Source organism: Lepidochelys olivacea (assembly GCF_965140295.1).
Source record: "Lepidochelys olivacea isolate rLepOli2 genome assembly, chromosome: 10".
NCBI lineage: Eukaryota > Metazoa > Chordata > Testudines > Cheloniidae > Lepidochelys > Lepidochelys olivacea.
In genome coordinates this window covers 76,715,390-76,959,182 of record NC_140420.1, presented here as the reverse complement: position 1 = coordinate 76,959,182, position 243,793 = coordinate 76,715,390, and the positions used below count along the sequence as shown (strand labels likewise).

The window sequence follows — 243,793 nt, the reverse complement described above, 5'->3', positions numbered from 1 at the left end:
ATTTCATTTACACCAATTTTTGTATTTGTCTATTCATAAAGTGTTATTCATATTTTACCATATTTCTTTTATTATATGGATTTATGTCAGAACTACTCTTCATTCTGGTTGCAATGAGAAAAATATATGAATGGATATAATTTTATCAGTTTAAAAACAATCCATCCGGGTGAAAATGGGTCCACGATTCTATTAACAGATGCTCTTTAGACTCAAGGTGGAAGTATTCGTTCAGGCACCAGGGAGAAGGAGAAATTGCATGATATAAGCACTGTACTCTGCAAATACGACAGAGCCTGGAGTACACAGTAAAAGCCAGTATTTTTACTTTAGTGAATGCAGGATACAAATATTTTACAACAACTTCTAGCATTTTCTTAACCATTTGATAAAAAGTTCACTAGAATATTTATTGTATAATGAAGAAAAACAACACATTCAGGGAAAAATTGAGATTAACTTATTTTTTTTTCTTAAAAGATTCATCTCAAGGATGGCAACAAAGTCCAGCTTGTGCCGCCAAACGGCTTATCATCATTAAACCGGGAACAGCTTCTTGTGTGAACTGTTGACTACAAACATTTACCAAATACATAAATCTCTTTTAAAAAAGCCATTTTAAATATAGCAAAGCAGTGTTCTCTTGCACAGCAAAGTGAAGAAAGTTTCTACTAAGAAGTAACTGTTTACATTTATAAGTCTTTCTTTCACATTCTAATTTAACTTCTTCCCACATTCAACTGCTAGGAGTTATTATGTTCCTTATTTACTATATATTTCTTGTGCGCATAATAATTCAGAAAAGGTTTTGATGCATTAGTGTCCTTTACAATAAAAGGAAATGCTAAAGCATTTTTCTCCAACCAACCTGATTTATTTTTTTTTAAATATTAGAGCTAGTTAGTTAGAGCTCAAAGATGATTTGTCATTTTAGCAGGTACAACTCTCGTTAATCAATACCAGCCAAGTAGGTTCACACTAGATTTGATCTATCTGCAACCCTACCTTGAACTGCATTTATTAAATGTACTTAATAAAAAATGCTCTATTGATATTTTAATTGCTGAAATATTCTCCTGTGCTGTGTCCTTTCTTCTACAAAACACATTTACATCTCCTAAAAAAAAGTATGTTCCAAACGTACACGATTAGTGTTATTAAAAATCAGAGTTCCCCTATGATTTTCATGGCGTGGAGTTCTTCCACACATAGATGGGATGTTGTTGCAAAGGCTTATTTAGCCGAGTCCATTACAGGGCTATGGGCAACAGGTTAACAGTCTGATCCTCAATTCCTAAGAATTGCACAAGTTTTACATCAGTCAGTTGGTGTGATTTAAATACAAACTCCAAACCTTATGTAACATTGTTTTAGAAAACAGTAATAGTACTGCTTACAAACCTGCATAGAAATAAAGACTATTGACATACAGTCAGCAAAGCCATCTCGTAAGGCACACAAGAAAATAGACAGTAAATGTGAATGCAGAACTCCCACTCAAATGTACAGCAAAGTTCATATACGTGCATAAATAACAAAAAAAAATCACATAACTTTTCAAAGCATTAAAGGTTCTGTGAAACGGTAAGTGAACTGAAATACTTTGGAAATGCAGTTTTCATTTGAAAATTGGAATCCTCTATAGGCTCTTCTGTTGCACTGACTACTCTAGTTTCAATTTACTAAATGTAGATTAATTTGAAAGTCAGTCAAAGTTTGCCCCAAATGTTTTTAAAAATTCTGTAATTTTAAAAGTTACACTGACAACACAACAGATCTAGTCTTGAAATCCACCTGCAGTACATTTGTTCTTGGATCATTCCGTGTACAAGCAGATGTCAAGGAGATGGCTGTATACACTGGATTTTCATTTCTACCTCTAACATTTTTTAAATTATAGCATCAACTGAGGGACTTTACTAGAAAATTTGCTTTAAAAGTGTTGAATCCCCAAGAAAAAACTGTTTTAATAAATATATGAAATTAACTTTGAAGAGTTTTGTGTAACACATAAAACAACTTCAATTTTTCCCAAAATTAGAGTGGCTAGTAGTTAGATTTATGTTTCTTAAAAGTCTACATTTTATTTTGTTTGTAGTGAGGAGGGAATATAATAATATTGCATGCACAGGACGACAAGAGAAGTAGCAGGAATTTGAAAGCACACAGAGTTTTAACTCAAAACCCCCCTTAGAGACTTACTCTGTACAGATCCAGATTTAAGTAAAGCTGTGCCAAACTTCAATAGATTAGCAACAGCAATGTCAAGTTTAAAGCAGAGATTATGGTACTCCTTACATCCCTGAATGATGTGAGAATTTGCTGCTGTATTGGAGCCAGATCTGGCAAACCCTTACTCTTGTAAGTAGGCTCACTAATGCATGAGAAAGAACTGCAGGATCAGAACTTTAGGTACTAACCAGATACATAGCACGTTGGGCATTGGATTTCTTGCTCAATTTTTTTGAATGTTAGAAGAAGGAGACATGAGAGGATTTCTTTCCAAAGCAAATGTTTTGTCCCAAACCTCTTACCACTTACAAAACCTTTTGTGCTCATCTGATACGTTATTTCCCTAACATAAGTAATTAGGTCAAGTTTTTCCACTGAATATTTTCTCACAAGAGGCAGTTTTAAAATAATGCCTTAAAATGTGTTGTAACAGATATTTAATATTTATGTGGGATGAATTTAACACCGGATTTTTGTTGTTTTTTTTTTTTTGCCACTTTGCTATTTATATACATATATATAAAATGTATAATGAAGCTTAACCATACAGCACAGAGATTACATTTTAACGGCACACATTCACCACCAGTGAAGGGGACAACCCCTTTATACATCCTCTGAAAAATCTGGATAATAATATTAATAATAATTAAAATCCAAAGAAAGTACAGTATATTTAACAAAATAGTAAATATTAAACAGTGAATACTCTACTTAATAAGGACCTCGCCTTTTTTCAAGTTGGCGTCAATCCACAAAAATATACTTTTTAATCTGGTGAACGTACAATACATAGGTACTTACACCAAAGGTGATATATTTAAGATGCTATATACACAAAGAGTTTGGCTCAAATTTTAATTTACATATAGAATAATAAGTGTTCATGGCTTATTTTTCCCCCAACGTTCTGCCTGCAAGTTTGTTTTTTCCTCTTCTGAAAGCAAAAAACTAGAAAGTCAAAATAACAAGATAAAACTATACTCTACAAAAAGCTACATCATACAGCTTTGGCTTATATAAATAATTGGTAGCAGAATGTGTCCAAAAGTACTGTATATAACTTTTATATATAGTCTTCAATTCATAAGGGTATTGTTTTCTTTAATATAAAATATACATGAGCTCAATCCGTTTCTTTCTATATTTTTCAAAGATAGAACGTAAAAAGAAACTTTTCAAACATATTCCAATTATAACTTAATATATTAATTTTACTTTGTTAATGCTCTATTGTCTAGGCTACTTTCTGAATATTTCATGCGAGTTCTCTCGGTCTTCTCTCTTTCACTTTTTTTTTTTTAAATTAAGAATCACTTCTTTGACCCAATACATTTTTTTTGCACGTGCAAAACAGGTTTTTATACCTGCAGCCCTTCGCCATGCACCCTCTGCAACAGAGACCCATGCCAGGTTGGGTAATATAAAGGACATTTTATGTACAGTATTGCTTTCTTTTTCCTGCTTTTCTACTGCTCTGCTGCTACAAAGCATTGTTTCTTAACTACAAGTAGCCACACATGGGGACATTACTACAGGGGAGCCCTCTTGGTTTCTGCAATCTACAGTGGAAGGATTATAGACTGGTACAATGTTTCTTTGCAGAACAGGTTCTATTATTAAAACAGCATGTCCAGGTAAGTGCCAGACTAGACCAATACCTATAGGATTGTTTTGTTATATTTTTACCATGGGACATCTGCTGCTATACAAGGAGTATGTAGTAAGTGCCTGATGATTTTGTGTATGCTACATACACTCGCACATATATATACATATGTGAAGATATATATATGCATGTATGTATATACATATAAATATATTTATTTCATGTCCTTATTTATATATTTAGATATGTCAGGACAGTTCACTGTGATAACACAAAATAGAAGTGGCAATGCTGAAAGTTTATGTCGCCCATGTGTCCACTCTCATTCGTTTCACTGATGGGCTCTCTCTATCTTCTGTATTTGGTGGTCTTCCCAACCCAACAGGTGAATGGAAATCACTTCTTGGGTCCTCCCGATCACTGCCATCATAAGAACTGCTGGAACTACTGAGACTGTCAACAGGGGAACGACCCATTTCCTGCCGCGATTGCTGCTGCTGCTGCTGCTGCGGAGGGAACCCAGATGAAGTCACACGGTCCCGTGGAGGTGAAATTGGTTCGGACTTTATATTGATGTTTTGGTTGGTATTAATGGATAAATTTGAACCCTGAGATAACTGGCCTCCAGCACTGGGGAAATCAAAAAAAAGTTACAATCCATATTTATATTTAAATATTAAGCATTGTGAAATCTTGTAGCCCATACTCAAACTGAATCCAAGCTAAATTCAGAAATAAAAAAACATTTGTTGAATGCTTAGTGTAAGACTCAAAGCTGAAAACTGTGAATTAAAGGTGTCCCAACATCCCGAACTAGTTCACAGAGTGCTGGTATTTATTACATACCTTATTGTTCAGTAAGCCCCAGAAGAAGCATAACCAATTAGATTAAAGTGGGTTTTATCAGCAAGAAATGGATACAATTTTAGATACAATTGTTCCATTAGTGCTGTGTTCTTCCGGGGAACCTGAGTATCCAACTACTCTGGGGTTTGTTATTACATATTTTACTTGTTTTTAAAGGAATTAAGACAAATAGAAATGTTTAATTTTTTGAAATCTGTGTCAAGCTTTCAGGTAGGTATCTTTTTGGAAATGTCTGCAGAGTGGTGATGTTTGTCAGCATTATTACTTACACAGAACCAATAGTGTGCTACATACTCAACAGAGAAATTGTAAGGCAAGTCCCCTGTCCTCCCCTCTCCCCCCTATTTTTTTTTTAAAATAACTACAGTAATTTCACAACCTGTGAGCTGACTGGCAAACATGTGAAGAATCCACATACATGTGCATTGAAGGAGAAATTAAAGTAGAGTCCTATTGAACAGTGTCAAATGCAGGATTATTCATTTATAATCAAAGTAGCAGATGTTCCCAGTCGGGTGTGGTAAATTAACATTACAGATCCACTTACACAAGAGAGCTGAGGGCTGCTTGCCCTAGATGGTGCTGTTGCCAGGCAGATACCTGTCCTAAAGACAGCATTCCTGGGGAGTTAAAGCCCTGCAGGGCAGACAGGTCTGCACTAGTCAAGGAGTAATCTGAAAAAGAAGCAAGAAAAATGGTTTATACTGTGTTCAGTTATAAGAATCAAAGTTTTAGCTTCCTGTTCAAATCAGCTACAGGCGGACTATGCAAAAGAATCCAAAAGGGCAGACCCTTTCACTTGTGTGGACTCCCACTGACATCATAAAGGTCTGCTCGCGCAGATCCCTTTGCAGGATCATGGCCTCAGAATGCTCTCTCTTCTCAACCCTGCTTCCAACTCCTAGTTGCTATTGCTTGATTTGGGTTCATTTACACCAATAAATATGACAATACATGTACTTCATCCAGCAGGTCTTCTCCTGTGCATATAAAAGAAAATGTTCATTACTGTGCTGGTTTTATCGTGTACATTTCTGAATATTTTGCTCTGTCCGGGAACTTCAAAATAAAATAAAAAAGTGGGCATTAAGACAGGCCACTAAACCAACTGAAATAATTTAATATAATAAATCTGGCATAAGAGAAAACCCATCTTGGGTTCAACCCTCGACACAGTAGGAGAGCCAGATTCTTTCCTCCGATCCAGGCCCTCTACTCTGCTCAGTATATGACCATCTGAAAATTCATCCAAGAGAGGCGACATCCCAACTGGTATAACCAGCTCCTGTGCCACATTGTCTTCTGCCACGGCTGTGGGGGCATGGCTGGATCACTATTGTGTTCTAGCAATGCTAAACTGGTAAAGTGTCTCCTGGAGATCAATGCATGCTAGCATAAGTCAGAGCAGTCTTTATGATGCTCTAACCTATACTGGAGCAGGAGTTGTGCAAAACAGATCATCAGGGAACCTAGTACTATCTTTCTGGGGGCCTGTCCACTTCTCCTGGGTCAAGTGGATGCTGGTCCAGAAAATAATAAAATCCTGTAACTATAGCTACTTTACAAACTGCTATGAAAATGTACCATCTAAGGGAAAAAATGTACTCACCTGCCATCATCGTAGTGATGGTGAGGACGTAAAAGCCTTTTTTTCTTTTTTAAATTAGTTCAGCAAAAAACAAACCCAAAAAAAAAAATCCCAAATCACAACATTCATCTCCTATAGCATAAGGAAATATTTGCAAGACATATTTAAAGCTCTAAAAGCATCACTGACTGTCTATAACCGATCAAACTCTTTTTCCACCATAATTCAGTTTCATTCTTATATTCATGTGGTATATAACTGATGACTTAGTCAGAGCCTAAAAACTAAAGTATTCTTTTTATATATAGCAAGAATGTGTCATGCACTTGGATATAGTTTTGAGATGCTGATTGAGAGGAACACTGTACAGCTGTAATCAACAATTCAATTATTGGATTTTTTTTTTTTTGCCAGGATATGATGCTTAGATAGTTCTCACTGCTCATTCACACACAGGAAGTTATTTTCAGTTCATCATTATCACTTATGCTTTCCTTTCAGGTTTTAAAAGAGAAAGCTGAAAACGTTTCTCTGCTCTTAATCACTTTGCAATACAACTTCTTTAATATAATTTCTGGTCCCTTGTGAATGAGACAAAATGCCAGGAAGAAAAAAGTTACTTTGCATTGCCACCAGAGATTAACTAACAATTTACTTAAGCAGGATCTTTTTGGAGACTTACAAATCAGATTTATACATTTACACCTGTCTGAAATGACAGTCAGTTACTATCTATAGTTCAATTTCTCATGAGATATTTTCTAGGACTACAGAGTCTAGTGTGACTGATTTGGAGTTGCTCTGTAATAATTTATGAATACTGTAGGTTCTGTTTGCCTGATTGTTGTATGCATGTACTGAATTAATTCAATAAGAGTCTGTCTACATGCATACAATAGCATGCATGTAGACAATAGCCCAGATAACAGCCTCTCACCAAACACCAAGGGCTATTGATTTTAGTTGCTACTCCCGATCCCTGCTAAGTCCCCCAACCAGAGAACGAGAACGAAGGTGAACCCATGGTCCAGAGATTGGGGGAAATTAGACTTATTGGGGTCCCTCCCCATGAAGATGGTTAGACAGACATGCATGTAGACTTTTTATTGTTTTAAAACCCTTTTCTCTTATTAGGCTTAGTTCCTACTGTTAAGGGTCACAGTATTCAGTGCTAGTCACAGCTTCTGTAGGTACCCAAACCCAGTCAGACCTGTTTGGGTGTAAAAAGTTGATCCACTGCATGCTATAACCCAGGACCTGCTCTAAAAGTGGGAGAATCATGTGACTCCACCCTAGGGAGTTAAAGGCACAAGACCTCCTACCTAAGGGGTGCACTCAGAAAGGCCAGAAAATGGGTCAGAGGAGCAGCTAGCCCTGTTACTATGATTTGTAGATCAAGTGGACTACGGATTTTTACTCTAGAGCCTGCATTAACATTCTGTCAGAAACTTGTCCCTTCGGAGTGCAACAGCTGATACATCTTCCAAGGCATATACAGTGTAAATCACACACTCATAATACAATTTGTCTCTTTTAAATCCAGGCCTGAGTATCCCTGACAGAGTAAAAGTACTCCCAAACGTTGTCATCCACAAACATGACGACATTCAGAAAAGCTTAGAAGTAGTACTTTTCTGATGGTAAATTCTAGAGACATTCTGTATTGGATTTATAGCTATATATGATTATTACCCAACTGGTGGTGAAAGAGTATGCTTGTCTGTGCAGGTCCTTATACCGTTCCCTTCAGTGGGGTATTAGATTGCTATTTACATACAGATAAAGGAAAAGAAGGTTGGATTTTATTATTGTGGGTCCTATATTGGACAAAATGAGATACAGATTTAAACATGTAATAGCTATCTTCCACGATACTATTGTTACATTAATGTTCTGTGAAATATGGAGGTATTCCATGCTGTAGCTTTGAAAATCTCATCTTCTGAGGCATTGTGAAATTTCAGCTACCATTGCTGCCAAAGTTCCAACTTGTATGAGTCTGGACATACTCTCAAGGTATAATACTGCTCAACAAAAGTAACAAGAAATCCAAGTTAACTAACTAGAAATAGCTCTTTTGCAGACAGACTGATTTCTAAGTTCTGTCTGTAGCCGGAAGTTAGACTTGATCTGCAGCCATGATTTTAGGGGCTGAATTGTGAAGACACCAATTTTTAAGGATTGTCCAGCTGCATAAACTGTGGAACACACTGTGAATATGACCCTCTGTCCCTATGTCTCTTCAGAGAAAGAAACAGGTTTAACTCCATCCTGTATCTAAAAGGTAAGGAGGAGAGCCATCACCTTCTGTCCCATCCATGTCCCCAAAGGACATTACAATCTCTTCAGACCTCTGAAACTTCTTTCTCAACAACTTTCTCCTTCACACCCAGAAGCATCACTAAATGCAAGAGGTCCAAATCGGAAAGCAGCGTCTGGAGTCTAGAAAAATGTGCACTGACCATCTTCAAGTACTTCCTGATTTAAAAGAATTCATATTTATATTAATCTTGTGTTAGATTTCCAGTCTGTTGCACTGGAATTGATGCAATTTGTACCTGCTCAGAGGTACTGCTAGGTGAAGGATAATGTGCTACATGAGTCAAGAGTTTCAGTGTCTCACACAGTAGAAATCTTAAACACAGCGTGCCCTACATGACTGCAGTGAAAGCCTAGTGCTGGCTGGGGAGTTACCAGAGATGAAGGCATACTGACCAACCAACAGGGTCTCAATGCAGCTGATGAGCTTGGAAGGGGAGGGGGACACACCTCTTCTCAAGATTTTAAGCTGTAGCCTTCTGAGGGGGCATTTCTGTATAGCCATGACATTAGGCCTGTGGTTTTAAGGTCTCAGAAACAGGGCCCTTCTGTTGGTTTACAAAGAAGCATATCCCTAGTTGGATTACATTTTTTAAACACCTTTAAAAAGGTCATAACCCTAGCCCTGCTGTATAAAAGGAGGTTTGCTCAAGCTGTGATTCACTTCAATGCCAACTCTCAACATGCAGAGCCAGGGAGACTGTTGTGAAGAGATCCTTCTATGAGGTACAGGAGAAGATAGTTTGGTAGCTGAACAAACTGAACAGCTATTTGTGCTTTTCTTTTTTCTTAATTGCCAGTTTTTCATCACAATGACTCTGCAAGGCGCTTCATTAGCACTGAAATCTGTATGCATTGCTAAGACTGTCAATTTCTGGAGCATTTTTCACATACTGATAAATCCAGAGTCCTCTTACAAGGGTAAAGAGGATCTCTTTTTTTTTGACAGCTTTATTCCTCTTATCCATTGAAGTCAATCTCCAGTCAGCAAGATATATTTGCACTCAATAAAAACTCAAAGAAGTTAGACCTCTAACAAGCTGTGACTGGACTAAAAGCAAATGTCTGAGATGGGTGTGCTGCTCTGCATCATGGATCCCCAGAGGGATTTCTTTAACATCAGAGTCTGGGATGAATGCTTGTAGGAAAATAAACTGAAATTGCAAAGAAACGATATTTATGATAATGGATAGTAACACCTTATGCTTCAGTCATAAGGTGATTTAGGACAAGGGTCAGAAAAGAACTCTGTTCCCTCCACCATGTATATAACTGAACATTTAGGTAGGTGCACTGTGATTTTATTTACCGTGCCTAAACAGTCAGATATCTGCTATTGCTAAAGGCAGGAAGCCTAGTTTTATAAACCAATGGTCTGATGTGATATGGAAAAGCTATGCTGATACAGAGAATGTATCAGGAAGTTTTACTATAGAACATGAGGTTCCTTGAAAGCTTAGGTCTTTTTGTAGCAATTGTCACAGAGGACAAGAATAGAATTTCTGTATTTGTGAGATGTATTTGCTCTGTTCAAGTGTGGCTACCATATGTCTCTAACTGATCTTCTGAGGAACTGATAGCTTGAGATACTATCCGCATGCAACATTCACATCCAGCAAGATTATACCAGTTTAAGGTTTAAGAACAAAATATTCCAGTTAGAAATAAGTTACAGATGGTACAAGTACCACATCTATCAGATAACCATCTTTTTCTTCCCCTCAGAAATATTATACCCATTTCACATCGAACAGTTATATATCCCACACAAGAAAACTAAGGTGAAGTTCAGGTTGTAAGCACATGATGATATTGGTTTGACTGCATACTACTTTTCAAATATATGCACGTTAACAACATTACAAAACCAGAAAATTCAGAGTTAAGATTATATTACTACAACAAGCCACATAACACAAGAGATATATCAAACAAAGCAGTTCCAATTCTTTACCATACTCATTTGACTGTATGTTTCATCCCCATCCTCTGTTCTTTGTATATATCTTCAAATTGTTAAGGCCTTCAGGGCAGGGATTGTCTCTCTCTGTTTGTACAGTGCTTAGAACCTTTAAGACACTGCCATAATATAAATATGTACTACTACTAATATTAACAAAAACAGAGTCACTTTCAAGTTACAACTCCTGAGTGAGCCAAAACAAACTAAGCACTTCAAAGCAGGGATTGTTTTGTTGTGTCATCTGTATGAACCCTGAGCATCAACTATGTTAACAGAAAAAGGCTGTGGAAAAAAAGACAACAGCTGCATTTATATAGACAGAAGCGGGCTACTAACACAACTCAAGGACTGTGCTGAAGTTGTAATTTGCAAACAAGGGGATTTAAAAACCAAAAAAACAATGGCCAAAACTGTGTCAAAATTTAGACTTAGTCGGAAGAGTAATAATGAAGGAATGACCTATTCCAACCATGACACCTTTTGGGACTCTTTTAAAACACGGATTTGGGGAACATGGACTCCCGAGGGTTTCCTTAGGAAAGGCTGAAAGGCCTTTGCTTTGCTCCAGAAGTTCCATCCTTTATTCGTAAACCTCAAGGGAACTCAGAGATCTCCAGACCTCAAACCACTAGTTAGGACACTGGAACATCTATGCTGGAGTAGCACAAATCCCAGATTAATACATACAAGACCCCTATTCTACCTTTCCCTTTCCTTGTACACTGCTTTCTGTTCCCCCAACTATCTTCCTCCTGTCCTACCATTCTCTTGGCTTCTGACGCGATTCTAAGATCATCAGCACCAACACAATGGGATAAGGCAGCCTGCCCAGTCCTGTCCAGACTGAGAAGGGTTGGTGGAAAGGAAGGGACCAGCTAAAACTAGCCAGATGGAATCCCAGTTCGGGGACAGAATTCAGAGCTCAGAAATGCACTTCTTGCAGCCATTCCACCTGCCCAGAGTGCCATTTGTGATTGATCAATGCACACACACACACACACACACACACACACACACACACACACACGCTCAATAAAAAGTTGTATTTCCCTCCCTCCTGCCCCCCCCCCTTTTTTATTGCTCTCATTCTTTCCTCCCTCTTTTGCCTGTCTATAAAGACTCCAACAGCTAACGTACAGGTCTGGCAACAAAACTAATCTTTCCTTTCTCCCAAGAACTGTTTAATAAAACAAGGTACTAATAACCACTCTCTAAAAAAAGACGTTGTCTTATTTAAACAGTAGTTCAATTTTTTTTTTTTTTACTTTAAAACTTTTCATGCTTTGCTTTGGGTTATTCTTTTTCTGTTCTTTACTTCAATTAACGGCTTAGACTTTGGCATGAATTTTACAGTGCATTTGCCAGGGTGACAAAGCAAACTGAGCTCTCTGTATTCACAAACCCCAAATCACGTTCAACTGTTCAGAGTCATACAGTGAAAGTCTTATATCAATAGTTTGACTACATAGGCCCATTCATTACATTAAATAAATACAAGAGCGTCTGCCTCTTATTTGTACGGTAGCCAATACAATGGGATTTTAATCTTAACTGAGGTATCTGGATGTTATAATGTAAGTAATAAATTAATTAACTGGATTTCTAGGGACTAGTAGGCCTACCGGTGGGTCAGAGGTTAAAACCCAACTAGAATTCTGAGGCTCAGAGATAATTATGTGCCCCAGCGATCCTCAGGTTGGCTAACCAGGAACAGTGCTAAGGGTGTCCGTGGATAAGTCTTCTAAGGCTCAGGAGGCAGTTAGGGTGAGATGGCCCCTGATTAACCTGTGGTTTGGAAATTAGGTGGATGCATTCAATACACCACTTAAGGCATGTGATGGGTGTGATGAACTTCCTAAGGCTCTCTGAGCGGTTCTCCCTTCTTGAAGGTCTCAGTAGGTCCACAAGAAAGGGGAAATGTCCCCTGATTTCTTCCTGATGAGTTCCCTGCTCTCTCTGACTCTCTTTCCCCATCCCCAGGACATCTCCTAAAGTCTGCTAGCGAGCGGCTACCTTTGTATAGACATCAGGAGGTCTGTCGGAATGTCAGGAGGCCAATGGGGAATTTCCCCTACAGAAGACCTCAGTGGGTCCACAGGACAGAAGGAAGAACCTGCCCAAGCTATAGAAGCCTCAGTAGCCTCTCAAATCTGTTAGAAAATTCCTTTTTTTCTCCTCCTCCCACTGACAAGCCACTCTAGCAACCGGGTTATATAAAGGACTCTCTCTGCAAGCAAAAAGACTAGAGGTGATGTTTTGTTTTAAAATATGAAAGCTTTGTATTGCATGACAATTAATAACTAGAGATTAGCAATGTTCCATATTTCAAAATTCATTAAGTTTTGAAATTAGACTAATCAACCAAACTTCAGTACTGCACACTACATCTTAGCTAGTGAGATTAAGTAAAGTATGGTTTTATTTCCCTTCTATTTGTTTTAACTAAGGGACCTAAAAATACTAAAAGCTCTCTTAGATTATTTTAAGTTGGATCCACATAAGACTTATTCTACGTGCAATGTAGTTTCTCCATGAGTATCAAAGGTAATACAACATGGGCCAGACACTACAGACTAGGGGTGTCCAATCTGTGGCCCTCAAGGCTCTAAACTGTAGCCCTGGGGCTCATGGTGCTTCTTAATAGCAGTGTAGATATCTGGGCTCACAAGATGATCAGGTAGTTTCTAGTCCATGTACATGGCCTGAAAGGAGCAGAGGAAATTGAACAGAATTGACACTATGCTCTAAAGTATTGATTGTTGCCTGTTGACGTTTTGGAAATAATATTTCAGCCCTTAGACTGAACAGGTCAGGCACTACTGACATAGAAAACACACCACATTTCATTTCAGTCTCTTGCTGTGTTCCATCATGTACAACTGACATCCAACTACCAAAGTTTCTTCCAAAACCTGCTTTCTGATGTATGTTTCCGTATTAGTAACACTTCTCACAAACTAAAGGCTAATTTTCAACTAGTAAGAAAGAGCCCTAACTTAAATTAAATATTCAAGTAAGATAAAGTGTCTTAAACATGTAAACCTTCTGGAATTCAGAATCATGAAAGCCTTAGCTGTACCTAGCAGGTAAATGGTAAATTAAAAAGAAAAAATGACACTTACCAGTGTTGTAGGCTGTAGGCATGGCTGAATACACAAGTCCCTGTGGAGGCAAGCTTGGAGTTGTCACAGACACCACAGGGGTAGCAAGAGGCTGTGTAGACTGAGAACTGCTTATCCTTTGGGTATTCTGTAAATGATTAAACACAAAAAAAACATGCCTTGTGGAAGTCAATTACAACAATGAATAGAATGTGTTAATGTAAAAGCAATGACATATCCCTTTTCACATTATTTTGGGGATAAGAACAGTATCTCCTTTTTTCATGATTGTGGAGTTTTTTCTACAAAACATTTAAAGGGCCAAAAACTAATTTTGTTTTAGACTAATTTAAAGGAGATATAATTAATGCATTAGACTTATGGATATATTCTCTTGTTGTGCAGGCAGCTTTCATTAATGTCAATCTGAATAATGTGACAGCGCTTAGAGGAAAATGCACTCCTTTAGAGTATACAGTTTTCAAAAGCCCCTGCCTGGAGTGATCTAGGAGGGTAAGTCACATTTTCAAAAGAGACTTACACTTAGTCCCACTGACTTTTGGTTGACTACTAAGTGCCTAACCCACATTTGAAAATGGGACTTTCAGGCGCTTTTGAAGATTTACCCTAGAGCTCCCACTGTTGCTTGCACAGGTAAGGTTGCACCTGTCCTAAAAGCAACAGTGGGAGAGTTCTCTTAACTCTTCAATGTTGCCAAGACCTTAGTGGTAGAATAATATTGTGGTTCCTTGCCCTGGTTGTGGGAACTGAATGTTTACTCATTAGACTGCACATATATTTCAAAGCACGTGCCTTTTGCATTAACAAAAAATGGTTGTGCCTTCTGATATGAAAATTAGTTAAGCTCAAAACTGTAGAAAGATCTGACTATCCTGCCATTTGTAGGTGAATAACTCCTATGGCCATCTTAATAATACTCTATGTGCCACAGTCTTGAGCTAAAATTGGTGACGAACATCTAATTTGGATTAGGCAGTTAAAAACAATTTGCGCGGGCATGCAGGAGTGAAATCAGGAAGGCCAAATCACACCTGGAGTTGCAGCTAGCAAGAGATGTTAAGAGTAATAAGAAGGGTTTCTTCAGGTATGTTAGCAACAAGAAGAAAGTCAAGGAAAGTGTGGGCCCCTGACAGAATGAGGGAGGCAACCTAGTGACAGAGGATGTGGAAAAAGCTAATGTACTCAATGCTTTTTTTGCCTCTGTCTTCACGAACAAGGTCAGCTCCCAGACTACTGCACTGGGCAGCACAGCATGGGGAGGAGGTGACCAGCCCGCTGTAGAGAAAGAAGCGGTTCGGGACTATTTAGAAAAGCTGGATGTGCACAAGTCCATGGGGCCGGATGCGTTGCATCCGAGAGTGCTAAAGGAGTTGGCGGATGTGATTGCAGAGCCATTGGCCATTATCTTTGAAAACTCATGGCGATCAGGGGAAGCCCCGGACGACTGGAAAAAGGCTAATGTAGTGCCCATCTTTAAAAAAGGGAAGAAGGAGGATCCTGGGAACTACAGCCTCACCTCAGTCCCTGGAAAAATCATGGAGCAGGTCCTCAAGGAATCCATTCTGAAGCACTTAGAGGAGAGGAAAGTGATCAGGAATAGTCAGCATGGATTCACCAAGGGCAAGTCATGCCTGACTAATCTAATTGCCTTCTAAGACGAGATAAGTGGTTCTGTGGATGAAGGGAAAGCAGTGGACATTCCTTGTTCCTTGACTTTAGCAAAGCTTTTGACACTGTCTCCCACAGTATTCTTGCCAGCAAGTTAAAGTAGTATGGGCTGGATGAATGGACTATAAGGTGGATAGAAAGCTGGCTAGATTGTCAGGCTCAACGGGTAGTGATCAATGGCTCCATGTCTAGTTGGCAGCCGGTATCAAGTGGAGTGTCCCAAGTGTTGGTCCTCGGGCCGGTTTTGTTCAATATCTTCATAAATGATCTGGAGGATGGTGTGGATTACACCCTCAGCAAGTTTGCAGATGACACTAAACTGGGAGGAGAGGTACATATGCTGGAGGGTAGGGATAGGATACAGAGGGACCTAGACAAATTGGAGGATTGGGCCAAAAGAAATCTGTTGAGATTCAACAAGGGCAAGTGCAGAGTCCTGCACTTAGGACGGAAGAATCCCATGCACCACTACAGACTAGGGACCGAATGGCTAGGCAGCAGTTCTGCAGAAAAGGACTGAGGGGTTACAGTGGATGAGAAGTTGGATATGAGTCAACAGTGTGCCCTTGTTGGCAAGAAGGCCAATGGCATTTTGGGATTTATAAGTAGGGGCATTGCCAGCAGATCGAGGGACGTGATCGTTCCCCTCTATTAGACACTGGTGAGGCCTCATCTGGAGTACTGTGTCCAGTTTTGGGCCCCACACTACAAGAAGGATGTGGAAAAATTGGAAAGAGTCCAGCGGAGGGCAACAAAAATGATTAGGGGACTGGAACACATGAGTTATGAGAAGAGGCTGAGAGAACTGGGGATGTTTAGTCTACGGAAGAGAAGAATGAGTGGGGGATTTGATAGCTGCTTTCAACTACCTGAAAGGGGGTTCCAAAGAGGATGGCTCTAGACTGTTCTCAGTGGTAGCAGATGACAGAACAAGGAGTAATGGTCTCAAGTTGCAGTGGGGGAGATTTAGGTTGGATATTAGGAAAAAAATTTTCACTAGGAGGGTGGTGAAACACTGGAATGTGTTACCTAGGGAGGTGGTAGAATCTCCTTCCTTAGAAGTTTTTAAGGTCAGGCTTGACAAAGCCCTGGCTGGGATGATTTAATTGGGGATCGGTCCTGCTTTGAGCAGGGGGTTGGACCAGATGACCTCCTGAGGTCCCTTCAAACCCTGATATTCTATGATTCTACTAAACATTTGCTACAAAAGACTTTACTTAAACATTGTGATGGATGCCTTTTAGAAAACAAGGCCACTCCATCACTGGCATGCCGTATTCTTTACCAAGGAAGCCTTAATTTTTTTCAAAACAGCCAAGTCAACACAGACTGGATGTGACAGGAATAGGCCATGTTGTTGTTTTTCTTTTAAAAGAAGATTTATTCCTAACTTTTCCTAAGGAATTTGAACATCATTCTCCTTGCCATCTGGTACCCAATTTTAAATGGAATGTTTAAGATTAACAGACCTAAGTTTTAGCTTTTTTAAAAAGAAAAGTAAAGTAATACTCCCAGACTTAAAAATTATATATATTTATTTGCTCCCAAAACAGCAGCTTCACAACTTCTTAGCTGAAGCACCCGCCAACAACAAAACCACCACCCCCTCTTTGTTTTCTTCTGATCAAGGGTGGCATATTGGTATTTCACTATCCCTGCTTCTCTCAAGAACAGAGTAGAGAAGAAACCAGAGAACACACCTTATAGAAATACACATGATTTTTGTTCTCACAAGAATGGAACATACAGACAGTGCTTGTGTTTATGCAACTCTGCAAATCAAAACCATGAGGGCTGATCTGAGGCCTACCAATCTGGTAATTGTAGCTTGACAGTTTAAAAAGAGTACAAGGAATGCTATAGCTACCATTTTAAATGTACTGTATTCTTCTACTACTTTAAGCACAAAAACACAGGGAAAGCTTAGAGTCCAAGTGCATTATGTTAACGCTTCAGAATTTACAGTATCTGATCAAACTCAGGGGTTCTAGTGCGATGTTAAAAAGATAAAGAAAAGGTGGCATTCAAAGATGAAATTATACCATTAGTAGTGATGCTGGAGACTGAATGTACAGGTTATATAATAGTGGATACTCAATGTATGAAATCATTGCTGGCATAGCATTTTGCCAGCCCAGTAAGAAGGATCAAACTTGTCTCCTGTTCCAAAAATCTTTTCTTCCTCCATTGATTGTAGGAACAACTTTGTTCAAATAAGTTTAATTGATGTACGAGGAATATTTTATATTGTGCAAAGCTAGACTTCTCTCCAAGAATGCCTATTTTGTCTGAATCTTATAGAGAACTTGATTAAGAGTCTAGTAACTACTACTCTAGAGATTATGTTGGTGTCTGTGTTAAGCAGGGGCATACTGTAGGTTCAGGGTGGAATTTTCAAAAGCACTTAAGTGACTTGAGGGAAAACCCATTTATTTTCACTGAGATTTGTGTTTGTAAATCGCTTACATTTTGAAAATCCCACTGTGTTACAGTGAGAGACTGGGTTTATCTTTTATGAAGATATGTTATTAGACCAGATTTCTGTGTCTTTAGGAAATAGGCCTTTTCCCAGAGGTTTCTTGGATAACAGCCTGTAAAGTTGGGACTACCACATAATGGAAAAGTTAGAGACATCTACTAGGAAACTACACAGGTTCCAAGGATATCCCCGGGGAATCGGGAGGGGGGGGTATTTGGGGCTATTTTCAGAGGCAATTTATACCTGGACACTTGGTTTGGATGTGTGATTTGGAAATATTAGATGGCTGACAAATTTTACTTTTTGTCTGAGTTATGGATTCCAAGGTTTACAGATGGTCATAAAAATTTTCAGAACCTTATTTTTTGATGGGGATAATTTGATCAAGATAATGGAAGGAGAGTGATATATTTATATTAGTCTATAAACTAGGGTCTCAACCCCTTCTGCCTTCCATCTAGTAAATCTGTTCAATTCTGGTCATGTAGAATTTAATGTTTACTGCTAGGATATGAAACTGTATTTCAGAACACATATTAATCCATATAATGAATAAAATAGCATTCTCAGGGTGCTTTATTTGCTAATTTAAAGTGTCTTGTTTGAGAAAGATTTTGCTTTTTTCAGTCCATTGAGTAGGTTTATATAGGCACATTGCATTTTTATAACCACTAGAGGGCAAGCTCATCCTACATTATTCATATTCCAAAGTACTATATCTAGATTCCAAATAATTTATATTAGAAGAACATGGCAATTTTGACAGTTAAAGAACATAAACACGTCTATAATGAAAGTGATTTTGAGTAAGCCTTACAATCACTGATATGTACATAATGACCTGGTTAACTATTTTATGGATTAAATTAAATCCCATATTTCTTTGTATTGAAAAACAGATGCTTTTCTACAATACTGAGAAAAAATAAACAAATGAAATAGCTGTTAATTAGAATAACATTTAAACTCTTCCTGTAACCACCACCATTTTTGGATAGCTTCAAGTATTAATTTTCAAAAGTAATTTTTTCCAACTCGCTCAAATTTAGGAAAACAATATAGGTAAAATATCATCCAATAGCATGCATTCACCAACTTAAAATATAAAGAAACTACTGAAATTTTCATGCTTTCATGCAATTAGAGCCTCATATTAGCAACAAGTCCATGTGCAAATAAATCAAAGCATAGGTGTATAAATATCTTGAAGCTGATCTACAATTGTACTCTGATGCAGCATTTTTCTGCAATTACTGTTGTGCTATAACACCTCAAACATTTGCATATTGCTGTGAAAAATAATCTAGAACTCTCATGAGTCAACCTATTTTTAGTCTTATATTTATTTTCCACAGTGAACATCGAAAGATATCATGTTTTCTGAAAAACAGCAATTTCCTTTCAAATACAGAACATCTTTCCAGTTGAAAAAGGTAAAATAATTAGTTTGCAATTCCATATTCCTTGTGGTAAACAGGGAACCCCGCTTTGTGGTTTGATCATCTCATAAAGCATGAAATAAATCCAACTCTGTAAAAAGGTGACCTCACTAGCAATGATGTAATAATCTCCGTGAAAGAAGGAGAAGTAACACACAGCTTGTGTTACAATTTGAGGAACTTCAGGAGTGAAGTAATTTTCTAAAAATATTTCAATAATTTTGGGGACTATATAAGGCATTTAACACTCTACCCCATCAGAACAAGTACTCTGTGTGCATGGACAGTTACTGAGTAAGGCTCTGTTCCAATGTTCCCTCTAAGAAAAACGAAAAAACTGTTTCATAAAAACATAAATTTACAAATGGAGAATGCTAGACTTTGGCTGTATTTGCACTCTGCAATTTTTGTGGGTTTTTTTATTTGGATAAAACAAGTACATTTCTCTGCCACAAAGGGAACATTGGTATAACTGAGACCATGTTGTATGGCTTAAGCTTTCTTCACTCATCAAGCAGGAACCCAAACTCACCAACTCCAATTCATCCTCCTCCGACTGTATTCAGCAAACAAGAGGGATAATAAAGTTACTCAGAAAAGCATTGCTTTCAAAAATAAAATAGATCATGTTTGTGCTTCAGGATTTATTTATTGGTTTGTTAATATTTTGAATTTATCATGCGATTATGTAAACAAAGTTACAAAGTATGAGATTATATACTTACTATATACACATTCGGTCAATTAATAAAAATGTTTTGATGCAGGAATAAATACTGTGGCAAAAGTTGTGTTCACAACAACAAAAGGTTGTTTACAGATGATCTGAAAATTAGCATTGGCTGAACTAGCAAGGGCACAAGTATTCACAGACATCATATATGGACACAGGTGCACATTGGTTCTATTATGGTTGAACTGATCAGATGAAAGTCAACTGCAGAGGCATGTATTTTTAGTCCACCAATCACCATGACATCTGTGCATCTCTATTCTTTACTTCTCTCCCCTCTCCACCAGACAGAGAGCGATAATTTAAGGAGAGAACATTAAAATTGCCTTTTAAAATATTTCCCCCCGTATTTATTTTTCAAAATAATTTAAAGCACAAGTTTCACATTAAGAAATAGCAATATATTTCTTCATAAATGTGCTCTATAATTTGTACATTTTTAGAAAAACCTCAAACATTTTAATAAAGGTGTTAAAGAACTTCTTTAATTAGGACTCTGGCTACTTACATTGATTTTGTGTGATTTAGCTCTACCATCAATAGCAAATGTCAACATTTGTGGAATCTTAAAAATAAATAAGTAAATATTGTATAAAGAATGCTTATACTGTTTACATCCTATGCTCCTTTTGGCTACTTCCATATAGGGGAGGATTCATAAACTGAATAGATGTACTTAAATGCTTATGAGTTTGCACATAAAAAGATAGAGACTAATATCAATGACTTCAGCCACACAAGGTTGAAGTAGAAGCTCTCTTCCAACCTCAGGTCTGACCTGCAATACCCTCTGCTATATCTAGAGGTAGGATGAACAAACATTGCTGATGTGCTGAAATGCACAGTTGTTTTGTGAGATGTACAAATGATTAGACCACCATTCATTCTTCCTTGTGTCCTCGTTCAAGATTTTAACTCCAAATATGGGGAGTGAATGGCTATTGTACTAACACACCAAACCAAATGAAGGTTCCTCCCACATAATCATTTTTTCTGAGAAACGTCACAACTCACCAATACTACAACCTGGGAGAACCGGACAGAACTCGACATCGAGGCACCCCAACACAGCTCAATAATCAGCAAAAGTTGCCCTTGCTGAGTGGTACAATAAACTCTTCCCTCGCCCCTTAGAAACCAAACCACTAAAACCCTCAGTCCTAGCAACCCAGGAAGATTGCAATCAGGACACGAAACCAAACCAAAGTCTTCAATATGGCAATGTAAATAACCCAATGTAGATCAGCTCATTATTCTGTATTTATTAATCCAACGTGAGTAAGCATATCTTCTCCCACTTTTTTTTTGCTAATACTGTCCAAGATGGCAATCTGCACTTGAGTTGTGTTCTTTTATCAGTCAAGTCTCCTACGATAGGGGTGTTTCTAAGGTGCCATCTCCATAATGCCTAGGGTGTTATATGAGATCATTTGTGTGAGTGCAAATTAACACATATTATAGTTTTGCTTTCAGCAGCACTCTTTTTTCACCCCTTGGGCATACTGTACATAGTATACTATAGAATGAATGGCCCAACTTACCAATGGAGGCATCATGCCCTTGCTGGAAGGTGGGATGACAACACGAAGGTCTGGTTTGCGATTGTTCATTCCAAGATTACCTCCTCCGGGTGGAGGCGGAGACTTTGTAGGCATAACTTTGCCCAATCCATTCCCACCACCAGTGGTTCCTAGCAGGCTTGGTGACGCTCGAGAGTTAATAAATCCATTTCCTAAAGTAGGAAATATAAAGAAATGCACCTTAAGACTGAGCACAAGCAGTGTAAATCCATAGTGCAAATGTACAAATTCCACATTATTTTTAGACAAAAGTTTCAGTTGCAAATATTTCACAAGAGTCTAACCCTTTTATGAATAATTACGCTACATCCTACAGTGTAGAACAGAAAAAGCAAAGTATCTTTCACCAAAAGATCAATATGTAATGCTGGTGTCACCTCAGGGTGTGTTGTGGCAGCTTAAACGCTGAGGAGTGCACGCTGTCAGGGAAGTGTGTTAAAGCCATCTGTTTGTTAATTTATCCTTTGAAGTTCCTCTAGGCTGCTGTAGCAACAAAACAGTATCTAACAAATGGTCCTTCACACACACACCCCACCCACACGCCCCACAGTCAGAACATGAATTACAATGTGCTGTTGCTTATAAAAAATTTTTAAAAACAGCCTACAAAATCTTTTAAGATTCTTTTGTAAAAATAAACAAGTGGACCTTACACTGCATAAAAGACATTTTCAGTATCTCAATTAACAAACCTTTAAATTGTAGCTCTACATTTTTCCAATTTGCTCTTGACCTTTGAAAATACATTATTTTAGCAGAGAATACTTTCTGGTAAGATGGTATGAATCTTATAAGTACTTTTATACAGTATTTCTCCAAACAAGGAAGATGAGGAGAAACTTGAAACAAGTCCATTTCCTTAACATCCACCTCAGCCTCTTCCCACACACGCTAGTCACCACTAGGCTGTGTACAGGTCATTGCCTATGGGGTGCTGACTGTTCCCACTGAGGTCAATGAGAATGGAGAGTGATCAGTATCACAAAGGATTCAGACCTTAAGTTACATTCAAACAAGTCAGTGAAACAAGGAATACCAAATTTTGAGACAACTAACTGCAGAAGCATTTCTAATTGTTTTCCTATAACATTCATCAACAAACTAGCCAACTGCAATATACTCTTCAGGCAACCTTTTTGAAGACTTCATCCAAACAATGTTGCCAAATTTATAGCAATGGTCCTCAGAAAACACAGATTTTATTCAGCCATTAATGAAAAAATATATTAAGCTGAAAATGAGAGAAATTTACAACAGGGGAAGTGAACTGTGTGGTTCACACTATAAAACCAGTATATGTATAAATAAATACAATTAATAATAAATTATGTTTATACTAACATTCCAGTTCTGAAAGTGCTCTTTATAGTCACCATTCAGTGGCAGGTCTATTACCAAAAAGTTTACTGTGTGCGAAATTTTCTTTTAATAGCCTGTACCACCTTACTGGCATGAATATTATACTATCATTCTAATTTGAATAGGCCCCTGTGCCCAATTCCATTTTATTACAGTAAGTACATGTTAATTTAAAGGTGTTTAAAATAAAAAAAATTGACAGTTTCACATTCCTTTCTCTTAAGCAAAACTCCAAATGACTATGAAGAACAATGAAGTGTATTAACAGGACAGCATGACACAATGTCTAAGCGATTGACAGTGATGCATTATACAGTAAACTTATGCCGTATGCTAGCAATTTTATTTATTTTTAACAGTGGAAAAACAACAGGCTCTTATATATGAATGGTAATCAAATAACCAAAAGTCCTTAAAATTGATATAATCTTAATAAGATACCTTATTGGTAACCTTTTTTTCAAAAAGGGGTGTGTGAAACTTTACAAAATTATTTTTAAATAAAATAAATACAATATCACTGGAATTTGGAAATCCAAACACAGAAACCATCCAGACACTTGCATCAATGAGCAGTGAACCCACAAACTGTGGCCCTCTCACCTTTTTGGTGGATTTCTTACTGTGCCAAAAGTCTCTGACTGGAACTGTACAGCCTCTTACATTTCTCATGTACCCCAAGCCTACAGAGGGTCCAGGGGACTCCTCTCACAAAATGGCTATGGGAAAAAAATAGATTTTTCAGCTAAACACCACTTAAAAAATAGAAAAGATTTCCACCAAACATTTTTAAAAAATGGTTTTTGAGGAATAAAATGGAAAAAAAATCAATTGTTTGGCTACAAACAAACTGAAATGAAAAAAAAAACACCTTTTTTAGCTCAATAATCAAAAATAATTTAATATTCAACCATCTTTCCACAAAGGTTGTGGGGGACAGTGAGAAAAGTCTGATGGTCTCTTCCCACAGGAAGAAAAGCCACTATAGTACCGCTCCACCAGGGAGGGAAAACTGTCTTTTTTCTCCCCTAGGTTAACAAGGCCATTTCTAGGCTTCTCCTGCAAGAACAGCTGGGGTGGTGAAACAGAAACTGTGGAAATTAGGGTGGTTTTTGGAAGGGTAGGACAATTTGTTAGGTATATCTATAGATTTGTAGTAGATATTGGGTGAAGCTGGTGGAGGGTTCTGTTGGAAGTGAGGAGAGCGTCTGAAATCGGATATGGCTATAGGGTTGGTTGCTTGGGGAAGAATGGAGAAGGGTTTTTTGTAGTTAAACAGGGATGGATTGTTATGGTTGTTGCAAGGTCTGAGTGAGCTGAATCCAAACAGAGTTTGTATGTGAAATTACTACAGGGAGCGGCTGGCTGATGGTTGCTTTAACTGGTATGGGGCACTGGCAGGAAGCAGGAAATGGCAGACACTGCGAATGTGAAGAACATGTGGGCTGCAATCCTGATGCTTACGTGAGAAGTAACCATGGCTAAGTAAGTAAGGTCCTTAAAAGAAAACAAGAAATGGAGTCGTGGTGAAAATTTTAAGCATGCTTGAAATTAGGAAACATGCAGTCTGGTAACATTAAAACTCACTGACAAGACCTGATATTTATGAATCAAAAGACACACATATATAGAAGCATTATAGACATGTATGTACACACACAAAGCATGCATCTATATTTTATGCTATATACACACTCAGTCATATCTCTGAATACATAGATGATGTAAAACTAATTCACATTTAGAGTAAGTGGGAAAAAGCACTTCAGTTTCCAGAGTCGGACATGAACAGAGACATTATTTAACATTTATATTATAATGGCACTCAAGGTCCCAATCAAAATCAGAGCCCCACTGTGCTAGGTGTTGTACAAACAAATTAAGTCATGGGCCTTCTCTAAAGAGTTTACAATCCCAGGTCCCAACTCTGCAAATGCTTCAAGCAAGTGGATCTTTGCACCTACACAGAATCCCAATGACTTCAATGGGGCTCTGCAATGGTTTTGGGATCTGTCCACACAGAGTGGCTGCAGGAATTGGAATTCATTTGCAAATTGGATACAATTAACTTAGGCTTGAATAGAGACTGGGAGTGGTTAAGTCATTATGCAAGGTAACCTATTTCCCCTTGTTTTTTCCTTAACCCCCCCCCCCCCCAACGTTCTTGTTAAACCCTGGATTTGTGCTGGAAATGGCCCACCTTGATTATCATACACATTGTAAGGAGAGTGATCACTTTAGATAAGCTATTACCAGCAGGAGAGTGGGGTGGGAGGAGGTATTTTTTCATGCTTTGTATGTATATAAAAAGAGCTTCTACACTTTCCACAGTATGCATCCGATGAAGTGAGCTGTAGCTCACGAAAGCTTATGCTCAAATAAACTGGTTAGTCTCTAAGGTGCCAGAAGTACTCCTTTTCTTTTTGTGAATACAGACTAACACGGCTGTTACTCTGAAACCTGCAGGAACTGGGTCTAAGAATAAGACATATACAAAGAGTGGAGGAACAAGGATAAAATCAAATATGTATAATATTTATACAAATACATACCTCTGCAATCAAAAAATATATTAAGTGTAAACTACCTCTGTGTGCCCCCTCAAACCAATTGACTGATTTCATTTTTCTGTGGCACAAAATCTATGACTATCAGAAAACATACAGAGTGCCCAATGGTTGAAGTTGACATAGATGAGCAGAAGGTATACCGGGGACCAATTCCATACATTCTACCAGAATTTATGCAAACCTAGCATAACCCAGTGAAGGAGGGAGGGTGATTAGAGGTGTGGCACGCTAACAGGCAGAACACTAGTGCAGGAATGAAAAGGGGTTGTGGTTCTTGACTCCAGCTAGTGGTTAAAACAGCAGCAGCAGATGAGTCACAGGATTGCTTTGTGTTTTGCCTAGTGGTTAAGAGATGGACTCATAATACAGGGGACGGTGCAAATTTAATCTGTTTGTGCCATGTGTGCATGAAAGAGAAAATTCACACAGTAATAACAGATTAATTGGGAGTACAATTAAACAGATTCAATTTTAGTCTTCTAAAGGGTGAATGCTGAAGAAAAAATATTTGACAACAGTGTGATTTTGACATGACAGTACCCTTTTAAAGGTACATGGAACTATAAATACTACCTTTGTGTCTCAGACCATTTTACTTGCACATAATTATATCAGCATACTACACATTCAAACAGCTCCTTGTTATATTGTAGCTTGTGTTTATTATATATTAAATAGCAGTGTTTTATCAGGCATTAGTATTTTCAATTTAACATTTGATATGCTTCAGATTTTTGTGATCCTTTTGAATCTCTATTTAGAGTGATCAACACTATCACTGTAAACAATGGGCTTTTGTATTATTCATCCATTTTCCTTTTAGTGTATAGTATAGTTTAGCCTATTTTATGAGGCCATTTCCTGCACTCTGTTTTCAACTATTTTGGTGGCTCATGTGTTAAATCTGGACTGTTGTTTCTTCTTCCACACCCAATACAGTCATTTCCTGTAGCCCTTATTACAAGATTCTGCCACTCCTTTAAAAAAGATTTCATGCTTCTAATGGTGCTGTCAAAAAACAACAAACCCCTCACCACTGCGTTCTCTGTGGAGTACCTCACCCAGCAGTGAGGTAGACGGATTCAAAGCATTTTTCCTGCCAGTACACTGTGCCATTTTATATGCAAAACATAAAAATGTTTAGTAGATTGTTTTGTTTAGGTAGAAAGAAAGCAACAGAATACCATCACATGTAATACATGCATTGATCTGTCTGTATCAAACAGACTCCTCTGATAAAATGTTTTATGTGCTTGTTATAAATAGCATGTAAAGAGCGCAAAAGTGACATTAGTTAAAGATCCTGTATCAGAGCTGCAAAAGTATTTTAGAATAGGTATTCCGTATATTTAATTTAGGCAAAAACATATTATTTTGTTATTAAGAATTCAAAAAGCTGCTCTTTATATATATTACGATGTAACCCAAGAAAATCAAATTATAAGTAAGGAGTGAGAGGGGAGCTAAAAGCAATATTTAGCAGAAGATTAGGAGCCAGAAACAGATAATGATTACAGGATGATGTAACTGTCTGGCAGTTTGCCAGACTGAAGCTTTAGTAACCCTGTATGTTCCATTTATTATATTGTATCAGGAAAACTGCATTGTTTCCTTCCCATCCACAACAGACCTTTTAAAAAATAAATTACTGTATTTGAATGGATGATGAGGTTAAAAAATGAAAATAGGGGAAAAAAAGATGTAGAGCTACTATAATTTATTTCTGCTGGGGCAGTTTTATTAAATTTTCATTTATCTCAACTCAGACTACTATAGTACTTTCAAAATACTGCAAAAGTAACAGACCATTACTACCAATGCATGTTACCCTGTGTCATAAATATAAAGGGAAGGGTAAACCCCTTTGAAATCCCTCCTGGCCAGGGGAAAGCTCCTCTCACCTGTAAAGGGTTAAGAAGCTAAAGGTAACCTCGCTGGCACCTGACCAAAATGACCAATGAGGAGACAAGATACTTTCAAAAGCTGGGAGGAGGGAGAGAAACAAAGGGTCTGGGTCTGTCTGTAGTCGTCTTGGCCAGGGACAGAACAGGAATGGAGTCTTAGAACCTTTAGTAAGTAATCTAGCTAGGTATGTGTTAGATTATGATTTCTTTAAATGGCTGAGAAAAGAATTGTGCTGAATAGAATAACTATTTCTGTCTGTATCTTTTTTGTAACTTAAGGTTTTGCCTAGAGGGGTTCTCTATGTTTTTGAATCTAATTACCCTGTAAGATATCTACCATCCTGATTTTACAGGGGGGATTTCTTTATTTCTATTTACTTCTATTTTTTATTAAAAGTCTTCTTGTAAAACACTGAATGCTTTTTCATTGTTCTCAGATCCAAGGGTTTGGGTCTGTGGTCACCTATGCAAATTGGTGAGGCTTTTTATCCAACATTTCCCAGGAAAGGGGGGGTGCAAGTGTTGGGAGGATTGTTCATTGTTCTTAAGATCCAAGGGTCTGGGTCTGTAGTCACCTAGGCAAATTGGTGAGGCTTTTTACCAAACCTTGTCCAGGAAGTGGGGTGCAAGGTTTTGGGAAGTATTTTGGGGGGAAGGACGCGTCCAAACAGCTCTTCCCCAGTAACCAGTATTAGTTTGGTGGTGGTAGCGGCCAGTCCAAGGATAACGGATGTAATATTTTGTACCTTGGGGAAGTTTTGACCTAAGCTGGTAAAGATAAGCTTAGGAGGTTTTTCATGCAGGTCCCCACATCTGTACCCTAGAGTTCAGAGTGGGGGAGGAACCGTGACACCCTGCATGCTTTTTTGGACAGGAAACAGGTTTTAATTTTGAGGTACTTGCTGTACTAAGACTAAATTCTCAAAATTCCTATTCAACAACGGTGTACACCAATTCCTTCAGAAACTTAATACAGACTAATCTCATATATTGTCCTACAAGATCCAAGCATTGGGAAAGATTCATTTTGAAAAGTGAGGCTCATATTTCACTATATAAATCACATCAGCTGAAACAATGAACACACGTGGCTGGAAAGTACTCTGTGTTCTGATTACTACTCTAAACATAAATTATAGTCTTTGATGTCATTAATCTTTTACTGTGGTTTGGCTTCAGAGAAACGGACTTGTTGTATATGGTTTGGAAAAGTTAATCATAGGCAATCCGCAAAACAATATAAGATTAAGAAAGAGAAAAGATAATTATGTACATATTTTTATACCTCAAACAAATATGACATATCATGGTCCATCACCAAAAATCTACATAAGTGAATTTTAAAAATATCCACATTAAATCAACTAACCAAAAATAGTGCTGTAGGAAAAAGATATTTCAATATTTTTATATAAGTAAAAAATATTCTGGGAGAAAAATTTGAGTATCAAAAACAAGAAAAATTACTAAAATCAGCACTTGTCAATGTCATCAGTGTGGCTATTTCAAATAAAGATAATTCCAGTAAGGTAGTGAAAGTAATTAAAACAGATACACACACACACCCCACCACTTCTTAGCCTCTTGAAGAAAAACACTGCCGAGATGGCAAATTGAAACTGTAGTCATAGGAGCAGTACAAATTTCAGCTCTCATCACGAGGGAAATATCTAGACGTGTATTTCACTGTTTTAAAGAAGTGTATGCTTTCCTTCATTTGTGGAATTGTGGTATTAGGACAGCTCAAAGTGGAAATAAATATACTTTGTATTGTCATTGACACTTAACCACTGGTGATTAGAGAAAGTATAGCTCTAATCATACCATTAAGACAAACCTCTGCCATTAATGGAAGTGTATGAGAAAATTGTTTAGAAAGGACTTGCACCTTTAAAGACAAAACTTTCAAAAATAATGATGGGATTTTCAGAATTGCCTAAGTAACTTAAGGAAATAAGTCCCATTGGCTTTGAAAGTCAAGGGGACTTGTGCTTCTTAGTAAAGCTGAACACTTAAATAAGAGACCTGATTTTCAAGAGTACTGACTACCCAGCAACTCCCATTTTTTAAAATCTTGGTGTTACAGCTGTATGCTAAGATGAGAGGCAGAACTTTCAGAACCATTTGATATTTAAATGAAACTTCTGGGAGAGACAAAAACCCATTATTCAGAAAGCTGCAACAAAATTAAAAAACACTTATTACTTTTATTTCTCTGAGTTAACAGCCGTGTTAGTCTGTATTCGCAAAAAGAAAAGGAGTACTTGTGGCACCTTAGAGACTAACCAATTTATTTGAGCATAAGCTTTCGTGAGCTACAACTCACTTCATCGGATGCATACTGTGGAAAGTGTAGAAGATCTTTTTATATACATACAAAGCATGAAAAAATACCTCCTCCCACCCCACTCTCCTGCTGGTAATAGCTTATCTAAAGTGATCACTCTCCTTACAATGTGTATGATAATCAAGTTGGGCCATTTCCAGCACAAATCCAGGTTTTCTCACCCCCCCACACACACACACAAAAACCCACTCTCCTGCTGGTAATAGCTTATCTAAAGTGACCACTCTCCTTACAATGTGTATGATAATTAAGGTGGGCCATTTCCAGCACAAATCCAGACTCCAGCGAGAAACTGTTGAATTGGAATTCATTTGCAAATTGGATACAATTAACTTAGGCTTGAATAGAGACTGGGAGTGGTTAAGTCATTATGCAAGGTAACCTATTTCCCCTTGTTTTTTCCTACCCCCCCCCCCCCCCCGCCCAGACGTTCTTGTTAAACCGTGGATTTGTGCTGGAAATGGCCCACCTTGATTATCATACACATTGTAAGGAGAGTGGTCACTTTAGATAAGCTATTACCAGCAGGAGAGTGGGGTGGGAGAAGGTATTTTTTCATGCTTTGTATGTATATAAAAAGATCTTCTACACTTTCCACAGTATGCATCCGATGAAGTGAGCTGTAGCTCACGAAAGCTTATGCTCAAATGAATTGGTTAGTCTCTAAGGTGCCACAAGTACTCCTTTTCTTTTTATTTTTCTGACAGCTTTCAAATCTGAATGCTATCAGCCTAAGAGTGAAGCAGAGAAACCCTTTCAAAACCTGGCTTTTCTCTACAGCAAATTTTAATGCTTTATTTGGCCTCAAGTATGGCTCCTAGTTTTCCATGTACTTCCTTCATTTTACTGACACACCACTATTAGATTTACATTGGAACCATATTAAACACAGGACAAGTGCTTGGTCATCTCAAACATCTGCCAGATTTGCACAGCAAATGTGAACTGCACCTCATTTTTCTTTTAATTTCTTTTAACCTTCACCATGGCATCTGGTGACATTTTGTTCTTTTCCCATCAGAAGAAAAGGCTTGCAGTTTCTAGCGATCACAAGCACTGGAATTGGGTCACCAACACATTTTACACTGTATGAATTAGTTTGCAGTTAATGTACACAGTCTGCTAACTGCCAACTGGAGATATATTTTGCAAATAACAAACACAAGAGTTGTACAGTCATCATGTAGTTTCAACTGTCATTTGAGTGAAAAACTTCTGAGTAGTGGGGGGATATATTCTGGAAAGTAAAGATGATGACCACTATAATTTGTTACCATACACCAGCTCCTAAAATGTTTACTGTAGGATCAAATCAGAAAACACTAAGTTATTAAGAATGTTCATGAAGTTGATGTGGGTATATGCAATACTTTAACGTAGTATACTGCTTTTGCTTAAGGGCAATTTCTAATTCACATCTGTAGTATCTATAACACTGAAGAAGTGGTACCTATAATACGATATGGCTCTTAGTGTAGCATAGCTATGCTACACTGCTTTTTGCTGAGTGCATGAATGAAGCTCAGAAACTTGGGGCCTAATTTTGGAAAAAAGGACTGAATCTAGTCCTAATAACATAGGACTGTTTATAAGCAGGTCCTTTTCTTAATAAGCTGATCTCTGAAACACACAAGAAATCACCATCTGGGATCCCACCGTGTTTAATGATGACCTTGCTCTTCATTTACCCCCTAAATTAAAAGGTTTCTTTTATCAGAGAATTTCTTGTGCTTCTGTGTGAAGGAAACATTTGTTGCATGTGGCCCAAGGTGGAGGCAGAGTGGAGAGGCAAACCAGCACTTTTACCCTACTAATTTAAGCACTACTCATTTATAAACATCTTAAGCTCTGATTTTTATCTCGGAAGATTTTTCCCAGTTGCCAGATTATTATTTGGCCATTACTTATGTGAGTATCTCCAGTAGTTTCCCTGATTGATAACTCTTGCTATGTTCTCATTCTGAGGCTGACCAAGTATATTCCCAAATTGGTCCTCAGCCACCAAATCAATATCTTGAGACGAAAGAAACACCAGGGAGCCAGATGATTGGTATTTATGTTGCCTTCCTGGAATATGATAGAATGGAACCTGGATGTCTCCATGCCATTACTGCATAAATCTGAAGACTGTGTTATATTTTATGCAAGTAAGAAACTCTTAGGAATGTAGAACATCACTACAGTATTTGTTGTTAAATATTACTAATTTGGGGCACCCTGGTTTAAAGGAGCTCCATAGAATCATAAAAATGTAGGGCTGAAAGGGAACTCAAGAGGTCATCTAGTCTAGTCCATCCCACTGTGCTGACGCAGAATTAAGTATATCTAGACCATCCCTTATAGATATTTGTCTAATCTGTTCTTAAAACTCACCAATAACAGGGATTCCACAACCTCCTGAAGTAACGCGTCTCTGTATTTTACTATCTTTATAGCTAGAAAGTTTTTCCTAATATCTAATCTAAATCTTTCTTGCTGCAAAGTTAAGCTGATTACTTCTTGTCTCACCCTCTGTGGATATGGCGAACAACTGATTGCCATCCCTTTTATAACAGCCCTTAAAACATATTGAAGATTATTTCCCCCCTGGGTCTTTTTTCCCTCAAGATTAAACATGCCCAGCTTTTTTAAGTTTTCCTCATAGGGCAGGTTTTTAAAATTCCTAATAATTTTTGTTGTCCTCCTCCGGACTCTCACCCATTTGTCCACGTCTTAAACTGGTGCCCAAAACTGGACACAGTATTCCAGCGGAGGCCTCACCAGAACCAAGTACAGTGGAACAATTACCTCCCATGTCTTACATACAGCACTCCTGTTAATACATCCCAGAATGACACTTACCCTTTTTGCAACAGCATCACACTGTCGATTAATTCAATTTTTGATCCACTATTATCCCCACATTTTTTCCTGCTGTACCACTACCTCACCAGTTATTCCCTAGTTTTTATTTATGAAAGATAAAATACTTTGCATGTCTTTATAGAATATCATTGTAGGTTTCAGAGTAGCAGCCGCGTTAGTCTGTATTCGCAAAAAGAAAAGGAGTACTAGTGGCACCTTAGAGACTAACCAATTAATTTGAGCATAAGCTTTCGTGAGCTTATGCTCAAATAAATTGGTTAGTCTCTAAGGTGCCACTAGTACTCCTTTTCTTTTTGCGAATAACATTGTAATTGATTTCAGACCAATTTTCTAATTTATTAAGATCATTTTGAATTCTAATCCTGTCCTTTCAACCCCTCCCAGCTTGGTGTTATCTGCAAATTTTACAGAAGTGTACTCTCTGCTCCTTCATCCAAGACATTAATGAAAATATTAAACAGCACTGGAACTGACCACTGTGGTACCCCATTTGATATGTCCTCCCAGTTTGACAGCAAACCATTGATAACTACTCTGAGCATGTTTCTTCAACCATCATTTCCCCACCTTATAGTAATTTAATCTAGATCTAGTTTGCTTATGAGAATGTCACATGGGACTGTGTCAATAGCCATACAAAGTCAAGCTGTAACCATATCTACTGCTTTCCCCCATCCAACCGGCCAGTTACTCTGTCAAAGAAGGAAATTAGGTGGGTTTAGCGTGATTTATTTTTGACAAATCCATGTTGGCTACTATGGATCACCTTATTATCCTCTAGATGCTTACAAACTGTTTAATAATTTGTTCCAGTATCTTTCCAGGTACTGAAGCTAGGCTGATGGGCTCCTTAAGTTCCATGAGAATTTATGCTCAGCAAAATATTTATGGTTACAGTGCAAGATCTTGAAGGGAAGGGGTGCGGGGGGGAGACACATTAAAGCAAAAGCAGCAAATACTACTGTGAAACTCATGGAAATACTAGTAATTACCTGGAATGGGAAAATAAAGGAAGTTAAACATGCAGTTCACAATACAGTAAAGTGAAAAATGCAATTTACAGGCTGAAAAGGCAAGTGTTTTTTTATATAGAGAGAGGAAAGACGACCGATCAAACCATCAGCTTACTTCTGTTTTGATGCAAAGACACTCATACTTTTTTTTTTTAAACTAGTCCGAATCAGAAATCACTCATAAGTGAATGCACAAAGTTCAAATAAACCGTGGTACTCTACTTACCCACTGGACTGGTACCAGCTCCATTTGGCACTGAGAGATCTGCCGCACCCAAAATACCACCTAACAATTAACGAAATCAAAGATAAAGCTGATCAATTTTCATTAGTACATGTACTGTACTAATGTAATGTACTGTATCGTATTAAAACATTTCATAACCATAAGCAGCAACACAAGAGGAGATGGGAGAATTGGCTGCTGACCACCTCGGTTCGCAGAAAGTGCTCCACCCTGGGTCCCCTATCCATAGAGGTCAAGAACTGGCATGCTGTACTGGCAACAGGAGGTAAAGAGCAGATACTAATGGCTGAGGAGGAGCCACCATTCACCGGAAGCTCACTGCCACTGCACCCAAGAAGAGGAGATCTATTGTGATGGTGGACGGGGACTCAGTTCTGAGGGAATACAGGCATCCATTTGCCGATCTGACATGATGTCCCGTGAGGTGTGCTGCCTGGCTGGAGCCCTCCTCTGAGATGCCACAGAAAGTTGCAGATGCTCATACATCCTTCTGATCACTACCCTATACTGCTCATCCATGTGGGCACTAATGATACTGCCAGGTCTGACCCTGAGCAGATCAACAGTGACTATAGGGCTCTAGGAGTGAGGGAGAAGGAGTCGGGGTGCAGTGTGTGTTCTCGTCCATCCTCCCAGTTGAGGGTAAGGGCCCAGGCAGGGGGACATCCTGGAGATGAATGCACAGCTGTGCAGATGGCGTCTGCAAGAGGACTTTGGCTTCTTCAACCATGGGATGCTGTTCCAGGAAAAAGCTCTGCTAGGAAGAGATGGGGTCAACCTGACCAAGAAGGAGAAGAGCATCTTCGTGTATCGACTTGCCAACATAGCGAAAAGGGCTTTAAACTAGGTTCAATGGGGGCAAGTGACAAAAGTCCACAGGTAAGTATAAAAATAGGTGACCTTAACCGAGTTGGGGGAGGCATGGACAATTACAATAGGGTCAAAGGAGCAAGAAAAGGAAATCAGTGGGGGAAATCTGACCAACATTTTAGATGTCTGCGCACAAATGCAAGGAGTATGGGGAACAAACAGGAAGAACTGGAAGTGTTAGTACATAAGCTAAATTCTGATTTAACTAGCATCACAGAGACTTTGTGGGCTAAATTTCATGACTGGAATATTTGTATATAGAAGTATAGCTTGTTCAGAAAAGACAGGCGGGGGAAAAGGTAGGATGGGTTGCATTTTACATAAAGGATATATACAGTTGTTCTGAGGTCCAGAAGGAGGCGGGAGACAGACCAGTTGAGAGTCTCTGGGTAAAAATAAAATAATGTTAAAAATAGAGGTGATGTCATGGTGAGGGGTCTATTGTAGACCACCAAACCAGGAAGAGGAGATGGACTGGACATTTCTAAAACAATTAATAGAAATATCCAAAACACAAGATGTTGTAGTAATGGGGAACTTTAGCTACCCAGTCATCTGTTGAGAAAATACTACAGCAAAAGACAAAATTTCCAAAAAGGTTTTTGGAATGTACTGGGGACAAAAAAAACAAACAGTTACTCACCTTCTCGTAACTGTTGTTCTTCGAGATGTGTTGTTCACATCCATTCCAATCAGGTGTGGGCGCGCTGTGTGCACGGTCATCAAAAAGTTTTCCCTTAGCAGCTCCCTTCGGGTCGGCTGTGAGCCCCCTGGAGTGGCACCATCATGGCGCTCAATATATGATCCTGCCAACCCGACCCCCCTTCAGTTCCTTCTTGCTGTCTGCTCCGACAGAGGGGAAGGAGGATGAGTATTGGAATGGACGTGAACAAGATATCTCGAAGAACAACAGTTACCCGAAGGAGTAACCATTTTTTCTTCTTCAAGTACTTGTTCACGTTGATTCCAATCAGGTGACTCCCAAGCTCTACCCCTCAAGTGGGGTCAGAGTTAAGGAATAGCTGATTGAAGCACTGCCCTGTCGAATGCTGCATCATCTCTGGAGTGTTGGGGGATAGCATAGTGAAAGGTAAACATATGCACCGATGACCAAATTGCTGCCCTGCAGATCTCTGGTCTTAGGACCTGGGCCAGGAACACAGCTGAGGCTTGTGCCCTTGTGGAATGTGCCATGAGAGTTGGGGATGGGACACTGGCTAATTCATAACATGTGCAGATGCAGGAAGTGATCCAGGAAGATATTCTTTGAGATGAGACCGGGAGTCCTTTCATCTGGTCTGCTACCGCCACGAACAGTTGGTTTGACTTCCTGAACAGTTTCATGTGCTCGATGTAGAATGTTAGTGCTCTCTGAACATCCAGTGAGTGCAGCCTCTGCTCTTGGGTAACTGGTGTGAGGCTTAGGATAGAAGACGGGTAGAAAAATGTCTTGACCAGTGTGGAATTGTGACACTACTTTGGGAAGGAAGGCTGGGTGAGGCCCAAGCTGCACCTTGTCCTTGTGAAAGACCGTGTAGTGCGGCAAGAGGTCAGAGCCTTTAATTCGGACACCCACCTGGCTTACGTGATGGCAACCAGGAAGGCTACCTTCCACGACAAATAGAGCAGGGAGCAAGTCACCAGTGGTTCAAAAGGGGGCCCCATGAGCCTGGAGAGGATGAGGTGAAGGTCCCATGAGGTAACGGGTTGTCTAATCTGTGGATATAGGTGTGCCAAGCCCTTGAGGAAACGTCCTATCAAGGGGTTGGCGAAGACAGAGAGTCCAGATGCTCCCAGGTGGAAGGCTGAGATAGCAGCAAGATGCACCTTGACGGATGCCGCAGCTAGACCCTGCAGTTTGAGACGCAGAAGGTAGTCCAGGATGAGTGTTATAGACGCCTAGAGTGGAGGTGTGTGTTGCTGGGCACACCAGCAAGTGAATCTCTTCCACTTGGCTAGATAAGTAGCCCTGGTGGATGGTTTCCTGCTGCCGAGTAGAACCTCCCTTACCAGCTTCAAGAATAAGAGCTCCATGGGGCTTAACCATAAAGCTTCCAAGCTGTAAGGTGGAGGGCTGGGTGGTGGAGGCGGCCGTGGTCCTGCGTGATCAGAGGGGGGCAGAGTGGTAACACAACTGGGGTGTCCACTGACAGCTCCAGAGGCGCGGTATACCAGTGTTGATGGGCCAGGCTGGGGCCAGTAGAGCCACCTCCGCTTTGTCTCTGTGGATCTTGAGCAGCACCTTGTGTATGAGTGGGACCTGTGAGAAGGCGTACATGAGGCGGTCTCCTAGGGTAGCAGAAACGCATCCGTAGTTGAACCCAGGCTGTGTTTCTGGAAGAAGTAGAACACTGGGCACTTCCTGTTGCTCCAGGTGGCGAATCCTGGGGAAATCCCTACTTTTGGAAAATTGGATGAAGAACACCTGGATGGACGGACCATTCGTGGTTGCAGAACGACCCGCTAGCTCGTTCTGTGCTCCTTGGAGATAGGACGCCTCCAGGTGAACGGAGTGGGCTATGCAGAACACCCCTACTTGGAGGGTTTCTCGACATGGGGGGTGGAACAGGCTCCACCCTGTTTGTTGATGTAGAACATAGCAGTGGTGTTGTCCATCATCACTGCCATGCTTTGGCCTTGCAGGCAGGACTGGAAAGTTTGGCATGCCAGTCGCACTGCTCTGAGCTCCCTGATATTGTTATGAAGGGAAAGCTCATCCTGCGACCACAGGCCCTGTGTTCAGAGATCTCCTAGATGTGCCCCCCAACCCAGATCTGATGCGTCCGTTAGTTGGGACAAGTAGGGCGGTGAGCTGTTGAAGGGGACACCCTCGCATACCATCTGAGGGTTGAGCCACAAATGTAGGGGCTCGAGTATGTGTCGTGGCACCCCGTAACTACCGAGTCCAGCCTGTCACGCCCTGGGCGGTATATCTGGGTGAGCCACACTTGAAGGGGTCTGAGCTTCGTTCTGGCATGCCCTACCCCATGTCCAAGGAGACTCAGACATCTCTTTGCGGTAGTGGTCGAATACCACCTAAGGCTCTGAATTATGTCTGGAAACGGATCTCTGGCAGGAACGCCCTTGCCTGTACCGAATCCAGCACCGCTCCAATTAATTCTATTCATTTGGTCGGTGATAAGGTTGACTTAATCACATTGAGGAGGAGTCCCAATCTCTCGAACGTGGATCTGACCAATCATACATGAGACTCTACCTGCTCCCTGGTATGGCCCCTGAGCAGCCAGTTGCCCAGGTATGGGTAAACCTGCACCTGCCTCCTCTGGAGGAAGGCTGCTATGACTGACATGCACTTGGTGAATACTTGGGGGGCTGTAGACAGACCAAATGGGAGGACCGTGAACAGATAGTGTTTGTGGTTGACCACAAACTGGAGAAAACATATGTGCACAGGCCGAATGGCTGTGTGAAAGTTCGCATCTTTCATGTTCAGGGCGGTGTACCAGTCTCCCAGATCCAGGGAAGGCATAGTAGTGCTCAGGGAGACCATGCGGAACTTCACCTTCACCATGAACTTGTTGAGGCCTTGCAGATCTAGGATGGGTCGGAGACCACCTTTGCCTTGGGGATTAGGAAATAGCGGGAGTAGAATCCCTTGCCCCTTAGCTCCTGAGGAACCTCCTCTGCTGCTCCCATAGCGAGGATTGCCTGCACCTCCTGGATAAGGAGTTGCTTGTGAGAAGGGTCCCTGAAGAGGGATGGGAAAGGGGGGTGGGAGGCAGGGAAGGGGCAGAATTGGAGAGAATATTCCACTTCTACCGTGTGAAGGACCCAGTGGTCTGATGTTATTTGGGACCACGCACGGCAGAAGTGGGACAGACCATTCAGAAAGCACAGGTAAGAATCCAGTGGATAGGCAAGTGTGCCATCCTCAGACGTCCCTTCAAAAGGCCTGCTTAGATCCAGATGGAGGTTTGGACTGGCCTTGGCCTTGCCTTGAGGGGGGGGTTGGAAGGCTTACGTCCGCCATTCCTGCCCCTTCGCCTATAGAAATCTTGCCTCAGCTGAGGAGGATATGGATGCTATTGTTCCAGTTGGGGCTTGAAGTGCTTGCTTTGGGTTGTCGGCGTGTGCATTCCCAATGAGTTCATTATTGCCCTGGAATCTTTCAAACTATGCAGTTTGGAGTCTGTCTGTTCGGAGAACAGCCCCGCACCCTCAAAGAGGACGTCCTGTAGGGTTTGTTGTAACTCCAGGGGTAGTCCGGACGCCTGAAGCCATGATGACCTCCTCATGGCTATGCCTGAGGAGAGGGTATGGGCGGGCCAAGTCCGCAGAGTCTAGGGATGCCTGCAGCGAGGTTTGTGCCATTGCTTTCCCTTCCTCGACAATAGCGGAGGACTCAGACCTAGAGTCTGGAGGGATTAGCTCTTTGAACTTCAACATGGAGGCCCATGAGTTAAAGTTGTACCTGCTGAGGATAGTTTGCTGGTTAGCTATCCTCAGCTGGAGGACCCTGATGGCATAGACCTTTCTACCCAGAAAGGTCCATCCTTTTTGCCTCCTTAGATTTGGCTGTCCCTGATGCTCTCTCGTTGACCGCTGAGACTACTCGACATCATGGCTGCAGGTGCAAAAACAGATATTCATAGCCCTTGGAAGGGACGAAGTATTTTCGTTCCACACCCCTGGCGGTTGGTGGAATTGAGGCTGCTGTCTGCCACAGATTCCTGATGTTGGTCTGAACTGTCTTGATCAATGGCAGAGCTACCCGTGGTGGACCTTTGGGAGTAAGAATGTCCACCATGGGGTCCTCAGCCTGATCACCTCCTCCGCTTGCATTCCCATGTTGCGGGCAATCCGCCTCAGAAGGTCCTGATGTGTCCTATGGTCAATTTGGCGGAGGGCCCGAAGCTGAGGCTCCTGCCACTGCCTCGTCAGGGGATGAGGATGGGGTGGCCGGAGGAGGTAATGGTTCCTCCTGTACCTCCGGCTCCCTGACCCCCTCTTGGACAATGTCTGCCTCTGTGGTGGCCATAGCCGAGGCGGCTGTAGCCTGAGCCTGTGGCTGGTCCTATGCTGGAGTAGCCTTGACAGCGGCCTGAGGCCGACGGGGTGGCTGGGACTGGGTGGCCTCGGATCCCTAGCAGAGTGGGGTGGTCGGTGCGCTGAGACAACCGACCGTGAAGCCCTTGAAAGGGAGCCCTGGGCCTGATGATAAGTCCTGCGAGTCCAAAAGGGCCATTGTGCAGGAGCCTGCTAGGTTGGCTGCGCCTCCCTATGCCGCCTGTGAGACCTATGCTGATTGTACCTGGAGTAGTATGAGTCACCAGAGTCCGAGGAAGTGGACCCTGAACGTGATGACCAAAGTGGAGCCGAGCCCCTGAGCCGGGAGACCGGTGCCGGGTCGACCTCGTAGAAGACTGGTGCCCGGAGTCTGGTGTTGTAGATCGGTAGGTATCCAGTGCCGGCGATCGAGGACATGATGTCAGTGCCGTATATTGGTGCTGACTTGGTGCCAGTGATTGGTGCTGGTTGTCTCTTGGTGCCCCGGATAGGTGCCAGTCCACCCTCGGTGCCAGAGAGGGGGAGCATCTTGTCAGTGCCGGAGATACTCTGACTGAGCATGGTGCCGGAGAGTGGTGCCATGGCGATAGCAACTGCAAGCAGTGCCGCGGATGGTGTTGAGCTGGGAACTGTGAGCACCGCATCATGGTCGGTTTATCTCTAGACAGTACCGGACTTATCGGTACTGGAGGTTTGTCTCTCAGAGCTTCGTCTCTCAGAGCTTCGGGCTGTGAAGCTGTCATTTCAATAAGGTCTCTGGCGGCTTCAAAAGTGTCCAGGGTGGAGGGTGGCTTAAACTCCTCCACCTGGCACTGCCCTTGTGTCGAGTCACTGTGTGCTAGACTCAACGGTCCCTTCTGGGAAGCCGAAGTCAATGGCACAGGCTCGTGTTGTTTAGGTGTCGATTCCGTTCTAAGGTACGCCTGTGCATCCTGACGGTCCCGTGGCTTTCCTAGCCTGTGAGCGCTCTCTTTCAGCCTTCTTATGGCACTTATGCAGCACTGGCGAGGTTGAGGAGTGCCGGGGCGCTGTCCCTGGCTTCGGTGACAAGGAGTGCCAGTGCCGAAAATCTCTTATACTAGAGTCCTTCCTCAGCACCGTGTCGTGCACCAATGTCGGAGCGCGACATTCTGTTGCACTCAGTCCCAGGTCCTGGCGGTCTGCAGCCGGCTGTGGGCAGATAGCGGATTCCATTAAAGAAACAGAAATCACTTTCCTTCTTGTTTCTTGGCCGAAAAGCCCTGCAGATTTTGCGCCTTTCTGTTTGGTGCTCTTCCCCCAGACACTTTAAGCAGGAGTCGTGGGGATCACTGATGGGCATAGACTTATTGCAAGCACTCAGGGCTTAAAGCCTTAGGCTAACAGCATGCCCCTCAGGGGAGATGGGGTTAGGGACTGGGGAGAGACCCTGCTCCCAACCTACTATCTACTCTAAATCAACTATAACACTAACTTGAATGACTAACAGAAGAAGGCTAAGGGAGTACTTACTGAGCGAGTGAGCATTGTTCCAATGGCCATCACGGACGGTAAGAAGGAACTGAAGAGGGGTCGGGTCAGCAGGGTTATATATTGAGCACCACGAAGGCGCCACTCCAGGGGGTTCCACAGCTGACCCGACAGGAGCTGCTAAGGGAAAAAACTTTCCAATGACCGTGCATGCGGTGTGCGCACACCTGATTGGACTCGACATAAACAAGCACTTGAAGAAGAATTTTTGTTCCAGAAAGTAGAGGAAATAACCAGGAGGACAACCATTTTAGACTTGATTCTGACCAAGAGATAGGAATTGGTAGCAAATCTGAAGGTGAAAGGCAATTTGGGTGACAGTGATCATGAAAGTTTAGCATGATATGAAATAATATATTTCATGATTCTAAGGAAGGGAAGGAGTGAGAGCAGCAGAATAAGGACAATGGACTTCAAAAAAGCAGACTTTAAAAAATTCAGAGAATTGGCAGGCAAGGTCCCATGGGAAGAAAATCTAAGGGAAAAAGGAGTTCAGGAGAGCTGGCAGTTCCTCAGCGAGACAATAATTACAGGCACAACTGCCAAACTATTCTGATGGAAAGGAAAGATGGGGAAAATAGTAAAAGGTCAATATGGCTATAACATCAGCTTTTTAATGACCTGAAAATCAAAAAGAAACCTTATAAATATGGAAATATGGACAAATTGCTAAGGACTACAAAAGACCACCACAAGCATGGGACAAAATTTTTAAGCACCTGGAGGATAATAGGATTATAAGGAATAGTCAGCATGGATTTGTCAAGAACAAATCATGCCAGACCAACTTAATTTCCATTTGTGATAACATTACTCATGTAGTGGATAAGGGGGAAGCAGTAGACGTGATGTACCTTGATTTTTGTAAGGCTTTTGACACAATCCCGCATGCCATTCTCATAAGCAAACTAGGGAAATATGGTCTAGATGAAATTACTATAAGGTGTCTGATCAACTGGTTGAAATACTATACTCAAACAGAAGTTATCAATGATTTGCTGTCAAATTGGGAGGGCATATCAAGTGGGATCCCACAGGGGTCAGTCCTGGATCTGATACTATTCAGTATTTTCCTTGATGACGTGGATAATGGAGCAGAGAATATGCTTATAAAATTGGCAGATGACACCAGTCTGGGAAGGGTTGCAAGCACTGTGGAGGACATGTTTAAAAATCAAGATGATCTTGACAAACTGGAGAATTGGCCTGAATTCAACAGGACGAAATCCAATAAAGGCAAGTGCAAAGTACTTCACTTAGGAAGGAAAGATAAAGTGCACAACTACAAAATGGGGAATAATTGTCTAGGTGGTAGTACTGTTTAAAAGGATCTGGAGGTTATAGTGGACCACAAACTGAATGAGAGTAGTTCATGAGATTCAGCTACAAAAAAGTCTAAAATTATTTTGGAGTGCATTAACAGTATATGAGCAACAAGAGGTAATTGTCCCTCTCTACTTGGCACTGCTAGGCACCACAATTTAGGAAAGATATGGACAAAGTGGAAAGAGTCCAGAGGAGAGCAACAAAAATGATAAAAGCTTTAGAAAACCTGATTTATGAGGAAAAGTTAAAAAAACTGGGCATATTTAGTCTTGAGAAAAGAAGACCGAGGGGGGACCTAAAAACAGTCTTCCAATACATTAAGGGCTGTTATAAAGAGGACAGTGATCAGTTGTTGTCCATGTCCACTGAAGGTAGGACAAGAAGTCACGGGTTTAATCTGCAGCAAGGGTGATTTAGATTGGGCATTAGGAAAACCTTTCTAACTCTAAGGGCAGTTAAGATCTGGAATAGGCTTCTAAGGGAGGTCATGGAGTCCCCATCATTGGAAGCTTTTACAAACAAGTTGGACAAACACCTGTCAGGGATAGTCTACATTTACTTGGTCCTACCACAGTACAGGGGGCTGGATTTGATGACTTCTTGAGGTCCTTCCAGTCCTACATTTCTATGATTTTATCCATGTAAGAAATCACAACTACAGCATACAGTTTTGCTAGTTTTTCATAATGTAAGCTTTATGGGAATTAAAGGGGAAAAAAAGAGGAAATGTAGCACTACTGAAGTCTTACCTGCATTGCCAGTACTTGGCGGTCTCTGAGGGGCTCCAGGTGATACATTTCGATGTAATGTGGCCTGAGGTGGGGAGAGCATGGTCGTGTCTGTTAATGATGAACTGGCTGCCAGTGACGGGGATACAAGGGAACTCCCTGGGTTACTGTAGGTTAAAGTATTGGGATTGGACACTGGAACCGTAACAGACATTGAAAAATTCTGGGGAGGCAAGCCAGGCTGAAAACAAAAACAAGAACATATTAATATTGCACAGTAATGTTTGTCAAGGCTATAATATTGAGATAAAGTCAGATTAATTATGTTAGTTTAGTAATTTTGTATCACTCTAAAAATGCACAATTATAAAACATCCACTCTGAAGAGAATGGTATTGTGAACTACAGTACTTAAAGATACATTTCAGAAAGGTCATTTATCAATGTCAGGTATATTGATAGCTACAGTTTGTAAACATTAGACTGGAGATATTTTATTGATATTCATTCATTAACTTTAATCAGAAGTATGCCATTACTTAACATTTGATTCCTGATACCTGAAAGCCAGTTGATAAGCTAAACATTTTAATAATCAATGAATTTGTTGCATCTTCAAAATGTAAGAATACATAAACATGCACATTATAAAACAAAACTGAGTCAGTCATGAGACAAAAGAGAGAAGTTAGTAATGGTATCTTTTTTCTGACAGTCTTGACATTGAAATTAAAGCATTATTGTTGTTATCTATCTATAAAAATTCACAAATACTTTTTACAGTCTAGAAAATTCTATTTACCTGAATACTAATGAATTTCTGTAAATTAAGAGTGCTAATTATTTGAATATAGAAATTTTGATTGAATCTTTATTTCTTAGTTACATACATTCTCAATATGAAAACATTTAATACCCAATAAGCTTTAGCAAATACAAGGATGATAACCGAATTTTTCCAAATCATAATTTTATATCATTTTTAAAGGAATGTAATCCTGTAAAAAAAATCTGCTGTGTCTCTAATGTATACATGTTGTCTGATTTTTTCCCTTTCAATACAAATGTTCATACCACCAAAATTAGAGTCAAAATGTCAGTACTATTTGATGGACAATAGAACCTTGATAATTTGCATTAATGAGTAGGAAGCCCAATACACGTGAATAAAGTTTTTTATTTAATAAATGAATTTTAAAAAACAGTATATCACCACAAAATGTACTGTATTCATTCATTACCTAAAGTTTAATTTTTCTTTATAATACTTCATAACTAGTGCGTGTACTACATAGTACGTTTTCTGAAAGTAAAATTTAGAAATAATGCTTTCGTACAGTATCTATATCAAAGTAATTCTGAGAGATGGGGGAAAAGATCATTATTTCTTGGTACAGTTTGCAGCAAAAAGATTCAACTCCAATGAATAAAAAGCACTTCTGTTAAGGCGGCACTCTCCATATGTAAACATCCATCCAATAAGCTATATTATTGATATTTTATTTTTACATGCAGGCCACTCCAATGAACTTTTTAATATCTATGACAAATTATTTTTGCACTAAATTTTTAAACATACACTACATTTAAGCAGCACAAGGCAACACCTTCAACAATTCCAAAACTGTAACAGAGGAAATGTATAGTAATATCCTCGTATGTGTTTCTTTCTACGTAGAAGCACTCAGTGATAGCAACTTTTACTGCTACAATGAAGACCCACATATCACACTGCCAGCCCATTTATTGGGTAGGCTTTTAGATCTGACCAACTACTCCACGCTGTCTGTCTTTCCTCTCCTTTGACAGCAGTCAGCACAAAGTCTTTCATAAAGGCTAGGGGACTATTTTTTGTGATATGACCCACGGGTATGGAAACAAAACCATAACAGTTATAAATTAACCATATGTAAATAAACGTAGGGAGCACTAAAGTTTACAATTGTAATCAGTCATTCTAATTATGGGAACTTTTCAGACTGGAATTCATGGCACTCAATGGAGCCAGAGATACCGACCTGAAAAGTTAAAGTTTCTATAAGAGGGGACAGCTTAGAGACTATACTGGAGACTGTGATTACTCGTGCGAACTCAGACCTAGAGAAGATGCCCTGACACACCACTTCTCGATATCTAAAGTTTCAAGTTAATCTAAAGAACTACCATTAGGGTTCAGGTTCAAAGACACAACAATGTCCACTGATGTAAACCCTAGAGAGGATTCTTCAAACTGGCAACGAGGGACAAATATCTTTCGTGTGCAAGAAAAGAGAGCCTAATGAAAGAACTAATGCTACCAAGACTGACAGTACACAGTTAACCCAGAGCAATGTGGATTAACAAAGGAATTATATCCATTACTGGAGAGTTGGTTGGGGATTAGAGTCACCTCTTGTGTATTAAATCACTCAGTTTTCTTGTAGATTTTAAGACGAACCTAACCAGTCCACTTTTTAATTGCCACAAGAAATCCAATGATGTACAACTGAAAAGATGTAGCAGAGTTTCAAAATTACTTTCATTAGGAGGCAATATTTTTCTTTGGCATATTCATCAATTTTCTGATTTATTCTATAAGCAAAATTAATTTACTTTGAAAGAGGAATTAATATGACCCCCAACCCACACCAATAAATTATAACAGTGGCTCCTAAACTTCTTGAACCATGAGACACCATAATTCCTCTCCAAGACTGATGCTCCACTAAGCCACTCCATAGCCCCTAGAACTATCATATTTATATGTATACAAAATTGTGAAGTGCGGTAGGCAGTCTTGGTGCTGATGTGAGGACTCAGGCCCTAGCCAGGTTTGCTTTTGGATTAGCTGTAAAATGGCCTGTGGGATGTCTTCTGACAATACAAGATATTGAGCAAAAATTTCAAGAAGTGGCTATGTGGTTTAGGTGCCTAAGTCTATTTTCAGATGTGACTTAGGCACTTGAGGGTGAAATTTTCAGAAGGTATTTAGGTGCCTGAAGATGTAGATGAGCAACTAATGGGATTTTAATGGGGGTCAGGTGCTTTACTGCTTAGATACTTTTCAAAATCCCACTAGGCACCTATTACTTCTTTAATCATCTAAATACCTTTGAAAAGTCACACCTTTAGGAGCCTACATGCTTTCGTCACTTTTGAAAATAGGACTTCGTCTTTTAAGTAAGGTGCTTTTGAAGATATTACCCATTGACTAATTTACTAGAGGGAGAACAAATTCTCTATATGATGGCATCCTCCTAGGAAATATTTTTTAAGCTGTTTCTCATTTGTTGTAACCTTGTTCCATTGCAGAGGGGTTAAAAATTTAAAATCCCTCTACACAAGTTATCTTACATCTCAGGATAAGAGTCCATCCTAGTTTTAAAAAAAAAAAAAGTTTTAGGCAGCATCTAGAAAGGGGGATGGGTTCCTGAGAGTCAGGAACACCATAAACAAGTGTGAAACTTCAGGAGCACAGGAGAGGAGCTACAGACCCCCTGGGAAAGTTTAAGAACTCCTAGTTTACATGATAGTTTCACATAACTTTCAGAATTTCTCTCACATACACGCATATGCATACATAATAAATAGGTATATCTGCTTCATAAACAATTAAACCATCTACTCTTTAGTGTGGTATTCAATGGTAGGCAAAACATTGTGAAAGTTCTCATGCACATGATAAAAACACAAGCCATTCTTTAGTACTCACTGCGACTTTATGATTCCGCATCATATTATCAAACTCTTCATTAATTTTTTTATATTTTTCTTCTGTATGTGGCGTGAGCACATAGGAAGTGTCAGGGTCCGGGCTGTCACACCCTCTGTGTTCCTTCTTGTTCAGAGCCTAAATAATGAAGTTAATAAAAAGAATCAACAAATAAAAAGTAGAGGTAAAATGAAAGTACTTACAGGGCCTCGCTTGAAAATAAAATCACTATCTTCATTTAGTTTGCTGTATCTGTCCTCCGATAGTGGACTGTGCTCAAAGTAATCGTCAGCATCAGGGCTCTCACAACCATTAAGGCCTTTTTTTCTTAAAGTCTGAAATACAATTGGAAAATTCACACACAAATAATACTAATTTGCCAACACTTCTTGTAAGCTGAATCATATTCAGAGCCACTGAAACTGTATAACCCTGTCAGAAATGCAATCCACTTCAAAAGACAAGCTAGGCCTTCCAAAATAAGTAGCTATGCAGGGCACCATGATGGAAGGTGCACTTAGAGGCATAGCCTTTCCGAGCTTTGATCTCATGGGTAACTACAACCTTTCATTACTTTGGCCCCCAGGAATTCCATGACCAGCCTTTGTTTTAGCTATCTGCTGATGCAATCAAGCAGTTTGATATACAGAACTAACATTGAAGGCTACAGGAAGAGGTTAGAATTGTTAGTGATAATAAAAAGGGTACTTTCCATATTAGCACAAGAATCCAGTGTAGCGGTTTGTTTGTTTTTAAATAGTGTTCTCTGTACGGAGGATGTAATGCCAAAATAAATCATTGGCCTTGTATTAATAAAGTATCAATGTTGGTTTCCCAAATGTTCTATTCTCACTAGAAAAACAGTAAAATTAACTGTGTAGAATATAGTGAGTAAAATTTCCAAATGAATGTATTATTGAATGGTTTTAACAACATATGTAACAATTTGCCTGATTAGTTTTCTTAGACTTAGCCAGCACATATTTTCCTGGTCTTCAGTCACTCTGCATACACCATGAAAACAAGTACTGCATAGAACATGACAACCCAAGAAGAACAATGCTCAAAATACAACCGTTTTTATTTTGAAACCCCTTTCTAAGACACTGTAGTTTTCCAAATGTAAGCTTTTTTCACGTGCATATCTTCTGCGGTGACTTAATTTTAATGTGATTTCTTTGTTGGGACTTTTCCTGTTTACGAAATATGGACCTGCATCAACATCCCCTTAATGTACATGTCTCCCCACTACGGAGCTATGAAATCAGCTACCAAGAGACAAGTTTTTGAACTTCAGGTCTCTTGCCTTAAAGATCTTGAAAAGTATATTCATATTCTTTAATGCTTATTTTTCCTTGGTATTATACGTTCAGAAAATCCACATAGCAAGCAAGTTCATTTTTTGTTTGTTTTAAATAGAATCTCTAAGTTTTCCACCTCTAGGAAGAGTTTATTGTTAATAGAAAATTTGTCAGTGAAATATAATCATAAACATTTAAATGTCAGAAGTGTGTGAGAGAACAGTGGTGCAGAGAGAGTCTTCATTTGGACAGACAACCTATCTTTAACCAACTTGTCTTCTAAATAAAAAAACAACCCCACCGAATTAAAATCAGAGCTACCTGTCATTTCATGTACCATAGAACTATTGCATTCTCAAGGTTTCCTAAGCAACCTGAAAGATGTTTCATTCGGTCATAGTTTGAATTTCCATTCAACAATTGACAGTGAATATACTTTTAGAAGAAGAATCTCAGAACAATTATTTGTTAGCTTTTTTAAAAAAACTGTTATCTTCTTTTTTCAGATTAATAAAAGTATATATCAATTCTTTATCAAACAGAATAAGGTGCCCAGATCTTATGGCGATAGGATCCACATTAGCAGCTTGGTAAGAAGGCAAACTGTATAATTATCTGCAATTGAATTTCTTCAGAGAAATGTTCAGTTTATGCTATGAATAAAGCTAGAAAACTGTGTACAACCAATTGCACTTCCACTAAAAATAAACATTTTTACTTAGTATTTTGTTAGTAAGCAACAGATTGCTTAATTTCACTTCCTAATGGTAAGGCAATACTTTATAAAATTCAGTTATATGAGATTCTCAAAGATCACAGGTCATCATTGGTGAGATATAATTCCTTCTCAAATTACTTGGCATGTGTTGTGCAGCCTACACACACTGGCTGGAACTCCCACAAAAATTTAATCACTAAATCAGCATATGGGGAAAAACAGGTGTAGCTTTTTCTAACACCTGTCACAGCATTGATCTCTACTGGTCTAACCAATCAGGTGGACACTTACATGGACTTAGCCATACAAGGACCTGCTGTTTGGGACTCTGAAGGTCGGAGACTGTTATCCCTCCCAACCCTTCTCAACAAGTTCAGGCTGTCAGTCCTCTACACTTTGGTATCAGCAGGGAAAATGTTAACACTGTATAATCTGGATTACATTTAACCTTTATAATCTATAAATAGAATTTGAATAGGTTACATCTGTACATGGATCCGAATATACACACCGTGCCCAGCACTCCTTTAGGAGCAGCTGAAGTAGTATTAAATATTACGTTTTAATGAAGTAGTATTAAATATGCAAGTAAATAAGAAAAAGGCAGCCTGCAAGAAATGTACAGTGGTTATCTGTGTGAACTCCAGCCTACATTTTATACTCTGTATTATTTAAATATTGTGAGAGTTTTGATTTTTATAGTATTTAAAATTATTTTGCCAAATATTTTATAGTAATTACACTTAAAATCTAGGAATCTCATAAATCTCTTTCTCAGAATGCCCAAATAATCAGTACAGCTTAAGTGGAGACTTCAAAATTTAATTCTCTCAATCATACCCACCAGTGCTGTCCACCAACACTGAAGTTTAGAAATTAAACAAACTATTAATGTAAAGTGTACATATTAGGCTAAATATTTAAGAATACCTTCACCCTTTTTTCAATAGTTATTTTTTATTCTGATAGTAATGGGGTTAACCCTGACTTGACTCATGAGGAAGTAAAATGCCTCAGTATCTCCACTTCAAGATTCTGGAAACCTTCACTCCAGATGGGGTTCCTGTCATTGTTAGAGAACTTAAAGCTATGGGTCACTATTACAGATAAATCCAAGTCTGTGTTTGATATCCAAAGCTCTGTTTCTTTATCACCAAAACATGAACGGTCACTTTGAGGACCTAACTGATATAAAAAGACTGTCTACTTTATCACTATCCAGTAGCATAATAGTAAAAAGTTTCTCCTGTATGGCTGGTACTAACAAGTGGAATGCTGTAATCTGTTAACAAGGCCAGGCGAGGCCTGTGGGAGACAGGCCAGCCTCAGTTTTCTCACAGGCTACGAAGTTAGACATGATAACAGGCTCTCGCTCAATAAAAGACACAAAGGTCATGACTACTGGGAATCAATCTGTGTGTATGCAGGAAAGAAAAATTCCATAAACAAGTGCTGGCTCTACCCTCCATATTTTCTATGCTAAAAGTTATTACTTCGACACCGAATGTAAGTAAGTGATCCTCACAAAATTCTTTCGTGGATATGATCACAAAGGCAGAGAAATTTTTAGACCCCCTGAAAATAAAGCATGCTAAGAAAAAAACCAAAGACGACCAAATAATCTTTAGGTAGCATACAGAGATGGGGTCACACACAAAATGTGTGTATGGTACTCAACATAAAATCTTAAAGTTTTTGCAGTTCAGGATAACTAGAACAAAAGAGTACTTCTTAAACTGGTATTTTTGCATACACAATTAAAAATTCTTACTAGAGGGAAGGGAAACATTTCATTTCATGTTGTGCAATGGAATGTTTAAGCATCATAAGGAAAGAATACTAACTCCTATTTTCTGGATTATTTCAGGAGTACATCTGGTCCTTACAATAAATCTGTACTATTTTCATTTTCTTTGTTGGTTTCCAGACAAAGATTTCTGAAAACCTTTTCTGATGGTTGTTTTCTAACCCACTATGCTGAGCGCCAATAAATATGTTTTTGTAGCTTGGATGTTTCTCTGCATCATATATTAGTTGATTAGATCAGAGAACTATAAGATTCTTGTCGTAAGAAATTCACCATGAGTATTTAGAAGAAACCACAGCAGGTGTGGAACCTGTATATACATTAAAATGTAATGAAAACAATAGCTTAGTTGTGTTACAAATAAACACACTGTACAAATGCCTCAACAAGCTATGATAAAGGCTGAAAACAGAGTGACTCAGAAGTTTTAAAATGGCTTTGTTCCACCATGTAAAAATAAAATATGTAACTAAATGACTAATGGTTTTGGATTGATTTTATTGTAATGACTGGTATGAGGAAACACCGTATGAGAATGTTAGTGATGGATTAACCATAAAAGGTTCAAAAGTTATGTTTAGACAGCAGTACAAATGTTCCAATATTTTGCTGAACCTTTCTCCGACATTTTACTGAAAGCAAAATGCTTCCGATACTTCTAGATAGAACATCTTGGTCAATTTCCCGTACAGGAAATACACAACACTGATCGTATCAGTGCTCACTCCATGCCTTGCAACTTGCCAAAACTCTAATCCGGAGGGCTCCTCACAAGGCATAAGAATAATTTAGTTTCCCTATTCAATCCTGGATTATGTTGCTAAAATTTATAAGAATGCCAATTAGTATTAATTGCAGTGGTAGTATTTATGATGTGAACACCAATCCAGGAGGAGCTGGACTGTTATAAAAGTAAAAAGAAAAGGAGTACTTGTGGCACCTTTGAGACTAACCAATTTATTTGAGCATGAGCTTTCGTGAGCTACAGCTCACTTCATCGGATGCATACTGTGGAAACTACAGAAGACATTATATACACAGAGACCATGAAACAATACCTTCTCCCACCCCACTCTCCTTCTGGTAATAGCTTATCTAAAGTGATCATCAAGTTGGGCCATTTCCAGCACAAATCCAGGTTCTCACCCCCTCTGCCCCCCCCCCCCCCAAAACTCACTCTCCTGCTGGTAATAGCTCATCCAAAGTGACATTGTAGGGAGAGTGGTCACTTTGGATGAGCAATTGACAGCAGGAGAGTGAGTTTGTGTGTGTATGGGGGTGGGGGGGTGAGAAAACCTGGATTTGTGCTGGAAATGGCCCACCTTGATTATCATACACATTTTAAAGAGAATGGTCACTTTGGATGGGCTATTACCAGCAGGAGAGTGAGTTTGTGGGGGGGGGGGGGCGGAGGGTGAGAAAACCTGGATTTGTGCTGGAAATGGCCCAACTTGATGATCACTTTAGATAAGCTATTACCAGAAGAAGAGTGGGGTGGGAGAAGGTATTGTTTCATGGTCTCTGTGTATATAATGTCTTCTGTAGTTTCCACAGTATGCATCCGATGAAGTGAGCTGTAGCTCACAAAAGCTCATGCTCAAATAAATTGGTTAGTCTCTAAGGTGCCACAAGTACTCCTTTTCTTTTTGCGAATACAGACTAACACGGCTGTTACTCTGAAACCTGTTATAAAAGTGTAATTGTGTTCTAGAACTACTGACCTGATTTTAATCAGTAACACATGCAGAGGCTGTGGGTTTGTAATTCCTAGAATCTAGTCCCTAGAACCATCAATTCCAACCTGAGCCCAGGGATCACCTCCTTCCATCTCCCATTCAGACCTTTCCACCATCTCTTTAAACTCTATGCTCATAAACCCTTGCCCCAACTCTAGGCCTCCTCCTCTTCCAAAGATGTGTGACATCCTCACTGTTACTGCCTATCACAGTTGCTGGCAGATTTATAACATCCGCAGTGTCCAAAACCTCCTTTTAAATCTTGTACTCTTTGAAACTCTTCCAGATACACAAAAATTCACTTGTGCTGCTTCCAAAGAAAAATCTCTGAAGTTCACAAAAATGAGAAAAGCAGCAACTAGTCCCCACAATTAGAGGATGCAAGGCCAATAATGAATCAAATGAGTGGTGAGGAGAGGAACACTGGGATCCTGTCAAGTCGCAGAGGCACACATTTTTAGTGCTTTCTCCCGTCCATTTTTAACGTTCTCTTTTATGACACTTTCACTACTTTCCTTGTGAGATTTATTTTTAACATATGGACAGCTATGATAAAAGAAAGTTAAGGTGCAGAGTCAATCATCCAGAAGTTAAGAATTCCAGGATTGTCTGCACATAAATCATCACTGCCTTGCCCAACATCACATCCTATTTTCTAGATTACTTTAGGAGAATATCTAGTCCTTACAATAAATCTGTAGTATTTTCATTTTCCTTCTAGGTTTCCAGCCAAAAGATTGAGGCTCCAAGTGCATGGTCACACCAGAGAGATGGAAATTAATTCCTCTTGCTCAGCAACATGATGCTTCTGTCTGCACAGCTCAAAATTACGTTGGCATTCCTGCAACCATATTGCATTGCATATCTATTTTACTGTCTACTATCACTACTAACTCTTTCTGTACTACAATGCCACATTTCTCTCATTGAATGAGTGCACTTCAAAATTATTTTTGATTTTATTGTATTAGCTGCATTTTTCTGATTAACCTCATTGTGTTACTTTCCACAATTTTGTGCTTTTTAATAGCTCTATGTCTGATAATATTTCTTCTCTGTCACAGTGGTGCTCATGACTCTTCCAGTTACAGGATTAACTGCTATGGTCATAAAAAAAAAAACTGTTTATTGCCCCCTTTGAAATAATTAAGACATTAATCAGGACCAACCCTAATAACAATACCTTTAGTATACTAACCAGACAACATTTCCCCCATAACTCAATGAAAGAAAATATTTTTTCTACATTAGCAATTAAAATTTTACATTCTGACCTAAGCAAAAAAATGTGTATTTTAAATATAACTAATAGCAGGCGACAAATGCTTGTAAACCTACAGGACAATGATTGATGCATTTAATTTTGCAACTTCTGTATGACTGCCAAGACTAAAGCGTCACTGAAATACATAAAAAGTGTTCATACAAAAAATTAAATTAGAACACAATATAATAAACTAGATAAGTAACCAAAGTACTGCTTTCACAACAGTTACGTACCAACCTTGCAATTGAAGACCTTGACTTCTCAAAAGATGAAGTCTGCTATCCATTAGTCAATCAACAGCTAAAAATAAACATGCTTTCCCCCAACCAGCCAGACAAGAGCATATACTAAATAAGTCCTGAATACTCAACACAGTAGTCTAAAATAAAAGATGTGAGCATTTTCCTCATTTTAATTTTTCCTCAATTTCTAGTAGTACTGTAATAGTAAAAAAAAAAAAAAAAAAGTTTTTAGTATGTAAATTATTTACCAATATATTGTCCAGAATATCGAGGTATCAAATAATTCTAGATAAAGTGATGAAATACAAAGAAGTTTGGTAACGATTACATTCTTTGATCCAATATTACAGTATGTGGGAGAAAAGTTCTCTTTAGAATTCATTAACGGATACATCCGCATTTTATAAAGAAATTAACAGGTCCGAAATAATAAATCATAAAATACTGGGATTGGCCATTTGTACAATGATCCACTATATTCCATGGTAGATAGAGCTATTTTTCAATCTTAGATGCAGGAAGGCATATTGCTTGAAAGCTTATGAGTGTCCCTGCTGTATGCCACTCTCTAGCAAAAGACAGTTTCTTGTTCTAAAAGCTGGAACATTTCCAATATCTGGCAAATTTTAACCTGTATCTCTGGCTCTCCAAGGATTAAAGCTAGCTGTCAAATTCCACTGAGATACAATAAAGACTGCACTCAGGATTCAAACCTCTGTTTCTAAAAGTAAAGCATACTGACAGTTTTATAGTAGATACTGTACGCAATTTAACTATTAGCTTGAGGCACTTTTGTTATGAAACATACATTAATGTAAGAGATACTACAAACAACTGGCACAGGACTACGTATATTTTATGAAATATGAACCTCTCACACAGCACAGAAATATTTTTGAGTGTGTGAGAACAGAGAGACAGCTCCCTACTGATATACTTTTATTTCAACTTTTGCAGTAAATTTACTAGTAACCTGTTGACATTAAAAATGCTGCTGTTGACCTATGCTGGACAACGGGATTATTCATTCCTAAATGGATTCCTGGACCTCAAGGTTTAAGATGTCTAGTAACTGCCAGTAGAGAGAATGTATTGTTTCCACAGTGAATATGAATTCAAACTCTCAAAGTCTGGGGTTTTACATGTTTGTCATTTCACTTTCTACACAATTTGCTGGATTAACTAAATTATCCATCCTACAGCTATTTAGAGTTGAGTGAAAATTCATATTATTTCTTCTATTAAAAGTGCAGTGAGTAGATTTCCCCCATAAAGAAGACTCTAAGGAATTGTCTGTTTACAAGTCATCAGTGCACAGTTTTGGGTTGGTGTGTTTGTTTGCATGGGTTTTTTTTGTTTTTTTTTCTTTGTTTTATTAATTAAAGTAAAAGAAACATTTTTACCAGTGACCTGGCAGAAAACATAAAATCATTACTGATAAAGTGTGTAGATGACACGGAAAAACTGGGGGGAGTAAAAAATAATGAAGAAAACAGGTAATTAATTGAGGACTATCTGGATCCCTTGGTAAACTGGGCACAAGCAAACAATGTGTGTGTTAATAACACCATATAGAAACATACATCTAAGAACAAGAATATAAACCACCTTTACAGGATGCAGGACTCCATCCTGGGAAGCAGTGACTCTGAAAAAGATTTGGGAATAATCAGCTGAACATATGCTCCCAGTGTGATCCTGTGGCCAAAAGAGCTAATGTAACCCTTGGATGCATAAACAACAATCTTGAGTAAGTGTAGACTGGTTATTTTACCTCTCTATTTGGTACACGTGCAAGTGGAATATTGTGCCCAGTTTTGGTGTCCACAATTCAAGAAGAATGTTGAAAAATCTGAAGTGGTTTTGAGAAGGGCTACGGGAATGATTAAAGGATTAGAAGTGACAGACTTATAATGATAGACTCAAAGTGCTCATTCTATTTAGTGTAACAAAGAGAATGGTAAGGGGGTGACCTGGTTATGGTCTATAAGTACCATATAAGGAACAAATATAATAATGGACTCTTCACAATCTAACGGAGAAATGTATAACATGATCTAACAGCTGGAAGTTGAAGCTAGACAAATTCAGACTGGAAGTAAGGTATACATTTTTAACAGTGAGAATAATTAACCACTGGAACAATTTACCAAGGGATTCTCTATCATTGAAAATTTTAAAATCAAGTTTGGATATTTTTCTAAACGATATGCTCTAAGACTTATTTTGGGGAAGTTCTATGGCCTACGATATATGGGAAGTCAGACCAGATGATCACAATGATCCCTTCTGGTCTTACAATCTATGAAACTATAATCAGTTGTAATGCAGTAGTATTACAATATGATGTACTGCTTTTACATACTTGTTATAGATTAGCGGCTTCTTGCAGATAACTGACCTCCTTCCATTCACACAGGAGAAAAGGGCATTTTTCATCTCCAATATAGCAAATGCATTAAATGATAAGAGTACAACAGATCATTTGTTAGGTCTTGTAATTTGATGTTACCCACTCTAACACTAACTAAATGCAGCAATGCCCAGAAGATTAAAAAGGGGCACCACTTTTTTCTTTTTAGAAGCAGAGATCTAGACAGTTATTATCAACAAGAAAATGTATAAATATTGACACTAATACATCCCTGTTAAGTAGCTGCTCCACAGGTATTATTGTTATTAAAGTTAATGGGAATACCAAAGATGGAGCAGCTAGAGAGAGGTTACTTATGAAATGGTTCATTTTAACTGACATTTATCAGAAACTGAATGATGGTTTAAATGCATAAGGCAATAGAAATCTAAGTTCAACTCCCAGCTCAGACACAGACTTCCTGTGTGACTTCAAGTAAGTCACTTACATCTATTTTGTGCCCCAGTTCCTCAAGCGCAGACCGACCTCACAGGAGTACTGTGAGGATAAATTCATTAATGTTTGTGAGATTCTAAGGTGTTACACAATGAGGGCTATATAAGAACCTATATATATCAGGAAGTAAGAGTAAAGAGATCAGAGTTAAACTAAGAAATGCTCTCATACTGAATGTGAAACTGAAATTGTAGAGAGGAAAGCTGATCCAGTGGGTAGAGCTGTGGCCTACACTCAGGAGACCGAGATTTAATTAACCACTCTGCCACAGATTTCCTGAGTGACGCCGGGAAAGTCACTTAGCCTCTCTGTGGCTCAGTTTCCTATATGTGACATGGGGAACATAAGAATGATCATATTGGGTCAAACCAATGGTCCATCTAGCCCAGTATCCTGTCTTCTGACAGTGGCCATTGCCAGGTGCTTCAGAGGGAATAAACAGAACAGGCAATCATCAAGTGATCCAGCCCATCGTCCACTTCCAGCTTCTGGCAATCAGAGTCCATGGACACCCACAGCATGGGGTTGCATCCCTGACTATCTTGGCTAATAGCCATTGAGGGACCTATCCTCCAGGAACTTATCTAATTTTTTTTTGAACCCTGTTATAATTTTGGCCTTTAGAACACCCCCACAACAAGTGTCACAGGTTGACTGTGCGTTGTGGGAAGAAGTACTTCCTTTTGTTTGTTTTAAACCTGCTACCCATTAATTTCATTGGGTGACCCCTGGTTTTTGTGTTATGTGAACGAGTAAATAACACATCCTTATTCACTTTCTCCACACCGGTCATGATTTTATAGACCTCCATCATATCCCTTTTTAGTCATCTTTTTCCAAGCTGAAAAGTCCCAGTGTTTTTCTCTCTCTTCATAGGGAAGCTGTTCCATACCCTTAAATCATTTTGTTACCCTTTTCTGTAACTTTTCCATTTCTAAAATAACTTTTTTGAGATGGGGTGACAAGAACTGCATGCAGTATTCAAGCTGTGGGTGTATCATGGATTTATATAGTGGCATTATAATATTTTCTGTCTTATTATGTATTCCTTTTCCTAATGATTCCTAACACTGTTCGCTTTTTTGACCGCCACTGCACATTGAGCAGATGTTTTCAGAGAACTATCCATGACTCTAAGATCTCTTTCTTGAGTGCTAACAGCTAATTTAGACCCACCATTTTGTATGCATAGCTGGGATTACATTTTGCAACATTCATTACTTAGCATTTATCAACACTTAATTTTATCTGTCATTTTGTTGCACAGTCACACAGTTTTGTGAAATCCCTTTGTAACTCTTCGCAGTCAGCTTTGGACTTAACTATCTTGAGTAATTTTGTATCATCTGCACATTTTGCCACCCCATTGTTTACCCCTTTTTCCAGATCATTCACGTCTATGTTGAACAGCACTGGTCCCAGTACAGATCCCTGGAGGACACCACTATTTACCTCTCCCCATTTTGAAAACTGACCATTTATTCCTACTCTTTGTTTTCTTTTAACCAGCTACTGATCCCTGAGAAGACCTTCCCTCTTACCCCATGACTGCTTACTTTGCTTAAGAGCCTTTAGAGAGGGACCTTGTCAAAGGCTTTCTGAAAGTCCAAGTACGCTATAATCCACTGGATCATCCGTGTTCACATGTTTGCTGACCCCCTCAAAGAACTCTAATAGATTGGTGAGGCATGACTTCCCTTTAAAAAGCCATATTGACTCTTCTCCAGTAAATCATGTTCCTCTATATGTCTGATAATTCTGTGCTTTACTATAATTTAAACCAATTTGCCTGGTACTGAAGCTAGGCTTACCCAGCCTATAATTGCCAAGATCGCCTCTGGAGCCGTTTTTCAAAATTGGTGTCACATTAGCTATCCTCCCGTCATCTGGTACAGAAGCTGATTTAAATGACAGGTTACATACCACAGTTAGTAGTTCTGCAATTTCACATCTGAGTTACTTCAGAACTCTTAAGTGAATACCATCTGGTCCTGGTGAATTATTACTGTTTATCAATTTGTTCCAAAACTGTCACCTCAATCTGGTACTGTTCCTCAGATTTGTCACCTAAAAAGAATGGCTCAGGTTTAAGAATGTCCCTCCTATCCTCTGCAGCAAAGACAGATACAAAGAATTCATTTAGCTTCTCCGCAAGAGCCTTAACTTTCTTGAATGTTCCTTTAGCACCTTCATCGTCCAGTGGCCCCACTTATTGTTTGGCAGGCTTCCTGCTTCTGATTTATTTATTTATTTATTTATTTTGCTGTTAGTTTTTAAGTCTTTGGCTAGTTGTTCTTTACAATTTTTTTTTGGCCTACTTTATACTTCACTTGTCAACGTTTATGTTCCTTTCTATTTTCCTCACTAGGATTTACCTTCCAATATTTAAAGGGTGCCTTTTTGCCTCTAACTGCTTCTTTTACTTAGCGGTTTATCCCCGGTGGCACTTTTTTGGTCCTCTTATTGTTTTTTTAATTTGGGATATACATTTAATTTGATCCCAATACTTCCTTACCTCACAAGGGCATTACGTGGATAAATACATTAAAGATTGTGCAGCACTCAGATGCTAAAGTAAAAGGGGCCATACTTGCAGAGAGAAATACCTGCCACTCAACTGTCTAGTTTTCTCTCATTTACCCTTCATTGATTAAAGTAAATTTTGTTCACAAAAAAGCAGTTTAGTCTTTTAAGAGGTCTACAGTTTTCTGTAAGTGAATTAATCAGAAAAAGAAGTTTATCATATCAAACATGACTTATCCAGGTTGCCATGAATTAGACACCCAGAGAGCTCATTACAGACATTTCAGTACTAAGTGCCTATCTTCTAATTTCTAGATAGCTGTGAAAATCTGCTCCTGGCATAAACTTCTGATTCTTTGCTCAGTGACCATTCTAAAACAATAATATAGGATAACTTTTCAGCCAGGCTGAAGGCCTGGTCTCCATTTTTCCCCACAGCAGGCACAATTTCTTTCTGCAAAATCTGCAGGCATATTTTGCATCCTCAAATGAATTCTGTATGAAGCTCCAAGTAACAGCCCTTTTACATACCTTATTGTGAATGTAAGCATGTCTGTACAGCAAAGACAACCTGCTGCTGGCCTGTGCTAGCTGACTTGGGTTTGCAGGGTTCAGGCTGTGGGGCTATTTCACTGCCGTGTTGACTTCTGGGTTCAAGTTGGAGCCCAAGCTCTGGGACCCTACCACCTTGCAGGATCCCAGAGCCTGGACTCCAGCCCGAGCCTGAAGTCCATTCAGCAATGAAACCACCCCGCAGCCCTAACCCCATGAGCCCACATTGACTGGCACGAGCCAGCTATGGGTGTCTAGTTGTTGTGTAGACATACCCTAGGAGTACACATATCATATCATGCAACAAAATATGTAACACACAAATTCACAGGGACTCAATGTAACAGCCACAAAAATGGAGATTCCAAGTTAACAAGTAAAAAAACCAGTTTTCACAAAGTTTAAATTCAATTTATGACAGCAGTTAATTCAGTATAGGGCATTTCTTGAGCATCAGTGGATCTCATTAGCACTCCATGACATCAACTCCACCCACATGCTTTTTCATCTCCAGGACAGCCTTACACCTAAACCATTCTGCATCAAATCTTAGAATAGATGTACTGGAATGGACCTCGAGAGGTCAGCTAGTCTAGTCCCCTGTACTCACAGCAGGGGAAGTATTATCTAAATCATCCCTGACAGGTGTTTGTCTAACCTGCTCTTAAAAATCTCCAATGATGGAGATTCCAATACCTTCCTGGGCAATTTACTGGAGTGCTTAACCACCTTGACAGTTAGGAAGTTTTTCCTAATGTCCAACTTAAACCGTCCTTGCTGCAATTTAAGCCCTTTGCTTCTCGTCTTGTCCTCAGAGGTTGCTTCTTGTGCTATTCTCCTCTTTGTTACAACCTTTTATGTTCTTGAAAACTTATGTCCCATCTCAGACTTCTCTTCTCCAGACTGAACAAACCCAACTTTTTCAATCTTCCCTCAAAGGTCATGTTTTCTAGACCTTTAATCCTTTTTGTTGCTCTTCTCTGGACTTTCTCCAATTTGTCCAATTAAAGTCAAGATATACCACATCTACCACTTCCCGAAGGCTTACTACCCTGTCAAAGAAAGCTATTAGGTTGGTCTGACAGGATTTGTTCTTGACAAATCCATGCTGACTGTTACTTATCACCTTATTATCTTCTAAGTGTTTGCAAATGGATTGCTTAATTATTTGCTCCATTATCTTTCTGGGTTAAGCTGACTGATCTGTAATTTCCCAGGTTGTCCTTATTTCCCTTTTTATAGATTGGTACTATATTTACCCTTTTCCAGTCCTCTGGAATCTCTCCTGCTTTCCATGGACTTTTTGAAGATAATCGCTAATGGCTCAGATACCTCCTCAGTCAGCTCTTTGAGTACTCTACGATGTATTTCATCAGGCCCAGGTGACTTGACGACATCTAACTTGTCAAAGTAATTTTTATCTTGTTCTTTCCCTATATTTTAGCCTCTAATCCTACCTCATTTTCACTGGCATTCACTATGTTAGATGTCCAATAGCTACTAACCAATTGATACTAATAAAGAAGTGCAATTCACTAAAAAGATCTGAAAGAAGAGAGTCTCATTAAAACTCAGGGTTGTGGAGTTTATTTTTTGTTTGTTTTTAAAGATACACACAAGTCTCAGACTACCAGAAAAAAATCTCAATACAAAGATTCCTTTCATAGTTAAATCCTATTCCCAATTTGGCCACTGACTCATTAGCCATAGGGGCAAGTTAACAACCTCTCTGGTTCAACTTCCCTGTCAATAAAATTGAGATAATACTGAGCCTCCCCAGATGAAGCCTATTACAAAGGGGCAACATATTGTTGAAATATGTCAAGCACTAGCACAAACCTTTCAGAAACTGGTTTGGGAAACACGAGTTGTCTAAACAATCTGAGTCTTTTCTAAGTAAAGCCCCCTTGTGCATAGATTTTAAATAAAATTCAATCTATAATGAAGACACTTTGGCTTTTCCATTAGGTTTCACAATACCATGTTAAGCTAATGCTGAACAAGTTAGTTTATTTATCTTGCTATTCTTCTAATAAGGCTGAATCAGTGTCTATCAATGAAACAGAGCCACAATTCAAACAAGCTTCTTTTAGCAGTAACCAAGTAACAGACAGGTCTGGCTCAACTCTCATTGAAATTCATTAAACAAGGTGCTGTACGTTCTAATATCTGGCAACTGCACTATTTCAATGCCTGAAATAGATCTTCTGCAATTAACACTTTGAATAATAAGTTTTTCAGTGATGAACTACTGGATATAAACTTAGCTACAAGGTCATACTTACCAAGATTTGAACTGTAAATAATCAAGACAACAAGAGCAGAACCTTTTAAACTCCATCAAAATATCATGAACTTTAGTGGGGCAGAGAAAATAAAACAAACGAAAAATGGGAATTTTTCCTCCTAAACTAAAATTTCTTACTTCCTATTAGAGATAAATTGGTAAATATGACAATGTTGGTTAAATGTTAATTCTTAAATTGAAATTTATCAATAGGATTGGATGATAAATGTAACTGATAATTCATGTATTAACAACCTGTCATTATGAATCAATTCAAACTCCCATATACAGTAATTACGTTATTGGATTCTGCAAGAATGGCAGGTCAGGAAAAAAGATCTGATTTAATATAGCTAAAAGAAAAACGACACATACATGGTACTTTCGACCACTAGTATGTGCCTATTCTACTTCTTAGACATTTGCAACGATTTAAAGATGACATCCCAAGAGTATACTACAACCAGTTATTCTGGAGGTTAATGGCACAATCTCCACCTGCCAAAAACGTATAAAGGGTTGCATATTAAACTGACAATGTTTCAAATTGCATTCGGAAATTCAATAGCATTGCCTATATTAAAACCAAATGACAGCTTAATGCTAAACAAGGAATATTTAAAGATGATCCTTTTCTTCCTTTAAGTAAACAATAGGATTAACAGTGCATCTGTACACGGCTTTTTGATGATTAAGTGGAAGCTTTCACCTTATCTCAAAGTGTGCATAAAAATAGGGATGCCAATGCACACTTCATGCACGCTGAAAAGTCCTTTACAAAGGTCAGTATTATGAACTAGGCTCAGATCACAATTCAAAGAGGACTGCTGGTAAGCAGACTGTTGGTGGATAGAAACAAGTGTCCAGATCACAAGAATTACCACCACAATTGCCTCTTTTGTGCAAGTCTATGCACAGAAACTGAACTACACTACCACCTCTGGAAATGGACCCTCCAAAAAAAAAAAAAAAGAGTTGAGGCACGTTTCAGGATGTGCGTAGAAGATTGTACCACCATTCCTCCCCGTGGAAGGAAAAGGCCTAGGTAGGGACCGTCGAATCATGGAAGTCAACGAATGGCTATGCAGGTGGTGTCGGAGAGAAGGCTTTGGTTTCTTTGACCATGGGATGGTGTTCCATGAAGGAGGAGTGCAGGGCAGAGATGGGCTCCATCTTACGAAGAGAGGGAAGAGCATCTTTGCCAGCAGGCTGGCTAACCTAGTGAGGAGGGCTTTAAACTAGGTTCACCGGGGGAAGGAGACCAAAGCCCTGAGGTAAGTGGGAAAGCGGGATACCGGGAGGAAGCACAGGCAGGAATGTCTGTGAGGGGAGGGCTCCTGCCTCATACTGGGAATGAGGGGCGATCAACAGGTTATCTCAAGTGCTTATATACAAATGCACAAAGCCTTGGAAACAAGCAGGGAGAACTGGAGGTCCTGGTGATGTCAAGGAACTATGATGTGATCGGAATAACAGAGACTTGGTGGGATAACTCACATGACTGGAGTACTGTCATGGATGGTTATAAATTGTTCAGGAAGGACAGGCAGGGCAGAAAAGGTGGGGGAGTAGCACTGTATGTAAGGGAGCAGTATGACTGCTCAGAGCTCCGGTATGAAACTGCAGAAAAACCTGAGTGTCTCTGGATTAAGTTTAGAAGTGTGTGCAACAAGAGTGATGTAGTGGTAGGAGTCTGCTATAGACCACTGGACCAGGGGGATGAGGTAGATGAGGCTTTCTTCCGGCAGCTCACGGAAGCTACTAGATCGCATGCCCTGATTCTCATGGGTGACTTTAATTTTCCTGATATCTGCTGGGAGAGCAATACAGCGGTGCATAGACAATCCAGGAAGTTTTTGGAAAGCGTAGGGGACAATTTCCTGGCGCAAGTACTAGAGGAGCCAACTAGGGGGGGGGGGGCGCTTTTCTTGACCTGCTGCTCACAAACCGGGTAGAATTAGTGGGGGAAGCAAAAGTGGATGGGAATCTGGGAGGCAGTGACCATGAGTTGGTTGAGTTCAGGATCCTGACGCAGGGAAGAAAGGTAAGCAGCAGGATACGGGCCCTGGACTTCAGGAAAGCAGACTTCGACTCCCTCAGGGAACGGATGGCCAGGATCCCCTAGGGGACTAACTTGAAGGGGAAAGGAGTCCACGAGAGCTGGCTGTATTTCAAGGAATCCCTGTTGAGGTTACAGGGACAAACCATCCCAATGAGTCGAAAGAATAGTAAATATGGCAGGCGACCAGCTTGGCTTAATGGTGAAATCCTAGCGGATCTTAAACATAAAAAAGAAGCTTACAAGAAGTGGAAGGTTGGACTTATGACCAGGGAAGAGTATAAAAATATTGCTCGGGCATGTAGGAATGATATCAGGAGGGCCAAATCGCACCTGGAGCTGCAGCTAGCCAGAGATGTCAAGAATAACAAGAAGGGTTTCTTTAGGTATGTTGGCAACAAGAAGAAAGCCAAGGAATGTGTGGGCCCCTTACTGAATGAGGGAGGCAACCTAGTGACAGAGGATGTGGAAAAAGCTAATGTACTCAATGCTTTTTTTGCCTCTGTTTTCACTAACAAGGTCAGCTCCCAGACTGCTGCGCTGGGCATCACAAAATGGGGAAGAGACGGCCAGCCCTCTGTGGAGATAGAGGTGGTTAGGGACTATTTAGAAAAGCTGGACGTGCACAAGTCCATGGGGCCGGACGAGTTGCATCCGAGAGTGCTGAAGGAATTGGCGGCTGTGATTGCAGAGCCATTAGCCATTATCTTTGAAAACTCATGGCGATCGGGGAAGTCCCGGATGACTGGAAAAAGGCTAATGTAGTGCCAATCTTTAAAAAAGGGAAGAAGGAGGATCCTGGGAACTACAGGCCAGTCAGCCTCACCTCAGTCCCTGGAAAAATCATGGAGCAGGTCCTCAAAGAATCAATCCTGAAGCACTTGCATGAGAGGAAAGTGATCAGGAACAGCCAGCATGGATTCACCAAGGGAAGGTCATGCCTGACTAATCTAATCGCCTTTTATGATGAGATTACTGGTTCTGTGGATGAAGGGAAAGCAGTGGATGTATTGTTTCTAGACTTTAGCAAAGCTTTTGACACGGTCTCCCACAGTATTCTTGTCAGCAAGTTAAGGAAGTATGGGCTAGATGAATGCACTATAAGGTGGGTAGAAAGTTGGCTAGATTGTCGGGCTCAACGGGTAGTGATCAATGGCTCCATGTCTAGTTGGCAGCCGGTGTCAAGTGGAGTGCCCCAGGGGTCGGTCCTGGGGCCGGTTTTGTTCAATATCTTCATAAATGATCTGGAGGATGGTGTGGATTGCACTCTCAGCAAATTTGCGGATGATACTAAACTGGGAGGAGTGGTAGATACGCTGGAGGGGAGGGATAGGATACAGAAGGACCTAGACAAATTGGAGGATTGGGCCAAAAGAAATCTGATGAGGTTCAATAAGGATAAGTGCAGGGTCCTGCACTTAGGACGGAAGAACCCAATGCACAGCTACAGACTAGGGACCGAATGGCTAGGCAGCAGTTCTGCGGAAAAGGACCTAGGGGTGACAGTGGACGAGAAGCTGGATATGAGTCAGCAGTGTGCCCTTGTTGCCAAGAAGGCCAATGGCATTTTGGGATGTATAAGTAGGGGCATAGCGAGCAGATGGAGGGACGTGATCGTTCCCCTCTATTCGACATTGGTGAGGCCTCATCTGGAGTACTGTGTCCAGTTTTGGGCCCCACACTTCAAGAAGGATGTGGATAAATTGGAGAGAGTCCAGCGAAGGGCAACAAAAATGATTAGGGGTCTGGAACACATGACTTATGAGGAGAGGCTGAGGGAACTGGGATTGTTTAGTCTGCAGAAGAGAAGAATGAGGGGGGATTTGATAGCTGCTTTCAACTACCTGAAAAGGGGTTCCAAAGAGGATGGCTCTAGACTGTTCTCAATGGTAGCAGATGACAGAACGAGGAGTAATGGTCTCAAGTTGCAGTGGGGGAGGTTTAGATTGGATATTAGGAAAAACTTTTTCACTAAGAGGGTGGTGAAACACTGGAATGCGTTACCTAGGGAGCTGGTAGAATCTCCTTCCTTAGAGGTTTTTAAGGTCAGGCTTGACAAAGCCCTGGCTGGGATGATTTAACTGGGAATTGGTCCTACTTCGAGCAGGGGGTTGGACTAGATGACCTTCTGGGATCCCTTCCAACCCTGATATTCTATGATTCTATTGCTGGGTCTGTAACCACACACCAGGTAGAAGAATTACTGACTCATAGAAACTAGCGATGGAAAAAAGACATACTAAGACATGAAGATAACTCAGGACTGTTTTCTAATTGTAAATATATTAGTGTTTCATCAGGCCTAGTTTTAAGCATCCCAAACAATGTGACTTTCTTCACTTCTCTTGGAAGACTTTCATATCACTGTCAAAAGGTTGGTTTTTTTTTTAAATTTAATGTTTAGCCTAAATATTATTTCTTCATTTCAGTCCATTATTCCTAGTTTCATACTCTTTTGCTATCCCAAGTAATTCCTTGAAGTCACTGATGTTTACATGCAGCATATATTTGCAGATTTACAACCCCGATTTGCCATTCAATTAGTAATAGGGTTCTTTTTTCCTCCCCTCATAAGTTAACCTATGCAACCCTTTAAGTATTTTAGTAACTCTTTTCTGGACATTCACCAGTTTTCTAGTCTCTGACAATAACATGCCTGCAACTGACAGAAATGCTCCAAGTGTGGTTGCACCAAAGCCCTAATAGAGGGGGACTATTAACTCCCTGTTATAGGACGGTAAATTTCTGAGTAGGAGGTCAAAAACTGCACTGATTTCTTTTGCAGCTATATCACATTCCACAATCTGTCAATATGGCAACTTGCACTGCTCTAGAGCCATTCAGTTTTTTTGTATACAATTAGATTTTTCGCTTTTATTAAAAATAACTAATACATTATCTGAAAATATTGCAGCCACAGATGTGAAAACTTTGGGGGCCTCAACTGTGGTGAAAATCTAAGATAAACTGGGTGTGAATATTGAGACTGGGCCCTGAGAGAGTTGAGTTAACAGCACATCTTGAGTACATAGTGAGGCCAAAGGCTCCTAAAAAGGTCAGTAGAAAGAAGACAGCAACTGTGTTCTTCCAGATGTACTTTTCACATTGATTCCATGCCCCACTCTCCCTTCCCACCATTACAGAGTCCTGCTTCTCTGGAATTCTGTAATGATGAAGGAACTGATGAATGGCTGGGCTTGCTCTGCCATTTCTACCCCCAGGGTTATGGAAGGGACACAACATTCAGGATGCAGGTGTGACCCCTCAAATGCCACCACTGGCCAAAAGAATCCAATCTTGGATGCATGTGCATTAAGAGCAGAATTCACATAGACAATCAATCATTCAAAGTAGCCCTGGTTATTTCACTTTAAAATGGCATCTTTATTTATGAATGATTAAAAAATGCCTGGTTTTAATGGGTCAGTCTAAAAGCATGTTTTAATTTAGCATTTTTGAGAAATACCAGATAAATAGGATACTATGGTCTACTTATTTTTAATATACAGTATATCACTTGCTTTTAAACACAAGTGGATTCCACCTTTGTCAGCTACAATAGCCATGGACAAGGATCATGAGTTCCACACTACACCATGCATTATATGGCTGTTTATAGACCATTGTCTAAGTAAAGTCTGGGCTAAAAATATTAAACCCTCATTTGAGAAGTTGCAGAAACAACAAATCTTCCTTTAAGATGTACAGTCATACATCCAATAAGCCAGGTGATATCCTAGCACATAAAATCAAAAAGAAAACAAATGTAATGCAATTCAATTCTTTCATCAGAGAAAAGAAAACTAGTTTTATCCTGGCAATCTATCATTTTCAACCTAAGTGATGATTAAAATGTACATGTTTATGCAATTGGGTGTTATTCCAAATGATTTATGCATCCTGAAAGGAATCGTACATAACTCACTGAGGAGACCCTTAATCAAGAGTTTGACAAGCACATGACAAAACAATGTACCCAATCCTGTACACTAGATTATTTTGTAATCTGAAATTTCAAACAATAATTTGGTTGGATCAGTAGAAAACCTGGTACAATGCCAGTTTTAATTTAATCTTTTCCTCAAATACTGCAGTTTGTGATTTGCTTTCCATATACTCAGAACTGAGTGATTAACAGACTTAAAAAGATTATTCAGATTTGGATTTAAAAGCAAGTTGTATCAAGTAGACTTTTCATACTGGAAAGTTAAATTATGAGAAAATTGTATATAAAATTTAATTCATAGCATGATAGCAGGAATTTTCTGCAGTCAAATATGCAAGTGGTAAGAGTATTCATCATCTTGAGCAAACATCATCTTGAAAATAAAATACTCTAGCAATAATGGAAACAGATTTTGCTCTTGCTGTTATGAATGTTCAATACTTCACATTATTCCAATTAAGTTTACTTATAGTACATTGTAAAGGAGAGTACAGTACAGTGCAAATGAAGGGTGTTTAAATCTTTTTGTAATTAGATTTTAAAACATTCTTCAGATTTAACAGGTATAAATAGCTCACATCTTTACTAGCTAATATGGTTATAAGTTTAATGTGATCTTCATGAAAATGCTATGTCATCTAAGAGGACAGCACGATCCAATAATTTGAAACCATAATAATTAAAGGTAATTTAAAATTAACTAATAATTGCAGAATGTTCCTTGCAGATAGCGATTCCCCTTATGGAGTAAACTACCCCTCAGCATTCCATTTAACAGGGACTTGCCCCACACCAGCATGCAATTTAGTGTACTTTAAAAAGAAGGTGTCTGTTCAGGTCTCAACTATTCAAAATTTTAAGATCTGGACCACAGCTCTGGAAATTTGCCAGGCATACATCAAGCAATAAATACTTACGGCAGGGATGGGAACCAAACCCAAATATTTAGCAAGTTATTTGAGAAAAGGAGAGTGTCATTTGTGTTCAAAAAGATTGGTCCTGTCACATTGATCACAAGGGTCAAACCAGTGTTCACCAAGGTCTAGGGTTTTGTACATAGAGATCTCAGCCTGCTTGGTATCATGGCAAACACATCATTAAAAATCCTTTCCCCCTTTTATTAAGGGCAAAGAAAAGAAGGAAAACAGTTAAATATTTGAAATGTAAAGTATTAAAGTTTTCATTTTAACATCCCTTGTTCCCCTTTTCCATAGCTAGAGAGAATTTTTAGAAGGAAAACCCCTTTGTTTGACAGTCTCTTAGCTAGTATTGAAGATGGCAGTAACTGTCTTTCTTGGGAAAAGAGAAGAAGTTAGTTGAAATGGGTTGCAGCTGCTGTTGTTGCTGCCATTAAACTCTGATTCCATTTTATCCCAGGTGGGGTTTAGGATTTAGCTGGAGCTGACAGAGGTGGTAATATTATCTAGATCCCTCTCTCTCTGGCCTGTTCTGGTCAGAACATTTTGCAGGATTATGACAACGAAAGCTCAGGGTCCAAGGAGATGGTGGGGGTGGCAGCCGTGATGGTGAAGCTTGCTTCAGTAGCCTCCATCAGGTATTTTCCCCTTAAAGTCTCTTTTTTTAAGGACCCAAAAAGGGTGTAGTGGGTAGAATAGCCCCTCCCCCTCATTATTTTGGCCACCAAATAGGCCTAGTTTCTGACACGCCAATTTGGTTCATTAATTTCCAGACCGACATTTTCTTGTTTACCAAGCATGATCTCAAAACAGTCCTTGAGTTATATCAGTATGCCTTTTTGTTTGGACTAATTCCTTTTTTTTTTCCAGTTTATAGCACTCTTCATTAAAAATAACTTGACCTACTTTTCATGGTTAATTCATAAACAGCCAAAAGTTATAGGTAAGGCTATGATTTAGTCATGGGTATTTTTAATAAAAGTCATGGACACGTCACAGGCAATAAACAAAAATTGCTGGCATAGGCACTGGCTTCCTCTACGCCGAGGGGGTGCTCAACACCCCCGCTCTGCTCCAGGCCCTGCCACCACCTGACCCCCTTCCCCCAAGCCACCACCCTCATCCGGCCTCTTCCTGCCCAATCTCTTGAGCATGCCCCATCCCCATTCCTCCCAGAGCCTCCTGCATGCCACAAAACAGCTGATTGCGGCATGCACGAGATGGTGGGAGGAAGGAAGAAATGATTGGTGAGGCTGCCGGTGGGCAGGAAGCACTGGCGGTGGAGGGAGGGAGGGAGCTGGCTGCCAGTGGGTGCTAAGCACCCTCTACTTTCTTTCCGGGGGTGCACCAGTCCTGGAGCACCCACAGCGTTGGTGCCTATGATTCACAGCCTGTGACCTGTCCATGACTTGTATTTATAGTAGACTTGTACTATAAATACCCCTGCCTAAATCTTAGCTGGGGGGGCCACTGCTCTGGGAGCCCTGTGGGGAGATGCTGCTCTGGGGAGCACGCTGCAAGGGGGGACTGCTACTTGTGAATACCCCTGTGGGCCACTGCTCGGGAGGGAGGCCTGGTGGCCAGCAGCACCAGCTGCCAGGGGTCGCTGAGCGGCAGCTGCTTCAGCCATCGCTGGGGCCGCCCTCCTCCCTCTGCTCCAGCTACTCCCGGGACCACTGCTGGGGGCCACCAAGTTGCAGCTGCTCCTGCTGCCCCGGGACTGCTGCTCAGGTAGTCCCTGGGACCAGCCCCAGCAGTGGCTGGTGCAGCTGGCCTTGGGGCTTGGGTGGCCCTGGGGTCAGCCACACTGGCCGCTACGGAAGTCACAGAAAGTCATAGAATCCATGACATCCTTGACCTCTGTGACAGACACGGAGCCCTGGTTATAGACCCTATTGTCACAATAGTCCTGTACTGAATGCTCTTTTATCTCACTAGCATCTGAATCTCACTAGCATTTCACTAATATCACGGCAAGACAGAGAAGGAAAGAAAGAACAGTGTTGAAGTCTGAACTCAGCTGTGAGTAATCTTACCATCAGCAGTGCTTTGCCAAGCAGGCTGACTACCAGCCAGAGATGCCACGGAAGCTAGACTTAGGAAACCAGAGATAATGTATGCTAGATGAAGGTTTTGTTATAGATATGCTCTAATTAATGACTGTATCCGTAATCCTTATCAAAATTTAAAATACCCATTGTGACACTACACCCCATTTTCTTCATAGTGGTATTATATATATATATATATATATATGATATGATTATGGCACAGTTATGATGCATTTTGTACAAGATGGGTCATGTAAGGTATCATTGGAAAAGTTATGATTTGCTGACTATGATTATCCTATTTGTATGCATATATTTTTTTTATATCTGAAGTTATGAATACTGACCATGTAGCTGTATTTTACATGTAGTCACACCTGGATGACACCCACTAGGCAAGATGCTTCTAGTCTAAATAGATGATTGTGAAGGGCGCCACTAGGGAAAACAATAGGCATGGGCATGTGACCAGCCCACATGACTGGACTCCATTTTGGGTACCTGTATTTTTCAACAAACTGGAATGGGAACTGTTTTTGGAACATATGCTAAAGCTATATAAGGCAGGGAGTGACCTCTTCTGTTGTTCTTCACTCTCCTACAACTGAACATATACGAAAAGCTTTGAAAGAAAAGGACTTGGAACAAGGATGGGGAGCCCAAACTGCAAAGCAAGTGCGGCTTGTGCCTTTAGAATCTGCAAGCCTGCTTGTATCATCAGTCAGGGTGAGAGATTATTAATTCAAATCCTATCCTTCTAGTACATTAAGCTTAGTTTGCGTTTTCTTTATTTACTAGGTAATCACTTAAAATCTATCTTATTGTAGTTAATAAACTTGTTTTGTGTTTTAATCTAAACCCATCACACCCATGCAGTCACACAGCATACTAAATTTTGAAGAGCATTTGAATACTTCTGAAGTATTGAGTCCATATATATTTTCATTGCATTTTAGGATTCTTTACATAGTATATGGCAGGGATCAGCAGCCTTTCGCACATGGCCCGCTCCAGGCCAATGGGGGCTGCAGGAAGCAGTGCGGGCCGAGTGATGTGCTTGCCGCCCTTCCCGCAACCCCCAGTGTCCTGGAGCGATGAACTGCAGCCAGTGGGAGCTGCAACTGGACGAACCTGCGGACACGGCAGGTAAACAAACCGGCCTGGCCCGCCAAGGGCTTTCACTGGTGCCAAAGGTTGCTGATCCCTGGTATATGGCTTTTTAAAATATAAAAACTAGTTATAAATTAGTATTGGCACCTGACTCTTATCTATGGTTCAACTTCAACTTAATTGTTTTGAGTGTCTTGAATAGACAGTGCCTCTGTTCTTCAAGTACTTTGGGGATGACCATGTACTTATCTACCAAGGTGTTTTATCTGAATGTATAGCTTTCCACTGAATTAAATACAGACACAGTTTAGAATTTGGTAGATCAGAATACAAATGCTAACAACACAGGATCAGTGTTTGTGGAACAACAAAAAGCCAAAACAAAAATCTTTAAAATGACAGTCCACAATCACTAACTCACTTATCTCTTTTACAATTATATTTAGAGGAACATAATTTATCCTATGTATGGATTCTAAATGACTTAGCAGCAGATGCTGTCAATTCATTCTCTAGCAGTCATTCTTTCCTCTGAAAGTTTGTTTCTGCTTCCAGTAAAAAACAAATTCAAGTAAAAAAATCAAGGAAGCTGAAAGTAAGGTGCAAATCAATGTAAACCAAATTCTATATAAAACATCCCTCATCCTGCAGAGGATGATACAATTCAAAGATAAACTTGACATTTCTAATTTTTGCTTTTAAATTAGTAGTTTAAACCAGAGGGGTGGAATGAATATCTATCTAGGCACACAGATGTGTGTCAAAATGTCCATGAACTATAAGAAAAAGCAGCTTCATTCCTTTAGAACCAAGTAAATGGGAAAATTCTATTTTCTTTAAACTGAAGATAAAAATACAAACATTAGCTTCATGTCAAAGGTGCAGCTACTCTGTCTTTGTTAGCTCTACATACATTAGTCCAGACGCTGGTTAGGACAAGCGGAAACTATAGCTTCAGGTTATCTAGAGACAAAAATTAAAATGTGATTTGTCCAAACATGAAACAATATGAAAAGAGAATGCTGTATTTTTCATCAGCCCAGAGCTGTTATCTTTTTTAATCTATTCTACTTCTGGCAATTCTCCATATATCAGACATCAGGTAATACAAAATGACATTATCTAACTGGCAACAAAGAAACTTTTTTCTACAGTGTCAGCTTTCCTAACATCACGAATAACGTGTGTCATTTTTAAAAAACAACATGTCAAGTTACTTAGTCATCACAGTGCCAAAAGAAACAATTTGTGCAATACCAACATAAAGATTCTATCTGCATGTTTTACTTTTAAAGTGGATAAATACAACTACAACAACATGATTTTATGGGAAGATTTCAAAGTTAAATAAAATACCTTAGTTCATATTTAAGAACATAACACTGAATGAACTGTCTTTCAGGCTCAAAATATTTGTAAGTGTAGGACAAACCTAGTCACAAACACACAAAAGAGATGTCATTTCTCTTTTTCCAAAATATTTTTAAGTTTTGTCATTGTGAAAATATTTTCACCTTTCTTGGAAACTATTCCCCCTCCTCTAACCTCATATGGAAAAAACGCTTTATGATTTGGGATTTTATTGCAATAGACATCACTGGAAAAAAATAAAAATTAAACAAAACAAAAGGAACAGTTTGGAGAGTATTAAATGTACAAGCTTCTTTCCACGGAATTATGTTCTAAAGCCCTCTTTGATTTGTTTCTGTCTCATTCCAGGTAAACTTCTCTTGGCATACCGATTACGGACAGCTGGCCCATAATCGCCAACATATATTGCAAATATCTGCACCAAAGTGAATCTGTTCAACCTCAAAAAAAATGGTTTTTTAAAATCTTGCACACAAAACTACTTTTACATAATTCTTTAGTGAATCAAGACAGATTGGGCTTCTCTCCAAGTTAATCAGAAAGCCTTCATGCTTTCAGGGCAACATACCCATAGATTCACTAAGTGTTTGTCACTGCATTCTTGCTTCTGATAACTATTGACACTATACTTTCTCAGAAGGGAGCTAAAAAGTAAGAATTCTGATTGTATCAACATTATATTAATATTTTAGTCTCAGTTATGTAATTATGTTTTCTACAATTTGAGGCAAAAGTTTTTACAAAGTTTCCTTCTCAACATTTTCAGCTTTCTTTCTTACCCCAAAATCGTATCGAATTTTGTAATTTTTCCTTTGGATTATTATTATTCTTCAGCAGTTATTTGCTTAAAAGACAGTAGTCTTAACATTAAAGAAGGTAACAAACCAATATTTGATTATTATACACCTCTTGAAAATTATTTTTATATTCTGAGAAAATAATTATTTGATGTAGTCTTTTTTCCCCAATATTATGCATACATCCAATATTATCAAGTAGTTCCGTTTAGGACAACCTATAACTGAGTGTACAAATACATTTAGCTACCTAGATGGCTACACAATGTTGGAACTGAGCCAGCAATATCTATAAGAAAATGTTATTCCTCTGTTCCATTCTGTCAGATTAATTTCCTTTCTATTATGATTGTATCATAAAGGTCAGCACTGTAATACAGAGTCTTTTTTTAAGAAGTCTTTAAGCAATCACAACCATTGTATGCTTTAATAGACTAGTATAATGACCTTAATATCTGTGAATCTATGAATGTGGCAAAGCTGAAATCAAATCAGAACAATAAATACTGTTAACATTGGGGTTGAAGTTACTAAATTAAGCTACTGGAACAAGTTAAATTTATACGAAAGGCAATTTTTTGTTAATTTTTGTTCACTTTATTAGTATCTTCAAAAGCTACAGTTATTCTTAGACTAACCCTTTTAACTTATTTGTATTTTTAAAGAATGATCAGGATTGATACTATTTTCACAAGCAGTCAATGGTGTGAAAGACAACATTTATTTCCAGGTCTGGACTTTTAATCTTCAACCCCGCTGCAGTAAACGACACATGTTGTCTAAAGGAATGCCATGAATGAACTAGAGATGGGATTTTATGTTGTTAATCCCAGTTGGTTGGACAGCCGGCCCATTTATCCTTTTGAATTGTTCGCGGACAATAAGAATTGTTCACTGATGGCTGGCAATATCTGAAGTGAACAGACAAAACCGACATATAACGGCATCCACAATCAGAAAAAGTTTGCAGCAGTATGCTAAGACCACACTGTATCTGACTCAAAGTAGGATTAATAGTCTCCATAGATTCACAGAGTTTAAAGCCAGAAGACAATTAGAACATCCAATCCGACTTCCTGTATACCACAAATCATTAAATTTCACCAATTTACCCCTGTATTGAGTCAAATAACTTGTATTTGATCATACTATATCTTCCAGAAAGGCATCCAGTCTTGACATGAATATGTCAAGCGATGGAAAATCCATCACGTCACTTGGCAGTTTGCCCCAATATTTTAATCACTCTCACTTTTAAAAAATTATGCCTTATTTCTCATTTGAATTTGTCTGGCTTCAGCTTCCAGCCATTGGCTCTTATTATACCTTTTCCCACGAGATTAAAAAGCCCTTCAGTACCGAGTGTTTTCCTCTCCATGAAAGTACTTGTACACAGTAATAAAGTCACCTTTTAATCTTCTTGTTAATAAACTAAGCAGACTCAGGCAGAAGGTTAGAGCTGTGAGGCAGTTACCTAACTTTTGTAAGTAGAGCTGTGTGAGCACCAAGAATTTTGACCAATGAGCTGTTTCTGTGGTCCTATATAGATTGGCGTCAACCCCAACAGTCATTTTTCAATTCTGTGGATTTTCTATGTATGAGAAAATTATGACAAATCTGAAGGCACTACACTTAAAACACTGCATCAGTACAGCTGCGCCACTGTAGTGCGTAAGTAAAGATGCTCCTATGCCAATGGGAGAGCTTCTCCTGTTGATGTAGTTAATCCAACTCTGTGAGAGGTGTAGCTATATCAGCAGGAGAGGCTCTCCCACCAACACAGCACTGTCTACACCAGCGGTTAGGTTGGTGTAACTACTTCACTTAGGGGTGTGGATTTTTCACACCACTGAGAGATGTAGGTATACCAATGGGTCTGTAGTGTAGACCTACACCATAAACCTTTTGAATATTAATTTGCAAAATAAGTTGCAATAGTTTAGAGTTCTAAACTGTACAGCTATATAATTGTTTGCAATGTTGTTGTAGCCATGTTGGTCCCAGAATATTAAAAGAGACAATGTGGATTAGATAGTATTTCTTATTGGTATTACCTCACCCACTTTGTCTCAACTATAGACTAACTTACATGATCAGATTTACTGGTATAACCAATGGGAAAAGTGTTCAAAAAGGAAACAAATTTAAGGCTCCAGATTGCAACCTGTTTCTTACATTATTTTAAACACTCAAAACTATTCTTGATCAACTTTTGTGCCAAACAGATACATTAGTCCAGGGATTCTCAAACTTAATTGCATTGCGCCTCCCTTCTGACAACAAAAATTACTACATGACCCCGGGGGGGGGGGGGGACCAAAGCCTGAGCCCCGCCACCCCGGGTGCGGGGGACAAAGCCCAAGCCCCGCCACTTCGGGCGTGGGGGGGCAAAGCTGACAATTTATTCAAGGGCTTCAGCCCCAGACAGGGGGCCTGTAACCTGAACCCCACAACCCAGGGCTGAAGCCCTCGGGTTTCGGCCCATAACGGTGGGGCTTGGGCTTCAGCTCTGGACCCCAGCAAGTCTAAGACAGCTCTGGCGACCCCATTAAAATGGGTCCCAACCCACTTTGGGGTCCTGACCCACAGCTTGAGAACCGCTGCATTAGTCAAATATAATTTCTGCAACATTACACATAATATTCTGTTTTATTTGCCTTGTGCTCTCCAAAGCACTGTGTCAGGTCAACATGGAGATAATTTTGCTTGGTAGTGCAAAAAAGTCTGCTACTGTAGAAATGTAACCTGAAATATTTACAGACAGTGTATCAGGAATTTGTTCTTTCACAGTGTTCCAGCAATGACAAAAAATAGGGGTCAACAGCATAGTTCTGGTAACCATAGACAGGTGATGTGGACTTCCCCATTGCTGCTGCCACTTCTTGGTACCTGTTTTGGTTTTTGTTGTTGTTGTTGTTCTTTAAGAGAAAAGCGCTTCTTGATTATGATTGACAAACAAGGAATGTTTCTGTAACATCTATTTTTCTCCCCTTTACTTATATTACTTCTTCCCTATCCGTGAATTTTTTCTCCCTTTCTCTTCTCCCCTGGCTACTCAGCCTCAGATCACTCCCATTTTTCAGCCATTCTGTTTTATGCTAGTGTTTTTAAGAACTAATATGTCAGAGGTTGGTGGAATAACAATATTGGACTACATGTGATGACCAAGGGAGATACACATTATAATACTAATTGGAATCTGGATTGAGTACCCATTGTGCAATCCCAGAGTAGAAAGCACTTAGAATCCTAGGGCTGGAAGGTGCCCCAAGAGGCCATCTAATGCAGCCTCCTGCATTCAAGGCAGGACTAAGTATTCTAGACCATCCCTGACAGGTCATGGTCTAACCTGCTCTTAAAAATCTCCAATGACGAAGATTCCACATCCCCCCTAGGCAATTTATTCCAGGGCTTAACCACCTTGACAGTTAGGAAGTTTTTCCTAATATCCAACCTAAACCTCCCTTGCTTCAATTTAAGCTCATTCCTTCTTGTCCTATCCTCAGGGATTAATGAGAACAATTTTTCTCCCTCCTCCTTGTAATGTGTGCATAAACTACACAGCATAAATCAGCCATGAAAAGAGGAAGCTACTGACACATTCCATATAGCTCTAAATTACAAACAATAGTCTTTTATATAACAAAATATGCTTTAAATACAAAGCCAAGACCTCCCCACCTACATACATAATATGCACCTACTGTGCAAAACATTTCATTGCAGAGATATCAAATATGTTAGTGAAATAAAAAAAATGACACTCTCGGCTTGTAAAGCTATTTAAAAATACACTCTTGTCCAACTTTGGCAGCCTGCATGAAGATCTACTTTCAGAGAAAAACAAATTTAAATGGATAAAATTAGTCAACATCACTGAATTTATTAGTTTTATGGCTATTTAACAGCTATGAGTAAATCAGGAGGGTAACAGAAAATGTGAACTGACTCCCCACCATAGAATCTCAGTGAAATCAATGGGCTGTAAATCATCAAAGAATTTGGCCTCTATGTACAAAAAAGATGCTATAACTTACTGCGTGACATGAACTCCATTATGAGTATATATATGTATGAATTCATCACAGCTACAGTGCAACTAAACTTGCAACTAAAGAAAGGAGTTTACAAATATGAAGAATATGAGAAGAACTTTTAGAGGGCTCTACTTTCAGGAATTAGTTTTCTTTTCATTTCTGATTGAAGCTGCGTTTTCATACCATTCAAAAAATGACTAAAAATTGATTCTTTGGCCCTCTTTTTGAAATACTGTGAGGCTTCTCTTCTGAAACATTTCATTGGCTGGTTTAAGCCTCATCACCTTTTATGCAGATGATATTAGTTGACATCAGCTATCACTTGTTCTCTGACTTCTTATTTCATTTATCTCTCACCTCATATAGCATCTCTCAATAGATATGATGGAAAACCTATTTCTTGGCACACACAAAACAAGACTGGACATAATCAGTAAGTATTCAAAAGAGGGAACAATCCAACACTGGAAGGAAAACAGAACTAGTGTACTCAAGGTCTTTTCCATTTTCTTTTTTTTTTTTTCCTCTCTTTTTTTGGGCAGAGATTACATTATTTTTAAAAATGTAGGGCTTTTAAATATTAGTCTACACAAATATTCAGCTCACGGCAAGCAGAGGAGTGAATTTACCCCACACTAGCCTGCTGCGGATTAACTGTCCACCTGGACCCTGATGACACATTAATGTGTCATTAATGCACTTGGGTCTACTCCTGTTTCAAAGAGGACTAGACCAAAGTGCATTAACGAACTATTAATGCACTTCAGAGCTTGGTCCACAGCAGGCTGGGTGGGGCAGATTCACACCATAGCTTGCCATGAACTAACTGTTCATGAAGGCAAGCTCTTAAGAGTTTTTCATCAACTTCACCCAAATGAAAAAAAGACTATGGAATTCTTTCAAGTACCCTCAAAATATGGTAAAAGCATACTGTAATCACGATATGCATCTGATGAAGTGAGCTGTAGCTCACGAAAGCTTATGCTCAAATAAATTGGTTAGTCTCTAAGGTGCCACAAGTACTCCTTTTCTTTTTATAAAAAGGTGAAGAACTTAATTTCAGTGAGTGTGTTGGTTACCTGTATCCAGGGTCAAAAATCATAACAAAACAAAACGAGGCTGGTAAAAACAGGAACACTACACCTATCTTATTCCCTAGCTTTCGGCTTGTAACCTTAGTGTTTCCACACCAACTTCTCTGATCTCTACAGAGTTACACTTATCCTCAGGCACACACTTCATCTAGCTGTGGAGGTACATCTGCTTGTTTATGCTGCAGGCCTTGCATGTGTGGATGAGATCTGCATACTACACTCAAAAGCCATGGACCTTAACAAACAAGTCTCTTCTAGTGCACATGCTGTTTTTGATCATAAGAGGATAGATACTCGTAGTTGTTTATAATCAAAGTGTGACCCAATGTTAAATGTATATTGCTCTTTCTACACACTAAAATATTAGATTCAGAGCATAGCTTGTTTGCACTATTTTAGGAAATTGCATATTTGTGTACATCGGCTTGCTTCCAGTTAGCATAACAGTAAGATACATATACTTTTTTTCACCTTTCAGCAACAGCAATGACAATCCACAAGACAGAAATAATACATGGATGCAAACCTACTATCAAAAAAATCATTAATGCCATGCAAAATCATCACAGGAAAAGCATTTCCCATTACGTAAGAGCTAAGCTAATTTACACAATCATCAAGATCACCTCAATTTATTTCAAACCAGGAAACAATGGTCCGGTGATCATTATTCTAGTATAGCAACATTGTATAAATTAAACTATACCAATTAATGTAGATATACATTTTTGTGATAGAGACTGTTGTACTTTTTCACAGTTATTAAACATCCATACAGACTGTCCAAGATAAAAAGATCTACTGTAAAAAGAAAAGGAGTACTTGTGGCACCTTAGAGATTAACAAATTTATTTGAGCATAAGCTTTCATGAGCTACAGCTCACTGCATCCGATGAAGTGAGCTGTAGCTCACGAAAGCTTATGCTCAAATAAATTCGTTAGTCTCTAAGGTGCCACAAGTCCTCCTTTTCTTTTTGCGGATACAGACTAACACGGCTGCTACTCTGAAAGATCTACTGTGTACTTCAGAGTAAATAAGAAGGTCACTAGACAGAAGATTTTCTTACTGGTTATGAGTACATACAAGACTGAAAAGCAAGCTGGTGTTCGACGGGTTGGCTCCCTCCCCCACTACTGAGATAGAACCGCATTATATATTGTACCAACAATGCAAGGGGATAAAGCTGATCCTGAGGTGATTCTAAGCCACGACAAATATGATTCAGGATTCCTTACTCACCAAACTCAAGTAGGCAAGTGAATTTGTCAAGTGTTACTTAGTTTTATTTATATCTTAATATATATATTAATATATAATTAATTGCAGCACATAACGTAATTGTGTATATGCAATTGTCATTTAATATGTATAAAATAGAATTGATTTATATGAAGTTATATTCTTTTATATTAAACTCCTATGAAATGTTTCCCACTTCTTCTTAAACAACCATCTCAGTATCCAGTTTGAGCAAGATTTTGGTTACAACTCTGCTTCCAGTGAAGGGACAGTTAGGAGAACCACGCTATTCATTTCATGTTGTTTTTTGAAATTACTGGAAAAACAACAAGGAGTCCTTGTGGCACCTAAGAGACTAACAAATTTATTTAGGCATAAGCTTTTGTGGGCTACCCCTTTTAGCCCACAAAAGCTTATGCCAAAATAAATTTGTTAGTCTCTTAGGTTTCAAAGTAGCAGCCATGCTAGTCTGTATTCGCAAAAAAGAAAAGGAGTATTAGTGGCACCTTAGAGACTAATGAATTTATTTGAGCATAAGCTTTTGTGAGCTACAGCTCACTTCATCGAAATGCTGTAGCTCACAAAAGTTTATGCTCAAATAAATTGGTTGGTCTCTAAGGTGCCACTAGTACTCCTTTTCTTTTAGTCTCTTAGGTGCCACAAAGACTCCTCGTTGTTTTTGCTGATACAGACTAACTCGGCTACCCCTCTGAAACCCATCACATTTGAAATGACTGGACATCATCTCACAGTAATTGAAAGTCAACATAATTTCATCTCTTTCGTGACACTACAGTATAAACAAAAGGTGATGAGCCTTGTAGGATATAAGGGCAGTTTCGCCTCTTGAATGTGGAGGAGAATGAAGAACTGGAGTTTGCCATTTGATACTAAAGCAGAAGTATGAACTAACCACTTAGACACTGCATTTCAAAAAGATCAAATTTCAGATCAGTAGCCTGTAAGATACCTAACAGAGTGTTGGTACCCTTCGGCCTTGAAAAATATTAATACAGTGACTTTAAAGCAATGAATTACTTATACACATTCCACAACAGGTTAGATCAACTACTGTGGAACTTTCAAAAGCACACAAGTGATGTAGGAGCCTAAGCAACAATTTCAAAATTGACAATCCTTAGGTGCATTGGTGTTGTAGCCGTGTTGGTCCCAAGATATCAGACAAGGGAGTGAGGTGATATCTTTTACTGGACTAACTTCTGTTGATGAGAGAGACAAACTTTTGAGCTTACACAGAACTTGGTCCAATAAAAAAATATTACCTCACCCACCTCGTCTCTAACTCTTAGGAGCCAAAGTCCATGGGACTTAGCCTCCTAAGCACCTAAGTCACGTTTGAAATTGGGACTTAAGGCTTTTCTACTAAGTGAGATAATGCACTCCACTGGGATTTGATTTCTAAAGTGTACTAACGTGCTATGTATAACTTGGTCAGTGTAAAAAGAAAAGGAGTACTTGTGGCACCTTAGAGACTAACCAATTTATTTGAGCATGAGCTTTCGTGAGCTACAGCTCACTTCATCGGATGCATACCGTGGAAACTGCAGCAGACTTTATATACACACAGAGAATATGAAACAATACCTCCTCCCACCCACTGTCCTGCTGGTAATAGCTTATCTAAAGTGATCATCAAGTTGGGCCATTTCCAGCACAAATCCAGGTTTTCTCACCCTCCACCCCCTCCCCCCACAAACTCACTCTCCTGCTGGTGATAGTGTAGACCTTGCTAGTGTGCGCTAAAGGTTCTCTAGTCTAGTGCACAGAACTAGATTAAAGTGCACTATGGAACCTTTAGTGCACACCAGCAGGATCTACACCGACCAAGTAATGAGCAGCACATCCGTGTGCTTCAGAAATGACACCCAAGAAGAACGCATCACCGCACTGTGTGGACATGCCCTTAGAGGCTTTTGAAAACATTCCCTTAATCACTAGAGCTTACCTCCAAAAAGGTTTCAGAGTAGCTGCCGTGTTGGTCTGTATTTGCAAACAGAAAAGGAGTACTTGTGGTACCTTAGAGACTAACCAATTTATCTGAGCATAAGCTTTCGTGAGCTACAGCTCACTTCATTGGATGCATCCAATGAAGTGAGCTGTAGATAAATTGGTTAGTCTCTAAGGTGCCAAAGTACTCCTTTTCTATCTCCAAAAAACACTACTTTTTTTTGTAAACTGCCTTTTATACAAAAATCAATCATAGCCAATAACAAATTCCTAGGCATCAAATACTGAAAAATCACCTTAACAAAGAAAGACGTTTGGAGGGTATTTGCCAACATCACAGAGTAGCCGAACAGGTGACAGTTGTTCTTTTTTCACCTGTTTTACTCGGGAGAGAAAAAGCTTTCAGATCCATTGGACTAAAGGATTTGGGTACTTTGGTAGCTAACCAGATTCTTGACTGCAGTTCATCTCTCCTTTGTTAAACTAAATTAGCAAACATTTCATCTTCAGTTCAAATGCTAATTGAATACTGCCATGGCAGAGTATCAATTGTTTGTAGAAAATTAAATTAAAGATAAATTACAGTGATGAAGTGGCAGATTTAAGATAAGAAAATTCAAAATTAAGGCTATCACTTTGTCCCTAACCTATAAGACTGGGTTTTGTTATTTCAAGGAACTATATATTTTTACTTCAATTGTGCAAGTTATTGCAGAACATATGAGTTACAGATAGTGAAGGTATAACCATGAAATTCTTGGATTTTGTCTTTTTAAATCAGGCCAGCAACATCAAAAATAAAACAATGGCATCTGTGAGGGGTTTTTTTTGTTTGTTTGTATTTTGACAGGATAGAAGAGAACAAATAATTTTCACTATGGTCCATATCTAGTCTGGTAATCTTCTTGATCAGACAAAATGCAAACAGTAATATGATTATTTCACAGACATTAGAGGTTTCTTAAATGTGCTTAGACCATTGTTTTCATAATGAATAAGAACATAACCATATGTAGAAGCATAATATACCATTTCTGTGACACAAGTTCAAGAGCTGCCTTCAAAACTTCAGATCCTCAAGGATAGGTTTTGGTTTCTGATTAAAAGGATGTACTGTTTATCGTTCCTTTGCACTCAACACTGGCTGGTTACTAAGTTGCCCTACAAAAGATCAGCTGGGCATTTCTAATAACTCTCACAATATAAGAACAAGGTGACACCCAATTAAATTTAAAGGCAACAAATATAAAGCTGAAAAAAATGTTTTTTAAATACATACTATATGCAGGATTAAACCATGGAACTCATTACCACAAGATTACTGCACAATAGCAGGGACAGCTATGAATGAGGTGGAATAAAGGTCATTTAGGAATGGGAGATGATGGTGAAAGATTGTGAACTCTTGGGGCATGTACTGTCTTTTTTTCCCCCTCTGTGTTTCTACAGTGCCTAACATAACAAGATCATTGTTCATGGTGCTATCGTAACACAATAATAAATAATAATTCTCCAGGATCTCCCACCTGGAGCTGCTAATATCTAAACTGCCTTTGAATGGCTAACAACCTTTTGTGAAATATATTCTGTATTTTTTAGGGAGAAAGAAGCAGCAGTAAGTTAATGGCATAAGAAAAAAAACTACGTTAGAATATCAGGATGCATCTAAAAATCATAAAAATAAAAAGGCGTGTAAGATTATATAAACCTTCCATCAGTTAAGCATTTTATACATTAACATTAAGAGAAAAGAGGCTCATCCTTTTACTTAAAGTTTAACCTGGTGGAAAAAGACCACAATTATATGTCCCCAGAGCTCCCACTCAACTCCTTGGGAATTTACTCAAACATTATGTTAATGGGCATGGTATAAATACCTAGATACAGTAACTGAAATACAAAAACGGATCTCTGAAACAGAAGAAGCAGGATATTTATTTCTGTATATCCTGAGTATTATTCACAGCCCTCCAGGAACAAATCTTATCCAAATCAAGGAGGAGAAGTAGCTGAAGTTGAGCAAATATTTGTATGTTGGCAAGCAAAACTATCCCATCCTTCCCTCACCTGAAAAATTATCTGTTAATTGTCTGAGCAGCAACACCCAAGAGAGCTAAACAGTAATTTTAGGCGATGAATTCAATGGTCTCAGGTCCCATGTTGAGAATGCAGTACTAGCTGATTTTAAAAAGCCATGCATGCCCCTTCCCTCCTCCACCCCCCGCCAATGTTTTCCCTGTGAAGTGAGTATGAAATTCTACATTGTCCCTGAGATACTTTTCATAACAGAACTGAATATTAGCTACATAATATTACTTTTTTAATCTATTTTTTAATCTGGAATGTATCTCTAAGGAAAGAGGTCAGCCTACCTTACCTACCTCTGATGATCTTGATAATCCATCAATAAGGATAATATCAGTTTTACTGGCCAGACAGGAGGAAGCAATTACTAGATATTTGTGTGAGCAACAGGAAATAGAGATCGATATAACTGTGATAACTGCATAGGGATTCATGCAGTTCTAGGGGCGAAAAACTCTTGAAAGGCTATGCATTTTCAAGATGACCCCTCAACTTGGTTTCTTTTAATTTTGCTAAATCTGCATCCAGAAAGGGTTCAGAAGACATCATTTTAGGGAGATTCAGAGTCCAGAGGGCTGATCTACAGAGGCTGAGGGCTGTGTTTCATGTATGGCAGTGTTGTGTATAGAGGACAAGGAAAAGTCCCTAAAAAATTAACTAATCTAGCTCTGATAATCTAAGAACTACATACAACAGAACTATAGAAAAGGCAATAAGGGTCTGTAACAGATCCAGACACAATAAGAGGCTCCTTGTATGTTATCTGCAACAACAGAACTGAGGGTTAACAGTTTTCTTTCCCTCTGCTCGTAATTATATCGACTTTGTGCATACTTTATTTGTGTCAACCCAAAGATGTAATAACTGTTTCCTCAAGTCTATCCAATCAGGTATGTATTACCAGTATCAATGAATTATAAAGTTCATCATATAAATCTGGTAGGTTGACATCTTTCCCTTGCTAACCAACTGGGATATAAGAGTAAATATGAAGAGCTTGTTTACTCCCCGATTTTCTGCTGCTATGAATTCTGTTTCGAGATGGATCATAAACAGGACTAACTTCCTCATAATCTTGTGGATTTACAACAGAGTCAATCAATGGAGCCAAATTATCTATATTAATCAGCATTCCAAAACTGTCTCCAGTGGGTGAATGATGCGTAAAGTTTGGCTAGAACATTGGAGCTTCTAATTTCAATTGAAGCACAGACCAAATATCATCAGGTCTACTGGTAGCTATTGGTCATTGTGCAGCAGTTTGGGATCCTCACTCCTCCTTTTTTAAAAGTTTGAACCTCTTGTAACAAAACCCCTAAAGGGTTGAATCCAGCACTTCTGACTCTAAAAGCATGAGCCTCTAGTGCTTGACCTAAAGGACTGAGTCCATTAGCTTGGAGGCAGCAGCCAAATCAAGTCTCCATATATGGTCTAGCCACTAGAGGGGAACACAGAGAAATGCTGTTAGCATGTGTTACAAGACAACACTATTAAACTTCACTTACAAATTTATTATATACACATTTAACCATTACTTCCTCAAACAGTGAATGAGACCCAATTTTATTTAAATTGTAACATTTATGTTTGTCAATATATTGTTTCCAAGGGCACTGGATTCAATTTTTTTACCTAACGTGTTTTCAACGTTTGAGGATCTTTCTTTCTCATTAGACATTTTAAATCATAGAACATCAGGGTTGGAAGGGACCTCAGGAGGTCATCTAGTCCAATCCCCTGCTCAAAGCAGGACCAATCCCCAATTAAATATAATATAAATATATAATCCTATTTTAAAAGATTAATGCTAAAGAAAATTTGTAGGGAAAATAATAAAAATGACAGTTATTTAAAATGTAAGACAATTTTCTTTAAAGGTACAGTAATATTAAGACTACCATAAACCTACAGTAGTGGAATGTTGAGAACTTTTATATTTTTCATATAGTGAACAAACAAGAGGACCAGGTACCTCCACATTCTGATTGTTTTTATCCTCTCTTTTTGAGCATAACAGGAAAAATACTGAAAGGCTAAAAAAGTACAAAAGTAGTTTTAATACAAATTAAATAATTTATCAATACATTTTTGCCATAAAAATAGATTTAGACACTTTAGACACATAATAAAACGACACATAGTTGTGCAACAGATAAGACACAACAGACCAAATTCTGCTCAGTTACACTTGTGCAATCCTTTGAAAGCAGTGCAGTTACAAGAGAAGCTGTGCAGAACTTGGCCCATTAATATCAAGGAAATATTTGATAGCTTTTATAAGAATTCAGCCACACTATGGCAAGGCTACAATTGAAAGGAAAATCCATAGTTTCTATTACTATTTAGTTTAGACATTCAACCAGAAAGTGAGAATTGATGAGTTCTCATAGTAGTTGTGCTTTAGCTATTAACACAGAAGCAAATATATATCTATTAATAAATATTCACAATATTGGATTACTGTGGAAACGGTGGTTCTTTTGACCACCAAATGTGACATTAGCTATAACTGAGAAATATAGAATTGAAAAATAGCAAATCATATTTAATAACTACTGTTTTTAAAATGCTTACTCAAAAATATTTTACTTAACATACTTTAAACAGCCCTTTACTGCTCTACATTTTGCCAAAACAAATACTAGGAAGTTAAGAAAATTGATCATCTTTTCAAGTTGTTACCTCAACAATATCCGAGTTGGTTCTGCTCTCATGGGGTTCATTGTATTCTGTGTATTTGAGTAGAACTTTGTCCATATCAGTGCTGGCATACTGAAAGAGTTTGTTAGAGCTGTTAAAAATGATGAGTGCTATTTCACAGTCACAGAGCACACTAAGTTCGTATGCCTTCTTCATTAATCCAAATTTCCTCTTCGTAAAGGTCACCTACACAAGGAAGAAGAGTGGAGGTTTTTCAAATGACAGAACAAAACTTTGAATGCCTATAATTAACACATAAAAAGGAGTGTCAGTTGATAGCTGGCACTTTAAACTTCTAGTAACAAGACATCTACTATAAGCATGCAGTCAAGTTTAACATTCACTGTGAATTCTCATTTCTCCGACTCAAATATACGGTCATGTCATTAACACAGTGTTATACAAGTGAAATAGAAGTTGATGGGAACAGTATCTTCTACTAAAACCATAACTATACAAGAGCCAAACTCTTAATTGTAATAAACAAAATTAGTCTACTAAAAAAAACTGCTAAATGGATCTGTCCCTAGAAACTGTAGAGCCCAGATATACTGAGAGGGTCATACTTGGTGAGCTCTTTATAACTGATCCATGTAGTGATGTTATCCACTTACCCCTCATTGTCACTGAAAATTAAGATTTTAATTAGGGCTGTTTAACTGCAGTTAACTCACACAATTAACTCAAAAAAATTAACTGCAATTAAAAAAATTAATCACAATTTATCACACTGTTAAACAATAGAATACCAATTGAAATTTATTACATATTTTTGGATGTTTTTCTACATTTTCAAATATATTGATTTCTTTTACAACAGAAAATACAAAGTGTACTGTAATCCCTTTATATTATTTTTTATTACTGTAAAATGTAAAAATGTAAAATGATAAAGAAATAGTATTTTTCATTTCACCTCATACAAGTACTGTAGTGCAATCTCTACCGTGAAAGTGTAACTTACAAATGTAGATTTTTTTTTTGTTACATAAAGTGCACTCAAAAAAACCCAAAAAACCAATGTACAACTTTAGAGCCTCCAAGTCCCCTCAGTCCTACTATTTGTTCAGCCAAGTGCTAAGACAAACAAGTTTATTTACATTGACGGGAGATACTGCTGCCTGCTTCTTATTTACAATGTCACCTGAAAGCGAGAACAGGAGTTCATATGGCACTTTTGTAGCCAGCGTTGCAAGGTATGTACATGCCATATATGCTAAACATTCCTATGCCCCTTCATGCTTCAACCACATTCCGGAGGGCATGATTCTATGCTGATGATGTTTGTTAAAAAATAATGCGTTAATTAAATTTCTGACTGAACACATTGGGGGAGAACTGTATGTCCCCTGCTCTGTTTTACTCACATTCTGCCATATATTTTATGTTATAGCACTCTCAGATGATGACCCAGTACATGTTGTTTGATTTACAAACACTGTCACTACAAATCTGACAAAATGCAAAGAAGGTACCAATGTGAGATCTAAAAATTGCAACAGCACTCGACCCAAGGTTTCAGAATCTGAAGTGCTGTCCAAAATCTGAGAGGGACGAGATGTGGAGCATGCTTTCAGAAGTCTTAAAAGAGCAACATTCAGATGCAGAAACTACAGAACACGAACCACCAAAAAAGAAAATCAACCTTCTACTGGTGGCATCTGACTCCGATGATGAAAATGAACATGCACTGGTCCGCTCTGCTTTGGATCATTATCGAGCGGTACCCATCATCAGCATGGATGCATATCCTCTGGAATACTGATTGAAGAATGAAGGGACATATGAATATTTCGCACATCTGGCACATAAATGTCTTGCGACGCTGACTACAACAGTACCATGCAAACGCCTGTTCTCACTCTTAGGTGACATTGTAAACAAGAAGTGGGCACTATTATCTCCTGCAAATGTAAACAAACTTGTTTGTCTAATCGATTGACTGAAGTAGGCTCTAAAGTTTAACATTGTTTTATTTTTGAATGCAGTTTTTTTTTAATACATAATTCGACATTTGGAAGTTCAACTTTCATGATAAAGAGATTGCACTACAGTACTTATATTAGGTGCATTGAAAATACTATTTCTTTTGTTTTTTACAATACAAATATTTGTAGTCAAAAATACATCCAAAGTGAGCACTGTACCCTTTGTATTCTGTGTTGTAACTGAAATCAATATATTTGAAAATGTAGAACACATCTAAAATATTCAAAAAAAATGACATTCTACTATTGTTTAACAATGCAATTAATCACGATTAATTTTTTTAATCGCTTGATAGCCCTAATTTTAATATACATAATGGAAAAGTATGGAAAGCAGAACAAAAGTTGACAAAATCAAATGCCTCTATGTTGATTTTATATCCTTTTATATTTAAATACTCTGAATATACATTCACTTTGTTCAATATTTCTTATTCTTTCAGTTATCTTAGAATGGGAACTGCAAGCACTTTGATAAATAGATAGGAAAAATGCTCTCATTTCATGGTCGCTTTAGTGTAAGTTCCTCTATGCCCTCAGCTATTGTGGAACAACAATTCCCTTCACTCAAAGAAACAGATACACAGACAGTAACCATTTACTAGGGGAACCCTGGATTACAGAACAGCCATGCTGCTCATGCTGCAGTATATTAGGACAGGGGCCCTTTTTATATCACAGGTCAGGTACTTAAATGAGGTAAAATGCTGAAAAAAGCTTTAATCCTAGACTTACAAAATACAAAGGAAAATTCTTGGTACGTTAATGCTCTATAAAAAACATCAGTGTCTTCAAAGAATCTTGTGTATTATAGGTAGCTGGAAGGCAAGGGCAAGAGAACCACCACCAAAACCATGCTGAAATGTATACCAGCAAAATAAAAAAAACAAACATTTTTAAACAATAAGGCATACATTCTCAAAGTTGTGTGCTGAGATTTAGTTGCATGATCCCTATTGACTTCAGCTTTGGGTAGGAAGATGATGCCTGATTCCTGCTGAAGGGAACTGGAGTTCAGAAAACAAAAGAAACATTAATAGTATCATAACACCTTTCTCTCCTTAAAGCTGAACCTTGTTAACCAAAATACATAGCTTTCTCTATTTTCAATTTTAGGCAACTTTAAGGAAATATTTTTCATCAGTGGAAATTCATTGCTCACTTTCTCTTCCTTTATGTTTTTCGGTAAACCATAAAGGTGTTAAAAAAGCAAGATTTACCAAGTCTATCAAGGGCTCTGAAGAAATATTCCCACACTATATCATATTCCTCATTACATAACATAAGAACAGCTATACTGGGTCAGACCACTGGTCCATCTAGCCCAGTATCCTGTCTCTGTCAGTGGCCAAGCCATATGCTTCAGAGGGAATGAACAGAACAGGGCAATTTTGAGTGATCCATTCCCTACTAGGGTACGTCACAGCTATACCCTGCACTAGTTGATGGCCATCAATCATCATATAGTTCTGCCATCTTAAGAGTTTACAGACTCCACTTTGGACCTATAAATTGCTATGTTTCACTTAGCTGACTGTCACTGACTGTCCAGCTGTGGCTGGAAGGGCAAAAACATGAAACACTATCCAATACTTTTGGTTTGCCAATGTTAATTGAAGCCTCAATCCTAGATTAATACAAATTCAGCTCGCCAACCTATGATCATTCTCCCACATTGTGAACATTGTAATGGACTCGCCCTCAGACCACCACTTGAAGATGAAGCAGTTACACTAAGGTAGATTTTTTTTTTTAACCTAGTGGACAGATCTGCCAAAAGTAATTTAACTCATTGTAGAGTATTTTACCAAATGAAATGCTATCATGTGCCATTTATTATTCAGGCACCTGAAATTTTAGCTAAAACTCAGAGACAACAAACAGAACTTTTTTGGGTGGAGGGATAGCTCAGTGGTTTGAGCATTGGCCTGCTAAACCCAGGGCAGTGAGTTCAATCCTTGAGGGGGCCATTTAGGGGTCTGGGGCAAAAATTGGGGGTTGGTCCTGCTTTGAGCAGGGGGTTGGACTGTGGTCCCTTCCAACCCTGATATTCTATGAATTTCTGGGCTTCCATATGATGCCATGATCAAGCACTCAACACAAACAGGTTTCAGAGTAGCAGCCGTGTTAGTCTGTGTCCGCAAAAAGAAAAGGAGGACTTGTGGCACCTTAGAGACTAACATTTATTTGAGCATAAGCTTTCGTGAGCTACAGCTCACTTCATCGGATGACAGGTTTCAGAGTAACAGCCGTGTTAGTCTGTATTCGCAAAAAGTAAAGGAGTACTTGTGGCACCTTAGAGACTAACCAATTTATTAGAGCATAAGCTTTCGTGAGCTACAGCTCACTTCCTCAGATGCATATCGTGGAAACTGCAGCAGGCTTTATATATACACAGAGAATATGAAACAATACCTACTCCCACCCCACTGTCCTGCTGGTAATAGCTTATCTAAAGTGATCATCAGGTGGGCCATTTCCAGCACAAATCCAGGTTTTCTCACCCTCCACCCCCCCACACAAATTCACAAAACCTGGATTTGTGCTGGAAATATAAATAAAAATAAATTATTTTTAAATAAATAAATTATTTATATAAATATAAATAATAAATATGGTGAAATAGTTTTACTTTGTGTAAAGACCCATCCACTCCCAATCTTTATTCAAGCCTAAGTTAATTGTATCCAGTTTGCAAATTAATTCCAATTCACCAGTCTCTCGTTGGAGTCTGTTTTTGAAGTTTTTTTGTTGAAGAATTGCCACTTTTAGGTCTGAAATCAACACCCTGATTATCACTACAAAAGGTTTTTTCCCCCCTGCTCTCCTGCTGGTAATAGCTCACCTTACCTGATCACTCTCGTTACAGTGTGTATGGTAACACCCATTGTTTCATGTTCTCTGTGTCTATAAATCTCCCCACTGTATTTTCCACTGAATGCATCCGATGAAGTGAGCTGTAGCTCACGAAAGCTTATGCTCAAATAAATTTGTTAGTCTCTAAGGTGCCACAAGTCCTCCTTTTCTTTTTGCGGATACAGACCAACACGGCTGCTACTCTGAAACCTGTAATATAGAGATAACTGATTACCTTACACAAGCGTTGTGATTCATAGATTTTAAGGCCAGAAAGGACCACTGCGCTCACCTAGTCTGTTTTGTGGAACACAGACCAGAGGACTTCTCTGAATTAATTCCTGTTTGAAGTAGAGCAGACCTTTTAGAAAAACATTAAATCTTGATACATACATACACATTGCCAGACAAAAAGCTATGATAACCATGTGACACCATGCAATAACCAGGAGTATGATTAATGCAGTTTAGCATTTGTGGTTATTAAATTAAATTCTTTTTAAAACAAACATTTGATTTTTTTTCCCCCTTATTCACCACCCAATGGTGTCACTTCCAGGAAAAATTAATGTTGTCATGGTATTTAACTATGCATTCCCAAATTTTAATATGTTTGGCTTTCTTTTTGAAGTTTGTCCATACCACCAAATTTCCTGGGTTTATAATAGGGATTGGCAACCTTTGGCACACAGCCCACCAGGGTAAACCCCCCTGGCAGGCCAGGCCAGTTTGTTTACCTGCCGCGTCTGCAAGTTCAGCTGATCGGAGCTCCCACTAGCCGCGGTTCACCGCTCCAGGCCAATGGAGGCTGCGGGAAGTGGCGTGGGCCGAGGGATATATGCTGGCCGCTCCTTCCCACAGCCCCCATTGGTCTGGAGCGGCAAACCGTGGCCAGTGGAAGCCGCGATTAGCTGAACCTGTGAACGCAGCAGGTAAACCAACCAGCCTGGCCTGCCAGAGGGCTTCCCCTCGCGGGCCATGTGCCAAAAGTTGCCAATCCCTGGTTTATAATGTTTGGTTTCAGAATAACTACAACTTCCCCTTAGTATTTTACCCCCAAATTACCATTATATACTTTCAATTTAACTGCATCAAAATATGGTGTGCCTGTCAGTTTTTCTCTAAGATAACATTTCATAAATGAACACTAAAAAAACCACGAGGATATCATCATATGATGTTTCCAATTATACGAAGTTATGAAGTATGAACTTTAAATCATTTTTACTTAAATTTGTATAGCCAAATTCATTTGTATGCTCTGGCTGCTTTATGCCACTCTGCAGCAGCCCAACACAGCCAGAGAGTACTGTCCAGTTAAGCTACTTTCATAGCGACTTTGCTTCTTTAAAGCTGTCAGACTGTCTGGAACAATTTCCCCCACACTCATGTCCTCCCAATTCTCATTCCCTCTTGTATCTTCCTGCTTTCCTCTGAACACATCCCAGAATCCATCTCCCTTCTACACTCCACACTTCTCCATCCTATAACCCATACATTCCCCGGCATTCCCCCCTCCTTGCCCAGTCTCTGTTGGGAAGCTGTGGTATAACAGGCAGTTTATGACAAGAAATATTTAGGATGAATGCTAAATTATGCCATTAGTTTTCATAATAGAAAGTTAATCAGCAGGTACATGCCACATGATGGCAGGAGGGGGAGAAATGAGAGCAAGTGGGGGCTACACCCCAAGGGCATGGCAGAGGCTGTATCAAATCCACATAATTTGAACCTTCCCCCACAGTCATGGGAGTTTGGGAAAGAAACTCCTGAAAGGAGGAAGCCATTAACTCAGCTGGCATCAAACACAGAAGCAACTGCAGCAGGGTCCTTCAACACCAAAGATGTCATCAGCATCTTTTCCCAGTTTTTTCTTTGGACAGTCTCTTCCATAGGTTGATTGGCAACTGTTATTGTTTATTAATGCCATCAAGTTCTTTTATAGATCTTTTCATCCATACCGCTTTGAGCAATTTACAAGGGAGGTAAGCATCATTTAACATTGTAGCACAGGGAGGTAAAGGGACTTGCCCAAAGCTGGGAACAGAGCAGAGGTCTCCTAAGTTCCAGACTGGTGCTCTATCCATTAGGCAACACTGTTTACTCCTACAGTCATTTCATATCAGCCTCACACCACTTGCTCTATATGCCTGCTTTACCTCCCTCATCATCCTCACTGTCTCCCCTTCCTGCCTTTCCATTTACTTACTTCCCCATTTAGCAAACCTCTCCACGCAAAAAAAAGTAAAAGTCCCCTCCCTCTACAAAAAGAAAACAAACCCTAACAACCTCCCCCCCCCACAAAAAAGAACACCACATAGAACATGATGTTTGCAAACCAACACCACTGTTCTTTTGTATTTGTATGTTATGTCCTTTCCAATTGCCCCTTGTCTGTCTTGAATACGTAGACTGCAAGTTCTTCAGGGGAGGAACAGTTTCTCATTCCATACAGGTCACAAACGGAGCCCCAATCTCAGCTTATCTCCCCAGGTACTAATATAATTAAATAATAAAACCATCTCCTCTCCTTCAGAGAAAATTAAAACAAAAGCCACTTTCAAAATAGCCACCATCTCCCATATTTCTGAATGAAAGTGAAGTTAACCTTTCTTCAAAGGAAAATTGTGATTCCATATGCTGTCTGGAGACAGAGAGGAACACTAGGAAGAGGTGAATGACACCAGTCATTTTAACCAAGGGGAATCTGTAGTCTCAGTCGCACTGTGAACAATAGGAGATGGCAGCATTTTGAAAGAGTCCATGGAATTCTCTGAGGTAGAATACTATTCTTCAGCATTTGCTGAAGGAGAAACTTTCAGTTATGAATAATTGGGAAAAATTACCATTAATTCTAACTAAACATTTTAAAAATGTATTCTAGGCACAAGACTTCAGAGAGTTAACTATAAAAGGGAAATTTGAAGAGTCTATTTTACAATCACTGGGGATAAAAAGAAGTGTGACACCAAGTACTACATATCTTAAAGCAGGGGTCTGCAAACTTTCTGAATCGTGCACCCACGGGGCCAGCTCTGGGGAAGCAAAAAAAAAAAAAAAAAAAAAGAAGAGGTGCCGCCGAAGAATCAAAGGTCCTGCAGCGCACCCCCATGGATGGTCCTGCAGCGCACCCCCATGGATGGTCTTGCGCACCCCACTTTGGAGACCATTGTCTTAAAGGACCCATTTTTTAGTTAATTTTAACAAACAGATTTACTTTTAAATCCTCAAGAAATTCATTCTACACTTCGAGTAAATATTTTGAGGAGGACAGTGTGCTGTACATTTCATACATAGCAACAGTTTCAACCCTTGCTTTAAGTACACAACTCAGCTCAACTTTAATTATGGAGTTGCACTGGCGTTGCCATTTTACAAATTCATAAACCACTACACCTTATGTTTAACAGCTATCAGAACAACAATATTTTTATGAGCCAATGCTAAAACATGTTTTCCTTGGCTCCTAGGGTTGGTTTGTTTTTAAATTATTGGTATCTACATTTCATATTGAGCAAGCCTGTGTAAAACAAATTGTTTGGAGGGACAAATTTGAGTTTTCTGTGGAAGCTGAGTGAGGAAATTATATCAACACACCCTCTACATCAAGACATTTTTCCATAAGTAAAGCTCTGTTAGTGCTGCCTCTCTGCTGCCAACTACACTGTAAAATACATTCCGTACTATCGATATCTCCTGGTGGGAGGTATCATTAAAGGAAACAGACAGACATCAGAGCTATACAGCACACTGCCAATAGCCATTTTATTAAAACAATATATATACTTCATTAAAATGGCTGTTGACCAGTGTCTGCAGTTTCCTAAAAAGCTATAAAATAAAGCGTTTGTGTCCATCTGAAAATCCATTGCAACATTTGTCAAATAAAGTCTCTGCACAGGGCTTATGAATTTTGGAAAGCTATTCATATTGTAGTTGCAGATGTTAGCAAGCTACAAGAAATGGAATATGCAAGTCATTGGACATACTGGGGCTTACTTATATATTCAAACAGACCATGATAAAAGTTGGAATTACTACTCATTGTACCTGCACGCTTTTTCTAGATGAAAGATGTAGCAGCCTGCCATTTGTTAAGACTACTAACATACTGTCTGTGAGGTAAGAGTTCTAACCGACTAGACTCTTCCTTCCATTTCACCATTTTATTGCAGTGTGTCTAGTGATTAGAACACAAGCCGTTGGGTCAGACTTCCATGGAACCCAGTTTTTGCTTTTCCAGTGAATTGAGCTCATTCTCCAGTTTTCCTCATCTGAAAGATGGGTACGACTCTCAGCCCCAGCAGACAAGGGTAACATTGAAGTTTAAATGTTTGAAAATGTTTGGCTATCATTAGATTAAGGGAATATATACAAAATTAGTATTCCACTCTTTTATATTATATATAATTGCACCTTCTTGTATAGATATAATAATGCACTAAACCTGATTTGGAACCTCAAAACAGCTGCTTAATTATTCTTAAAAATGAAGCAATAGAAGTAAATGAACAAGGGAGGTGGAAAGAAAAAGATACACAACAGAAAGTGAAACAAAATGAAAGGAAGGAAAGGGTAGTGACTAAACACATGTTTCTGAATGATTTCATAAAAGAACTACTTTTGGAAAGCTTTAGAACAATAAAATTATTGGAAACTACTTACGTTAGTACACAGTTTTCACTATTTTAAATAGAGAACAATTTTAACACTCAAATATATTGTACCAGATAATATCATGTCATCATTCCCCTCTATACAAAATGAAGTTTTCGATGCATTTGAATTTTTTTTAAAGTCATGAAAGATACACCTTGCAAAACAGTAATAGCCTGCAAATTAGATAAGCATCAATTAGATCACCAAATTTCATATGATCCACATAGCACAATTTACAATTAGGAGAATAATTATAATGGCACCAAGCAGGACTGCTGTAAGTTTAGACTGAATTGTTTTTCCCATTAGAACCCCTGATTTTTCCAGGCTCATCTTAGTTTCAAATTGCATCAGGATGAAATTTCACAAACTATTAGATAAATCATATTTTTAAAACTGAAAATTGGTTCAAGTTCTTCAAATATGTGTGTCATACAATAGTAATTAAATATTAATGGAGTGATCTAGCATAAAAACCAAGCAGTTTTATGGGTGGTGCAGCTCCATTTTGTAGACAGTAAGATTAAAAATTAAGGCTGTCATAATAGGTTTTTTTAACCTATTACAAATTTTATTTGGTTTTAAATGCTGTGTGTACTGTACGTTTTCTAATCATCATAATGATGACAATTGTTCCCCAATAGGACACAGATGACAACCAATGAGCTCATGAAAATATTACTACTTTAACACAATCGTGAGTAACCTTGATCTATATTTTCACTATTTCAAGATGATACTAAGAGTTATTTTTAATACAGAATGTATTAAAGTGACTTACAATATTAACATGAACATAGAGACCACATTTAAAACAATATCAACAAAATGGAAAAAACACATTCCATTTACATGTATGAAAATAAAGATAAAATATCAGAATAAAATTAGTCCATTCAAATTTAAATATTATTACAGGGTCAAATTTTTAGTAGGGCTCTAGAAATATATCCTTGTTCATAGGCAAATCCTACATTCAACAAGGACTTGCAAATGGCCAGTTAGACACACAATCAGCCAATTTTTGCACTGCAAAGTTGCCTAGTATCCAGATATTGATATACACATTTGTTTCTGTATAAAACACTTTAATGTTCCTAACATATTTGGGGTAATTTCTATGGATTTTAAAGGCCCAGGAAGCCAGAAGTATTTTCTAATCAATCAGATTCAGCCTCACCATGGAAAGGTTACATTGGAGAAATGTTTAGTTCACTAATGTCTATGCCTATGTGCTTGTATCTGTGTTTGTGTTTAAAGAATACAGCATTATGCATTTGAAAAGTTACTCAGTACTGTAGAAAGAAAAGGAGTACTTGTGGCACCTTAGAGACTAACCAATTTATTTGAGCATAAGCTTTCGTGAGCTACAGCTCACTTCATCGGATGCATCCTGCTTCTAGATCAGGGCAAAAATACTGCAAGAACAGCCTTCTGGTATTCCAGCACCTCCACTTCCAGCCAGAACAAAGCTGTTCTTGGAATAGGGGAGGAAGAGGAGAGGAAGTAGAGAATGCCACATTAAACTTCCCAAAAGTGGTATAGAAGAGTCTAGAAGGGAAGGAGGCAGGGATTCTTCCATGCACATAAGCCTTCTCTTGACAGGCAAAAAGGGTGAGCTTTTTGATTGCGTTTACTCAATTGAGTTATAGGCAGTCCTTGGACTTGTAATACAATTGGTTCCTTACAATTGCGTCGTAACTCGGAACGTCAGAACTCCAAACTGCAATCTACTCCACTGTGGGACCAGGCATCATAACCTCGAAACCTACAGTCATAAGTCGAATCAGGGTGTCATTGTGGAAGCGTTGTAAGTGCCATTCGTCATAACTCAAACGTAGTAAAGTCGAGGACTGCCTGTACCTTAACTCAACTGATGAAAAGCCTTGTTAAAATACAGCATAATACACTGGAAGCTGTTTTAGCTGGCTGTGTTGTAGTAGAGGCTCCCCCCGGTTCTAAAGTCTAATTAAATTATGTCAGATGGTTCTCCTTTATCCAGTAAATTATTGACATGTTCAAAAATTTCTAGTAGGTGAGACAGGATGTTTCCTTACAAAAACCATGCTGGATGGACTCTTAGCACATCATGATTTTCCTACTGTTTTATTATTGTATTTTTCAATGATCATTTCAACCCATGTACCACATACAGATGTAAGACTTACTGGTCTGTAATTCTTCAGATTACCCTATAGCCTTTTTTAATATAGGCATAACTTTTGCTACCTTCCAGTTCTCCAATACAATAGCTGTTTTTAATAAGATATTGTGTACTTTTTCTAGGAGTTCAACTACTTCATAATTCAGCTCTTTCAGAACTATGGAATTTACAGTTCCTGGCCCAGTGACACTACTTTTTTTAAAATGTAATTTGTTCCAGTACCTCTTCTTCTGACACTGCAAAGAAGATTACCAGAAAAACAGCAGGTCTGTATCTTTCTGCTGTTACTCTTTGTCAGACAGAAGGCAAGCTCACCAGCGTTTGGGAATATTTGCATTGCCTTGAGAGGCTATGTGGCTCAGTAGATAAATTCCCACATATGGCCTTGGGCAAGTCACTTCACCTTTTTTTACCGTCTCACCCACTACCTTTGCAACTTAAATTACCAACTCTTCAAGGTAAAGACCATCTCTTACTATGTGTTGGTACAATGCCTAGCACTCTAGGCACTACTGTCATGCAAATAATAAATAATAGGTAAAGATTCAACTTGTAATAACAAATCTGAAATGGCAGAATACTAATTCCTTACTTTTAAGTGTCCTTTTAAAAAAAAAGTGATCTGTTTTTCTGATGTTTACAAATCATAAATATTCCACAAAACATGTTCATACTTTCTTAACACAGGAAGGTTAACAGGTTCTTCAAAGTGATTCCGGTATTGATTAGTGAAGAGGTTTGATAACAAAAGTAATGGTCAGTTTGACATCTAATTTACTGCACTTTATTCTCTTCAGCTTAATGAATATAAATGCCCTATAGCTCATGTAAGCAGATAAGTGTTCTTAATTACTACAATGAGCATCTCATGTTAATTATAATCCCCCTGAGTAATAGTTAGTTCGGTATATTCTGTTTTGAGCTCAGTTATAATCCTATATAAAAGGAAACACTTTTGAAGAGACAAAGGATTTTCTCCCCTGTGAATTTATAAAATCAGGTCATGTAAGTAAAGCACTACTATGCTCTACTCAATGTTTCTAAATGAAAATGCATTAACAGCCACATCAGGATTTAATATGCATGTTCATGAATGGTTTGCTAGCTAGTTATGATAGAGAAAAAACACAAACATGACAGTTAACTACTGCATTACGCTCTCAGGTTACAGTAAAATGAGACCTAGATTCCTTCATTATTTAGGTCAAAGAAATGGCTTATTCAGAAACCAAATTAATATATATCATATATTCTACGCTTCATATGGCACACTGGTATGAGATGGAAGATGATGTAGGTGAACTGTGTTGCCTGACTACAAGAGTTACTTTAGCATGGAGGTTTGATTTTCTGTGGAACGAGGAGAAATCAAGTCAGAGTCCAGCCTTGCACCAAAGCCTAATACATCTTCCCAATCACTAGTACAAACAGCATTAGACCCAATTGGAGAGCCAAGCCAACAGATCAGCTAGGGAATTAATCCCAGAGTCAGAGCTTAACCATCTATATTTAGCATCAACAAAGGCAAACATACAAGTGGCTAATGTTTGGAACACAAGCAATACAAGAAGGCAGGAGCCAACCAGTCTCCCATGTAACAATAAATCTTAGATTGCATTGCCTTTGAGGTAAAGAACCCAGAAAAGTATTAGGATTGAGAGTATGGCTTATTCATGGTTATACAAGAAGCAAGGTTGGTTGGCATAAATTTGATAGCAAGAACTGAGATGTAAGTTAACTGAGAACTCCTCCAGGATTTCAAACAAGATGAACAAAATCAAAATGAACAGCCAGAAGTTATTAGTGTACTTTAATATGTGTACTTAAGTGATTTATCTACATCTAAACATATAACAGTTGTGTGACTGCAGCTAATCAAACACAACCTTTGGCTTTTGTTCACATTCAGATGGTACCATCCTTGCTATTTATGGTCAGTGTAATTGATTTGTAATGTTTATGTCTAGGGCTATCCAAAAAAGTTTACAAGAATCCTAGATGAACCCCTAAAAATCAGAATAGTTAAAAAAAACTCTAGTGCAACTGTGAATATGAATGTGTGCGTTCTCCTCATTTAACACCTAACCCTTTCACAGGACCCCAACTGGGTTGGGGAAAATACCACAAAAGACACAACCTGAACTGAAGTGTTTAACTGGAACACACTATGTAACAAGTTGTACCAATCATAGCTTGAACAAGAATTTTCAGCTTCAGTTTTATAGTGTAGTGTTAGGCTGATTTATGAAACTGTGTGATTTCTTGAGGATATCTAGGGTAGCAACACGGTGAGGAGGAGACTAGAGTTGAAACTCGATCTCACCTTAGGGCTCACCTACGTGAGAATTTTTGTTCCATTATAGTTAAGTCATTACAGTTATATTGGTATAAACACTCTGTGTGGACAATCTTATTAAAAAATAAATGTGGCTTTTTCAGTTTAGCTTAAAGCACCTCCAGAAAGTGACAAAATTAACCGGAAAAAGTCCCTTTCATACCAGACTAAGAATGTCCATATGGGAGTTATACCTGTAAAACTACAGCAGGTAAATTAAAATTCACAATTTACGTTATGTCAGTATAAGTTTCCCATGCAGGCAAGCTGCAAGGGTTGCCTGAAAGGCCTACTCACTCTTCCCCAGGTTCAGAACCTACCGCCTACCTAGAAGCCTACCATACTGATTCGGACCAGTGATCCATCTAACATGGTATTCTTTTACCTACAGTAGCTAGTAGCATATGCATGAAAAGAGGTGCCAGAAATCCTGCAGGCATATAACTATGATACTTCTGGATATTCCTGTTATTCATACAAATGTCTAATCCCCTTTTCAATCCTACTTTTCCCTCAGTGACATGTCATGGCAATGAATTCCACAAGCTAACTGTGCGTGGAAAAAGAATTTCCTTTTATCAGTCTTTTATTTGTCACCTTTTCAAATTTCATTGAATGCTTCCATGTTCTTTTATTATAGAAAAGTGTGAACAGAAGTAACTAATCTACTTTCATTATACCATTCTCAGAAGCAAAGCACACACAGTTCAACATACTTTTATTTGTAGTCATGGCTTTTTCACCCTTCAATTTTTGAGGAAATTATCTCGTGGAGTTGTTTATTTCAGAGGCACAACTTGCAATCATATGCATGTACGCAGGGATCAGCACAATATCTAAAATCATAGTTTATGATTGAATACATTTGTTTCACCTACAGGCAGCAGCAAATAGTTTCAACACATCCTTTCTGAATTAGTGTGGTAAGGAGACACAAACAATGGCAGGTACAAGATAATTAACTACAAGGGTTGTTCTTTCAACCAAATCGCAGTAGGATAAAGAAAAACAGATTTTTCCAAACATCTTCAAACCAGTCAATCAGCATGCAAGTCCCAGTATACCATTTTAGCAGGGCTATTAGTTATACAGCAATTGTAAAACAAATTGACAACTATTTCTTGCCAAATAAATATTGCAATTATTTAAATTCAAACATTAATAATAATCTGTATTCTGGTAATGGCCTTCAATGTGCTATCCACAGACACAGAAAGACAAAGCCCAGAGTCCAGAAAAAACTTATGTTACTCAGGTGAAAACCAATGTACAACTTTTCCACTCCCATTTTAAAAAGAATTAAGCATGAACTTGTTCATGTGGAAGCTTCGTTTCTCACCTGTCTGTTCCGTTCGTCCATTATTCTTGTGATTTGTATTTTCTTCCTCCCCATTTTCACTCTCTCCTTTCCTTTCCCTTTTTACAATCCAAAAACACACTAATCCAAGAATTCTCACTCTTCAATATACTAACACATGGTACAGAGTTCTTTTCCACTGTTTCGTCTTCCACTCGATGAAAAGGTTGCTGCTTCTTGTTACAAAATCCTAAAATAAAAAGAAATATTGAAATAATTTGGTGCCTTCAATATTTTCAAAGTTACAGATAATTTCACATCAAAGATCGTGTTTGCACGTTCAAAGTAAATCTTGTAAAGATGAACCAATTCATCTCTCTCTAATCAGACATCCTGTCTATTACTGTCTTACCAAGCAAGATCAAGGGATGACTGTAAATTAAGCATTTGAGCTGTTTCACAGAACCTATGGCCAAGAGTCAAAAGTGATCAGTGATTTTGGGTCCTCCACTTGGACATCTTTAAAAATTTTCATAGGGTGCTCAACACTCTCTGAAAAAATCAGTCTTTTCCAAGGTGTCTACAGTTGAGCAGTCAAAAACTGGGGCACCCAAAAAATTCACTTCTAAGAATCATCATCTTGGGTTTTGAGAAATTTAACCTATTTTTTTTAAAAAGGTAAAACTTTTTCAAATATTTGGCCATAGATATGTGACAACCCTTTAAATTAAGCTCTTTATAAAATTTATATAAGCAAGGTGACTTGCTTAAGGTTGTTTGGTGTTATTTCACCTTCTGAACAAGCAGTCAATCTGAAAAATAAATTTTCCATCATTATTCAAGCTCTGACTGTTGGAAACAAAAATTAAGGTTACTTTTTTTAGCTGCAATTTATTTCAAAATTAAAATCATGTCTCTTGCAACACTGTTGTTTAGAGCTCCTCAACACACATAAACACAGGCCCTACGCCTCAAAGAGCTTATAGTTGAGCCACAACTAATATAATTTATAGAATCAAAATACACAGGCAACAAATCTTATCAAACTTGCTAGTAAAGTGGTCAGCTAGGGAAGGATTAAGAATAGGTACTCTACTGCAGACGTCATTTTGCCACAATATGCTAAAAAATATATGGAAAGATTAAAACAATTAGGTAAGAATTGGAGCAACGGATTAAAAATACTCCGATACTACAAGGATGAGGATGCCTAAAGAAAAAAATTAAAAAGATAAAATGAAGGAATAAAAAAACAAAATAAAAAAGGCTTAAAAATAAAAATTTAAATAGAAAGACTAAGGTTTATATTAAACTAATAAAGACAAATAGCTAAGGACTAAAATAAAAAGGAATGTAAGAAAGAATGAGAGGGGAAAATAAAAATCCATGTATTGCACCCTTCTGGCCACTGGTTTTTATTTAGATTGTAACTTCTTTGGGACAGGAGCTATTGTATGCCTTTGAAGCACTATCATGCTTTTCAGTGCCATATAAAAATAAATCATGTTTTTGGTATCTTCATCCAACACTACAATTTAATTTCCCAAAAGGATTATTTCACAAGTATGGAGATGCTGATGAATAGGTGAGAAAAATCTCAAGGTTATGTTCACTACAGTAACTTGCAAATTTTCACACATCTACTAACAAGCCAATTACCAACAACAAATCCTCATGGTTAGAAAGATTTGCAGTGGATGCACACAAACTGAAAGGGCAACAAAGTCAGACATTTAAATATTTTACTATCACACATGAACAAATGATTTATTTTTAAGGACCAAACCATTACAAATAGACAATTACCTAAGTCTTGGAAAACCATGCATTAATACTGTAAACTTTTGAAGATACTTCTCCCCCCACCCTCCCATTATCAACTGAACTGCAGGATAACATAAGACAAAGTATCAGAAGAGCAGTGGAAAACAGATTTAACTTCTCCGATATTAATTGTGTACTACAGGGTATTATTGTGTACTACAGTGTAACTTCTTGTTTGCAGTGTCTTTGTAACCATGTTGGCCCCAAGATATCAGAGAAACCAGATGGATGAGGTAATATATTTTATTGGGCCAACCTCTGTTGGTGACATAGACAAGCTTCCAACCTACACAGATCTGAAGAAGAGCTCTGCGTCTTTCACCAGCAGAAAGTAGTCCAATAAAAGATATTACCTCTCCCGCCTTGTCTCTTCGATACCCAGCTTGTGTAATTCAGTACAAAAAACTTGAACTTGGATACAACTCATATTCTGAAGACCTATTAGTTGATACATATGACAAAGAAAGGGGTCAAAATAGTCACAGTATTGGGTTTGTAACCTTCTCCTACTTTCCAATCCAAAATACCTTTTGAAATTGACCCCTACACATATTTTAAGATGACTGTCACAAATATCCTATTCTTTTAGCCACGTGTTGAAAATGGTGCAACCATGCCACAAATCATCCCACAGTTAATAAGCAGCGACAGAAAGAGGCGACTAGTCACAGTGTGCACTTCACTATGTATTCACCCCGTGCAGAGTATAGAGCCATGACATTCTCATGCTGACACAGGTTTAAAATGTGATGGGGGAATATCACAAGAGCATGAGATGTCATTTATTTGACATCAATGAAGTCTCCCTTGTTAGAATATCACTGAATGTCCAAAAAAAATGGAAGACAATTTATAAATTACCACAAAGAGGCACAAAGACTATGTTAGGCCCATTGGTTAAGAGGATAAAACAGAATCTCCCCGTATGCTATGGATTAATTATATTTCAAATAATCAAACTGTGGAATATCTTACATTTGCATCACTGTCACATATTCTACACGCACTTTAAGAAAACAGTATTTTCTTCCAGAGAACTGCTGCTGAAGGCAACTCACTAAAATCACAGTTGAGACCATAAAGTCACTTTGGTACTTTCCTGTATTGTGAAAAGCTCTGCCTCCCATGCCATGAACAAAAATTTGGGCCAAGGAATAATACTGAAGTTAGCAGACACATATCCACAGCGTGCAGCACCCCCAGATTTTATGCGGGGTCCTGGCTGCTAGCCCTGCACCCAAGGGTCCCGGCAGCCAGCCCCAACCTCGGCCACCTTTCCCTTGTCCATGTCTCCCCCGTTCCAGAAACCTACTCCCGGCCCCAGCTCTGGGGGCAGGGAGGGCAAACAGGGGTAAGGTGGCTGACTTTCATCACCCCCACTAATAAATATCTTCCAGCGCCACTGCACATATCAATAATCAGAGAGTACATTATATTTCAAAGAGTAAACATGAAATTAACATTAAAACCCCAGGAATTTCAAAGTTAAGGTTGCATTTCCACAAATCACAGAACCACATCCTAACTACTACTACCTCACCTCTGTAGAAAGGCAACAGAAGTGAAATCTCACACTGACACGAATATCAAGCATTCCATAAAGTAAAATGGCCAGTGTAAGCAAAGAAGAAAAACTGCAGTATTTGCTGCTTCAACTAGAGAATACTACGTTTGCAACTCTAATGAGGCAAAGTTAAGATTAGAATAGTCTTTTGAGTATGATCTCACGTGAAACTGAGCTTAATTCTGAGTCTCCTAGCTTTGTACTTTTCTTGTTTTAATTTAACAATTTTTAAAACAATGTACACTAAAAACACTGATATCTTCACCTGACGACCAACACAACTGGTGGCTAAGCAGTCTCAAAATATTGTGTGCCATAGGCAAAAAATCTCTATCAGTCACATGTTCTCACTAACTGTGATTCACGTAAACTACTGAATTTGCAACTGTTTTCTAAATGCTGGAGGAATGTATCACTCTAAAACTAACTAATGAAATCTGTGCTATTTAGAAAGATGATTTTAATGATTCAGTAAAATCAAATTACATTGGTGTCCATACTGCTGCCCATTTAAACAATGCTGTGAAGACCGAGGTCAAAATTAGATAAGTTTAACAAAATTCGTATTTCAAAATTATTGTCCTTGTTTTCCTTGTATTTCTTCCTGTTTTCTCTGAACTTGTACTTTACCATCATGAGTCCAGATTATACTTGTCAACTTACAACTCCAATATCCCAGTTTACTATAATTTACCACAATACACACAAAGAACTAATAAGACAACTTCAGATGATTTGCACAACTCAGGGCTCATAAAAACACTTATTATGTGGAAATGATCTTATTGAAAAAAAGGTGTTTTAAGAATCTCAAAAATGAACTAATTTTGCAGTTTAAAGTATACTTCTACACTACAAAATATTAAATATTCTTAAAGCAAAAAGGTAGAAGAGGCAAAATATAAGGTTTTTGTTTTAGAAAGTTAAGAGAAAATAAAGAAAATTGTGTAGTGAATGTTTTCCACTACTCAAGCATGGGGAAGGGAAGCCAAGACTTCTGAGTTCTATACCAAATTCCTCAAAGCATTTCCAATGTGACTCTTAAGTAAATGACAGCCTTTCTGCACCTCAGTAAAACAGGAAGCAACCTCACAAGTATAAAGAGGATTAATATTTATAAAAAAATGTTGAAATCTTTCAGTGAAAGGTAATATAAAAGTTATCAGTTTGTACAGACAGTCCCAGTTAATAAAGAGACAGTTTAATAAAGTAATGCATAGTAATCATGGTCAGCACTTTAATAAAGCCTGAAGCTATAAAATACTCAATATTGCAACCCTGTGACACAATGTAAGTCTACACTATAAAGACCACACAAGCATAGCCCCATAGAAAAGACTCAGGCTACGCTGACCAGAAAGAATTTTTCTGTCAGTACAGGAACATCACCTTCCTGAATAAAGCTATGTCGATGGAAGCCCTCTTCTGTCAACATAACTACGTCTACATTGGGGTTTTTATCAGCACACCTATATCGGTCAGGGGTGTGAGGTTTACTTCAATTCCTTATTGATGTAGTTATGCCAATATATCCTTTCAGTGTAGATCAGCCATGGTCTCCCTCAAAAGTCTTCCTTTATGGGCTAAGACTGTAATTCAAAAATTTTAAGTGTCAGATCAACAAACGGTTTGAACAGGGTGTAACTAAAAAAAAAAAATTAAGATTTTGCTCAGGTACAAAAAATTCACTATTGGACTAAGACCACGTATGAAACATTTGAGTCTGAAAGGATTTTTTTTTTTTTTTTAAACACAGACACATTTATGTTACTTGGCTAGGTAGTTCTAAAATGGAAAAAAAACCTGGGGTAATTTGTTATTTAATTTGCTGGCAAACTCACCATAGATGGTGACAGGATTCGGTTTCTGAATTGATGTGTTACAAAACCGGTAGGAGAACACTTCAACCTCTCTGGTCACTCAATAAAAGATTTAAGGGTGGCAATTTTGCAACAGAAAAGCTTCAAAACCAGACTCCAATGAGAAACTGCTGAGCTTGAATTAATATGCAAACTAGATACCATTAACTTGGGTTTGAACAGAGACTGGGAGTGGCTGCGTCATAAGACATATTGAATCTATTTCCCTAAGTTAAGCATCCTCACACTTTCTTGTCAACTGTCTAAATGGGCCATCTTGATTATCACTACAAAAGTTTTTTTCTCCTGCTGATAACGCATCTTAATTAATTAGCCTCTTACAGTGTGTATGACAACTTCCACCTTCTCTGTATGTATATATATCTATCTTCTTGCTATATGTTCCATTCTATGCATCCAATGAAGTGGGCTGTAGCCCACGAAAGCTTATGCTCTAATAAATTTGTTAGTCTCTAAGGTGCCACAAGTACTCCTGGTCTTTTTGCGGATACAGACTAACACGGCTGCTACTCTGAAACAATGATTATTAAATGTAATTACCTAACATGTTAAAAAATGTGATATGTTCTTATGTAAATACTCTTGTAAGGACCAGATCAGCACTGTATTAACTTATTTTCACCTTAAGGCAATTATTATGGAAGAGAAAATGAAAATGCTCCAGAATAAAGATATTTTAGTTTTTAAAAAATCATTTTAAAAAGTATTTTCTAAATTCAGGTCATTTATATTAGTTAAAAATATTTTCAGTGTTTTCTATATTATACAAAAACAATAGTTTTCCTTATAGTAATGTGCAGTTAGGGAAATATATTACATAGGGAAATCTCTTTAGGGTAATGTTAGAAAAGAATAATGGAATGAAGGTTTTTTCTACCAGCGTACACAAGACAACTATACGGAGAAGACTAGGCCTAGTGCCCAGCCATCCAAAGTCAACTGGATCCATGCTAGAATGGAACTCCGGAGTGCTTACAATCCCATACTTCAGAGTCTTCAGTGCAGGCTGAAAATTGGCTATACTTTCCCCACTGCTTTACAGAAGATCTTTCAAGTAAGCCTGAGCTAGTCAAGGAGATTTGCTTCAAAATGTTTTAGCAGATGCTAACTAGAGCCCTACATGGGACTATTTTTTAATCCCGCTCCTGCTAGTATGGCAGCGGGTCCTGCAGGATCCCAGTCCCGCTGCAGGGCTCTATACTAGTCCTGTGCAGGGCTCTACTGTGAATAAGATACACGGTCATATTGCAGCCTACTCAGGCAGTCTGCTATTCCAAGAATAAAGAGGGCCAATACTGGAGAAATCCATATAAAGAACTTTATTTAAAGTGTATTTTCAACTCTATAGCATGTCTTTTCCATTACTAGAATTTATCTTTAAATGTTTTATGCTTCATTTTGGCCCTACTTATGGCAATAAATTCGGCTTTTGATGACATTTAAACAAAAGTCTCAACGGGTTTTATATGAAGCTGTATTCTCTCTAGCCTATAATTTAGAGTCCATCTCAGAAAATCTGCTTAGGAAATGAATGGAGTCAGTAAATTGAGAAAGCAGACCAAGGAAAAAATTAACCAATTACAGATGTTCGGCCAAATTCTAATCTTAGATTGGGATAAACCCTCAGGCCCACTGCTGTCACCAGCTCTGCCAAAACACTTTGACCATGTGCTAAGAAGAAGAGATCTACAAGAATGATAAAAGGTTTGAAAAATGTATCTTACACTGAAAGACTACAGAAGCTCATTCTATTTAATTTATTCCAGAAATGGTTAAGAGTTGGCTTTATCATAGTCTACATGGGAGAAGAGATTTCTGAGAGTAGACAGCTCTTTAATCTAGCAGAAAAAGGAATAATGAAATCCAACGGTTGGAAGGTGAAGCCAGACAAATTCAGACAAGAATTAAGGTGCAAATATTTAAGTGAGGGTAATTTAGCCATTGGAACAACAGGATGCTTTGGATTCGCCATTACTTGCAACCAAGTCAAGACTGGATACCTTTTAAAAAAAAAAAGAAAGAAAGAAAAGATATTCTATAGCAAAAAACAAACATTATGGGCGTCATGTAGAAATTACTGGGGAGGTTCTTTAGCCTGTGTTATGCAGGATGTCAGACTAAATAACTAGAATAACCCCTTCTAGCCTTAAAATCTATGAACACCTATGTGGCCTTCTGGCACAAAGACTCTTATGAGACCCTAACCTGTTTTTCTACTTGTTCTGTATTTGTTTTTTGGATCATAATTGTTTTTTACAAATAAAGTTTTCAATTTAAAAAGTTTACACTTTGGTTAAATGAGAGTCAGTCACATGACGATCACCACCACCTGAGATTATCACTATCCTGAAAAAGTACAGTTTCTTCCAACCAGAAGGACCAGCACCTAAAGAAAAATTAGTTTCCTTTAAAAGGGATAGTGCAAAGCAGCCTGTTAATTAATATTCAGAACTGAATACACTTAGACACAATGGGCACTTAAGAGACATGGGGTTAAAATTTGGGCAAGACACGTGCATGTATACTTAACATTTTGGCAAAAACACATGTACTTTTTCTGAGGAAGCAAAATGATCATGAAAAACAGAAGTCAAAACCTTGCAACCCAGACTGAAGGATTCTGCTTTCTGTGGTCACATTTATTGCATGCAAAACAGATTAAGCTATAGTACAAGTGTTCCCCCAAACAATTTTTTATCCCCATAATTATTTTCACCCATGATAAACACATCTGGGCACCTGACAGAAATTTCAGAAGTGAACAACCTGCCAGTAATTGTGAAGAAAAAAAAAAAAAAAAAAAAAAATCAAGCCCATCCAAACCACAAGACCACAATCTAGTGACAGGATAGGCTTTGGAACCAAATTAAGGGGAAAAACAAAGTGAACAAATGCCTCTTGCAACAAGCCTGAATCTGATAGGGGTTAAGTCCATCACTGAACTGTGGGGAGCAAGTTCTAGAACACAGAGCCTTGTAATCATGAGCAATACCAGAAATTTGATAGCAACGCTTGAAAATTCCTGCACTAAAGGTGAGCTGGCAACTTCCCATCCAGAATGAGGGGGGAAGGGGCGGAGGGGGTGGAATAGAATACTTATTGATTTCTACAGAATGTAAGCAATAATTTTAAAACCTTTATGCTTTATAGCTCGTCATTACAAAAACTAGCTCTGAACGTGCCCCAAGGCAGTGTTGTCGTCTGAAGTCTATAGACGGCTTCAACACCTACACAGAGATTATCTATTGCTTAAGGCCTAAATTCTGGACCCAGGCATAACCCAGCCAATTGGGCTCCACACCAGATGTTCCTCGGTCTGGGAGCAAGAAATCCTTCCTTCAGACCATTGCATATCAGCAGAGACACTCTAGGAGTTCTACTTAAACTCGTACAGATCAAGTCACCTCCCCATCATTTGCTCTACCACTACGTGGTGAAGAACGGCCCAAGATCCGCATGCCCTGTCGCCAAATCCCTTTTATACAGCAAAGCAGGGAACCATCACAAAGTGAGCTATACAGATGATGTGAGCATGCGTGCATAAGCTGCCCCAGTTGTGCTCCACTTCATCTACAACGACTGCACCACAACTAAGGTGGTACAGAGTTTGTCTGGGCTTACCCAGGAAGGATAGCTCTGCTTTGTGATGTGTGGGGGGGAAAAGGAAGTCAGAAACTGATGTAAAATAAAAGGGCTTGGGGTCAGCTTTGCAGCAATGACTCCCCCCCGCCCCCCCGAAAGTGCATGAAGGTACGAAACCTGGGTGGGGAAAGTCTCTTTGCTTCATGCAGGGAGGAAGCCAGCAAACAGGATTGTGAAGCAGCAAGGCTCCAGGGGCATGGAAAAGGATGAGCTCGGGAAAACAGGGGGCTGTTATCCCCCGGCCCCAGAGGCAGGGAAGGGCAGGCAGAGGAGAATTACAAATAGGACACACAAGGGGCATGATTTAGGAAGTGAAGCTGCAGTGTCTACTGCAGTCACTAGACAGCGTGGCTTCAGGCTCACGCTGAAAGGGGAGAGTGGAAAGAAGGGGAACTAGCATCCCCCTGCCCTAGGTACTTCCACCCACAGGCAGGACGGAAGCTGCAATCTGGGAGGCTGAATTGGCAAGCAACCTAGCATCTGAAACAATCCCCGTGCACTGGGAGGGGGAGGCAAGGAAATTTAACTGTTTCATGTACCAGCCGTGCTGCAAGTGGATGTATGGGCTATCAGGCTACACCTCTTTCTGGCTGTGAGCAGGTTGTTGCTCAGGTGTCTGTACCTTTGCTGGAACGGGGACAAGCAGCGGCAGCAGCTGCAGCACAGGGCACTAGAGGCATGGGATGCTCACAAGTACAGGGGCTTCTAATGCCCAGGGTGGTGTGTTTAATAACCCAAGGCATAACCCATGGCAGCCCCATGGACTGAGAGAGGGAAATGACCAAGAGAAAGAGTCCACACATGCAGGTGGGCAGGCTGTGTGTATTAATCGGGTAGTCAGCAGAGCTGTGCAGCAAATGGTCAGTGAAGTTGTTTCTGAGATTTCCTCCACAGCATTACAGCGCTTCCAAAGGGCACAAGGTCACCTAGAACCAGGATGTTCTCTTCCACTGAACATAAGGGATGGCAGTAATGCCGATCCCAAGACCGAGTGTGATCTGAACCATACAGAAGTTATGGGGATGGGTGGCAGAGGTGGTATCTAGCCTTCCAGCCTGGCAAGGGATGGCAGTTGCAAGGGCCGCAGCGAGGTGCAGGGACCGTGCTCAACCAGTCACTCAGTGAGTTCACCTGAAGGGGACAGGAGTGAGCCTATTGGGGTAGTAAATACTCAGGGCCCAGGAGTGGGAGGTCCAGAAGCCTGGGAAGAGCCACCTAGGGGTGGCACCTTCAGTGGGGGCACAGATGGTATTACACAGCTACCGCAAGTTAATTTGCATTTACTACAGCAGGTTCAGGCAGCTGGGTGTGAGGGGTCTGCACAGGGTGACAGGGTAGGCCCAGCATGGGCTCAAGTTTGGGCAGCAGGACAGGGGCAGGCCCCCGGCCAAGGTAGCAAAGTCTGTGTTGGGAACGAACCCCCTGGGCACGTATAGACTCATCGGCCATCAGGGCACGCAACATCATGGGACACAGTAGAGCAGGGGTGGGCAAACTTTTTGGCCCAAGGGCCACATCGGGGTTGCGAAATGGTATGGGGGGCCGGGTAGGGAAGACTATGCCTCCGCAAACAGCCTGGCCCCCGCCGCCTACCAGCCCCCTCCCATTTCCCGCCCCCTGACTGCCCCCCTCAGAACCCGCCACGCATCCAACTCCCCTGCTCCTTGTCCCCTGACCGCCCCCTCCCAGGACCCCCGTCCCTAACTGCCCGCCCAGGACCCCACCCCCATCCAACCCCCACCACCTGCTCCCTGTCTCCTGACCACCCCCCATCCCCGAACCTCTGCCCCACCCTGCAGTGACGTAGTGCGGGGGAAGGGAGACAGCGGGGGAAGAGCCACGGCAAGCCTCCCCAGCCAGGGGCTCATGGGCCCGGCAGGATGGTCCCGAGGGCCGCAGTTTGCCCACCTCTACAGTAGAGGCTCCCAAGGGGTCTATGGGGGAGCAGGGCTCTGCAGAACTCCCTCCATGCAGTCCTGAGAACAGTTATGCCAGGGTGGCTGACCCGATGGGAGTTCACCTACTCAGTACAACTAAAGATAAAATCCTGAGAGGCAAATACGTGGATATATTATCCCTATTGTACAGGGAGGTGTTGACAGACAGTAAACATCGGCAAGGCAAGCAAAACAGCAAGCTGCCCAAGAGGCCAAGGGTGCCAAGAACATGGGAAAATTGGGAGGCTGCCTTTCTCATCTATGCGGGTGTTACAGTACAGCCTACCCAGAGAGGAGCCCTGCCTTGGTTAAGTATATGGATATAATTAGGTGGGCACACAATATATTTGGGGGCATGTCCTGGTTTAATTATGATGAGCAGTTTCAATTCAGGGCAGCAACACAACCTGGGACAAGGTGGGACATACCTCATCACACACTGTGGTTGGAGTGGATGACACAAAGGGCACCAGGAGTTCACACCGACAGTGGTTTGTTCACACTGCAGCAAGCTCGGGAGGGGCCCCAAGCATGTAATAGTATTTGCTGGGCATTTAATGATGGTGGTTGTTTTCGCAACCCCTGTAGATACAGACACATTTGCGAGGCATGTTTTGGGATGCTGTAACAGGGTCCATGACCCGCCCCTCTTCCTGGGGCCCGCCTACTGCACCCAATAAGGCTCAGAGAGCTTCAGGGTTGTGCAACACCCATGTCTTTATTTAACAACAGTTATCCCACCACCAGTGTTTATCTATTTACAAGCTTTACAGGATTATTCAACCTCTTTCACAGGCAGAGTCAGCCTTCAGCTAGGAGGCCTCCAGTTCCCTCCCTGACTGACTGACTTCTCCCTGGCTGCCCCCAAGCCTTCTGCCTCCCTCCCAGGCTTTATAGCCCTTGGCTTGTCAGGCCAGCAGGTGTTGCCAATCATCAGGCCTTTTCCATCAGCCCCAATCTGTTTCTCCTGATTCAAGCTGACTGGGCAGGGGCTAATTAGGTGCTTTTGCACCAGCACCCTGCTACAGATGCATTCAGCCTGTTCTTGCCAGAGCAGAAAGGGAAGATCACAGGGAGGAAACAAGAATGGGGTTGGCACAAGCGCCAACTGCAGGGTGGCGCAGGTGTAACAGTGTCTGGTACACAGAACACAAGCTGGGGAGGGGGACATGCTGGGGGTGGTGTAATGGGCATGGACTCCAATGCCAGTTAGGCCGGATGTGTTAAGGGTGCTCCTATGGGATTACCCTAAAAGGGCAGATTGGGCATATTTGTGGGAGGGGTTTACAGCAGGATTTCGGATCCCTTTTGTGGGAAATAGAATTCATTTGATATCAAAAAATTTAAAGTCAGTAGCTGGGATGGGACATATTGTTCAAAAAAAATATTGTACAAGAATTAAGATAGCTGGGCCATTTCATCAGCTGCCTATACATGTTTGCCCCCTGGGGTTGGTCCCCAAGAAGACCCCAAGGACATACCGATTAATTCATCACCTGTTATACCCACAAGGTGGCTCTATTAATGATGGAATAGACCCAGCACTATGTTCCGTCCGCTATTCCTCCATTGATGAAGCTGTTCGTATCATATGGGCGTGTGCCCCTGGGGCGCTAATGGCTAAATGTGATATCAAGTCTGCTTTCCGACTCCTGCCAGTGCGTTATTTGGATGATTTTTTGTTCGCAGGGTGAGCCGGATCAAATGAGTGTGTTCACTTGTTGGACACATTTCAGGCCCTGGCTAAAAGGTTGGGGGTACCCCTAGCGGAGGAGAAAACAGAAGATCCTTCCACTACATTGACGATCACACATGGGACAATGGGTTCTTTCTCCCCAGTAGAGCTGCGAGGCAAGAGGCCATTTGGAGATGTCTGGGAACTTGGCGGGGCTGGGGGAGAGGCAGCCAAGCAAATTACTGGTGCCTCCTTGTGGTGGATGTTCAGTGCAGGTACTCCATAGGGAGGGCAGCTAGTGACCAGATAAATGGCCTGGTAAAGGACTTAAAAGGAGGTACTGGATAAAGGAGCAGAATGGGGGGAGGGGGTTGGGGACTCCTCTGATTGGTATGGCAGGGAGCCAACCCTCCTACCCCCTTCTCATAGCCCTCCTTAACCCTCTTATGAGGGAGGTGGATGGTAAGGTCCAAACCATGGGTGAGCTGGGTGACCTGAATGGAAACAAAGAGGGGCTGGTGGAGGCCCCGGAGAATTGATTTGAATAAGCATAGATTTGCCTGCACTGTACACTTTATCTGCCAGGTGGTCCCAGACATCTATATAATAAAGTTGCGGTCTGATTAAAACCGATAACATGTCTCCTGTCCTTCTTGCAGTGTACCCAGACAACAAAAAGACATTGGTTCTACTACAAGAGAACAGTTATAGAGAATGGAACAGAATTAATCCAAGACTGGTGTGAACTGCCTATACTCACCTCAATGGAAATCATTAAAACTATGCTACTCATCTCAGGGAAGTAAGAACTTAATCTCAAAAATTTCCAGAGGTTTTGATCGGCCCATCTCAAAACAAACCTCCATGCACCTAAGAGTAGTGGGAGTGAACAAAAGAAAAAATTCTGGCTCTTGACATTCTGGATGGTCAAAAATTAATCGACGGTATTTTCCTCTATCTTAAAAGTATAGAACATGCTTAGTAAACATCCAAAAGAGGACTATTTTCAGGTAAACAAATTATTTTGTAGTCGTCCAATATTTTCAGGCTTATTGAGACGCTGTGGTTTGATGGCATGTAAGACACCTTCCATGTTATCTGGTTAAAACATCACTAAGCAAATGGATCACTTGGAATTCTCCTCTCTCAGTGGGAGTCATATTTCAATACAGTCACTTCAGTGAAGCACTGGCTTTAACTACTACTAAGCTGGCTTTCAGCATTTTTCCATCTTAACTTCTCATGTTTAATAAGCATATTTTTCTACCCTATCCCCCTCACCTTTTGGGTATAATCTTGCATGTGGAAAGGGACCAGCTCTTATAGACATCTGACTATACCAGAGGTGGGCAAACTACGGCCCGCGGGACCATCCTGCCCGGCCCCTGAACTCCCAGCCGGTGAGGCTAGCCCCCGGCCCTTCCCCCATTATCCCCCCCTCCCCTGCAGCCACGCTGCAGCGAGGGCAGCGGGGCTGCAAGCTCCTGCTGCTCTGAGCAGCATGGTAAGGGGGAGGTGGCAGCATGCGCGCAGCAGTGCAAAAGTTGGGTAGGGGGTCCCAGGGGCAGTCAGGGGACAGGGAGTGGTTGGATGGGGTGGAGGTTCTGGGGCGGGGCGATCAGGGGGGTTTGGATAGGGTGTGGGAGGCCCAGGGGGCCTGTCGGGAGGTGGAGGGGTAGGATAAGGGGAGGGATCCCAGGGGGTGTGGTTTGGGGTAGGGGGTCCCGGGAGGGGGAGGTCAGGCGACAAGGAGCAGGGGGGTTGGATGGATCAGGGATCCTGAAAGGGGCAGTCAGGGCGTGGGAAGTTGGAAGGGGCATATAGGGGGGAGGGGACCAGGCTGTTTGGGGGGCACAGCCTTCCCTACCCAGCCCTCCATATAGTTTCACACCCCGATGTGGCCCTCTGGCCAAAAAGTTTGCCCACCCTGACTATATGGTATATCAGATCAAAAAGGCATTGTACACTAAAATTACAATTTGTGCCAAATTTTCAAATGATGTAATCAGACTAGCTCTACAGATGTCAATGGAACTGAGTCAGATACCACAAGCTGAGGATCTTTAATCATACATAAAATGGGACATTCAAAATTAAAAGCTTACACACCAACTAACTCTGCCCCCTTCCGTGTATGATTTATCTATCTATCCATGGCTTATTTAGATAGCCCAATGTATAACACTATATTTAGTTGAATATATGTGCATTTCATTAGAAAGGATGTGGAACTTTTACATTTTTTTGCCAGATAGCAATTTGCTTCCAAGGGTTGTGTGTTCAAGGAACAAAAATCCTCTTGCAATTAATATGCACAAGGAGCAAAATTAAAGTTTCTATAAAAACTTTAACAATGCATTTCCCCTGCTCAATGAAGTTCTCAGCCTGAACAGTCCACTGACAATTCGTTTTCATATAACATTTCCCGGGCGGAAGGGCAGGGAGAGACAGGGGAACGAAGGAGGAAAGATGAAAAACACGATTTTGTTGCAGACTGGCATGAAAAGTTCACAAGGAACAAGCAAATCCTGTATACATGTTTAGGTTTGCGTTTGCTGGTATAATTTCAGATGCTGGTATGCAATACCTCAGTAGTCAGAAAAGTGTGTAGTATAATCAAAAGGATAAAGTTATTCTTTCTCCCCACCCTTTGTATGGGATACATAAATAGAGTAAAAGGCTAAATTCTAACTACACTGCAAATCCTAAGCAAAGTTCATTTAGGTTAAGTTGCTGTATTTAACAAAGGTAAAATACACATGCTACCTCGTTAGAACATTATCCCTGAGAGGATCCAGTTATGTTTAGCATAGCCAAGAGGTGTCTCTCAAGAAGGCTGTTACATTATAATGAATTAATGTAACTGGGAGCCAGAGTGCCATCTGTAGCCTATTAATGTTAATGTTGCAAGAGAGCCTTCTAGAGATGAATTTCAAACACTGAAAATCTACAGTGAATAATTTTTGTGCCAGCTCTGTTACAGTTGCTCTACACCTCAGTAAAAACCGTAATGATAGTGGTCTGAAGCCTCATAGGTTAAAAAATTAGAAGGTGATTTTATTTGTATAAGGTGGGTGAGTGAAAGATGTAGGTAAAGTCAGCAATGTAAATACTGGTGCAGAATTACTGTGTCTTTGCAGTATATTTGTACAAGAAAAACAAAACTGAACAATAGCAAAAAGGAGAAGCACAAAAAAAACCACACACATTGGACTACAACTATACTTAAAAGGTACATAAAACCACAAATTTAACAAGTTAACAATAAGCGCAATTAAAAGACCAACCAACATTCTTGGCATAAGGATTAAAGCTTGTGGAAAAGATCAAGTCTCACTTTTAAAATGTTGTTGTTTTCAGTTTCATTGATTGTGCTTCAGCTCCACTGTAGTAACTAACATATCCAATTCTCCAATTACGGCAAGCACACAGTGTTTCAATCATTCCAAAATTAATACAGTGCATAACTGGCAAATTGTATTAAGGTGGGCATAGAAACTATGGAGATATGCGCTCTAGACATAGATATACACATCCAAGGTATTAGAGTATGGGTAACTATTTGCATCTGCTGATTTTGTTCAGGTTACAAAGAAATTGTAGTGGTGAAAAAAGAAGAAACAGGAACAGAATCTTTAAGGAAAATTAGCAGGTTAAAACAAAAGCACAGGAAATTTTATTAGCATAGTGCCTCAGTAAGCTAGCTTTTTCTGGTATACAGGTGCAGGACTTCCTAAGAACAAGTGGAGAAGTGAAATTTTTGTCACGTGACTTATTGCCAGCAGTTAACCGGAAGTTCAAATATCAAGAGTAAAACCACTCATTCTGTATTGTCTAAATTGTGCATACTGTTGCGATTGTGTATTGCAGTTTACCAAGGGTAATACACTCTTATGAATTGATGCTCTTGTAATCATAAAAGTTCAGAGCAGATTTCAAGGGCTACAGATTTCGGGGGCAAAAAAACCACTCCTAAAAAAACCACCAACCACAGTAATCCAAACAGTTTACTTGAAAATGTATTCAGAGCCTGGTTAAATGACACGAGACAGTCATACTATTTAGATGTGAATTCTATAAACCAACAGACAACAACATAATGCTGAAACAGTCTTCACACCACAGTGAGACATTTAGCAAACCATGAAGACGCCTACAGGTTCCTAACAAAAGATTAGTGGTAAGATTTTTCTTCTGTGGCTACATTAACCACTGTACAAAACTCAATTTCTTCTTTTAAAATCTAGATGTTCATGCTGGAGCTCAAACCTCAAAACAATGAATGGAAAAATAAAAAATATCACTACATTTAAGTCTAGACTTAAAAGAAAATAAGACAAAAATGTGACTAGAGGAATTCCAGCAGCTTTTTTTCTTGTCTTTTACATTTTTAGTCATTTAATAGCTAAGTAAAATGCACACCATTTCTGCTATATTTATACTTTTTTATTGTTTTGTATCTACTATGTACAAACTCATAGACATTGTCTGCTCAGAGGACCTTACAATCTACAGCCAGATAAACAAGTAGATTAGAAGTCGAACAACTATAGACAATTTATATATAAATCAACTAAACTCACCCCCCAAAAATATAGCAGGATTAAGTTTTGAAAGGGACTTAATATGACAAGAATAGGGGCCATGTTGATGAGTTTACGGCAGAGGTAGGCAAACTATGGCCCACGGGACCATCCTACCCAGCCTGAGCCCCCGGCCGGGGAGGCTAGCCCCTGGCCCCTCCCCTGCTGTCCCCCTTTCTGTGCTGCTGTGTGGGCAGCAGGGCTGCGAGCTCCTGCCACTCTGGAGGGAGCGGTGGTGACACATGCGCAGCGATGCAACTGTTGGGCAGGGGTCCCAGGGGGCAGTCAGGGGACAGGGAGCGGTTGGATGAGGTGGAGCGGTCCGGGAACAGGGGGGTTGGATAGGGCATGGAAGTCCCGGGGGGCCTGTTGGTTGGGGGGTGGATAGGGGGTGGGATCCCGGAGGCAGTCGGGGGGGTTAAATAGGTCGGGGGTTCTGAGGGGGGCAGTAAGGGGGCGGGAAGTGGGAGGGAGCGGAGGCCTGGTTGTTTCGGGGTGGGGGGGCGCACCACCTTCCCTACCCGGCCCTCCATACAGTTTCGCACTCCGATGTGGCCCTCAGGCCAAAAAAAGTTTGCCCACCCCTGGTTTAGGGAGTTATTTCTATGCAGAGCAGTTCAAAAAGCTTCTAAATGTATTTATACTAACTCTGTTGTATTGCCAAGAGTTATTTCTTAAATAACTCAAAAGCATTAAACAATTTTTCTAATTAAAATTACAGTTAAAAAAGATAGTTAATACTTAAAATAATCTGGACAGAAGCTGTGCCTTCCTTGGTGTCTTATACAGCAACAACCACATCCTAAGTGCTCTACTTAAGATGACACTGACATTCAGGCCGTCATTAGCACTTCACTTGCAAGATCTAGAATGAATTTCCAGTTCCCCCTATATTCTTTCATCTGGACTTAGTCACTGATCTATTGCAGTACTCCAATCTTTCCTTCAAAGTCATACATAAAATGTTAGCTTCCTTTTCTGCCTTTAGCATGTTTGAACTAAGTTTTTAGAAAGTAAAAAAACATTCAACTTTTTAGTTCAACTCTTTTCCTCACTTTGAACTTGTATGAGAAAGTGTCTCTGAGCAAGTCATGTAAATTAAATGCAGGAGGAACATGAAAATTATATATCCATTTTACAAACTTTAACTTTAATACAAAGGGAAAAAAACTCTGTATAATCTTTTATATGGGAAAACCTTGACTGATAGGGTTCAATTATTTGTTTTAAATGACTACATTTATCACATGAGATCACTTTGACCCAGAGTTCTATCTATTTAAAAACAAAGATATAAAGAACTACAATTTACTAAAAGTACTAGATGCTAGAAACAGTTAGGTTAAATAAAGTTGCTATTTGTCAAACGGTGTAAATGACAAACACAATATATTTTTATTCACATTACCAATAAAGGGTTTGTTTCAAGGTCAAATATTTTCATAGCATGGTATTATTTAATACACAGATTAAATACATGTACCACTCATGATTTTTAAAAGCAATTTTCTAAAACTGAGGCGCAACTGACATGCTCCAATCAGGTAAAAGCAATAAGTAATGGAATTACCCATACATCTGAAAGGTGACTAAAAGACTAGTAAATGGATTAGAAACCATGTAGCATAGAGCTATGAAAGGCTGGGTGGGGTGACCACAGGCCAGCATCTGTAAGAACCAGCAGAGGGAAAAGAAGATGCCACAGGCTAGCAGCATTTCTAAGGCCATTGTTTTTGATGATTTAACTGACTTGTTCAGGTTACTAAATGACATATTTTTGGTGTTGCAGCCTGGTGTAAAACTTTTCAATTTGATTGTCTTATAGAGAAAGCAATTTTGACAGTTTGTATAGATCTGATCTATTTTATGAATACAAGCAAACATCAGAAGGAAAACTGACTGAATAACCTCTGTTAAAAAGAAAGTCTCCATTTCTGTATAAAGTGTAAGTATTTAGTCACATTTAGAAACCTGGCTTCAGTTAAGAAACAGATTATAATTTTTCCCCTAAAATTTATGGGGGTGGGAAGTTTCTGATCTCTCTTTCAGAACTAGAATTTGCTGACAGAAATTTAACATTTTGAAGCTCAATTTACTGAAATTTATACACAATTGAAAGTTGTACTTTAAAAGAATATCTTACCGAGTAAGTTTTTAATTCTGAATACAATATTCATGCATGTTTCTAAAGATTGGAGGTGGTCCTCTGATTAAACTCAAAACTGCTTTTAACCACATTTTGAATGAATTGTGTAGCAAGAGCATAATCAATTTGGATTTTAATGAAAATGATTTGTAACATGAATAGGTTTATAACCAGAAACTAACTATATATGATGTACTTTTTCCTTTCTTAAAGAATGCATTCTACAAATGTGTCTCTTTCAAACAATTAAGTTTTATAGTAACAGGAATTAATTTAATATTGTTGTGGGGTTTATATCTACAAAAATAATTTTGTTCGAACTTCATGTAAAAGTTAATAAAAATTCTGACTAAAAGATAGGTGAATAGGATATCCCCTTTTAAAGTGGATTCTTCTTCCCAGATAATTTAATTAAGTATCTCAGAACATCTCAACTTCCAATAAACATTTTTTCTCTTCATGACAACTTGATGTCTGATAGTTAGGGCACAGGTCTGGAAACCTGGCTGGAAACTCTGATACATCTTACAACTCCAATTTCCCGTGTGACATTAAGCAAGTCATTTCAACCCATCCATAAAAATGGGGATACCTAAATTGCAGTAATCCTGTCATGTGTTTTGAGATCTTTGTATAAAAACTACTCTGAAAGAACAAACTCTGGGCTCAATCATACAAATACTTACACATGCTCAACTATACTACAGTGAATAGTCTCATTGATTTCAATGGTATTACTTATGGTAGTAAACTTAAGTACATGTGTATTTACAGAATGTGGGGCCTCTGAGATTACCCATTATTATAGGAATCTCTCTCAAACTGATTTCTGTGACATCACTTTAAATATCCATCTTTGCATCAATAACTAAGGATATTCCTATTAACAATACTGCAAGAGATGCTTCTAATTTCCTTCTCTTAAATTTCATCATTTAGAAGCAATATTATTCTTATGAACTTATCTGAGAAGCAACTCTTAACTAGCCTCTTTTATTGCACCCATTAGGGCATATACAGTGACATATTTTATTTAAAATATTTGTGTTTTGCTATGGACAACTTCAATTTTAAAATGCTTTATTTAAACAAGGGTTTATTTCAATATAACAAGGAAAAAGTAACTTCAACTCTTGTTTTGCTAAATATAGTTACAGATGAATATTTGAAGTTCTTCTGTATTCTTAATTGTAACTTCTAATACACCCCCACAAAGTTAAGGGAAAGGAGAAAAGGCAGGGGGAATACATATTAACAGTTTACAACAGCTAGTTGAAGAAGAGAAAAATAGGCAAGCATTTCATTCGTCTGAAAAAAAAACTCTAAAGGTTTATTTTAAAATCTTGCAAATTAAAGACGTTCTTAGACCCTAAGGGGGGAAAGAAGGGGTGAATTGTTTTTGCGCTGCAATTCAGAAAAAAAAAATCCATGATAGTTAGCCATTACCACCTGTTTTACATTATTAACATAACTTCATCATCATTAAAAAGTTCTTACAAAATTCTTTCTGCTAAAAGTCTACACATCTTGGCATTCAAGAACATTAAAATTAACTTTCATAAACTCTCTCTTGATTACATGAAACAAATGAATCTTCCAGATGATAATTCCAATGAAAGAGCAGAACACTTTACTTTTGATCTAATAAGTCCATCAAAGAAACCGAGCACAGAGTATGATTCCACACTAGCTGTAATCTCCATTTTAAGGAGACCTGTCATATTATTTTAAATTTTATTCCAGGCCCAAGAGAACAGTCTGTATAACTACTACGCTAATCTTAAGTGTATATTATGTGGGAAAAGAATAGCTACTTACCCTACAATAACTGTGGTTTTTTTGAGATGTTGTAGACAATGTGGATCCCACTGTAGATATGTATGTGGCTCATGTGAGAGAGTTCATATATTTTTTGAATAGCAAAATCCATCAGAACTGTGCATGCACTCCATGTCTTCTCCTGCTCCCTAGTGAGAGCATGAAGGGAGGAATGGCTGTGAACCTCCCTCAGTTCCCTCACCATTTGAAGTCCATGGTAGCTGAGACCTCTGAAAGCAGGGGTAGAGGATGGGCTGGTGTGAGATCCACAGGGATTATAACATTTCGAAGAACTACAGTTACTGTTTGTTCTTTGAGTATGTGTCAGTATGGATCCCACTTTAGGTGACTAAGCAGCATCCTCTCAGAATGAGAATGAGGAATTTCAGCCGCATCAACTGAACAGAAGTTGAAGTACCTTTCTTCCAAATTTGGCATCTGCTCTAGCCACTAAATCCAACACATAATGCTTGACAAAAGCGAGCGAATTACACCACATTCTCGCCTTGCAGATCTTGGAAACTGGCACATTTCTGAAACAGGCTGACTATATCACTTTAATTCTGGTGGAGTGAACCTTGATGTTTGGTATGACAGATACACTAGCTAACTGACAGCAAAGCAAAATACAGAGGATATTGAAATGGATACACAATGTAAGAAGATGCTTTGAACTTCAGAACACCTGGATAGAGTTATAAATAGACAGGGCAATAGGCTGAACAATTTGGTCATTAACGTAATAAAGCCAAGTCCTGGATACATCTAGTGTATATAATTTATTTTCTCCTTGTGCAGAGTGTGGCTGTAGGAAGACAACAGGCAGCTTGATTGACTGGTTCAGGTGAAATTCAGAGACCACCTTAGGAATGAACCTCGAGTGAGATTGCAACAGTTTTGTCCCTATGGAATGTTGTTAATTATAGGCACCTGAAGTGCACTCACTTTCCAGGCTGTCCTAATAACCACTAGGAACACTGTATTCAGAAGGAGGTGTTACGGGGGCAATTTGACAGAGGTTTGAATGGAAGCTCTAAAGGTCTCAGAAGAAATAGATTGAGGTCTCAGGCAGGGACCTCTGACTGGTGGGTGTGTAACAGCCCTTTAAAAAACTTTGATACTATAAGGTGAGAGAAGACCAAACATAATTGTACAGGTGGATGACAAGTTGAAATCACCATGAAATGGATCTTAATAGAGCTGAATAAGAGGCCAGCCTGTTTTAAACGCAATAAGTAGTCAAGGATCTGTAGCAATGAGGCCTGGACCAGACCATGATGGGCTGTCCATATCGAGAACTTTTCCATTCAGATGAATATGTTACTCTGATGCAGAGCAGGAAAGCACCTATCCGAATTTTCTGGACCTGCAGGAAGCAATCTCCATCTGTGGCACTCAACCAGCCAACAATCATGCTATCAGGTTCACTAACTTCAAGTCTGGATGGAGTATCTGGCTGGCCATGGTGTTGTGAGATCAGGTCTGGACACTGTAGGGAGAAGTAGTAGATCCATTGGCCAAAAGGTGCCTTGGCCAGTATGGAGCTACGAGAAAGATCAAAGGCTTGTCACATGATTTTGGAAATCATCTCGGGAAACAGTGGAAAAGCCTTGAGAGGCCCTGAAACCACTGCAAAAAGAAGGTGTCCAGTAATGAGCCCAGACTTTTACCACCTCTGGAACAAGAGTTCAAGTACTTGGCATTGACACTGGAGGCAACCAGGTCTATTACTGGGGTCCCCCAAAGTAGGAATATTGGCTTTATGATGGATTTCCACAATGACGATTCCAGAGAGGTAACTGACTATTTAGGAAATCCACCAGGTTTTTGCTGACATCCAGGAGGTGAAGAGCCATCAGAGGTCATCCTGTGTTGGTAATACCACGTCCAGAGCCTGATGGCTCCCAGACAGAGGAGAGAGAAATAAGCAAGAAGGTGCACACTTATGTAGATGACATCTCTGTGATGCACATAAGACCAGGGGTTCTCAAACTAGGGGGTCAGGACCATGAGGTTAAAATATGATCGCAAGCTGTCAGCCTCCACCCCAAACCCTGCTTTGCCTCCAGCATTTATGATGGTGTTAAATATGTAAAAAAGTGTTTTTAATTTAAAAGGGGGGAAGGTCACACACAGAGGCTTACAATGTAAAAGGGGTCACCAGTACAAAAGTTTGAGAACCACTGCATAAGACTGCACTGTAGAGTTTTGAAGAACAGGTAGGAATATTATGCAGGCTGGCCTAATAGTTCTGAGCTCCAGAATACTGATGTGGAGCCCTATGCCTCTTGCATTTGTAGATAGTCCAGGTGGGCTCCCCAACCTGAACCTGATCCACCCATAACTAAAAGTTTTTATCAGGGATGGGGCAGAAAATGGTACCCCTCCACATACATTTCCAGGCTTCTTCTAGCAGCTAAATTGTGTGGCAACGCATGGTGGGGATCACCACCTTCTTGTTCACCTGGTGCATTGCTGGGGAACAGATCAAACTGAGACAGTGTTGGAGTGACCATAGGTGAAGTCTGGCAAGTGGTGTCACGTACACACACACACAAACATATGGCCAAGCAACCCCAGAAACATCCACACAGTCTTACTCTGGTTTGATTCTACCCTGCAAAGCAATGACTGCTGTACCAGGAACCTGTTTTCAGGGAGGTATGCTCTTGCCAAACTGGAGTTGATCAGGACTCCCATAAGCTCTGTTGTCTGTAATGCCATTTTTTGTAAAGGGGGGGAGGAAGTATTTTTTGTAGTTCACTAGTAGACCCAGCTGAAAGAACAGGAAGAAGGCACATTTCAGGTGTGCCGCAGCCTTCGGTTGGGATCTGCCCTTAATCAGCCAATCTCGGGTGCAATGCTAAATATGAATGCCTTTTTCGTCTGGGGTGTGTTGCTACCACTGCTAGGCATTTTGCGAAGACTCCCCGTGCTGTGGAGAGTTCATATGGCAGTGCCTTGTATTGGCAATGGTTGGGTCCCACTGTGAATCTTAGGTACTCCTTGCAGGTCAGATAGAAGGATATAGGAAAGTACGCATCTTGCAAGTAGTGAGACACAAATTAAATCTTCAGCCTGGAAAGATGGAATGACTGAGATTAAGTATTACCTTCCTGAATCTGAAGCAAAATATGTATTTGTTCAGTCTCTTCAGGTCTAGGATATGATCAAGACCCCCTTTTCCGGAGAAAGAAGTAAGGCGCAGAAAGCTCTTCCTCTATTCATCATTCCCAGGGTATCTCTTCTACGGCTCTCAGATAAACAAATGAGAAAGCCTCATTGCTTTAACAGGCTCTTGTGAGAAGAGTCCCTGAAAAGGGATGGGAAAGAAGGGCAGGTAGGTGGAATGGAAGTCTAAAGGGTAGCCATGGGTAATGATGTCTAATGCTCCTTTGTTGGGTGTGATAGCAACCCAGGCCTGATGGAATGAAGCAAGGTGATTCCTGAAGGATGGGCTTTAGATGGGCTCTGCTGTGGCATTTGATACTCTTAACAAATTTGATGCCTCGGAGAAGGAGCTGGGTTGGCCAAGGAGGCAGGAGGGTTGGCCAAGGAGGGTGTCTCCTGGAGTACCTAGCACTCTTCTGCTGTTGATATTCTGGCTCTTGGTCTGGGAATAAGGTATTCTCTGCTCTAGCTGGGGTTGATACAAGACATTCTGCAGGGAAATAGTATGTAAATCCCAAAGGACCTTAACATGGCCCTTGAATCCTTGAGGGACTGGAGCACTTCATTTGTATTCTGGCTGAAGAGCTCCATTCCCTGAAAAAGCAAGTCCTTTATTGTGGCCTCTGCTTCATGTGATATGCCAGATGCCTGCAGCCACAAGGCTTGTCTTGGTAAAGGCCATGGCCATCAACCTTGCAGCCATATCACAGCACCCATGCATCTGCAGTGATGTTTTCTTGACCAGCTTCCCGGTTCCCTGATGAGATTTTTCATTTCATCCCTGCCATCCTGCTGAACTTTTGCAAGTGGGTTACTCTCTCCCACAAGAAGTAACTGTACTTCTGCACTGCAACTGTACTTGGTAGTTCACCAACCAAAGCTGAAAAGAGGGCTTTGAACACACAAGTCTAACGTCTTAGGAGTGCCCTTATTGGACTTTGACTTCCCTTGTGCTACAGATACAATGCAGAACTCTGGGTTTGGATGGGACTACAAGTTCTCAAAACCTTTCGGCAGCACCCAATGCCTTTTCTCCAAGTATTTGGAGGAGGAATGAAGTAGTGTCTGAGGTTTTCAGTAGCCCTTTGGTTGGTTCTAGGATCCCTTCATTAATTGGAAAAGTGATTCTGACTGAGGACATTGTACTCAGAATATCAAATGAAACTTATCTGGTATAAAAGGAGTCTCAATGTTCAGGGTCTCTGCAATTAAGGACATGAGGTCCTGAAAACTTTAAAGCAGAGGTTCCCAAACTGTGGGGTAAGCCCCCAGGGGGGCATGGAGGAATGTTCTAGGGGGGCGCCGTTGCGGCCCGGGCCAGGAGGGAAGGGAACACCACCCAGCGCTATGCTGGGAGGCCCCCGCCTTGGCCCCACCCCCAGCCATGGCCCCAGCCTTGGCTCCCTTAGCCCGGTCAATGTCCCCCCATTCCTGGAGCTGCAGCCTTGCTCACGGCCCCAGCTATGGGGGCTGGGGAGACAAGGACTAGGGCAAGAGGGGGCATAAGGTAAAAAATTTGGAGACCATTGCTCTAAAGTCATCTCTTGACAGGGTGGATGCTGGTGATGCTACTTTGATTAGGAGTATTTCTTAGGGAAGATGGGGGGGGTCATTGTCTCTCTATCATCTCCTGTTCTAGTATGGCTAGTCTAGCCAACAAAGCCACCAGGAAGTGTGATTGTTTCTTTTTTCTGGACATGTGGGAAGGTGATCTGCTCCTTGACATATGGGAGTACTGTCCCCAATAAGGCCAGTATGGACAAGTTGTTATAGTCTATCAGTATTGGCCAGGTTGTGGCTGGCTGCCCCAGTGCCAGTCACTGCTCCATGCTCGTTGGGTTGGCACTCTGAAGAGGGGCTCCCAGACAACCTCATTGGGTTCTTTAGTCAGTGGCAGGGGAGAGGGTTCCCTGCTTGATGCCAGAGAGGAGGGAAGAAGGAATACATCTTTCTGAAGTGTAGCATCGAGGGATGGTACAGAATTCATAACAGGTCCCATGCTGGCTGCTTCTATGATGCTGGGTGTGATATGGATGCCTCTTAGACATGGGCATCAGTATCAAATTCAGTGTCTGGCTTCTTGTCATGCCTGATTTCTTAGGTGCTTTGTCCTTATAATGCTGTCTAGTCTCTCTCTCTCTCTCTCTGGGAGTTCCCCTTGGTCTCAAAGGTACACATATACTCGCAATGGCTACAAGAATCCGTATCCCATTTATGGGCAGGCACAGGTACCAGCTTTAGAGCTTGAGTTTGGGCGGTCAGGAGGGGAGCTGGCATGGTCAGAGCCAGAACTACCAGCACCGAAGCTGTGCCTAGGCACCAGGGACTTCACAGATATTTAAATGGTCAATATCATCAGTGCATCAGTGCAATCATCTAGGATTGGGCTGTGGAGAGGACATTGCCAGAGTATGAAGAGTACTCAAAGAAGCGCTGATTGATGCTAGCTTACCTGGTCTCACTCTGGTTGTAACCAACAACTGAGTCTTGTGACAGGGTCGGGCCAGATGGCTACAGGAGAGTAACAGAAGGCAGATATTAGCCCCAGGTTAAGTAGGTCCCTTTTCCGTGGGTAAGTTAACAGGGAAGGTTCCAGAACAATCAGGAACCTTCTGGAGACAATTAAGACAGGCTGATTGGCTCCAAGTGTTCTAATCAAGAAGCCGCTAGAATCAATTAAGGCTGGCTAATCAGGGGACCTGAGTTTAAAAAGGAGCTCACTTCAGTTTGTGGTGCACGTGTAAGGAGCTGGGAGCAAGAGGCCCTAGGAGCTGAAAGTGAGAACGCAGACTGTTGGACGACTGAGGAGCACAAGCATTATCAGACACCAGGAGGAAGGTCCTGTGGTGAGGATAAAGAAGGTGTTGGGAGGAGGCCACTGGGAAGTAGCCCAGGGAGTTGTAGCTGTCGCACAGCTGTTCCAGGAGGCACTCTAGACGGCTGCATTCCACAGGGCCTTGGGCTGAAACCCGGAGTAGAGGGCGGACTTGGGTTCCCCCCAAACCTCCCAACTCCTGGTCAGACATAGGAGGAGCTGACCTGGAATGTGGGTTCACGAAAACGGCCCAACTGAGGGCTGCCGTGAAGCTCCAAGGCGAGCAAATCTGCCAATAAGCACAAGACCCACCAAGGTAGAGGAGGAACTTTGTCACAGTCTGAAGTGACCCACAGAAACTGCTCAAGTAGATGTAAATTGAACTGCATGTCCCTGAACCTGTGGATCCTAGCAGTGAAGGACCTGCACACAGACAAATTACCTGGGAATGTGGCTCTCTCTTAGGCAGAAGAGGCTTCTGCTGTGTCCATCCCTGGGGGATGGGGAGGGATCAGTCCATTGCAGGACAGGCATGGTCTGAACCCTGAGAGTTTGGACTTCATCAGAAAGTGGGATAGTTGACACAAAGTGCTTCACCCCACTGTACCGGGAGGGATGGAGGGTGCAGAGTGGGAATGTCAATTGATTTTTTTCTTCCTTCTTTGGAACTTCCTTTAGAGAGAGAGTGAAGACAGAAATCACCAAACGTGAAACAACCAATCTAAGATCTCTGATGCTTTCGCTGAGCCTCATCTTGCTGCCAACAGGCGGTAAAAGAGACCTAAGGAATGGTTACAGCCATTCCACCCTTTAAGCCCTCACATGGGAGGCACAGGACACATGAACAACCCCAAAGGACACTGCAGTTCAAAAAAAATCTGATTGTGTGCATACAGTATATAAGCACCTACATTGGAATCCATACTGACATACCCAAACAACCTTGGATCAAACTAAACTATTAGCAGAAATACAAAGTTTTGTTTTAAATTTCTTAATTACCATAGTCTTTACTTTAGTAATAAGTGCCATTTGAGTCAACCTGAAAAAACAAACTGGATGATAATTTAGCAGAAGTGAAGTTACCACATGGCATTACATGCGCACAAAGTGTAAGAAAAAATTATATGTACACACAAGCGTGCAGGAAAAGTTATTTCTGTACACTAAAATCCAGGCTTCAATTGTGTTTTTACAGTATACTTCATCTACTCCATCCATATATTTAAATCCCAAGATTTCTGATAACATATGAACATGTAACTAGAAGATGAATCACAGCCAATTATAAAATACAGATTTCAGAGTAACAGCCATGTTATTCTGTATTTGCAAAAAGAAAAGGAGTACTTGTGGCACCTTAGAGACTAACCAATTTATTTGAGCATAAGCTTTCGTGAGCTACAGCTCACTTCATCGGATGCATACTGTGGAAAATGCAGAGTTTCTATACAAACACACACCAAGAATCTTTTCAGAGCTACATCCTCTGGCCTGCAATAAAGCTCAACTGTTGTGAATATGTTATGAAATAAAGAATGAGACACTGCACTCCCTTCTCTCTTCTACATGCTGGTTTGAAGAACTATAGCAGCTGAAGCAATGAATGATGATGGGTAGCTGGCAACAGCTGAGATACCAATGCCCCAGTCTTCAATTTCACCTGCATCAGCAAAAACAGAGCCTAGAAGAGACAGTGTGACTCGGGCTTGACATGTTCAGCTGCTTTATTACAGTCACTATTTTTTTGTATTAAAAAAAAAGCGGCTTCTTTCCCCTCTCCCTCCACAAAATATGGACATCCTTTTAATACATTTACTTTGAAATATTGGGCTAAACCTCTTCAATTATCTACAATTAAAATGCAGACATTGCCATTCAGCATAGACGCATAACAAAATTTAACTCTAGCTACATAACTTAGTGCAAGAAACTGTTCTTATCCATCCCATCCCTTCCCTTCATAGTGTTACGTAGCTCTGCCTACTCTCCCCCCCCCCCCCAGTTACCATTGCCTTAGAAGTTTTGTACTACTGGACTAAGTTAAAACAATTTAGATGCATCATACAAAGCCAACTACTGGGAACAGCTCTGATATTGAATGGAACTAAATCAGGGTCCTCTGCAGATTGCTCATCCATGCCAGAACTGGGAAGGGATACAGTCAGTGGAGCTACAAAACAACATGGAGCACCAAAATCTGACAACTCTTTGACTTGCAAAGAGTTCAGTGGGAAATGCCCCCATGTCATCTCGACGGAAAAGGAGGGGCAGAGAAAGAGAAAGTTATGTTAGTCAGACTGGCAGGGGAATGAAGAGCCCAAAGGAGAGTGGGAGAGCACATGCCTGAAAATGTCAGGGCTGGGCCCTAACTCCTCCTTGGGCACTCCACTTCCATTAGCAAAGTGTGGGGGGAACAGGTGAGTTGGGCTGGCCAGCATGCCTCCCTCCCCCACATCAATCTAAACCCCTTCCCAGGCTTTTACGGTTCTTCGGATGGTCACAATTTGCTGCCAGTTTCCACTGCAGATATAGGCTAAAAAGGCCAGCTTCCAGTAGTAAATGAGACCCAGGATTTCACTGGTCTTTGAGACTGTAGCTAAAAGGGAGATAGTCTTCGGACAGGGGTCCCTTTTTTGGAAACCTTTACCTCCCACCTTGCAAGAGCAGAGGATTCATAGGAGTTGAATTCAAGGGGCAGACTAAGGAGGGTCTACCATAAGTTGTATGGTACAAGCCTTGTAACCTTGACTACACATAGTTAAATGCCTGGTGTGAGAGAGAGGAGGCGGGAGGGAGAGAAGTGGGAGGATGGCATATAGGACTCCTCCCAAGTGTTAATAAAGTTGCACTTTGATGCTTAAATCCATCCCTGTGTCTGTATTCATTCATGTGCATGTTGTGATCAAGTACAAGTAGAACCCTGCTACTGTAGGCCAAATGGTGTGATCACAGAAGAGCACGGATATAATCACCAGGTTTTCAAACCTATTACTGATTGACAAAACTTTTTCCACAGCACAAAATTTAAAAACCACAGATAAAATATTTATGTTGCTTCTGACCAGAGGTGCCAGAACAAGGGAAGGCCAGGGTCTTCCCACTTTTTACTGGCTGTAATGGCAAGCAACAGGGGAAGGGGTGGAGAGAAGCGAGCGAGAAGAACAGGGACAGTCTTGGGGGGAAAGAGGCAGTGTGGGAGCAGAGTCTCGGGGCAAGGGGCAGCACAGGGAATCACAGTTCAGGCACCTGTGCCGCCCCCCCTCCACCCTCCCCCCACACACACACGCATACTCACTCTCTTAGGGCACTTCTGCCACTCCTGCTTCTCACCATTAGTCAGTAAACTGTAAATTGGTCAGTACTGTATTCACAGTGGAGTTTTGGTAAGTCTGATATATATAAACCTTTAATCTTATTACACTTCTTTGAAAGCAGAAAATGTATGTTACATTTCTCTCTGCACAGTATCAAATAAAATTGTGATTAGTTAGAACTGCAACAGACATGTAACTGGCACTTACAAAAAAATGTAAGTGCAAAAGAAAAAGAAACAGCAGCTAGGGCGGTCAATCTCAGTTAACTCAAGCAATTAACTCAAAACAATTAATTGCAGTTTTAATCACACTATTAATAACAGAATACCAATTTAAATGTATTATAAATATTTTGAATGTTTGTCTACATTTTCAAATACAATACAGAATACAAAGCATACAGAGCTAATTTTATATTTTTAATTACAAATATTTGCACTGTAAAAAAGATAAACAAAAGAAACAGGATTTTTCAATTTGCCTCATACAAGTACTGTAGTGCATTCTCTATCGTGAAAGTGCAATTTACAAATGTAGATTTTGCACTCAAAACCAAAACAATGTAAAAAACTTTAGAGCCTACAAGTCCAATGTTTAGCATATCTGGCACATAAATGCCTTGCAATGCCAGCTACAATAGTGCCATGTGAACAACTGCCACTCACTTTAACGTGACACTGTAAATAAGAAGCGGGCAGCATTATTTCCTGTAAATGTAAACAAACTTGTTTTTTTAGCAATTGGCTGAACAAGAATTAGGACTGAGTGGGCTTGTAGGCACTAAAGTTTTACATGGTTTTATTTTTGAGTGCAGTTATGTAAAAAAAAGTTCTACATTTGTAAATTGCACTTTCAGGATTAAGAGATTGCACTGTAATACTTGTATGAGGTGAACTGAAAAATACTATTTCTTTTGTTTATCTTTTTAACAGTGCAAATATTTGTAATCAAAAACAAAGTGAGCACTGTACACTTTGTATTCAGTGTTGTAATTGAAATCAATATATTTGAAAACGTAGAAACATCCAAAAATATTTAAATAAATAGTATTCTACTATTAACAGGGCGATGAAAACTATGACTAATTGTGATATTTTTAAATCTTATGATTAATTTTTTAAATAATTTGACAACTCTATTAGCAACAGAAGTCTAGACACTCACCACAGCCGTATCAAGAGTCTCACGATATTTGTAGCTTTTCTTAAATATCCAGATGCTAGAGTTGTGTTGATTCTCAGGTTTCATAAAAAAAAAAAAGTTTTTAGCCCCGACACCTTGGGGCAAGTGATGAGGGATGTAATTTGAGGGCATATCACACTAGTATGTCACACCCTAATTGGCCTTCATGGACCCTCCTGGCATGCACTAAGAAGTTTCATAGTGCACATTAATGTAGCATTGTAAAAGGGGACTACATTAATACATACTAGGAAACTTCTCAGTGTTTGCCAGGAGGGTCCATGTGGGCCAATTAGGGTGTGACATATTACTGCTAACTAAAATTTAGAACCCTCTGGTACAGACTACAGCACTGTGTATGTAGATAAGCCTGGAGAGGAAAGCCTATCTAATTTAGCTTTTAGTGAAGTGTAAGATTAGATTAGACTAAATGGGCACATAGCCTGTTTGTTATTTTACAGTCCCTTCTTCTCTAATGCTTTGTGCCAATTAAATAACACATTTAAGTAAGATTTTGGTCAATATCACCTGTCAGATAAGGTATGTGCCGGAAACCCCACTCAGTTCTGTAGGGTGATAAGTGGACTGTACACACAACACAGTGTACTTGGATCCTGGTCTAGGAATGGAGGAACTGCAAGATTTCACCCTCAAGTCAGGTGAGAACAAGAAGCCAACTCCTCTTTTGCGTGCCTTGAGACAGGCCAGAAAGGTCGGAGAGGTGCAGATAGGCCCGTAACTATTGCATTTATGGAATATACTCTCAATTAGTTCACTGAGAAGCTGTCAGATTATTCCATAATCAGTCTGCAGAGATGAATACTAGTTTGGTGTTATCAAAGAACCCAATATCCCTTGAACCAGGATGTAAAGTATCTCACCTTTACCTTACAAAATGAAGAAAATTAATTCTATGTTTTAATTTTAGCAGTTTTATTTTATTATAATGTATAGCTATTACAATGTTTGTTGCCTAATTTTTTTTTAATTTACTAAAAATCTATATTCCTGGAAATGCTGACTACTACTTTTTTTAACTCTAAAACTAAGTATTCACATAAACATTACAACTTCTATAGCCCACAAAAACTTATGCTCTAATAAACTGGTTAGTCTCTAAAGTGCCACAAGTACTCCTGTTCTTTTTGTGGATACAGACTAACACGGCTGCTACTCTGAAACCTGTTGTTACAACTTCTCTGCTTCATAAGAATTTAGTTGCAGAGAAAAACTTAATACAAATAGAACACAATTTTCTCACAAATAATCCTTTGCAGAGATTATGCAGTGCCTTTGCCACCCACCAAAAAAAAAAAAATACTGCGTAGATTTTGCACCAGAGTGAGAGAGACATTTATCAGTAATTAGTACGTAAACAGAAGCGGAATGTGTGCCTGTGTACAGCATTTCTTGTCACTTCATCACAGAATGATGACACTATTAGACCAGATAAGGTATCTTGTTCGCCAAGTATTAACACAGACGGGGGAAGTCTTTGGTGTAATATGCGAGTTATATGCATAGTTCTCCCTCCACTTACCAGCAAAGAAAATCAGTACTTAAAGACATCTAAAAAGTGGAGGGTCTATCACTCCCATATCTGCCTATTCCCCTGACCAGCAATTAATTCTGCCCCTGAAGCCTCAAACCAATCCTATCCCCGAAACAATTTTGCCCCCTTCATCCTTATTGCTACTCCTAATGTTCTTCACATCTGTCTCCCAGGTCTGGGGAGGATGCAACAGGGTCCCCTGTCCCTTTTCCCAGACCAGGTGCTTTAGGAAGGAAGAGGGGACAGGGAAAAAGCAGGAGCCATTTTGTTGTTCACAGGAATGGAAGGGGGAGTAGAGCCACCCTGAGCTGCTGGTTTCTTTCTGCCTCCCCCAAACCCCAACAACCTGGCTCATATTTTAACAGTTCTATTTCCCAGGTCCACAACTCAGCACACTTTAAGCACTGAATAGAGTGGAGAAGTGTTGTGACTGACTTAATTCAATAAAGAACATGGATTCTAACATGAATGCTGCAGTGCTTTGAGAATAAATTTATAGAAAAACCATAAAGATGCTTACTATTTTTATTATTTTAGGATGCTTAAGAACTTGATCTGGTTAAAAATTGTGGATTTTTTTAAGCCACACAGTCAGTGGGCAATCAAATGTGGGCATCCCAGTATTATTCATTTGATGTGGTTTTAAAAAATAATAATATTATGGCGTCATAAATGTGGGTCCTATTTGTACTTACAGATGCATATGTAGCTTGTGCTAAAGATTTCTTTTGCTGCTACTCTTACTGGTGGTTGGTTGTTTTTGGCACAAGAACACAGGAATCATGCCTTTAAAAAAAAAAAAAAAAACAACCGATCTCCCCACCATATTTCAAGAACTGAGATTCAATTCTGCATGTCTCTATACAACAAAACTATCACAAACACAGAGCACCCAACTTAAAAGTAATTTGTTCCATATTTTGTCCAGAACAACCTGACCAGTTACAAGCTGAATAATCACTATTTGTTGAGCACCATATCGCAATAAAACTTTTATGTTAGTATTTTGATCATTTCAAAAAAACTTATCCATCTTGACAAATGCTGTGAGGAAAGTCTTAGATTTTGATCTGCTATAAACTGCATTACTGCATTAAAATACAGAAAACAATGTATCAGACAATTGCAATGCATGGCACTCAACCCCATCCGAAACCTCACTGTCACTTTAAAAGGCAAATAATTTTATAAACTGATGGATTCTTCTTTTTGCAAAGGGAAAATACTGTCAATAGTTGGCAAAGAAGCTAGTCTGATCCGAAGTAACTGAAGCGGTACAGTGACTTTGAGGGGTGAAAAGCTTTCAATGCACAGCATGCTAGGTTTTTCAAGATAAAATTGAAGTGTGCCAAACAACTGATACTGCTTCTCTAGAAATGCCAGATTTGTCATGCCATCTGATCCAATACAAATTATAATAGTCCACTCTAGTAAAATTTAGCTTACACATAGTCAATATTTAACACTGATTTTTGCAATAATTCATTTTTGTAAAATGAAAAATTATGCAAATGGACAAAAAGCATTACCACCATGAGATGCCAACTGACAAGAATTTATATACTTCCAGTGGTCATTTGTAACATTTTTGGCTGTTTAAAAGGGGAATGCATGGTAACTCTGGATGTTATAAATGGTTTTTCAATAGCATCAACTTTGACACTTGCCATTAGACTTTATCAACAATACTTTAATACTAAATTTTAGACTGTGTGAAAATTTAACACCTGTACAACCCTAAGAGCACTGAGAGTTAGACTAATTACACAGATGTAACCGTACCTAGATGCTTGGTTTTATATATTATATCTACATATATAGTAAGAACAGATGGTGTGATAAACAGTGTTTTCCAGCAGTTATGGAAGTCTGAATATGTATCAAATTTTGGAATATATACTTTCAGTACACAATATGCCCAGCGTAGTAGTAAGGAGAAATGATAAAATTCAGTTCTGTAGCCAGTTCAGGATGCAAAAATCTGTAGTTTTATCTGTGTTTGCCTTATTGTTCTCATGAATAAAGTGCAAATGAATCAATTAAAAGAGTTTAAGTATACACACAGTGCTTTTTTCAGGCTCAGCTGACAAGACTTTCCAGCTCCCTCTTCCTTTAAAGAGAACTCTAAAACCCTGAAAGGCAGTTCTGTTACGAAACTCCAGCTTCAACACAAGAGAAGGGCAACTAAGTGGATCATCTTTTGAATCCCAACTTAATGCAGCCAGAAATATTTACGTAGCAGATAAAGTAGAGAAAGAAAGACAGCAGAGGAGAAAATAAAGCATACACTCTGTTCAGCCTGCTAGTCTTTCAAAGTAGCAGGAATATAATAGACAAATCCTCAATTTTCTGGGACATAGGGCATTTTAGGCCTCTCTGTTACAAGCTACATGGGAAAATACATAGAATTATTACAGAGACAAGGTGGATAAGGTAATATCTTTCATTGAACCAACTTCTGTTGGCGAGACAAGCTTTTGAGCCATACAGAGCTCTTCTTCTGCTCGTCTCTTTTACCAACAAAAGTTGGTCCAATAAAACATATTGCCTCACCCACCTTCTCTCTCCAATATCTTGTGACCAATATGGCTACAACATCACTGCATAGGATTATTACAACATAGGTCTTTTTACATGTAACTTGAACACTATTCCAGAAGTAATCAATGAAACATTTTGAACATCTGCATATCACATTGCATTTTTCCCCTACCAGACCACTGCCTCATTCAGCATGTAAATTGGTTGTTAATGAGTCAGGGTTGTATACTGAAATAAGGCTCAGGTGAAGAGGAATACCAGTTACTGTAGAATCTGGATGGTGTTTTATAGTGAGGCGGTGTAAAGGATTGCAGTGGTGTAAGATATGGGGCCAAAAACTGAACAATAAGGATAAATACTAAAAAGTTGCCTCCATCAGAACATCACATAAACTACATGTTGACCGAGGCAGCAGACTGACCAAAAAAAACAAAATGTGAAGGGATTGTTGTTCATTGTTATCTAAATCTTTGATTGTGGCCTACATTGTCCCCTCTCCAGAGCTCTGGAAATGATTCTGCCTCCCGCTCCAGCAGCATATGGGAGTCATAACCAGCCTTCAAGAAACAAGGGAAGAATCTCCTCAGCACAGTTCCTATGGTATTATGTTTGCATCCCCTGCAAGCCCTGGCATAGGAGGTTTCACTACATGCATTCTGATCTGAACATATAGTCAGCACTAGTGACGCTACTTCAATTTACAGCAGCTCTAGGAGCTGTTCTAAGTTACATCTGGGACTATTTTGGTCTCTGGGACAGCCCAGAAGAGTCTTAAAGCAAACTTGAGACACCTTCCATCACACTGGGCTGTGCCTTCTGTGATGGACTTCCAAGGTGTGCACTGCACTACCAACCAAGTCTGAAAATGATTACAGTAGGCTTGTATATGCAAAATGTTCCAATGGAGAATATTTTCTTTATATATAGCATGGAAGTGCAATAAGGAAAGCGACTCTTGGAATTTCCCCACCTCATAACAAGTAGAGAGAGAGAGAGAGAGAGAGAGAGAGAGTGTGTGCGCGCGCGCGCACGCACGCCACTTTATTTTATATATTATACACACACACAGCACAAGACATTCAATCCTAGGCTGCTACTCACGGACAAGAAGGCTGCATGCTGATTCCTATGTTGGGGTACATTAAAAGCAACTAAATATCAAGGCCCTAAAACTGAGAGACACCTCAAAAAGCAACAGAAAAATTCCTAATGAAGATTTCTTTATATTGATTCACAAACAAAACTGGACTTTGAATGAAAAAGGCATTTGTAAACCCATGTTTAAAGAAGATAAGAAATGTTGACATTAAAGACTCGTGTTTTCCATAACTCCCCCCGCACAAATAGATTATGGGGGAAAATAATACACATTGAATGAGATACTGAAATATAAAAAAAAGAAGGACTGATACATGGTAAAATTAAAAACTTTGTTAGTTATATTTTAATAATCTGCAATTATGGATAATGAAGGAGTATACACAAAAAGGCACTTAGGCCAAGGCCTTGCCTGACCTGAGTGTGTTTTTGCCAATTTGTCTTTGATATAAAATTGCCAAATTGTTTAAAATAATACTATTGCTGGCAAAATAAGTAATATGTCGTGTTGGAAGATTTAATAATATCTAAAAAAACAAAACCTTTTTTGGGAGGCTCAGGAACAGGGTGACACAGAATAACGTGACCCAAAAACTGCAAAACCAGCAGGAAAAAATGCAGAAGTTGGGTAACTGAAGCTTGCACATGTGTAATATACAGATTACCCGACACCCAAAGGATTGATGTGTTAAAAGCCTATTGGACGAAGATTAAGTAATTTGTAGTAGAGAAATACATTAAAAAAGTCATAAGTGAACAGGGCAAATCAGAGAAACATCAAAACAGAAACTGAAATACAAGACTGAAGGATCAGACCAGGAGATCAGTAGACCATCCAGAAGTATAGGAGAATTTTCCAGGGCCCCAGATTGTGGTAACTTGGGTCCCTACCAATTGCATCTCGTCTGTTATTTGTCTGGCATAAATGTACGTTCAGACACCATAACTGAAGTAAAGGCTAAAACTGATTAAGACTAAAATGGTGGACTTGTGATCCAGCTCCCCAATTTTAGCACAACACCCATCTACTTAGTATTATCAGAAGACCACCGAGGTTATTTCTGGAAGAGCTAGTAGGGCCAGGTTTTGGAACTTCACTTGAAATTCTTATATGCAAGTATAAATCAAATGGAAGTTGAGTTGTTCAACTACATTTTATGCAAAGAATAACAAATTAAATATGCAAAAAAAAGTTGGGATTGGTTTACTTTTTAGGCTTACTGGTTATTGTTAAATTTGTGATAATCTAAATATAAAGAATTGTCATGGTTACTTTTCACTTGTTTTATAATCATGCATTTTAAGGCGGAAAATTGTTATAAGTAATACACAAGATACCTACCACATTTTCAAACAAAGGAACATAGTTTAAAGAGCGCTAGGTGCAGAGTGGGCTGTCGAGTATCATTTCTTTTACAGGAATACCTCAAATAGTTTTTCAGTACTCTTCTGATAAAGATAAGAACAAAAGCTAAAACAGGAATTCACAACTTGAAACCACACGAGAGCATGTGATCAGACATACCCTCCTAAAGATGCAGGTGCACTGCCAGCTACATGGGTCTCGCTATTAAATTTAAAGTCATAACTAAAGTAGCTTACATGTTATTCTTGTACGTTTTTTGAGAAACTGAGCTAAGACAGATGGCTTTGATAACATTTGTTAAGAGTTACTATCCATTACAAGAAAGAATTGTGTCTCATTTAGATACTATAATAAAGCAAAGTGTGTTTCCTGACCACCCATAAAACTCTTAAAATTGGACAAAACCCAAATGGTGCTTTGTCCACATGGATCCCACTAATAGCACACATGTTCCACGTACATATGTTTGAAGTCTTTTAGCCAGCAGTGTGTGTTGAGGCTGCACATGTGTTCCACATGTCCTTGCACTGTTTCATCTCAGACCCTAAGAGGAAGTGCAGGCCCATCCACTCTTCAGGATCCCTCTCAAATTCAGGAACCCCATACATATTGGAGGATTCTGAAGTAGCAGAGAAAGAAGATTGGTCATGGGATCCAAACAAAGCATCTCCCAGACTGGTGTTGTGTGGGGTTCTGGTTTTTGTTTGCATTTTTTGTATTGTCCGTGTGTAGCCCACTGGTGGTGGCCAGCAAGCAATTCCCAGACCTTAAAGGAGAAGGGTCTGAGAAGTCCTAGCTAAATATATTGCAGAACCACTCTCCTGAACTTGGCATCTGACCTAGATTCCAGGTCCAGTAAGTAATGTTTTTAAAATGTACTGACCGAGCTCCATATGATAGCTCAGCAGGTTTCTTGAATAAAGTGTTCTTAAAATAAGTGGAGGAAGTCACTGCATGTATAGTAGAATGGGCTCAGATACCCACAGGAGGGGAAAGTCACTAGTCTGTAACAAATATGATCCACTTGGTGCAGGGACTTGGGGTTCCGGTGTCCTTGGCTGGGATGATCAGAAGGATCCAAAAAGGTGTCTCAGACTGGCACAACCTGTCTATGCACCAGAACTGTCTCACCCAAGAGAGTACTATGAGGATAACTGTGGCTGCATCTCATCTGATCTTCATTATTATTACTCTGGGGATCAGCGGAACTAGACGGAAGGCATACAACAGGTCTTGTGATACCCCCCCCAAAGGGGCAAGAGCAGAAGAGAGAAAACACATACACGGGGGGGGGTTCATAATCAGGGATTTGTGTGGAACTCTTGACCCATCCATCAGATCTGCTGTTTATTGGTGGGTATGCAGTGTAAACAGAAGAGAAGCTTTCTTCTATGGGAAAACCAGGGTTATTTAAGAGGTTCAGTAGAGCGATATGGTCTCTGCTGTGGCTTTTGGCATGACTGACCTTGGAACCTGAATAGTGTTCATCTGGTAGTCGGAGTGCAAAGCCCTAGGGAACAAAATGTAACTCTAGAGACAGAAGGCATCATCTGTCTTCATGCTGAAGCTTTCTGGCCCCTCCCACAGTAGGTCCTCTATAGTGGCTCATAGCTCCTTTGAAGTGCATGAAGAGCACAGCCAGGAAAAGCTGTGACAATGAAATGCTACAGCAACCAACCCAGCTGTTATATCTGAAGCACCCACTTCTGCCTGGAGAGCGTGAAAGGCTTTGACCTATCCCTCTGTCATGATTTCCTTCAGTTCTACTCTGTAGTCTGGAGGGAATTCATTAAGGAGGATAGACAGTCCCAAATGAGGAAGACTGGTGCCTGTAAATCACTTCTGGAACAATACTCCTGCCTGCCTCAAAGCAACAACTGAGGAGGGCTGACTTAGTTTCAGACACTGTGCTCAATTATGAAGAAACTCCTCGCTGAGGCAGAGGTCCCCACACCAGTGCTGGATGTTGGGATTCAGGGGCTGAGTCTCAGATCGCTGATGCACTTTGGAACTTAAGTTGTACAGTGGAAGTACAGATATATTGCAAAGACTCCAGATTTCAGCTGAGTTCAGCAGATCTAAGAGTGGCATCAAGAACTGGACTGGATGTTTCTTGTAGCCCTCCAACAGGAGGATGTGTAATTGCAATGTAGCTTTGTGAAAGAGTGGTGTTAGAGACTGTTTATACAGACACCCAGCTGTTTGCATAGTAATCACCACCCATTTATACAGGACTAGTATTTTAACCATGCTACCAAGTTGTGTTACAACCCTGTAATGAAATGCTAACGGAACTCCAGACAAGCACAGAGATAAGATACATGAGAAAGGCACAAGAAAAGAGGGAACCACAGCCGCTTCCAAATCCAGAAATTAAAGCTCTATCTATGCACAGTGGGAACAGAACTTCAAGCATAATTTAACATTTGTTTCTAGGAAGGTTCTAGTACAGTTTCCTGACCAGCATTGACAGAGACTGTATGACTAATAAGTATATTATAAAAAAAAAAAAAAGAGAGAGAGAGACTTCAAACTACCTTGAAGAGGAAGGAAGCCAACAGCCTGGTTTGGTTAGCACATTAAGAAAAAAATCTCCGCACTGCTCAAGGCAAGCATGTTAGAACGTTACTATCTGTAACTGTGTTTAACTACTGTACAAAATAGGTCTTTTCTATAGCAGACTTATTGTCCTAACTTTCTCCCTGTGACTAACACTAGTGCAGCACTGGTAGCTGCTATAAATGGAGGCATGCTAGCATAACGGTGGTGCTGGCAATCTCTGGCATTTTAAACCACTATCATCTGAATGGAGCATAGAGTATAGTAGTAAGAATGTCAGTGTGTGATCTACAGTATTCCAGTGTTACCATTATATCATTGCTGTAGCGATGGTGAGACAATTTCACAAAAATCTCAGAGTAAGCAGAGTAACCAGGGAGTAAGGAAAAGGAACTTTAAATTGAGGGTTAAACTATTATAAAGATATGCACTGACTTCATATGAAAGTTTGGCCTCATCTAAACTAGTCTGAAAATAGACTTTAGCCATTAGGCTTTAAACTGCAACTGAATCAGATTCCAGAACCAGATGAAGCTGTATGATTTAATCATTTTTTCAAGCTCCATTCCGTGAGGCCTGGTGAACATCAGAGTACATTTTTGAAAAGTTTCTCACTGTTGTCATCACCAGTTCAGCATCACCAACATTAGGAATGTTGAAAACCCTATGGAGGCTGGATTCTGGTCACCAGTATTTTAAGTTTCATGTCATCTAAACCCACTCGGAAGCGGTTTAGTTGATACTAGCGCTTTGTCTATACTAGAAAGGATTATCAGTATAGATAAACTATACAGATTTTAAACAAATCCATTGCCAGTATAGCTTATACCAGTTCTGGGAACAAAAGCAGCTACACAGGCAAAAGTACTTGGCCTATATAACTTCATCTACACTAGGGTTTTCACCAGCATAGCTGAGTTGGTTAGGGATGTAATTGTTTTCATACTCCTAATCAACATAGCTATGCTGGCAAAACTTTGACATACAAACCAGGCCCAGGGCTCCCACTGTCATTGGTTACTGTGATTAAATATTTAGAATCTCCCTAGTGTAGGCAAGACCTTAGAAGATTTTACATGAGTAGTGTTTAAACACTGTTCCTTACTACTCACTTTCCAGAGGATACACAATAGCTATTCTTGACAAGTGAGCAGATGTTTAAAAAGGAAAGAAGTACTTGTGGCACCTTAGAGACTAACCAATTTATTTGAGCATAAGCTTTTGTGAGCTGCAGCACACTTCATTGGATGCATAAAGTGGAAAATACAGTGAGGAGATTTATATACACACAGACCATGAAAAAATGTGTGTTTATCATACACATTGTAAGGAGAGCGATCACTTAAGATGAGCTATTACCAGCAGGAGAGTGGGGTGGGGGGAGAGAAAACCTTTTGAAGTGATAATCAAGGTGGGCTATCACTTCAAAAGGTTTTCTCTCTCCCCACCCCACTCTCCTGCTGGTAATAGCTCATCTTAAGTGATCGCTCTCCTTACAATGTGTATGATAAACACACATTTTTTCATGGTCTGTGTGTATATAAATCTCCTCACTGTATTTTCCACTTTATGCATCCAATGAAGTGTGCTGCAGCTCACAAAAGCTTATGCTCAAATAAATTCGTTAGTCTCTAAGGTGCCACAAGTCCTCCTTTTCTTTTTGCGAATACAGACTAACACGGCTGCTACTCTGAAACCAGATGTTTAAAGTGTCACGAGACAGTACAGAAGCCAGCGGGAAGAGATTTTTTTTAAATGGTGATTTAAAAATTTAAAATAAAAATTTGATGCCTGCACGCTTTTCTATAGGCAATGCAAAGCCCTACATATACAAATACTGCATTTTAATCTTTAATCTCTTTTGAAGTACCACATTTGTAAATGTTAATGCTACACAAGTAACCATTACAAATTTCCATTTTATTCCATAATGGAAAGCTGTATTCTAACTTGATTTCAGAAGATTCAGTATTTATTATTGATTTCTTAATTTCATATTTTCCGCAAATGAAGCTTTGAAATCACTTGAAATAAAAACAAGGAGTCTGGTGGCACCTTAAAGACTAACAGATTTATTTGGGCATAAGCTTTCATGAAATAAAAGGAATCACTTGAAAATAATGCCAAAAACAATGAATATGTACAAATAAACCCCTTCTAACACACTGATGTTGGCAAGTAACTGCTTTCATTTTTTCTGTGAAATAAAATAAGCAAACTGTTTTTGTCTAGATTCTTTTAACTGGCAGAAAAAGCAGCAATGCAAACACAGTTGCTTACAGACTGAGCCGGATGTATAAAATGCATTGTCATCTAGTGCAGTGGTTTTCAAACTTTTTTTCTGGAGACCCAGTTGAAGAAAATTATCAATGCCCGCAACCCAATGGAGCTGAGGATGAGGAGTTTGGGGTGTGGGAGGGTTGGGGGTGCATGGGCGAGGGCTGCGGGGTGGGGCCAGGAACGAGAGGTTCAGAGTGTGGGAGGGGACTCTGGGCTGGGGCAAGGGGTTGGGGTGCAGGAGGGGGTCAGGGCTCTGGGCTGGGGGTGCAGGCTCCGGGGTGGGGCCAGGGAAGAGGGGTAGGGATGCAGGAAGGGCCTCCGGGTTTGGGCTGGGCTTAGGGCTGGGGAAGGGGATTGGAGCGCGGGCTTACCTCCGGCAGCTCCCAGTCAGCGGCAGGCTTCCCGCCTGTCCTGGCACAGCAGACCGCGCTGCATCCCAGAAGCGGCCAGCAGCAGGTCCAGCTCCTAGACAGAGGCACACAAGTGGCTCCACTCCTCTCACCCTCTCTCCTCAGCTCCCAATGTCCAGTTCTTGGGCAGCATGCAGAGCCCCATGGCTCCCCTGCCTACGAACCGGACCTGCTGCTGGCCGCTTCCAGGGCGCAACATGATGTCATAACAGGTAGGGACTACTAGTTTTTACTGGCCGGCCGCCAGGGTCCCTGGGTGCTGAGCAAGGTGACCCAATGTCTTGCATTCTGCGACCCAGTACTGGATCATGACCTGAACTTTGAAAACCACTGGTCTAGTAGTCCAGGTACAGCACTAGAAACAGGAACTCACAAGTTTAGCTGTGACTGCTATTTACTCATGCAATCTTGGTCTAGTCATTAAATTTCTGTCAACTTCAAAGTCCAAGTTAGGAAATAATACTTTCCTAGGTTCAATGACTGCTGTAAGGATTAGGGATTGTAACATTTTATCTTCAAATACTTTTTGGTTTTGTTTGTTTTGAATTAAAGCCCTACAATTTAGTGCAGAAATAGTACATCATTTATCTTATGTTTACTACAAACAACAGAAAGACGATCAAGTGAGTATTTTGACTGTAATGTCTGCAAAGAAGCGAATTCCTTCTTGTACCTAAAAGCCTTCAAAGATTTGTAAATGCTTTTGGAAGCTTCTTCCTGACTGTCTTGCAAAAATGCATGCTGGCAAATCAGCTAGACATGTTACAATTTCCTCCGTGTGAAACAGGCTTTTAGGAGTCACATGTCCTCCACTTCACACACTTAAGCCATTCTAAAAGCCATTTTGAACCTCTCTACTACTGAAAAAGTAGCTGCTGTATGTTACAAAGACACAGTTGATAATTAATTTAAGAGATTCCATAGTGGTATCCTTAAGCTTTAAGAGAACAAATCCATCTATTTCTTAATGTGCAATGCAGATTTAAGACAACTTATCTGAATTAAAAAGACAGCTTTAATAGCTTTATAACATGACTAGATTTTGAAGTACAACAGTATATACACAAATGCAAAGAAATCAATTAGTATGAGAGAGAGGGAAATAGTTGTAAGACTGAGGCTGAACTTCTCAACACAATAATTAAGAACTCTCTTGGCAGCCAACCAATTTCCAAAGACAAGCTACAGGAGGAATTTACTTAGTATGAGAGAAAGCTGCAGCTATGGAAAGATGTTAAGTAGAGTTATTCTTATTCATCTTTAATTCCTAGAAAGTTATATACCAGTAAAAAAAACCAACAACCTGAGTTTTCCTGGATGCTATTTGTCAACCAACAAAAATAAGCCCCATAAGACTATAAAGGATACACATACCGATGAAGTGAGCTGTAGCTCACGAAAGCTCATGCTCAAATAAATTGGTTAGTCTCTAAGGTGCCACAAGTACTCCTTTTCTTTTTGCGAATACAGACTAACACGGCTGTTACTCTGAAACATACCTGTGTACAATTTATCACATAGTTCCTACCTATCCTCCATCCTAACATTATTCTGTAGGAAAACTGAGCTCAGAAGTAGGATTGAGTAATGTGACAGTTAGCCATATAATGTTTTTTCTGAACAGTAAATGCATTTGAGATTTCCTCATCTCTTTCTAAAAGATAACTTCACATAAACACGAGTTGATTACTAAAAATGTGAAGGGAGATGAACTTCTTCCCAAATTCCAACCAATTAATACTTCCTGAACTATAACTAGCATTTTTATTTGTTAAGGTACTACAATGGACAGCACCCTCTCTCGGAGACCAGTAGCAGCCAGTGACCGTAGATCCAATGTATAATGTCTACTGAACATGTAAACATTTGACCAAGTGACTGCTTGCATCACACAAAGAGATTCAAGAGACTCTTTCACCAAAGAATGCGTATGCCCAATCTGGTGAAGTATACTCTAGTTCTCTCTGGAAATGCTGAAATCATTTTTCTGTAGGTTTCTACGATGTATGATAAACTATCGGGCAAGAAAGTTGCTTTTCGTACCCGTCAAAAGGACAAAGATGAATAAAAATGTCTGTTACATTTAATAAAAGTAGTATCTTGAGTCTAGTTTATAGCAGCTTCTCTCTTTCTCCCTTATATTTTAGCAAGGTACAACAGGAGAATATTTGCCTTAAATGCTGTAAAAAAAAATACAGAAATATTCTTGTAATTAAATGCTTGATATGTTCAGAGTAGTCTTTGTATGAAAGACCGAATTTCCTCTTCTAGAGGTAATGCTCCAACATCTAACAGTTCAGATTACGGTAAACCAATTATGCCAGCAAAGTCTCTCAAACTACACCTCTACCCAGATATAACGCGGCCAAAATATCTTACCGTGTTATAGGTGAAGCCGCTTTATATCAAACTTGCTTTGGCCTCAAGCATTTCCATTCTTAATACGGAATTTGATACAAGAAGTTTTATTCTTGGTGTTGTTTTAGAAAGGGCGCATCTGATGTCATCCTTCACATCAAGCCCAGGGTCGGGGCTTGCAGCCGCGTGCCCCTGCCGGGGTCAGGGCTCGCAGCCTTGAAGCGCCACACAGGGGTCGGGGCTTGCAGCCATGCATCGTGGTCGGGGCTCACAGCCCAGCACAGGGGTCGGGGCTCACAACTTGCCGCCGCGCACTGTGGTTGGGGCTCACAACCCCCACATAACCGGGCTGTGACCCCTGAGGGGTCGTGACCCCAGTTTGAGAGCCAATGTTGTAGATGAGACAGAAAACCATTTTTGCTTTACCGCGTTATATCCGAATACGTGTTATATCGGATCGCGTTATATCAGGGTAGAGGTTTATTAAGATCAAGCAGAAGAGACCATTAAGAATTAAAAACAGTGGAGAAAGGACAAGAGAGAAATGTGACCTCAACATCCCAACAAGGCCACTGAGATCACAAATTTAAAAGATTCTTCAACTGGTAGCAAGATAATTTTATAGTTCAGACAGTGACTCCAGAATTACAGAAGTAAGAAAAACTGAATAGCCTACAAAACCAATCAAGAAGAAAGTATTGAAGAGAACTTTTTCATTAACAGCTGTGCTTCCTCAGAAATCACGAAGAAAATTAGTCATTCAAACCTCAGTATTAATAAGACAATGCATCAAGAGCCACTGTAAGTCTTCAAGGATTGGCTATTGGATGTTATCTTCATGAATGCAATACTGGAGACCATAAAAGGAGACACAGGAAGTCTTCAGGGAAATGCAGATGCAAAGATTATTCCTTCGTTCACACAAGTCAATTTGCTGTGCAAAATGTGTTCTTGTAGTTTATATGATAATCTTCTCAGAGACAGATGAGATAAGCAAGATAAAATTGCTTAAAAAGCATCACATGAGAACAAGCCATCATCTTCAGGCACACTGAAGTGTTTCCATAAAAAAAAATCATAACCAATACATATAAGTAATCTAAAGGCAAGGAGATAACTTTTATTGGCCAAACTTTAAAATGTTATGAGAGAAGCTACAGAAAGTTGAACAATACACTAAGGGCTAACACAAAAAAACTGAGGAACGTGGGTATGAATCTTAAGGCTTTAAACTTTTCCCAGCAAAATCAGTCATATTTTTGGGACATACTATTAATAGCAATAGCTGTTTCTCAGGATTTAACAAGATCCTGCATGGCTAGACAGACATCAGGTGTTTTGGCTGTTTCATACAAATAATAATTTATTTCTTTTTGGAAGTGCATAAAATAAAATCCCTGCTCCCAGCTCCAAAACTACATATTACAGTGATAAACTTGGCATTCTGATGTGGCAGGTTGTAGGAAGCAACCATTATAAGCCACTGAACTACTAGAATGCTGCAAGAACTACATAGGTGAGGGGAAATTTTCAATATGGACACTGCAGACTGTAGCAGGGTGGCCTTCCATAGTTGCTTCTTGTGGGCCACCATCTCTCCCCAGCAACCCTAAGCAGGGCACTGATAATGAATTTAAACAATAGTCCCAAAGGAAATATAAAATTGAAGGGTCTTCTGCTCTGCTTAGGCTACCCTTCCACCCAACTCTCTTGTAGAGCGCTTGACCCTCCAGACTTCCTCCCTGGAGACCACGCTCCAACCCAAGTACTGACCCTGAGGGGTTCTTCTCTGGATTCTCACACACACACACACACACACACACACGCTGGATTCTTATTCCCAGTCTACCTCCAGGCCATCTGCCTAAGGTTTGGCCCTGTCCAAGATCTACCACAGGTGCCTCATTCTCTCCTGCCATCCTTTTCCTTCAGGGAGAATCACAGGAGATAGTGCTCAGTTGATGAGGAGTTACCAGCCCTTTATGGAAGTCACCTGACTTCTTCCCAAGAGGGTCTGATAATTGACCTAAGTAATTTGATCCCTAGATAACCAAAGTCAATTGGGGAGGGTAGCTGATCCATTACAGGACAGGCTGAGTCTGACTCTCCTTAAAGGAACAGCCAGCCTGTGACAGAGACTTAACACAGGGCACAAAAACTGCTAACAAATTCTCTCCTGTGGGAAGCATGTATATTTTATGTAATTAAATACATCTACTATTTCATTCACTTTGAACACATTCTCATAAACAAATAGATGTGTGGAAAACAAAACGCTGCCAATACACAACCAATTTAAATACTTTTGCCACCACTTCCCAGTTATTATGTTTAAACCTAACCAAACACAAACACACCAAAAGCAAGCTCAATTAATACCTAATTGGCTGTAATACGAGTATGAATCCAGTCTTCCTATATTTGTGATTTTACTTCACAATTTTTCACCATTTTGATCCAATTAACTGTGACACCTTTCTTCACAAGAAGATTTAAAAGTAGAAATCTGGCTCCTCAATTTTAAATGCTACAAGAGAAGGAGCAAATTCAACATGCTCAACCAATCACATTTAAACTTTTTGTTCCTATTATGCGCTTTGACATTTTCAACTAGACACATTAACTAAGTAAAGGAAGAGCACTATAGTGTCTCCAAACCACTTTTCAATACTGGACTTGTACGGTTAATGATATCAAGACAGATTTTTTTTCTGGTGTCTGACAGCGGTCAGCTACTTGTAATGTGCTGAGTCCCTTTGATTCCTCCTTCAATTGCCCTTGTAAGTTTAATGCCTCTCTGTAGTGTCCCTGGCTAAACAAAATGTATGCCAGTTGTGAGTAATTTTGTGTTCTGTGCAGATACTAGGACAGTTGGACCTAAAATATAGAAACACAATCTAAGGTATAGCACAACATTAATGCGAACTAGGTACCTTTTAAAGCATGCCAGCAGGATCTATATGGGGCAGTTAGAGTACTTGACAATTCACACCCCTCTCAAGCACTTTGGCACGCTGTGTAGACAAGCCCTACAAGTTCCATCAAGCATCATTAGGAAGCTAGAGCATTTTTCAATCAGCTAACCTTGAGGCTGACGATAGCTTTGGAAGAATTTTTGAACTTCCAGAGTGAGCTTTATTCCATTCCCTTAGCAAGCATCATACTTCACATCTATAGACAGGAAGTAAAGTTTTCAAACGCACTAGAAGTCCCATTCTCAAAGGAAACAGCAACACTTAGGAGCCTAAATCACTTAGGTGCTTTTGAAAACTATACCCAGCATCTTCAATCACTTAAACACAATAATTTTTATATATAAAATCAATAGCATTAAGTAAGAGCTATATGCTTATGGAAATCATTGGATCATTTGCCATTTTTTACCAACCAAAATGGATTTTAGTTCAAGATAATTCTTTTGGTTTGTCCTTTAATCTTCTCCCTTTTTATTCATTTGCAGCATATAGTAACACAGACCTGCAACTTTAGGTCTTGAGGAGTATATCCATGGAAAAGTGCTTCAGTGATTTCCCATTTGCAGGATCACACTCAATGTACTATTCTTTCAATACAATAGTTTCAGCTGATGGAACATATGATCTTGAAGAATCCAAATACATTGATTTATGCACATCTGAGCTGAGCACAAATGCTTTCTATTGCTACTTAACTCGACAATATTTACATTTTAACAAAAGAGGATTGTGTTATCATTACTTCGGTTGTAAGTAATGGAACCATTTCCCACCACTTCTTTCAACTTCTGGCATACTGAGTCAGATAAATTAATACACTGAAATTTGGTCATCACTACATACTAATCCTCCATTTGTAATTTCACTGCTTCTATTCAGATCAATAGCTTTCACATTTACTAGTTAGAATGAGAACCGACCTCTCAAGAGTGAAAATTATGATTTAATAGCAACTTTTTATATGCAACCATGTTATCACATGCCTGGCACACAATCTAGAAACTTTAAATTCTAATAAACCAAGCCCCCAAAATAGTTTGCAACTACATCCATACCCCTCACCAACATCCAGTGACAGCTGATTTCACCTACAAGCAACACCCCTCTCAAATGATCAGAGATTTCACCCATTCTCCTTTCCCTCTAAGCATCTATGCAGTTCTACTCCTTGATTGCTCTCTAATAGGCATAACAAAAATATTGAAGTTTTCCATCATTTTCCTTTCAATTTGTTAAAATAGCTGAAGTCTTCATATTGAAATGAGCCTCAGGTTTCTCAGTTCAAAAACTTGTAAATATTCCAGTGAAACAGAAGTTCAAAAACTGACAGCATACTAGGTGGGGCTATCCATGGGAAGGGAAGGAAAGGGTAGTGTTGTGAAAACTTCAGAATTTAGTGTGTCTAACTTCAAAAGAAAAAAAATTATGTATTCCAGGTCTCACTACACAATTAAAACCAACTATGGTGAGTGGGGGTTTTCCACTGTTCTGTGAGAGACAGTCTCCCATCTCACTGGAGGCATTTACTGGCAAATACGGCTATAGTTTCCGCAGAATTTAGGCTGTATTTAAAGTTCCTAGCCCATATGAAAGCAAAGATAACTTTCCAGCCATTAGCCAAATAGAACACCAGTTCATTGCTGTCCTCTCCACTTTGCAAATAAACAGCAGCAGCAAAGCTATTCATAGCTTTACCAAAGAGAATGCTGCAATTAACAAGACTCTGGTCAGTTTCACTGTAGATTCCAACCATATGAACAGGAGTGCATTAATAAAGTTTTGGTGAAGATGTAAGATGGCTGTTAGTTGTAAGTATCCTGGGACAAGCACAACTAATCAGCCTCTCATCAAACCTGCCGATGCAGTTTCAAATTAAAAATATATATATATGTGAACAGTTCAGTTGTCCAAAACCAAGAATGCACTTTACGGTAAGTAATTCTTCAGAACCTAGAAAATTTCTCTAACAAGGTTTCAAGTGCCTTTAAGTTTGAATTGAAAACGAAAGTATGCTGCTCTACAGTACTTAGGTTTTCCTACTATATTATCAACCTTTAACAAATACACATGAACAAAATAGGTATTTTTAGAGACTTATATTCTTGAACACAAAAGCATGAATGTGTTATTGAGGAGTTCCTTAGGACACAAGAAATATCTTCCATTCAACTCACCTAAGAAACAACATGAAAGAACGCACGTTAAATGGCTCAACTGGAAAAGTTCAAGATAAGAGCAATTATTTTTCTCAAAAACCATTGCAAGAGGATCAGCCAGTAGCTCACTCTCATAAAAAATGGGAGTTATCCATTACTTTATTTTCCACAGAATACATTGTAACTGGAGGAATAAGATTGCTACACTACACACTGGGAGTTTGTTTTGAACTGTTACTATATTTTGCTCATTCATGGGATACTGTATCAGATACAGTTATATCTGAACAGCCACTTAAAATACACGTCGGTTGCTTTCCCCAAATAACACTGGCAATAAGTATCACAGTTCAGGAAGTTAGAGAATTAACTTTGGAAAAAGTGTACGGTTACAATCAAGCAAGTTCCAAAAAAATATCAAATACCACATTTTTTAAAAAACTTAACAGAAAAAGTCTAAAATATAAGTAGGTGTTTCAGCTATGCCACAGAAGGGACTGACGCCTTTGGAGGCTTAATACATTCTGCATAAATATGGGAAATATTTTAAGCACAATTTCAGTTTAACTATACTTCAGCAACATTTTAGCTAGCCTATTCAAGTGTAAAAGTATAATTAGGCAGGCCAAAAAAGAATTTGAAGAGCTGCTACCAAAAACCACAAAAACAAATAGCAAAAAAATTTAAGAACATCAGAAGCAGAAAGCCTGCCAAAAATCAGTGGAGCCCCAGAACGATCAAAGTGCTAAAGGAGCACTCAAGGAAGACAAGGGCATTGCAGAGATTCTAAATGAACTCTTTGCATTGATCTACACTGCTGAGGAGCTGAAGGAGTCTCCCACATCTGAGCCATTCTTTTTAGGGGAAAAAAAAAAATCTGAGGAACTGTCCCAAATTGAGATGTCAACAGAGGAGGTTATAAATTAAATTCAAGTAAATTAAACAGTACTAAGTCAGTAATAAAAACCAAATGGGATTCACCCAAGAGTTCTGAAGAAACTCAAATATGAAATTGCAGAACTGCTTAACTGTGGTATGTAATCTATCATTTAAATCAACCTCTGTACCAAATGACTGGCAGATAGCTAATATGATGCTGATTTTTTAAAAAAGGCTCCAAACGTGATCTTGGCAATTACAGGCCAGTAAGCCTAACTTCACTACCAGGCAAACTGGTTGAAACTATAGTAAAGAACAGAATTATCAGATACATAGATGAACATGATATGTTGGGGAAGAGTCAACACGGCTTTTGTAAAGGGAAATTATGCCTCACCAATCTATTAAAAATTTCTTTGAGGGGGTAAAAAAAATCCAAACAAGTATGATCCAGTGGATACAGTGTACCCAAACTTTCAGAAATCCTCTGACAAGGTCCCTCACCAAAGGAGGTAAGCAAAGTAAGCAGTCATGGGATAAGATGGAAGGCCCTTGCACAAATCAGTTAAAAGACAGAAAACAATGCATGGGACCATTGGTGTTAAATGTATTAATAAATTATCTGGAAAATGGGGAAGATAATGAGATGGCAAAGTTTCCAGATGATACAAAAATTACTCAAGATAGTTAAGCTCAAAGCAGAGTGTGAAGAGTTACAAAGGGATCTAACAAAACTGGGTGACCGGGCAACAAAATGACAGATGAACCTGAATGTTGATAAATGCAAAGTAATGCACACTGGAAAACATAATCGCAACTATACATAACAAAATGATGGAGTCTAAATGAGCTGTTACTACTGAAAAAAGATCTTGGAGTCATTGTGGATAGTTCTTTGAATATGTCCACTCCATGTGCAACAGCAGTCAGAAAAGCAAACAGTGTTAGGTATCATTTGGAAAGGGATAGATAAAACAGAAAATATCATATTGTCACTATATAAATCCATGGTACAACTACACTTTGAATACTGCATGGAGTTCTGGTTGCCCCACCTCAAAAAAGATATATTAGAACTGGAAAAAGTACAGAGGAAGGCAACAAAAATGATTAAGGGTATAGAACAGCTTCCATCTGAGGAGAGATTAAAAAGATTGGGACTGTTCAGCTTGGAAAAGAGACAACTAAGGAGGGATATTATAGAGGTCTATAAAATCATGACTCATGTGGAGAAAGCGAACAAGGAAATGTTATTTATCCCTTCACATAACAAGAACCAGAGGTCACCCAATGAAATTAATAGGCAGCAGGTTTAAAACAAACAAAAGGGGAAGTACTTATTCACATAGCACACCGCCCACCTGTGGAACTCATTGCCAGGTGACGTTGTAAAGGGCAAAACTATAACAGGGTTCAAAAAATAAAAGGTAAGTTCCTGGAGGATAGGTTATGTGAATGGCTATTAGCCAAGATGGTCAGGGACACAAACTCATGCTCTGGATGTCCCTACACATCTCACTGTTTGGTACTGGATGACACGGGATGGATCACTGAATACATTTCTCTGTTCACTCTCTCTCTGAAGCATTTGGCACCAGCCACCATCAGAAGACAGGATACTGGGCTAGAAGGACCATTGGTTTGACCCTGTATGGCCATTTTTATGTTCCTAAATTTGTAATTCCATTAGCCCCTTCAGTACCATTTAACATATACTTTAAAACCGGAAAGGAAGGAAGATGGAGAAGAACCTTGTGCACTTTTTCTGATTATTTGACCAAAGCCAAACTAGCCACTGAATGCACCTAATCTGAACAGAAGACAGCATGCAGCAAAATTCCCACTACTCAGCATGAGTGTAGATTCTAAAATATTTTATTCTCTCTTGATTTGTTTCATTCAGAGAAAACTACTACATATATGTAGGAACAAAAGGTCAACAACTTGTTTTGTAAAGATCATTCAACTGTATCTATAGATGTTTAATTATACTAGTCCAAGTGTATACATACATCTACTTCCCCAAACAAAATACTAAGTACAGAGCATTAACCTTAACTTTGAATACTCTTGCTTTTGTAACTATCATGACCTATATGTTAAAAACTGTATTTAAATGTGCTGGTTGTATATTTTGCCTATTTGTTCCTATGCAATACGGCTGTCATTCTACGGAAGTCACACCAAAAGTGCTTTTTCCTCCCCTCCAAGAACAGCTATAATTTTACTGTGACCTCAACACAAAGAAGCTGCATTTCCTCCCTCTGCCGCCACCACCACCACTGCACAAAAGAGTGAGAGAAGGAAATTTAAGCACTGTGCCTCCTCTTCAAAGAATGTTCCTGAGTAAACTCGGAACCACCATTTATTAAACACAGTTGATAACTGGTTCTTTAAAGAGCTGTAACTACTCTAGTAACTAGGCTGTAGCACCCAAAATGAGCTAGGTGCATTCCAAACAAAAAAAAAACAAACCATACATGACTTGTCAACTGCAAGCAAACGTTTTTATAAAAAGTCTTACATTGGACAGTTTCTGTAAGAAATTAAAATATTCCTTAAAAAAATAAAACAAGTTTGTTTTCCTGATAAAATGGACACAAACTATGTACAGTTTTTCAATTTTAATGAAGGTGCATGTTTATCACCCAGGTGAAACACACAAGCTATACTGCACAGCACACATGACCGTTATGGCCTGGCAGGTATTTCATATTCTAGACACCGTAATATTTATACCCTGTCTATAGCAGCAAAAAGATTAACTGTATTCCAGACTAGTTTAAATTAACATGGTTATGCAACAAACAGTATTACACTAAACTATTCTTACAATTGTTAGAGCATTCCCCAGTCCCTTCAGATACGTTTTATAATGCATGGCATGACTGGGACAAGGCAAGGTAGTATGGCATGATTCCTGACATTGTTTACACTGATTTACATGGCATTATTGGTTTGGAAGCTCCACTTAAGTTGTTAGTATCACCCTGTGTGTTGTGGGACTACCCAGGAATCCTAACACTGTGGTACAGTAAACCCAGTAAAAGGTCTGAGGCTGTCACTAACTGGTTTAAGGTAAATCTTACGGAGAGACTAAGGATATGTCTCCATTTGACCTGAAAGGTGATATTCCCAGATTGGGTAGATGTACCTGAGCTAGCTCAGCTTGACTGAACACCTAAAAATAGCAGTGTATCCAGAGTGGCATGGGTGGAGGCATGGACTAGCCAGCCAAGTACCCAGGGAGCCAGGCAGGACTGTACTTGGGGCTTCTAGTGATCACCCATGCCTTTGCACACACAATGCTATTTTTAGGTGCTAGCTTGAGCAGATCTAGCACAGGTACATCTATACAAGCTGGGAATCACACCTCCTAGCTCATAACACAGATGTTACCTAAGCCTGCACCATCATTGAAATAAGGTTTCTAAACAAGTTCTAAAACTTATGCTGTCACAAACTGATTTTGCTACTTATAATATAATAAACATTATTTTCTTCAAAACTGTTTATTAGCTGCAAAATGGCCAAAGCCCTAGCAATCCCATGTCAATCCTATGAAACATTTCACCTAAAGTCTTCATTAGCATCACAGAATCATCAAAAAGTAGGACTGGAATGGACCTTGAGGTCATAAAGTGCAGTCCTCTGCTGTATTATTAGACCATCCCTGATGGCTCTTTGTCTAACCTGTTCTTAAAAACCTCCAGTGATGGAGATTCCACAACCTCCCTACATAACTTGCTCCAGTGCTTAAAATGTCCTTACAGTTAGGAAGTTAATGTCTAACCTAAATCACAATGAATGTATTTATTTCACCCTTTCCTTTCTAGGCATAAGAAATGGTATTGTGTGATTATAGAGTTGTGAGGTTTAATGTTTGTAATCACTTTATATATAATCTTTCATCCAAGAGTCTTAAACAGGTGGGTAAATATTCATGAAGGTTTAAATACACATTTTAAGCATCCAAAGAAATAAAGCAAAAGCATGATTATATTAAAGACTTCTATGCTTCTATAGTAATTATATAGTTAATGAATACTCTTGTCAGAAATGGAATAACAGAAGTCAGAAATGACCTGAATAATCTACTTTATCTCCCTGCCAGTGCAGGAGTGTTCTCTATATTAAGTTTTCCCTCTATTTTTGCCTTGTTATGTCCAATTCCATCCCATCCTCATACTAAACTATTCTTCTCCATTGTTGGTGATAACACCCTGCAAATATTGATAGACTTATGCCTTTTCACCCCGCCTTAGTCTCTATTTAACAAAGTGCATATTTGGCTCTTTTATAAAATATCCACATTGCTCTCCCAGACAGAGAAGAAATAGGATTTTGTTGTTGGGTTTGGGGGTTTGTTTGTTTGATCTTTGTTTTTTGGAAGAGTTGCTAGCCATTAAGTTTTCCAATCTTGCATATCCTATTTAAAATCAGACTCATTAAAAAAAAATCACAGACTGCTTCCAAGATCATTGCTCTGCCACCTTCTGTAAAAGTTAAGCATCTGCCAAAATTTCATCAATGAAAAAATACGCACACTTAGATGACAAAACACCATACCGAGATACTAGAAGTGCTCATGTATAATAATACACTACTGAAAGGTTTAGAAAGCTTACAGGTCACTTGTTCTATTACAAAAGAATACTAAAATAAAATATAAGTGTTATGCTACCTAATTAACCTGTCTTCATGCCAAAACAGATTTTTGTTTCTGATACTATCTCTCTCTCATGGTCTCAGAATTACTCCTCTGCTACCACTATCTACTTCCGGACACCCTTTACTTTCTATCTCACATCTTACTTAAACGGTGGGAAGATATGACCACTTATTTTGGTGAGAAAGATCCCCAAGGATTGTGGGATTCACTGGCTTTGCCATTAGCTGCAAAAGCAGCCTCCCTTCTAATTTCTCCCTTTCTGAAGACAATTTCAATTTACACCATTTGCACTCTTGCAAAACTGAAGTGAACCACTTGCCAAACACCTTCACTGCTACATGTTCTGAACAGCTCCCTTTCCTTCACCACCTTCCTCACCAGCAGGCACATCTCAAGAGCAGATAAAATGTATTGGAAAGTTTAGTTTCATAAGCTAACCTCAGAAAAATCTCAGGGGACTTGCTATTATTCATTCAGAAAGAGTATGGTCTCCTTCCTACCTTTTTTATTCACTTCTGGACAAAACTGATTAATACAACGCTGTTTGCACAGAGACAACTGTACTCACCCCACTTCTTTCTCTGAACTATCACACACATGAACAAAAATGAGATCTGCCCCCCCCCCAAAATCATCAAAACATTTTCCTTCTTTCACCGTCGAACTGTCTGAACAACTCCTCTTTCAACCCCACCCCACCCCCGCTTCCAAAAAATCCTCACTTCTCTGACAGCATCTGATACACTCTTCTTCTGGACAAAAACCGTCTCCCACCTTTATGCGGTGCTTTTTACCCAGTGGGGCTTCTACCCTTCCAGGTAACAAACGAGTAGGTCAAAAGGTGCCCCCCCCCCGCCTCGCCTTCCTATATCCCACAAGGGGAAGCTCGCCACTAGATAAATACAATTCGACGGCAGAGCTCCCTGACTGCCATCATGTACCCGCACCCACGCCCCTCCTCCCCTCTCTGACACCCAGCCCCCGAGCAGGCTGCACTGGCCTGCTCCATCTTCTCCGCAGGGCAGGAGGGACAGGAAGTTCCCGAGAGGCCCCTCAGTGAGAACAACTCGCCCACCCGTGCGGACCCCTCCCCCCCGCTCTCTCTCTCTCTCACAAACACGCTTTGGATTCCCGCTCCTCGCTCGCCAGCCACCCCCAGGGCTCCCGCCCCAAATCGCCCCCCGCCCCGGAGCACCCTCCCTCTCCTCTTCTCTCCTCCCCTCCCCAGGGTGTCTCCCCCCGCACACTGAGCCCATGACAGCGCCCCCTCCCCCCGCCGCGGGGCGGGCTGTCAGCGCGGGGTCCCTTCCTCCCCCGCGGCCGCGGGGCAACCTGCGTAACCCCGCGCCTCTGCCCTCAGCCTCTCCCGCGTACTCCCTCGTGCCCGCCAACCGCCCCTGGCCACCAGCTCGGCCCCCCGCTCGCTCACTCACCCGTCCACCGCCCACTGCACCCCGCTACTGCCGCTGCCTCCTCCCCGCTGAGGCTCCTCGGGAGACACTGACACCGGCTCACGGATACCCGCTGGGCGCTATTTTGGGGAAAGGAGGCACAAGGCGGAGCCGGAACTACTTCTTCTGTCACTCTCGTCTCAGAACTCCCACAACGCTCTGTGGTGTCCTTCCGCGCCGCTCTCCTGACGGCTCCCGCTGGGACGCAGCCGGCCCCTCAGCAGACAGGGAGATAGGGTATGGGGGAAGGCCTTATAATCTGTCCCAGGCAGAGGGGACCGACTGCGCCCTATCGACACGCCTAACACCAGAGGATTATTTTGTTTGGGCATAGGGAGCGGCGGCGTGTAAAATCTTTACACCCGACCCAATCCGAACAGAACCGGAAGCTGATAGGCAGCGGGACAGAGTGACTGAAACAACAGTCCAATCAGAGAGAGGAAGGGGGTCGGGAAGAGTAAAGTGCCACTCATCCGGACAGCAGCTGGTGGGCTGGGACGCGGAGCTCTTGAATGACAGGACTAAACACCCAATCAAAGACAGAGAGAACGGAACGCACCAACCAATCAAAACTAAGCACTGTCGGCTTGGAAGGAGACCTTGGCGGTGGCTGGAGCCCTGATAGGGACGCGCATGCGCACAAAGGACCCTTCGTCTTCTCTGTCGCTCTTACTTTAAAGCAAGTGACGCAGGTACGTGGGTCCGTCTCCCATGGAACAAGAAGCGCATGCGCAAGCAGCCCCCTCAGGGGTAGGCCTGTTCCCTTCTCTGCTTGGCCCCTTAGGCGCGAGGGGAGGGGGGGAGCCAGCTCTCTGATGCAGCCCCCCGGCCACGCCTCCTTCCCCTCCTCAGAGCACCCCTACAGCCCCTCTCCCATCCCACTGCCCCTTGGGTTCCCCTCTGTCACACCCCTCACCCAGCTCTGTCCAATCACCGCCCCCTGGGCACTCCCTCATCTGACCACACCCCCACCGGGACTGCCAACTTTCTACGGGCACAAAACCCAACACCCTTGCCCCGCCCCTCCTCCGAGGCCCTGCCCAGGCCCCGCCCCTTCTTCGAGGCCCAACCCCTGCTCACTCCACCCCCCCTCCCTCTGTCGCTCGCTCGCCCCACCCACCCTCACTCCCTCAGGGGCTGGGGCACGGGAGGGGGAGGGCTCCAGCTGGGGGTGCAGATGAGGGGCTGGGGGTGCAGGAGGGTGCGCGAGGGTGGGATTGAGGGGTTCGGAGGGGGGGAGGGGAATCAGGGCTGGGCCAGGGCGTTGGGGCTCCAGCCAGCACTTACCTCAAGCAGCTCCCAGCCGCAGTACGTCCCCCCTCCGAGGCCAAGGGGAGCTGCAGGGGCGGTGCTTGGGGCGGGGGCAGCGTGTGGAAGCCCCTGGCTGCCCCTGTGCCTAGGAGGAACATGGCCCACGTCTGCTCACACCCTGGGCCCAGTTCTGTCCAGTGACACTGCCTCCTGTGCGCCCCCTTATTAGGGTAACCCGAGGTCCTGTTACAGCCGCCACCGTCCCATTTTTAAACCCTATCCCAGCTGTCCTGGCTTTTTTCACAGAAGTGGGCATTTGTCCTGTTTGCTCTTTCCAACTGATCAAGTTGGCAAGAGCAAACAGGACAAATGGCCACATTTGTCAAAAAAGTAGTGCACAAAGGAACATAAGGGGGGCACGCGTCAATGCAAGACCTGCCCTGCATAGGAGGCAGGGCTCAAGGGAGCAGTGATGCCAGTGTCAGCCTCACGCAAGAGGCAGGCAGGAGTCGGGCTAGAGGCTCAGGCCAGCCCCGTGTGGGGGTATGAGGGGCTCAGGCCAGCCCCGTGTGGGGGTATGAGGGGTTCAGGCCAGCCCCCCGTGCGGGGAGAGGGGGCTCAGGCCAGCCCCACATGCTGTCCCTCCAGTTTACCCTTTCAGAAATATGGTCACCCCACCCCTTATCCAATCACAGTCCTCACCCTCACACAGCTCCTGTCCAAATCACACTGGCCCCTGCACACTCCTATCCATACTTAGGATGAATTTTTGTCAAGGCCTGCTGACTTGAATACAACTAAATTATCTAAATATTGTTTAACCTCCTCTTTCCCTGTGCTGGGTCATGAAAGGCAGCATCATTCTGTACTAACTATAAATTTCCAAGAGGACTTCCGTGGTTGTCCCAAGAAGACAAATATATTGGGATAATCCAGTCCGAAAGGCATAAAGCTGTGGATGACAAAGGTGAAATCCACATCACAGAGTAAAAAGATTGCTACCTTGTAAGCCAAATGCAAATGGTAAAAAGGAACTTCTGGCCACTGCTTTCACTTGAGAATCCAAGAGTAGATAAGGACTCTAGGATCTGAAGTTTACATTGTTTGATAAAGGGTAGGTAAACCAACCACAAAACAAATCAGCCAGCACCTCCCCCACACACACCTGAAAATACTTCATCCTACCACCAATGCCTCCTCATCTATTCTGCACTGAGTCTGAACCAGCTCCTGTTTAATCTATGTCCCAGTACCAGTCAGGAAAATAGGAGAAATTTCACCAAATAGGGCAGCCCCGATTCTTTCACTATCTTCCTAGGAGGAGTAATGGAACAAAACCCCACAGAACATCACATGAGAGTGCTCATAGGGCACGTGAGTAATTATCCAACAGTACTCCTTCTGGGGTCACTCTTGAGAGGTAAGGAGAGAATCATCAAGATGCAATTCCATCTATCCAACATAGGATTTACAGGCAAGACAGAAAAATCATGGCCAGTGGATCAAAGACTACTGCTAGATCAAGAACCACCAGTGAAACAAAAATCCTCCCTTTTTTGACCAAGGTAACTAGTGCAATTTCTGTGCCATGTATACAAATATGATCAAAGGAATGGAAACTATGCAAGAAAACCATGAAAAGAGATCTGTATTTGCTGGGAACTTATCCTAATTGTAAATAGATAACCTCAGAGATTATTGGTTGTGGATCTCAGTTAACATGGTTTTTCAGCAGTTATAATGGCAATAGAGCTATTCCACCACTCTCTACTCCTAAGCATTTCCACTCAATCAGAACTCTTCAGGACTTCAGGGTCTGTCTAAGTCATCCTCCCTGATTTAATTGCCAACAGATTCTTATCTCACATTGTAGATCCATGAACCCAAAAGTAAACATTCTAGCCTGGGAATTACCTTTCCAACACCTTATGTCACCTCTAGAGCATATGTGGTGTTTTAAACAGCGGCTTTTTCACAGTGTGTTTCACACAAAAACTCTCAGTCTCTGGCTCTTAATTAATATACCTAATGGCATTTGTTTTATTTCTTAAAAAATAAAAAAACAGGAATTGTAAAGTCACAAATAAATTAGAAGGTGTGTCGCTTTATGGGTATTTGTCAAATAATAAAAAAGCAATGTAGGATGTCCTAGAAGAGGCTAAAAACATGTGTTCTAAAATCCACAGGCCAAATTTATTCTAGTGTAACTTCAACAAAGTTGATGAAGATATTCACAAAAGGAAGACCACATTATCCCACTCAGGTACATAAGATTGCTTCTATAAGAATGCTGTAATGTGGGTGTATGGTACATTTGTCAGGTTGGAGTTACAGGAAAAAGTTCTCTTTCAAACATGGAATCACAGATGTGTTGTTTTGAATCAGCTGCTGTTTGGCCTCCTTTCATCAGGTATTAAATGTCGGAAATATTTGTATTGTCTACATCCCGCACTACATGACTGACCTACATCCCAGCAAAGCTTGTGATATTTAATATGTTCTCAAAATGACAGAATATAGGTTTCTCTGGGATTCACACACTTCTGCCGTGTCTTCTGCACCATTTTGCATGTTAACATGAATCAACAGCTGGGTTTAAGCGTGATGATATAAATAGCAGCATCATGCTGCAAGCGAGCTTCTTGGAAAGTAAAGAAAAAAATACATTATTTAATGCATCCTGACATTTGCTTTTCCTCCCCTTATTGCTAAGCTGTATTTCTGTACACACCCTCACAACAAATGCAAAGAAGTTGACTTCTTCATATTGACATAACAAATGGTGCCTGAGCCTAAGAGAAGATGATATCCAGAGCAGTATACCTCCCTTTAGCCACACAGCTGGCAAACTGTACACAGGAGGAAAAGGAGTCATAATGTAGATGGAAATTTCAGCTTCCAACAGGATTTCAGATCTACAACCTTTGGAATTTTATTTTCATGGTTGTTCTATGTAGTTTCAGAAACTTCCTGCTTTTGCAATATCTTTCCATTCATTAAACTTCAGCTTGCAATTAAACATTCTGACATAACATAGCTGAGATTCCTTGGCAACAACTTTAACCAGAGGTTTTCAAGAGTTTCCTTCAGATGGCTTTAAATTTTCATATCCTCATGAATGCTTGCCACCTTCTTTTAATAACTTGAAAAAATAAGCCTCTCTTAAGGAAGTTCATTGTTCCTATATTTTCCCAGCACACATGTCCTGTTTTTAGAAATGTGGGATGCACATGTATATTTATAGAGACGGATGCGTACGTATGCATATTATAACTTTACATCTTACACAGAACACTTGGTAGGCTAAGCAGATCCAAAGAAAAATGGTTATTACAGTTTAATATTTTATCCACTAAACTACTTTTTTCTTTCCATAATATTGGATCATTTCTACATTTTTCAAAAAATCATATTTACTGCATCATTCAGACACTGCAGCCTTTCATCTAATATTATATACTGGTTAAAATATGTGTACTGCTGCAAAAATAAATGCAACAGTAAACTCTCTGTTTTTTAAATTAATTAATTTTTTTAAGCAGTACCAGCATAAGCAGCTTGTCCTTCCTCCAAACTGGTAGAAATTTCATTTGAATTTTTAAGATGCTTCGATACAATTTACCATTTAGAAACCTATATAAATGCATTTTGCAGTTACTTCTAATTTGAATTTTAAATAAGATAAGTAAGGGTTCTCTATGCTAAAACTGAACTCTGAGTCACTTAATCTGAAACAAACTCTTAAAGGGACACTGTCAGTTTAAGAATTGTGCTTCTGTCTAGGTTATAAAATTACTAAATTTGAGAGGTTAGAGAAAGAATATCCTTTTTGCCAGTTGTTTAACTTCTATATTTGACAGCACTGTCTGTATAAAGTCAGTTTTGCTGGTTCCGTGTATAGAGGCTGTTTTCCCTGTTTGGAAACAATAGGAAAATGTGGTTTCAAAGTCACAAAAACACACGGAAGGATGCGCTGTACCTGAAACGTCAAGTTGATGGTGTTCCTTTAAGCGACAAACCACTCATGGCACCCTTGAAAATGAGATGACTTGGATCCTGCAAGGTGCACAGCATCCTCAGCAGTTTTGCTGGTTAGTCCTGTATATCCTTGACATTTTTATATAGTCCCAAGCCAGGCAGTGTGGATCAGAATCCAAATTCTCCAGAGTTCAAATGTTTTTGGATACTTGGTTTTCATTTAGCCTCATGACAGTCCCAGTTTAACTCTCTTTTCCATTCCAGCCAGGCAGGAGCAAACTCCTGCTTAAAATCTCCCATAGGGTAGAGTAATAAAGCTGGGCTGGAGTTATCCAGCGGAAAATCTGAGGTGTTTGTTGGGGTTTGTTTTTTTTTTATCTTATTTTAAAGAAAGACACAATCTCAGTTCAACCTTAGGTCCCAGAATGTTGGACTTCATGGTTTATCTGCACGATGAAATCCTGGCCTCATTGAAGACAATGCAAAAACTCTCATTAATCTCAGTGGAGCCAAGATTTCACCCAGAGTTGCACCAGTTTATTTTAAAGTGTGATTTTTAAACTAATTTAGTTTAATTGATGCAAAAGGCTCAGCTGTTTTAAACCAGATTTAAACTAGCATAGGAATGTCCACACACCCCATTACACTTGTTTAATTAAATCAGTTTGAAATCCCATCTTTAATTAAACCAGTATAACTGTGTGCATATACCAGGGTCCTATTTTGGTTTCTCTTAAATCACTTAGGAGCAGATTTAAATAAAACTGAAATATACCACTCAGTCCAGAACAAGAGTGCAACACAGGAGTTTGCACTGGCTAAACTAAACTGGTGCAAGTGCATGTGTAGACATAGGCTTAGTCTGTCTGTGTAGTCTTAGCGTGCGTAGACATAGGCTTAGTCTAACAAATAAAACCACTTTAAATTAGCGGCAAGAAATGAAAATCAGTTGCCCAACTGCTGTACACTGCCTAGGGCACGTGCACTCATTTCAAACAACAAACACAATTTGAGAAATGGGCAAGGACAATGGGCCAAATTCTCAACGATGCCCCTGCAAACTCATCAGAGTTTCTAACAGAACCTCATGGGTTCTTCCAGTAGAATTTGTGTCAATCAATCACATTAAGTTCCTCAGGCAACAAACTGTGTATTCTCCTGTATTTTGTACAGCGCTGAGCACGCTGGGTAGCACTGAACATATAATTACTAAATATATAATAATGCTAACGTGGCCCTGGGTTAGAACACCGACTGTGAGCAAACATGAAACAGACTAGTCTATGTGCATTCCTCTAACTGAGGGAGAAGTAGTATGTAAATAAAAACACAGCTATTGAAAGAGTAAATTGGGGTTTTAAAACTGTTTTAATAATCTAAAGAATCATCAGTAACTTGATCTGAGAGAATAATCCCTAATGGAGAACATCAGCAAATATATCATGATTTTCTTGAACAGATTAATCACTCACAATTGTTCAGTGACAGTTTAAGGATTTTGTCTACCTCTATTTGAAATTTGGGGTGTGTTGCTTAGTAGTGGTTAGTCACAAGGGGCCACACCCCTGAGCGACTTGGTTATACCAACCTTGCCCCCCCCCACTCCCCACCCTGGTGCAGACAGCGTTATGTCAATGGGCAGGCTTCTCCCCTTGACATAGCGACCGTCTCTCAGGGAGGTGGAGTATCTACGCCAATGGAAGACGCTCTGCTGTTGGAGTATGTAGCGTCTTCACTAAGCACTACAGCAGTGCCGCTGCAGCAGTGGAAGTGTAGACAAGCTCTGACGTGCTTAACAGAGCAAAACTGTCTTTGAAGGTAATGGGAGATTTGCTCAAATAAAGCCTATGGAATTTGACCCCTGGTTTTTACTCGCTGCATAGATGAGGATAATGCTTTAAGAAGTTGTCTGTTCAGAATGGTCATGGAAAGTTATTATTTAATATTTTGGTAGCACTTAAGACCCTAGTCATGGAGCAGGACCCCATTATTATAGGGGCTGTACAAACACAGAACAAAAAGACTGTTCCTGCCCCAAACAGCTTACAGTCCAAAATCTGTGGGGAAGAATAATCTCGTGGTCCCTCTCCCAGCACACTCCCAAAATGCCCTGCTGTACCAACCAGTTCTGAACACACAAGGAGCTCACCTTGGCAGCATGGAGGAGATACAGCTGCCTCCCTATGCTCTCCTTCTGTCCATCATCAGGGCTGAAGGGTACAACAAATATTCTGTAGCATGGAGGGCTTTTTAAGTACCCTCTGCCAAGGGATTAATTTTACCCACTCTGACTTTCTGTATCTGAACAGGATTCTATGCAATATGGTATAGTTCATGATCCACAAGAAGTCACACACTTGGAATACTAGAAGTGTGTTATTAGGAGAGTTGAGTGTAGGAGGGAAAGCTGCTTGCAGTGCTAACTTCAGATTACAATTTCATCAGTGTCATTATCTGGAAAATATTTGCAGTGATGTGTTTGTGCATCTCAGAGTGGAATCTGGCCCATTGCATTTGCAGAAGTATTAGTGATTTCTTTAACGACCCTTGCAAGCCCTCTGTCTATGCCAAAACGGAAACGTTAGTATCTGAGGGCTTACTGCTAAATAGGCACTGCTGCAATCGAGGTAGTGGTGTCGATTTAGGGGGTCTGGTGAAGACAAGCTAAGTCGATGGCAGAGGACTCTCCCGTTGATGTCTGTACGCCACCTCCTCAAGAGGCAGAAGGTAAATCAGCTGGAGAGCATCTCCCATCAAAATAGCCTAGTGTAGACTTTGCTGTAAATCAACCTAAATTCAGTTACATAATTTACATAACCAAAACCAAAGTAGCGTAACTTAGGTCGACTTATAGCATTAGTGTAGACCAGCCCAAAGAGAGAGAAACCTTGAAAACAGCTAATAGTGAGGTGCTCCATCTGAATCGAGTGATTTCTGCAAATACATTAGACTAAACTAGCGCCGCCAGTCATCACGGCTGCCTCTCTGTGACAACAAATATCTGAAGTATTGGAGCTTGAACTTATTTATTTTTATCATACAGAACTAAACGGTAAACCACTGTTCTTGGAAACATGTTTTTCAACTACCCCTTAACTAGACTATATTTGCACCCTTTAAAGCAAAATAAATGTTATGCATTTAGCCTTACTGTTAACCTTAACACTCTGCTATTACAGTCAATGTTTGTACAGCCTCTGGTACTGAACTACTCATATGAGCCAAATTCTTTGCAGGAATTTTTGAGGTAAGATGATCTAAACCACATCTTTTGTTAATTCAAGATCAAACGGCATATGCTTTACACATATCGTGCAGTCAGCAAGAGCATGTGGATTTCAGAAAACATTTTAAAATCAGGTTTTTCAAGTCACCAGTTGAATGAACCAAGTGATTCCCTGAAAGGGTTATCATTTAAAGAAGTAAAGGACCAAACTCAATACTAGTGTAAGTTACAGATAAGGTAGGAGTAGGCGTAATGTGCATGTCAGAAGGGTCAGAGAGAGGACAGTATCAGGAAAAGCACCTAGCAATAGTACGTACAACAAAACAGATTCCACACCTACTTTTCCTTATATTCTACCATAAGTTGCCTTCTGTGCTACACCACTTTTCTTCTCCCTTAGGTGTCTATGATATACTAGAGCTACCCATCTAGGGCCAGATCCTGATCTTTTACCCTGGTGTAAATTTGGAGTGACTCCACTGACTGGTGAAACAGAGTAGAATCTGGTTGCCCCTGATTGCCAAGTGGATACAAGTTATATTGTTTTAACACCCACCTATTTATCATCAAGGTATGCCAGACCTGTAATTCATATCATTCAGTTGTGGTGCATGAAGCGAAGTAACTGTTCGTACTCCGTTTCTGCGTACTGCAGCTTTAAATGTATGGAGGAAAGTCTGTTTCTCTGGTGTATTATGAGGCAGTTCCAAAATGAGACACACACTGTGCTCTCTCCTGTAGTTTTTGTTCTTTCTTCTGTTGTTTTCCTTTTAGCTTGAGGCTGAGAGTACACGCTGCCCTTTGTGCATGGAAAACATAAGCAATGGCATGGCTGAGTCTGTCCCCAAGACTTCCACAGGAGCTGCTGCCATTTTCAGCAGGTCTGAATATACGGCCCATTGATTTCTAGTGTCTTTATCAGAACTAAAAGGGATTCCCTTCATTCCTCACTCTCTTGGTTCATTAATTGCTTTGCATTACTAACACAAACAGCACATTTCAAAATGCATTTCTCTCCTGGGCTCTGTTTACTTGTTATTGTAGTTTAGTGTCATTTGAAATGCTGGGTGGTAGCTTACTGTGCCCTAGATAGTGGCGTTCCCAAATATGATTTATCATATCTGAAGGATAGTACAGTTACATCTGTAGTAAAATGAAGAAAAGTCATGGGGGAAAAGGGAGTTGAAACAGTTCTGGCTGTAAGGGGGATTGTGGAATTTGACATTTAAAGGTTCCTGTGCAAGATGTAATTTCCAGCTGAATAGTTCAGGCACTTATCCAGCTTTCACTTTGGCCCCAACTGTGTGCTAAGTGCAAACGAAATCTCTCTGAAAAGCTAATGACAATCTGACTTGATGTGGCTGTTTTGTTTTCAGCAAAAGAAAAAAAAAGTAAAGAAGAGAATTGTTCATGTGAAGTGTGTGTGAATATTCTGCGCAGGCCACTCAGAAGTAAACACAAGTACCAGAGAACAGCACACATGGTTCTGACAGCTTGCAAATGAAGTTTTATTGTATAATATTGCCACTTTTGAGTTGATGTTTGTAGTGTCTCGTACTGAATTATTCACACAATCTAAATCCTTTTCAGTAATTTGAGGTAGGTCAATTAATAGCACAGCTTTTGTCAATTTAAGATCATACCATTTATAGATATCACACCGTAAGCAACAGCATGTGGATTTTAGCTTTTTTTGTTTTTAAATCAACATGTTTTCTGATCACTAGTTTAATTAATCAAACATTTCCTTTAGAAAGTGATTCGTTATTTCTATCAGCGAAAAGTCAACAGTGGTGTAAGCTACAAGTTGTGGGTGAAATCCTGTCTTCGTTGAGGTGTATGGGAGTCTCGCCATTCACTTCAGATGAGCCAGGATTTCACCCCAGGTATTCAAGCTCTGTTTAACCAAAACTCGCTCCTGTTCAGACTGCAGTTGTGTCCTCCATACGTGAGTCGCATTCTCAGGCACTCTCACAGTGAGCTAGAATGTTTAAAAACCTGGGATCTGGATATGAGACCTTGCATTCCATGCACAGCATGTCTCAGGCACATAAATATAAAGCTCCTGCTTCATTTTGGAAAGATTTAACATTAAAGAATAGTACACAAGAGAAGCTTCTCAGGTGAAGCAATCTGGAAAATTAAGAGCATCAGAAATGTTAGGAGCAAGAATGGACTGACTTCTCTTTTGAGTTAGCAGTGGGACTGTTAAATATTTTTCTCACATACCTATATCTTCTGACCTCAGAGTTCAATGGTAGCAATGCAGAGTCATCTCCCACTTCCACAGAACTTCATAGTGACAACCAAGTTGGAACTCAATTTCTTCTGCTCCGAGCCGCAGGTCTCTGCCACCCAAAATAAATGAGAATCTCCTTTAGCTCCTGGTATCATAGGCCATGTCACCCAGAGTTGAGCAGTTGTGAATCCATCCATAGAAGCCTAAAGTAGTGCACACACACGTTAGCTAGCTCATTGCAATCTCTCAATGTCTTTTCTAATGTCTATGGACCTTTCATTCTGTTCAGTGTTGCAAAGTATGGCAAGTTAGCCCTAAAAGTCAGCTATTTGTGTCTCTGGATGCTCCATAAGCCAATACAACATACACATGTAAACACCTTAGACTTCTCTACAGGAAGATCATCATTTTGCACCCTTTGCAGACGACAACCTTCTGTTATTATTTCCCAAATCCCTCAGACTCTCAGTCCTCTTTCAACTCTATCCCCTTATAAAGTTGTAAAGAGAAAGAAACATGGCAGCAATAACTTGCAGTACAAAGTGTCAGTCACTGAACTCCCACTTTCTGATCATACTGTCAGTCAGGAGCAGCGGTACTCTGTAGTTAGTGTGTGCTACCAAGGTTCACCTACAGACTATACTCAGGACTACTTTTAAGAATGGTTAGAACTCATCACAATGCTCATTAGGGCTCCTTAAGTTTAGCTGATCACAACTGTTTCAGCCCACAAGAATCCAAACACAAACTAGAGGACAGATACACTTTTCTTAACCCTTCTCCCCATGCCACAAACAAGAAAAATTACAAAACTACTAAGTCTAAATTTCACTGCTCAGGAAAACATCTTCCCATCCCCAATGACTGTGCTTGCTAGCTGTGTCGCTAGATTGCACATTCTTCAAGGTGAGGACTTTGACCTCACATCAGTCTGTAAAGCGTCTTTGACACAGTTGGGGCTATTACCAAAAACAGTAAGGGAAGGCTTATCAGCAACTTCCTGCTGTAATACATTTGTTCTGGGCCACAAATTAGATCCCAACGTTCTTCAGATTTTTCTGCTTCTGAAATTTCTCCTGGGGTCTATCTGTTCAGGAGCCAGCTTCACTAAATAGTTTTAGAGGTGAATTAAGAAAAAGTAGTAACTGCTAATTAAGCCCCAAGAAGAATAAATGAGCCAGTGTCAGAAACCAGGGAACAGAATTTGTTTTCCAGTCAGTTCTGGTGGAATACCGTTTGCTCTGCTCCCTGATTTTTACAGAGGCTCAGTTATTCTTACGCCACTCCATTGCCCTATTTTTTCTTCCCAGAAATGAAGTGCTGACTGATATGGATGGCACCAGGAGGCAGCCACAGTTGAGGCAAGGAAAGCCTGGATTTTATGTCCCAAAAAGCTGAAGTAGCCATGATGCAGAAGTGGTGACAGGAGAATATAGTGTTACAGCGACGGGGAGGAGGGGACCTTGATTTTATTTACCACTGGGACCTTGAAGCAGCATTTGGATGGGATTTTTAAAAAAAATATGACTGTGTGTGTTAGTGCTCACACCACAGAAACCTGTGTTATAGCTCTCAGGTTCAAACCCAAGCCAGTTGCAGTTAGTAATGACCAAAGGCAGTGGCCATCTGACATCTGTCGGTTGATCTGCATGAGAGGACCAGGGGTAGGTTCAGCTAAGCGGCCCAGGCTTGGGTGTGGGGGGCATGGATCATGACTTACCTCTTTGAGTCGGGGTCTTTAATATACGTGTGTGTCCAGCACCTAGCACAATGGGGCCCTGAACTCTGACTGGAGCGTCTAGGTGCTTCCATGGTACAAATACTCATCATCCCGCCCATTCAGCCACATGTCTCTTTGGAGAGTGGACAGAGAAGCTCAGTTGCCATTGCACTCAGAAACGTGGCACATTTCCCGAGCACTAGATTTGTGAGGCCATCATTAAAAACAAAAGGCAGAGTCAGTCAGGCATCAGCTACTATCGCAGACGGTTCTGCACCTTCAAAGCTAATCAACAAAAAACAGCTACTAAGACAAAACAGAACGTAGTCTGTGCTGCTTTGCGATGGGGCCCTCATCATGGGTGTGAACTGTATCATCAATGCCAGACCCAGCCCAGGTTGTCGGCCAACATCTGCTAGCAAAGACTATGGTCAGGGCCCTGATGACAGAAAGCCCACTGACCCATAGCCATAAGGGGCTCAGAAGTGGACAGAGAGGGGGCTGGCCACAGCAGCTGGTGGATACATTGACTCAGAGGATCACCTTCTGCTAGCTGGTCTCCTCTGCACTGCAATCAGAAGTGAAAGCTGTTCCCAACCAGTGGAAACCCTAGTGTGAGGGCAAGGAGCTGCAACTCTGCTGTCTGCTACCTCAGTGAAATGCTCCTCCCTTGGGCAGTGTGGGATTAGCTGCGACACAGCAATGTATGCTACCTGTCCCTGCAGAAGCTTGAATGGTCAGTCCTTGCAGCAGTGGCTGCTTCTCCCACTGTCTTAAATTGTACAGCACCAGGCACACCGAAATAAGACAAAGGAACAATAAGAGTGCAGTAATAAAATGAGTAATGCAATTTAAAACACAGGCTCCTTTACAGGGGAAAAGCGCAAAGCCAATGTTTGGAAGCCACTTTCCCTTTGAAATAACTTCTCTCTTGTTAACATCAAGCCAAGCCTTCTGCTCATACATAATGCATTTGGCCTCTTTTCTCTCGATTCCACGGTAGTGTCAGATTCCACGTGCTGCCTCCACAAGGCTGACTTTCTGGCTCTCCCAGAGAGAGCAAGGCCAGCATGGATGCTTGCAATAGCCACTATTCTCATTAGGTTCAACAGGGATGGCTATTTATTGTACATTATTTAAAGGGGTCAGACTCCTGACGTTTTCCCCCCAGAGTTTTGATAGTAATAGCTCAATACACATAAATACTGCGACATGCAGTAACAGTAAGTCTGGTTGGTTTAGCTTGTCATTTCCACTCCAGATTTCTAAATGGATGCACGAATTAGACAAATCTAGGGCTGAGTAGCTCATGAGTTAATGTGCATACAAAGCAACTATATATAAAGGGCACGTGATTAAGAGCAATGCTCTAGCTCCCTACAAAGCCAACAAGGACACTGTAAGGAATTCAGTTTGTCAGTAAAAACCAAGAGGTGAAAAAAAAAAGTCATCTTTGATTATTTTAAATTAAACTTAACATGTTGAGAGGTGAAAACAAGACTGCTGCTTTGCTCTTAACCACCTGCTCTCTACACATGGCAACTGACTACAGAAAAACTGAGGGCTTTTTATGCCCCAAACTAGAAGGCTAGGAATTGTTAAACTATAAACGATCGTATTTTATAGATTAACAAAGTTTCAACATAGATGGCCAAAATACTAATACAATTGCCATACTCATTACCATGACTCTCTCCATTTTTCCCACACAGCATTCTGTCTTATTCAACAGGACCAAGAACCTGTCTGAGGTGCCAGAGTTATTCCTTTAGCCCTGTTTGGATGGGCATTGGTTGTACGGAAAAGCGCAAACATATTCCCCTTTTTATAGATTGGCACTAAGGACAACCCAGAGAATTACAGACTAGTCAGCTTAACTTCAGTACCCAGAAAGATAATGGAGCAAATAATTAAGCAATCGATTTGCAAACACCTAGAAGATAATAAGGTGATTAACAACAGTCAGCATGGATTTGTCAAGAACAAATCATGTCAAACCAACCTAATAGCTTTCTTTGACAGGATAGTCAAGGCTTCTGGATAGGGAGGAAGCGGTAGACGTGGTATATCTTGACTTTAGTAAGGCTTTTGATACTTCTCATAAACAAACGAGGGAAATACAACCTACATGGAGCTACTATAAGGTGGGTGCATAACTGGTTGGAAAACCAATCCCAGAGAGTAATCATCAGTGGTTCACAGTCAAGTTGGAACGGCATATCAAGAGGGGTCCTGCAGGTATCAGTTCTGGGTCCAGTTCTGTTCAATATCTTCATAAATGATTTAGATAATGGCATAGAGAGTACACTTCTAAAATTTGAATATGATACCAAACTGGGAGGGGTTGCAAGAGCTTTGGAGGATAGGATTAAAATTCAAAATGATCTGGACAAACTGGAGAAATGGTCTGAAGTAAATAGGATGAAATTCAATAAGGACAAATGCAAAGTACTTCACTTAGGAAGGAACAATCTTTTGTGCACACATACAAAATCGGAAATGACTGCCAAGGAGGAGTACTGCGGAAAGGGATCTGGGGGTCAGAGTGGATCACAAGTGAAATATGAGTTAACACTGTAACTACTATTGCAAAAAAAGCAAACATCATTCCGGGATGTATTAGCAGGAGTGTTGTAAGCAAACCACAATAAGTAATTTTTCTGTTCTACTCCGCACTGATTAGGCCTCAGCTGGAGTATTGTGTCCAGTTCTGGGGGCCACATTTCAGTAATGATGTGGACAAATTGGAGAAAGTTCACAGAAGAGCAACAAAAATGATTAAAGGTCTAGAAAACATGACCTATGAAGGAAGACTGAAAAAGATGGGTTTATTTAGTCTGGAGAAGAGAAGACTGAGGTGGGACATGGAAAGGTTGTTACAAGGAGGAGGGAGAAAAATTGTTCTTGTAAACTCTGAGGACAGGATAAGAAGCAATGGGCTTAACTTGCAGCAAGGGAAGTTTAGGTTGGACATTAGAAAAAGCTGCCTAGCTATCAGGATAGTTAAGCACTGGAATAAACTGCCTAGGGCGGTTGTAGAATCTCAGTCACTGGAAATTTTTAAAGAGCAGGTTAGACAAACACCTGTCAGGGATGGGCTAGATAATACTTAGTCTTGCCATGAGTTCAAGGGACTGGACTAGATGACCTCTCGAAGTCCCTTTCAGTCCTATGATTCTATGCACTGTTACCCATAAGAGCAGGAGTTTACAGAAATAGGTTTCATATTTGCCATCTGTGCATCTTGACTTCTCTGCATATATATATACACACACACACACACACACAGTCTATTAGCAGTCTACAGCTTTGCCCATCTAGTAGGCAAGTTGCCTGCTCACAAGCTGCTCCAACTGTTGCCCTGGGGCATATACCAAGGCCAACTCCTCTTCCAGAAGTGCTTCTTTTGTGCTAGCTCTAAAGCTTTAGGACTGCATGACTTCTCCCCATATACTGCTGACAATAATCTGCTATAAAAGAGTACATAGACATCAGGGAAGCAGACAAAAATGAGTTCCTCCTGGGTACTTGTTAGGATATAGATATTTAGGCCTGTCTGTAAAGGCCTATACTCTAAGAATTTAGGTGTATTCTTATCACTTCGCTAGTTCTAGAGGTATAAAAGAAAGAATCAAAATCACTGTCTGCCGATGTAAGGGCCTTCTCTTACTGCGACAGTCTGAGGCCCTGTTCTTAGGCTAAGGCCTTTGGCTAAGCAGCAGAGGCAGCCATAAGCTGGGAAGCGACCGGTCACATCCTCACATTCCAAACTAGTCACATTGAAAGAAGGTGCTATTGAGCTGTTAGAAATATAATCCTGTCCTGATAATGCCTATTGCCTCCAGAGAAAGGGAAGTGCCTAGAAGATGTAAAAGGAAACTTAGTTTGATAGCATCCTGTCTGGCAAGAACTCACTTTTCAATAGCTGGGATGTGAAAGCCTCATTTCTTTGTTGTTCTATCACTGTAGTCCCCATTTCCCCATTATTTGTCTGTATAATCTCTGTCTGGTTCTGTGATTGTTCCTGTCTGCTGTATAATTAATTTTGCTGGGTATAAACTAATTAAGGTGGTGGGATATAATTGGTTAAATAATCATGTGACAAGATGTTAGGATTGGTTAGTTAAATTTCAGGAAAATGATTGGTTAAGGTATAGCTAAGCAGAACTCAAGTTTTACTGTGTAGTCTGCAGTCAATCAGGAAGTAAGTGGGGAAATGGGAACAGGGAATGGGGGTGGGGAAATTGGAATCGTGTTTTGCTAAGGGGGGGGAATGGGAACACAGGTAAGGCTCTGTGGTGTCAGAGCTGGGAAGGGGGACACTAAGGAAGGAAACTGGAATCATGCTTGCTGGAAGTTCACCCCAATAGACATCAAATTGTTTGCACCTTTGGACTTCGGGTATTGTTGCTCTCTGTTCATGCGAGAAGGATCAGGGAAGTAAGTGGGCGAAGGAATAAACTCCTAACAGTACTTACCATGGTTAATACTCACCAGGTTGTATTGCCATAGTGACTTTGGAAACAGACACTTTGGAGATGTCAGAAAGCGCATCACAAAGGCAGGGTCTGACAAGAGCACAAGATCCATAGTGTCTGGGTAAAGACAGTTCCATGAATGACAATGACAGTGGAGAACAAACTGAGCCACAGAACCAAAAGGAGAGGGACTAGATGACCTCCTGAGGTCCCTTCCAGCCCTGATATTCTAGAACGTAGCTGGACATCGCTAGCTGCCCCCGCCCAGCCCCTTTGTGGTGAGACGAAGCCTGACTGTGGCCACTGGGGGCAGCAGTGCAGTGACTCCGGTAGCCAAGGGAGTGTGCCAACCATTGCACTGTGTAACAGCATGTAAGCAGGCTCTGCACTGCTTCCAAGGTAACTCACATTGCCCATGTAAACCCCTCTTTGGGTGGAGATCAACACTTACAACTGATACAAGCAAGAAAGAGAACCTTATTCTTAATGTTCATGTCACAATATTCCTCTGTTAATCCCTGGACAGGTATATTTTATCCCCAGAGGACATCAAGCATTTAGATTCTCCTCTCACGCTTGTGTAATTCTGTTAACTTCAGTTGAGTTATTCCCAGTTTACAATCACGTAAATTGAAAGGAGAAGTAGGCCCAAAGTATGTGGTCTCCAAAAGTGCAGGGACTATACCGAAATCAAGGATCCTCCCATAGCGCTGTCCATTGGAAAAAAACTCTGAGACCTTTAAACACTCTGTTCCTTGGCTCTCAACATTCAACGGCCTCCCAGCCAACACTTCCCAGCTCCACTTCTGTAAATATTTGTGGTTTGCATTATTATTTGCTCACTAGATTATGATACGTTCTGCACTGAAATCTGCAGCTTCGGGGCCTTTGTGAGGCTTCCCTCCTCTAGGAATTTCACAGATTAATTACTGCTGCTTCCAAGTCACCATGCCAGCTGATTCTGCATTATTTTAATAGTATATGCATATCCTATTTAGCCTGAAGTATAAAGCTAATCTTGTTTCCAGTCCACAAAGAAACTGCATATTTCACAAAGTTTCCCCTAGCAATCCTCTATTTGGTGCAGAGACTTAAAAGTGAGGACACCTGGGTTCTATTCTCACCCCCCTCCCCCCTGCAACTGACCCACTGTGCAGCCTTGAGCAAGTCGCTTAAAATCTCTCTTTGCGTTTCCTCATCTATAATACTTACCAGTGTCGCATGGCTCTTGCGAGGCTGAAATTTATTAGTGTTCCTAAGGTGCTTTGAGAGCCTCACTTGAACGGTGCCACAGAAAAGCAAGGCATTACTTTTACTGCAGTAATGGCCAGCTTTACAGGGTTTGAGGCCCAATTTCTCTCCTTTGGTTTTACTTCATCTCCTCCCCATCCTGCCTCTTTTTTCCTGACACAGGAACAATGAGCCATTATGCCCAGTGCAGCAAGTTCCCTGCCAAGACACTGGTGGTGACAAGACGGTCAAAGTTCCCGTGAGCTCCAGGAGCCCCTCACACTCTCAGAGCCACAGCCCAGTGGATCCCTAGCACAACATGCTGCAGGAAGAGCTTCTCTCTCCAAGTGATGTATGGAAGATTGGTCCAGTTTTTCTTAGCTGAGGCCACAGGAAATAGCTTTTGTTCCGTGATTACATCATTCAAATCCTCCCACCAATGAGAGAAGCAGATGCTGCTCATTTTTCTTACTTGCCTGGATCAGTGAAATAAGTGGTCTGGCTCAGAATATACCCCACAGGTCTGACACTTTTCGCCACATACCCACATGAAGGGGAGCTGGAGGGGGATGAGGGAGGGTGGTGAACACAGAAGAGGGGACAGATTTTGTGGCATGCCCCACCTGCCCTGGGGAGCCCCCACTTTGCCCAGAGAAGGAGGAAGCCAGGCAAGGCAGCAGTGGCTGTAAGTGGTGCAAATCCCTTTGGCACCCCTTAGATAAGAGCACCAGCTACTATCGGGGTGTCTGCCCACGTGGTGTGGGTACACAGGGCAATCCTTTGAGATGGCTCCACTACTGGATGCGATTTAAGAAAATGCTTCAGTGCTGGGTAACCAAATAAGCAGGTGAATGGGCAGCAACAGGAAACCTTTCCAGGCCTGCCCCCGCACTGAAAGCTTTTGGCCTTTGGAAGAAACAGCCCAGCCTGGTTTCTCAGCCCTGTAGCACTGAGTGTGGGGGAGACTTCTTACTCTAAGGCTGCCTCCTTAAGGATCTACTCCTAATTTCCTTCTGGGGAATCTGATCAGCCTGTGGACTCCAAACCAGGCTCCGCTCAATCCTGTACCCATGTAGGGCATGGGGAGAGTTCACCCCTTGCATGGCAGCTAGGGCCACTGAACCCTCATTCAAGCTTTAAACAAGTCCCCTAATACCGAGCAGAGATTCCTTGGTTTCCCAGAGCTGCATATTTGAATCACATTTTCAAAGTTGCAGTTCAGTTTGGAGCACTGTGCTGGCTGTTCTATTGAACCTCTCTCCTTGCCCCATCCTCTGGAGTTCATTTTCTGGGTCTCTATTGTGTCCCATATTGTTTTCTTTGCTCTTGCACTTGTGATCATTGTTATCGCTTTCGTTCTGTGTCAGAAGGAGCCATCCAAATACTTGCACGATGCACTGTTGATCCGCAACTCCAGCCACCTGGGAATGAATGTGAGTACCACATAGAGACGCTACAGCTTGTCCAGCACATGGCAGCCCCCTCTAACTCAGCAGAGGCTGATGTGAACATATTGCATTAGTGTTCTGGGCACTCCACTGGCTTTGTATTAATTTCCAAACCAAATTCAAAGCGGAGTCTCATTTGACAAGGGCCTGCGGAGGTTAGGACCTGGTTAATTCAGAGACTGCCTCACCAGCCACCGGGACAGCTTTTCTCTACAGGAAAGATGCAACTAGAGAAGACCAGAATCGGGCTTTAGGGAGCAGGGGACAGAACATTCGCAATAGCAGATCCCCAGCTTTGGAACACCTCCAATTGACCCGAGCTTGAACCTATTCAGACTGAGGCGCTTAAAGCCACATTATTGCTAAAGCCGTGACTCAGCAACCCACTGCCACCCTCCCAGGGCCATCCTCAAGGTAGAAGTGCGAGAGGTAAGAGGGAGGAAGAAAGGGAGGGAGGAAAAGAAAGAAAAATCCCAAACAGCTCTAATTCTATCCAAATGTTTTTTCAAAGGGAAAATGCAGTTTCTGCAAGAATATCAAAAATTTCCTCAGAAAAATTTTAATTTTCCCCACATCTCTACATTTTTCATCACAAAAATTGAAATGAAATATTTTGTTTCAGGTTGGGTCAACCCAAACCAAAATATTTTTGGTTTGTAGAACCAAATTGAAACCTTTAGTTTTGGGGGCAGTTCAACATTAACCTGTGTTTGTTTTAGCTGCCATGATGCCCTATGGGAGTTGTAATTTGGGTGCCACATGCCCCCATTCTCCTCTATGCGCCAGACTCCCTGGCTGGATTACATCTCCCATGATTCACCAGTAGAGAACCCTGGATGCTAGATTTAGAATACAACCCAGAACTTTCTGAGAACTGAGTTCTTTCAGCCCTGGGGGGAAAAAGGTGCACTCTGGGCTGCTACATTATTTATTATCCCACCACATAGGACAAATTCCCTTTAAGACAAAAATACATGTACATTTCCCTGGACAAAGTAGCTTTTTAAAAAGCCCTTTATAGTTTTATTGCTTTAAAAATCATGCTTTTCATTCCATGATTCAGAATGTTTTCTTTTATTAAATGTAAATATTTTACAACAGAGAAATATATGAAGAAATGAAATAAAATTAGCTATAATTATTACTTTATATAAAGTAATACATTGGAAACAAAGTGACAGCAGTGAAAATTCTTGTACAACATCTGGGTTAAATAATAAGCACCACACTGACTTCTAGCAAGTTTATTAATCTGTGAGGTAAACAGTAATCATGGCAAAGTCACAACCACTGTTTTGAGCCCAGAAGTCAATACCTGCCTATATTCCGAATGTTGTTAGACATTTCTGAAAATCTCTCCACCAGAGCCATACATGAAAGAGTTTCTCCTTTGAAACTAAAGGAAATGAATTCCAAAGCTTAGAATTTACTTCTTACAATCCAATAAGGAAGCAGAGTTGTGTACATTGTCCATCTGAGGTAAAAGATCTTTTTGTCTGGACTCACCTGAAGTCTCTCTGGTTGCCCTCATTAGCAAAGAGGAATTGCTGCTATTACTAATGAAGCTTTCTGGTCGGGATCACATTATGCAAGGGGTGCTCTATACAAGTACCCGGGAAGACTCAGGCTCTGTCCCAAATGAGAGCACATTACCGGGAGTTAAGTGGGTCTGCCACAGGCTCAGTGGTAATTTTGAGCAAGTCACTGCTCCGCTCTGTGCCCGTTTCCCTGTCACAAAGCGTTCTACATCCGCTAATGATAGGTGCTTTATATAAATCCAAGTAATCATTATCTTTATTATTATTCAATATTACCAGATGGGTTAACGTAGTTCTTGACTTTGGTGCCATTTACCCCTTCAGGGATCAGCAAAAGGAAAGAACTCCCAAAACTGATGACTTGCACACATGCTCCATCTCAGCCATTCTCAAGGCAGGATTTTCTCATAGCGGTAACAATAAATCTTATCAAATGCTGTCAATTATCAGGTGATAAAAACAAGTTATGCTAAAAATAGGCACAAATTTGAATTACTTGGAAGGGAGCTATTGGGAAAGATATTCAAAGATCTAGATGACTTTAAGTTACACATGCTGTCCTTTCCAATGTAACTCATCCACTCATTTTAATATTCTTTTCTTGTTAATATTTTCATATCGCTAAGAAGCATAAAGGATCCCGTATTTCTTCAGAATAGCCCATCTTTTCCTTAAATTCATAAGGTACCTTCTCATACATTGCTGCTACTGGACAAGAATAATGTCTATTCTGCAACAAATGACTGGGTCTCATTTTTTAAGTGTCCCTAATATGATATTTTAGGTCTTATTAATGCTATTTTAATCCACGTTTTATTTGCAAAGGAAGCAAATGGCAGTCCTTTGATGTCACTTAATAAAGAGAGGTCCGGGGGAAAAGCTGTCACTCATCCTTATTGCTCACAATTCATTTCTAAGAGGTGTTGTAGACTTCCAGGCAAAAGTTCTCTCTTTATAATGAGCATGGTATTGCAAATGCTGGTACCACATTATTTGTGCCAAGCTCAGAACTAGAGATCTAAGTAATATTCTAGGGCTTGCAACTGTACAATAAAATCAATGCTCATACCAAATGAATAGACCAGAGATGAGGGACATGCACATCTTAACACCTGACATGCAAGAGATAGAGTGCGGGGGTCGGGGGGGGGAAGGAGGTATAGAGACAAAATTGCCTGCTCACCACCAGTTACCTGTTGTACTTTGCCAAGCTTTATTACTGTTACATTATTATTTGTGGTGTGCAAGCAGCATGTGAGGTACTTTACAGACATGCACAAAGGAAACATCCCTGCCCTAAGGAGCCTTATGCGCTGGAGAGACAATGTGCAAATGCACTTGTTCTGTGTTTGTACAGCACAACGAGCCCAGATTTTGGTTGGCACCAGTAGGTGCTACTGGAATACAAACAATAAAGACTAATAATAAGGGGCGTGGCTTGTGCAGAGCAAAGGGGCTGAGGAGGAGGAGAGCACAGAGAGGGGAGCCAGGCCGTGCTAGGCTCTGAACGTGAGGGTGAGGGGAAGCCACTGAAGGGATCTGAGGACAAATGCTTGGACGTGGCCAGCCAGGTAGATGATTTTTGCAGCACCATTTTGGACTGGCTGGAGGAAAGCCAGGTGAGAGTCAGAGGCTGGGGAGGAAGAGGCTGCGATAGCCAAGGTGAAACACAATTGGGGCAAGCTCCAGGGGTTTCATTGTGGGAACGGATCTGTCTTGCACTTAATTCAAGGTCAAGCTGTGGGACTTGCGAGGGCTACATTAGAAGGTTAATACAACAAACCGCCAACAACAAGACTCCATAGACGGACTGTATCACCAACTATTGTCTGAGTCATCAAGGCTACCACAGACAGGACCATTTATCATAGTCTGAGAGAGGCCTGTTCAGTATTGATAGGGGTCTAAGATTATTCTGGTAAGTGATTTTCCATTTTCCAGTTTCATATGAAGTGCAGCATTAGCAATCAGCAGACTTCCAGCCTTTCACAGCTACAGGGCTCTCTTCGGATGCATACGTACTGCTTAACAGAGCTGCAAACTCGCATCAAGGGAAGAACAGACAACAACACAACATAAACTAACTTAATGTTCTTATTATGCATCAAGGTGTAGTTGAGGTCCCATTAGTAAAGGGAGAGCATCATGTGCTGTAGTTCAGTAGAAAGAACCAGATTAACCGTTGAAGGTTGCTTCCTCTCTGCTGTTTATTCATTAACTGGGTGTGGGAATTTTGAAAGCCAAACACATTGCTGACAGAGGTGACCAGGGCCTTCACACACCTGTCCGAATGCCTGCAAGAGAACAACTCCTGAGTCAAGAGAAGCTGGCTCAAACTGAGCCTGTGCTACTCCTGGGGGCATTCTGCACCAAAAAATTAAAAATTCTGCAGGTCTTATTTGTCAAAGTAATACTACATAATCACACCAGTTTCAATTATTTTGGTAATTTATTTCAAAATACCTGTCAGCAAGTATATCTGTAACAATACAGACACACACAAAAATTCCCCCAGGATTAGAGAGTTAAAAGAAACCCTTTTGACAATCCAGCTCCTATTTCTCTTCCCCTTTCCCTCCCCAGAGCCCAGCTGGGGGGCCAGACATCCACAACCCCACCCTCCCAGAGCCCAGCCATTGGGCCCCCCGGCCCAGACATAATCACCCTCCTGTCCCCTGCAGAGCCCAGGGAGAAACAACCTGATGTTTGGTCCCAGGCTTGCACAGACTTTCCTGTGCACCACCCTCTCCTTCCCTCAGGCCATGCTAGGAACTGCAGCTGCCAGAAACCCTCTGACCCCCCCTCCACGCCCCCATAGCATCTTCTATGTGCAAGCTGGGCTCTGCCGGGTCCAGCAGCCCTGAGTTGTGGCTAGTAGCACTGCAGCCCATTTCTGTGGGGGGAAGGAAATTCAGCACGCACGTTAATTTCTGCAAAATTCTGCATTGTACAGAATTGCCCCAGGAGTATTGCGGAAAATCAAAGAGATGCTGATGGGAAGGAGAAATGCCAGAACGCAGATCTCTCCTTCCATCCAAGAAGACTGCCCTCCATTGTTTCAATGTAGAACAAAGCTTCAGGGTTCTGCTGGGATGCTCAAGGTAGCAACAGTCGTGAAAAAAGCTTTCTTGCACCTCCCCCTCTCCAGGAGAGCCAATTCTGCCTCCCAGACAAAGATGTGGCCAAACTCAACCAACCTCTGGCAGAGGAGAACCCAGTGTATGCATTTTCAGATTTGTCCTTTCACCCAGTTCTTGCTTGGAGCTCCATCCCTTGTAAGGCAGCAAAAGACTCCTTCCCTTCATGCCAAGGCTGAGAACTGTTAAACCAACCACACCTCTCCCCCCAAAACTGCACTTCAGCCAAGCCATGGCTTTAGTACTCTAGACAAGACGAGTCAAAGGGGGAGCAATGGATGAGCATATGAGGCTGGAAGCCTTTGCCCACATTTAAATACATTAAAAGCCTCTTCCAGTTCAGTGCTCCGAGAAAAGCTACCCAATAAACTGCCTGGCAGACTGGTTACCCTTCCACTCTTAAAGCAAGGATACATGAGGCTGGGCTAATGATCACCGTGTAGCACATCTGACCAGCCGTAATCGGACTGGCAGTGCTTCAGCCTCCAAAGGCGGCAGTCCAGCTTCCTGGCTGGGTAACTGGCTTGTAGCTGAGGGAGACGTGCACTTTGCAGAACAGCCGGTTCCTTCGCCTTCCGCCTGTCATTGAAGAGAAAGGAGGGTTCTTCGTTTGTTATTCTTGAAGCACCGCAGTTACAGGCTGTACACCGGGCCTACCCTCGATTCCTTCGGACAACCTGTGACCCCTGCCCACATGACAGAGCAACCCAAAGCTTTAGACAAACCACAGCTATGCCATAGGTTATCAAAGCTGCACACAGTTTTCAGACCCACGTACTAATGGCATGGTTGGTACTACACAGACAGGAAGGATGATCCAGTGGTGAAGGTGTTAGCATACGCCTAAGGAGACCCAGGTTCAATTCCCTGCCCTGTGTCAGACTTCCTGTGTGAACATATTGAAGACTGGGAGGGGCTCAGGTACCAGGGTAATGCAGGGCTATGTACTTTAGAGAGAAAGAACATTATCAACGGATTTCTTTTCTTCTTGGGTATGCAGTTGGCATCCTGAAACAAACCATTACAAGGCATAGACTTGAGACTCGGAGTCTCTGTCTCCCCCCATCTGTTACCTGCCTATCTAGCAGTCCGACCTACCCATTCCACAACCAGATTTCCATCAGTTGTGATGTACCAGTTTTCCATGTATCATTATTGCCACCCACCCTACAGTTCAAAGTACACCAGACTCCTTGATAATAGTCAAATCACGTTGCCCACAGGGACCAATTTAATTTTCCATCACCTGCAGCTCCCCATGCAACACCAAACAATGACAATTGCTAATTGCAGCTGCTGGCGGCTTCCAGCAAGGAGTGAGTATAACTAGGGGTGAAATGCCGCTCTTCATCCCACTTAATTTTAGTACTTAATCTGGTACTGGTCTCTTTGAAGCAACTGAGAGAGCCCCCTTTGATTCCACTGGGGCTGGGATTTGGACTGCAGGCATTAGTTCCGATTTCATGGATAACTGTCCAATTATTGCTTTTTCATCACCTCCACCTTTATACCACTGCGCTGGGAGAACAAATGTGGCAGGTTCACGCCATATAAATATTTCCTTTGGCATTAGCCACATGGAATTGACTCTCCTCCCTTTGGACCTGTGTTTACTTAGAGTTTCACATTCAAACAGCTGCCAAATCACAAACAAAACTCTGGTGTATAGGAATAAGGTAATATTCCTTTAAGTAGTTCACGAGTCCTCTCAGTAGCGCTCTCTGTGGTCTGTGTTTTAGAAGCCACCAGAAACCAGTCAGAGAAGCAGAATGTGTGCAGCTTAGCCTGGAGTGTTTGTGTATATTTAGTACAAACTGTCATTTGGGGCCTGGCTGTGCCCCCTTTGGTTTCTTTATATGGTTACTGGTGTAGCAAAAGACGCAACAAACGCTCCCTGAAAACAGAGGAGGGTTCACATGGAGAACATGCAAAGCTACACATTTCACACAGCTAACATGGGTGGGGCCACGTTTGCTCAAGGCTGAGTCCCGGATCTCTCCAAAGATGCATGCGCCTCAGTGAGGTTTCTGACAGATCTGGTCTGTTTTGTGTAAGTAACACAACAGGAAGCCAGGCGAGTTTCAGGTCTGTTATGACTATTTCTCACACTTCTGTTACCAATACTGATTGTAATAATTTAGCTAATGTATATTTCGCACACTGCCCTGTGCTGGACAGATCACAACTGCCCTGCCATGCCTCATAGGCACTATTCTACAAATAGCTAACTGAGATTCTCCTATAGAACGCAGTGTTATTGCAGCCAGGCCAGTCCCAGGACATTAGACCATATAGCTGAGTCAATATCTTGTATTGGACCAGTTTCTGTTGACGAGAGACACGAGCTTTCGAGCCACACTGAGCTCTTCTTCTGCTTGTCTCTCTCACCAACAGAAGTTTGTTCAGGATATTATCCCATCCACCTTGTCTCTCTAATTCTCCTGTAGCTCAGGCAATAAAGTCCATGTTTATGGAGCTGGAGGATTCCTTGTAAGCTCTTTGGGGCAAGGTCTGTGTCTTCACAGCTCCTAGCAGAATGGGGTCCTGGTCCATGATTGGGGCTTCCAGGCGCTATGATAACACAAATTATAATAATATCCAAGTTGTTGCCTGTTGTCAGTGGCTGCAGAGTACAGCAAAGTAAGAATCATGAATTCCCAAGTGGCCATAAAGTTGTTCCAATATATATCATTTTACTACACATGCATCACTCATATCACAAATCCAACAGATAGTGAGTTAAACAACAGGGCTCCAGGCCGATTTCCTATTTCTCAAGCACCCATCACCGCATTATCTAAACACTCTTGGTATAAAGTCTCTGATAAGCCTTGAAGGCTGCTCGCAGTGCATCCAGCCCTATCATCGATGTGCTATGAGAGGAATGTCATGGCAAAGTGTTGCTGAATCACAAGACAGAAGCCACCTTCATGTTTACAGCAGTGTAGGAAATACCACTTTAAAATAAAAACAAGACAGGGGAAGGGAGCAGACCATGAAAAAACATATTTAGGCTCCTGGCTCCTATGCCATCGAATGGGTCAGTTATAGCAAAGGTTTGCTTTGAGTGGATAGTTATGGGAAGGTTTCTCTTATTCCTCAGCAGGCAGAACTGACAGCCGTAAAGTGGCAAAGGATGCTTGCCAAGTGCCAAACTGAATAAACAGAGTAACTGCAACCCCCAGCATCAAACAGTGAACTATCAACTAACAGTGGCATGTGTCATTTTCACATCCAAGTTGCTACCACACAGTGGGAGAGAAGCTCAAATTGTTTTGAATGTAGGTGTCAAGTCAATCACATTGACGGGCAATATTGGAGTTAAGTAAAATCTTGGCAGAAACCCTCACTCCGCCCACGCTGTAACATTTAACTCTACATTGACAGAACAACCCCAGAACTTCATGGTGCACTACAGAGAATTTATCCTCACAGCATCGCTGCAGAGCGGGTAATAAGATTGTTATGTTTCAGAGTAGCAGCCGTGTTAGTCTGTATTCGCAAAAAGAAAAGGAGGACTTGTGGCACCTTAGAGACTAACAAATTTATTTGAGCATAAGCTTTTGTGAGCTACAGCTCACTTCATCGGATGCATTCAGTGGAAAATACAGTGGGGAGATTTATATACATAGAGAACATGAAACAATGGGTGTTACCATACACACTGTAAGAGAGTGATCACTTAAGATGAGCTATTACTAGCAGGAGAGCGGGGAAGGAGGAGCCTTTTGTAGTGATAATCAAGGTGGGGCATTTCCAGCAGTTGACAAGAATGTCTGAGGAACAGTGGGGCATGGGGCGGGGGGAATAAACATGGGGAAATAGTTTTACTTTGTGTAATGACCCATCCACTCCCAGTCTCTATTCAAGCCTAAGTTAATTGTATCCAGTTTGCAAATTAATTCCAATTCAGCAGTCTCTCGTTGGAGTCTCTTTTTGAAGTTTTTTTGTTGAAGAATTGCCACTTTTAGGTCTGTAATTGAGTGACCAGAGAGATTGAAGTGTTCTCCGACTGGTTTTTGAATGTTATAATTCTTGACGTCTGATTTGTGTCCATTTATTCTTTTACGTAGAGACTGTCCAGTTTGACCAATGTACATGGCAGGGGGGCATTGCTGGCACATGATGGCATATATCACATTGGTGGATGTGCAGTTGAACGAGCCTCTGATAGTGTGGCTGCTGTGATTAGGCCCTATGATGGTGTCCCCTGAATAGATATGTGGACACAGTTGGCAACAGGCTTTGTTGCAAGGATAGGTTCCTGGGTTAGTGGTTCTGTTGTGTGGTGTGTGGTTGCTGGTGAGTATTTGCTTCAGGTTGGGGAGCTAATTACTTACTATTTAGTATTATTTGCATTACAGTAACACCTAGATGTCCCAACCAAGATCAGGGCCATGCTGTGCTAGACACTGTACTTACCCTTAGAAAGAGACTTAGCTCCTACCCCGGAGTTTATAATCTATAATACGCAAAACAGCCATAGGGGAGGGAAAGGAAATCTTATCCCCATGTTACAGATAGAGAAACTGAGGCACACAGTTTTAGTGACTTGTCCAGGATGTCTGGGGCAGAGCTAGAAATTCAACCCACATCGCCTGAGCCCAGTCAACTGCCTTAAACCAAAAGTCTCTGAATTAAGTGACTTGCATAAGCACAGAAAGAGGCAACCTCAGAGCTGGGATGATGAGAACTCAGGATCTCTCAACACCCAACCTTGCCCTCAGACCTCCAGACCATCTATTTTGCCTCTTGACAGCCTTTGATCCTTCCTCCACATGTATTTTAGCTGTAGCGTTTCATCATGTAACACATTGACACATCTGGATGAAGAGCTTATCATCGGATTTTCCCACCTGTCATTAACAATCATAAAGCTGCCCTAAGCTCTGTCCTCTTCCCTGGCAGCTGTACAGCAGTGAAGGGGAAACAGACTAGGGGAAAAGGTGGAGTGGTTTGATGGGGTGAAGGAAGGAAAAGGGGGGTGGAGAAGTGTGGCACTCTTCGCTGAAAGAATCCAGGAATGATCATCTTCAATTCATTTAGACCTAAGCAAGATCAGGGAGAGCAGGGGCTACAGAAAACTAAAATCTAGGTCACATCTGATCACAGCAGCACAGTTGTTAGGTTCTCAGCAGCGATGTCAAGCACGGGCTGGCTGAAGCAGGGACTTTACACCTTCTTAGCTGAATCATTTTCAAATGCATTTTTGTAATCTCCCCTCATTAAGGTACATTTTCAAGCAGGACAGTGGGGACACATGGTCCTCAACCGGGGTGAATAATTCAGCTATAAATCCAAAAGATCATTCAGTAAATGGAATTTCTATAGGGTAATTGAAATGGTTTAAAGGATGGCAGGCAGGATTTTAACCTTTTAACAGTGACGGGTGCCATGTTCCCTTCTCGTTCCTTTGAGTTTTAGATATTTCTCAGCAAATTTTGTTTCATGTCCACTGTTGAAAGATACAAGCTGCTCCTTATAGAAAATGGAAGCATAGAATCTACTGCTATTTTAACATCAACACAGCAGCAAAAATTTCTTTAACTTTATCACTTTAACTGACCTTTATTTTAGTTAAGGTACGCAGGCCAGCCTCCCCCCCAAAATGGTAAAAGGTCGGGGGGGGGAGAGGGAGGAAGTAGGAAATGCACCCAAAATCTACTCCTTTCCCTTTTGTATTTAAACCAATCCCCTGTCACATTCCTCTTGCTGCCTTTCCTCTACCCTAACAAAACAAAAAAGGGAAAGGGGAAGAAACAGAAGCCAACTAGTCAACAATCCTACAATTCTGAAGATCAAAGTAAAAAGGACAAACATACATAGAAAGTTGAAGGGCATCATTCACTCCATAATGCTCGGCTTGGAAGACCTTCATGAGGGACCTCTGACAGGTCTGCCAGACATCACAGACCCTCCCCCCAGTGACAGCTGGAACACTAACAGCTGTGCAGCCTCAGGAATGCTGAGAAGGGAGGCACAGCACAGCTGCAGAACATAACACATATGGGGGGCATTTTGGTGGAGGTGGGGATGGATGTTGGTGAAGACTTACTCCTCCCAAACAAGCAGCCCACCAAGCAGCATGCTCAGAAACAGACTGTTAACAGAGAGGGCCATCTGAACTGAGGTCTAGTCCTTAAAGTCTGTGGGCATTTGGAGCCAGGGTTTTGTTCTGGCCCATGTTACAGGACCAGTGGCAAAGTTTGGATGTGGATCCCTCACACCTGGAGGCTTCGTTTGAGCCTATCTCCGCTAATTACATGGGTGTGTTAGTTTTAAAAAGGAACAGAGGTTTATATGAATGCCAGCTGCAGCAGCAAGGATAAAATTGCAAGAGCTTTCTTCAGTCTTCACACCTCAGGTAATAGGACTATTGCTAGGTGACATCAGAATAAGCCTCCTCACAATGGCCTTGCAAAATTAGGGAAGACATTCATCCTGGCCTAAGGGCTTTGAACAAATGCCCTGCATGCTAACGTCACCCTTTAGCACAGGCCCTCGGCTGCAAGTGAATTTCACCCTATGAGTATTATGGGAGATTTCGACCTTCCCTTGAAGTATATATTGGCCACTGTCAGAGGCAGGGAATAAGGAAATGGATCATCGGCAATCCTTATGTTCATGTTTCTCAAAGACATTGGTCCAGAGATGCAGGGGAGGGGAGCAGAGGGGAAGGCAAGGGAGTGTTATGCTTGTGTTAGCTAGTTTGAATTTGGAATTCTAATCAGATGAAGTAAAGTAACTTTCAGTCTAATTAGGAGAACAGTAGGGTTTGTTCTTAATCCACAACCATTTAATCTTCCGTCTCATTAATCGTGCAAAAGGCTTTATGAATATGTAGATCTGGCAGGAAAAAGATTCTTTGACCTTGATGACAATGATAATGCACATATAAACTAGGTGTGCATTTGCTTTTCATCACGTTCACTTTATTATGTAGATTCAACAATTTCGATGGCTCTAAATCAGATTACTGTGAGTTACGGGCAATCTGATAACCAATTAGAACTGAGAATTCTGATAAGCCTTGGAATAAATTGTAATAATTTAGCATGGTATTGACAGGGAAACTTGCCCCTCTAAATTTGCATGCAAGTAAAAATGTATCTGTCAAAAGACAGGCGTGTGAAATAGAATGTCAAAAACGTGGGGTTGGAGAGGAGAAGAAATATGTTTGAGGAACAAAGGGTTAATACCGAAGTAGGATTTAGCTAAAAAAAACTTTAGGGAGTCGTATATTCATCCATCCATCAGATTCAACAATTATGGGACCACGGGTTACTGAATAAAAATAATTTTAATTAACTGATTTTGTCTTCAGAGTGATCCATTTTTTTTAAAAAAAAACCCAGATGTTGGTCAGTTATTGTGACAGTGGAACAATGGGGGGTGGGAGGGCAGGGAGCATTTTCCTCTTGATTTTATTAAATTTTTCCACTTGCACGAAAAGAAAATATTGATATGGCCAAGTGCTCTGATTTTTCAGATGAGGTTTTATTAGCATTCACTCTGCTTGTGTCAAGCATCTTTGCCCCATCTTATTGGTAATCCACTGTAGGAGCAAGTGTAAAACAGTACCACAAGACCAACAGCTGCACTGCTTGAAGATTCTATGGTCTCCCAAACATCTGGTTTAATGTGTGTCTGAACTGTGTTGTCTAAGGCAGGACCAGACTATCCAGCTGTTCAGGGTGTTCAGCACATGCCAGGAGACACTCAGTTCCTTGCAAGAGTGGGGCTTAAAAGCTCACTCATATTCCCATTGAAATCAATGGGAATCTTTCCCTTGCCTGCAGAGGGGGTTGGATTGAGTGCACAGGGACCAGGTCTTCCTCCATGGGAGTATTCTTGCTTCCATCGTAGTCAATAGCAAAACACACCTACATTAGCCTCTCCATGTACGTGTAAGCATGCTGCTGATGACACTAATATCGTGCTTGGGTGTAAGTAACGTGCATTGCAAAGTTTTGTTTTGTTTTAAAGACAAACTTAAAGGGTTGAAGTCCTGACAGTTCTATGCCAAAGACAATAATTTATATTTTATTAAGTTTCTCTACTTTGAAAACTTAACTAAATGCTCTATTTAAAAAAAAGCTAAGTGCATATTCAGATTCCGATCCATATGCAAAATAGACCCTTCATTCTACCCTGCCACCCAGAATTTGGATCTGAACACACTGCGTTAGAGACTGGACTGCTGTTTAGTTAGAGACCAACATTTCCAAATTTGGAAGCCTAAAGCTAGGCACTGAAATCCAGATGTGGATGCCTAAACAAACAACTTTATTTTCACAGGTGCTACGAACCTGCAACTCCATGGGCAGGCGCAGAAGTGGCAGGTGCTCAGCATGTCTGGAAGTCAGGCACTTATTTGGGTGCCTATAGATGGATATAAAGGCCTTATGTTTGCTAGGCACAAACATTGTGAATTTGGCCAAGGGTCATTTGCAAAATTTGGATGTAGATTCCAGTTACAAACGGCTCCAGAGTTTTCAAGGTAAGGAGGTTTGGGTCGGGACTTTGGAAAGGCCTACTGTTCTCTTTAGCTGCTATTGAAAATCTTCTTGTAACAAACAGCTTAACAAGAAATGGCCTCATGTTCTTCCGATTGCTTAGGCTTTTACCCTGAGAAGGCGGCAAACTATCCCAGGAGATGGTAAGCACACAGCAGGGGGGAAGTGAAGTAAGCCAGGTTGGGCAGCAAGGAAAGTGAATATAAATCCAGGACAGGGTCTTGAGGGAAAAGGGGGTTGAGGCCTGGTGAGAGTGGAAGGAGAAGGAAGAATCCTACCATACAAAAAGACATGGAAAACACAAAACAAAAATCCATCTAACTGGGAGCCAGGAAAGCTAAGCTCTAGCAGAGCCAGGATCCTGCTCCTTCACTCAAGGATGGCTGCAGGTTTGAAACACTGGATATTTTTATCTGCGTTTTCCCGTTTGGTGCAGAAGGAGATGGCCTAGGGCTAGGCCAACAAGCCGAGCACTGTTGCTATTTCATCTTCTCCATGGTGCGAATCCTCATCCCCACACACACCCAGAAAAAAAAGCATGTGAAGTGGGACAACCCAGGGGAGCTGTGGGAGGAGCTCAGAGGGTTGCCAGAGTTTTCAAAAACCACAAGCTGAAATGGGTCTCCAAAGCAGCTCCACACTCTGAAAACCAGTACACCCGACCTGCCACACTAACCAACCAACCGTACGCACTGAGGACACATTTTAGCTCCCCCAACCCCCCATATACCCTCCTCGAGCTAACATTCCTGGGGCGGGCGGGCATGTGGTTTGCTCAAGGTAGCAACATCACTGAGTCCCAAACCACCTGAAATCCAAGTCCAAAAGAGAAAGTAAAAGTTGGTTCTTTAAACAGCCCTGCTGAACCCATCGGTGAAATCCATGTGCTTTTTAGGAAAAAGCGAGGGCGGGGTAAGAGACCAGTGGGGAAGGGGGTAGTGTTCATCAGTAACGCTGGATGAGGATGGGGAATGGTCAAAGCACACACACAAAAAGCCCAGAGAAAAAGCGACCCGTTAGAATTAAGCGTAAAAGCCCGCAGGCTGCAACTTGGCGAAAAAATCCACAAGGCTTAACAAAGAAGTTCAAATTCACTCCACCTCTCCCTTCCCTGCTTTGGCAACTCGATGCGCTTCACCTGCCCAGGAGAGGAGTAATAGCCAGTAGTTCTGCATAGTCACAGATCCACATGCTAGCCCTCAACTGACATTCACAGCAAGGTGGAAGAAGCAGCCCCCATACAGCACAGCTCTGTGGCCCACTGGAGAACTGTACGCACATGTGGGATTTCAGTATCAGTCCTCCCCTCTGCTGCAAAGCCCCATGAGTCCTGCCACTTTCAAGACTTGTTTGTCTAGCAGTCTCCAAGCACTCCAGCTGCTGTAGAAGGCATGGCCACAGGAAGACCTGACCACCACTTGCTAGTTCCTAGGCTCCACTTGTATTTGGTCTCAAACAAAGAAAGCCCATTTCTTGTATTTCTTTTCATTCCTGGAGTGAGTTCGGGCTCAAGCGTTTTAAACTGCTAGTCAGTTGTTTTCTTCTGACATAGTTTACATTCCTCTCTCATCTCAAATAACATTTGGTGCGCCTTGCCAGAAACTTACAATTTAATATGTGCCTTGAACAGGGAAGAAAAAAATATTCTGGCTAATATTTTTCCATTACCAATCAAAACAATCCGATCCATATTTTAATGTACAATACAGAATGATTTCTGCAAATTGGGTTATTGGATCATGACCAAACACTTGTACTTTAAACCTTTATTCCCAAATATATATTTGAGTGGAAGTTGATAAAACGATCATTCAATATTTTCAGCTACAGCTTTTGAAACTGTTCAACTTTTAAGACCTAGAGTTTTGGTCTTCCTGCACAATTGATTATGGGCCAATAATGCAAAAATCCTTATTCAGTCCTGCTTACATTTTCCATTCCAGGTATCTCCACTCTATTTAAGGGGGATATCTGCCTCTTCCTTTATGCAAGTTACAGTGGTTGCCACCAAAAAGCAGCCAGTATTTATCACATTTTGTTTCTTTCCCTATATTAAGGCGAGGAAATGCCACAAACATCATGATCATGTCAAAATCCAGGGCCTCTCCAAATGCCATGTGAAATACCAAAGCAAGAATTTATTTCTTGTGTTTAAAAGTCAATTTTCATTGTACATAGCCAACTCAACAGCACTGCCATTGATAGAAATAATTTCCTAAGATTTGCTTGTTTTCATTTCCACTACTGCAAAAGGTGCCATCAGAATCTCTCCGAATTCTAAGTAAGAGTGAGGGAAAAGTTAGTTCAGAAGAGAACCATAAGCTTCCCCTGGCCCCCACAAAATTCTCTCTTCCTATTTCTGGAATTGGATCACGAGCAAACTTTAAGGTGCTGGAATGTTTGGCTCCATTTGTTTTCCCATGCCTTTACATTTCTGGGTACCTGATTGGATAAGAGGGGCTGAAATACCCTGAGAAAGTCTATTCTTGTGCTATTTCTGGCAGGTACTGGAACTGAAAATGATGGAAATCTCACAAGAGTGTCAATTCCTGAGTGACCTGTTATTAAGTAGTAGCACAAAGAGACTGTTGTAAAAACGTAACACATGCCATGTTAATTATTATTTATTACTTCTTCTGTGGTGGTGTCTGGGAGCCCGTTGTGGACAGGGACACCATAAGTAAATCTACCGTTATATAGTAGTGCCAGCTACTGCGTTTTGGACAATTACTGCAGAATCTCTTTGTAAGGGATGCTAACATTTGGATGCTTAAAGTGAAGCTTTCAACATTTCCCCTATCACTATTAGCACCTCTATCATGACAGACAGCACCTACATAGCTCAGTGGTACCTTAGAGAGATTAGATGAAACAGACTATTTTTGGGTTCCCTTCAATACTCAGTAGTTGGAAGAGAAGATGGGAGGGAAGCTAGTGGGCAGAGTTTGGCTCAGTAACTTCCTAAATAAAAGCACTTTATCTAGCAACGTAGGGATTGTGCAGGGCTCATTTTCCAATAAGACTCAGGCAGGTTAGATTACCCTAGAACAAGATAATCTCTCAGTAGATCTCCTTACAAAGTTCCCTGTCTCTGCCCTTCACTGGGAGCAGAGCATAAAACGTGGGAATGAATCACTGCTGATCTTGGCAAAGCACCAGCACTCCCTCCCTTTTCTCCACTTTGGAATAATCCCAATTTTCCAAAAGGTTTCAATGAATCCAGGATTTAAATTTGGCTATAAAAAAATAAAGCAAACCCATAAATCACAGGATTTAGAGCAGCAGGCACTTTGATGCATTTAAAACAATTACAGGGAGTGTATGATCTTTCTAAAAATAACTTTTTTTTAATTTAAGTGATTACCACGGGTGAAGCTACCATCAGAATGTAGGATGTGTGCCCTCCAGCATACCATCCATATCCCCACCTCTCAAGACAGACGTGTGGGACGAAATTCAGTTCTCAGTTACATTAGTCCTAGCTCCATTAGAATCAACAGATTCACTCCAGGTTCACACCAGCAAAGCAGAGAAAGGACAATCTGACTCTGCCATTTGTATGATCATTAATATACTAGCTGCAGGGAGGCAGAGCTAATCTAGAAGAAACAAAGAACGAGGATAAAATATCTGTTTGCCCCAGGACACTTACATTTGTATGATGTAGCTTATACACCTTACACCCAGGAGTCCCTAACAATCATTTGATCGAAAGTAGGACCAAGAACAAAAGACCGGGAAAGACTAGAAAACATATGTTTGCTTAAGCCAATCAGAAAGCACCAGGTCACAGCAAACAGCTGATGCTTCATGGCACAAAGTGCCCATTGGATACAATTTATAGAATGACCTGAGAGTAAGGGAAGCATCGTTTCTCTCTGATGCAAACAGTGTTTTTTGTGATGAAGAAGAATCAGTACATAACATACATCAGAGGGGTTTTCTTTTGTGCACTAGGGACAAATCCTGCAGCCCAGGTAACAGTGCCCTGAAGGCAGCTACGCTGGTGCAGTAGCATTGCATGCAAGGAATGCAGAGGTGCACGAGAACATCTGAAAAAAGTTGGGTGGTGGTGGGTATGTCTACACTGCACCCCGCTGGCAGCGGCCTATCGGGTATGCGTAGCTACACACCACAGTGCAAAGCAGGCTGTGTCCACACCGCAGTGTGAAGCTACATGTGGCAGTGAAAGGCTCCAGCACTGAGGAGCTGCCAGAGCCTCTCTCTGCTGCCTCCCCCAGCCAGGGCTCTTCTTCACCCCAGGACCCTTTCCCCACACTGCCTCACCCCTGCCAGAGTCTTTCCCTGTGGTGAAGAAAGGCTTCAGCAACGGGCACTGCATTGCTAACAGCAGCAGTGTGGATGGGGGAGGCATTGCTTGGGCATGGAGAGAGCCATGTAGATTTCAGGCATAGCTGTACTCACCTAAGCAGCACCTCACCATCTACCCCGCTACTTATCGCCATGCTAGGGAGGCGTGCAGCCATAAACAGCATCAGCACGCTCTGTTTGGTGGGGCAGGTTTTGGGAAGCCCGCTTCGTGGCTCCATGCCAGCTGTATGCTGCAGAGGGCAGGTCAGCAGGGACTCTCAGTGCAGAGAGCTGCTTTGAGGGGAGGAGGGAGAGGGTCTGTGGATCCTCATACACATAGATCCACCAGGATCTTGGTGTAAAACCTAGCACCTCTCTGATGCTGCAACAGGGGCCAGAGAGCCACTCCACAGCCTTGGAGGAAGACTCTGTCCACACCAACCCCCAGTAGATTGAAACAGGAAGGGGAGCTCGCCCTATGCTCACAGCACCAAGGCAGGGAGAGGGGAGGGGGCTGTTCTGGTTTAAGCAAAGAAAAGTTAGTTGCACTCTTCCCCTAGTCCCCGTACTCTGCCAGCACCGCCAGAGACCCGCTACAACTCATCAGCGCCAAGTGCATTTCTTATTTATTAAAAATCCCAACTGTCTTAATTTTCAAGTCAATATCATGATTTTGGGGTCCCAAGCTGTGAATTTTGTATGCTGGGGGTCAGCAATACCACTGGAATCACATCCCAGATGCTCCAGGACACATACACTGTGGTCATTTCAGTGAAAAGCCACCAAGGATAAGCACGCAGTTGGGTTATAGGATGTACTGTGTGGAAATCATGAAAATTAGATGCTTAGTTCAGTTTGGACTTTGAACTATCTAATCCAGACAACCAGGATGATTGTTATTGGTGCAATTGTTCAAGACAAAGCCAGAGAATGACTCAGTCACAGCAACATTATGAGGGAAGATGTCTTGATTTAAGAGCATAGACCTCATTAGATAGTGGGGGGAAAATAGAAGTCTCTTACTGTTCTGGTGTATCAAAAGGACACTAATGAACCATCAGTTCATAGAATGACCCTGTTCTTCATTTCAGAGCCAGCCTGGCCTTTTGTGTTCAGGACACAGAATAACAAGAGAAAGAACAAACAGAAAGAACCCCTTCCTCCTGTGCAAAGTAAATTGTAAAATGAAATCATTTAAAAACTACAATATTCTGCCCTACTTTAAGCTACACATATGAACAGATAAAAAGTTTTTTTTTCCCCATTGGAAAAACTGAAACAAGGCTTTGATCCTCAAAGATCTCTTAATAATCGCTTTTCACTTCAGTTCTTTTCATTATTTCAGACATTCTTGGAGAAGGCTAAAGTTTTTTTTTTTAAACCTTTTTAACTTTTCCATGTTTAGGCCATTTCTTTGCCTACTGTAGCAATATTATGGACAAGCCATCAATCCTTCACTCATATATATACATAAAATCTGCATTAGCAAAGTCTGGGAAAGTAATTGTCAATCGAAGGTAGCAAGCTCACAATATCAACCTTTCCTATCCTTTCCAATACATTACAGTTTCACAGCTGATTACATATTTTTTATTTAAAACAAAAATACTTTGCCAAGAAACTGCCCTGCATCAAAATTCTCAATCTGAACCACCTCAACATTTGCAAAAAATTGGATCTGAATCCAAATTTCAAGTTTGGCCCATCTCTAAATGGCCTTGGATCAGAACTTTTGAAACAAAGCTGTCACAGAAAAAAGTGATCTTGCAATATTCCCAGCCCTGCTAAAGTTACTAATATACTTCTGCCTGACTGACTCAAGATAGTTGATATAGGTTAGATCAGCATCTGAACTGTTGGATGCCTAAATGAACCCAGACATAGAACTTCTTGAGATTTGTCCAGCAATAGAAATACACCCTTACTATATTTCATTTTCCATTAAGTGCCTATTCCTGGCTTGAGGCACTTGAATTCTGAGGCAGGGACTATTTTTCTCTTCTGGGTTTATACAGCACCTAGCACAGTGGGGTTCTGGTCCAGAACTGGGGTTCCCAGGTGCTACGGTAATACAAATAAATAATATTTTTAAAAGGCGCAATATAACAACACATGCGATGAACTGCACACACACACAGTATTGAAATAACATTCCTCCATCAATGGCCCCGAATCTAACCCCCTCACTTCTCTCCGATCATCTCCACCTCCACTGCCCAAGGAGAAGGGAAGAGCTTCGCAACATGTTCAGTAGGTGAACGAGTCTGAGGCTTACTAGACCAAGGCAAAGGGAGTTGAGGAGCCTTCACAGAAAATGACACTGATAACAATTCTTTCCAGTTTGAGCACCTCTGCAGATCACCAGCGTGGTAAGATTACAGGGGATGAGAGACAGACTCTGAGGTTGTCAGCTCACAAACCTATTTAGGATTTGATAGGTTAAAACCTACACCCTAACATTCCACCTGGGAAGATACACGTAGTCAATGCAGATTCATGCATTCCATGCCTGAGGCACCACTTAGCGAGCTCCATTCCGCACTAGCTCCATAGGCCCCATGAAGAGTTCCTTAAAGCATTCTTGGTCACGGTGGTAACTGAGCATCCAAAGATTTTACAAGGTTCTTAAGGCAGATGCACTTTCCCAATCAGGCATGCTCGTATAATTCTCACTAGTTCTTCTAGCTGCTTCTTCATACCACCAACGTTGTCTCTGTCTTGGCTGAGCTAAACTTCAGCCAGTCTCATCCAAGTCTCATTTTCATCTAAGAGAGGATGGCCTTGCAGGTAAGACACTGGACTGGGAGTCAGAAGATCTGGATTCAGTGCCTGACACCACCACAGATTCCCTGTGAGACCTTGGTCAAGTCACTTAGTCTCTCTGTGCCTCAGTTCCCCATCTTTAAAAATGAGAACAACATTTTCTGTCTCCCGCTCTCAGCTTGTCTATTTAGAATGTAAACTCTTCATGGCAAGGACTGTTGGTTACAATGTGTACATGCAATGCCTAGCACATTGGGGCCCATATCAATGTCTATGCTACCATAGTACAAATACCAGCATTTAGACACTGCGTCATCTTCACTGTATTAGATAGAGAAAAACACAGAGCTGAATGTCACCAGCATACAGAGAACACAACACCCACTGATGCCTTACAAACCTTCACCTCAGACATTGAACAGTGTAACAAAATAAAACCCTCCTCAGCAATTGCCCCAAACTACTGTGACCTCTGGATCTCACTCAAAAAAAGCAGAGCCACTCAATAGCGATGCCCATCCAACCCTGCTAGAAACCACAGCTGTGTCTGCAATGCCCGCAAGGTCAGCAATCCCAAAGAGATGATAGCTGCAGAAGGATCGGCTGGATCCTTTCCCCTTGTTCATTGCTAGAAGTTCATTGACCAATGCCACCAGTGCCGTGTCTGTCCCCCACCAATGCCTGGAACTTGATTGACAGGAGTGAAGGGAAACCGAGGACTCCAGATTGCAGCAAGGCAGCTCTGGTGCTATCTCTCAACCAGCTTTCTCAGAAGGGAAGGCTGGAAGTGGGTCGTGATATTTAGCTAGTGTGTCCGTGATGGTTCCTTGCTAGATCTTCCTCAAAGGCAGCCCCTTTACTTCTCCCCACATTCACATGAATTATTCTTTACAGATACGCTTTAAAAGGGCAGCTAACACCCCCTTGCACTTAGTCCTGTATCTGACACAGCCTGCAGTTAGGTTCCTACCCTTTAACTGGGTTTCTATTGTACTGGTGTCTTTACTTCTTGCAAGCTAATTACCAGTTTTGCCCTTCACGGTGCATGTTGTAATATTAAACCTTGTTTTGCTTGGCTGGCAGAGCTGGCTTTTCAAGCAGCTGTGAGAAAAGGACCCCTCAGCCGATGCAAACAAACATGGCTTTATTTTTAATTTGTGAACTGAAACAAACACGTTATGTTCCCGGCTGAAGAGTGCATGTCAATCCCAATAAAACCCGGCACTGAGAAAGGAGACTTTGTGGCCCCTCTCTGGTTCAATTGAGAGAGGACGCTTGGTTTTACTTCTAATACCACACATTGATTAGGACAGGAGAACCTTTAAACTGCCTGCATTTGAAGCAGCCAGAAGTCTCTCTGACTCCTCTTGATTGAGCCCTGGGAAATCTGAGGCCAGCTCTGGCGACTGCTGTATCCATTCAAATAAAACAAATAGCTTAACAGGATACAAAAACTCTATTTAGATCCAATGGTGGCAGGCAGTGTATATATCTAGTGTTGATTAGACAGCTAGAACTGACAGACTGGATCAGACCAACGGTCTGTCTTGACCAGTATCCCATCTCTGATGAGGAGTTGTATCAGATGCTTCAGAGGAAGGTTTAAGCCCCTTCTAATGGGCAGCTGTACAAAGGACAGCCTTGAGAGAAGTTTCTTCCTAACCCTAAGCAGTTAACGGCCAGTGCCCTGCTCGATTTTTGTCCTAGCTAATGTAACGGTGGATAACATCCATCGTAGTCATATAAATCGAACTGATAAACCTACAGCCATGGAATTAAAATAGAAATGCATTACCTCATCCCCGCATGGATTACTGGCATTACGCCAGCACCGATAGATGGGCTGATGACTTGCCAACTCTACTGGTGTCACAGAGGCCTCACTTCAGACGTAGCCACAACAACAGGAGAAGCCGCAGCGGACTGAGCGTGTTGTGTGACAGCCAAAACCGTCAGCCCTTGCTCAGGAGACGTACGGTTCTAGTGATGGATGTCAGCAATGGGAGGCGGGGGGCGTTCTTGGGACAGCAGTTCTGGGAACCACGGAAACCAGATGAGAAGCAAAGGCTGGTGTGAACTGCAGCTCCAGCTCTCATGTTGCTCCTGGCTTGGCAAGTACGTTTCAAAGATTTGTTGTTTTACAGCGTAACCAGGTTTAAATCAAATATTTGACTGGTGAGCACTTCAAACTGCATCAGCAATCTGGGACCATTGTTCCAGAAGGGGGGGCCAGGAGCTTGTATCCTATAGTGCTTAGCTAGCTACAGGTCTCTACTATGGGGTAAATCTCAACAGGTAAATATATTAGCATTTGCCAGGCTAAAGCACCAGATACATGGGGACGGACGGACGGAGACACGCGTGTACGCACACACACAGAGAGGAATGGGCCAGATGCCAGGAGCAAGAAGTCAGGCAGACGAGGAAGACACCTGAAAGTAGAAGTTCAAATGAAGAAATGGTCCTGTTGTGAAAGCACTGGGCTGGGACTCAGGAGGCGTGGGTTGAGTTCAAGGCTCTGACACAGATTTCCTGTGTCACTTTGGGGAAATCATTTACATCTCTCTGTGTCTCAGTCCTCTCATATGTAAAATAGGGATAATACTTCCTTGGTCTACCTTGGTTCTTTGGAACAGGGTCTGTTTCTGACTATGTGTAATGTACATGTACAGTATCTAGCACCATGTGGCCCTAATCTCATCTCAGGCCTCTACACACGACTGCAATACAAATAATAATGGGCCTTGGTAAGAGTGAAGTGGACGTGGACCATGACTGCTTAGAAGAATTGCAGTGAACCAATGATTTTTGGTTCTATTGTAGTGGTAAATCAATACCACTACAATATACAATTTACTGCAGACCAGGTTGCATCCCAGCTACTAGGCCACGGCAAGGCAATGAACAAGACAACCCAAGATAGGGCTGAAATGGCAAGACCAGGAGATTTATAATTCTGAGACACAGTATACAACGACTAATTCCGGAGGTTAATTCAAATGCCCTTAAGAATGGCAAAGCCAGTCTAGACAACCCGTGTACTGAACAAATCACTTCGGGCCAGAAATAAAGAACCTGCTACCCAAGTTTTTTTAACACCTGCTCAGCCACATACATAGTGCCCAAGATCTGGCAATGAGCATGTGTTGTGGCACTCCTGAAGCCAGAGAAGGATGCAACGGAGCCAAAGAACTTCAGGCCTATGTCACCCACTCCACACGGTACGAGTGTCTCATCCTAAATCACCTACCACGACGGGTTGAAAAGCATCTAATCCCAGAGCAAGCTGGATTCTGCCCAGGCAAGTCGTGCCCCCGTCAAGTGCTGAACATCACTCAGTACATCGAAGATAGCTTTGAAAAGGGGATAGTAACAAGCGCTGCGTTTGTCAACCTATCAGCAACATGCAACCCAGTAAATCACTGAAAGCTCTTCACTACAATACACAGCATGATGGAAGATCACCACTTCATAAAAGCTGATACAATGTCTACTTGAGAACCAACGTTTTTATGTCGAACTATGTGGGGCTCAGAGCCGATGGCGGCAACAGAAATGTCCTGTCACAAGGCAGCATACCCTCATCAGTATTCAACATCTACAAGGATGATCAATGGCTCCATCTTGACACAAGAAGTATAATCTATGCCAACGACCTACACGTCTCTGCCCAAGTCAAGGATTCACTGAGACTGAAGCTACATTAAAATCGGCACTGGCTGGGCTCTCCGTCTATTACCATAAAACAACGGTGCACCAACCCATCCAAAAGGCAAGTGAGTCTCTTCCATCTTTGCCATTGCAAGGCCAATAGACAACTTAACATGGTCTGGAATAGGGTATCACTTGCTCACTTCAGGACACCTATCTTGGAGTGATGCTAGACCGCACTCTCTCCTTCAAGGTACATGTGGAGAAAATGAAAGGCAAAGTTAGTGCCCAGAACAACATACTCAGGAAGCTGGCAAATTCAAAACGGGGAACCAACCCAGCAGCACCGAGAGCCACCGCACTTGCACTTTGATGGCCAAATACACATGTCCGGCGTGGGGAAGATTGGTCCATGCAAAGTAGCCGGCCCCTGCACTGAAGGATAGTTGCTGCTGCATCACAAGGTGTCTAAAACCAACAAATGTGAACAGCCTTTATGTGCTCCACTCAATGTTAGGAGAGCAGTCACCAGCAAAATGGAATGACGACGACAGCTTGAAGATACCGGACACCAGCTACGTGGCCACACTGCAGCAGTTTGCCACTTGAAATCATGGGAAAGCTTCCAAGCCACAACAAAACTGCTTTTTTTTTTTTTTTTGGCTTTTTTTTAAATGAGACTACTGCACACCTGCAAATGTGGCACGGGTGGCTCCAAACACTCCATCAGAACATTGACATTATTGCACGCTTTGCTGAAGGTGCAGAGAAGGTTTGGTCGACCTGGAGATGTTTAATATCGCCTCCAAACTAGAGTTGCTGGTCAAAAGTCAATGTGTGGACGTGGGGATATTCCAGCTACCCAGAGACATGTGACTGTGGTGAAACACAAACCATGCAACATCTCCTAGTCTGCTGGCTCCAGGGGGAACCATGCACCATGAAAGACCTTGCCAAGACTACAGACTGGGCCATAGCACATGTCTAACACTGGAAAAACCTATGATTGTGGTGGAAGGACACATGAAGACTATTTTAGAAAAATGACCAGTGATCATGTCAGGCTTGGAAAATGACCTTTGCAACAGAAAAGGGCTAGAAAGTTTACTTGTGAAGGGGAGGAGGGACACTGAGCCTGGATTATTCACCAGTCCCTTCTGTGGAAGTTTCACCATATCTGGAGATCATCTCTAACAGGTCCTGCCCTTCAGCTTGCCTACAACAGCTCGTGTGCCTCTCCACATGGAAATTCACACATGAAGCCAAGCCAAGATTCTTACATTGAGTCAGCTTTGAGTTACTTGTACGCTAAACAAAGTCAAGAACAGTTTTCAAAAACTGCTTTTCGAAAGTCTCTTTCCTTGCTCTCAAAAAAGGCAGCTTTTCTAATGGAACTCAGGTTTAAAAAAAAAAATCCCACATAACTTGCTCGATGAAATAATCCTCCAGCACTGTTCAAAACTATTCAACAAACCAAAGTTATCCAAACTCCAGGTTTTGGGGGCAGGTGTAGGGAAAAAAATTGCTGCCATCAGGTTGAAGTAAAGAGAAAATTAAAAGCACAGAAAAGGCTTGTTTGTATTAACAGAGAGTAAGAGAGAAGTAAAGATACAGCATAGTTACTATATAAAGCATTTGTTTCCTCCTTCCTCTTCTGCAGCACTAAGTGCCACTGGAAGATGATTAACATACTCAGAGGAGGATTAAAACAGGATTCCCCCCAGGTCTGTACATGGTTTGGGGCAAGGAGGCACCTGTTCATCTGGGTTTGTACTGCACTTCACACAGTGAGTCCCTGTGTATTCCAAGCAATATAAATAATGAGCAGTAATCCTTTGAGCCCCCTGGTTTATTTGTGCTGTGGGATAAAAGGCCCTGCAGAAATAAAAATTATCGTAACTGCCGTTCTTCTAGCTAAGGTGGTGGATGTATCACTGAGTCCCGGCTAGCTATTATTTATGTTGTGCAGCTTGTGACGTGTAACAGCTGAACGAGCTTTACAATAGCAATGGGCCGTGGGGAGCGTGATCTTGTGCACAGTGGGGCTGGAACAATTTTTAGAGTGGGGGCGTGGAAGGCAGAAACCATGTATTTGGGTTATTACTACTTCAAGCAGCAGCACCCATGCTTGTGCATGGCCTTTACAGTGAGTAACTCCACCCCAAAGGGCAGCAGTGACTTGAGGAAGAAGACTGTCTGCCTGCTAAAGAAATGATCCCTTTCACAAGCCCCTAAGAAGTTAATCTGCCATCAGCTCTGTCTGTGTAGACTGTCCCCACTGCTGCACCACAACCTTGGGCTGGAAAGCTGGCAAGGACATGTTAGTACTGCACCAGGAGGTTCTGTGAATTTCATTAAGTTTTCCATCTGCCCGACATGTCTCCAGAAAGCCATCTACGCAAGAGAACAGAGCTAGCTTGTTGCTGTGCAACCTATTGGAGTCTCTCCTTTCACACTGGCTGCCAAAGCACAACTCCCAGATTGCTGATTCTGATCTCACTTTACACCCGCGAACTGGTGAGTCAGAAAAAAGTAAGTCAGGCTAAATCCAGCCCTTCGACTCTTGGAGCCGCTCCTGGAAACCAGCGGCTAGTAGGGCCAAGGCCCCTGCCCAGCAGCAGTGAGCCTGCTTTCTCCCTTGTCTCAAACTAAAGTCAAGAATAGATATTCCCACTGCCTTCCTATAAAGCAGAGTAGCTCGTTTTCTCCCTCTGAGGCTGGGCAGTGTCTCTCTTGCATGACTAGGTTTGCTGGCTGCATCCTGGAGAAGCTATTCCTGGACTGGCTCTCCGAGCTGGTGCTGCGGCATGGCATTAGTGTATGTGTCACAGATTCTTGGTCTGAGCTTTGAGAGAAGCTGCAGAACAGATGTGACAGCACGCCAGGGACATAATCAGCAGCACTGGAGTTAGTTTGGAACAGGGCATAAAAATATGACAATACTGAGCTCACTCATCTTGCTGTTAATCAGACTTTGTAAGGCTATTTTGATTCCCGACTGAAAGCAAACTCACACAAATATTCAGAGGTTTATACCAACACTTCAGAACAGCAGTTTTCATTCAGAGAGAGTTTGAAAAGTTCTCTTAGCAAAGCACATTCATTAAATCTTACAACTTCCTGGGGGCGGGGGGGGGAATTGTCATGCCCATTTTTAGAGGACTAAGCTGAGGTCTGGAGGAGTTCTGACGTGCCCACGGTGACAGAGACGGAAACAGAACCCCGGAGTCCTGACTCCAACGTCTGGCGTGTGCTCTAACCACTGGCAGTCGTCCCCTCTCACTGTATAGAACTCATTGCTGAATGGCAGGATGTCTGTCACCTTATTAACTTTGAGGGGTGCGGGGAAGGAAAGTCAAAATGTTGAAACAGCTCTCCCTGAAGCTCCCTTTGAACATGCAAACATACATCCAGATAGGATACAATCCTGCCCACTTTCCTTATTTGTCCTCTGGACCCACAATGGCACTATACAGATGAATAAAGCAATCAGAATTTGGTGCAAAAAACACGGTCTTAGAGAGATTCAATGTTTAGAAGAGGCGGATATAATGAACTTTAATACAGATGGCAAGCAGAGCACTGTTGCTGTATCCAGGGACAGTTGCTGCGTTAGCAGAGGTGTCACTGTATGACTATCTGCTCCAACTTAAAATTGCGCATTGGTTGAAAGTCATATTTTCCTTTGATGTTTTTCTCACCCTGCCCAGGGACAAAAATAGCCAAAGTGAGAAAACAGCCCTCTGTTGCCAACTGTAATCCACACGACCCAGCAGCAGTCTCTGCTCTACAGTATTCTAGCACTGGGCTTTGAGAACTTTTTATGCTGCATAAAAAACACAGGATAGAATAGCCTATTAAAGCCTTTAGCCAGCTCAGGCTGAAATCACCACGTCTGTGTGCTCCTTTGGCTGCAGACAATTCATATCTCTATCACTGCTCATTAGGGGCGGAAAGTTCTGTAGTGATGGTACATGCAGCAAGGCAATGTGAGATGCAAATTAGACTGCAGCGTGGCTAGTCAGGGAAATAAGAGTGGCAGGACCAGTCCCTTTTTCATGTTATTGAATGGGGCAAACTCTTTTCAGGACTCATGTGTTCTCACGTCTTTAGGTGCTGAACCAACTTTGCAAAAGACTCTTTGCTTCTGCTAAAATAACCAAGCTTTTAAATTGAGGCTATTGCATTTACTTCACAATGAAACATCCAGTCCAAGCACTTCAAAGTGGGCCCCGCTGGCAAAGTTCCAGTGGGAACCAGATCAGGCCAAGAGCACACGCATGAATGTGAAACATCAAGTGCAGTTTGGACAAGCCAAGGTAAATGGATGATGTGAACAGCATGAAATGCAAAGTCTCTGTTTCTAACCCAAGATATGCGGAGCCCTCTTATCAGGCTGAGGCACATCTGTAGCTCTTTAAGCACCTACATTGGATAGATGTCTAAGGATAAAGTCCTTGGTGTTAAAGGACCTGGCCTCTGAGAGTTTTACCAATGATTTCTCAATCTGCATTAGACCTCCTTGCCAAACATATCAAGCCCCAGAATGATCCCAGCCTCAATGGCCCATGAGCTCTCCAAGTTTGCCAACTCCAGTATCTACACTGGACTCCTGCTGCATGACAAAACTTAAAGCCAGGCTCCGGGATGCTGAGAGGAAGTTGACCCCTCACCCCATGGAGAAAAATGCCTTCCTAACCCCCAAAAGTGATTAGCCCAAGCCCTCGGCATTCCAGGGAGTCCAGCCAACACACCAGATGTGGGAAAGGGTAGGAAGGGGAGGGGCAGCAACAAGCGTCTAGTAGCTGCTGGCCTGGGAGAAGCACCTTGACCCCGGCAGCAGGGGGAAGGGCCAGTCAGGATCCTCTCACCTAGCTATAAAGGCCTTTGGGGGAAGAGGTGACTAGGGAGCCATCTGAACCCAAGGCCTCACAGCTCCATGAGGAACCTGAAGGAAAGGGAAGGAGCTTCCCTTGCCATCCCCATCACACTGAGGAGGAGGAGGAGGAGAAGAAGCAGAAACTGTCTCCATCTTACCCTGCATGGCCAGGTGAAACCCTACCCAATGGCCTGACTGCTTCCCCAAAGGTTTGAGTACGTAGTGAGCTGGCACTGAATCGTCCAACAAGTTAGGGTGTTAGTGACATGCCAAACTCTAGTAGATCTTTTGGTGTCATTCCTATGGTGTTAGGTATTCACACATGGTGATGGCTCTGGTTATAACCCCAATCATTAAACTCGGTCATTGTTTGACAAGCAGGTGGTCAAACTTCTGAACAATCGCTCCACACAACACTGGCCCAGGGACTCTGCCGAAGAGAAAAATGGGGAGAGAGTAGGAGTGGGGTGGCAGAATACAAATCAGGTGGCCTATTTGGGTCTTTACTGTGGCCTTAAACTGTCTGAAGGACACAGTCCTCGATCATTTTAACTCATTAAGCTGCTTATGCCTTTCCTTACATTTCAAGATGGCATTAAGCTATAAACAGCTTAGTAATACATCTCCAGGAAGCTCTCCTATGTGCTTACACCATACACGGCACATATGCTGTGCTGGTTGAGTGCATTTCCTTCCTCCATCAACAAGCAGACCTGAATGTGAAATCCCACAGGCAGCGGAAGCTAGCCTTCCTGCAGGAGACTACAGCGCTTCACCTGATACTGTCACACGGGGGCAGGCCAGCAGAGAAGGAGACTGGTGTGAAGGAAGCCCAATGCCTCTATGGACTGCAGCAGGCTGCTCCATGACAGACAGCTCAAAATGAAACCGCTCAGTTTGAAGTGACATTTCAATTAGAAATGACGGGGGGTTTTCACTGCCACGTTCCCATGTCGACGTTTTCCAGAACTTTTCGCTCTGTGAAAAAGTTCAGCATTTCAACTGTTTGACTAGATACAAACATCCAAATACTGGAATTTCCCTGAATGAAGGTTCCATTTTCATGGAAGCTCTAGGCAGGATGCTCGGATTGAGACACTTACTTTAAATAATCAAGATGAAAGGTAAAAGTAGCCCAAAGCTACAGTGTCCCAGTGCTGCTGTCTGAATTAACATTGCCTGTGACAGTGTTTCATTTGCATTCTCCCTGCTGTTGCTTCTCTCAGTACAAGGAGATATAGATTCTGTAGCACAGTAAGATGTGCATAGGTTAATAAGTGGTAAATGACACCCACTGCTTGTTCAAATAGCATCTCATGGTAATAGCTAGAAAGAATTAGAGAACCAATACTTCTGATCTGATCTTTGCACCTTGGACCCATCTCTGCCAAGAAAAGCAGCAACCTGGAGCACAGCAGCTGTTTAAGAGCCACCAACATTGCAGTAGAGGAAGGGCCGTTGGTTCATCATGGACTTGGAAGACGACTGCCAGCTCATGCAGGAGCAACCTCATTTCCTAAAGTATCTGCACTGTCTTTGGGGAGGTGGGGTTTCTGATTCCTGGCACTTATGTGACTGGCACCAGTACATACCTGTCCCCTACTGTGAATAAGTTTGGAGGGAAGTTTGATTGTGCCTCTAACCAGATTTCTCACAAGTCCTATAATGTAACACAGTGCTCAGAGTCACTGCAATATATTGCACTGAATCTACTCCCAAGCAGTTGCCTCTCTAATGCAGGAGTGCCTCTTAGCAACTATTTAAGTGGTGCACTGCTGTTTATCTTAAAAACAGGTTTCAGAGTAGCAGCCATGTTAGTCTGTATCCGCAAAAAGAAAAGGAGGACTGGTGGCACCTTAGAGACTAACAAATGTATTATTTATTATTAAATGTGTTAGTCTCTAAGGTGCCATAAGTCCTCCTTTTCTTTTATCTTAAAAACAGCTGCTCAGATACAAAGGCCTGTTAAAGTCAGAAAGTCAGGATCTGGGGCCAAACTTCTCCAAACTTTGAGATTTGTTTGAACCTGGCCCCTACTTCAAATGACTGAACACACAGAAGTTCTCGTAACTAGAGAGAGCACGTGCAAAGTGAATAGCATGAACAAGTCCCTTGCATTTTGTGTTCTGATACTTCCTGGGTGTTATGGAAAGGGCAGTTTGCTGGGATTCTTAATGCCAAACAGCTAACAGATAGCATGAGGATGGCTCATATAGAGCAATGAAAAAAAAAGCTCCTTCTTGGACAGCTCATAGAGGTACCTGAGAATGAAAGTGTTGAGTTTGACAAGATGCATCTTTTATCACCGTCAGGCTAACCTAAAAACAGGAAATACTGTGCCCATCTTATTGGGAAGGGAGTTTACCCTACACTAACCAAGAGATATTGGGCATGTATGCAAAAAAAACCCTGCGTGGGTGTGATGGGGTATATACCTCCTCAGAGAGGACAAATACCTTAAAGTGACCTGAAGCCACTGCACCTTCTGGGCTGCACCTGGAGGGGTGTTAGTCATAAATGGTGGTCAGCCCAGCTAGGAAAGGGCTGGGTCCTTCATGAAGGAAGAAGCAAAGAGCTGCCGGAGGAAGGGCCATAGAGCAGAGGCAGGTGAGAGACAAATGGGAGTTTTCTTTTTTGGACTGAGGAAAGCCTGTGAGATAGAATGCAGAGCTGGAAACATGACTGGAGACAAGGGGCGACCAGTGCCTGCAGCCCATTTGAAATCCTGGTATATGGAGAGTGTGACAGCCCCTCGGAAGTGGGAAGTGGAACTTGGATTGGTGTTCGGATGGTTTGAAGCTGGGGTGAACTGCCTGCAAAGAAGGCAGTGACCAGCTAAGCCCAGCTGGGCTGAAGATTCAGTTGTTTTGCTGTGTCCGGTTGGACTTGAAAGGACTTGGAGGCCCTGTGAAGAGTTAGATTCGCACCTGGCTTGGCCACAGGGCCAGATCACATCAACAGTGGAAACAGGCCAAAGATGGTACAGGGAAAACTGAAGCACAGTTGTTGCAACTCCATATCTAGTCACCAGGGGGCAAGTTATGGGATTTGCCACAGTGGGATTTAATTATGCACATTTGTTTTTAGATGATGAACTTCAATCTGGTTCCATTTACAGATTCTGTAAGGAAATAGGTGAACTTACAGTACTTCCATAAATCTAGCCAGAAAAAGTTAGCAAAATATTGGATTTTGCATTGCAAGAAAGTGGTCTATATTTTTTCAAGAGAGCAGTCATATAACTTGAAAAAATATTGATGTATGTAACCTGACAAAGTCCACTGAAATGGCAGTGAAACATTTTCAATACTCTGCCCATAATCCAGTGTATGGTGTTTGTGGCTTTGTTTTCTTTTTTTAAGCTAAAAGGAAATAGTACTTCTCTGTAAACAGAGCCAGAATATTGAGGCGAATGGAAATGAGGGACAAAACATGACATTGAAGGGATCTCCACAGAACCAGGCACTACAAAAGCAGTACTGCAACACGTGACTATATCTGTGTGGCGGTGAAGAGGAACACTATAAAAGAATGACATGAAATTGTCAAGTATGCAGCAGGCAGACCAGTTTATCTGAAATAAGAACCAGCTCAAACACTCACTCAAACTGAACCTTCAAAGGCAAAAAAGACTGTTTCTTAATAGATCATGGGACCAGCCGGATTTTATTCCCAGATCTGCCATTGACCTGCTGAGTAACCTTGACCCAGGCACTTAGGACTGGCTTTTAAAAGGTCTTTAGGCACCTATCTCTGCATATAGGTGCCTAGTAGGATTTTCAAATCACCCCGGTGCCTAACTTCCACTTCATCCCACCTGTAAAATGGATACTATCAATGGGTTATGAGGCTTAATTGTGAACAGCTGGGCCTGGCCTTTGGGCTCACAAGACAATCACGTGGCAGGGTTCAGCTATGGAATTCATGTCCCTACTTGGTCCAACAAGGCCCTAATTGGCTGACATTACTTGCACTTTGCACAATCTATCTGTGACAGCATCCAGGTTATTTGCACCTCTGCCCCCTCTGTGGTTTGTCCAAGAGCATCCTTTTAGGACTCTGGCTTCCCATCATTACCTCTCTACATCCCTCTCCTTCCAGATTGGGGATTTAGACCTGCAATCTCCCTGCAATTCACTGTAACTGTCCCACCAGGTCTGACCATAGTCCAGCACCAGCCATTCGGCTCTCTCCCAGGGGCTGCACCAGCATTTACCAGCAACAAACCATCCTTCACAAAGCACAGTACATTTATTTTAGAACAAAAGCATTACACAGGAAATATAGCATAAAACAGCCTTCACATTTGCTATGCTTACCAAGTGTCTTCCATCTTCCAGGTGGAGACCCTGACAGAACCAGTCCTTCACACCCTTCCAGCAGGGTTTTGCCCTCCTGGTTAATCTCATCAGTTTTCAGATCAAAATGAGGGATGCTAAGTCAGTTCAGGCTGACCCTGTATACCAAACCCCCATCCTTCATCTTCTGCGCCACTTCAACCTTGTGTGACCCAGTCTACCCTGCTTCTCCCCCACGGGTGGTACTTCTCTCTATTTATCTATCCCAGGATTTGCAGTAATTATGCCCCTATTGATTTTAGTGGCTGGAGAAGATAACACTCCTCCCCTCCCCCAAATACCATCCCTACCTCACAAAGATACACATAACACTGATAGATAGAAATTTATGAATAATCTCTGTGCCTGTAGCATCCAGCACATCGCAGTAGAATAGCCTTTTGACATTTCCGCGCTTCTGGTCTCACATCTGTCACATTATCTATTCAGCCATTCCTTGGTTTTTCAAAAGGTGCTGATCACCTGTAACTTCCATTGACTTCTACAGATTTTTGTGAATGCTCCATGCATCTGAAAATCAAGGGTGGCTTGAGTTTCTGTTGTGGTTTGAGGAAGCTATTTTTAGACAATGTACTTTTTAAAAAATGACACTTTCTTAGATAGCTGCATCTTACAAATATGGAGTGTGTGTGTGTCCCTGTTAACCATATAGTATTGCATTTAAGATATGCACTTAAATATGTCTGTGAGTCAAGCTCCCCCTTCATTACTTCAAGCATCACTCTTACGGAACGTTCTGCCTTTTGCTCAAACTGACATATTAAATCACATTGGGGGAATGCATCAAAAGGGTCATTTTGCTGAAAGTTCGAATATGACATTTGCTAGAATATTTTTTCTATCTTCTGTCCAAGATGTTTCACCTTTTGATCTGCCCACAACCCTCTCCACATGCTCTGTATGGGAGGCCCTTAGCAGCAGCCATTCACAAGTCAGATGGATAGGCAGCCAGCCATGATTGCAGCAAGAGTCTGTCAATATTGACATTCCTCATTACCGTGCAAAATAGCGTCAGAGTGCTTGAGATGGTGCCAGTCCCCTACAGCTACCTAGGAGGCACCCCAGGGAAGTCAATCACTTTGCTGGTGTACGGAGACCACGGAATTCCTTTTAGTTGGTGACTCACGCAATGTCTTCCAAAAGCTCAGGTCTGTGGCTAGGTGGGAGATGTCTGCACCAAGCAGCAGCTGCCCGATGAGCCTGTTTCAAGGCTTCACTTTTAGATATTCAATGCTTTAAGTAACAGCACCTGTCCGACTCGGTGGGTGGCTTGCTGCGGTCTCCCTTGTCGTGGCAGTTGAGAGTGACAGAACTGACACAGTTGACCATTCCCAGGAAGCATCATGAGAAGATGAACAGGTCTCATGCAGAGGGAAAAGACAGAACTCCATACAATACAAAAGGGATTCACTGAGGCTGGGGGATAAACACTGTGGTTGTCCATGACACTCTCACTCCCAGAATCACTACACAGGGTCCCCCTAACTACTGACAAACACAACAGTCATTCTATAGCCAGTGCCTCTCCAGGTGAGGGCCTGAGACTCTCCGCACAGCACAGGCTAGCTCGTTCAGCCACAATATACATGTTGTTTCAACTTAAAATTTCTATTTATGCCAAGTGTTTTTCATTGCAAGGATCAGGGATATTTGGTTCTTTCATTTTGTTCCGTTCCAATTTATCTGGGACACGTCCCTTGGCAAATTATGGTTTTAAGGGTTTTTGTTGATTTGTTAAGGGACTCAGAGACCATCAGGCTTTGGGCACACTACGCCATAAATGTACCTACACTGCAGGGCTGCAGTGAGAAACAGATAGTTATCCTTCTAAATCTCTAAATCAAACTTATTACCCAGTAAACATTAATATAATTTGAGTGGATCACACCATAGTCCCTCTAAGACATTGGTTAAAAATAATTTAAGAGTAAGTAGTCACCTCCACTATGTATGTTTCATTTTCACAACAAATGTGCTACTATTGACATGATACATAGTGCAATAACTCAGTCAATATTCAACTTTAATAACTTCATGAAAGATTTGGAGGCAGCTTCACATATAGAAACAAAACTCTGGACAGCAAAGAGTCAAGTAACTGGAATTATAGATGCTTAACATCCGCTTGTTCTTCAGCACCCTCATTCTTATTCAGTGGCAAGGAAAGCTGCTGCACGTTGTTTGGAAAGCAATATGATCCAGAAGAAATATATCCATGGCCAGGCTGTGATGACCCATAATGAAGACCTATGAAAAGTTACTTTTCTTCAGCTAACTTGTAAAACATTTCAAATTAGCATCTTATTGCATGGACTTAATTTTGGCACTGGAACTGAAGATGTGATTATATGACAGAAACCATGTTATCTGCTGAGTCAACAGATTAACTGAAAAGGTGTTTCTGACTTATTAAAAATATTTTTCAAGTTTTTTTTCCCCATAAGCCTGGGGGTTGGAAACTTTTTAGCTGATCACTATGCAAACGAACTAGAGTATAATTATTTTCACACTCCGTTCTAATACAACAGTTACAGCAACAGCAGTTTAGTCAGTTTTAGTAAACTGTAATACTATCAAAAATATAGTTTATTGACCAACATGTACAATAAATTGCACCACTGACTTTAAACATCTAGCAAAACTCATTTTCCCACAAGTTGACATTTGGTTAAGACAGTGCAGAAGCTATACATTATACTTTAAAAACGTACATGGAACAAGCTCAGCTGTTGTCCAAACTTGAGTAGTAGTTTGAGACTCAACAGAAGATGAGTACAAGTGCAGTGGAAAAAAATGGAAGCTTCACAGGAACCTTGCCATTTCCTTCCAAAAAACCTTTGAACTCACGGGTTTGTAATACAAAGTAGTAAACGTCCTGGGTTCAAGTTACTCAGCAGTTTCAAACAAATCAATTATAACCTTATATTTTGCAATGCCTTGAGTAGGGATATCCTTTATCAGTATTAAGATGAGGAAAGAGGAAGATATAAGCCCTAACTCTCACAAGCAATATAATGATGAGTAAAACAGTCTTCTCTCTCTAGTCAATTAAGCTTGATATAGCTCCCACTGACATCAGGGGAAAGGTTCCTATTCACTTCAACGGGATCTAGATCAAGTCTTTTGCTGCAATTATTTATCATGTCATTTTGTTTCCTATACAACTACTTACAACTATCAAACCAACCGATACTGAAGTGCCAGTAAAATCTGAACATACTGCTACTACAGTGGGGAAAAAAAATCACAAGTTTTCCTCTACCCCTCTGTAATACTAGACAACGAGATTCAGCAGCATTAGATATGCAAGATCTGAAGCCAGCTTGGTACAAAAGAACAGGTCTTCTCTGTTAAGGCCTGATATTCCTCACACTGAAGTTAGTGGAAATTTTGCCATTAAATTCAATGAGATCAGTATCAGACTCATAGTAAGTCGTATTCAATACTTGCTTGATATTCGTATTTATTCCTTTTTCCTCCATAAAGGAGATTTATTTACATTCTGATCATCTATGGCAGAGATGATCAGGAATGCAGGGCCCAGCGTAAAGGGTTGCAAGCACACACATCATCCAGTACAAAACTGCCCAAATGGTGAAGGCATACTGTACTGCAAAGAAGTAACTGGAATGCTTTATTAAAAGCAATGGATCCCCCACTAGCTCAGTGATTGGACAAAGAACTGGCTTTACGAAAAGACCAGCAGCCAGCATCTGCAGGCTTGCAAGGTTAACCGTGGCACTTCATGTGAGCTAAGCTAGATGTGATCTTTGTTTATATTCTGATACTCCCCATGTTAACTTCATGTATTCTACATTTCACATCAGAAATGACCACTTTTAAAGTAGTATTAGCTGAACAAATATTCTTCCACGCTTTTTTGAATGTATTCACATATTTGACTAGTCATCCTGACAGACAAAAAACCCACAGAAAAGGGAAAATACTACAAAATACAACGAAGCAAAAATGATTTTGTTCCTTGAATGACGAGATGAGGTCTTATTTTTATTTTAAGACACCATTCACACATCCTTAGAAACAATAATAAAGGAATTATATTGGGGACAACTACTGACAGAGCCAGATTGTGTAAAGATCAAGGGGTGGGTAACCTCCGCACAACCCAATCTAGACTGGGAACACCATGCAATTGAAGCTGAGCTAGAAAACCCATGGCATTTGAAAGAGATCCCACAGAAGTGGGAATTTCTATTGTAAAATTGGTGGCCCATTATCCAACCAGCAATATAACTGTGCCCTCTGAGTTTGCATCGTTTGTTCTTCACATTGGCCAGTTTGAAACAACACTGAAGACAGACACCAAACTCAGAAAAAAATTGGACAAAGCACGGATGTTAAATTATTTTAAACTATGGACTCACTACCCAAATGTAGCTAAATGTAAAAAGAGGCTATATCAGTAGTGATCAGATAAACATGAACGTAAGCTATTTTTCCAGTCCATAATTGTGACTTTCTTCCAGTATTACTAATAAAAGGAAAAAAACTTATACTGTCACATTTTGGCTACACAAAATAAATACATTTTATTCACTGAAGACTGGAATCCTTGTAGTATCACTTTATAAAATGTTAGGTGAAGCTTCAGCTTCTTATGGAGTATGCTTGTATTATGCTGGACTGCACTTGCTAACAATAAAGAGACTGATGAACTGAATAAAACACTTTGTAATTCACACCTTTCAGTAAGTTATGGAAACAATAATAAGCTCTATCATGTGATCCACACTAAACCAGAACAATGCTATCTTTTAGCTAAACTTTCCTATAGTTGATTTTTGCTTAAAATAAAAAAGTACTTCCAAGTCTACGTGCTTTTAACATTGAGAAAACAAAAATCAACCAGTCAACTCAATATAAAATCTGCAGTATAAATGAAAATGTAAGAAATGAAAATCAATCATTTCTTTTCCTGATCTATTAAAGCATGGAACCAGTAATAATAATTTCCAATTCCACAGTGGTTGTACCGTCAAAACATTTGTCAGTGTTGTCTTTCAGTCCACTAGTACTTTAGGGAAAGCAAGTGCCTGGGAATCAGTTGTTCTGAATTTCGAATGAGCATGTCGCATGCATTCCCTTACACAAAGGAATTTTTTTTATGCCTGTGTTGATACATTTTAGATCTATTTTAAAGCTATATAATACCTGACACACCATTGTGTGGCAAATTAAATAGTGCAATATGTCAACATATATACAGTGCCAGCCATTAAACACAGAAATCTGTGCTACTCTTCTGAATTTTCACACTATGATTTTCTGACTTAAGGATACTCTGAACTTGGCAACTTACAACTCAAACTTGTATTGTCCTACAGAATGGAAAACAAGCTCAACACCCACTTGGCTGTCTTTGTACTGATCCCCAATGACTGAGACAATATGTTTGAAATCCTAGAATTGGGATTTACAAGACAAACTAATGAAAGGACAGAGGAGACGAAATCCAACAGCATAGAGGATGTTTGGACATGGGCTCATTTCCCACTGGAACATGGATCTGTCAAAAGGGCTTTATTATAGAAAGTTCCATTTTTCAGGGACTGCGGGTGATATTTGCATTCCTTAAAGCATAAATCTTCCAATTTGTGGCAGCTACTTCAACTCCATAAAACCAGCCCAAGAGAACCCATGCACCTTGTTATAAGTAATGGGTACAACCTACCTACGAATCCTGCCCTCAAAAATTGCCCTTCTAGTGATGTTTGAAATACTTAGGACGCTCCATTCATTTGAACAGTACACAGTAAACCCACAGCAGAAACAGATGCTTGTTTTGGCAACAGTGCAGCATTTTAAAACGCCACTCTTTCCAGGTATATATTTTCCTCACCACTGCGTATATTAATACGTTACCAAGTAAGTCAGTCTCTTTATCTTGCCATTTTTATATCATCAAATTGTTCCATTCAGATCTATTTCAGCATGTAACTACTTATAACGAAGAACATTGTGTTAAGTCCCCAAGTAAGTTATAGTTAAAAACTAAACTAATCATGAACAGAATGTATTAATAAAAATATATTGCAGAACAGACCCAAATGACCACCTTTTGTACTGTTTTAGTTTAAAATTAAAAATATAAATCACAGACATTTTGGGCCTACTTCTGCCCTTTGTACTGTAGTTGTAAAGAAAATATTCCAACAACAAATGACCCCCCACCAAGATAGTAATAATTAGGGTTTTGAGTTACACTTGCCACAAACATGCTAAAAAGCATGTTACAGACCTTTTGTAAATATATTTGCGTATGCGTGTATGTTTTTCTAATACTCCTCTGATGTTAAGATGCTTGACAAGCTGGTTTGGAAATCAGTCAAACCTTGAACTCAGAGATACAGGGGCCAGCTCTCAGCAAGATTACAGGACTCATTGTTCACCTGTCAGACTACTCCAGGATTTTTGTCAGCAGACAGAAAATAAATATGGATAAATATGTATGTATCCCGCAGATTTTTTCATGCAAGATGAGAGCTATTTCAAAAATAAATCAGTGTTACAAACAAAGATACTGATCTCCTAGGACCTGTGGGAGCAGCTCCATGCAGGCCTTCACATCAAAAGCAGGCCGAGTTCTCCCTATTAACCCCCAATCCTCCAGCAGAGGCTGTGTCCTGCAGTGATGTCTGGAAGGAAGGTACTGCTTCTAGTAGGTGGATTTGAACAACTCAGTCAGATGCAAAGGCTCAATCTACTGCCATAAGAGCTCTTTGATGGGGAAACTATTGAGGGGAGTGGGGGCAGGGAAGAGAAAATGGCACACAAATGTAACTGGGATCCTTAAATGGCTGCCGTCCTTGCGTGCCTGTATACCCCGAATCCTGCTGGTAGTGGGAGAAAATTACAAGTAACAAGAGAAAACTGGGCTGCCATACTGGAGATAGATGGACACATAATTTAAAAAACCTAACACTGGTCAAGAACTAAAACACCTTTAAATGACACAAAGTATCAACCTAAGTAGCTCCACATGTGAAAAACATGAACAAAAAATACTTGAGACTGAGCCCCTTGAATTAGTTTGATTTATATGTTGTCTTAGAAGAGAGCAAAAGTGTTAATACTTGTAAAAGCTTGATCATTACATTTCCAAAAAGTTTTCGCAGCTCACTCAAAATGACAGGGCAGGATTTACGTGCCCCTTAGCGTTTCTGGCTGAGCATTTCTGCTATTTTGGAGTATGCACACATGTACACAAACATACAGTATTCCAGTACCAACGAGATACTCAGTCTAATGTAGCTTTAAGCTGGTAACACTCCTGAGTAGCTTTAAGTGTTTATCAACTCAGTAGGTCAAAAGTCTGCAGACACTGGGTGGAGCAGCAGTATGCCACAAAACTAACAGATCTCCGCCTGGAAAAAAAAGAGAGGATAGAAAAAACAGTTGTCAGTTCAGGATTAAAGTAACTGGCCGCCTTTCACAACAGACAATTTTGTGGACTGTAAAAATAAAGGATAAGCCCTGGTCAATTTTCTAAACAGAAGATTTTTAATTTTGGTTTGTGAAAACAGCAAGAGGTTTTTCTTTCTGCATAGTGTTTTGCTGAGTGTTACTGCCAGTAGGTTTAATGGCTAAGGGGGAAATATCTGGAGAACCCTTTGATTCAGTTTCTCTCATATGTTTAAATTACTGCTTGGAAGCATGAAATAACTGAATTCTGACAGCTAACAGTCGGTTTGAGTGAGTCAACAAGAAACCAAAAAGAAAAAAGTGGAGATCAGAACTCCAAAGGGGATGATCAATGGGCTTTGCTGTTGTATTGGGCTAAGTGCCATACACTTTAAAAATCCACATAAAGGGGCAATTTCACTTCCTTCAACTGAAACTCTCCCCCCCATAACTTCACTAATGACCTGGCCTCTTGCTTAGGTAACAGTGAAGTCTGATTTTTAATCCACAAAACCAAGACTCACACTTTGCCCATAAAGAAAAGGAGTACTTGTGGCACCTTAGAGACTAACCAATTTATTTGAGCATAAGCTTTCGTGAGCTCCAGCTCACTTCATCAGATGCAACATGTTATTTGCCCATGTTATTGTAGGGAAACAGAATTACACAGCCCCTTACACTTGGAAAGCCCAGTCCACGTTTTCTCAGCAGTCTCTTCTCCAACCCCCCAATACATTTTATGGTAGAGGCAAATAAACGTTAGTCTTCCCAACAGAGGAAAATGATACAGACAACCCAAACAAAAATTGTGGAACTAAGGTGATATGCTAAACTGTTCAAACACCCAGCTTCTCCACCCTATGGTTCTATTTGTACATGGACATGGTAAGCTCTTTAGGATAAGGATCCTGTCTTCCTCTCTCTCTCTAAAGTACCTAACCACAGTATTGGCATTACATAAATAATAGTATTACCATGCCAAGCATGTGTACTGCAAAGATAAGAATACCAGACCATCCTTAAGTCTCAATGTCTGTGGATTTGCATCACACTTCTACAGGAGCTGAAAGTTACGTGATTGGATATTCTATGACAATCCATTCTGAACCCAGGAAGGTGATGGGTGTTCATGCTAAGTGCATATGCTAAAATACTTGGAGATTTTAGCTAAAAAGTGAAAAATGGGCAGTAATGTATATTTTAAATGAAACAGGTATTTTAGAGTCTCAGCATGGCAACATAAGGGATTAGTACACTGAATCATAGCAAAACTTAATTTGGTGGAAAAATATGGTATTGTTTTTAACATTTGCAACAATAATTTCTTCCTGGAATAGAGTCTGCCTGGCAAGTTTCAGCACAGTAAGAATTTTAATAATCCCTGGAAAATAAGGGTTTGTGTTGGAGGTGTTCATTGACTCTTAACCATAGTTTTGTGGCAACTATAAAAAGTAGGTCTCTTCCATCTCTTTAGGAATCTAGCCATCTGCTGCCGCTGTAGGATCATTACATACAATATAAAGCTCAGCGGTTTGTCCACTCTAGTTTGGATGTCCCAAAAAAGAAATGTCCATCATTTGCTTAGGAAACTACACAACACACACTAATCCATTTTGCTTCCTGGAAAAATTTCCTGACAGCTTGAATATTTTTTTCTTAATTTCATCCCATTATGTCTTGTTATAACCTCTTGTGCTGGTGGAGTTTAATCATCTGACAGTCAAAATTTCAACAGAACAGCAAGTTGAAGATAACTGTCTTTACAATCAGAAGAGCTTTCTAAGAAAGGAGATGGATTTTCTAAAATAGCAGTTATGGTGCTTCCTGGCTGCTGTCCAAATTTAAGATGCACAAGTTGTTTTCACTTCATAAAGCTGTATTGCTCATAAATCAGAGCAGCATTATGCTACAAACTCTCAGCACAAGAGGCTGCCATATAACTTGAGAAAAATCATACCATCTGCTTGAATCAGCAATCAGATTTTTTTATTTTCTTTTTTAAAGTTTTCTTACTGATATAACTTTTTTTTTCTTTTGCTGCTACAGAAGAATTACTGGCAAATTAAAAGATTTTCAACAGTGCAAGAACTGAGTTTAGTATTACTGGTATGTATGGGGCTTAAATATCATTCTCAGTAAAGACATCTATAAATGCCTAACTTTTCTTTTCCATGTTTAAGAAGAGGATGTCTAAGGAATTGTTTAACAACTTTTCTCAGGAGAACCTAGCTGTCGGGTTTGTTTGTCCAACAAAATATGACTTTATTTGTTGATAGCAAACTAGATTTCTGAAAATACTGAACTACATTGTGAGTAGTTCTCATGTTCCTGTTATGTATGTGTCTATGTCCTCATGGTTCAGCTATTAGCTCTGGTTTATGGAGAAAAATTCCTACACATTTCTCCCCACTGCCCCTATAAACATGGCACTGTCACCTGGGCAAGAGACATTCCCACCTGAGATGGGAAGGATAGAGCACCACCTGCTTATTCTGTGCTTTAACACTAACCAGGTGCACAGCCACAGGGTCTTTTCTATGGTGGAACCTCCTCTCAGACACAAAGAAGGGAAGAAACTCAAGTCAAAACAAACCATGGAGCAGGCTCAAGAGAGGTTCAAGCTAGGATGTTGCTGCTGATTCTCCTCACTGACTGAAAACACCTCTTGACACCAGGCAGAAGGCAGGCTTCTGGGTATGATATTGCTACACCTCCCTTCTTGGCAAGATACTAAACTTTTCTCTGGTTGATAATTATGGGTGCATTAATTGACCAGCATGACTAACTGGAGGCTGAAAATGAACACACTCCCCACCTGCCTCAGTTTCCTCATAAAGCCTCAGTGAAACAGAATTACCTTTCTCCGTACAACTAAAATTTTAAACAAAGTTAGGTCTGTGAGGATAGACTGTTTCACTCACCTCTCACTAAAACCTGTATTCCACCTGCCCATGTATTCGGCACCAACCCCAGCTCAGGCTAATAGGTGGTACTGGAAAAGCACTACAAAATGACCAGTGTTCAGCATTAAGTTATGCCAACTTTCTACGGGCCTGAGGAACAATACTCCCTAGTTTTAAACTCTTGTTTGATTATGCTACCAGGCAAGCGAACACAACTGTGTAGGTTTGGCTGCTTCACTAGACAGCCTTACAGGCATGTTCACATTTTCTGTGACCATAGAAACTGAACTGTTTGTAATTGCATTTCACTAGCAACCATCTTCTTCAGCACAGCACCCTTCCACTGCACACCCCTGATTTGCTCATATTGAAGAAGAGCATTTTAGTTGCAGATTATTTGAAATATACTCTGATAATGGCTGCAATGCCCCCACCACTGGCTTTCATTTTTGCCTTTAGCAAAAGAAACCAATATGCCTTGTGGCATTTTATTTGGTGCTTGCATTTGCCTCAGATACAGGGGTGAAGTCACCAGGTGAAGGATTGCTGTTTGGTAATAGTTCTTTCCTGACTCAGAAAACCCTCCCAATGGATTTCCTGATCACCCACGTGCTGTTCTGTTAGGAATAGTTGAGTCCCACAACATCAGAGCCATTAGCTGTTCAATAGTCATTGCCACCTCGAGGCTGTTCCAGGTTTATGGAAATTAATCTATTGTAAATAAATGCATAAATAAGATAACTTTAGATTAAGAACAATCTATACTGGGTGACTCTGATGCTTGCCGGGAGGGTTGTGAGGCACCTCAAACTACCTGGCCTCTGCATGAGAAAGCCTTGTCTGTGCCTCCTGGGGATCAGCTCCCCAACTCCACTGGCCATAGGCTACACAAGCACTGCTCTCTAGGACTTGCAGGCCCTGCTGTCAATCTACAGGTTAGCAACTGGCACACCCCAGCCCACAAGCCTTCTGCGCATTCCCTTGGAGAGTCCAGCTGCTGGTCCACTGGACACTCACAGCATTCACAGATTCACTGCTTCCAAAAAACCAATAAACCACAGCTTAACAGTTTCACCTCAGATCACGGCTCCACGTAACATACAGCACTTAGATAAGTTTACAGTGAAATCAAGTATAACTGTATTTAACACAAAAATTCAAGTAGTACAAGCAGAAGTACTGGAAACAAATGGTTTGTTTAAAGATTCAATGGGGCCCTAAAAATCTATGCTGAGAATGTATGAAACAAGGGGACAAGTTACTGGGATGTAAGGTTAGTCTGCTATTTGCTTAGCAGGAGGTGCCCCAAGAGTCCACAGGGTTTGCCCCATTTGACCTTCTGTATGACAGACAGATCAGAGGTCCCCTGGATCTTCTTAGAGATTCCTGGGGGGGTGGTACTGAGGCAGTGGCAGGGACTAGTGGCTGAACACGTGCAGAGGTTCAGGAAGGATTTAAAATCCCTGATGGGGATTAGTGAGGTTTTACTGCTCAAAGGCCAGGCAGCTCACAAAGAATGGTATGATCTCAATACCTGTGATTGATCATTTGATGTGGGTGATTGGTTCTGGTGTTACTTCCTATAAATAAAGAAATCTGATGAGGTTCAATAAGGATAAGTGCAGGGTCCTGCACTTAGGACGGAAGAACCCAATGCACAGCTACAGACTAGGGACCGAATGGCTAGGCAGCAGTTCTGCGGAAAAGGACCTAGGGGTGACAGTGGACGAGAAGCTGGATATGAGTCAGCAGTGTGCCCTTGTTGCCAAGAAGGCCAATGGCATTTTGGGATGTATAAGTAGGGGCATAGCGAGCAGATGGAGGGACGTGATCGTTCCCCTCTATTCGACATTGGTGAGGCCTCATCTGGAGTACTGTGTCCAGTTTTGGGCCCCACACTTCAAGAAGGATGTGGATAAATTGGAGAGAGTCCAGCGAAGGGCAACAAAAATGATTAGGGGACTGGAACACATGAGTTATGAGGAGAGGCTGAGGGAGCTGGGCTTGTTTAGCCTGCAGAAGAGAAGAATGAGGGAGGATTTGATAGCTGCTTTCAACTACCTGAAAGGGGGTTCCAAAGAGGATGGCTCTAGACTGTTCTCAATGGTAGCAGATGACAGAACGAGGAGTAATGGTCTCAAGTTGCAGTGGGGAAGGTTTAGATTGGATATTAGGAAAAACTTTTTCATTACGAGGGTGGTGAAACACTGGAATGCGTTACCTAGGGAGGTGGTAGAATCTCCTTCCTTAGAGGTTTTTAAGGTCAGGCTTGACAAAGCCCTGGCTGGGATGATTTAACTGGGAATTGGTCCTGCTTTGAGCAGGGGGTTGGACTAGATGACCTTCTGGGGTCCCTTCCAACCCTGATATTCTATGATTCTATGATTCTAAATACGCACAAAATGCACAATTCATGGGAAGAGGCTTATGAGGTGGCAGAAAGAGTTAATGTTACCTGCAATATACCAAGGCCCCACAGCAGGGTTACACCTCCAACTGTGCAAATCAACAGGTTAAAAGTATACTACAATCGTGAAGCCATTGTAAACAAGATTTGCTGTGCAGTTTAGGACTGCGAGACAGCCCCTCTTATTGATTTGGTGATTGAATGCCACAGCGATACCCAACTAGAGGGCACTGATTTATATGAAGGGTTAAACTTAACTGAAAAGGCAAATGTGGCCATGCTGCAAAGTCACTGACAGGTATTTTCCAGCAGGCCAGGCCTGACTCACAAAATGGTCCATAAGATTAACACTGTCGGACCAAAGCCAGTGTCCAGCAGAGCATACAAGACAACTGGCAAAATGCAGGAGCAAATTTGCAAGGAGGAAGCAAGCATGCTAGACATGGGAATAGTTACAGAGTCAAATAATAGTCCCTAGGCTTCTCCAGTTGTTACGGTCCCCAAAAAAGCTTTATGCTGTCACAAGTTTCTGGTGCCTACCCTATGCCCAGAATCAATGATATGCTAGACATTTTAGGCAGGACAAAATTACCAAGCACCCTGGATTTAACAAAAGGCAAATCCCCTTAAACATTGAAGTACAGGAAAAAAAAAATTCACCTTCATAACCAATTCAGAACTTTGTCAGTTTAAAGTGTTACCTTTTAAGTTAATTAATGCAGAAGTCACATTTCAGAGGCTCGTTAATCAAGTGTTGGCCAGGTTATAGGGCTTTGCTCATGCCTCCATAAATGATATTGTAATATTCAGCCATTCCTGGCAAGATTATAAGGATGATGTGGGAATTGTGCTGAAGAGACGCAAAGATGCTGGTCTTACAGTAAAAATGACAAAACGTAAGATGGGGAGGCCAAAAGTCCTTTACTTAGGCTATTGGACAGAAGAGGGACAGATTTGTCTGGATCCTTTAAAAGTGGAGTCCATTGTTAACTGGCCTGTACCTTGAACCAAAAAGCAAGTTCAGTCTTTTAGAGGTTTGGCAAATTATTAATGCTGGCTTGTGGAAGGTTTCAGTAACATTCTGTCTGCAATTACAGACCTCTGCAAAAAGAGACTGCAGCCTGTCAAGAAGGCTTTGATAAAGTGAAAAGAATTCCATTAGAGAAACTGGTTCAAGCCAGTACTAGCTTTGATAAGATGGCTGAACTCTGCACAGATGTATCCAATACAGGCCTGGGAGCGGTGTTAATGCAAGCGGGCCAAGGCAATAAAAAGCATCCTATAACTCAAGTAAAAAAAAGTGATCCCCTTCCCCACACTGAAGAAAATTTTCTGTCACAGAAAGAGAATGTTATGCAATTATGTGGGCGGTCAGGCAGCTAAGGCCTTACCTATTCCACAGGAAGTCCAGAGTCCTAACAGACCACAGTCCATTGGCATGGTTTCACAGAACAAAAGGTACCAACTCCAGACTCTGCATTCGAGAGCGCTCAAAGCATATGACATGGAAATGGTACATATGAAGGGAAAGGAAAATGTGGTGGCACATTCACTGCCCAGGCAACTGGGCAGGAGCTAACTCTACGGCATCAATGTAAGGGAGAAGGTATGAACCAGGGACGCCTTGGTGCTAACTGGCAGACGGCACAGGATTTCAGATGGATCCCCAGGTCAGATATTTGCATAATAGTTCACCAGAGATGACATACCTCAGAAGTGTTCCTTTCAGGCAGAAGGTAATAGACACCTATCTCCATATCTGGCCATTTGTGTATTGGGATGCCTCATAATGGAGGCCTGTTTGCATACTGAGCCACAGGCAAAAGAAGAGATTTCAAAATCTACAGCAGAGGAATCTACAGGATTAAGAAAACAAGTGTGTGTGTGTGGGGGGGGGTGTCCTGTGTATGGATAAACAAAAAATTGCTCTGGTATATCTTGGAGTACAAAGTGACACTCTGGGTCCTTCACCAAAAAGGCCAGCTGACAGCATTCTTGTCTCATGAAAAAAGGGTCAAGCCAGCTGGCTGAAAAGTGATGCAAGGATTCGGGGAGAGCAATATTGGTTAGACATGAGAGTATCTTGTTAATGAAGTCTAGGCTCTAGAATGTATGTTATGATATTATTTTATACGTAATCATTTTTTCCCAATACTTCTACTTGCTACTACTTGGATGTTATGTTTTGTTAAATAAACTTATACTTGACTTTACTATAAACATATCTAAGTGCTGTACGTTAAGCGGACAAGTGATTGGAGGTGGAACTGTTAAGCTGGGGTGTACTGTTTCTTCTGAAGCAACAAATCTGAGAATATCGCGAGTGTCCACTGGAACAGACTGGACACTCCAGGGAGGTGCTTGGAGGGCTTATGGGCTGGGATGTGCCAACTGCTAACATAAGGTGACAGCAGGGCCTGTGAAGCCTAGAGGGAAGTGCTTGTGTTGCCCATGGAGCTGATACATAGCAGGCACAGACAAGGCTTCATCACGCTAAGGCACATAATAGGAAGGTGCCTCACAACCCTGAGTACCATCAGCAAGTATCATGGTGACTACTGTTGCCCTTGTTAGTACATGCACAATAAAATGCTGGTGGGAAATGACAGAAATAAATATGACGGTCCCCTTTGATAGGAGATCTCAGAAAAAAAGACTTTACCCCATTAAGGCTGCCAAGCTAAAAAAAATTCCTCAAGTTCCATAAAGATGTTTTTCTTCCCAACAGGAGCCCCTATGGAAGGTCTGAAACCCCAGTCTAATTTTCTGTAATTACCCCTGGTGCAGGCCCGCCATTGGAGTCTCCCTCAAGGGAAAGAGCTTTGGGTAGACAATGGTAAACATGGGCTGGCTGCAACGGTGACAGTGTCCCAGAGGGCAGTGCAGTAATTCCAAGAGACTTTTAGGTAATGAGATTGGAGTTAGGAAGCTGAAATCTAGAGAAAAAAAGAAACATAAGTTAAGAACCAGGATTGTAACAAAACAAATTCATGATAAGGTTCAACATAGTAAACCTGTTCCATGACCCCTTAGTTTACTAAATATCTCACTAATCCTCTCAGTAACATCTGGCCATGTCAAAGGAATAGTAAACTTAAGCAAATTATTTGCAAATAAGATGAAGCCCATAATGGCACTTGCAATGTAAATAAGCAAGGGAAGTTAACAAAAAACTGCAGGCATAGGATTAATCAGACCCAAACAGCTAGGTGAAGGTGCTGTTGCTCAAGCAAATACAAAAAAACAGCAAATGCTACAAGCAGTAAAACATTTCTAAACAGAGGCATTGGCTGACTCAAGCAAAACTTAGAATTAAAATTTGGAGGATTTAGTTAAGTGTGCGTCATTAAATTAGATCTATTAACCGAAGTGAGGTTCTCTGTCCTAATCAGTGGCTATTCAATAGTCAACAATACAAGATTCTAGGAAGGAAGTCGGTATCATTTTATTTATATAATTCAATAAATAACCATCCCACAGCACAGCACAGTTTATACAAACCCCAAACAATTAATCATCCAGCAATTCAAAATTGCCAACGATAACCAAAGCCATAACCACAGCCACCTCCAAAAGGCCCAGCAAATACATGGCCTTATTAGTATGCCCCACAGGTCAACAGATCTCGCTCTTCTATACCCAAGAGGCCCCGGATCCAGCTCCAGTGCCCCCATTTGCCACAGCTGTGGGAAATGTGATTTCTCAGTTGGGCAGGCCCCAGGCCACTTAGGACTTCCACAAGTCAAAGCCAACATCCGAAACTCCAACAGAAAACAAAGAGGCAGCCAGTGCTGCACACTAGTATAGGGTGTTAACTGAGCAAGATGAGGGGCAGAATTTAATAAACAGACTTCTAGAATTTGCGCCGGACTCAGTTTCTAAATAAATGTAAAGTGTAGCCCCACATACAGTGCAATCCAGTAGTCTAATTTTGAGGTGACAAAGGCATGGATAACAGAAGAATGGTCTGCATCTAACAGAAGAGGTCACAACTTGCTGACCAGGCAAAGATCGAGGAAAGCCAGCCTGGTCACTGCTGTAATACGATTTTGTAACACTAGCTGAGGTTCTAACACCACCCTTGAAATTGCAAACACAAGCAACCAATAGTGGACCAAAGAGGGCGATGTTACCTCTGCCGCATCCTCCATCTCCTTCCCACAACCCATCTAATCCCTGTCTGGATTGACCTTTAATAGTTCGCCCATGACCATGCCCCAGTCTCAACCAGATTTTGACTGTCACCCAAGGTGTTGCTCATCGCCTTTAATGATGGTTACTATGACCAGACTAGAAAGGTACAAAATAAACTGTAGTGCAGAAATTTGAGGATAGGGAAGATACTTAAAATAGGTGACTCCTCATCTCTCAAGCACTGGCCAAAGACATAATGCCTGCAGCCTTGCACAAATTTTCCTGAACCCTGCCGACTACACTTCACATTGATTGTGCAACACTACCCTGGCCTTTCTAAACTTAAACCTTGCTTGTGACTATCTTGCCACACTGTGTGGTGGTTGTGACATAGATAAAATTACAGTCATCTGTAATTTAAAGATCTGAATTCTGCTTTCCAGAGGAGAGAAGTGAATAATCCTTTTTGCCCCAAATCCCCAGCCTGTCTTCCAAAAAAGATTAGAATTTCATGCATGCACACAGAAAATTGCACCTTGTGCTCTATGAGCATTGTACCGTTATAATCTTGGTATTTGAACTCCTCCCTGTTTTTCCCCTAAGTAACAGAAATCAGAAACACACAACCTCTAACAGGTCATTAATTCATTCCCCCAGCAGTGCAGAATTGTTTCCTCTAATATAGTTTCCTGTGTTTGGCCCACTCTTAACATGTGACATCCATCATTGGCCTAAATAAATAAATAATGTTTGGGGCAGAGAGAAGTCCAAGCAGCAGAATGTCAGCTCTTCACTGTACACTTTTTCTTGGCAAAAGGAACTACTTTAGTGGTTATGATTGACAACAATAATTCCAGTCCAAGCTTTCCCTGATTAGCCTTTTTACATACATCTCCTTCCATGGTTCACAAATTCTCAAAGCATGGAATATGATAGATCCACAACATTCCAAAATCTAACAAAGCCTGAACCCCCAAATTACTCTCAAATATTGGTATCTCATGTGGTAGTATGATACATAACCAGAGGAGCCATGGGCCAGTTTTCAACAAAGAGCGTGAACTGGAGCAGAACTAAAGCAGCTCAGCTGTCATGCTGTACTGAAATGGCCAACGGCTGCTAACATTTCTTCTGCCTTATGTATAACAAGTCTGCCAGTTTAGGAGCGTGCTGCCTGGCAAGGAGTTGCATTGTTGGACAATGCATCTAATCTTGCCTCGGGAATAATAATTTCTCCCTCTCCTGTCCCATTAAAGTCAGTTTCTTCTCCACTGCAGACTGTGAAAAGCCTGCATCCTTTTACATTGTTCTCCCCCCCCCCCAAAAAAAATTCTAACCACCACTTTACCTTTGGAGCCCAATGTTTAGCAATGTCTTTTGGGCCAAAGAATTTTTGTTGGTCACTTAAATGTAATTTGCTGGAATAGACATTTTAAAACATTGATGTTTGCAAAGCACTTTGAAGAGCTCTATAAATGCTACTGTCACCTCTGAAAAGACCATTCATTTGCTGGGTCTTGTCAAGCTCTGAAGGATATGAATAGACAATTAAATTACCTTTTAAAAACCTGTAGTAGGTGTTATAGAGTGTCCTCATGGCTAGCTCTTGCAAAGGCAGCACATGATCGGTCTCTGTCCCTATAGACTTCACCTCTGCTGGGAGGAACACAGTTAACTGTCCCGATGAAAAGGAGAGCAGCTTCACCTCTGAAACCTGAATAGGGGAGCCACAGCTGGAGGAATACAAACCATTCAGAAAGCAGTTAGCCAGAATAAAAGTAACCATTGGGGAAACAATATGCAATCACCTCAAAGTGCACTTTACACTGTTCTACAGAACACTGCCTTCCTAGAATAAGAGCTCACTCTTATACACAGTGTGAGTTTCAGACTGAAATGAATTTAGTACACATTCTAACTGCCTGTAACCGGCTAGATGTGGCCCATTTGAAGGTCTTTACTGATTAAGTAATACCCAATACCTAGAAAAAATGAGAACAGAGCCACAAGGTGAACCAAGGACATTGACTAACAAAGTCTAGTGTTGCTAGCTTTGCCTCTGAGTCACTCTCATTTAGCCAGACCTAACTGAACAGTACAAACTGGTTGTTACTATTACAAAATATTTTACTAATGGGTCAATGTCTTACCTGACAATAGGGTTTCTGTGCCTTGAACCAACCAGCTTGGAATGATAATGGATTTCCCACCCACAACATGTCAGGCAAAATATAGCCATAAGGCAATTAGTGCTTTAAATGCCACTGAACGCTGCTTTCCCCCTCCCAGAGCTCCCCTGAAAAGACTGCCCTGGTGAAAATGAGAAGATAACCCAGAAAAATCAGCAAACTCTGCCCTTTCCAACCCAACCCAAGTTCAGAAGAAGGGGGATTCTCAGGAACAGCGGATCCAAACAGAGCAGTTTAGTTTGTTAGTAAAAAAAATAAATTCCCTACTTGATTTCTGCTGCAGTCTATCCAGACTATTAAGAAGCCAGGAATGACATGAACTATTTGGTATTGTTTATAACAACTTAAAAATTGGACGCAAAAGTGCAGCCTTTGTTAAGTTCAGATCTAACAAATGGAATAAGAAAAGGGGCAAAGTAACTGAATTGTCAACTTTTCCAGGTATTGGGCCCAGGAAAAGAAACCGGATCCTAACAGACCTGAAAAAGGGGGAAAAAAACCTTCATGTCCCAGATAAGAAGGAACTTCAACTGCACAGGACAGTGGATGAAAACCTCAGGAGAACTGAGGTATGGAACACAGCATCAAGCAGCAGACTGACAAACCTCTCTACTGACTTCAATCAATATTGAATCTTCCTTACAAAGTATTGAGGGGGCGGAGGAAAGTCAGGAACTAAGAAATCAAATGTATCATGTCAGGCCCCAAAAACCTGTGCCTACAATACAGCATCTTTCAGTAAATACAAAGGAAGGGAAATGTTCTGGTGTGAGGAACTGAATTTAGCTGATCTACCCCCTATTAACCTCAATAGATAACACAGGTAAAATGCATTGAATACTTACTTCAGTATCAACTGGGCCTCACATCTATCTTATGGCCTAGGTTATTAATATCCACCTCTCCATCCCCAAAAGTTGCAAAATAGGATGGTAGCATGTTTAAGGGGATAACTGTATACATTTCTGCCAAGACGTGTCAGGAGAAAGAATACTGCCCTAAGAATAACAACTGGTTATTAATAGGCATGAAGGATGCACAAACAAGAATGCCATGAGGTAAGAAAGAGAAACACCATCCCCTTTCTTGCTTATAGTGATCCTCTGTGTGGCTAGGAAAAACTAAAACTCCATGTTAAAAGTGGAGTTACCGAACAGCTTTAGTAAATAAACCACAGGAGTAAAACTATGATTGTATACATTCAGAAGGAATGACAGGCTCAAAACAGTAAATCGATCAGTCCAAGTGGAAGAACAGCAAATCCAATCCAGAAAAAGAGAAAACAAAAATTTTAAGTGCTGAGATAATCACATATATAAAGATGATATTTCAGCCAGCCTGACAGCAGAATTCACAGATTCATTACTTGAGCAATGTAATTTATATTTTATTTTCAGAGTCTTAGCTTGAAATTAGCAACAAGTCGTCAGTTTTCCTGTCCAGACAGTGACCATATAAAGCATTAAACAACCATATCTTCATTCCAGGTCTCTAATCCGTTTACCTGACCAGTAAAGACCTTACACCAGCCACTAATGCTTACTATTGCAAAGGACACAGAAATGCTTTAGCAGACAATTAGTATATCATTTAAACATCCATTCAGTACATTATCAACTCTATTTGAGCACGTTGTTCCTTATGCCGTTAACAGTTACCCTATAGAAGAGGAGATGAGAGTGCGACCAGCAAGTGGAATTTCTTTTGTGTTACATTTTTTCTCCTAAATATGTGTATTTTAAGTTATATCAAAGATGTTTATAGCGTATGGAGAGGTGTCTTTTACCAGTATGTACAAGTCCAAACAGAGACCCTATTTTGCTTACTAAAGAAGAGTAGATTCTGTCACAAAATGATTTTACCTTTTAACATAAGGAATCTGAAAAAGTGTGCAGCTCCTGTTAATATAGCCTCTTTTTAGAAATAACCCTGACAGTGCAACAATAGTTCTGTTCTTAATTTGCAAATATAAGTGCTATCTTTGTTTTGGCGGAAGGGACAGAAATTTATTCGCAAAGATGAAATCTGGGCAGGGGGAAGCACTTTATCAAGTCAAATTGCTTGCTCAAAGACTGAGCACTTCTGTTATGACTGATATTGGGGAGACAAGAAGATCAGCTGTACCCAAATGCAACCCATATAGTGCTAAAATGTGGTCTGTGGCTGCCCTCTTTCTGTAATGGGGAGGACAAAGCTGATCAGCTGAATTGGTTTTTAATTGCTGGTGGTAATTTTTAAAAAATTATATTTTTTATTCATGTGTTAAAGAAAGTACAAGTACCACCACAGAGCACAATGTGGGTTTGTTTCCCCACATGCCTTACTGGAGTGCTATGAGGATTAGTTAGTTCACGTTTATGCAATGCTTTGACTGCGTCCAGCCTTGTCTACAAGACTTATTAAATTTTCCATTGTAGCTACTACTGGTGTAGCTGCACCAGTGGCAGTAACAGTGGAAGTGTAGTCAAGGAACTATTGGATGCTGCCATTTTAGCCGTCTCATCTAGACCTGCTGTATTCAATTGTGGTTAAAATGCCAAAGGCTAACATAAAATCTGATTAGGCTATGAAAATGAAGATATCGTAAATAAGGAGGAACACTAGCAGACATCTTTTAAAAGGGACAAAGTCAAATGAAAATCTGGTTTATGCAGACAGTTGTGAAATAAGATGACAAGTGATGCCACTCAAAAAATTTGCATACGGTTCGTTTTAGATACAAACATTTTAACAGATTAAAATGGAATATTAAAGATATAGTGAAAGGCAAAGATGGGGTTCAAAATGACTGAAAATAAACAAAACTGTTCAATCAAACCTGTTAGCACACTTTTAGGTACTACCACTAGTGTTTTCTCAAAAAAGAAGAGTGAATTAAAAGTAAAGAAAAACAATTTAACATCTTGTTTACAATTTATTCCAGTTTCTGATAAAGCAAAACAAACACTTAAAGTAGATATACAACCACGTCATTTATTGAAGGATAAGGTCAATAAAATTTTTGATCAGCACAGAGAGACCCCACCTGGCAACAGCAAATTGTGATACAACTTCAAAATACTTATACATCACAGGAACAAACAGGAATATGAGCTTTGGCTATCAGGAAAACCTTAAAAATTCTCAGATGTGTAATGGTTAACATACTTTAACAAGGCATGGGCTATAAATGTGGAGTTTATAATTAGTGTAGGTATAGTTGAGAGGAATAGCACAGTGATTTTATAATTAGAAGATATTGGGGCATGTACTCCTCTCACCACTTTTGCCCCAGCATAACTACATTAATTTCAGTGGAGCTATTATTCCTGATTTAAGTCAGGGAAGAAACAGGCAAGTGTCCTGAAGAGCACACTTTCTCCTCACATCAAACTCACAAACATACGATAGGTTTCAGAGTAACAGCCGTGTTAGTCTGTATTCGCGAAAAGAAAAGGAGTACTTGTGGCACCTTAGAGATTAACCAATTTATTTGAGCATAAGCTTTCGTGATGTATCCGATGAAGTGAGCTGTAGCTCACGAAAGCTTATGCTCAAATAAATTGGTTAGTCTCTAAGGTGCCACAAGTACTCCTTTTCTTTTTGCAAACATACGATAGAGCTTAGGGTATTTTTAAATATACATAAAAGTTGGATTGCAATTTGTAGAAAATTATTTAATCGCTTATTGAGTGCCAAGCACTATAAAGAGTTGCTACAGGGATGTTATGAGAGTATGAATAAGAGGAAAGCCCACGTGAAATTCTATTCAGATATGGTCCATTACAGGCAAAGGTTTGAGAATCCACTGACTAGTCCAGTGCTGCAATGTATGGGATGCAAACACTGTAAGAGATGTTTACTTATTAAAGATCATTGAAACATATTTTAAAAATACAGAATATACCTATTGGTCTTGATTTTGGAAAAGTATGTTTTAATGAAGCCTATATTTTGGGCCAAATTTAAAACACAGTCTTCAGCTTCATGCCCTACATTATCAGTAAACGTTTCCTACAAATATCCACAAATGCTCTGGCTGTTGTGGCTTAGCACTGAAATATTAAAATGTTCAGCAAATTAATGCAGAAGATTACAAAAGTAATATAGAACAGGTAGCCAAAGTAATCCCTTCAAAGTAACATCAGTCCTGAATGAATAACCCAAAATAAAATTCAGTTGTATCACACAGGCATGTATTTATGAAGAGCGTTAGAAGATAAAGGTATGTAAGACATTAAGTTAATTCATGCTTACCCGCTGCAACCAATGACTTTATTATATAGATAAGAAGGGAGCCCTTTCAGGTGAATATTGTTATCCACATAAACATATTGCAGTTCTCGAGAACGACCTAAATCTGGGTTTTAGAAAACAAAAAGAGAAAGAGGAGAAAAATGAAGTAATGACAATTCCCAGCAGAAATAATTAAAATCAAAGTAAGTTGATTGGACTCCCTGTAAGTGAACATGAAATATTACGCTATGTCAGTTTAATTTAATTTGACTAAATGAAATCTGTGGAGAAAGTATTTTTTAAAAAGACCCCGGTACACACTAAAGTTACTCTAAAAATACCTAACCCCTTTCTAACATTTCCGTAAATCCCATTATGAAGGGAATGTCACTGTGAGAATGAATTTACTAATTCTGTCAATTTGAAAAGGTAAAACGACTCTTGGGCTCACATCTATAGCTAACCTTTTAAAAACAGCAGGCCAAGTCCCATGCTAGTGTCAAGTGATGTAACTCCACTGAAGTCAGAGCTCCATCAATGTACAGAAACAGAATGGGACTGTTCAAGATAATATAATAATTTAATGAAATTCATGATAACTAATGCAAATTAGTGACCACCTCTGACTTTTCAGGTGTTTACTGACATAAGCTGTAGGGCAGCTAACAGACCAGCAATTGTGTAGTTCTGTACACACTGGGTTAAATTCAGCGCTGACTTACTATACACCCAGACAACCACACTGACATCACTCAAATTGCATGAGATGTAAGAGGGCAGATTTTGCATGAACCAAGCAGAGTTTTGGCCAGTGAAACAAAGTGGTTTACATATTACACTAAAATTACAAAACAAAAAATTCAGATATTGACAGATGATTATTATATGATAGAAAGTGTACATACAGGTTTCCAACTAAGAAAAAGCAAAACATTTCCTATGACTATTAGTAAGCTGTCAATACACTTCAAGCATTGACTGTTACATCTTTTCATAAAAATAGTCAGGAGGCTGGCAGGACTGGCTGGTGAGGAATGTTTAGAAGAGCCAGACAAGTAGAGCATAGCTAATCAATAAGTAACAGGAGAGAGAGACGTTAAGAACCTACAAGCTTTTAAGAGTATGAACACCAAGCCTGGAGAGGTTCGATTTAGTTTGGGACGTAAGAGTCCGAGAAAGAGAAAGTTAAAGGGAAAATACAGGTTTCCAGGAAATAAAAAAATCCTGTCAGCAAAACACAGTCACTCGAGGAACAGTCTATTAAGGGAAAGTAGCGACTCATTAACCTGAGACATTTAAATCCAGACTGAACAAAGCACTAAAAAATGTAGTCTAAGAAACAGCCCTGAACTGGCTGAGAGACTGATTACTTTAGATGATCTAAGTGGTCTAGTCCATCTCTAACTTTGATGATTTTCCAAACATTAAGGGTATATTCAACTGCATACATTTCAATTCAATTAAAAACACAATCAGTTATTTTAGAAAGTTTAAGTAGTAAAAACATTTAAAAAAAAAAAACAAGCAACAGAAGGCTCCTATCTGACGGCCTAACCACTTGCAAAAACATTTCTGCAGAAAAGGCTGAAATGTATTACTAAACTGAATATGCCTGTATGCCTCCAACATATTAATCATGGGTTTAAGCAGTACAGATTTAGAAATTAAGGAAGGTAAAGAAGCATTTGGATTAAAATGCATTGAATGAGCTACGTGAAAGCTACACTGTCCTAGACTAATTCTGACTTCCCATCTTCACCAACCAGAAATTATTTTGATTGGCATGAAAATATAAAAGGAAACCTCAGAGACTATGTACTTCTGCCCATTTCATGAACACAACTAAAACACAGATACCAGAATACAAAGTGTAAAAATTCCCTATTATGTCTCATTCTGCTAGATATGGTAGGAGCAATAAATTGTCTAAGATTTTTTGCCAGCCACTACTACTACAGGATGTTATATAAATGTGTAATGTTTTATTTATGCATAGGTCTCTGGCCATCATTCAACTCTGATGAATCACAAGCTAACATTTTACTCATTTCTACTACAGCTTTCCTGATCCCATAAGGTGTTGAGTGTAGTCAGCTCCCGTTGACTTTAAAGAGAATCAAAGACACTAGGAACCTTGCAGGATTGCAGCCCAAAAGGTCTGTGCAAAGAAGATCAACCTACTACAGACACAATCAAACATCATGGGAAAAAAGATGGGGTGGGGGAAAAAAGGTGTCCTAAAATTCAACAAGGAAACGAAGATACAGTTTAATCTGAAAACGTAATCTCTCTGTATGTAGTTATGAATCAGGCATTATAAGAGAGGACAGTGTTAAGGTTTCTAGATTTTTAAAAAAAATCCTCTCACTTTGTAAGAGTCAATTTGACTGTTCCTGAGTGGTATTTTTAAAAAACGGCTTAAAAGAAAGTAGTTATCCTTCAAGTAAGAGTACATTCAAATATACAAAATATGGGCTAGGTGGTGGTCTATTGACAGCACAGTGCTGTTGAGATTGGGCTGCCCCTTTGCAGGCCAGCTGCAAATGAAAACACTGCAAGGAACGCACAAACATCTGAAATACAGATAGGGGGAGAAAAAATGGTAAGGGAGCATCTCAAACTGCCAAAGTAGGCCCACTAAACGACTGTTGAAGGGCTCCAAGTGGTGTCTTGTTATGTCTTTCTCGGCAAGGAAGAAGGGTCATTTGAAGGCTGAACCATTAGTGCTGGTGCTAGAAGGAAACCTATCAGATTCCCTTTGTGGAGTAAAAATGTCAGAGTGATTTGATTTAATATATTACTTTTACAAAGGGCCTGAGCCTGCACCATTCTACACTATGGGAATTTTGCCTTAAGCTGGACCCTAACAGCGCTCTCAATATACTTCCTTTGAAACGATGTACTTGACTTTCACAGGGCACTTTCTGTCCTGAAGAAATTTCTGCTTGGAAAGTTATGAGAAACACACAAATCCCTCTGCAGTATACAACAATCTTCACTTCCTCTCCTGAAATGATGCGTGGTGCTGGTGTGTATTGCTAAAGAGCTAACACCTCAAATGGCTGTTAGCATTAGTTCAGCGTAGGTTGGCTACATATAGTTTGTTAAAGGTTTTAGGATCCTTCTCCATAAAACAATATAAATGTAGTGTGAGAAAGTTCCTCCTCTGCCTTGGTGGGTCCTGCACTTATTGGCAGATTTTCTCGCCTCAGAGGTTCACGGCAGCCCTCAGTTTGGCCACTTTCGTGGCTCAAATCTGCCGTTCACTCAGTTAGTCTCATCACTGGCCAGCATGGGGAAAGGAAGAAGAACAATCCCCACAGTCTCTGCTGATCCACCTAGTGGGTCGGGGAACAGGTCAGAGACCTTCCCCTCTGGTGGAACCCACCGTCCAGTTCAACTCCTCTTGTATCAAGTAGGGAGTTGGGGGGAGGGGGGGAACCGGGCCCGCCCCCTGCTCCGGGTTCCAGCCCAGGGCCCTGTGGATTGCAGCTGTCTACAGTGGCTCCTGTAACAGGTGCGTGACAGCTACAACTCCCTGGGCTACTTCCCCATGGCCTCCTCCCAACACCTTCTTTATTCTCACCACAGGACTTTCCTCCTGGCGTCTGATAATGCTTGTACTCCTCAGTCGTCCAACAGTCCGCGTTCTCACTCTCAGCTCCTAGCGCCTCTTGCTCCCAGCTCCTTACACTCGCACCACAAACTGAAGTGAGCTTGTTTTTAAACCCAGGTGCCCTGATTAGCCTTAACTGATTCTAGCAGCTTCTTGATTAGAACACCTGCAGCCAATCAGCCTGTCTGCCTTAATTGTTTCCAGAAAGTTCCTGATTGTTCTGGAACCTTCCCTGGTACCTTACCCATGGAAAAGGGACATACTTAACCTGGGGCTAATCTATCTGCCTTCTATCACTCTCCTGTAGCCATCTGGCCCGACCCGGTCACAGTAGGGTACAATGTAAAATATTACAGCACTAGCACAGAGGCATCCAATAAAATATAAGCACACAGCACTGACTGCAACACATCGAAAAGCTGAAAAAATGTAGTCATGTTGCAGAATCCAGTTATACCAATGAGCACAGAAAACTGGGGGCTGCTGGGTGACTTGAATGTGTTACTGTTTTATCCTACTGGTCTTGGGGAAAAGGGAAGAAAATTCAAAAGGTTCTTGTTTTTAATTTAGTTATATATAGACATATATAGGATGAAAATCAGGTTATGGTCTTTTAAAAAATACATTCTCCGGAGCTGCTGTTTTAAGCAACAAGCCTAAAAAGGAGCTGTGCTTCATTTCTCCCCTCTGTTTGGATGTTGCATTTAGACTGTAAGCTCTTCGAGACAGGGACTTCCCACGTGACTGAAGTACTTTTGGGTGCTACATAAACATCTCCATCTCAGTTTGGGCAAAACTCCTCAACTTTAAGCTCCCAAATCCCACAACAGTGCATGAGTTTACATATTTCATGTTCAAATGAAACTTATTACATTAATAACCATGCATCTCCTTCCAACCTCCAAAGATAAAAAAAAGTGTCAAACACCACCACAAACAAGTTTATTTTAGTAGTTACCAGTTTAAAAAGCTCTTTCTACACCATCCCCATTAGTTTTTATGTATTACACCAGGAAATAAATATTGTTAAAAGCTTTTTGATAAACACACTTCTTTTGAACTCTATAAAATAAAGAAGCTGTCCATCTATGGAAAGGCTAAGCCACAAAGAAAGTTTTCATGTGGCTTTTGCTAGCACTGCACTGTGTCTAAAACATTTCCACTTTCCTCCTTCCAGACTCTCAGATCAAAGACCTTTCTTCTAGAAGTGACCAAATACTACAAGTCCTGAACAACCCCCAATTCTATTTTTATTTATTTATTTATTTTATTTAACCTCAAGGCCCTGGCATATGCATTCCACATGGTTGAAGACCAAACAAAAGCTCATGTGTCTGCATTGATGCTCTTTTAACCATATTGTGAAAGCAGGCATGCTGTAAAAGCATCTACTGTGGTAGAAGACCTTTGTTGACTGTACACTGATAAATTACTAGACCCATTTGCTTAAAGAAAAGCACATATAGACCCTCAAAAAAGTGATACAACACTGAGATTTTACTGTCATAATATCCAGCCACTGTCACCAAACTCTAGACAGAATGGTCCATAATTACTTTATTTAAATCATTTTATCAATCATGACAAATTGTTTTAATTGCAACAACAAAAAGCCAGACTCCAGTTTCTTTCAATAGAATTTTTGTTTTCAGAAGTTGTAGCATTTGCATTCGATACTTGGAGAATTTTTAAATCCTGTTCACCTTCTTCAGAACACAGAGTAACCTGTAATATATAGCTCAGTAGTTTCATCTTCAATTCTAGAACAGAATTCCTAAAGCCGTTTACTGGACCAGAATGGAAAAACCACATGGTCTACAAAGACAAGCAAAAGGAAGGTGCAGAGCTTGGGCACGATACATAGGGTTACACAGCTGGACTCAGAAATACATTTCAGCATATTTTTAGAAAGTTGTCAAGGATGCCCAGAGCATTGTATGGGTACTCTTTTATTACTTAGTATAAATCTAAATAGTGTACCTTTTATGTCAGTCCTCGGAAAACCTACCAATTTAAGAGTTATATTGGCATATGCAGGTATTTAAGTCTCCATTGCAAGAACAAGTAAGTAATCTTGTTTTTGTTCAACTATCTGTTCAGACATCTGCTTGAAAAGTTGGGAGTGGCATGGTATATTTATATTTGGTGAATCTATTTAGCAAATAATATACTAATTCTGCATGGACACAAACTTAAGAATGGTGAATTTTAAAACCAAAAGAGAAAATACACAACAGGACTCGCTTATACAGTATCTCTATCCTGCATTACAACACAAGCACAGGACTATTACTGGGGTACATCCGGGAATGTCAGCCTATGAGTAAGCAGGTGTAGGTTTTCCTCAGACCGAACAGGGATTTTGCAAGCAGTCACAGTGGACATGTCTACACTAGCGTTAAGGAAAAGTTAGCACATGTGACTCCATTTTGGTTTGGGGCCCACCATTGTCTAAAAGCAAGCACATCATGCACCAGGAGGAGTGTTCCTTAGATACTGCATTCCGGTGAAAATCCTCCTCCTTGTCTCCAGCCTGCCTTGACTCCCAGTATCTGGTTTTTGTCAGTCCCTAACTCCCTATCTCCTGGCCTTTGATGTGAGGCCTCCCATCCTGATAATAAAAGTTAGTGATGCATGGCTTTAGGACCATGCTGTGTAATTAACATACTGGTTTAGCACGAGGAATGCACCAAGCAAGGATAGGTGGTAGATAAGAAAAGGGTTTGTTTATTGGCTAAGGTTTCCGATGCACGAGGGCAACATGCTTTGCTAAAAAGTATATAAACTTTGTATAATCTGTATTCGGGGCCCCTTCCTGGCTAGCAGAGGGGCACCATGCTCAAGCGTAATAAACTTAGTGTTTTTTGGGAACTCTGCAGTTGTGGACTTTGTTTATGTGCCTTAGCCTAGATTCGAACTGTGCATGTCCTATCAGGTGTAATTCGTAGCATTTGTGTGCGTGTCCTATCAGGTGTAATTCGTAGCATTTGTGAGCATGTCCTATCAGGTGTAATTCGTAGCATTTGTGTGCGTGTCCTATCAGGTGTAATTCGTAGCAGTTATGTGCGTGTCCTATCAAGTGTAATTCGTAGCAGTTGTGTGCGTGTCCTATCAAGTGTAATTCGGAACACTAGGAAAGGCTGACAACACCTGCACTGTCTACATTAATTGCAAATTATTAGTTAAAATGTGGTAACATTTTAAAAACACGATAATTTCTCCCAGATGCATGCTTTTTTACTAGGCATGTCTGAGAATGAACAACTTGCCTCCTTCTCTAGTCAGTATAGATCAACCAGTA

The 243,793-nt window shown here is 40.7% G+C and overlaps 2 protein-coding genes across 7 annotated transcripts in view; both read right to left on the bottom strand.

The window, feature by feature from the left end:
* Window positions 1-302: 302 nt before the first annotated feature.
* Window positions 303-161,725, bottom strand: MEF2A (myocyte enhancer factor 2A). Of its 6 annotated transcripts, XM_084641480.1 has the most exons (12): window positions 160,866-161,725; window positions 103,075-103,282; window positions 87,716-87,919; window positions 47,260-47,391; window positions 47,057-47,194; window positions 43,387-43,606; window positions 33,884-33,943; window positions 21,561-21,751; window positions 19,819-19,842; window positions 13,701-13,827; window positions 5,256-5,382; window positions 303-4,471 (listed from the first exon to the last, which is right to left on the bottom strand). In XM_084641480.1, exons 2-12 carry the CDS (start codon window positions 103,126-103,128, stop codon window positions 4,141-4,143), a joined length of 1,608 nt encoding a protein of 535 aa, XP_084497606.1. In that variant the 5' UTR covers window positions 103,129-103,282; window positions 160,866-161,725; the 3' UTR covers window positions 303-4,140. The 6 variants fall into 6 exon arrangements, with proteins under 6 accessions (XP_084497606.1, XP_084497601.1, XP_084497603.1 ...); XM_084641475.1 differs by lacking the exon at window positions 47,260-47,391 and having other exon boundaries at window positions 160,866-161,720; XM_084641477.1 differs by lacking the exon at window positions 47,057-47,194 and having other exon boundaries at window positions 160,866-161,718.
* Window positions 161,726-213,480: 51,755 nt separating this feature from the next.
* Window positions 213,481-243,793, bottom strand: part of LRRC28 (leucine rich repeat containing 28) — a 98,745-nt gene continuing 68,432 nt past the window's right edge. Inside the window, exons 7-10 of the mRNA XM_084641069.1 lie at window positions 236,898-237,000; window positions 232,030-232,205; window positions 229,115-229,274; window positions 213,481-220,991 (exon numbers count right to left, since the gene is read on the bottom strand). Of these exons, the coding sequence (XP_084497195.1) occupies window positions 220,919-220,991; window positions 229,115-229,274; window positions 232,030-232,205; window positions 236,898-237,000 (512 nt within the window). The 3' untranslated portion in view covers window positions 213,481-220,918. The remainder of the gene's footprint in view (window positions 220,992-229,114; window positions 229,275-232,029; window positions 232,206-236,897; window positions 237,001-243,793) is intronic.

Excerpts from the sequence above, each read along its gene's own strand:
- MEF2A (XM_084641480.1), bottom strand. The coding sequence starts at position 103,128 with ATGGGGAGGAAGAAAATACAAATCACAAGAATAATGGACGAACGGAAC. Across the intron at positions 43,607-47,056 it reads TGCGGAATCATAAAGTCGCA|CCTGGCTTGCCTCCCCAGAA; the intron begins GTGAGTACTAAA and ends TTTTGTTTTCAG. Across the intron at positions 4,472-5,255 it reads GCAGCCCTCAGCTCTCTTGT|TGCTGGAGGCCAGTTATCTC; the intron begins GTAAGTGGATCT and ends TGATTTCCCCAG.